The 216,431-nt window shown below is 39.9% G+C and overlaps 3 protein-coding genes across 5 annotated transcripts; all 3 read left to right on the forward strand.

The window, feature by feature from the left end:
* The first annotated feature begins 26,732 nt into the window (after positions 1 to 26,732).
* CENPE (centromere protein E) lies at positions 26,733 to 103,224 on the forward strand. The gene is made up of 43 exons (XM_080640585.1): positions 26,733 to 26,839; positions 31,211 to 31,302; positions 34,329 to 34,418; positions 34,542 to 34,660; positions 35,393 to 35,512; positions 36,459 to 36,540; positions 36,699 to 36,766; positions 36,840 to 36,905; positions 41,452 to 41,503; positions 43,043 to 43,130; positions 43,472 to 43,601; positions 44,957 to 45,076; positions 46,670 to 46,828; positions 51,201 to 51,345; positions 58,033 to 58,121; positions 59,783 to 59,950; positions 63,747 to 63,866; positions 66,695 to 66,817; positions 66,903 to 67,068; positions 67,366 to 67,520; positions 67,750 to 68,064; positions 68,397 to 68,657; positions 68,815 to 68,973; positions 70,762 to 71,052; positions 71,206 to 71,364; positions 71,849 to 72,136; positions 72,249 to 72,401; positions 72,575 to 72,859; positions 73,464 to 73,622; positions 74,023 to 74,304; positions 76,072 to 76,362; positions 76,961 to 77,119; positions 78,906 to 79,013; positions 82,353 to 82,571; positions 85,422 to 85,619; positions 86,593 to 86,796; positions 90,933 to 91,151; positions 92,134 to 92,319; positions 93,802 to 93,914; positions 96,083 to 96,180; positions 97,939 to 98,122; positions 99,428 to 99,669; positions 102,801 to 103,224. The coding sequence occupies exons 1-43, from the start codon at positions 26,784 to 26,786 to the stop codon at positions 102,893 to 102,895; spliced, it is 6,876 nt and encodes a 2,291-aa protein (XP_080496711.1). The 5' UTR covers positions 26,733 to 26,783; the 3' UTR covers positions 102,896 to 103,224.
* A 4,240-nt stretch (positions 103,225 to 107,464) lies between these two features.
* BDH2 (3-hydroxybutyrate dehydrogenase 2) lies at positions 107,465 to 134,273 on the forward strand. Of its 2 annotated transcripts, none has more exons than XM_080662651.1 (10): positions 107,465 to 107,542; positions 111,129 to 111,208; positions 112,098 to 112,176; positions 114,275 to 114,371; positions 118,860 to 118,968; positions 123,713 to 123,773; positions 125,208 to 125,321; positions 129,049 to 129,107; positions 129,698 to 129,790; positions 132,723 to 134,273. In XM_080662651.1, exons 2-10 carry the CDS (start codon positions 111,137 to 111,139, stop codon positions 132,774 to 132,776), a joined length of 738 nt encoding a protein of 245 aa, XP_080518777.1. In that variant the 5' UTR covers positions 107,465 to 107,542; positions 111,129 to 111,136; the 3' UTR covers positions 132,777 to 134,273. The 2 variants fall into 2 exon arrangements, with proteins under 2 accessions (XP_080518777.1, XP_080518778.1); XM_080662652.1 differs by having other exon boundaries at positions 107,478 to 107,542; positions 111,026 to 111,208.
* Positions 134,274 to 150,603: 16,330 nt separating this feature from the next.
* SLC9B2 (solute carrier family 9 member B2) lies at positions 150,604 to 190,337 on the forward strand (the record flags this gene model as incomplete). 2 transcript variants are annotated; one of them, XM_080640587.1, is made up of 11 exons in its annotated part: positions 150,604 to 150,693; positions 151,879 to 152,059; positions 157,561 to 157,731; positions 161,449 to 161,591; positions 162,452 to 162,579; positions 163,987 to 164,162; positions 171,833 to 171,939; positions 173,464 to 173,613; positions 178,980 to 179,088; positions 185,130 to 185,266; positions 190,116 to 190,337. In XM_080640587.1, the coding sequence occupies 11 exons, from the start codon at positions 150,604 to 150,606 to the stop codon at positions 190,335 to 190,337; spliced, it is 1,614 nt and encodes a 537-aa protein (XP_080496713.1). The 2 variants fall into 2 exon arrangements, with proteins under 2 accessions (XP_080496713.1, XP_080496714.1); XM_080640588.1 differs by lacking the exons at positions 150,604 to 150,693; positions 162,452 to 162,579 and having other exon boundaries at positions 151,930 to 152,059; positions 164,045 to 164,162.
* Positions 190,338 to 216,431: the final 26,094 nt, after the last annotated feature.

Below are 216,431 nucleotides of genomic sequence, written 5' to 3' on the forward strand. Positions count from 1 at the left end.
TCATACTCAATGGGAAAAAACTGAAACCATTTCCTCTAAGAACAGGAACAAGACAGGGATGCCCACTCTCACCACTCCTGTTCGACATAGTACGGGAAGTACTAGCCATTGCAATTAGACAAGAAGAAGAAATAAAAGGCATTCAAATTTGAAAAGAAGAAGTAAAGCTGTCCTTATTTGCAGATGACATGATATTGTACATAAAAAACCCGAAAGACTCCATCAAAAAACTAACAGACTTAATAAATGAATTCGGCAATGTAGCAAGATACAAAATTAAAGCCAAGAAATCTATGGCATTTCTATACACCAATAGTGAACTTACAGAAAGAGAGACTAAAAAAGCAATCCCATTTACCATCGCACCAAAAAAATTAAGATACCTAGGAATAAACTTAACTAAGGAGGTAAAAGACCTATACGTGGAAAACTATAGGACACTGAGAAAAGAGACAGAGGAAGACATAAACAGATGGAAGAACATACCATGTTCATGGATTGGTAGAATCAACATCATTAAAATGTCCATACTAGCCGAAACCGGTTTGGCTCAGTGGATAGAGGGTCGGCCTACGGACTGAAGGGTCCCGGGTTCGATTCCGGTCGAGGGCATGTACCTTGGTTGCGGGCACATCCCCAGTGGGAGGCGTGCAGGAGGCAGCTGATCGATGTTTCTCTCTCATCAATGTTTCTAGCTCTCTATCCCTCTCCCTTCCTCTCTGTAAAATATCAATAAAATATGTTTTTTTTAAAAAATGTCCATACTACCTAATGCAATCTATAGATTCAATGCAATCCCCATTAAAATACCAATGGCATATTTCACAAACCTAGAAAGAACTCTCCAAAAATTCATATGAAATTTAAAAAAGACCCCGAATAGCCACAGCAATCCTGAGAAATAAGAACAAAGTAGGTGGGATCTCAATACCAGATTTCAATCTGTATTACAAGACCACTGTTCTCAAAACAGCCTGGTACTGGCACAAGAACAGGCATATAGACCAATGGAATAGATTAGAGAACCCAGATGTCAAACCACTATGCTCAATTAATATTTGACAAAGGAGGCATGAACACACAATGGAGTCAAGGCTGTCTCTTCAATAAATGGTGTTGGGAAAATTGGACAGATACATGCAGAAAAATGAAACTAGATTACCAACTTACTCCATACACAAAAATAAGTTCAAAATGGATAAAGGACTTAAACAAAAGACAGGAAACCATAAAAATACTAGAGAAATCCACAGGCAGCGAAATCTCAGACATATGCCGAAGCAATTTCTTCACCGATACCACTCCTAGGGCAATGGAAACTAAAGAGAAAATAAACAAGTGGGACTACATGAAAATAAAAAGCTTCTTCACAGCAAAAGAAACCATCAACAAAACAACAAGAAAGCCCACTGTATGGGAGAACATATTCGCAACTGTTATCACTGCTAAAGGTTTAATCTCCAACATCTACAGGGAACTTATACAACTTAATAAAAGGAAGATAAATGGTCCAATAAAAAAATGGGCAAAGGACCTAAATATAATCTTTTCGAAAGAAGACAGAAGGCCAAGAGACATTTGAAAACATGCTCAAGAGAGAGAAACCAAGATGGCGGCATAGGTAAACACCTAAACTGCTGCCTCGCACACCAATTTCAAAACTACAACTAAAAGACAAAACAAACATCATCCAGAACCACAGGAAGGCTGGCTGAGTGGAAATTCTACAACTAGAAGGAAAGAGAAAAGCACACTGAGACTCAGAGGAGCTGTAGAAGGCAGAGGTACAGAGGCGCATGCACGGAAAGACCTGGCAACTGAATAGGTGGCTGGCTTTCTCAATCGGGAGGGAGACAAAAGCTCCCAACTGCTCTGAACTCCAGTTCCAGGCAAGTCTCTGAGGACCCAGACTCATTTGGGGAGAAGCTGGACTGGGAAAGAGAAAAGCACACTGAGACTCAGAGGAACTGCAGAAGGCAGAGGTACGCGCGTGGAGAGGGCTGGCAACTGAGTACGCAGCTGGCTTTCTCAACTGGTAGGGAGACAAGAGCTCCCGACTGCTCTGAACTCCAGTTCCGGGCAGGACTCTGGGGACCCATACTCATTCGAGGAGAAACTGGACTGTTTGGCAGCAGGCAAAACTCTAAGGTGGCTTTCTCTCAGAGGTGCTTGCAGCGATTACCAAGGGACACTGAGACCCAGGAGCCTCTTAAAGCAGGGCTGATGGGAAGCCATTGCTGTCTGCTCCACCCTAAGACTCCGCCCCATCCAAGCTGAGCACAGAGGCTTTTGCAAGTCTTGTGTCTCCAGCACAGAAGTTCTCCCATCGTAGACACAGCTGATCCTCACAGCCAATTGGCCTGGAGGTCAATTCCTCCCAGTGATACCAACAACAATCAAGGCTTAACTACAACAAGACTATGTACACAGCCCACAAAGGGGTGCACCAAGAGTGTCCACCTCAGGTAACTGGGGAGGCTGAGCCACTGGGCCCTATAGGACACCTAGCACACAAAGCCACTCCATCAGCTCAGTGAAGCAACCAAAATGCGGAGACAAAGAAACAGGTCACAAATGAAAGAAATGGAGGAAAGCAAATGACTGGATATAGAGTTCAAAACCACGGTTATAAGGTTTTTCAAGAATTTTCTAGAAAAGGCCGATAAATTTAGCGAGACCCTTGAGGATATGAAAAAGGACCAACTAGAAATTAATCATACAATGAGTGAAATAAAAAATAGTACACAGAGATCCAACAGCAGACTGGAGGATCGCAAGGATCAAGTCAAAGATTTGAAATACAAAGAAGCAAAAAATACCCAACTGGAAAAGCAAAAAGAAAAAAGAATCCAAAAATATGAAGATAGTATAAGGATCCTCTGGGACAACTTCAAGCATATCAACATCCGAATTATGGGGGTGCCAGAAGAACAGAGAGAGCAAGATACTGAAAACCTATCTGAAGAAATAATGGGAGAAACCAAGATGGCGGCATAGGTAAGCACCTAAACTGCTGCCTCACACAATTTCAAAACTACAACTAAAAGACAGAATGGACACCATCCAGAACCACAGGAAAGCTGGCTGAGTGGAAATTCTACAACTAGAAAGAAAGAGAAAAGCTCACAGAGAATTGGAGGTACGGCAAAGGGTCTTTGTGCGCACAGAGGAAGGGCGGCTGAGATCCTGGCTGACTTTCTCTGGTGGGCGGGGGAAGGAAGCCCCCAACTGCACTGAACCCCAGTTCCGACTGCACTGAACCCCAGTTCTGGGCGAAACCCCATGGACCCAGGCTCATACAGGGGGAGTCTGGACTGTCACGTAGAGAGAAAGGCACCCGGAGACTCGGAGACCCAGGGGAGACCCGGGGGGAGCCCCGGCGGGCTGGGGTCTGGAGGCGCGTGCGCCAGTGTGCACAAAGACTGAGGTGGTTGCCACAGGCTTTCCCTAGCAGAAGGGTGTCAGAAGCTCCTGACTGCACTGAACCCCAGTTCTGACTGCATTGAACCCCAGTTCCAGGTGAGCCCCTGGGGACCCACGCTTTTATGGGGGGGGGGAAATCTGGACTCTCAGGTGGAGGCTCGGGAGGGGGGAAGGCAGAGGTCTGGAGGCACACACGCCAGTGTGCACAAAGACTGCGGAGGCTGCCACAGGCTTTCGCTAGTGGAAGGGAGTCGGAAGCTCCTGCCTGCACTGAGCCCCAGTTCTGACTGCACTGAACTCCAGTTCCAGGCAAGCCCCTGGGGACCCACGCTCTTGCGTGGGGAATCTGGACTGTAAGGCGGAGACTTGGGAGCCGGGGAAGGCAGATGTCTGAAGGAGCGCACGTGCAAGGGCAAGGCTGACAGGAAGCCAAGACTGTCTGCTCCACACTGAGACTCCACCCCATCCAAGCTGAGCACAGAGGCTTTTGCAATTTGGCAAGTCTAATTTTATTAGGCTGTCTCCAGCACCGAACTTCTCGCAGCGTAGACACAGCTGATCCTCACAGCCAACTGGCCTGCAGGTCAATTCCCCCCAGTGATACCAACAATAATCAAGACTTAACTACAACAAGGCTATACACACAGTCCACAAAGGGGTGCACCAAGAGTATCCACCTCAGGTTAACTGGGGAGGCCAACCCACTGGGCCATATAGGAAACCTAGCACACAAAGCTACCCTACCAACTCAGGGAAGCAATGAAAATGTGGAGACAAAGAAACAGATCACAAACGAAAGAAATGGAGGAAAACCAACGACTGGATATAGAATTCAAAACCACGGTTATAAGGCTTTTCAAGAATATCCTAGAAAAGGCCGATATGAGCAATATGAGCATATAGTTATATTAAATGTAAATATTGAGCTAATGGCTCTATCGAAGGTCAGCAAACAAAATAGATTGCTAGTTTCCGCTGTTCTTGTAAAGTAGGGAATTATTTTATAATGCACAAAAATTGAAAGGCTTCTGAAAGACAGAGAAATAGAAATCTGTGCAAGATTACTTGAACAGAAGATGGAAATAAAGTCAGAGGACTGTGTACTACCCACAGGTGGTAGCCAAGAGGAGGCACAAAAGCATTTTGCCCAAGCTGACTGACAGTCCAGAGTACTGCAGACATCCAAGAAGACCTTCTGACTTCAAGTGAAGTATTGCAAATGTGTGACTAAACACATGCAAATTAAAGCCTATGGTTGCAATAAGTAAATCACAATAAGAATTTGCGAGGAGAGTACCAAAAGTTATGGAAGTCTGCGCTTAACTCGATAAAAGCACTGTAAGAAATAGTTCCCATACTATTTAATTTTGCTATTTACCATGGTGTTTTATATTTTTAAATAAAAAGAGAATTTAATCTGTATTCTATGTAAAGCACAGGATGAATGAGACTAAAATGCCAAACATCAGCTCAAGGCAAAATGCTTCATTCAAGAAAAACATTAAATGTTTTTAAATGCTAGTACTGCAAAGCAAAAGGTAAAATGTAACCACATTTACTACAGAGACCTATATATCTGAGTATATACACCAAATTAAAACAGTGGCTGACCTATCCTATATTTTATTTTTGCTGACATTTACTACCACAGTTTAATCCAACAGATTTATTGAGCACTGTTTATGAGCCTGGCATTGTGCCAGATGCTGACATATAGAGATGAATTTGCAAATGAAATAGTGCTTCTAAATTCTCTAGCATCGTTTTTCTTTCCATAATTTTCCACACACTACACTTCCCATCTCATTCCTCCTAAACTGCATTTTAAACTCAATAAAATTTTAAAGTAATAAAGAATATTTGGCCCTAACCAGTTTGGCTCAGTGGATAGAGCGTCAGCCTGCAGACTGAAAGGTCCCAGGTTCGATTCCGGTCAAGGGCATGTACCTTGGTTGCGGACACATCCCCAGTAGGAGGTGTGCAGGAGGCAGCTGATGGATGTTTCTCTCTCATTGATGTTTCTAACTCTCTATCCCTCTCCCTTACTCTCTGTAAAAAAAATCAATAAAATATATTTTTATAAAAAAAGAATATTTGATGATGCTCATATCATTTTAGATTTAATGTGAATATTTCCCAATTTCAGTGAAACAAGCAAAATAACTATAATATTCAAACTAGATTATTGCATATTTTTACTTCTATTTTGCATTTTACAGAAATAGTCATCCTTTTCAGCTTCCTTCTTTTTGATCTCTCACTCTCTCTCTCTCTGTCTCTCTGTCTCTCTCTCTCTCCCTTCACCACCATCACCACAAATACATATATAACCTTAATTCACATTTAATCTCTTAGACATCAGTTGTTCTGAGATCATTAGCTACTTGAATGACCATAACCAACTTTTTCTTTAGTCATATATATTATTTAAAACCTAAAATTGCAGTACAAAATCAGAGTCTTAGGAATTAATTGGGACAGTGTATTGATTTTACAAGGAAAAGAATCCAAGTAAATTGTGTACATTCATTCAGCCAGCCTTTGGTAGAGTCAATGCTTGTACCCAACTCTTGTTGCTTTTACTCCACTTCTCCTTGCATTAGCTATAATGCCTCTCTGTATAGCTCCTGTTGTACTCTCATCATGGCTTCTTCATTCTTAGAAAAATTGCTGAAAATAGTGACTCATTTTTATAAGCCACATTACCTTATCAGTCACTTAATAGTGACACTTCTTGTATTACAACAAAAGATCTAAAATATCTGTGGAGAAATCAGCAATATCATCAGACTCTTTAATCATATCATCTTGAATGGCTTGTATTTCCCAATGATAAAGCCTGCTTACTTTGCAAATAGCCTTTAACATCAAAGTTCAAAAATCCCAAAAGTAACCATGGCTGCAATTTAGCACACTTTTCACTGACGATAGCATTTTCAGTTCCTTCTACTCCAGTAATTTTAGCAATAAGAAGTTATAGCTGAAATATTTGGATAAAAAAAATAGACTCAGAAAAAAAAATAGACTCAGATTAACCACTCAACATAAAGGCTTACCTGATGAAATACTAGAAAAACCAAGTGTACTTTCTAAGCATGTAATATATTCAAATATTCTCCAATACAAAAAGTCTAAAATTGCATTCAATAAGTATTTGTTGAATTCATTTCTTTTATGTGTAATGTCAAGAATATTATAGTGAGGTCCATGCATTTATAGCCATAGTATATGCACTTTAAGTATCAGTTTGAAATGGATGAGCTAGGAAGCAGAAAATCAGTGAAGCTAATCTATAACAATAATCTATAATAATAAAAGGGTAATATGATAATTAGACTGGACATCCTTCCAGACATCATTCCGGATGAAGCCAGGGCCCGGGTGCCTGCGGGTGGCAGGACAGAAGCCAGCCTGGGTCCCGGGTGCCATAGGGAAGCCGATGCTGGCAGCCGGGGAAAGGAAGGCCTACTCTTGCACGAATTTCATGCATCAGGCCTCTAGTATATAAATAAAAAGCTTGTAGTTGGACAATTTTTTTAAATACTAAATAACTTAATGACTTTTTAAAAGACCATAAATAAGATAATAAATGACAATGGCTAAATAACCACATAAATAGATAAACTTTTTAAATCATAAAAGACTATTTTGCCCAGCCAATGTGGATCAGTGGTTGAACATCAACCTATGAACCAGGAGGTCACGATTTGATTCTCGGTCAGGGCACATGCCCAGGTAGCAGACTCAATCCCCAGTAGAGGGTATGTGGGAGGCAGCTGATCAATGATTTTCTCTCATCATTGATGTTTTTTCCTCTCTCTCCCTCTTCCTTCATCTCTGAAATCAATTTTTAAAAATGTAAGGCTATTTTGCACAATTATAAATAAATAAATTTAAAAATTGAGTTAAATGGACAAATTTTTGGTAAATAACTTAGCACAAGTTACAAAGGAAAGAAGAAATATAAACCTCTAAATAGGTGAATTTCTTTTTTAAAAAATATGTTTTTATTGATTTTAGAGAGAGAGGAAGGGAGAGGGAGAGAGAGATAGAAACATCGATAGAATCCTCCTGCACCTGGGATTGGGCCGCAACCCGGGCAACGAGCCTGAAACCCAGGAAGCCCAAAACTCAGGCATGTGCCAGAATTAAACTGGCAATCTCTTGGTTCATGGTTGACGCTCAACCACTGAGCCACATCAACCAGGCTAAATAGGCCAATTTCCATCAAAGAAACATGAAGGAATATGAAAGAGCTACCCAAGGAAAAGCACCAGACCCAAATGTTTCTGGGGAGAATTCTACTAAATATTTTAAGATCCTACAATTCTAATGCTACTTAAACTGTTTCTGAGCATATGAACGAGAGAGAAACTAAATTCAATTTAAAGATGCAGGGATAATATTGACACCTAAATTTTAAAAGTTTACATAGGAAATAAAACTACAACCCATCTCCCTAATGATTATCAATGTAAAGATTTTTAAATAATGTGTTAGCAAATGGAATCTAGTAGTACACTAAAAGGAAAACACAAGATGAGTTTTATTTCAGGGATGTAAAAATTGTTTAATATTATTAAATCCATTAGTAGCTCAAAGGAAAGAAAAATCATACAATTATCTCCACAGGTGCTGAAAAGACATCTGGCAAAATTTAAGAGCAATTCTGGATCATAAAAAGGAAGAAAATAGCTAATGAAAAGGACTGACTGGTTGCTTCCTTCATCTCATCTTATTCTTAACAGAAGACTATTACATGAATTTCTGCAAAGATCTACTGAGGCCATTTGCTTACTGTCATTAGTAGTATTTTACATTTCAAGACACTTAGATGATCAAACACAATTCCAAAAACACCTACCAACACCAATGAGGAGAATGAATTGGAGGAAGGACAAAGAATTCTATAGGCCCAACGAAGATTTAGGAAGCTGTTGCAATAATCCAGGAATAAAAGGACAAGTGCCTGGAATGGAGAGTCACAAGCTTTAAGTTTTTAAGAGAATCAGCTCAATACGACTTAATCGTCGATGAAATATTAAAAAATGAGTCCCAGATTTCTGGGTTGGGCTAGCAATGCATCAGCGGGCCATTCATTAAGAGAGAGAGCACAAGAAGATATTTGTGTAAGAAAATGACTTGATTTTAAAGAACTTGAGTTAGAAGAGATAGTGAAAATGAAAGGGGGACTATCTATTGCATGGGTTCAGGAGAGATTCCAGCACAAAAAGTCGATTGCTTTATCATTTTTTCTATTTAACTCTCAGTATTATCATTCTAATCTTACAGATGAAGAACCAGTCTGTAAATTACAGAACAGATGAAAACCCGGGGAGTGAGACTCTATCTCAGCACCTGCCTCTCAGATAGAAGTCTGACCAACAAAGAAAGGTCCTGATGGAGTGCTGCCTAACCATGCACCGGAAGGAACAACAGAGAGAACAACCAAAACAACGTGGCCTCCAGGACTGAGATATCAGAAGTAATAACACGAGCTTATAGCTGCATGTGTACATAAAATGTCTGAAATGTCTACTTCTGCATGTGTTTTTTTTTCATTTGATACTAATAAAAATCTCAAATAGTATTATTTCTACTTTAAAGAACTAGAGAAGCTAGTAAGTTACAGTGCTGGTGAATTCTAGAACCAGAATGCCCACATTTATTTTTAACATTCATTTCGGTGTTCTTTTTTTTTTATTATTTTATTGTGTGTGTGTGTGTGTGTGTGTGTGTTCTTTTTATTAAAACATGCTGTCTCTCCATAACAATATATGGAGTAAGGGCTAATACTTTTTTTTTAATCAACTCAAAATTTTGACACAAGGAATGAAATGACCCCAATTAGTTAGATCACTGAGATAGAACAGAATATAACTCATGATACAGATACAATAACTATTTTTTTATAGTCTAATAGAGAAGAAATAGCTCTGAAGTGAGTCAGGCAAAATATGAAACCCATATTGGATGTGGTCTCATTCCTGCTGATTTACTCTAAGGAACAACGTAGGAGATAGTAGTGGAATTTAACTTGAGCAACCTTGCAGCCTACGTAGAAAGCAGAGGGTTTGAGGCCACAGGTGGTGTTTCTTCTGCTTCTATTGAAGATCATGATTTTGAAAATGAAACTGAACAGCAGCTACATAGATGTTGCACAAGAATGTGGTTTCTTAATTCATAAGCCCTACTGTGCCAGTCTAGTGGAGAGCATTTCCATGAGGGAGGAAGAAATAATCACATGATTACAGGTTCACATGTAGGAGGAGTAACACTTCCCTAACACAAGTTACAAAGGCAAGAGGTTGTAGTAATGGGGAGTTTCAGTCACCTAGGTATGCGCTAAAAGTGAAATGCCCTTTAAAAAGAAATACTCTGGAGGAGAAACCAAGATGGCGGCATAGGTAAGCACCTAAACTGCTGCCTCGCACAACAATTTCAAAACTACAACTAAAAGACAGAACGGACACCATCCAGAACCACAGGAAAGCTGGCTGAGTGAAAATTCTACAACTAGAAGGAAAGAGAAAAGCTCACAGAGAATTGGAGGTACGGCAAAGGGTCTTTGTGCGCGCAGAGAGGAAGGGCGGCTGAGAGCCTGGCTGACTTTCTCTGGCGGAAGGGGGAAGGAAGCCCCCCACCGCACTGAACCCCAGTTCTGACTGCACTGAACCCCAGTTCCAGGCGAGCCCCTGGGGACCCACGCTCTTACGGGGGGAGTCTGGACTCTCGGGCGGAGACTCAGGAGCCGGGGAAGGCAGAGTACTGAAAGCGCGCACGCGCCAGTGCGCACAAAGGCTGCAGAGGTTGCCACAGGCTTTCCCTAGTGGAAGGGAGTCAGAGGCTCCTGAATGCACTGAGCCCCAGTTCTGACTGCACTGAACCCCAGTTCCAGGCGAGCCCCTGGGGACCCACGCTCTTGTGGGGGGAGTCTGGACTCTCGGGCGGAGACTCCGGAGCCGGGGAAGGCGGAGGACTGAAAGCGCGCGCGCGCACGCCAGTGCGCACAAAGGCTGCGGAGGTTGCCACAGGCTTTCCCTAGTGGAAGGGAGTCGGAGGTTCCTGACTGCACTGAACCCCGGTTCCAGGCGAGCCCCTGGGGACCCACGCTCTTGTGGGGGTAGTCTGGACTCTCAGGAAGAGACTCAGGAGCCAGGGAAGGTGGAGGTCTGAAGGCGCGCACGTGCGCGCAAGGGTAAGGCTGACAGGAAGCCAAGACTGAGACTCCACCCCATCCAAGCTGAGCACAGAGGCTATTGCAATTTGGCAAGTCTAATCCTATAAGGCTGTCTCCAGCACCAAACTTCTCACAGCTGATCCTTACAGCCAACTGGCCTGAAGGTCAATTCTTCCCAGTGATACCAACAACAATCAAGGCTTAACTACAACAAGGCTGTACACACAGTCCACAAAGGGGTGCACCAAGAGTGTCCACCTCAGGTTAACTGGGGAGGCAGACCCACTGGGCCATATTGGAAACCTAGCACACAAATCTACCTTACCAACTCAGGGAAGCAGTGAAAATGCGGCGTCAAAGAATCAGATCACAAACGAAAGAAATGGAGGAAAACAAACGACTGGATATAGAATTCAAAACCACGGTTATAAGGCTTTTTAAGAATATCCTAGAAAAGGCCGATAAATATAACGAGACCCTCGAAGATATGAAAAAGGACCAACTAGAAATTAAACATACACTGACTGAAATAAAAAATATTATACAGAGACCCAACAGCAGAGTAGAGGAACACAAAAATCAAGTCAAAGAATTGAAACACAAAGAAGCAAAAAACACTCAACCGAAAAAGCAAAAAGCAAAAAAAAAAAATCCAAAAAGTTGAAGATAGTGTAAGAAGACTCTGGGACAACTTCAAGCATACCAACATCAGAATTATGGGGGTGCCAGAAGAAGAGAGAGAGCAAGATACTGAAAACCTATTTGAAGAAATAATGACCAAGAACTTCCCCTACCTGGTGAAAGAAATAGACTTACAAGTCCAGGAAGCGCACAGAACCCCAAACAAAAGGAATCCAAAGAGGACCACACCAAGACACATTATAATTAAAATGCCAAGAGCAAAAGACAAAGAGACAATATTAAAAGCAGCAAGAGAAAAACAGTTAATTACCTACAAGGGAGCACCCATACGACTGTCAGCTGATTTCTCAACAGAAACTATGCAGGCCAGATGGGAGTGGCAAGAAATATTCAAAGTGATGAATACCAAGAACCTACAACCAAGATTACTCTACCCAGCAAAGCTATCATTCAGAATTGAAGGGAAGATAAAGAGCTTCACAGATAAGAAAAAGCTAAAGGAGTTCATCACCACCAAACCAGTATTATATGAAATGCTGAAAGGTATTCTTAAAGAAGAGGAAGAAGAAAAAAGTAAAGAGAAAAATTATGAACAACAAATATATATCTATCAACAAGTGAACCTAAAAATCAAGTGAATTAAAAACCTGAGGAACAGAATAATCTGGTGAATATAATAGAATCAGGGGCATAGAAAGGGAGTGGACTGATAATTCTCAGGGGGAAAGGGGTATGGGGGGGTTCATGAAGTGACTGGACAAAAATCATACACCTATGGATGAGGACAGTGGGGGGGAGGTAAGGGCAGAAGGTGGGGTGGGAACTGGGTGGAGGGGAGCTATGGGGGGAAAAAGGAGAAATAATTGTAATAATCTGAATAAAGATTTATTTTAAAAAAATAAAAATAAAAATAAAAAATAAAATAAAAAGAAATACTCTGCTTTAGAAAGTCTCTCTCTCCCTTGACCCCCACCACCATCACCACCACCATTTCTTGCCTTTCTGATAATATCCTCATGCACAAAATCGAAGAAATATATTAAATTGCTATTAACATTCTGTTTTGGACTAGTTTGTATATAGATATGATAGAAGTTCAGGTAAAAAAAAAATGACCACTGCATTTTGGAATAGGAGGAAATACTGCACATAGTCAAACTGCAGATTTAAAAAGAAAAAAAAAAAAACACTGAAGATTTGAGAAAGAAAATTAGAGGAAAAAAATGATCTCAAAGTTTTCAACACAAACATCACAGAAGTGACATAAAGCCTTAAATGAGCTCTAGAAAGTTTTAAGTCCAGGATGTGCTGAAATTGTGAAAAACATTAAAACAAGTGGGATGTTTTTAGCTAATTTTAGAGAAGTAATAGATAAGAAATCTCTATTTCCCTGCTGGAGGTAGATAACGGGATGTTAATGGATAATAAAAGATCTATTCAGCTGTTTATTTTCATATCCTCCAAGAAGTACAGTCTTATGAATATATTACCCCTTAATCTTGCCTGAGCTGTTCAGCTACCAACTGCAGATTCTAAGCAGATTTTGGAGGGCCAATGAGGCAGGAATAAGTAGTCCTTTTCAGTGGGGAGCAAATATGAGACATTTCATTTCACACATAAAATATTTTAGTATATATGTCTATAAAAATTGTTCTTTTTTATTAAAAAGTAGCATAATTCTTTTAAAAATTAACAATAACATTTTAATACTTATCAAATATTTAGTCAATGTTCAAATGTCACCAATTGTTTCATTAATGTTTTATTTAGAGTTGATTTGTCTAAATCAAGAAATAACCAAGCCAGTTCTACATGTTTCATTTGGTTGACACGTTTCTTAAATTTCTTTAATTTGCACTTGTCTCTTCCCCTTTTTTTCCTTGTAATTTTTTTAAATCGAACAAGACTATTATTCCTATAGAGTTTTCCACATTCTAGATTCATCTCATTGTATCCCACTAAAGTCAGTTAGCATACAATTCTGTTTCCTGAATTTTCTGTAAATGGGCAGGTAGACATAGAGATCTGATCAAATTCAGATTGACATTTTGGCACAAATACATCACAGTTGGTGTGATGTACTTCTACTAAGTACATAATTTTGGTTGTTCCTCTTTTTGTGAGTTTAAGTGGTACTGGTCTGGTTCTATCAAAATGTTTTTAGCAGCTATTATTGGTCTTTGCTATTTTTTATTAGAAATTAGAAAAATCATAATATTCTAATTACTTAATTTCTTTTTTATTTATTAGCTGGTATGCTTCAATCAAGAAAAATACCCCCTTATCAGCTATATGGCTACCCAGAGGTTCTTCATACTGGAAAGACAGACACATGCTTGATACATTCCTTTTATTTACCAGGATTCAGAATAATGAGTTGGTTCTGTAACATTCTCCAAAGGTACCCAATGAGGTATGAAGTCATGAAATTTAACATATTTGATGTGCTTTACTCAATGCAATTATAGTTCTTTGGGGAAGCCTCTTTAATTTGACTCCTGTGTCATTTTGTCATTGTTCATAGTAGTTATTTGGTAGCTTCCTCATTTTCTGATGACAAGATCTTTCAGACCCCTCTTATACATTGTCTGATGTGGACCTGGAAACACTCATTTCTTCAAGAAACTCTGGATTCTTTTTATGGAGAAAAATCATTGAAGACCACAGCTAGGGTACTATAAGGTATTTCTCAGGACCTTTTCAGCCAGGAAACACTTGTTTTAAGAAAATATATATCATGAGTTCATGTTAATATTTCCAATCCAAATTTAGGATATTTCACTTATTTTTTGTTTGTACTTTTTATATGTGTGTTCTCTTTTGCTAAAAGTATTAGTTCCTAACAACACTAACATAATTACTTATTCATTAGTTTTTTAACAATAATATCAACATTATTACTAACACTGATTACTGAAAAAAACTTTTAAAATATTTCCTGGCTGTTCTTTTTCTCCTTCTTGGGGCATATTCACTAGAGTTGTACAGTCAAATTATTATATTTTAAAGTCACATGAAATATCTACTCTCAGCGTGATTAACCTACCAGCTCAATTTGTTTCATTTTACTCTCAATTTTTAGGAACTGCTTCTTATTTTGTATTAATTTATTATATGGTTACATAAAACATATACATGGTTCCAAAGTCAAATCTAAAACCAAAAAAATATATTCTGAGAAGTCCAGCATCCATTTCTTACCCTCCCACTCTCCCTACCACTATCAATGTGATTCTCTAATGGGAAAATAATGCCCCCTTGGGGACATCTGGTTCACTACTAGGCAGTGCTGCTGGCATCTGTGTGTAGAGGCCAGAGATGCTATGAACCATCCTACCACTGCATATGACAATCCTATAACAAAGAATTGTTCATTCCAAAGTTTCAATAGTATTGCTGCCAAGAAATCCTGATCTACAAGTAACACTGTTTCCTTTTAGTTTGGTATTCTTTTTTTTGTTTTAATACAAGCCAAAAAATATTACTTCCTTAGAATAACAGTAAGCATAATATACAGATTTCATGTTTATTTTTTACATTAATGACCTACCACAGAGTTCATTTCAAAGCAGCACATAGACATATTATTTATTCTTTATTAAAAGGCCATAGTACTTCATTATGGGGATGTATAATAGTTTATTCAACTATTTCTTATGCATGGATATTTGACTTAAGGTTTGAGTCTTTTTCTATTGAAAATAGTTCTGCTGTGAATAGCTGTTTTGGTACTTTTGCTATGTCCACATATTTGAGGCAAGATACAAATATAACTTGGCTAGATATTGCCAATTCCCCTCCTTAAAGGTTGTAGCTTTCTGTATTCCCACCAGCTAATAGAATATATTGTCAATTTTTTTATTATTAAGATGATTGAGAAACTGTATGTCACTGTAATTTTAATTTACATTTTTCATTATACATAAGGTTGAATATTTTTTCATTTTATGTAGAACCATTAGCATTCATTATTACTTTTTAGTTAACTTCTGCCAATTTTTCTTAGGGTTACTGGTTTCTTACTGTGTTTTTAGAATTTGTTTTATGTTAGATATAGTGACCGCTATATAATTCTGCAATGTAATTCACAAATACTTTACCCAGTTTTTTTTTTATTTTAATTTCCTTATAGCTTTTTTCCATGCAAATTTCTTTTTTATTTTTGTGCAAATTTATCTGTCATTACCCTATTTCTTCTAGATTTTTGAATCTTTATCATTAAAGTCTTTCCATTTGCAAATTATGAAGGAATTGATATATATGTGTGAGTAGTCGCATGACTTCTCTGATACATTTGGAAATTTTCCTGGTGTATGATTCAAAGAAGGATCAAATTTTATCATTTCCCTGTAGCTATTCAGTTATGTTAACACTAGTGGTCTGGTGCACAAAACTCTTGCACAGGGGGGCGGGGGGGGGGGGGGTTTCCCTCAACCCAGCCTGCACCCTCTCCAATCGGGGACCCCTTGGGGGATCTCTGACCGCTGGTTTAGGCCCTATTCCACAACCGGTGGTTGGACATCCCTCTCACAATATGAGACCACTGGCTCCTAACCACTCACCTGCCTGCCTGATTGCCCCTAACTGCCTCTGCCTGCCTGATCACCCCTAACTGCCCTCCCCTGCCGGCCTGATCTCACCCCCACCCCCGCAATGGCCCTCTCCTGCTGGCCTGATCTCACCCATAACTGCTCTCTCCTGCTGGCCTGATCGCCCCTAACTGCCTCTGCCTGACTGATCGCCCCCAACTGCCCTCCCCTGCCTGCCGGATCACCCCCAACTGCCCTCCCCTGCCGGCCTAATCTCGCCCCCAACTGCCCTCCCCTGCCAGCCTGATCACCCCTAATGGCCTCTGCCTTGGCCCCCACCACCATGGCTTTGTCTGGAAGGAAGTTGGATGTCCAGAAGATGGCGGGTTGACCCAGTCTAATTAGCATATTACCCTTTTATTAGTATAGATAGATTACATAGGATAGGATTGCTTAAATGGGGTGGGGGGAAAGCCTTTTTCATCAGGAGGAGATGCTCTTGGCAGACAAAAATACATAATCCCTATGTCTGGACTGATAGCCAACCATATGCACTATACTGCCAAACCGGTCATTAAAAAACTGAACCGCTTTCTTAAACCTTACACCAAACAGCTGTTGCCCTTAAAACCCCTCCTCAGCCCCCACCTTAGGTTCTGCCTTCACAGTTTACCCAGATTAGGTTCTGATTGGTCGGTTTCTATGCCAATCAGCGTCAAAAGCTCTGCCTCCTAGGCAGCCATTGGCTCCTTGCACTTCACCCAGATTAGGTTCTGATTGGTCGGTTTTTATGCCAGTCAGCGTCCAAAGCTCTGCCTCCTAGGCAGCCATTGGCTCCTCACACTTCACCCAGATTTGGTTCTGACTGGTTGGTTTCTATGCCAGTCAGCATCTCCGGGCCTATCAACAGGCCTGATTGAGAGGTGGGGCTGATCAGCAGTCCCAGTGGAGGCCAGAGAGAAAGAGAGGCACGACTGCTGGCCAGGCCCAGAGCAAAAGAGAGAGGCAAGTGCTGATCAACAGCTGCCATGGAGGCTGCAGGTCAGACCCTGCTTCTCCCTCTCCAGGCTTCTCTCCAGGCCTGATCCACAGCCCCCTCGGCAGTCACTGCTGGGTCCAGGCTCCGGCAGCCGCCACAGCCCAGCACTGACTTCCAGTTGGTTGAGCCTCCAGTTTTTGTGGACGTTACAGACCCTGGGTTTTTATATATTAGGATCACTTATTAAAATATCTGTTCTAGGAGCACTGTTTTGATGAGCTATCTTTATCCTGAATATCAATTTCTATATGCATTTGGAACTACTTCTGGATTTTTTTATTCTATTATGTTAGTCTAATTACATTAGTTTGTCTATTACATTAGTCTGTTTGGTTCATGTTCCAATAATATCTACTAAGACTAGCACCCCTATCACTTATCTTATTTTTTAGGGTTTTCCTGGCTTTTTAGGGTTTTTCTTGCTTAATCTTCTTCCAGATAAAAAATTTTAATCAACTAATATAACTCTGGTTATTTCAAAAACCAGAAATAAATTTTAATCCCATTTTTATTTGTATAACATTAATTTATAAATTAACTTAGGAAGAGTTGTCATCTTTTGGTAGTCATCTTTCTAGCCAAGAATATACTGTGTTTTTCCATTGTCTCAATGCTAATTTTATGCATTCTGGAGATGTCTTATAGTTTTTCTCATTTAAGTTTAAATATTTCTTGTTAAGTATATGCACAAATTATAATCCCATTATAAAAATATCCCACAATAAATTTTCAATTTACTCAACTATAAATTCAAAGTACTTAACTGTACTATGGACAGATAGATATTTTATTTCAAGTCACTAGGTAAGTCAAAATTCTAAATTAAAATGTCAAGAATACAGGGGTAGGTGGGAGAGATTAACCAAAGAATTTATATGCATATATGCATAACCCATGGGCACAGACAATCGTGGTGAAGGCCTGGGGCAGGGGAAGGGGATGGGCTAGAAGAGGTCAATAGTGGGGGAAAAAAGGGTACATCTGTTTAACTTTCAACAATAAGCACAGATTTTTTAAGATGTCAAGAATAATCATTTTTTAAGATGTCAAGAATAGTTGATGCTAGAAGTAGATCAACAAATATTAAAAAATGGATTCTGAGGATTACTCACAAACTATAATGCAAATGAGTGTAAAGCTGTAGAACACATTAGTAAACAGATAATTTGGGAGCATTTAGAAAAGAAGATAGTGAAAACCTAAAGTTAAATAAGCATAATTCCTATTAACTGCTTACTAGACTACCAAATCAGGAGAGTTAGGGTATATATTGATTTTGACAAGGGATTTGGAAAGTTCTTAGTCAGAGATATGAATTAGATAAAGTAGCTAGATAAATATTGGTTAATAACATTATATAAATTTCAGGTATACATGTAATTTGATATCTGTATACTCTATTGTGTGCTCACCTCCCAAAGTCTAGTTTCCTTCCATTACCATATACTTGACCCATTTTCCCAATTTGCCCTTTCCACCAACCCTTTTCCCTATGGTAACCACCATTCTGTTGTCTGTATTTATGAGTTTGTTTTTATTTGTTTTGTTTGTTTATTACTTTTTGTTTTATATTCCATTTATAAGTTTTGTCCTTTTCTGTCTGACTTATTTCAGTTAGCATAATACTCTCAAATTCATCCATGTTGTCATTAATGGCAATGTTTCATCTTTTTATGGCTGAATAGAATTCTATTGTATACTAGAGGCCCGGTGCATGAATTCATGCACCAGTGAGGTCCCTCGGCCTGGCCTGCGGGATAGGGCCAAAACTGGCACTCCAACAGATTTTGAAAGGGCGCAGGCCAGGCCGAAATGCCCCACTGGAGCACGATCAGGGCTGGGGAGGGATGTGGGAGCTTGGCCAGCCAGGGAGGGACTGCAGGAGGGCTCCAGGGCATGTCTGGGCTGTCTCACTCAGTCCTGATCAGCTGGACCCCAGCAGCAAGCTAACCTACCAGTCAGTGCATATCAGAGCAAGCAGTTAAGCGGCCTTAGCATATCATTAGCATATTATGCTTTGATTGGTTGAACGGCTGACTGGACCACTGGACACTTAGCATATTAGGCTTTTATTATATAGGATATATACATTTTCCAAGGAAAACAGATGTCTAACAGACATATGAAAAGATGTTCAACATCACTAGTTATTAGGGAAATGCAAATCAAAACCACAATGAGATATCACCTCACACCTGTTAGAATGGCTATCATCAAAAAAAAAAAACACAAAATAACAAGTGTTTGCAAGGATGTAGAGCAAAGGGAACTCTTGTACACTGTTGGTGAGAATGTAAATTAGTGCAGCCAGCATGGAAAACAGGATGGAAGTTCCTCAAAAAAATTAAAAATAAAATTAGCATAGAATCCAGCAATTTCTCTTTATGGCAAAATAAAAAAGTGAAGACACTAATTTATAAAGATATATGTACCCTTATGTTCATTGTAGCACTATTTCTAATAGCTAAGACATGGAAACAATCTAGGTGTCTATTGATAAGTTATTGCTTATTGAAAATAATAACTAGGTTGCTGATTAATAAGTATCAATGAGGAGAATGCTCTCTAGTGAGTTGCTATAGAACTCTGTCCTTGGCTCTGTCCTGTTCAGCTTTTTAATTGATAATTTAGATAAATACAAAAACCATACTTCTCAAATTGTATTTGACACAAGGATAAAAGCAATTGCTAATGTAATGGGTGACAAAATCAGAATGCAAACTATTCTTCATAAGTTTAAGTAAGTTAAAAATGAGCAAGAAAACATGTAAAAGTAAAACATAAAGTTTGAAGCATAGAAACAAATTCTCAATAGCTTAAGTACAAGATGAAAAAGACTGACAGCAATTCCAATAAAAACAACTAAAGAAGTTTTACATGAGCAAAAGTACATCAAGTAATAATGACTCATGATATCTAAAATAGTTATATATTTCTTCATTTGCATTAACAGGAAGTTAGTAATCAGATCAAAGAAGGTCATAGTACCCAATACTCACTGTATCCTGACAATGACCAGCCACAGTAATTGGTTTAATTCTGGGCACCATACCTTAAGAAGTTCATTGACAAACAAGTGTGTTGAGAGGACAAGGACAATGAGGTATAGGGAAACTACTTTACATGAGGGCTGATATGTGAGAGAAAGGTCAAATACAATATGCATCATCCAAAATAGGATAATGGGATCAATGTATTGAAATTGGTAAAAAGCTGTGCTTATTAGAAATAGCTATATACAAACTTCTACTGCACCAGCCTTGTATATAAAGACAAAATAAAGAACAATGTACTTTAGGGATAGTATATCTTTTATTCAATGTGTCTTTTTTGCTTTGTTCATCTGAAAGATGGAAGAAACATTTCATATCTTTATGTGTTCTTGCCAAGATGTCTATTGTTGCAAACTCTGGTTGTGTATAATCCATCTATCCAACAAACAGCCTGGCAAAGGGTAAGGTTGGCAACATAGAAGAATTCTATCATTTAAACCAGTGTTGTTGGTATGGGAGTGGTGGCACCATACCACATTTGAAAGAATGTGAAGATATTTTGGTTGTCACAATACCTAGGGGATACTGTTGTTCATTTAGTGGGTAGAACCAGAGATCATGAACATCCTGAAAGCATGTGAGGCTGTCCTTACAACAACAAAATTATTCTGCCCAAAATCTCAACAGTGGCCATGTTGAGAAACACATGCTTAGACCATGATTATGTTCATGGCACACCTTAAATACTAGAATATTTGGCTGCAAGAAGGAATGCAATTGTATCCGCATATTTTTACAGATAACCCTTGGATGACCTTCAGCATTGTCTTGCTGTTTGAGTTGTAATTTTTACTGCCTTAACTTCGATCCCATAAACTCACCTGGCCAATTTCTCACTCATTCCATTAAACATGAGCTTTTCCTTGGTACCTTCTTGGTGATAGACTCCACCTCTCATATGTTCCTTGCAGCAAGCTGTGCTCCACTTCTCACCACATCTCATTACGCTCCTGGCTGTGGGGCCAGTCTGCCAGACATCACTAAAATCATTTCTATTCTCTCTGTAGTCAAAACTCAACGAGCCAAATCCGGAACCATGTTTGTGGGGGCATTTATAACCCACATGCCCCAGGAAAAAAAATAAAAATCACAAATTTGAGACCATCAAATTTTATTTTTATAAATTCACAACTAATTTTCCCAGCTCATTCTTTTCACGTGGCTTCCTTTTATATTTTTACCAAAAGGGATATAAAAATTTAAAAGAAGATAATTTATCAGGAGTCTACTTCTTTTGTTATCTACATCCTTTTCCAAATGAGGTGTGTTCTATTGTCAATAACAATACCCATCATTGGTTAGCTATGCTTTCTATTTCCTCTTTTTCCATCCCAACCTAAAATGGCTTAATTGCTGTAGGGTGCTAATCAAACTCTTTTACAGTAACAGATGGCTCAACAGCTGTTAACTTTTGATAAAAACTTTTGTTCTTATCCCAGAACATTTTGTTTATTCTCATTAAATACAAAGGGAAGAAATAAAAGTAAACATAAGAGAGAACAAAACTGGTCTTCAGAGAACTTTCTTGCTTAACCTATGAGCCATGAAATTAGTGATGTGTCAAATAAGCTGGAAATTTTACCATTTAAAGAGCATCACAGTATAGGGTTGGCTGCTTCCTTGCCCATGTCTATAAAGAAATACAAAAATTGCCATAGCTGGTTCAACTCAGTAGGTAGAGCGTCAGCCTGCAGAATAAAGGGTCCCGGGTTCAATTCCAGCCAAGGCCACATGCTAGGGTTGCAGGCTCAGTCCTCAGTGGGGGGCCTGCAGGAGGCAGCCAATTCATGATTCTCTCTCATCGCTGATGTTTCTATCTCTCTCCCTCTCCCTTCCTCTCTGAAATCAATAAAAAAATACATATATAAATATATTAAAGAAAAAAATACAAAAATTATGAACATAAATTACAATCTATATCAATACTGCAAATCTCCTAAAACAGGGCGTGGCAAACTGAGGCCCACAGAACAAATCCAGCCTACCACCCATTTTTGTATGTCCCAGGAACCAAAATGGCTTTTACATTTTTGAATGATTGAAAACAAAAGACAAATAATATTTTATGATATGTAAAATTAAATTTAAGTTTCATTGCCTAAAAATAACGTATTAGAACACCACCACGCCCATTCATTTATGAATTGTCTATAGCTGCCTTCACATTACAATGGCCACAAAGCCTAAAATATTTATTATATGGCCATAGCCTTTTAAAGAAAAAGTAAAGTGTGAAGAGTGTCAGGAAAAGTTTAATCATGCAAACGGATGTGAAGTAAACCTTTTTAAACAACTGTAGTAGTGACACAAAAGCACTGGACATGCATTCAGCTTCTAATTCAATGGCAAATAGATCACTGTTTTAAGCTTAGCTTGCTCAACTGTGAAATAGAAGTAAAAATATTTAACTCACTTTAGGGAAGATGAAGTTTTATGGGTAAGTGATACAGAATGTTCACTTGACAACTTTTTTTTTTATTTGACAACTTTAGATTGTTGTTGTTGTTGTTGTTGTTGTTGTTGTTTTAGAGCAGTGAGTGATTCTTCTCTTGTTTTGTAGCTTTTTTTTTTTTTTTAATAGAGAATAATTGCAGGAGCAAGGTGCTGGAGAGGAAGGAATCAAGGGCGGATCTACCTCAAACCAGACAGAGACCTCATTCTCAGTAACTGCATGAAAGGAGACAAGAGTTGGTAGTGATATAGATCAGTTGGAGTGCAGGCTAGCAGATTGGGAGAGGTGGGTGGAGAGACATCTTACTAGATTGCCCTGGTTTCTCAGTAAAGATGGACCCAGCCTTGAGGAGAATGGCCAAGGTTTGCAATAGTCAGTGAGGCAAAGTGAAAGACTGGTCACCAAGGAAAAATGCACCCATGAAGATTTTATATCTAGGCCTAGAAGTAGCAGCCTAAGTGCAAGACAGACTAATATTGTAGTCTTGCTTTCTGGCCAGAAAAAGGAGAATGAATTAGGATGAACTGTCACCAGTCCCTGCAGCACTGTAACTGTCTTAGATTTTCTCTGTAACCTAGAATGCTTTTCCCACCCCTTCACTCATCCATATTCTATTTAACACTCATCCATACTCAATTTTAACAGGTGTTTGTTTTTTTTAGGAAGATGTCATAAACTTATTGAAGCTAAAAGGAACCTTAAAAATACTCTCATCTAATCTCATTTTGTGGATGAGAAAATACTGAATCACAGAGATAAATGATTTCCTAGTGTGGCATAGTTTATAAATTATGGAGTTGGATGACCTAGGTCAGTACAGTTTCCACGATGCCACACAAATCCTGTGTAATCATAATTTTAAAAAAAGGGATACTATGCAGAGATAGCTACAAAATTAAAGATAAGATTTGTGCTTAAAAAATAATCCCTGTTGAGGATGATGACATAATGTAAACACATATAGAAATTAATTTTATATAAAATCCTATCTAATAAAAGAGTAATATGCAAATTAACCATCACTCCACTACAACAAACCATGCCCACCATCCAATCAGGAGCAAGTATGCAAATTACCCAACCAAATGGCTGCAGCCACGGAGCGAGCAGGAGGCTTGGGTTTCCCAGGCAATGGAGGAAGCCAAGTTTCCACAGCCCTGGCCGACCCAAGCCTCCACTCAAGGCTACAAAGTTTCAATTATAGAAGATAAATAAATCCCAACAAAAATGGCAGCAGCCACAGAGCTGGAGAGAGCAGGAGGCTTGAGTTGCCCGCGGTGATGGAGGAAGCCAAGTTTCCGAAGCCCTGGCCTGCCTAGGCCTCTACTCAAGACTATACAGTTTCAATTATAAAAGATAAATAAATTCCAGATACCAGGGCCTCTGCTTGGATCACCGGAGGGCATGGCCGGCCTGCAAACCACCACAGGCCCCTTGCCCAGGCTGCCCCATGCCCCAAGGGAACCCCCACCCTGATCTGGGACACCCTTCAGGGCAAACCAGCTGGCCCCCACCCATGCACCAGGCCTCTATCCAATCTAATAAAAGAGTAATATGCAAATTGACTATCACTCCAACACACAAGATGGCTGCCCCTATGTGGTCAAAGATCCTGCCCCCATGTGGACACAAGATGGCCAGCAGGGGAGGGCTGTTGGGAGGGACCAGGCCTGCAAGGGAAGGCAGTTGGGGGCGATCAAGCCTGCAGTGGAGGGCAGTTAGGGGTGACCAGGCCGGCAGAGGAGGGAAGTTGGGGGCAACTGGGCCTGCAGGGAAGGGCAGTTGTGGGGGACCCAGGCCTGCAAGGGAGAGCAGTTGGGGGGCACCAGGCCTGCAGGGATGGGCAGTTAGGGTCAAACAGGCTGGCAGGGGAGTGGTTAGGGGGTGATCAGGCTGGCAGGCAGAAGCGGTTAGGGGCAATCAGGAAGGCAGGCAGGCAAGCAGTTGGGAGCCAGCAGTCCTGGATTGTGAGAGGACTGTCTGACAGACCATTTAGGCCCAATCCTACCGGGACTGGGCCTAAACAGGCAGTCAGACATCCCTCGAGGGGTACCAGATTGGAGAGGGTGCAGGCTGGGCTGAGGGACACCCCCTTACCCCCATGCATGAATTTCGTGCACCGGGCCTCTAGTCCTATCTAATAAAAGAGTAATATGCAAATTGACCATCACTCCAACACACAAGATGGCTGCCCCCATGTGGACACAAGATGGCCAGCAGGGTAGGGCAGTTGGGAGGGACCAGGCCTGCAAGGGAGGGCAGTTGTGGGCAATCAGGCCAGAGGGGAGGGCAGTTAGGCATCAATCAGGCTGGCAGGGGAGTGGTTAGGGGGTGATCAGGCTGGCAGGCAGAAGTGGTTGGGGGCAATCAGGAAGGCAATCAAGGGAGCAGTTGGGAGCCAGCAGTCCTGGATTGTGAGAGGACTGTCTGACAGACCATTTAGGCCCAATCCTACCGGGACTGGGCCTAAACAGGCAGTCAGACATCCCTCGAGGGGTACCAGATTGGAGAGGTTGCAGGCTGGGCTGAGGGACAACCACCACCCCCCCCCCCCCCCCCCCCCGCTGTATACAAATTTCGTGCACTGGGCCTCTAGTACATATATAAGTGAGCATATGTGAGTAATTTGAATTGATGTATACTAATACCAGGTGCTGCTCAGAATCCTATAATTAGCACCACATTCAAAAAACTGCAAGACACTATTCAAAACTTTGCCATACTTCTGGAAGGGTGATAGTGCCCTCTGCAGCTTCAGCAGAAATAAGCAAAGTTTGGATGGAAAAACTGTGATTTAAACATCAACATGGAAGTGTATGCAATTAACGTGCATGCCTCAGGTATTCATTTTACCTTCGTGAACTGAGTAAAAATAGCTATGAAAAAATCATATTTTAAGCAAAGTACACTACAGTATATATAGTAGGTACCTATTTATGTAAAAAGATATGCAATATAGAAAAAGAGATATGTACTAGTATGTGCATATCTGTAGATTGATTTGAGGATAACACTCTAGGAAACTGCAAGTTACCTTTGGAGAGACAAACTTGTACCCTGGGGATCAGTTGTGGGAAGAAGGTTAATTTTTCATTGTGATTCTTCTTATGCTACTTACATTTTTTCATCATACACATGTACTAATCTTTGAGGTAAGAAAAAAGTTAATAGTAAAAATTTTAATCACCTTTTAGAGAAGTAGTATGCATGCAAATTTTAAAACTCTCTCGGAACGTTCCATAACTTCAAATTCTTTAATCTGTTGAAAATAAGACAACAGGCCCAAAAAGGAGTTGCTCATGCTAAACACCATGCCGCCAAATTAAGATTTAAATATATTCTTGGCTTTCCCAGAAATAGGATTTTAAACTAGTCAATCAGGAATCAACAACTCAGCACTAGGTAATCTGCCTGATAGGCCCCTGTCACCCTCTAAAGGAAAGTCAGTTTTTAATCACCAATCCACTTTTGGGCTGAGTGTAATTTTCTTTTTCCACTCCTTTCTGCCTATGAAAGTCATTCTTTTTGTATAGGTCCTTAGAGCTCTTTTCTATCTGCTAGATGAGATACTGGCTGATTTGAATAAATTTTTGCTCAAATAAACCTTTAAATTTTTTAAATATGCCTCAGTTTATCTTTAACAATTCTCTTTGCCTTTCCTGACCACTCAATTTAAGTTAAAGCACAGCTTTCTTAACTCTTAATATCTTGTTAGATACAGCCCAGCATCTTCTAGCTGGGCTAATCAAATTAACAGATTCTTAATGTGATGGTTAAACCAAGGCTCCCTTCCTAAAGCAGGCTTCTCTGACTCTTTTGGGCAGGAAAGGGGGAAGAGTCAAAGGTTCTTTCTGAGTGTTTTGTTTCTTAACAAACAGGTTAAAATCAGTATCTCAAAAGGCAGCATCAGGGTGGCAAACTGTTATTACTTTCAGAACCCAAAGCCAATGAAAACAGGAACTTAAAGAGATAAAGAGAAAATCTAAACCTCAGGGTTTCTGAGCACAAGATTTTGTTTTTAGGCTGGGCAGTGACTCTAAAGGTTTTTCTTCTTTTTTTTTTTTTTTTGGAGTGGGGCACTTTGATTCTTTAAAGGTCATAATTCTATTTTGTAGGTGAAAAAAAATTGTGTGTTTTTTCTGCATATTGCAAACTTTTAGGGTGAAATGGCGTCCTGCACTTCAGTGGCTTATAGCAGGTAATAGCTATTTATTTATCACGGATCCCTCACTGCAACCACCCTCCTCCAGACCCTTTACACCCACTTCCATATCCGTGGACGCGCCCGCCGGCCTCGCGCCCCCCGCGCCGCGACGCAGGTGGAACGGCCCTTGACGTCATAGAGACCTCGCCCAATCAGCAGCGGCGTTTGGGAAAATTTAAACTTAAAGGCGGGGCGGCCCGCGGCCTCCGCATCGCGAGCGCTGAGGGTCTAGGACGCTTCCCTGGGGCCTGACGTGACAGGATGGCGGAGGAAGGAGCCGTGGCCGTCTGCGTGCGGGTCCGCCCGCTCAACAGCAGGTAGGTGTGCCCGACCGCGACCCGGTGCCCTGCGGCCCCAGCCCAAGAGGTGAAGCCTGCGGGATTTCCCAGAGTTGCTGCCGCCGGGCGCCGCTGCTTAGTAACTCGGCCGCTTATCCTTTTTAGTTTTTTAATAAAACATATTTTAATATTGGCGTTATCGTAGGTGTCTCCCTCCCCACCCTTTGCCCACCTCCACCCACCCCCTCCCTTGACCTTCTCCGAACTGTTGTCAGTGTCCTTGGGGTGTGCACAATGGTCTTTAATCCCTTCTCCTTGATCCGCTCACCCGCTGCAGGCCTGGGTTCCCTTATCTGTCAAGTAGCAGGGAAGGATCTAAAAGATACATTCCAGCTGCGGATTCTCTTAAATCGAAAAAACTCAAGTGTGGTCAACCTTAGAGACAGCCCTGCGCTGCTTCTCCCCCACCTGCATCCACCCACCCAGCCGCTGGGAAAGTCCTGTCGGAAAGGTCCTACCGGCACTCAGGCATGTTACCAGGAGCTGTCTCCCTCCTGGCTGTATGCTCCTTAAGAGCCAGGACGAGCCTTTTTTATCTTTTTTAATTTATTTATTTTTTGCATCGTATTCAGTAGGCACCTAATACTTCATTAGTATTACAACATGCAGAAAGTGGAATGACTGGTAATCTACATGGATTTTTTTTTTTTTAATACGGTGTACTGTACTAAACAGATACTGTCATTGTTGCCCTGTGGATCTTACATTGGGGCGGCAGAGACAGAAAGTAAAGTAAAAAAATGTAGAATGTTAAAGGTTGATATGCGAGTAATAAATGCTATAGAGAAAAAGCAGGGAGGGGAGGTACTAAAGTGTGTTTGCTTCTCTAGTCCCCGGCCTTCACCCCATAAAGAAACTATTACAATACACCTTGGCAAGTGTTACCATAGGCTGGTGGAGAGTGTTTGCCGGAGGCCTCATAGGCCTTTGGTGAGATGACAGTTTGGGGGAGAGGCAGGGCTCCTGTCAGGAAACTCCTGACACTTCATGAATCCTATATAATAAAAGGGTAATATGCAAATTGACCCTAACGGCCTAACGACCACAGGGCCAGTCACTATGAGGCACACTGACCACCTCTTGGCCCCTTTCCCTGGCCGGCAGGCTCTGATTGCCTGATGGCCAACGGGGAACCGGGGTTGGTGGCAGCCAGGGGCGAGGCCAGCTGAGGGCAGCTGGGGAAGAGTGCCCTGATCGAAGACCAGGCCTAGGAACCGTACCCACACACTAATTTCGTATGCCGGGCTTCTAGTGAAAGAATAAAGTTACTTAATGGAAAGGTTAGTCAGGATATTCCAGGTGCAGAGGGGTTGAATCTATTATCCTGTGGGAACCTTCAGGTAATTAGTAGGGAGTTAGGATAGAATCTATTCCTCCGATAGATAGAGGAATCCTATCTAATAAAGAGGGAATGTGCTAATTGACCATCACTCCATCACAAAGATGGCTGCACCCACAGCTGAGGCCAAGTTCCCATAAGGAGTCTTAGCGAACAATCAGCAGGGACCTGAGGCTACGCCCTCCCCCACAGGGCTTGACAGGGGACCTCAGGCCATGTCGCCCACCCAGCAGTGCTTGACAGGGGACATCAGGCTGCGCCCCCTCACCCAGCGGGGCTTGATGGGGGACCTCAAGGTGCACTTCCCGTCCTGGTGCTGGGCTAGGGGACCTCAGGCTGCTCCCCCCGTCCCAGCACCAGGCCAGGGGACCTCAGGCCATGCCCCCCACCAAGTGGGGCTTGACAGGGGACCTCAGGCTGCTCCCCCTACCCTGGCACCAGGCCGGGGGACCTAAGGCTGCGCCCCCCCTGCCTGGCAGAGATTGACAAGGGACCTCAAGGTGCACCCCCAGTGCTGGGTTGGGGGAACTCCGGCCGCAACCCTCCACCTGGCGGGGCTTGACAGGGGATCTCAGGCCGTGTCCCCCACCTGGTAGGGCTTGACGGGGGACCTCAAGGCACGCCCCCTGCCCCGGTCTGGGCTGGGGGACCTCAGGCTATGCCCCCCATCCTGGCGCCAGGCCAAGGGACCTGAGGCTACGTCCCTGCCTGGTGGGGCTTGACAAGGGTGGGACTTGTCACCCTTTACAACGAACTCTCTTTCTCTGGATCTAGCCCAATAGATCCAGAGGGGCGGGGGGGGGGGGGGGGCGCCAGATCTAGGTCTCACGTGAGTTTGAGGCACATGTGGGTGGGCAGGGACTTGACTCTGGATCCCGTAGTGTGCCCCAGACTCTGACAGGAGGAAGGTTTTCATATACATTTTACTAATTTTCTTACATCTCTGACACTTCTATCATAGAGAAAGGGCAAATAGCAATATTAAATTATTTCCTCTAATTAATCCCCTTTTAATGTGCAGGAATTTCATGCACCAGGCCACTAGTTTAGAAGATAAGGTTGAAGAGAGAGAAACATAATCCAGGTCTCCTGTGCCATAGTAAGGACTTCAGGTGACTTTTAAAGGATTTAAGGGAGCCCTAGCTGGTTTGGCTCAATGGATAGAAGGGTCCCAGGTTTGATTCCTACCAAGGGCACATGCCTGGGTTGTGGGCTCGATCCCCAGTAGGGGGGCATGAAGGAGGCAGCCTATCAATGATTCTCTCTCATCATTGATGTTTCTCTCTCTCTCTCTCTCTCTCTCCCTTCCTCTCTAAAATCAAGAATATATATATGTGTGTGTGTGTGTGTGTGTGTGTGTGTGTGTGTGTATATATATATATATTTTTTTATTTATTTATTTATTTTTTTAAGGATTTAAGGGAGAGGGACGTAAGCAGGGTTGCAGTTTGGGTCTGTCTTTCAGCTGCCAGTACTGGGTAAGACGATGGGAGTGAAGAGCTTCGAAATGAAATGCCCATGAGAGGGCAGCAGGTTATTGAAGCCCTGTTTAAAAGTGTTGACCCACCCCCCCCCCCCAAAGGTGGATTTTCCATGTTTATCTGATACTAGAGGCCCGGTGCACGGAATTTGTGTATGGGGGGTGCGTGTCCCTCAGCCCAGCCTGCACCCTCTCCAATCTGGGACCCCTCCAGGGATGTCTGACTGCCCTCTCACAATCAGACATCCCTCTCACAATCCAGGACTGCTGACTCCCAACTGCTTGCCTGCCTGCCTTCCTGATTGCCCCTAACCGCTTTTGCCTGCCAGCCTGATCACCACCTGACCACTCCCCTGCCAGCCTGATTGATGCCTAACTGCTCCCCTGCCAGCCTGTTTGCCCCTAACTGCCCTCCCCTGCAGGCCTGGTCACCCCTAACTGCCCTCCCCTGCAGGCCTGGTCACCCCTAACTGCCCTCCCCTGCAGGCCTAGTTCCCCCCAACTGCTCTCCCCTGAAGGCCTGGGTCCCCCCCAACTGTCCTTCCCTGCAGGCCTAGTCACCCCCAACTTTCCTCCTCTGCCGTCCTGGTCACCCCTAACTGCCCTCCCTTGCAGGCCTGGTCCCTTCCAACTGCCCTCCCCTGCTGGTCATCTTGTGGTGGCCATCTTGTGTCCACATGGGGGCAGGATCTTTGACCACATGGGCGCAGCCATCTTGTGTGTTGGAGTGATGGTCAATCTGCATATTACTCTGTTATTAGATAGGATAGAGGCCTGGTGCATGGGTGGGGACCAGCTGGTTTGCCCTGAAGGGTGTCCCAGATCAGGGTGGGGGTTCCCTTGGGGTGTGGGGCGGCCTGGGCAAGGGGCCTGTGGTGGTTTGCAGGCCGGCCACGCCCCCCAGCGACCCAAGCGGAGGCCCTGGTATCTGGGATTTATTTATCTTCTACAATTGAAACTTTGTAGCCTGGAGTGGAGCCAAGTCTTCTGCTCACTTCATGGCAGCAGCCATTTCTGTTGGGATTTATTTATCTTCTATAACTGAAACTTTGTAGCCTTAAGTGGAGGCCAAGACAGGCCAGGGATGCAGAAGCTTGGCTTCCTCCATCGCTGGGGACAACCCTAGCCTCCTGATCTCTCCAGCTCTGTGGCTGCTGCCATTTTTGTTGGGATTTATTTATCTTCTATAATTAAAACTTTGTAGCCTTGAGTGGAGGCCTGGGCCTGCCAGGGTTTGTGGAAAGCTTGGCTTCCTCCATTTCCGAGGAAACCCAATCCTCCTGCTCGCTCCGTGGCTGCAGCCATCTTGGTTTGGGGTTAATTTGCATACTTGCTCCTGATTGGCTGGTGGGCGTGGCTTGTGGTGTAGCAGAGTGATGGTTAATTTGCATATTAATCTTTTATTAGATAGGATAGATGTCATTACCATCTTTTAAAATAGTATTCAGAAAATGAAATATTTCAAATTATTTTTCATATAACATTGTTTCTTTGACCAGTTATAGTAAAATGTAGTGTTTTATTGTTTTAGAGAAGAAGCTCTTGGAGAAGCTACCCAAGTTTATTGGAAAACTGGCAATAATGCTATTTATCAAGTGGATGGGAGTAAATCCTTTAATTTTGGTAAGCTTATACTAACATCAAAAGTTAACCTGTTATTCTGTTCCTATTAAGAATACAAAGGCTTGCTCTAGCCGGTTTGGCTCAGACTGAAGGGTCTCCGGTTGGTTTGATTCTGGTCAGGGGCATGTTCCTCAGTTTCAGGCTGGATCGCCAGCCCTGATCGAGGCTTGTGCGGAGGCAACCAGTCGATGTGATTCTCTCACATCTATGTTTCTCTCTGTCCTGTCAGAAAGATCCTACTGGCTGGCACTCAGGCATTTTACAATGAACTCTCTCCCTCTCCCTTCCACTTTCTCTAAAAATCAATGGAAAGCCCTGGCTGCTTTGGCTCAGTGAATAGAGTGTCGGCCTGTAAACTGAAGGGTTCCAGGTTTGATTCCCGTCAGGGCACATGCCTGAGTTGCAGGCTCAATCCCCCGTACGGGGTATTCAGGAGGCAGCTGATCAGTGATTCTCTCTCATCATTGATGTTTCTATCTCTCCCTCTTCCTTCCTCTGAAATCAATAATATATATATATTTAAAAACAGTGGGAAAAATATCCTAGGCTGAGGATTAACAATAACAAAGAGTACAAAAGCTTGTGAATAATACTGGATTTGTCATTAAAGATGAGACCAAGCCTTTTGGTAACTGCTTCAGTGGGTACCTTAAAAAAATTGCTCGTCCATGTATGAAAAGTAAGATGATAAATTGATATTTAAACACAGTCATGGTCAGAGTGTCTTATGACTAAAACTATCATTTTTCCCTCTTATTTATTAGTGTATTTATGGCCTAAAACTTCATAGGCCTAAAATATGTCACTTAATGTCAAGTCATCTTTAAGATCTTTCTTTCAATTTAGTATTTTTTCCACAATTATTTTCAAGAAATCTTTCAACAATAAGTAGGGAAGATATTCGTTCTTTGCTAAAATACCGCAAGGGTTCACCCCTATTTTTAAGGAGCTTATCTTATGTCAGAAGGGACACCTTAATAAGTAATTACACTTATTATGGCAAGCTTTGTGGAAGCTTATAGTGAGGAATCTAGCTAGGTGTCTGAAATGGTACCACTTAAACTGGGACCTGCAGGATGAGGGAGAGCTACCTAGGACAAAGGGACTTAAAGGTCCTTAAAGCAAGGGTAGGGAACATGGGCCTTAGAGACCCAAGAAATCATTTGGTCTGGCCTTGCCAAGGCATTAGGGTAAGCTAATTAAAGTGTTTAACCAAATGTAGCTGGCTACTTTTTAAGTTGATAATTTTGTATGGCCTGAGAATGATGTTATAAATATCCCAATGGCCCTTGGCAGAAAAATGGTTCCCCACCCCTGCCCTACAGGTTGACTAGACTGATTTGTTGTATTGATTTAATATGTAACAGTGTTGCCAATGTGCCAGACACTGTTCTAAGCTCTTCATAATATTAACTCATTTGATCCTCCAACAAGCCTATGCAGTAGATACTATGTGATAGGTACCTTCCCATTTTAGAACAGGACTAAAACAGAGGCCCAGAGTCACACAGCCAGCAAGTGGAAGTCAGGCTCCAAATCTGTGTTGTAACCATACTACCATGCTGCCACTTAGGCACCAAAGAGCGACAGTGAAGTGTCCTCAACAACCTTAGGAATGAGTGTCAAAACAGTGTTAATGTAGAAAGCCAACATATAAGGTTCTGGAGCCAAGACATATAGTAGAGAAAATTATTCCTGGTAAAGGACTATTTGAGGGGATTAACATAATTTTTAAAAGGTAAAGCAATATGCCCTGACCAGTTTGGCTTAGTGGATAGAGCGTCGGCCTGCGGACTGAAGGGTCCCAGGTTCGATTCCGGTCAAGGGCATGTGCCTTGATTGCGGGCACATCCCCAGTGGGGGGTGTGCAGGAGGCAGCTGATCGATGTTTCTCTCTCATCAATGTTTCTGGCTCTATCCCTCTCTCTTCCTCTCTGTAAAAAATCAATAAAATATATTTTAAAAAAAATTAAAGGTAAAGCAATATGTGACAGAGATTATAAAACCAAAAGCAATGAATGCGAAAGCATTTCGACTCAGGTACTACAGATTCTCAGAAGCCGTATATGCCCATTGAGGATTTTGACTCATTCACCTATCTGAATCAGATGGCATTTATATTTGAATCATCCCGTCATCTCTCCTTGCTCAGAAATCATGATGCCTAAGCAGCCTTCAGATGGAACTTGGGTTTTCCATATAGTTCTGCCAACAGGGTAGATATATGGGCATGGTGCAAGCAGTGTGATCACTGAATTTCTCATTGTGGGTTGATCCATTTCCCTCTTGATTCACAAATTAATTGCTTGTGAGCTTTTTAATGTGAGGCTACCACTGCAAGAGTGGTCCATTTTTAATTTGCTAACAAAAGCAGAAAACCACTTCCTAGACTAGTGAATTCAGGGAAAATGCTCTCTGTCCTAAACCTAGCCTTTAGCAACCAGCAAAATAGTCATTCCCTCTAAATTCAACTTTTTTCAGTACTTTTCTTTCAAATGTTTGCATTTGTTGATTTAGTTTGGGCTAGTCCTTTTCGCTGGATATTCTAAACATTGAAATTTCCCAAAGAATAGTAATAGTTCTCATTTCCTAAGTATTAACCTAATGTTTAGAATAATTCTATGAAAAAGGTAATATAGCATATTGGTTTAACAAATTAGGGAACTGAGGCACAGTGATATCAACCACCTTGCCCAAAGTCTCACAGCTAGTAAGTCTCAGAACCAGGATTTGTAGATAATCTATTTCAAGACTCCATATTCAGCCACTATGCCCTATTGCCTCTTGAAAGTACATAGAATAGATGACATTTTCTTGGGTGGAGTTTTGTTTGTTTGGGTGGGGTTTAGGTGTGAGAATCAACACATTTTACAGAAAAGTATATTTTCAGAGGACCAAAAAGTTGAAGGAAATATAGTCTTAAATATTTTATACTATATCCTGACAATTTTATTTCTTTGAGCAACTACTAATTAAGACGAAAATCCAGTTTGTTTGGTTTAACTCATGTTTTTTTGTTTGTTTAGATCGTGTCTTTGATAGTAATGAAACCACTAAAGATGTTTATGAAGAAATAGCAGTGCCTATCATAGATTCTGCCATACAAGGCTACAATGGTTTGTATTCATTGCAGAAACATTTTAGTCTGGGCCATCTGTTCAACAAATATTGATAGTTTTACACTCTGTACTCTCTCTCTTTTTTTTAAACCTTTGAGTGTGTGTGTTTTGTTTTTGCAGGTACTATATTTGCCTATGGGCAGACTGCTTCAGGAAAAACATATACTATGATGGGTTCAGGAGATTATTTGGGAGTAATACCCAGAGCAATTCATGACATTTTCCAAAAAATTGAGAAGGTAAATAACTTAGCTAAATTTCTAGTATATACAGGTAAAAGTAGTAATAATAGGATAGCAACTTCAGTGTTCTCTCGTAATGATGAAAGGAAGTAGATTTACAGTTATCTCTTGATTATCTATGGGGAGAGAAGAAAGGCATGGCATAGATTTACTTTTTTTCCACAAACTTACTTCAGAGCTTAAAGTTCTTCATTTTTTGCTTGAAATAGTAATACTCCCAGCACAAAATGGGCATTAAGAAACAGGAAAGTCTTATCAGAATGGTTAACTCCTTACTGCCTTTGTTTAACTACCAGTGATTACCAAGAAGCAGTAAAAATAGATGTAGATAAAAGATAAGGGCAGCAGAGGGCCAGATAAGGCAGCCTAATTAGTTAAGAGTTGATTGCATTTAAATTACTTATTATTATTTTAATGATTTTTAATGTTTTTATGGAACATCTGTGGGTAGGGTTTTATTTTGAGCTTATAGGTTTGGACTAGGCACTCTTCTAATTCTATGATACTATATTTTTCTGAAACAGTGCTTTTGCTTTTATAGTTTTGTGTTTATCATTGTTAATATAGAACCATAAAGGGATTTTTAGGGGGGGGGGGGGTTTGTTTGTTTGTTTGTTTTAAGGGGATAGTTTCTCAAACAATATTTTAATATTAATGTAACACATAAGTATTTAGTATTAGGTTTTCCTAAATGGGTGATTAATGTTTTGTTGTTGTTTTTTCTTCTAGTTTCCTGATAGGGAATTTCTCTTGCGTGTGTCTTACATGGAAATATACAATGAAACCATTACAGACTTACTTTGTGACACTCGAAAAATGAAGCCTTTAATAATTCGGGAAGACTTCAATGTGAGTAGCAGAGTTAACAAAGTAGCTCAAAAAAGAGACTTATTTATTGGGATTGTTGTTCTTGAACGTTTACCTTTAATTTCTATATTTTTAAGTGCTGTATCTATGGTTTATTTTATTTTTTCTTACGTGATTATAAAGATCCCTTTTTAAGCAATACACAGTAGGCAAAAGTAGGTTTACAGTTGTAACAAATTTATATAATAAAAGGCTAATATGCAAATCAACCAAACGGCGGAACAACGAGTTGCTATAACGCACACTGACCACCAGGGGTAGACACTCAATGCAGGAGCTGCCCCCTGGTGGTCAGTGCGCTCCCACAGGGGGAGTGCCACTCAGCCAGAAGCCCTGAGCCGGGCTCACAGCTGGCGAGTGCAGCCGCGGTGGCAGGAGCCTCTCCCGCCTCCGGGGCAGCGCTAAGGATGTCCCACTAACAGCTTCGGCCCACTCTCCGTGGGGTGAAGGCTGAAGCCGTCAGTTGGACATCCCCCAAGGGCTCCTGGACTGCAAAAGAGCAGAGGCCAGGCTGAGGGGACACCCCCCACCCCGTGCATGAATTTTGTGCACCAGGCCTCTAGTAATATAATAATACAAGAATAAATTCTAAAATAATTAAATAAATTCTGTGTTTTGTATACTCACAACTGTATACCTACTTTTGTCACCCTGTATGTGTAGTTTTTAAATATTGACAGCTGTAATATATTGGTGTAAGTGCCTAAAAAGAGCAAGATGGAAGTTTCAGGTTAGAATTTGGTGTGCTTTGATATAGGAAGTAAATTGTAAAGATCATAGGTTTACTTGTTATTTTCATGCTATAGTTTTTGTTTTGCATTTTTAACTTCTAAAAATGTATTCTATCATAGTTTGCACCTTCTTTTTGATATGCAAACTTTTAAGTGTTTTCTATTTCTTTACTCTTCCATAATTAAACTTGTTTCAGCGGAATGTGTATGTATCTGACCTCACAGAAGAAGTTGTCTCTACATCAGAAATGGCTTTGAAGTGGATCAGAAAGGGAGAAAGTAAGACTTTATTCTGTATTTCTTCAAAACATTGTAAAAACTATTCAATTGAATGCATTTAGGCTTCAAGTCACACTTTCACTTTTTAGCTAAAATAAAAGTTAACTTTTTAAAATTTTGACATACACTGCTGAAATATGAATCATTTTTTTTTACAGAGAATAGACATTATGGAATTACAAAAATGAATCAAAGAAGCAGTCGTTCTCATACCATTTTTAGAATGGTAGGTAATTCTCTATTTGGTCTTTCCAATTAAGAATGCACTAATTTTTCTACAAGTTTCCTTTTCCTTCTAGATTTTGGAAAGCAGAGAGAAAGGTGAACCTTCTAATTGTGAAGGATCTGTCAAGGTGTCCCACTTGGTGAGTATTGATAAACCGTGATAATGTACCTTATAGGCCAAAGCAAAATTGGACTCAGCTGCAGGATGTTTGGTTTCATAAGGACTGTTAACTGAGCTAAATAGAACCATCTATAAATAGTGGTTTAACTAGTGTCATACATAGCATAAAATTACTAGCTAAAATGTAGGAAGAATTTAGAGGATCTTTCTTCCTTTTATGTATGGCTGCCATCTCCTAAAATTTAGATGTTAGGACTGTCAGATTTGAGGCTTTCTCTGACAGTAATGAAGGGGGGTTTGTTTTGTTTGGGTTTTTTTGTGGGTTTTTTTGTTTGTTTTTTTGTTTATTTGTTTTTCATACACATTTAAGAGTTCACATAATCTTGGAATTGGGTGGGGGGCAGTCAGTGTCTTTGTTTTTTGGCTTTTTAGTCTCAGCCAATAGAATTAAGACTTGTGAGATAAACAAAAACTTAAGTGGGATGGTTTAAAAATAAATCACATTCAAGTTCATTCTTAAGTAAATAAAAAAGTATAGTTGATATTATAAACACAGTGTTTTAGACTGTAAATCCCTGGAAAGCAAGAGTGAGATCTCATTCAACTTGTAGTCCCAACACTTGTACATACTGTAGTTTATGTTCAGTCCTCTTTGTTGAATAAATGACTATAAGCATTATGCAAACATTTCTTTTTTCACATAAATAAACCTCACATTGTTGTTCTATATCATTTCTGTCTCTTTTCATGCTTCCTTCTTATTCATTATTGTTTTATTCTCTGTCTTCAAGGCCTAAATTCTTTATCTTGATGTTTAAGTTTACTCTATTTGATTTGAAAACTTCAGGGGGAAAAGTAATAAATCTATAATATGTTTGTTCATTTTTAGATTTTGAAAAATCAGTCTTAAATATCTAATTCTAGTTTACTTTACTTACTTTACCATACAAGTGCAAAGTTTATTTTAGTAAACTAGTCTTGCTTTAATTTAACATCAAAAAATTTAACTTCAGTCTTGTTTTCCAAACCTGGTCTGTGATATATCACTACATTTCCAACTTTTCTCTTAATAATTTAGCTTTAATACTCTTGACATGTTCAGTGATCCATTTGATGACTTTCTCATATTGTTTGATGCTCTCATTTAGGGACCATAGGTTCCATCTGATCCAACAACCTTCTAGCCTCTCACTCTTAAGTATCTTCTTAGGAAGAAGTGTTCCCTAAAGGATCATTTTCTGACTCTTTGTAGGTGGCTGAGCATTTCCTAGCCTTTTTGTGATAAGATCCATGTTCTCTTAGCTATGCTTCTTCTCTATTCCCTTATGTGGCCTCTTTTCTCCTACCCTTCTAACAAACACACAGGCTGTTCTGTGGTCTTTCTTACTTCCCATGCGTGCTCTCAGACATTGTTATCACTTCTGTGTTAATGATGGCCAAATGTTTATTTTATCTAGAGTCTCTAAGTTCTAATACATGTCTTCCTAATGATTATAATAATGGTACTGGGGGCCCAGTGCACAAATTTGTGCACCTTGAAAGGAACTGTGGGCTGCGAGGCTGCGGTGAGCACAGGTCTCAGCCCAACCTCTGTGCTCCCACCCCGCCCCTCCCACCACAGCTCCTAGTCCCCTGTCTGCAGGCAGCCCTGCTCCCGCCACTACCGCTCCCATGCGCTGACAGCACCGGCCCCACTCGCACCCACTGACAGTGCAGAGTGATTGGGGCCGGTGCCAGCAGCGGGTGTGAGCGGGGCTGGCACCATCAGTGGGTGCGAGCAGCAGCTGCTAGCCCTGATCATCTCTCAGGACAGGGGAAGGTGGAGAAGCCCTGAGGGGTGATCAGGGCCGGCAGCCACCACTTGCACCTGCTGACAGTGCCAAGCAATCGGGACTGGTGCTGGGCTCTGGCAGCGGGTGCAAATGGGGCCAGCGCCAGCAGTGACTGTGAGCGGCAGCTCTGGCACCGGCAGTGGGTGTGAGGGGGATCGGCATCAGCAGCAGGAGCGAGCACTGGGCAGGACCGTGGCGCACACAGGAGCAAAGAAATTTCAGTAACCACCGGAGGCTCGCCCCAATGACAGTGACCCGCACCCCACCTTGGTCTGGTGCCCCTGCTCACCTGCACCACCATCCCACCGTAGCCAACCCCCGCCCTGTTCCGCACTCTGCCTCTAGCTGCCCACACCCAACATGTTCCGTGTGCACCCCCTGGTGGTCAGTGTACATCATAGCCACCGTTCGGTTGTTCTGCCGTTCCGTCTGTTTGCATATTAACCTTTTATTATATAGGATGTCCCACTCTTGTCTCAAACTTCAGTGTGTCTAAAACCAAATTAATTTCTTCCTATCATAGTAAGTATTCCTTTTTTTCCAGTTGTACCAGCATTGTCCTGGTCACATAGGCTGGAAACCCAAGTCATTTTGGCTCTTTTTCTGCCTTCCCTTTTATCCAGTTATAACCATTTCTTACTGATTTTATCTTTCAACATTCTCCTGGGTGTCATACTCATTTAGGTACTCATCTCTCTTAAATTGCTATATCATTCTCCTGGACCTGGCTTCATGACTTTGATCTTCATTTCAAATGTTATTAAGTACTGATTTTGTTGTGTCTCTCCCATAGTCAAGATCTGGCCACTCTTGGGCCATCTAACTTTACTTCTTTCTACTCCACATGAGCTCCTCTCTTATATATTCTTTATATCTTTGAATACTAATGCTCATTCCCATCTTATACCTTAATTCATACTGCCTTCATCACCACTTTGCCCTGTTATTATGTATCTGGGTTATCTGTAATAAATACTCTACAAAAAAGATTAGACTTCTCTGAGTATTTTAGAGAAAGAAGTATCTGAGATAGAACTACAGAGTAATGGTACAGAATTACCTGCCATTCCTGCAAGTCTCCACAGAGAAATAATTTAAATCTCTGACTTTAAATGCATTAAGAATATTTATTGAGCCTTTACCATGTTGTGAGCATAGTACTGGGCTCTGGAGATGAAAGAATAAAGAAAACATCCCTCCACTACTTACTGTCTCCACTGCTCCCTGCCTAGCTCAAGCCACCATTGTCTCACACTCACATTCCTATCTGGGCTCCCTGCTGCCTCTCTTGACCCTCCCCAATCCTTTCTCCACCTCGGGTTTCACAGTTGATCCTTCAGAAAGTTAAATCAAGACATGTCACTCTTGCTTAAAGCCCTCTCATAATTTCCCCTTGCACTTAGAAAATCCAGAGTTCTTACCCTATCTTGTCCTATCTTTAACTCACTCCTCCAGTGCCGCCCTTTCTATGTTTTGAATGCACTAACCTTGTTATTACTTTGTGACTGGGTGTACTGTCTATTCTTTATTCTTAAATACAGTTCCCTTGGTCTTTGCATGGCTGGCTCCCTCTTTTCTGTCATTTCTAATCTTAGTCTAATGCAAGGGGTGGGGAATGTCCGCCCTGCGGGCTGGATATTTAGTCTGTCCCTGCCAAGATAACCACTGGCAGGACTGGAAATTCAATAAATCTAGGAGCTTTATTCATAGCAACATAAATTTATATTAACTGAATTATATTAAGCGAATGACATTATAAATATCCAAATGGCCCTTGGCAGAAAAAAGGTTCCCTGGTTTAATGGAAGGCCTTCCCCAACCACCCAATCCGAAGACCTTTCTCTGTCCCTTCCTCTTCTCTCCCAGCACTCTTTAAATTACCTGTATTACACTTACATGAAATGTTTCTTAATCTGTGTGTCTTTTTCTCTCTTCTCACCAACTTTCTCCTCTCCTCATCCCACCCCATGTAGAAGATAAGCTCTCTGAGAGCAGGAGCCTTCATTTGTCCGGTTCACGTTGTATTCCTAGTACCCAACAAACCATCTGCAGCATGACAGGCAGTCACTTTTTTCAACAACATTTGTGAAATGAAGAGGGGCCTGTGCTTTTAAAGATGCTTCAATGTGTTGGGAGATACAAATGACTAGCTCAGCACTATAAGAATAAGTCATAGCTGTAAACACCTCTCTGTACACAGTTGAAAAGCAATGCATTCAAGGTGGGATGAAGGGTAAAGTTGGCAAAACTGCATCGAGGAGGTAACATTTGCCTTTGGTCCTGAATAATGAGTAAAGGCATACTAGAACATTCAAACTAACTAAAGGGGAGTGGCAAAAGATAGCACTTGCAAGTGTGGAAGCACATGAGGTGTGTAGGGCATAGTGCATGTAGTTCCATTTAGTGAGTAGTTAAGAGTAAGCAATGAATAGATATAATGTTGGAGCAACACAGGTGCCAGCTTGTAAAGAATCATGTTCACCGTGGTTAGGTTTTGAACTTTGTGTAGGAACCAGAGAACCTATTCTGTCAGCATTATGGAGGATACAGTATAGTTAAGGAACACGGAATAGAGATCAGTTGGACTCAGAAAAGAGAAGGCCTAGACAGTGGGGTGAGAGACAGCGGTATAAGAGTGGTGTTCAGATAAGCCATGCATTAAAAATGTTCTTTCAGTTTGGATTTCATTATGTCAGGTTACCCTTCCTAAAGATTTATTTCCATCTCTTTCAGAATTTGGTTGATCTTGCAGGCAGTGAAAGAGCTGCTCAAACAGGTGCTGAAGGTAATGAAAACTCATGCAGTGTTGGTTTGAATGTTTTCCTTTTTTACAGAATAAAAAGTGCTAGCATGCATTTTAGAAACTAATAACGTAATGGCAATAATAATTTTGTGATAAAGGTCTTTAATGCAAAAATCACCTTCTAGTTACTTCAGGCTACTGTAGCATCAATTAAAAACTAAAACTGTGCGGATATTAGGATTATATAGCTGGAAAGCTCCTGAGAGTACCATGAAAACCAAATTGTCATAATCAGTAAGGAAATTCAGAAAGGTAGTGGGGTACAAAATTAATATGCTGACATTAATAACTCTCACGATACAAACAACAACCAATTAGAATATTAAGCGTACAAAAGACTCCATTTACAGCAATGACTTAAAGGATGTAATACCTGGGATGAAACTCAACAAAAATTTCACAAGACCAGCATAAAGAAAACTTTAAAACAGACCTGAAGAACATACCCATATACTTACACAAATGGAAAAGCATACGTAGATGGGAAGGTTCACAATCATAAAGATGTCAAGCCTCTCTACATTAATTTCTTTCAGCCTGACATAGACACACTCAGCTGAGGGTGGCCTATATCCACCAAACCAGTGAATTCTCAGACCTGTAAATAAGAAATAAATGCTTGTTGTTTTAAGCTGGCTTGTTTAGCAGCAATATTATAGTCATAGCTGAATAATGCACCTGAAATAACAGCTGCCAAATGAAAAAGTAGTGTATTTAGTATACTATTATTAGTGTAAAAAAGAAAGGGGAGAAAGTAATATGTATGGACTTATATTTATAAAAATCTCTAGAAAAATAAACTAATAAAAATGGTTTGCTGGAATAGAAACAGGAATAGGTTGAATGAAGCATGAAAGTGAGAGAGAGCCCTAGCCAGTTTGGCTCAGTGGATAGAGCGTCAGCCTGTGGACTTAAGGGTCCCAGGTTCGATTCTGGTCAAGGGCACATGCCCAGGTTGTGGGCTCGTGCAGGAGGCAGCCGGTCAATGATTCTCTCTCATCATTGATGTTTCTATCTCTCCCTTCCTCCCTGAAATCAATAAAAATATATTTTTTTAAAAAAAGTGACAGAGAGCTTTTTCAATGTACTTTTTTTTTTTAATGTTTGAGCCATTTGAGCATATTAACAATTTTAAAATGAAAACTTTTTTGGTTGTGAGCCTATAGGAACTAACTTCATTGTAAGTCTACAGTTGCTTGTGAGGTTTGGAAAAAATAGATTTGAACTGAGGAGTCAGAGGCTCTTCTGGGAAATGGGCTTTTCCTCCTTCTGATTCGTAGTCATTTTCCTTTTGCTAGTTCTCTCAGATGACAACTTTGCTGATTCATTCAATAGATGGGAGGAATAGGGAGAGAGCTCCTTCTACCAGTGGTATAAAAGGTGGGCTCAGATCTAGTCGAAAGCATAGACATTAGCATCTGACCCTTTTATTTCTAATTTATCGTATAACTTACTGGTAAATAAGTTCATCATGTAGTACAGAAATCAATTTTAGTTTTCATATTTGTTTAATAAATGCAGGTGTGCGACTTAAGGAAGGCTGTAATATAAATCGAAGTTTATTTATTTTGGGACAAGTGATCAAGAAACTTAGTGATGGGCAAGTTGGGTAAGTTTATCCCATTGTCATTTACCTGTTAATGCTTACATTTTTCATGAGGTTGAAAATTATTATAGTTCAGTGACAAATAAAAGTGCTGATTTCTTTCAGATATTCAAAAGCTTTTGTGATTCTGTGAGCATGCATGACTTCTTATACCTATGACTATGACCAGCTAAATTAACTTATTTTAAATATTAGTAGTCAGTAATTTTTATCTGCCCTCTTTAACCTGAAAAGAATTTATTTTTAAAGCTGTAGCTACTTTAAAGTTCTGCATTAATAAAGTAATCATTTTTGTTATATAAAAATTCTTACTCTTTTTCTTCCCAAACTCATTTCTCACCCAGGGGTTTCATAAATTATCGAGATAGCAAATTAACACGAATTCTCCAGAATTCCTTGGGAGGAAATGCCAAAACACGTATTATCTGCACAATTACTCCAGTGTCTTTTGATGAAACTCTTAGTACTCTCCAGGTGAGTTTGATTTTTTTTTTTTATCTCATCTTAATTTGGGGGGAAATCACCTTAAAAAAGAAAAAAAATACCTACTAAGCTTAGCTGTAGGTTTTTTGGTTTTATTTTGGGTTTTTTGTTTTTATTCATTTTTCTATTGATTTTTTTTTTAAGAGAGAATGGAAGGGAAGGAGGAAGATAAGAGAGAGAAACATTGATGTGAGAGAGACACATCAATTGGTTGCCTCCTGTGAGCACCCCGACTAGGACCAGCAATCGAACTTGCAACCCTTGACAGGAAATTGAACCCACAACCCTTTGTGTGGACTGATGCTCCAACCATTGAGCAACAGCGGCCAGGCTAGCTGTGTTTTCTTTTTTTCATTGACATAACAAACCTGTTAAAATTAATGTGCTGTCTACTAAATAGAATTTTTTAATTTTCCCAGATTTTAATCATTCGTGTCTCATCTCCACAATTTTTGCCATATCCAACACTTTTACTGAAATTAACATGATATTTTTATCTAAATAACTCACTTTTTTACTTAATTTATTATAGGATACTTTTTATCAGTCCCATAAATGAAAACTAGAATCACTTGCAACAGGTGGAAGTTGATTCAAAAAAGTGTTTGTCTTTATAACAATAATTCTTAAATTCCTGCTAGCTAATTGTTGCATGCCTTGACTCTGAGCTTAAAGCCTGTACTTTCTGTTTTGGGTTTGTTTTTGTTGCAGGGGAGAGGGAGTTAAAAGAAAGATGAGAAATTTCAATAGAATAGCTTTTTCAAAGAAGGGTTCAGTGATTTAATGGTCACCATGTTACCACTTAAAGTTACTTCTGATAATTACTTTAAGAAAAATTGCTTTAAAGAGCTATAGAGCACTGGATCAAGGTACTGTCAGAGAAACAAAGATAGAAGATAGAGTCCCTGACTTCACAGAATTTATAGTCTTATGGGGAAGATTAAACTGTTTTCCAACATAATTGCCTTGGACTAATAGTTATGTGACTAATAAGTAGGATAGAATTCAAAGAAAGAACAGATACTTTTGACTTAAAGCAAAGCTTCAGGTAGAGGGAACAATTTGCATTGGATTTTGAAGGGTAGATGGGATTCTAGTAAGCAGTGTTTATAGGTTTTCTGTCACCATCTGTCTTTAAAATAGTTGACTCTCCTTTAAGATATTTCAGTTTCAGGGTAGGTTACAGGAATTGTTACAGCACACAGAATGTTCTTTGTGTTGAAAAGTATTAAGCCATCCTGAAAGAGCATTGATTTTTCTCTACAAAACTTAACTACAAGAAACCTAAATATTGACTAAAATAAATGTTTTAGTTTCGAGCACTTAACACTCATATTTTTTTCCAGTTTGCCAGTACTGCTAAATATATGAAGAATACTCCTTATGTAAATGAGGTATCGAGTGATGAAGCTCTCCTGAAAAGATATAGAAAAGAAATAATGGACCTTAAAAAACAGTTAGAGGAGGTATGTTGAACCATGTATTTCAGTAAAGAAGGGGACAGAAATAGAATTGAGATCTGCCTAAATGTTCAGAAAAATCATCAATATATGTGTCATGTGACCTAACTTTAAAACAGTTTTCAACTAAGAAGAAATAACTCAAAAGTTTTAGTTTAATTCACTATAAACTGAAAGATTTGGTTTCTTGCAATTATTTTCTATTTCATTTTTCATTTTTCATTTCCAAAGGGCAAAATTTGAGATTTTTAAATGGACCAAGTAAATACCTTTTTTAAAAAAATATATTTTTATGACTTCAGAGAGGAAGGGAGAAGGAGAGATAGAAACATCAATGATGAAAGAAAATCATTCATCAGCTGCCTTCTCCACGCCCCCCACTGGGGATCAAGCCTGCAACCTGGGCATGCCCTGATTAGGAATCGAACTGAAACTTTCTGGTTCATAGGTCAATGCTCAACCACTGACCCACATCAGCCAGGCTAAGCAGATACTTTTTAAAAATTGTCACAAATATAGGGAAGTGAGTTAAAAAGGGAAACCATGTATGGTTACATAAAACTACTTTTTTTTTTTTTTTTTTTACTAACAAATACATTTTTAATCCTGATTTTATGCAGATTTAACATAATATTTTATACAACACTTAGCAAATTCTTTGGAGACAAAAATTGTCCCAAGTAATTCTCCCCAACAGAAGCAAATGCATTTATAAAAACTCCTATTATTTCTATAAGCTATTGATTTCTTTTGCACAGAAGAAAAGGTTTGACTAAATTATTGGTAATAGTACATGTAAGAGTGTTTTTCAAGTTCAAAATGTTCTTTGTTTGCAAACACACCTTCTTTACATGTAACAGCCTCTAAAACTACTTTCTGTAGTTTCATGTTATCTTGAATTCCTTTTCTAACCCTGCAGTATCAATCTAATAAAATAGCATGATCACTTGTCATTGTAATTTATTTGTCTTAATCATTATGGTCCCCAAGTGATCTTTTAAAAGATGAACTCTGAGATACCATATGGTAGTCTTAAAAAAAAAAAAATCTCTTCTTTTGCTGTAGGTATTCAGGTCTCTACTTTTCTGACTTCTCTGCATGTTATATATTTTCAGGCACTTAATAGAATTGCTCTAGCCCGGCTGGTGGCTCTGCGGTTAAGCATTGACCTATGAACCAGGAGGTCATGGTTCAACTCTGGTCAGGACATATGCCCACGTTGCCGGTTTGATCCCCAGTAGGGGGCATGCAGGAGGTGTTCGATAGATGTCTCTAATCGATGTTTCTCTCTCCCTCTCCCTTCCTTTTATTTATTTATTTTTTTTTTGTTTAAATAGAATTGCTCTAACAGCATTGTTACAATCTTATACATGGCATACTGAGTATGCATATGAGGAGAACTGTATATTTTACTGGTTTTATTATAAGATTGAGAAACTGTTATGGTAACTGCATATTGGTGTTCTGCAGGTAGAGTATTTTATTTTAGTAACATTAAAATGTTCATGGTTCTCAAAAATTTATATTCTTTTAGGTTACTTTTCAAGGTTTTGAAACCTAGCCATATTCATTAATATAACTGAATATTATGTTCTGTAGGTTTCTATAGAGACTCGGGCCCAGGCAATGGAAAAAGACCAATTGGCTCAACTTTTGGAAGAAAAAGATCTGCTTCAAAAAGTACAGATTGAGAAAATTCAAAACTTAACACGAATGCTGGTGACCTCTTCTTCCCTCACATCACAACAGGAATTAAAGGTAAAAATGTAAATGTTGACAGCTTAAACTTGGTATATAGAGAATAGAATTGGCATTCCTATATGTTTATTCTCTAGTTATGTATTTCTTATCCTTTGATACAGTATATTCAAGAAACTCAGAACTTTTTGTGTATTTGCCTGTACACATTCCTGATTCCCACATGCAGAGATACAAATTCAAGAAGTCTGGTATATAATCAAGGAATAGATTTGAAATGTGCTTCTTAAGAAATTCTAATAAAATTGATTAGGTGATTGGGAACCACAGACATCTAGAGTGGGAATATTTTCTCTTTAAACAAATATTCATCTCAGGAAAATTGAACTAGAATATAAGTCAACATAGAGATCAGAATTCTGGCTCCCAGTATGTGTTCTTTTTGTTTCTACTAGAACAGTTGGATATCTGTTGTCCAGCAGATATTTTTGGGGTCTGGTGGTGTAATAGTTAAGAGAATGACCTCTGGAGCTGAACTGCCTGGATTTGAATCCCAATTCTGTCAGTTCCTAACTCTGGGCCTTAAGCAATTTCTTAAATTCTAGAGGCCCAATGCACGAAATTCGTGCAAGAGTAGGCCTTCCTTCCCCCCCACTGCCGGCACTAGCTTCCCTCTGGCACCCAGACCCCGGCTTCCTTCGCAGCCCCAGCTTCATCCGGAAGGACGTCTGGTCTAATTAGCATATTATGCTTTCATTATTATAGAGTAGAGGCCCAAATAGAAATTTGTACACAGGAGCAGGAGTCCCTCAGCCCGGCCTGCACCCTCTCCAATCCGGGATCCCTCTTGTAATCCAGGACCACTGGCTCCTAACCACTTGCCTGCCTCCCTGCCTGATCGCCCCTAACCGCCTCTGCCTGCCAGCCTGATCGCCCCCTAACTGCTCCCCTGCCAGCCTTGATTGCCTCCTAACTGCTCCCCTGCTGGCCTGATCGCCCCCAACTGCCCCCCCTTACCCCCGCTGGCCTGATCGCCCCCAACTGACCCCCCCTCCCCGCCGGCCAGCTCACCCCCAACTCCCCCCCCACCCCGCCGACCTGATTGCTCCTAACTGCCTCTGCCTCGGCCCCGCCACCATGGCTTTGTCCAGGATGTCTGAAAGGTCTCCCAGTCTAATTAGCATACTCCCCTTTTATAAGTATAGATACTTTGCTGCAGTTTCCTAATCAGTGAGACAGCCTGATCCCTACCTTATAGGATTGATGTGAGAAGTAATATAGAATGTGTTTAACATTCCATATAGCAAACCCTCAGTAAAGATTTGCTATTAAGGTTATTATTAATATACATTATGTTCAAATCACCATGCTAGGTATATAGAAGACCTCAAGAACTATGTATTGACTGAGTGATGATTAGAAAATAGCCCAATTAAAGATGTAGGGATGAGTGGTTCAGGAAGACATCTACATGTACAGAAGTTGTGGAAAAAAAAAACATGTTTCTTGGACTTAAAATGTTCTGGTGGCAGGGGCATTTTAAATCACATCGAAAGTTTTAAACTTTACGTTATGCTAAGGACAGGAACAAAGCCTTGTAAGTAACATGATCAGAATTGCATTTTAGAAAGGTGTAGAGCTGGTATGCACATCAGATTGATTGGGCCTCTACAAGGATGGTGGCTCTAATATTGGATAAACTGAAGAGCTTTTTGGGAGGGCGATTCAACAGGAGTCTGTGAGTGTTTAGATATGGGAGGCAGGGAAAGGGAGAAGGAGGTTTCCAGAATGACTTGCAGGCATTGCTAGGCTTACTGGATAGCTGGCAGCAGTACTCATTGCATTAAGGGACAAGGAATATAGAGCAGTGACGCTGCTCAGAGTTTGGATTTGAGACATTAAAGGTGTCAGATAGTTGAAAATGCAAGTGTATGAAAATCAAGTGAAAGATCTGAGATGCAGATAGCCATTTGGACATAAACATTACAGATTGATCCAAATTAAAGTCTTGTGAATGGATGAGCTTGCTTTGGGAACATGTTGAGAACACAGAGGGCCAAAGACAAAACCCTAAGAAACAGCAACTTTGTAGGTAAAGAAAGGCAGAGAAGAAGAATCCATAAAGGAGCCTAGGGGTAAGCTGTAGAGTTAAGGAAACAAGTGAATGTGGTCATGAGAGGAAGAGACTATTCCAGAGAGGCAGTGTGTCACATTCTACTGAGAAGTTCAATAAGATACATGTAGACCAAAAAAAATTGGGATTTAGAAACAAGAAGCTCATTTGCAAAAGCAATTTGTGTTATGTGTTGGGAGTGAAAGCCACCTTGCAGTGGGTTGAGATGGCCCAAAGGGATGGCATCTTTAATACAGCAGAAGGTCTGGACTTAGGTAGAGGGAGAAACACCTGTTTATTATAACAAGGACAGAGGAAAGGATAGGCTTCAGTGCAAGTAATGCTTTCATAAATTTAGGCTTATATTTTCTTTGTGAAATAGGAAGTTTATTTTTTTTATGCTGTGGTGGCAGGAGATGGTAAAGACACAAGTTTGTAGACACGCTAAGGCAGTGGTCGGCAAACCGCGGCTCGCGAGCCACATGCGGCTCTTTGGCCCCTTGAGTGTGGCTCTTCCACAAAATACTACGTGTGGGCACGCAAGTACAGTGCAACTGAAACTTCGTGGCCCATGCGCAGAAGTCGGTTTTCAAAAAAAATCTCAATCGTTGTACTGTTGATATTTGGCTCTGTTGACTAATGAGTTTGCCAACCACTGTGCTAAGGGTTTGCAATAGGTTAGCCTTTGTAATAATGGAAAAGAAAGCCCACGTGGAGAGGAGTGCGGCCAGGCAGCATTAAAGACCCAGGTGATGTTAGCAGCCAGACTTCTGGCTGTATGGCTCTGACAGAAGGTGGGCAGAGGAAGAGAAACCAGGAGATTGATAAAGGCTGAGGAGGTAGTGTAATTCATTGAGTGTTCACTGGGTTGGAATAGGTGTAAGGAACAGAGAATGGGTCAAATAATTTGAGGCTGTTGACCCAAAAGCATGATTCAAGTGATCATCTATGGAATCTAAGATGATGAGATGAGAACCAAGAGGGAGCTGGCAAGAAGAAGGAAGTGGATCAAGGAAATAGAGCTCCCTCTTAAGCTTGATCGCCAAAATGGAATTGACTGAATCAATGAGGTGGAAGGATAGGAACTTTAGATAGAGTAGGAGGTCTAGGTTTAGGAATTTCCTATAATGGCAAGGTTCAGGAGTGGGTTGGGAGCAGATGGATTTGAGCTGAAAGTCTTTAAAGTGAAGGATTTTAATGACTGGGCTTTTGCAAAGCAGGCTGTGGAAAGGGCTATTTTAAGCAAAAAGATATTGTGTGGTAGGAGCATGAAAGCATGCAGTCATACAGATATATATCTACATTATACAAATACCTATATCATGCAGAAAATCTTGAAAGGCAATGCAGTGGAGTGGTTAGTGGATAGGCTCTGAAGTTACAGGCCTGGGCTCAGCCACCAATTGGGTGTAAGATTGTACACAACTTCTCCAAACTTTTTGGACCCTCGGCTTCTTTATTAAATGGATATGGTAATAGAGGATTGTTGAGAGGATCAAATAAGATCAGACAATGCTTGTACTAGTAGAGGGATAAGAGAAGAATGGTAGCTATGAAATATGGAAAACCACAAACAGAAGGTGAGCAGAGGAAGAGAAACCAGGAAAGGAGTGAGTGGTGAGGACATTTAGCTTAGTGGGATAAGAACCAGGAGGTAGGTGTCTTTGAAGGAATGAGGAAGAAGATGGTGCAGAAACAGAAAGAAAATGGTAGCTAAGGAGAGTAAGGAGTCAAGATTTTTTTGTGGTTTTTTCTTTTTTGCTTTTTGTTTTAATCAAAAGCAAACAGAGGCTTGTGCATTTGTAAAGCTGAGAGGAAGGAGCCTAGTGAAAATGACAAATGAACAGGTCATTAAGGGAGCAGGGTCCCACGAGAGAAAGGAACAAATGAGACCAGGAGCACTGGTGGAGGCATTAGTTAGCCAAATTGGAAGATAATTGGCATTGTGAAGGGCCCTGTGAGAGGAAATTCAAATGGGCTACCTGTCTGCTCCTTCCCACTTCAAGCTGGGTTCCTAAAGGTGCTTCTTTTAAGGATTATGTGTTACCCAATTTCTTTCAACTAAGTCCTGGAGAAATTTATAAGTAAATATTCCAATTTTTTAGAAAATTTAAATAGTTTCATCAAATTTATGATGGGGTTAAACACTGATTTGAAAAGTTTGAGTATGTTTTCTTATCTCAGTATGTCCTTAGGCTGATAAGATCTTAAACTAGGCTTGATAAGAATTATAGCAAGGCAATCATTCTTAAAAAACGGAAACTATTTCCCTTGTTTTATTAACTGCGTGAGGTCATTTTAATTTTTTTTCCTCTTTAGGCAAAAATAAAACGAAGAGTCACTTGGTGCCCTGGCAAAATTAACAAAATGAAGGACTCAAACTATGCAAATGAGTTTAATATGCCAATAAATACAACAAAAAGACAAAGGAGCGGTATAACTTCAGTAGGAGATATTGATGAATGTGAGTTCTTTTTTATAAAAGTATCCCTACGATGGGAGACTTTACTGATTATATCTCAGTTAATGGGTAAACACATTTAAATAAAGTGTATGTTAGATGTGATTAGTGCTTTTGTGTCCCTAAAGCATATTCCAGTGGAGATGATGATAACAATAAGAAAGTGAACATTCATGATGTTTTCTTTTCTTTTTTTTTATGTTTATTTTACACTTTAAAGCAATTTTCTTTGGTAAGATAGGGTGAAATAAATTTATTTTATTTTATTTTATTGTTTAAAGTATTACAAATAGTAGTACATATGTCTCCTTTTTTTCCCCATTGACCTTCCCTTGGCCTCCCCTACCCGCCCCCCCCCCCCCCCGCACATGCCCTTACCCCACCCCCCCCAGTGTCTTGTATCCATTGGTTATGCTTATATGCATGTATACAAGTCCTTCAGTTGATCTCTCAACATTCCCCAGCCTTCTCGCTATAATTTGACAGTCTGTTCAATGCTTCTCTACCTCTGTATCTATTTTTTGTTCATCAGGTTATAATGTTCTTTATTATCCATAAATTAGTGAAATCATGTGGTATTTTTCTTTCACTGCCTGGCTTATTTCACTTAGCATAATGCTCTCTAGTTCCATTCATGCTGCTGCAAATAGTAAGAATTCCTTCTTTTTTATAGCAGAGTAGTATTGCATTTTAAAGATGTACCATAGTTTTCTAATCCACTCATCTGCTGATGGGCATTTAGGCTATTTCCAGATCTTAGCTATTGTAAATTGTGCTGCTATTGTACACAGGGATGCATATATCCTTTCTAATTGGTGTTTCTGTTTTCCTGGGATATATTCCTAGAAGTGGTATTACTGGGTCAAATGGCAGTTCCATTTTTAATTTTTTGAGGAAACGCCATACTGTTTTCCACAATGGCTGCACCAGTCTGCATTCCCACCAGCAGTGAAGGAGGGTTCCTTTTTCTCCACATCCTCTCCAGCACTTGTTTGTTGATTTGTTGATGATAGCCATTCTGACAGGTGTGAGATGGTACCTCATTGTCGTTTTGATTTGCATCTCTCAGATGATTAGTAACTTTGAGCATTTTTTCATATGCCTCTTGGCTTTCTGAATGTCCTCTTTCAAAAAGTGTCTATTTGGATCCCTTGCCCATTTTTTGATTGGATTGTTTATTGTCGGTATTTCTCTCTTTCTGCATCCAGAGTGGCTAGAGAATGGGTCCAGTTCCTGAGGCGGCTGGGGATTGAGAAATAAAAGAAAGGGACAAGACACAGAGATAGAAGGAAAAAGCTGGGACCGGGTGGGACCACCGTCCTCTTCTGATGGAGAGACAGGGACAGGGAGCCAATCTAGCAAGTTTATTTTATATCCTAAATACCAGGAAGTTTCACCACATGGTCAAGACAAAAGGAGATCATTTGCATTCTTGAGTAGGCCCTGAGCATTCCTGGTGCTAGGCTGGATTTCAATATCAAAAACCACTTCCCCACACCACAGGCTGAAATGAAGGTCAAGCTGACAACACCCTTGCCCTTTTGGCAAGGCGTGTTCCCAGGGCGTGGCTTTGCTGATGCCACTGGGTTCAACTGACAATAATTAAGGAATGCCCATGTGCCTTCCCAGGCGCTGTCTACAGTTTATCTTCCTTTTGTCAAGTTGTATGAGTTCCCTGTAAATGTTGGAGATTAAACCCTTATTGAAGATAACATTGGCAAATATGTTCTCCCATGCAATGGGCTTTCTTGTTGTTTTGTTGATGGTTTCTTTTGCTGTGCAGAAGCTTTTTATTTTAATGTAGTCCCATTTGTTTATTTTCTCCTTAGTCTCTCTTGCCCTAGGACAGCGGTTGGCAAACTGCAGCACGAGAGCCGCGGTTTGCCGCTCTGTTGACTAATGAGTTTGCTGACCACTGCCCTAGGATCTGTGTCTGTAAAGATATTGCTACGACATAAGTCTACAATTTTGCTTCCTATGGAGTCTTGTAGGATTTTTATGGTTTCCCATCTTACATTCAAGTCCTTTAGCCATTTTGAGTTTCTTTTTTGTGTATGGTGTAAGTTGGTGATCTAGTTTCTTTTTTTTTTGCATGTATCTGACCAAATTTCACAGCACCATTTATTAAAGAGGCTGTTTTGACTCCGTTGTATGCCCTTGCCTCCTTTGTCAAATATTAATTGAGTATAATAGCTTGGGTCAATTTCTGGGTCCTCTATTCTGTTCCATTGGTCTATATGTCTCTTCCTGTGTCAGTACCAGGCAGTTTTGAGAACCATGGCTTTGTAATACAGCTTGAAATCTGGTATTGTGATCCCTCCAACTTTGTTCTTTCTCAGGACAGCTGTGGCTATTCGGGGTCTTTTTTTATTCCAGATGAATTTTTGGAGAGTTTGTTCTAGATCTTTGAAATATGCCATTGGTATTTTTATAGGTATTGTATTGAATCTATAGATTGCATTAGGTAGTATGCACATTTTAATGATGTTGATTCTACCAATCCATGAACATGGTATGGTCTTCCATTTGTTTATTTCTTCCTCTATCTCTTTTTTCAGTGTCCTGTAGTTTTCTGAGTACAGGTCTTTTACGTCCTTGGTTAAGTTTACTCCTAGATATCTTAATTTTTTTGGTGTGATGGTAAATGGGATTGTTTTTTTCATTTCTCTTTCTGTGAGTTCATTATTGGTGTATAAAAAGGCCATAGATTTCGAGGTGTTAATTTTGTATCCCGCTACATTGCCAAATTCATTTATTAAGTCTAGTAGTTTTTTGATGGAGTCTTTGGGGTTTTCTATGTATAGTATCATGTCATCTGCAAATAAGGATAGTTTTACTTCTTTTCCAATTTGGATGCCTCTTATTTATTCTTCTTGTCTGATCGCTATGGCTAGTACTTCTAGTACTATGTTGAACAGGAGTGGTAAAAGTGGTCATCCTGTTCTTAGGGGAAATGGGTTTAGTTTTTGCCCATTGCGTATGATGTTGGCTGTAGGCTTGTCATATAGGGGTTTTATTATGTTCAGGTATGATCCCTCTATTCCCACTTTCCTGAGAGTTTTATCAAGAAAGAGTGTTGGATTTTGTCAAATGCCTTTTCTGCATCAATTGATATGATTATGTGATTTTTGTCTCTCAATTTGTTTATGGGATGTATCACATTTATTGATTTGCGGATATTGCACCATCCTTGTATCCCCAGAATAAATCCCACTTGGTCATGGTGTATGATCTTTCTAATGTATTGCTGAATCTGATTTGCTAGAATTTTGTTGAGGATTTTAGCATCTATGTTCATCAAGGATATTGGCCTGTAGTTCTCTTTTTTTGTGGTGTTTTTATCTGGTTTTGGGATTAGGTAATGCTGGCTTCATAGAAACAGCTTGGAAGTGTGCCTTCCTCTTGAATTTTTTGGAATAGCTGAGGAGGATAGGTTTTAGTTCAGGGGTGGGCAAACTTTTTGACTCGAGGGCCACAATGGGTTCTTAAACTGGACTGGAGGGCCGGAACAAAAGCATGGATGGAGTGTTTATGTGAACTAATATAAATCCAAAGTAAAGGAGCGGAGGGGAGAGCAAGAGAACCGGATAGAACAGCCGGATCCGGCCCGCCGGCCGTAGTTTGCCCAAGGCTGTTTTAGTTCTTCTTTGAATACTCTGTAAAGCTGTCTGGACCAGGGCTTTTGTTTGCTGGAAGATTTTTGATCGCTGTTTCAATTTCTTGAGTTATCAGCCTATTCAGGTTTTTTTATTCTTCTTGGTTGAGTTTTGGGAGCTTGTATTTTTTTAGGAATATGTCCATTTCATCTAGGTTGTCCTTTTTGTTGGAATAGAGCTGTTCATAGTATTTTTTCATAATCGTTTGTATTTCTGTGGGATCGGTTGTTATTTCACCTCTTTCATTTCTGATTTTGTTTATTTGGGTCCTCTCTCTTTGCTTCTTGGTGAGCCTGGATAGAGGTTCATCAATCTTGTTTATCCTTTCAAAGAACCAGCTCTTGGTTTTTGTTGATCTTTTGTATTGTTTGTTTTTTTTGTCTCTATTTCGTTTATCTCCACTCTGATCTTTATTATTTCCTTGCTTCTGCTTACACTCGGCTTTTCTTGTTGCTCTCTTTCTAACTCTTTGAGTTGTAGGGTTAGATAATTTATTACCATTGTTTCTTATTTTTGGGGGTAGGCTTGTAGAGCTATGAACTTCCCTCTCAAGACTGCTTTCACTGTGTCCCATAGATTTTGGATTATTGTGTTTTCATTGTCATTTGTTGCCATGATGCTTTTTATTTCTTCTTTGATCTCTCTGATAACCCAGTCATTGTTTAATAGCATGCTATTTAGCCTCCAGGTGTTTTATTTTTTTGGATTGTTTTTATTGTAGTTGATTTCTAGTTTTATTCCATTGTGATCTGAGAAGATGCTTGATATGATTTCTATCTTCTTGAATTTGAAGAGACTTTGCCTGTGACCCAATATGTGGTCTATCTTTTAAAATGACCCATGTGCACTTGAGAAGAATGTATATTCTGTGGCTTTGGGGTGAAATGTTCTCAAGATGTCAATTAATTCCATCTGATCTAGTGAGTCATTTAGGATTGATGTTTCTTTGCTGATTTTTTGTTTAGAGGATTTGTCCAATGGTGATAGTGGGGTATTAAAGTCCCCTACTATGATTGTATTGCTGTCAATCTCTCCCTTGATATCCTCCAGAAGTTTTTTATGTATTTGGGTGCTCCTGTGTTGGGTGTGTATATGTTTACCAGAGTTATGTCTTCTTGTTGGATTGCTCCCTTTAGTATTATGAAGTGGCCTTCCTTATCTCTTGTTATATCCTTCATTTTGAGATCTAATTTGTCAGATATAAGTATTGCTCTCCCAGCTTTTTTTTCATTTCCATTTGCCTGAAAAACCTTTTCCATCCCTTCACTATCAGTCTGTGTGAGTCCTTTTTTCTGAAGTGGGTTTCCTGTAGACAGGAAATATATGGGTCATATTTTCTTATCCACTCAGCTTCCCTATGTCTTTTGATTGGGGCATTTAATCTATTTACATTTAAAGTTATTATTGATAGGTACTTATTTTTCGCCATTTTTATTCTTTACCCCTGTGTTCCTTCTTCGCTTCCTATTCTTTTTTTTACAGCAGACCCTTTAGCATTTCTTGCATTGCTGGTTTGGTGGCATTAAACTCCCTTAGTCCTTTTTTGTATGTGAAGCTCCTGATTTCACCCTCAAATTTTAATAGCCTTGCTGAGTACAGTATTCATGGATTCAGACCCTTCCTTTGCATGACTTTGTATATTTCATTCCATTCCCTTCTGGCCTGATGTGTTTCTGTTGAGAAATCAGTTGCTAGTCTGATGGGGGATCCTTTGTAGGTAACTTTCTGTCTCTCTCTGGCCGCTTTTAAGATTCTTACTTTGTCATTGGTGTTTGCCAATTTAATTATAATGTGCCTTGGCGTCGGTCTTTTGGGGTTCATTTTGTTTGGGGCTCTATGAGCTTCTTGGATTTGTGAGTTTTTTCTTCCCTATATCAGGGAAGTTTTCTGTCATTATTTCTTCAAACAGGTTTTCTATTCCTTGCTCAGTTTCCTCTCCTTCTGGCTTCCCTATTATGCGGATGTTGTTTCTTTTCATGTTGTCCCATAGTTCCCTAAGGCTCTCCTCCTGTTTTTTAAGTTTTTTTTCTAGATGCTGGTCTGCTTGGGTATTTTTTCCTACCTTGTCTTCTAGCTCACTGATTCGGGCCTCTGCTTCTTCTAGTCTACTGTTAATGCTTTCTATTGAGTTCTTTATAGCAGCGATGTCATTTTTCATTTCTTCTTGGTTCTTCCTCATTTCCTCTTGGTTTTTACACATATTGTTGAATTTGTCTTCCATTCTTTTCAGCGACCTTATGAGCATATCTCTGAATTCTTTCTGTGACATATTGCCTGCCTCCATTTTGTTTACTTTTTTTTCTGGTGATGCCTCCTTTTCTTTCATATGCGGGCTGTTTCTTTGTCTCCCCATGATCTCTCTTCTCCATGTGTCTGGTTATGTAGCTCTCTCTCTCCTTTCCCTAGGCGAAATCTGACCTTTCTGTGAGAAGGTGCAGAGCTCATCCTAGTCCGCCTATTCACGCTGCTTGAAATCCAGTGTTCCTGGGTTCGCAGCTGGTCCCTGGGTGTTCTGGTTGTAGAGTCCTCATGACATTTTCTATTTCCAGGTCTCCTAAAAATGATGCACTGTCATTAGACTACATAAGACAAATATTTTTATTGTTTTTGTTCTAGTCTTTATCCAATTAAATTACTATTCATATAACATCTCCCTTAAACGTTGCTAATCTTAAAAAGGTGGAATTTACACAGAAAATTTTCCAAGCTATGTCTAACACTTGAAGTAATTTAGGGGCATTTAAAAAACTACTTAACAGTGATCAAATCTCAAATTCATAATTTGTTCTTTTTACCTATATTGTGTTAAGGTGCCTATATTTTATGATTAATTCTAGCCAGTAATCTCAATTCACAAAATAATATATACAATCACATCTGTTCTTAATGTATTCTTGGCAGTCATGCTATGAGCACATAATAACTAATTTGAGCTTATTACATCTGATCAGAATTCTTTTAATAATCTATACTTTGAGTTTTAGGAAACTTACTAGCATATTTATGTATAAATTTCTTTTCCCCTAATTAACAGCTGTCTGTTCAGAGGCTGATGTTTTCAGTAACACCCTTGATACAATAACGGATATAGAGTGGAATCCAGCAACAAAGCTACTAAGTCAGGTAACTTGAATGTATTTTATGGAACATTATCCTTTTACTCTTTAAAGTCACTTGTTACTGGTGTTTACTATTGTTATAGCACAGTGGTCAGCAAACTCATTAGTCAACAGAGCCAAATATCAACAGTACAACGATTGAAATTTCTTTTGAGAGCCAAATTTTTTAAACTTAAACTTCTTCTAACGCCACATCTTCAAAATAGATTCGCCCCGGCCATGGTATTTTGTGGAAGAGCCACACTCAAGGGGCCAAAGAGCCGCATGTGGCTCACGAACCACAGTTTGCCAACCACTGTTATAGCACATTATGCCTCTGACTTAATTTCAGTAACAGTGTTGGTTCTAATTAAGGTTTCTTCACTCATTAGACTCACAGCTGATAATTGTGCCATCCAAAGGGAAGCTAAAAGCTTTATAAAATGGGTGTATGGTAGTAGGTAAAACTTTCAGTCCATTACCAGCAGATTTTGGTATCTATGATTTACTTTCTTCTGTTTTGCCTTGGAAAATCTCCTAAGGGTAAAAAAAAAAAAAAAAAAAAAAATGGCTGATATTAAAAGTGTCAAAATTCTCAGGCCTATAGTACAATAATACATTGGGGAGAGGTAATGTTGCCAAATAATAATGAAAAATAAAAGTAAATGTATTATATATGGTCTTATCACAACTTTAGGAATAAGGACTCCTAATAGTGAATATCTTAGTAAATGTAGATTCCATGTTTACTTTCCCAGCTGCTAATGTTCAAAGAAAAAGATATAGTTCTGTATATGTATTAGTTAAAGTAATTTCATGTTAATTTTGGAATAAAATTGGAACCTTCTTAGGAATTATTATTAGCTAACCACTGTAATTAGTCATAAATTAGTTACTATAATTAGTTAAGTATTATTGGTAAAGTGGTTTTGTTGTCCCTAAAGCATACTCCAGAAGCTTGTTGATTTTATAAAATCCCTGGTCTTAGTTTTTGGTTTTTATTGATTGTGGATTGTTTTTTTTAACTCATATTTGTTTCACCTGTGCTTATTCTCAAGAGGAAGAAGGAATTAAAAACATCTTTGGGAAGGTTTAGTTAATCTGCCCACTGATGGATTTGTATGGTAAAATTTATCTCTTTATCATAAAAGTATAGAAAACTGAAGCAGGTCTCTGCTGAGGATGGCAAAAACCTAGAAGTGGATAGAGTTTTAGAGATCAATAAGTAATACCTCTGTTTCACTCCTAATTCAAAGCCATCTGAAAAATAAAATAAAATTTGTATCAGACAGGTAAGGTAAATCATCAGCTTTATTCCTAAGGAGCTTAAGGACCTGTGATAAAATAGATTTTCCATTATGCACCTTATCTCCTACTCCTGATGAACTTTTCCAGTCAGGCACAGGCAGAGCATTTGTTTATATGGTTTGTTTTTTGTTTTGTTTTTTAATTCTACCCCTTTCAAAGTAGTCATCTGTTCTAAGTTAGCTAATTTACCACAATACAAATTTTTTATTTTGCTGTGGATCAAACTAAAACACTAGGATGATATTGAAAAAGAGAATGTCCTAAACTACCAAATGATTCAAGGTTAAATTTATGTGACTAATCCAAATTTTTAGTTAAGTAAACAAATATATAATCTGAATTCTCTTCAGCTTGAAAATCTGGTTTTGTTTACAACAGGAAAACTTAGAAAGTGAGTTGAATTCACTTCGTGCTGATTATGATAATCTTGTGTTGGACTATGAAAAACTAAGAAAAGAAAATGAAGAAATGGAATTGAAGTTAAAAGAAAAGAATGATTTGGACGAATTTGAGGCTCTAGAAAGAAAAGCAGAAAAAGATCAAGAGGTAAGGATACGAAACAACACTAAACTAAACTGAAACAACTTTTGTAAGAAATATCATTTTCTTAAAGATATTTATTTGTAAGGTTAAGGTTGAGGATCCAGCCATTTTCCATATGCATACACAATTAGAGAATTTAAGAAATAATTCATTTATATTGTTTTTAAAATAGTTAAATCATATTTGTTTCACCTGTTTCTTATGCTCAAGAAGAAGAAGGAATTAAAAACATCTTTGGAAAGGTTTAATCTATTGGTGGATTTGTATTGAAGAACTTTTAATATCTAGCTGAATGCTTTATGTATAGATACTACATATTAATGGAATTTTTTCATAGAAAGTATATTCTTAAATAGAACATTATTAGAAAGCTAGGGAAGCTAATTTTGCACTTTTCTTTTTCCATGTAAGAGAGTTATTGTGAAACTAATACTAAATAGTTTTTATGGAAATATTAGAAATAAAAAAATAGATCATTTAAATTTTCTAAGTATGTATTATTAGGCTACATGTTAAGAGAACCTAACCCAGAAACCATGAAACTTTGGGAACTTAAATTGTCCTAAAGAATCAAGAAATTTCTTAGTGCAGAAAGTCCTTAACTTACAGTTCACAGAAACTGAATTCTTTTGCAGAACTTTTGAATACATATTTATTTTTCTTTGTTTACCTAATGGAACAGGAATCCATTGCTGGTCTCAGACTTGTGAAGTGATCCACAAATACCCCAAAAATAAGAGCCAATGTTTTGGTATAGTTAAAATATGAGTTAATTTGCAGATACTTCTCACATTTCTATATGAATAGCCCAAAGGGACACAGTCCTTTTTTCTCAGTATCATTGATTAGTTTCTCATCTTCTACCTTTTTAAAAGCAAAAAGAATTCTGTACCAAAACTATTTCCATTCTACCTACAAATTAAAGTGACGCCTGCATTTCACAGACATTATATCCAGGGAGGCAAAAGTCAATAAGTTCTCCACAGTTTCATTTAATTTATTTTAAAATTTGCATATTAACGAAATGCAAAATGTCATGAAAAGAATATTGGGCTTCAATCAATAAAACCAGTTTTATTGAAAGGGTATGATCTAGTGTCATGGTTAAGAGCCAAACTACCTTGATTTAAGCCCCAGATTTGCTGCTTAAATAGCTCACAGATTCAAGCCTGGTGTGTATTATCGGCAAGTTCTTGAGCACGCATTGCATCACAGGGCTTACTTCATGTATGTCTCCATCCTTCAGGTTAGATCAGGTGCTTACCAAGTTTCTAATTCCAAAATTTCATCTATTTTTTTTTGTATGTTTCTTGTTATAAATAACATGACAAAATTAGCTTTGGGCATACATGTAACAACAATTTCTCTAATTATTCTAACATCACTTATACATTCAATTAAAAATAAAAACTGAAGCTCATTGAATTGAGTCACATACAAAAAGATTACAAAGTAACACAGAATCTATGTCTTAAAACTCACATCTGACTTTTTTTATTTTTCCTTTTTAACCACCGTCAGGGGGGGGGAAATAATACAATTCTCTTCAGTTTTACTCAACCACAAATTGAAATTCTTGGTTCTGTAAGATAATCTAAAATATTAAATATTAAAGGCTTACTCTATTTGAAGATTGTTTTACGATATCCATTGCATTTTAAGCTAAAAACATAAGTCTATGTGCGTACAGTAAAACATGTTCCAAAATGTACATCTGGGGGATAAGTTTAACAAAAGGCGAGGGAAAGTCATATTATGGTCTGAGGATATGTGCCCTGGTTTACCTAAGGGTTTCATCAAAAATCACCAAAGTTGTGGATAATTTTCAAGTGAGAATGTAATACAGGGTGTTTAAACAGTAATTTTAGAGGGCAGAATAAACAAGGTCAAGTGTCGTCATACTCAGAGAACAAGAGAAACTTCAGTCCTCTACCTATTTTAACTTGATCTATTTAATTTTATAATTTTCACAACTTGGAGATTTTTGTCTTAAGAAGTTAAATTTCATTTCACCTGCTGCAAATCACAGTTGAAATCTGTACTATTTTGTATATAACAATGGATGATCTTTTGATCATATTGTACATTTTCTCTTTGTGCTCATTAAACAATATATTAAGTAGTGGTTACACTCAGATCATTACAAAAGTCACATAATCTTTTCCTGTTCCTTGTACTTAAAATAAAGTGTTGTTTCATATAAAAGTAGGAGAATTATTCTCGATGAATGTTTTAAAAATTTAAGATTGATTATTTAGTTCTGTATAAATAAATGTGATTTTCTTATGCAAAAGTTAGAAGTGGAAGAAAGGGTAACAGAGAGAGCCAATTTAAACTTTAACCAATACAGATGTCTAAAACTTTGCTGAAAAAGAGGGTAGCCACTAATTACATGTGGCAATAGGTCACTTGAAATGGGGTTAGTCTGAATTGGCATAAGCATAAAAAGAAAGAATTTAAAATATTTTCTTAAATTTTTATTATTGATTACAGGAAGAAATTATAATAATATTTTGGGTATATTTGGCTAGATAAAATATATTAAAATTAATTCTACCTGTTTCTTTTTACTTCTTTTTAATGTGGCTACTTGAAAAATTAATTACAAATTTTGCCTCTCAAAAAAAAATTGGGAGAGAGATCGCATTATATTTCTATTGATTGGTGTTAATCTAAAATAAGAGTGTCTAAACTAGCAGTAGTCTGAAATCTAAAACTAGTTAGAACTGAATTAAACACAAAAAAATTTTAATTTACTTTTTTTAGCACAAAAATTGCCAGTACTCAAATATTTAATGCTACAGATGTTTTGTTAGAAAGGAAACTTTAATAGAAATACTTACATCTTTAAGTACTTATACATTAGACAGTTGAACAATATAAAGCAAAAACATTAACTTTCCAATATTTCCTATAAACCATCAAAGTAACAGTTGATAATTCCATGCAGATCTCTATAGCTTTGGTGAACAGTAATAATATTGTAAAGGCTCTATGAAACTACCATAATCCAAACCTAAGTTTCAAATCACAACTCATTGAAAAGTATGCCAGTGTGAAAACAAATAATTTATGAGAGAAAAGAAATCTCTTAGGATAAATACATTTCTGTACTTACCCAAAACAAAAGCCTAATAGAAGCATGTTTTTGTAAACTTTGATTACTACTTTCTCCTCCAAGTGGTGCATACTAATTTGCTTTTGAAGTTATTGTAGCTTTATTAACAGATGACAAATCTGTTATTTGGGTCGTGCTGAGTTTTTTTTTCTTGTTTGCTTGCTTCCTGGGGTTTGCAGAGATTTTGTTTGGTTGATTGGGCTTGGGGTTTGATTTGGGGCTTTTTTGGTACTCTTAAATAATGAGATGCTCTGTTATAGTAGCTTGAATAATTATTTCTCAGTCTCTTCTTACTTGTTGGGTGATTCTGAAGCAGTAATTCAATTTTTTTTTTTTTTTTTGCTTTATTAACTATTGGTTTGCTCTGTTGCCTGTTCACATGCTCTTACAGATGCAACTAATTCATGAAATTTCGAACTTAAAGAATTTAGTTAAACATGCAGAAGTATATAATCAGGACCTTGAGGTGAGCGTTTATGTTCATATTTCTACTAAGGAACTAGAACTATAAAACAAATCATACATAATTGAATATGATTTATGATTTCAGAAAATTATATTTCTTAAGTGTCAACTTTTTGAATTTTACTGTTTACCAATTTGAACTGTTAATAAGTTCCTTTTAATCCCCTAGAATTCAAATCCAATTAAATTGTTTTCCTCTCCTTTGATTTCTTTTAGAATGAACTAAGTTCAAAAGTAGATCTACTTAGAGAAAAAGAAGACCAGATTAAAAAGTTACAGAAATACATAGACTCTCAGAATTCAGAAAGTGTGACAATGGACTTGTCATACTCATCGGTAAAAATCAGGTTTATTTTATTATGTAATAATGTTAATATTTATAGCATACCTTCATCATCATCATTAAAGCAAATGCTTATATTAAGCCAACTATGTGGTGAGCATTGTAATGTTTTACATACAGTATTTTATTTAATCTTGTCAATAACCCTATGAGAGAGGTACTATATTAGGAACATTGCCATTTTTACCAATAAGGAACCATTCATGGAGAGTTGAGGATACCATCCTTTGAGTAAATATAAACAAGTAGGTTATGAGCTTCCATTAAAAAATTAGTAATTTTAAAATGTTTTTAATTCTTCAGTTGTTTTGTATAAATGCAGGCAGAAGTATATAGTCAATGTCTTCAGGTGAGCACTTGCGTTGTTGATAAAGATCTAGAACAGGGGTGGGCAAACTTTTTGACTCGAGGGCCACAATGGGTTCTTAAACTGGACCGGAGGGCCGGAACAAAAGCATGGATGGAGTGTTTGTGTGAACTAATATAAATTCAAAGTAAACATCATTACATAAAAGGGTACGGTCTTTTTTTATTATTATTTCAATAGTTTTATTCATTTCAAACATTTTAACAAGAAGAATGTAAACACTAATGATTATAATTTGAAACTTCAAAAAATGGAGGAATCGTAGCACAATAACATACCTTATATTGAAGATGGCAAAGGCAAAATAAAATGCCTAACAAAGGAAAGGTACAAAAGCCTTTCAAATTAAACTTAAATATAATAAAATAATTTAAAACTAAAACAAATAGAAAAGAACAAAATGTGTAAACAGTAAATTAAACATTTTCTTTAGTGCAACTTCCAAATTATGCCCGGGACGTAGATGTAGATGGCAATGTAGACTGGGTTGAAAGGTTTTTGGTCTTTAAAACATCAACTTCAGTGGGAACAGTGTTGTTGGTCTCCTTTTTAGCTAATGCTCTGATACTGTGCTCTCTAGGGGCGTGTCTGCCTCCATCACCACGATAACGTGTCTACGCATTCCCAGGGTGATGTCGGGGGACGCGTCCGCGGGCATTACAAGGAGCCTCTGGAAGATTGAGAGGTTGTTCCTTCTACTGAATGGGCGGATATAAATCCGCCCACTCAGAAGAAGGAGCTGCGACCGTGTTTCCCGACGTTGCCATGTTAACACTGCTGCTGGTGAAGGAGCGGAGGGGAGAGCAAGAGAACCCTCCGCTCTTTCGGCTCCGCGGGCCAGATAGAACAGTGGAACGGGCCGGATCTGGCCCGCGGGGCCGTAGTTTGCCCACGGCTGATCTAGAACTAAAACATACATAAATGAGCATGTTTTCATAAATGTCATTAATTTCACTTATATTAATGCATTCTCATAATTTAAGTAACTATTTTCAACAGTTTGAGTATTTTTCAGAAACTATTGTTCTAGATTACTTTATTTGATACTAGATTGTGGTATTAAGTAACATTGACATGGTGAAATTTTGATTTTTTTATTTATTTGCTCAATACACCTGACTACTTCAAGAAAGTTAACAGTTTCTAGCTTGAATTTTTTAAATCGTGGTTTCTGTTCTATTGTTTTTGTTTTGAGTTTTTCATAGTAATCTTTGTTATGTTCTATTAATGACAGATGATTCTTTTTAAAATATTCTTGCCTGGCCTGCGTTGCTTAGTGGTTGAGCTTCGACCTATGAACCAGGAGGTCACAGTTCAATTCCCGGTCAGGGCACATACCCAGGTTGCAGACGTGATCCCCAGTGTCGGATGTGCAAGAAGCAGCCAATCATTGATTCTCTCTCATCATTGATGTTTCTATCTCTCTCCCTCTCCCTTCCTCTCTGAAATCAATATATATATATATATATATATATATATATATATATATATTTTTTAAAAGTATTCTCACTGTTCTAAGCTGTGGGTAAGAAAGGTGCTTTCAGCCTAACCGGTTTGGCTCAGTGGATAGAGCGTCGGCCTGCGGACTGAAGGGTCCCAGGTTCGATTCCGGTCAAGGGCATGTACCTGGGTTGCGGGCACATCCCCAGTAGGGGGCGTGCCGGAGGCAGCTGATCGATGTCTCTCTCTCATCGATGTTTCTAACTCTCTATCCCTCTCTCTTCCTCTCTGTAAAAAATCAATAAAATATATTTTTTAAAAAAAATTAAAAAAGAAAGGTGCTTTCATATAATCCTGGAGAGTAGGATTAATAAAGTAGCAAGCAGAATTGCCAATTTTTTAAAAATTGTTTCTTATGCTTCATTCATTCATGCATGCATTAATATTTTGCCAAGTACATATGGTTGAATTTATTTAAGCTAAAGTCATGTTAAAATGCCCACTTTTCTCTAAACATGACTTCTGACTTTTTTTTCATATATTTATAGGTCATTTGCATTTTCCCTTCACTAAGTTACCTATTTGTATATTTTCTCTATTTTCCTATTGGATAATTTTCTTTTCAAGTGGTAATTTAATTTTTTAAAATAACCCTTACCTGAGGAAGGGGAGGAGAGACAGAGACAGAGAAACATTGATGTGAGAAAGAAACATCTGTCTATTGCCTCCCATACGCCCCAACCAGAGATGAACCCGAAACCAGGGTATGTGCCCTGACCAGGAATCAAACCCGAAACCTTTTGGTGTACAAGACAACACTCCAACCACCTGAGCCACCTGGCCAGGGCTAATTTATATTCTTAATCTTAATTATTAACTACTAGCCTATCATGTTTTGGAGAGAATAACTTAAAATAAAAAAACATAGGGAACTTTAGCTGAACAAAAGTGTGGTAACATTTCCAATTCTGAGAAAGTTATATTTCACTAAAATCTTTTTTGTCTTGTGTATAGGAAGACACTGAAGATCTAAAACAAAAGAAACAAACTCAACTTGATGCTGAAATTATAGCCCTTGATGCCAAGAGAGAATCAGCCTTTCTTAGGAGTGAAAATCTGGAGCTGAAAGAGAAAATGGTAGGTGATTTTTGTAATATTTTCAAAATTGAGCACTTGTAATGATCAGTACATTTTTGTAAATTTGCAATGTTTCTCTTAATAGAAAGAACTTGAAAGTATGTGCAAGCAAATGGAAAGTGATAATCAGTTACATCAAAGACGGTTGGAGGCAGAAAAGAAAATACAAGTTGATCTGGAGCAAGAATTACAATATTCTTTTAATGAAATAACAAAACTCAACTCCCTTTTAGATGGCAAAGTTCCAAAAGGTATCTTGAAATTTCAGACTACATCTTTGCAAATCTAACTTTCTGTTGAAATGTACCTAAAGGATTTTGCAACAATATTCCAATGATTGAAAATCTATTAATCTCTGATTTTCAATAACTTAATATTAATTTTCAATATTATATGTATCGGTATGTATAAATGTTTCCATGGACTTCAGATTATAAGGTTAAAAATTGTACATGTTCTTAAAAAAGGTGATTCAAGAAATATTAACATGTATGGAGATGAATAGACTTTTGGGGGATAATTTATTTAATTTACCAAAAATTTCCTAGATTTGCTCTGTAATTTGGAATTGGAAAGAAAGATTAAAGATCTCCAGAAAGAACTGAAGAAAGAAGTTGAAGTAAATGAAGCTTTGCATGGAAAAGTTAATTTACTCTCAGAATTGAAATCTTTACCTTCAGAAGTAGAAATGCTAAGGAAAGAGGTAAACACATTTTAAAGCAAATAACTCTTATTTTGATGGTAAAGTTAAACAAGAAAATACACTGTTAAAGAGACAATAAAAATAATTGCCTTTTCTCGGTCAAATCTTTGCTTAATTTTCAATGTCTTTTTTTTTTGTAGAAAAATATTTTTGTGTTTATTTTTGTTTTTCTGAAAACTTCAGTAGATCATAACATTATTAACAATGCTAAGTATTCTTTTTTTCATAGGTAAATGATAAATCTGAAGAGCTATATCTAGTAACATCAGAAAAAGACAAATTGTGTTCTGAAGTAGTTCATAAGGAGAGTAGAATTCAAGATTTACTTGAAGAAATTAAGAAAACTAAAGATGACCTTGCAACCACCCAGTTGAATTATAAAAACATGGATCAAGAATTCCAAGATTTTAAAAATTGTCATATTGAATTTGAACAAAAGTATAACATGGTCCTTGAAGAGAATGCAAGAATAAATCAGGAAATAGAAAATCTCTCTAAAGAATCTCAAAAACTTGGTTTAACTTTGGATGACTTAAAGACAGAGGTTGGTAAAGATACCTTCTAGAGCTGTGGTCGGCAAACTGCGGCTCGCGAGCCACATGCGGCTCTTTGGCCCCTTGAGTGTGGCTCTTCCACAAAATACCATGGCCTGGGCGAGTCTATTTTGAAGAAGTGGCTTTAGAAGAAGTTTAAGTTTAAAAAATTTGGCTCTCAAAAGGAATTTCAATCGTTGTACTGTTGATATTTGGCTCTGTTGACTAATGAGTTTGCTGACCACTGTTCTAGGGAAATGACCTTTCGTCTGCTGCAGTTTGATTCCATGTATATGCCATAGAATGTTCTGCTTTTCACACTTAACTTTATCTTATTTTAAAGCTTTCTCAGAAAACCCAAGAACTTCAGCAAAGTCAAGAAAGGTTGAATGAAGTGGAACAGTTGAAGGAACAATTACAAAGTAGAGATTCCAGGCTGCAAACTGTAGAAAGGGAGAAAATACTGACTACTGAGAAACTTCACCAAACCTTAGAAGAAGTAAGGACCTTAACCCAAGAAAAGGACGATTTAAAACAACTCCAAGAGAGCCTGCAAGTTGAGAGAGACCAGCTGAAAAGTGACATTGAGGATACCGTAAACATGGTAAGGTTTTGACTGGTTAAATGTTGAAAACTTAGAACATCTTTAAAAACATTATCGGAGCCATCATTTATTATTTATGATCAAGTAGAAACTATAAAATTATTTTCATTGTTTCACCTTATTCTAATGGAAATGGTTTTGTATTTCTCTGACAAAGAACATAGACACCCAAGAACAATTACGAAATGCTCTTGAATCTTTGAAACAACACCAAGAAACTATCAACACTTTAAAAATGAAAATTTCTGAGGACAGCTCCAAGAATTTGCCTGTAGAGAAAACCGTAAGAGAAACTAAGGATGAATTTCAGGAAGAGGTAAAGCGTTCCTGTTCAAAGTTTTCATATATTTACATATGAGCTTTCTCCTTAACCTCAAACACTTAAGTACATGATGGTAATCTCAATCTTACGTATTACTCACAGTGGTAATAACTAATAATAATTCATAAACTTCATCCTAATATCTTTGAAATAACTTCAAATATAACTGCTTACAATCAATTTGGAAAATGGCAAAAAAATATTAGTTCACTTTTTTTTTTTAATGCCCCTGACTGGAATCGAATCCAGGACCCTTCAGTCCGCAGGCCAACGCTCTATCCACTGAGCGAAACCAGCTAGGGCCATTAGTTCACACTTTGAGCTGATATATTATTTTACATCAGATTTTTATACTAAACTTATTTAGAGTTTACTATAAAATCAATGTGTATATCATATTTAATGCCTATTTCTAGTTCTTCAGCCATAATTTTACTAGTAGGTGCTTAAATCTTACCTTACTCATTCTAGGCAGTATGGTTCATTTTTTCCTGAGACCTAATGAGAATAACTGCTTTACTGGTTAACTAAGAAAAGCTAGGATGGTAATGATGATTTTTTTTAAAGGGGTGTATTATAGTGTGCTAAAGCTGCCGTAACAAAACATCATAGACTGGGTGGCTAAAACAACAGAAATTTATTTTCTCCTACTTGTGTTCTAGAAGGCCAAGATGGCCAAGATTAAGGTACCTGAAAATTCTGTTTATGGAGAGGCCTTTCTTTCTAGAAAGTAGATGGTGTCTTTTTTCTGCGTCTTAACATGGCCTTCTGTGCACTAGAGCTGAGAAAGTGTCCAATATCTCTGCCTCTTTTTTAAGGACACCAGTCCTATGGGACCAGGTCCCACCCTTACGACCTCATTTAACAATTGCCCTCTTTAAATGCCCTATATCCAATAGTTATATTTGGGGTTAGGGCGTCAACAAATTTTGGGAGGACAAAATTCAGTCTATAATGAAATAATTGGAAACAGAACTAAAAATTACTCATAAATACTTACAACTATTGAAAATGAAAGTTTTAGAGAAAACAGCTTTTTTCATTAATATTCAAAATTTAGAAAAAACAATACTTTGTTATATAGACAAAGACGAAGCCAAAACTACTTTTTTCCCTTCTTTAAATCTATTCCTTCAGCATCTCATAAGGCACTACTGTTTTCCTCATTGATTTAGTAAGAAATAAATTTATTCTCCATTCTGATCTTCTTAAAACCCTTTGATGATACATTGTTACTCTTGACATCAAGGCCGGAATCCTTAGTAAGGAAAAGGATTCCCAGACCTTGCTGGTCTCTAGCATTATTTCAGTTCTCTCATCCTCCTGCTCATTATACTCCAGCAACTCTAGTCCATTATTCTTCCTCATCTCATTGCCTTCAGATGGTCTCCCTACCTGCAGCATTACCATACAGACTCCCCCACTTCATAAACACTCACCATAGGTTAGGTTTGCCGCTAATACATTAGGAGAACCAGTACTTGTGTTTGGTAAGATTTGAATTCATGTCTACTTTTCCCCTAAAGTGTCTCAAAATGGCAGAGATCCTGTAAGTCTCATTCCTGTATTATCTCCAGCCTCCAATAATACACTGACATCACAGCGAGCCCTCAATATTAAGTGCTAAATACCTGAATAATGGAAGAGTAGGGAAGTGGGAGAATTGCACTGTAAATGAACCATTAAATCCTGTCTTAATTGTTTTAGAAAATATCCTGATTTCTTTTCCCCTAAAATAAAGTATCTTTGGATACAACTGTACTGTTTTATGATTCTCTTAAGATCCAAGAGGCTCAAGACATACCAGAACAATCCTTTAATATGCAGGAAAAAGACAATGAGATTAAGGAAATAATCAGTGAGATGGAGCAATTGAAGGAGCAACTCAAAGCTAAAGAGTCAGCATTGCTAAGATTAGAAAAGGAAAAACTCAACTTGTCTGAGAGACTTCAAGAAAGTCATCAGGAAATGAAATCTATAGCTAAGGAGAGAGATGACCTACAGAGGCTGCAGGAAGCTCTTCAGTCTCAAAGTGACCAACTCAAAGAAAACATGAGAGAAATCGCAGCTAAGGCAGGTTACATTCTTTTTCTTATGTATGTGTGTGTGTGTGTTTAATTTGTAAGCAAATATTTTTGTGGAAACTAAACCTTTGGAAAAAAGGAATCGGAGTGTAATGGTTATAATGTTTCTATAAATTTCTTACAATTTCCTCTATTAATAAAGCACCTAGAAACTGAAGAGGAACTTAAAGTTGCTCATTGTCGCCTGGAAAAACAGGAGGAAATTATTGATAAGCTGAGAGTGAATCTTACAGAGAGAGAAACTGAACTATCAAGTTTCCAAAAGGAATTAGAATCAACCAATGATGAATTACAGAAAAAGGTAAATTGGGTGTGAAGGGACAGTGGGGAAAAAACCTGAGGGAGGTAGCTAACCGAATTACAAAAAATACTTACTTTTTACATACTAAATTGTTTTGGAGAGCATACTGGTTTTTTTACCTAAAAAAAAGAAATTTATATATATATATATATATATATATACACACACACACACACACACACACACACACACACATACACACAGGGGTGGGTAAAAGTACATTTACAGTTCATATGGAGAGACATACTGGTTATGATTATTATAAACAAAGAATAAATTGCTTTGTGTACTCGCAACTATAAACCTACTTCTGCCCATATATATGCATATATGTATGTGTGTGTGTGTGTGTGTGTGTGTATATATATATATATATATATATATCACATAAAAATATACATACATGTATATACAGATACACACATATAAAAACAGATTTTATGCATTTGTATGTATACTTTTTGGCTATTATCGTTATTTTAAGATGCAAGAGCTTCATGAAAAACAGGAACAATTTATTTGCGTCAAAGAAATCAGTGAGACTCAGGGAAAAATGAGTGAACTGGAACAATTAAAGGAGCAACTCAAAGCCAAAGATTCATCACTAGCAAGCATAGAAAGCGAGAGGCTCAAGTTAACTGAGAGACTTCAGAAAAGTGAAGAAGAAATGAAAATTATAATTAAAGAAGGAGATGAACTGAAAAGCGTGCAAGAGGCCCTTCAAATGGAGAGAGACCAACTCAAAGAAAACATTGAAGAACTTGTAGCTGAAGTAAGTTTCCCTCTTCTGATGTTTTTTGGATACAAAAATAGTATTAGGGTGATTACAATGCTCACTATTAACTTCTATTCATTATTTTATTCATTTTGCTCCCATCATAAAGAGACAAAAAATCAAAGAGGAACTAAAAATTACTTTCATTCTTCTGAAGGAGTACCAAGAAACTATTAATACAAGGAATATTTCAGAGAAGACAGATCAAGGAGCAAATATTCAGAGAGATTTAGAAAATTCAGATGCTGAATTATGGGGAAAGGTAGGTCTTGTTAAGTTGGAAAATGACATCAGATTATTGTGTTCCTCATGTTCCTGTGGAAGTAAAAAGTACATACATTGAACTATAAATGTAAAAATGATTGACTTAATTTAGAAACAAATCTTTTTTCTAAAAACCTGCCTTTGCCCTAACTTGTTTTATGATTTTCTCAGATTCAAGAATTTCCAGTAAAAGAACATCAGCTTGAGATGAAAGCTGTAAATGAGACTGAGGAGAAAATGTGTGAAATAGAATACTTGAAGAAGCAATTTGAAACCCAAATGTCAACTGTGGAAAACCTAGAAATAGAGAACATGAGGTTAACTCAGAGACTCCAGGACAACCTTGAAGAAATGAGATCTGTTACAAAAGAAAGAGATGACCTTAGGAGTATGGAGGAGACTCTCAAAGTAGAGAGAGACCAGCTCAAGGAAAACCTAAGAGAAACTGCAATTAGAGTGAGTTACCATCTTTTCCCCATCTAGTAAAAATGACACTGTGTCCCAAAAGAACCATAGGCAATAAGGTTGATGGGAGTGTAAAACTGGTGCAGCCTTAGAAGGTTGAAGGAGGAAGAGGGAGTGTATTTGGTAATATCTTCCAAATATTATAGTAAGTTTATTCATTTACCCAAAAAGTTAAGTTGTACCTATTTACCCTGCACACATTAGCGCAACCATGGGAAGATATTTGTAGAAGGATATTCATAGCAGCAAGTTGCAATAACAAAATAAAGCAAACCAAAAAATAGGGAAAATTCTAGCTATCTGTTAGTAGGAGACTGTTTAAATAAGTACAGCACATTCAGACCATGGAATGCAAGTCCACAGATAAAGAATGAGGTAAAGCTATGGTGTTGACTTGGAAGTATCCTGGTAGGGAAAAGGGGAAATTGTAGAGTAGTATATCTAGCTTGTATTAGCATCTGAGAGTCAATTGGAGGATGAGCACTAGGAGGTATAAGGAGGGAGAGGAAATTTTACTTCTTACTCTGTACTTTTGTACATATGGTCTGAATTGCATTCATCTGAATATATTATTTTTCTTTCTCTAATAATAAAGGACCTGGAAAAACAAGAGGAACTAAGAATTGCTCACAAACATCTGAAGGAGCATAAGGAAATTATTGATGTATTCCGAAGGATTGTTTCTGAGAAAACAAATGAAATATCAAATATGCAAATGGATTTAGAAAACAAAAATAGTGCCTTAAAAGCACAGGTATTTCTTTAAGTTGTTACCTAAGTAATAGTTTTAATCAAGTCTTTTGTGTAGTGCAGTGGTCGGCAAACTGCGGCTCACGAGCCACATGGCGGCTCTTTGGCCCCTTGAGTGTGGCTCTTCCACAAAATACCATGGCCTGGGCGAGTCTATTTTGAAGAAGTGGCATTAGAAGAAGTTTAAGTTTAAAAAATTTGGCTCTCAAAAGAAATTTCAATCGTTGTACTGTTGATATTTGGATCTGTTGACTAATGAGTTTGCCGACCACTGGTGTAGTGAAACAGGATATGAATTAGCCTAAAATTGAGGACAAGTAGAGATTTTGTCTACATAATTTAGAAACTAATGTTTAGCTTTTGTTATCTGTTTATATCTTAATTTATTGTATGATTATTTCAAGATCCAAGAAGTTCAGGAGAAAGAACATCATCTTCTTGAGGTAAAAAATGATCTCAAGGAAACTATGTATCAAACAGAGCAATTAAAGAAGCAATTGGAGGTGCAGAATTCAATCTTGGAAAATACAGAAACAGAGAAGTTAAGGTTGACTCAGGAACTTCATGAAAACCTTGAAGAAATAAAATGTGTTACTAAGGAAAGAGATAGCCTAAGGAGAATGGAGGGAACCCTCAAAATGGAGCGAGACCAGCTCAGAGAAAGCCTCAGAGAAGTAGAAGCTAAAGTAAGTTACACTCATACCTCTTCCTAGTGAGGAAATGTGAGCCCTTCTTTGATAGAAGCATACACAAACGCACACATAAACCACAAGGTTGTTCATTGTAACAGTATGTAACAGAAAACAGGAAACAACCAAAATGTCAATCAGAAGGAAACTGGATAAAGATGAGCAATGTGTCAAGAATATTATACAACAGGTAAAAAGAAAAAAAAATTAAATAGAGTTGAGTGTCCTAATTGAGAATCCCAAAATAACTCTTAGTGAGAAAAACAGGTTGTAAAATAGTATGTGCATAATGTGTTTGCCTCTGGAAAGGAGAGGTTTGTGGGGAAGGGAGGGAACAGAAGAGGGAAAAGCTTTTAACTTTCTAACAAAAATGTAGAGTAAGAATTAGTGTTCTGTTATTTGTACTAAGAAAATATATTACTTTCATTTAAAAATACTAGTTACCTTGCCTAGCTGGTATGGTTCAATGGTTGAGTGTCGACCTATGAACCAGGAGGTCATGATTTGATTCCCTGTCAGGGCACATGCCCAGATTGTGGGCTCCATCTCCAGTAGAGGGCGTGCAGGAGGCAGCTGATCAGTGATTATCATCATTGATGTTTCTGTCCCTCTTCCTTCCTCTCTAAAATCAATAAAAATATATATTTTAAAAAAAAAAACTAGAGTAAGAAGTAATAGTTTTATTATTTTTACTAAGAAAATATAATACTTTCATTAAAAATAATACCAGTTGCCCTAACCGGTTTGGTTCAGTGGATAGAGCATCAGCCTGCGGACTCAGGGGTCCCAGGTTCGATTCCGGTCAGGGGCATGTACCTTGGTTGCGGGCACATCCCCAGTAGAGAGTGTGCAGGAGGCAGCTGATCGATGTTTCTCTCTCATCGATGTTTCCAACTCTCTATCCCTCTCCCTTCTTCTCTGTAAAAAATCAATAAAATATATTTTAAAAAATAATACCAGTTAACATTAAGATATGTCCCTGTTCTTAAAATTTCTTTAATGATAAAGAATCGGGGCAGGGCAGGGGGGGGAAGAGGAGCTAAGAATTGCTCACATGCATCTGAAGAAGCATCGGACAGGGATTGTTTCTGAGAAGACAGATGAAATGTCAAATATGTAAATGGCTTTAGAAAATGTAAACACTATATTATAAGAAAAGATATATGGGGGGAGGGCTTTGATTAGATATCTGATTTATTTTTGCCTAAAATCCATTGGGAATGTAAAATGGTTTAGCCACATTGGAAAACAGCTTGGCAGTTTTTACTAACACTAAACATATACCTGCCTGTGACTTGGTTATGTACCTAAAAGAAAAATGTACATACTTCAACATAAAGATATGTACAAGAATGTTCTTAGTAACTCTAATCATAATAGGGAAAAACTGAAAATAATGCAAATACCTATCAAAAGAATTGTAATTTTATAAGATCAAAAGCAGGCAGAACTCATCTAGGATGAGAAAAGTGTCAGAATAATGGTTGTAGGATGGGATACGTAGCAACTTTAGGATGGGTCTTTAGAAAGGTTCTATATTTTATTCTGGGTTGTAAGTATATAGATGTTAAGAATAATTGAGCTATATATACACTTAAGAATAGACCACTTATTTATACCTCAAAAGAAAATAATTTCTGTGTGGAATTATGTATTCATTAAAGCAACATGGGAAAACTGTTGTCTAAATCCATTTAGAAACTTCTTTATCCTTCCCTTAAAAACCATCTGTCTGCTAACATGTTATTTTATGATCATCTTAAGATCCAAGAACTTACAGCAAATGAACATCAACTCTTAAAGTTAAAAGAAGACATCAGTGAGACACAGAAGAAAATGTCTGAAATGGAGCAATTAAAGAAACAATTCGAAGCCCAAAGTATAACTCTGGGTAAAATAGAAATGGAGAACTTAAATTTGGCTCAGAAGCTTCATGAAAACCTTGAAGAAATGAAATCTGTAATGAAAGAAAGAGATCATCTAAGGAGAGTAGAAGAGACTCTCAAACTGGAAAGAGACCAGCTCAAGGCAAATCTACAAGAAACCATAGTTAGAGTGAGTTGCGCTCCTGCCCATCCAGTAAACATGTTTTTAATATAAGAGGCTCCATTCTTTGAAAATAAATGATACTGTTGGTGAAATGTAAATGTTATAATTTTTAGGAAGACGGTTTGATAATATCTTATTAAAAATTTATCAGCATATGCATTTGCTACAGCAATTCCACGCCTATGAATTTAACCTATCAGTATATTCTCATATTTTGGGCAGAAACACAGCAGCATTTACTGCAACATTGTAATCCAAATGTCCACCCATAAGTCACTGGCTAGATGGAGCTCATCTGTGTAATGGAATACTAAACATAAGAATAGGGCATGTGATAGTGCGTTAGAAAGATGTCCAAATGATATGAAAGGTGAAAAGTAAGTGGCAGAGTTTATCAGGGAACAGGACTGGGATAGGTGGAACTTTTAGTTACTGTGTGATGATTAGTGCAGATAGGTAGATCCTTCTGCACTATTATAATGTAGTGGTGGGATGGTGGTGGTTTTTAATGATAAGCATGCATTTTTTAAGATTTTGTTTAACCAGTTCATTAAGAAAAAGTAATGTTTTTTTATGTCATCATTTTTCAATTCTAATTATAAAGGATCTGGAAACACAAAAGGAACTAAAAATTGCTCGTATTCATTTGAAAGAGCACCAAGAAACTATTGATAAACTCAGAGAAAGTGTTTCAGAAAAAACAACTCAGATCTCAAATATTCAAAAGGATTTTAATAAATCAAAAGATGATTTACAGATAAAGGTATGTGTTGTTTTGTTCTTTTGGGAGTGTCCAAAATTATTTGTGAAATAAGAGAGGATATAGATAGATATATAGACATAGATATATATATGTACATATATAACAAATAGACACTAGTTTCCTTCCTTTAAGGGATTCTCATTGCATTCTAACTTGTTTTATAATTATCCCAAGATCCAAGAACTTCAAAAAAAAGAGCTTCAACTTCTTAAAATGAAAGAAGATGTTAATAAAAGTCATAAAAAAGTGAATGAAATGGAACAATTGAAGAAACAATTTGAGGCTCAAAATTTATCTATGCTAAGTCTTGAAATGGATAACTTACACTTGACTAAGAAACTTCATAAAAGCCTTAAAGAAATAAGAATTGTAGCTAAGGAAAGAGATGAGCTAAAGAAGATAAAAGAGTCTCTCAAAATGGAAAGAGATCAATGCAGAGAAACTTTAAGAAAAATAATAGTTAGAGTGAGTTCAGAATCTTCCCCTATCTAGTAACTATTTATAAGAATCAAGCTTTTTTGAAAAGGGTAATGGTTTGTTTTGTTACTGTTTTTCTGCAAATGTCTACAAACAATAAAGGGTAATGGGGAACCTATTACTATAATTTTTCACACAAATAGGAAATACAGGGTTTTTCTTAAAGCCACCATGTTTTTTAAAGGGTTTCAAAACAGAGAAATAGTATTATTCTCAATTTGCAGGATTATATTTGTAAAAGATTAAATATCCCATTTCACTACTTCTACATAAGAGTTTTAGACATGGGCTCTTGTTAATGAAGTTAGAAGGGGAAAAGTTAAACAAGATGAATACAAAAAAAAATGAAGTTCTAGTATGACTTCAAATTAAATATTAGAAAACAAAATTCAGATAAGAAAATGTATGAAATCTATAAAGAATCAAGTGGAAAACAAAATCATTTGTAATCTCAATGGAAATATCAGACACTTGGGAATCTTTATCGTGGCCTAATTAAATTTATAGAGATTTAAATCACTCAAAGATTTTATTGAACAATTAGTTATTCTCTTAGATCTTATAATGAATAAGATAAACAAATGGGAGAAAGTATTTTGCTTTATACAGAAATACAAAGTGTAAACAGGATATGCGTTTTCTGCTTCCAGGTGCTGGGAGGAATATATTAGTAGGGCTTGGAACACTGTAGATAGTACAGATGTGTTTGCTAGTGTTTTAGTTGGCAGCAGTGATTTGGATTCAGACATTTGGAAAAATTGGAACCAGAGATAAATCTAAAACCTAATTTGCAACTATGAATATTACAAGAACAAATTCTATCTCCAAAAAATATGTGGTTCTCCCATTTTTTCCCCAATGACTTGAGATCACTCACTACAAGATGTAGTAGTGCTATTATTCATTTTCTGACCATTTTTAACATTGCTTTTGAACTACAGGTATAATGTTTAATTCCATTATTTTTTTAATATATTTTATTGATTTTTTACAGAGAGGAAGGGAGAGGGATAGAGGGTCAGAAACATCCATGAGAGAGAAACATCGATCAGCTGCCTCCTGCACACTTTCCACTGGGGATGTGCCCGCAACCAAGGTACATGCCCTTGACTGGAACCAAACCCGAGACCCCTCAGTCCGCAGACCGATGCTCTATCCACTGAGCCAAAGGAGTCAGGGCTAATTCCATTATTGAAGCTTGATATATAATATGTAATTGAAAAAGTATATAATATGTAATTGAAAAAGTATGTGTAGACATTCCCTATGAATGTAATTATAGTTGACACCTTATTTCTTTGTGTCAAAGCAGGACCAACAGAACCACAAAGAAGTAGTAAAATCTGAAAAAAAGTTACTGTGTGATGAAAAAGAGCACCCTACAGAAAGCCTGAGAGAAAAGTGCTTTAGGATAAAAGTAAGTGCCCCTGTTTAAATTACAAATGAATATCTGTACCCTTCAGAGGTCGATGGCAGCGATTTTCAAGCAGTATGCCGCAAGAATTTTTAAAACATGCAATACCTACCCTGCTGGGTAGTTCAGTTTGTTAGAGTGTCGTCCCGATACACCAAGGTTGCAGGTTCGATCCCCTGGGTCAGGGCACATAAAAGAATCAACCAGTGAATGCATAAACAAGTGGAACAACAAATCAATATTTCTCTCTCTCTACTTACCCTCCTCCTCCCCACCTCAATCTCTCTGTCTCCCCCTTCCTCTCTCTAAAATCAGGTGTGTGTTTTGTGTTTTGTTTTTAATTTTTAAACATGTAATACCTGACTAGTCAGGGGTACTGACCTCTTTTCCCTTAGATGGTTAAATAAAAAAAAATGACAACAGCCAGCACAACAATCGGTTGTGAATGAATCAAAAGTATACCTTTTTTGTTGTTGTTGTTTGCTGCTAGATTTGGCAAAAAATATACTTTGGGGTGAGCCGTAAAATTTTAATAGTTTATGTATGCCATGAGATGAAAAAGGTTGAAAATAGTTCATCTATGGAATCAAGGGAACCTCTGTGGAATGAAAAGATAATGGTCAATACGTTCCTAAACTTTCTAGTGCAGGTATACAGGTGTGCATATATACATACATAAACAAAAAGCAGTGGGGGCTTGTGGTTTAAGGCCTCACTGGAAAGATGACATTTGAGTAGATACCTGAAAGAGGTGAAGGACTGAGCCATTCAGGTATCTGCTGGACCAGATTGTAGGCAGGAGGAACAGCAAGTACAAAGCTCCTGTGCAGAGCCTGCCATGTGGGTCCCAGGAACATCACGAAGGCAGAAAGCTAGTAAGAAATGAGGTCAGAAAGTTAATGGTGAGGAGGCAGGCTGTGGGGCTTTAAAAAGACCAAGTTTTACTCTGAGAGAGATGGAGATCCATTGCAGACTTTTGACCACGTGAGAGACATGATCTGACTTAATTTTAAGGGGTGACTCTCACTGCCGTGTTGAACATAGAGGGGAAGCGGGAAGGCCATTTGTAATCCAGGCAGATAGTGGCTTGGTAGCAATGGAAGTAGTGAGGAGTGTTTGGAGATACTGAGGGTAAAACCAACCATATTTTCCATTGCTCCTATTAGAATGCAAGATCACTGAAGACTTGTTTTGTGTTTAGCACATCCCTAATGGGAGTCAGCATTCAATATGTATCTTTCTCTCTCTCTCTCTTTTTTTTTTGTTCTCTCAGTTCTTTCTTTGTACTGTTTTCTCTGTTCTTTTGGGGTTTCCATTTTTGTCTTTGTTCTTTATTTCCCCTTAGTTTTTTTTGTTGTTGTTGTTCTCTCTTTTCCCTCTTTTCGCTTTATTCTCTCCATTTTTCTGTTTTCTGTATTTTTACTTTCAATTTTCTATTTTCTCTCTCCTCTCTTCGGTCTCTGTTTTTTTGTTCTCTTCACTCCATTTTCTCTTTTATTTTCTCTTCTCTATGTTCCGTGTTCTCGCTTTATTCTCTCTGCTCTCTGTTTTCTCTGTTCTTTTTATTTTCTTGGTTCTCTTATTTTATTCTTTTACTTTTCTCTCTTTGTTCTGTTTGTTCTCTTATCTCTGGTGTCTGGGTTATCTCTCTTCGCTTTGTTTTTTCACTTTCTCTGTTATTTTTTTTCTTTTTTCTTTGTTTTCTCTTTGATTTTCTTTGCTGTATTTGCTATACTTTTTCTTTGTTCTTGTTCTCTCTGATATCTTTTGTTTTCTTTTTTCTTTTTTTCTTTTTCTGTTCTCATTTCTTTCTCTTTGTTTTCTCAGTTCTCTGCATTTTCTTTTTCTGTCTTTTTTCTCTGTTTTCAACTTATTCTCTTTATCTCCATTTTCTTTGTTCTTTCTTTTTTCTCTTTGTTCTCTCTATTTTTTCTCCTTTTTTGGTTTTCTGTTCTCTTTTTTGTCTCCATTTCCTCTGTTCACTCTTAGTTCTCTCTGATTTCTGTGTTCTCTCTTTGATCTCCTTGTTTTCTGTCAACATGTGTCTATTAAAAGTACAAATTAATGACTGCTCCGTACCATAATGTGATTTATTCTAAGGTCAAAGGCAGGAATCCCCTCTCCAGCATACCAGATTAATGAATATCTATCTAGTTTTTCTTTAAATTATGAAAAAAAAGAGCTCACTATTGTCAGAAGCCCCTTATTCTATTATTTAGTGCCCTGAACTAAATGGTTATTCTATATAATAAAAGGCTAATATGCAAATTATCCCCTAGACCAGGAGTTTGTCCGGGAATTCAACCAGGAGGCGGGGCCAGCCAGCCCACTGCCATCAGCCCCTCCCCCTGGCCGGGCCCACCCCCAATCAAGGCGGGCCAGCCAGACCCCATCTGTGCACTAATTTGTGTACCAGTCCTCTAGTTTATTATATGATTGTGTCAACTTGAACCTAATGTGTTCCTCCACTTACACTCAGTTCACTGTGTCACCCTTTTTGCCACTTGCGAGTGCTTTGAGCTGATGGACCTAGGCTTACTGAGTGTCTACCACATGCCAGGCACTACATTTGGTGCTTTAACTCATGAGATAGGTTTTATTGCTTCATTTATATACAAAGAAACTAAAGTGGAGAGAGGAAGTTTAGTAGTTTTCTAAGATCACATAGCTAGTTCTTTCACATATTTAAGTCCACCATAGCTAGTAAGTTGGTAGAATCAGGATTTGAAGACAGATCTGATGAAGTTTAAAGCTTGGGTATGGAGGTGTTTTTATAAATATAATTTTATTTCCTTTAACATGTAATGTGTACATATTTTATAGATTATATCGATATAGATAGTTTGAAATATTTTACTTGATTCCTGTAGGAAACTTTGTGGCAGTTATTGTAGTCTTTATTTTGTGGTTGATAAATGTCTCAATGATTTCCCCAGTCAGAAAGTGGCAGAGCTAGAACCTGAACTCTGATAAAATGTTAGAAAACTCAGATTCTAGGCAAATACAAAGGTGTGAAGAGGCTATATAGCTAGTTTGATTCTTAGTTACTTGTTTTATCTGCTACCTCACACTGCCATTGTAAACATGACCCAGCATTCAGTCTTGAGCTACAATATATACTACATTGAATTCACTTAAATTTCTCCTCAGACTTTGCAAATGCTCATTCGAATCATGGATAGTCAGTTTCCTTTTGTTGTTGTTTTAATCACAGTGGTTTTAATTTATTACTCTCCTACAGAAAATATAAAAGCATAACTTCTGTTTTAATTCTAGGGCTAGAACTACTTATTGTTAAATTAGAATCATTTGTTAAGTTTAATTAATTCTAATTTTCTTTAGGAGCTTCTGAAGAGATACTCAGAGATGGATAACCATTATGAATTCTTACATAGATTGTCTCTTGACTTGGAGAAGGAGATTGAAACCCAAAAACAGCTTTCAGTTAAAATAAAAGCCAACCTCTCACTTCCATATCCACAAACCAAAGAGATTCAAAAACTTCTCACTGTAAACCAAAGGTGTTCCATGGAATTCCACAGAGTCATGAAGAATCTAAAGGTAACACCTTTTTAGTAATATCTTTGTAAATATTGCTATAAATTTTGGTTACAAACTTCATTGTCTTTAAGTCCACCTTAGCGAGTTGACACATTTACTTCTTAGTATATGTACTTCTGTCTGAATTAAAGATTACCTGGGTCTAATAATAGTGTGCAAGATTCTCAGTGTACCAAAACCTGGTCATTCATTAAAACCTGAGCTCTGCCTATGGGCCTAGACACAGGTATGAATAACATCTCAAATATTTCATAGTCTAGTGGGTGAGGCAGATATATAGACAGATAGCAGTAAGTGCAGCGATAGAAGTATGTGCAGGTTATATGACATACTAGGAAAAAAGTTAAAGAAGGTAAGACCGTAGTGGAAGATAGACTCGTTCAGTGAAGCTTGGATGGAATTCATTTTGCAGATAATGGGGAGCCACTGGACAGTTATCTTAAGTGGTGGCAGTAATGTGATTAGATTGCCATTTTAGGTACTTCACTATAGATAAAGAAGTGAGTTTGCAGGGGATAAGCCTAGTGGCAGAAAGAAGAGCCAAGAAGCAATTGTACAGATGGGACATTATGGGTGGCTGAACTACTAATGAAGGATTCTATAGGGATAGAAGAGATGAAATAAATTAGATATTTAGCAGTTTAAAATCACAGGTCTGTTTGATAGTGGAGGTAAGGGAGAAAAGTTGAGATTGTATCCCAGGATTTGAGTTTAGCCAAGTTTGTGAGTAGTGGAAAGAGGAATGGGAATGAGGCAGGAGAGGAAGATCAGGTGTTTACTTTGAGATGTTATCATGGGACATTCAAGAAGAGAAACTCACTAGGCATTGTCAACCAGTGGTCAATGGCGCCAATTCAATGCCAGTGGAATCCCCAGTTTGGGGTGTGGTGAAGAAGGAAAGTTTATTCAGTGCAAAACAGCTCAATTGTGATATAGCACAGCTGTGAAAGCTCTGCTCTGCTCCCTGCTGTTCCACCCTGCATTGTGTTGGTCTGCTCCACTCTGCTCTAGCAAGACATCTTCAGTGTTTCAGCTCAGCCAGGGAGATGCAGGCTTAGGCTTCCATGGAAAGGGAAGAGTTGGCTTACATGGGCAGAAGTTCCCACCCCTGTCTCTGACTGGTCTGTCCTCATGCCCATGAGGACTCCAAATCCTCACAGTTTGATTGGTCCAAAAGGCACCATCCTATTGATTAGAATAGAACCACTCTGGCTGAAGCGGCACAGCTGATAGGGAAAGCCTCAGTCCTTTTGGTTGAAATGGGATTCCAGGAACTCCTTTATTAGGGCTGGCTCAGATGGCTGAAACACAGTGCAGAAACAGGCAGTGCAGTGCAGAGATTAGCAATTCAGTGTAGGCTTCTTCGTGAAATGCAATTTGCATGAGAGAACCCTGTGCAAAAATGGCTGCTAGGCTTTGCTTTTTAAAATTTATTTGAGCCCAGTTAGCCACTCGGAGCCCTCCTTAGTAGGTGGTTTTTTTTTTGTTCATTTGGGTTTTTTTTTGGTTTTGCCTCAAGGCTCACAGCATTTAGCTGTAAGACTGAAATTTGTCAGGAGAAGAGTCAGGACTAAAGATAAAGATTTGGGATTCATCAGCATATATGTGATGGATAATACAGTATGTGTAAGGTCACCCAGAAAGCATAATCTATATATATAAAAGCCCAACAACCAGAACTGCGGAACAACCAGAATGTCCGGAACGACCGGTGGCTATGACGCGCATTGTGGCAGCCAACTGGACTAATCCAGGCCCCAAAAGGCCCATCCCCCCGGCCGGCCCCACCCCCCAATTGGCCCCCAACACCCTGATCAGGGGTGGGGCCAGCTGGCCAACCACCCAAGGCCACTCCCCCACATTGGCCCACCTGATGGACCCCCACCAGGGCAGGCCAGCCAGACCCCACCAGTGCACGAATTTGTGCACCAGGCCTCTAGTAGAAGAATAAAAGGCTTGGGATAATAAGAAAACTCGGGAAAAGATAAATTTTCAAGAGCTGTAACAGAAAAGAGAGCAACACATGGGATCGAGGTTGGAAAAGTGAGACAGGAGAGAACCAAACCAAAGTGCTATCACTCAGGACAGTGAGGGAGAGTAAGTCAAATAACTCAGCAACCAGAATATGAACTGAAGAGGTCCCCTCAATTTGTTGATAATAGAGCTCATTGGGACCTTTGTCAGAGCAGTTTTAGTTGATTGGTTAAGGAAGAGGCCAAATTATAAGAAGTTAAGGAACGGTGGAAGTTGAGGAAGTAGGCAGCAAGTGTCTCCTATGTGGTTAAATTGCCCCTCAGGTTCTGATAGTCTTTCCCAAATCCTGACTATCAGATATCCAGAATTTATTCATGAAGTCCGTGGACCATATGACATTCAAATTATTGTCACCTTGAAGTCAAACATCTAAATATGCTTGATAAGGAAGTTTTGAGACATGGCACACCCATACTGATTACCAAACCAAGATAGGCAGAAGAGGGTGTTGAAAATGAATTATCAGGTATCTAGCTGGAAAACCTGGGTGATTGGTGATATAATTAACCAAAAGGAGCCAATAAAGAAAGTTGTATTTTTAGGAAGGAAAGATCATGTTACCTTTTAAACATTGAATCTGGGGTATTTTTATGATAACAAGGTATATCCAGTAGGAAGTCAGAAATAAGGACCCAGAAGTAACTCTTCCAAGATGCTGAGAGGAGAAAGTTGGGGACAGAGAGAGGCTTTTTCCTTTTTCCTCACTTGTCAGAGGATATAGATAACGAGATGCCATCCCACCTTTAGTCTTGAGGGTTTACAACATCCTCTAAATGTGAGATACGTTTAATTTCCCAATGTCTGTTTCTCTTCAAGTATGCATTAAGCAATGTTATAATGATAAAGAAAGAACAGCACGAATCCATCAATAAATTTGAAATGGTTTTCATTGATGAAGTGGAAAAACAAAATGAGCTGATAAGTCAACTTGAGCACCTTCCACAAGGTTATGATGTATCATCCAGAGAATTAAGGGACCTCAAATTGAGCCAGAAGGTGGATCTACATATTCAGGTATAATTTATTTTAAATGGATTTAATTAGATTTTAAGCCTTTTTTAGCAAGTAGAAAGGTACCTTTTCATGTGCTTAGAGGCATTTTCATTTACCAAAAATTAAAAATAAGCTACAGAAAAACAGCTGGCCAGATGTGAAGAGTACCAAGTAATAGAGGAGCCTCCTTTCAGAACTCGGCTGATTCAGACAAATATAACAATATCAGCAAGTGGGAATTCGTGGGACCCCAGAATAAGTTTCTAAATGCCATCTAACACTTCCTAGACCTGTGACTAGGAGTCAGAAATATATATTTTTTTTAAAATATATTTTATTGATATTTTGCAGAGAGGAAGGGAGAGGGATAGAGAGCTAGAAACACTGATGAGAGAGAAACATCGATCAGCTGCCTCCTGCACACCTCCCACTGAGGATGTGCCTGCAACCAAGGTACATGCCCTTGACCGAATCGAACCTGGGACCTTTCAGTCTGCAGGCCGACGCTCTATCCACTGAGCCAAACCGGTTTCGGCCAGAAATATTTTTATTGCAACAGCTGCACATGGAATGTTTGCTCTCGGCCAGAAGTGTGAAGCTAGCATCTAATTCCTAACATGCATGTCCTGCTAATTCATAACATGTATGTCCTGCTATATGCAAAGAAAAGTTATATCCAGAAGCACTTCACGTATTGTTATTATTAGTCACAGATTGACAGTTTAACAGGTTTTAATTCTCATAGGCAGAATTTGTGGGCATGCCTCTGTTACATAGCTTATACTGCCAAAACTTTATTATTCAAATAACTAGGATAAAGTTTTAGATTAGAACTTTATTTCTAATATAATTAGAATAACAAGAATTATATTTACTTCAAAAATATCAAGAGAGTTCAGTAAGGTATTTTCCTTTTTTTATGATATTTGTGTGATAGTTAGATAAAAACTTCCCCCAATGTTCATACAATTCATTGCTTAACTTTTTAACACAGGAAATTCTCAAAGATTTTTCAGAAAGTGACTCCCACATCATAAAGACTGAATTTCAACAAGTACTCAGTAACAGGAAAGAAATAACCCACTTTTTGGAAGAGTGGTTGAATACTCATTTTGATATAGAAAAGCTTAAAAATGGCATCCAGAAAGAAAACGATAGGATTTTTCAAGTGAATAAGTTATATAATAACAGAATAATTGTAAGTAGTAATTTTTATTATGCTACCTCATTCTTTTTGTTGTGTGCTTTAAAATGTTTCTACCTCATTCTTAAAAGGACTTAGAGCAACTGGATTTTTAAGTATGCTTTCTTTCACTTATTTGTGAAAAAAATATTGACTATGTAAAACATGTTCTTCCTCTAATATTATGCTTCCTTAAGATAAATATACCATTTATACTGTAAAGAAGATAACAAAACATGGGTGTGTGATGATCACTTTCCACTTGTGAAATCGTGAATCCTCTTGTCACTTCCTTTCCTTTCTCACTTTTCACTGCTTCTGTAGGAATTGAGCCCTTTCCCTAACTAGCCTCAGACACAGTGAGATGTGAGTTGTGGTGCAGCCATAGACAAGTCTGGAAAGCTCTAGTGAGGCCTCATGTGCTTTTCATCTAGTGGGTCACTATCATATGCTCTGTCCTTCAACTTGAGGTTTGAAAATGTGGTCTGATACATTGTTCCCAAGTTGATCAGCCTTGTAAACTGATTCATAAGAACCAGCCTTGCTTAAGATCAGTTTATTAATTTGTTATACTTTCCACTGATCAGAATATTAATGCTGCTTTTTTAACTATTCCCTGCTTTATATATATATTTATATATATATATATATATATATATATATATATATATATATATATATGATAAAACATTTAGTAATCAGAAAGTTGCTGCTTATATATGCATCTAGAGGCCCAGTACATGAAAATTCATGTACTGGAGGCAGGGTCCCTCAGCCCGGCCTGCCCCTTCTCACAGTCCAGGAGCCCTCAGGGGTGGGAGGCAACCCAGCAATCAGGGGAAGGCGGTGCCCCATCACACCTCTGCTGCTGCCACTGCTGGCAGCGCAAGCCTCAGCCGGCCCTGGTTACCTGAGCCTCAAGTGGCCCTGGGTGGCTGGGCAGCCGCCATCTGAGGTTTGCCTGCGCCTCAGGCCAGCCCTGGGCAGCTGGGGGGCAGAGGGGACTGGGGAACTCCAGAGGCAGGCGTGCGGAGTGGCCGGACGCGCCTGCCGCCCCGGCGGGGCCAAGGGGACTGGGTGCCACCATCTCGTGGCTGTGGGCGCTGCCATCTTTGAGGGTGTGGCAGTCCATTAGCATATTCCCTCCTTATTGGCTGTGGGTGCTGCCATCTTTGCGAGGGTGTGACAGTCAATTAGCATATTCCCTCTTTATTAGATAGGATTGGAGCAAAGGGTGCTAGAGTATGTAGCTTTTAAGATTGGTTTTTTAATTTCATGTGTTTGGGTAGTTCTTAACACTTTGATTTCATCTGGAAACTATTTAAATTACATTGAAATATATAGATACTGTTAAATGGATAGTTAAAAAGTCTGCAATCAATAGAGAAAAGAATAAAACCAATGTTTAGATAAACTCCATATAATTCAGATTTTTTTGTAATTTGGGGGATTTCTACCATGTGAATCAGCATGGAGATGAGGCGTCTGTCAGCACCCTGGCAGTAGGAATTGGTAACTTTGTATGGTGTGAGGTCCGTAGTCCAGTGCCAAGGGAAGTCCAGGGTACCAGTAAGAATACAACTAATTTAGGATGCAGGTCTGACAGAATGACCAATAAGCCATTTGTGATGAGAGCAAAAAGAATATTCTATAGGAATTAAGAAAAGAAAAGGATGAGTAATTTCAGAGTTCGTTATCCTTCAATGTAAAAGACAGTATTGATTGCTATTCCCTGCAGAGAAATATAGGATTTTTCAGATTAATTACTAAAAGTAGGTGAATCCTTTTTCCTATAAACACTGAGTTTTGGAATGAAACAGGAAAATTGATTGTTTTTAAGTTTATGGGGTATGCTCTGCTATTAGATGTCAGTTAATGTTTCATATGAGCTATAACTTTAACCACAAATCTTCAAATTCCTTTTCATATGTTTGTACTGATCTAATAGCGAGATTATCATCCTATCTAATAAAAGAGTAATATGCAAATTGACCGTACCTCTGCTACACCCACAAGCCATGCACACCAGCCAATCAGGAGCGAATATGCAAATAAACCAAACCACGATGGCTACAGCCACAGAGAGCAGGAGGGTGGCTTGGGTTTCCCCGGCAATGGAGGAAGCCAAGCTTTCCGCCTGCCCTCGCCAGCCTAGGCCTCCACTCAAGGCTACAAAGTTTCAATGATAGAAGATACATAAATCCAAACAGAAATGGCGACAGCCACAGAGCTGGAAAGAGCAGGAGGCTAGGGTTGCCTGCGGCGATGGAGGAAGCCAAGCTTCTGCAGCCCTGGCCTGCCCAGGCCTCTGTTTAAGGCTACAAAGTTTCAATTACAGAAGATACATAAATCCCAACAGAAATGGCTGCCGCACGGAGCAAGCAGAAGGCTTGGCTCCGCTCCAGGCTACAGAGTTTCAATTGTAGAAGATAAGTAAACCCCAGATACCAGGGCCTCCACTTGGGTCGCCAGGGGGCGTGGCCGGCCTGCAAACCACCACAGGCCCCTCGCCCAGGCCGCCCCACACCCCAAGGGAACCCCCACCCTGATCCGGGATACCCTTCAGGGCAAACAAGCTAGCCCCCACCTGTGCACCAGGCCTCTATCCTATCTAATAGAGTAATATGCAGATTGACCATCACTCCAACACACAAGATGGCTGCCCCCATGTGATCAAAGATCCTGCCCCCATGTGGACACAAGATGGCCACCACAAGATGGCCAGCAAGGGAGGGCAGTTGGGAGGGACCAGGCCTGCAAAGGAGGGCAGTTGTGGGTGGTCAGGCCAGCAGGGGAGGGTAGTTGGGAGGGACCAGGCCTGCAAGGGAGGGCAGTTGGGGGCAATCAAGCCTGCAGGGGAGGGCAGTTAGGGGTGACCAAGCTGGCAGAGGAGGGAAGTTGGGAGGGACCCAGGCCTGCAGGGGAGAGCAGTTGGGGGGGACCAGGCCTGTAGGGGAGGGCAGTTAGGGGTGACCAGGCCTGCAGGGGAGGGCAGTTGGGGGGGACCAGGCCTGCAGAGGAGGGCAGTTATGGGCAAACAGGCTGGCAGGGGAGTGGTTAGGGGGTGATCAGGCTGGCAGGCAGAAGCAGTTAGGGGCAATCAGGAAGGCAGGCAGGCGAGCAGTTGGGAGCCAGCAGTCTTGGATTGACCCTGGAGGGGTCCCAGATTGGAGAGGGTGCAGGCTGGGCTGAGGGACACCCCCCCTCCCGTGCATAAATTTCGTGCACCGGGACTCTAGTACTATATAATAAAACCCTAATATGCAAATCGACCAAACGGCGGAATGACTGGTCTCTATGACGTGTACTGACCACCAGGGGGCAGGTGATCAACACAGGAGCTGCCCCCTGGTGGTCAGTGTGCTCCCACAGGGGGAGCACTTCTAAGCCAGAAGCTGGGCTCATGGCTGGTGAGCGCAGCAGTGGTGTTGGGAACCTCTCTCCCCTCCTTGGCAGCACTAAGGACCCCTCGGGGGATGTCTGCCGAGGGGTTCTGGACTGCGAGAGGGTGCAGGCTGGGCTGAGGGACCCCCACCCCTCAGTGCATGAATGTCGTGCACCGAGCCTCTAGTGTTTTACAAATAAATACGAGTCCTCTCCAGTCCTTAGCCTTCTTTTATTCTCCCCAACATCCAACATCATCTAAAATTTTAGGAACCAATGCAAACCACAAAGAATGTTTATAGCCCTGGCCAGTGTGGCTCAGTTGATTGAGCATCACCCCATGCACTGAAAGGTCACCACTGGTTCAATTGCTGCTCAGGGCACATGCCCAGGTTGGGGGTTTGATCCCCGGTTGGGGTGCGGGCAGGAGGCAGTCAATCGATACTAGGCTGTCATGTCAATATCAATATCTCTCTCTCCCTCACTCTCCTCCCTTCCTCTCTCCCCTCCCTCTCTCCCTTCCCCCTGCTTCTCTCCCTCCCTCCCCCTCTCCCTTTATCTCTCTCTAAAATCAATAAAAACATTAAAAATAAAAAAGAATGTTTACATTCTTTTATGTTCTTCACAAACTGTTCTAGAATGTTTGGAAAATGAATTTCAACATATACTAGTACCTTGTCCTAGAATTCTAATATTTTTCATAGGTTTTTTTCTTTTAAGTATGCAATTCACTTTAGAACTATAATGGCATTTTTACTATTCAATAGACTATAGTGAATGAATCAACAGAATTTGAGGAAAGAAATGCTGCTTTAGCCAAAGAATGGGAACTTGACCTGAAATCAATGAAAGAGGAAAATGAAAAACTGTTTAAAAACTACCAAACTTTGAAGCTCTCTCAGACACCTGGTGCCCTTGCTAATCCTACTACACAAGACAATAAGAATCTTCATGTTACATCGAGAGTCACACAGCCAATCACAGAGGTATGTTAATTTTTTATATTTTCCAATTTGCAGCTTCATCACAAAGTTAAAGATGTATCTCATATAACATTTCAGAGCAGAATTATAGTATTGACTATATTAATTAAGGAACATGGACCAATCTTTGTGTTTGTGTGTGTGTGATAGGCTTGTTTTATTTATTGATGATAACCATTCTGATAGGCATGAAGTTTTAATTTGCATCACTCTGATGATTAGTGACGTTGAACATTTTTTCATATGTCTATTAGCCATCTGTATGTCCTCTTTAGAGAAGTGTCTATTTGGGTCCTTTGCCCATTTTTTAATTGGATTGTCTTCTTGGTGTTGGGTTATATAAGTTTATTTTATTTTTTTTAATTGATTTCAGAGCGGAAGGGAGAGGGAGAGAAAGATAAAAACATCAATAATGAGAATCATTGATTGGCTGCCTCCTGCACGCCCCACACTGGGGAGCCTGCTACCTGGGCATGTGCCTTGACCAGAATCGAACTGTGACCTCCTCATTCACAGATCGACACGCAACCGCTGAGCCAGCCAGCCGGGCGAGTTGTATAAGTTCTTTATATATTTTGGGAATTAACCCCTTATCAGATGTATCATTGGCAAATATGTTCTCCCATACAGTGGATTCCCTTTTCATTTTGTTGCTGGTTTTTTATGGGGGTTTTTTTGGTTTGTTTGTGTGTTTTTTTGTTGTTGTTTTTTGTTGTTTTTTTTTTGCTGTGCAGAACCTTTTTAGTTTGATGTAGTGCCATTTGTTTATTTTTTTCTTTGTTTCCTTTGCCCTATGAGATATATCAGCAAAAATATTATTCAAGATGTCTAAGATTTTATTGCCTATGTTTCCTTCTAGGCTTTTAATGGTTTCATGACTTACATTTAAGTCTTATTCATTTTGAGTTTATTCTTGTGTTTAGTGTGTGTTTGTGGTCTAGTTTCGTGTTTTTGCAATTTTCCCATATGTGTCTCTTTTTGGTAGAAAATTCAAGAGCTGGAAGCTTCACTGCATGAAGCTAAAGAAAGTGCTTTGCATAAGGAAGGCACAATTATAAAGATGCAGAAAGAACTTCAGATGACTTATGATGTGATAACAAAACTTCAAGCACAAGTTAATGAATCAAATAAATGCCTTGAGAAAACGAAAGAAATGACCCAGGAACTTCAGGTAACTTCACAAATTTATAAATAAAAGGGGTTGTTTTTTTTTCCTTTTACTGTTGAATTTGGCAGATCATTTGGGAACCCAGGCTTTTACTTCAACTTCCTGTTAGCTAGGTATGTCTCAAGTTCAATACTCAGGCTTTGAAAAAGCAAGTAACAACTTAGAAATGAAATATAGGAATATAATAATGATTATTTATATCTTTCTAGAAAAAATTGTAAAAGACATATAGATATTTTTAATAGTTTAAGATGTATATTCATTTTTTAAAAATGCTTCTTAATATTTAACACTCCTTGTAAGATAAGTACATTTTGGGGAAAAAAATTATTTTCTATCTTAATGCCCTAGTTAATGAGTCCAACTATTAGCCAGTAGCCTATGGGCTGAATCTGACCTATTTTCTTTAGAAATAACAGTCATTTCAGTGTTTTTTAACTTGAATTCCATTACACAGCACACCCTCATTTATTACATCCTTACCCCACACCCTTTTGTTTTAGCCCCAGCCACTTCTCATACTTCTGCTACTTGAGTCTGACCCTAATAGACATTTAAGTTTGCTATTCTGGCTTCAGTGTCTTGTCATTCCAGTCAAAATTAGAAAGAAGTAAAAAATGTGTGCTCTGCCCTAGCTGGTTTGGCTCAGTGGATAGAGCATTGGCCCATGAACTGAAGGGTTTTGGGTTCAGTTCTGGCCAAGGGCACATAACTCGGGTGCAGGCTCAATCCCAGCCCTGGTTGGGGCTCGTGGGAGGCAACCAATTGCCTCTCTCACATGGATATTTCTCTCTCTCCCTCCCTCCCTTCCACTCTCTCTAAATTCAATGGAGAAATATCCTCAGGTGAGGATTAACAGCAACAACAAAAAAGGAATGTGTGTTCTTTTCATTATTTAACATTTATTCAATGAGACGTTATTCATTTAAAAGAGAATTCTATGGGGGGAAAATAAAAAGGAAATATATGTACTAATATATGTAATATTTTAAACAATAAAAAAATGTATTTCAAAAAAGATGAAAGAATTCTGTGTGTATGTATGTATATATGAATAATTTGTTTCTGAATGGAAAGTAGATATATTTATGTCACTGGATTGAACCATATATGAATACAATGCTTTATAATACTTTGTGCCTTGAATTCAGTTCTAGTTTTATATTTTCTGATATCTTTTTTGTTTCATTTTCCTGACTGTTTCATTTGTCTACCCATTTCTTTATTTTCAACTTTTGTGTTTCATTTTGTAGTTACTGTTTTTTAATTGGGGGAATAATTTGTTTTAAGAAATAAAATTCTTCATATGTTCTCTACATACTAGTTTCCAATAGCTTCAAATATACTTCACATCATTATTCATTTAGGGTTCAAATTTGTGCCTTTCCCATTTTTCATGTATGTAGAGTTTGCTGTTTGAAAATGTTTCTACCAATAAAGTGAAACTGCTCTAAACTTACTTTATTTTTCTTTTCTCTAAAAAAGGACAAAGTTGCTTTAGGAGCTAAACCCTATAAAGAAGAAATTGAAGATCTCAAAATGAAGCTGGTGAAAACAGATCTAGAGAATATGAAAATTGTCAAGGAGCTTGAAAAGGAGTATGTCTTTGCCTTAATTGAACATGACTTTAATATCTTAAATTTTCTTTCCAAATGATATATTTCTTTGCATTAACTTTTGAAAATACTGTTGTTATAGCTTTTTTTAAATGAATACAAACAACCACAGGGTTTTAATTAATTAAATTCTCATTATATATGCAAAGATTTTAAAAAGTAAGCACAAGTCTGATCAATTACTAACACACTATGTCTTTGGATGCTTCTTGCTTAATCACACATGAATAGTTTAAAATGGCCTTTTTATGCTTGAAAGTGAATGTTAAGAAGGTGCTTGTGTGGCCCTGGCAGGTTGCTAAGTTGGTTGGAGCACCATCCCGTACACCCAATGGTTTCAGATTCGATTCTAGTCAGGGCACCATGCATACCTAGTTTGCGGGTGAGGCAGTTGATTGAGATAACTGATTGATGTTTCTATCTCTCTTCTCTCTTCTGTCTTCTCTCCTCCCTTCTCCTCCCCTTCCTTTCCCCCCTTCCCCTCCCCTCCCCTCTGTTTCCCTCCCCTCTCCCCCCCCTCCCTCTTTCCCTCCCCACCTCCCTCCTGTCCTTTCTCCCTTCCTCTCAGAATCAATTAAAAAAAATCCTGCCTTCATCTCCAGTAGGGGGTGTGCAGGAGGCAGCTGATCGATGTTTCTCTCTCATCGATGTTTCTAACTCTCTATCCCTCTCCCTTCCTCTCTGTAAAAAATCAATAAAATATATATTTTTAAAAAATCCAGCCCAGCTGATGTGGCTCAGTGATTGAGCGTGGACCTATGAACCAGGAGGTCACGAATCTATTCCCAGTCAGGGCATATGTCCAAGTTGAGGGCTCGATCCCCAGTGGGGCGTGCAGGAGGCAGCCGATCAATGATTCTATCTCATCATTGATGTTTCTATCTCTCTCTCCCTTTCCCTTCCTCTCTGAAATCAATAAAAATACTTTGTTTAAATCCTCAGGTGAGGATTTTTTTTTAAATGTGTTTGTATATATATGTGTATTTAGCAGTTTGACTAAGGTTTCTGTTGCTTCTCTTAATTTCACTTGTTCTTCCTATTGTGTTTTTATGTAAAGGTTGTTTAGAGCGGGGCAAAAGTAGGTTCACAGTTTTCATATGGAAAATAATACAATAATTGTTAGTATTACAAGAATAAACTGTTTCCTATACTCACAACTGTAAACCTACTTTTACCACACCCTGTAATTCCTTTGAAATTATAGTACCTAGTGCTCAAAAGCATGTCCTCTTGTTGTTGCTTTGTCTGTGTATGGTACTACACATACTAGCATGCCTCAAGTTCATTGTGGTGTAGCATGATGAAAAGAACATTAAAAGAAAGTTGGGGAACCTGAATTAGAAATATAATGTTGCCATTTATTAATATACCACATATGCAAGTTGTTTAATCTCTCTGCTCCTCACAGTCATAATCAATGAAAGGATAGATTTGTATTAGAAGATTTCTGAAGATCCCTACTGATTTCTAACACTTTTTATTCTTCCTATAAATCTTTAATAAATACTTAATGGTGATATATAAATTTGCCCAAAAAATAACACTCTGAATCTTTATGCATTCTAATCAGCCTTCCATTGATAACACTACTGGTTTTAATGAAACTAATACAGACTCATTTCTTCATTATAAAAGCAATTTAAAAAACAAAGCGATTTTACTTAGAGAATAGAATCAGCAGATACTTTCAGTCTCTAAAAAAGGCAGAAAGTCTTATAATTTATCATTACTGGTTAATCCGTAAGCCCACAATTCATAAAGTGTCTCTTTTTATTAGGGAACAATGAGCAGAATTTGACCTTTTACTGTATCACCTTAACAGCCCAGGGTTTATTTGTTGACAATGTAGAAAGGAAACTACTTTTCACTTTCAGGCTCTGGTAATTATTTTATCTTTAAGATGTTTCGAGGAACTCATGGTAACAGCCCACTTATTTTATTAGTGCCTTTCAATATGATTTTGCTCAATATCCAATTAATAGCTATTGAGCTTCCAGAAATTTAAAAAGATTGGTTTCTCAATGTTAAATCATTGCCCCTGAAACCAGACAGGATACTTCCAATTTGATGGTGTTATAGCTACAAAGTGCATGATACCAAGGTATTATGTCAGTGTGATATAGCTTAATATCTATTGTTTTTTTTATTAGAATTGCTTCTACAAAAGCCACTGTAGAATATCAAAAAGAAGCTATAAGGTTATTGAGAGAAAATCTTAGAAGAAATCAACAAGCCCAAGATACCACAAGTAAGTAGAAAATGCTGGTATTTCCAGGTCCTGTCCATTTTACTTCTCAATACACTTATACATTTTGAGGACTACTATTACATATGTGATAGTCAAGAATAAATCACTAGCCCTAACCGGTTTGGCTCAGTGGATAGAGCGTCGGCCTGCGGACTGAAGGGTCCCAGGTTCGATTCCGGTCAAGGGCATGTACCTGGGTTGCGGGCACATCCCCAGTGGGGGGTGTGCAGGAGGCAGCTGATCGATGTCTCTCTCTCATCAATGTTTCTAACTTTCTATCCCTCTCTCTTCCTCTCTGTAAAAAATCAATAAAATATATTTTTTTAAAAAAGAATAAATCACTAGTTTAGAAAGAACTGCTTTTAAAATGAATTTATTGCAATTATATTTCTCTTGTGACATCTCCTATAATGTCAGCTGTATACTCATTATAGATTCTTGAACTATCAAGATAGAAGTACCCTTCCCAATAAAAATCCAAACATATATTAATAGATTTTAATATTATACACAGTAAAAGTATAATCAGTGCATAATACAAATAAGTAAATATTATCCTACTTGTTCTTAATACTGAAAATACAGGGTTTATGCTTACTTGTGAACTCTTTAAAATTTATCTTAGGTATAGTTATCAAATCTAATGATCAAATTTCTGCATATACATTCCTCAAACTATACTTTGTTCCATATCCCTATCTCTGGTGTTTCATCTTCCAAGAGAGAATGCTGAACAGGACTTAGGGCAGCTTCATATAATAGAACAAGCAATGAACCAAAAGTCAGGGGCAGGTCTCTCAACTGATTGCCCTCGCTTAATGGCTGTGAGAAATTGAGGGGACCACACCTGACCTTCTAGCATATGTGTATACACATGTTGCGAGGATCACACTAAAAGTGGTGTGTGAAAGCACACTGAATATTCTAAATGTCAAGCAAATGTAAGATGATAATTTTGTGTATTGTCCATTTATTTAAAAAAGAAATTAGAGATAGTGTTAAAGATGTTGTCTAGTACATAATTTAGTTTGAATGACCCTATTGCCTATTGCAGCTCCTACATGGGAAACTTCAATGGGTAAAAATAGAACTGAGGACTCTTTGTTGTTACATTAGGGTCAGGATAATGATTCTTGAATAGTAAGTGACTTTTAGGTACACCTTGTTCCTGAATTCAAAATAATTCAAAAGAAAATGGACATTGAGTATCTTCACACCTTAACCCCTTTGTAATTATCAGTGATTTAGTGGACTTCTACTTTTTAAGCTACTCACATTTTTATGCAGTTTTACCTAAAATTTACAAAACAATTCCTCATACCACTTTTTTTATACATATAGTATAGAATATAGAATAATCTATGCTTTAACATAATTCTAAGGTTTGTTTAGTTAACAAGTATGTGTTGAGTATAGTGCACTGAGTGGCTGGGGTGGTCCCCACACACATACTCTGTGTTGGAAGAAGCCCTTCAGGTGATTCAGAGACAGATCAGTGGAGGACAACTCTAATTAGAGAGGGTTGCTGCTGCTGCAGTCCTGGGGAAAGGCTTCAGCAGGATTATGGTAGCGAAATTGGTGGGTGGAGAACAGCAGAAAGAATTCTAGAAATATTTAGAATTGTTATGGAATAGGCACTGGAAGTCAGGTAGAAGGAGGAATTCAAGGATGATTTCCAGGGAGATGGTGGTTGAGATGTGTTGGGTTTTAGAATGACTTATTGCATTTAGTAATGTTTCCTTTATTTGCTTCCCACAGTAGTACTAGAAGTTAATGATTCTAAACCTTCCAACAAACCCCTCACATGTGGGGGTGGCAGTGGCATTGTACAAAGCACAAAAGCTCTTATTTTGAAAAGTGAAAATGTACGACTAAAAAAGGAAATTTCTAAGTTGAAGCAGCATAATGAGCAGCTAATAAACCAAAAGAATGAACCATTAAGGTAAGAGCTGCTTACATGATACAGAAATTATGTTTATGGCTGTTACATGTTGGGGAGGACAGTATATACCCATACATATATGGTTTTTGCAGTTAGCAACCCTTCAAACATGGGGAAAGTAATTTTTAGAGTTCATGTAATGTGTCTTTTTTAAAAGGAATAAGAATATGGTAACACTATTCCAGATGTTTACTATCTGTCAACTGACCTCTTTTTGACTAAGCCAAGAACCAAGATGTGAACAGAGATCTTTGAGGGGGCAGCTTAAATACACTACATGTCCATATACCAAAGTCATGAGGATTTACTCAATAGAGGACTTCTTAGGGCCATTATTGTAACCTGTGTTCTTTTACTTTACAAACAGTTCTAACAAACTTATTTGGCTTCTACCAAAGATTAGAATCCTGTGCTAATCCTATATAATAAAACCCTAATATGCAAATCGACCAAACAGCGGAACAACCGGTCGCTATGATGCACACTGACCACCAGGGGGCAGACACTCAATGCAGGAGCTGCCCCCTGGTGGTCAGTGTGCTCCCACAGGGGGAGCGCTGCTCAGCCAGAATCCGGGCTCATGGCTGGCAAGTGCAGTGGCGGTGGTGGGAGCCTCTCCCGCCTCTGCTGCAGGTGGGCAGTAAGGAGAGAGGGGTCCCAGACAGCGAAAGGGCGCAGGCTGGGCTGAGGGGTCCCCCCGCCTTCTCTATGCACAAAATTTCATGCACCGGGCCTCTAGTCTACTAATGATATAGTAGAAGAAAAGTAGGCATCAAACAAATAATTACACAAATAAATAATTCTTTCTAATGAGTGTTGTTAAACAAATGAAAGCGTTTACCAGAGGAATCAACCTTATTTAAGTGATAAAGAGGGCTGGTGATCAAGAAACTCATCTATGAGTAGATCTGGAAAATGAGTACAAGTTGAGCTGGATGAAAGGAGAGACAGGTAAGCCTCCTGAGCCAGCATGTGCACAAGCTGTGAGTGAGAAAGAATGACCAGTAAGTGGAACTGCAAGACATCCACGTGGCCAGAGCATAGAGAATAAGACAAAGGCAAGATGAGGTGCCATAAGTGCCAGATTCCACAGGCCCTTATAGATCATTCTGAGGAAGTTTGGGTGGTATCCTAGATGTAACAGGAGGATTACCTCCACTGGAGGATTTGAAGCTGGGCCTGGTGAGATCAGGTAGCATCTCTGGCTACTCGAGCTCTATAAGGGAACCCAATTTAGGAATCTTGTTTGTTGTAGTCTTACAGTCTTCTTTCTCCTCCTCTCCCCCACTTCCCTCCCCATTTAAGCAATAATCATCTTTCCAATGAGGCTCTCAAAGATGTAACTTGTGAGAATTCTCCAAAGACTCCAAAAAGAACAGCTTCTGAAAAGAGACACCGTACGCCTTCTCAGTGCAAGGAGCAGAATTTACAAGATCCCGTGCCAAAGGAATCACCAAAATATCGGTTTTTTGACAGCCGGTCGAAGTCCTTTCCAGTACCCCATCCAGTTCACTATTTTGATAACTCAAATTTAGGCCTTTGTCCAGGTGGGTAAATATATACTGGTTCCTTGGGAATCAGGGGGTAACAGTGGGACCTAACTATACTATGTGGCCCAAAGGGCAAGTTTTGACGAGAAGTAGGAGGCAAGCTGGTGATGTGCACAGCCTTCATTTGCTGTCTCTGTGAGAGTTTCTCCAAAGCCCAGCGTTGAGGTTCAGTCACTCCAAGTGAAGACTTTATTCTGCCTCTTAAACCCTCAAGCTTTTCCCGAAGATAGACAAAGCAACTCTCTCAAGGACATAAAGACACTACCCTATATACAAAACTTTTACTGAAAAAGACTTTCTCATCCATTCAGTGGGCCAGTCATCCCAATAGCATTATATTCATTGGCTTGTATAATTTACTTATTAATTCATTCAGTAAACAATTTTTTGACCAACTGTGTGTGCACACATTAGACCCCGATGGTACATAGATGAGCAAAACCAGACATGACCCCTGCCCACTGGAGCTTGCAGTCTAATAGGAGGTATAGTCCAAAAAAGGGTAATATTCTAGAGTGCACCAGACTCTAAGGCTTATCATAGGTTTTTGTTCCATGAATGTTAAAGAAGTCTTCTTTGAAGACGGGAACTGAGATCTAAGAGGTTAATGTGGGTTAGCTTAACAAAGAGGAGAGGGAAAAGCATTCAGGCAGATGGAACAGTGACAGCCCTAGGGTAGTGTTACCAGGAAACCCCAGTTGGGCTCGGGCTGCCTGTCGCTGTGTCCGATAACGAAGGCAGGGTTGAATCATTAGGCGTTTATTGAAAAGGCCAGCCAACCAAGAAGACAGGGCTCTTACAAGCATCAAATCCTGCCTTCTCAGCAAGGTACAGGGGACAGGATTACAAAGGGGAAGGAGCTAGGGTGCTACCAGCGCCGTGGGGATCCACAGACGTCAGCTATTATAGACATCAGGCGATGAGATGATGTTTTGACTCCTCAGTCTGACCATACTTATTGCTTCCGCTTGCTGGATTCACCGCTGAGTCGCCTCCTCAATCGCTTCACACAGGCCTTGGAAAGGAAACTTGAAGAAAAACGTAACGCCCTATTCACATAAATATATGTGTTCTAAGATTTAAAATAATGTGATGACTTTTCAGATTAATTCAGGCGTTCTATCAGATTATGGGTCCCCTTATCAGTAGGAGGGACCACAACAGGGAAGGTTGGAAAGACACTTCTGTGAGGTAACCAGCGAAGAATAAGAGCGAGACTCTGACAGTTGCCTCAGCAAGAGTGACGGTACTGTGGGCAGGTGCACCAGCGGTGGAGAATAGGCAGATGGGAGAGATCTGGAAGTAAAGTCAGCAGAGCTGGGGGCCTGGCGGGAGGGAGTGGGGCGGTGTCAAGGCTCACGCCCAGCTCTGCGGGGTGCTGCACTAGGTGGGTCATTGCAAGGGAAGCTCTGCAATGTGTTGCTTGCAGTCTTTCTCACCACATGGCATTCAGCGTGCCAGGTGTGCGTGGCCTGAGTCCTGTGTGACAGTGTGTCTGCCTGTCTGAAATACCCTGTTACACAGCTGTAGCCATCTAAAGCAACAAAATTGTACACCAAGAAAGGCACCTGCCAGGTCATCTGGAAGCCCTAACTAAAGGTTGTCAGGGTTTATGAGAGTGCTGCTTTGTGGTGAAGAAAGCTTACCTGTTCTAAGAAACCTGTTCTCATCAAGCACGCATCAAAATTCTGTCATCAGCCTGAACATGCTCTTGGGAGTGTTATAAGGCACAAAACAATTTGGAATTTTTTTTTTAACTATTCACTTCATGGAATAGTATTTAACAACCATTTAAGGACCTTCCATTAGCTAACACTTATATGGAACTTTTGCTGTATACATACACACTATTTTAGAAGTTGGAAAAACAGAAATTTTTATAACCACCTTTCTCTCTTTATCTGACAGTGCCTGAAGCACAAGCATAATATGAATTAATCCAACCACAAATAAAGCTGTTTCAGTCTATTTATCAACATACAGATCTCTCTGGTACTATTTTTCAGTGAAATTAACAAAAGAGGAGGCTGGAGGAATATACAAATAAAAAAAACTGACCAATTCAGAATTAAAAGACATAGTCCCAGTTTAAATTAGTAAAATAACAGTCTAAAAACTGTCAGTTTTTAGTTATAAAAGGGAATCTAAATTATCTCAGGAACTTGAGATGACTGGCCAGAGCAGTTATGCTAGATTTACAGTTGACCCTTGAACAACGTGGGGGTTTAGGAGTGCTGACCGCCCTGCACATTCAAAACTCCAAGTAACTTTTGACTCCTGTAGAAACAGCTACTAATAACCTAGTGTTAACTGGAAGTCTTACTGATAACATAGTCAATTATCACCTGTTTTATATGTTATATGTATTATATACTGTATTCTTACAATAAAGTAAGCTAGAAAAAAATGAAATGTTAATAAACTTATAAAGAGGAGAAAATAAATTATAGTTATTCACTGAAAAAAAATCCACATGTAGCCCAGCCAGTGAGGCTCAGTGCCAGGTTGGGGGCTCGATTCCCAGCAGGGGGAGTACAGGAGGCAGCCAATCGATGATGTTTCTCTCTCATCGATGTTTCTATCCTCCTCCCTTTCTCTCTCAAAAATCAAAAACTTTTTTAAAAAATCCACATATAAGTTTTCCTGTGCAGTTCAAACCTGTTGTTCAAGGGTCAGCTGTACTGTATACAGTTCATAAACAAATGGATGCCGCTGAAGTGCTTTTAAAGGCTCAGTTTTCCAAAGATGTCTAAATATTCTCTAAACTGCTATTTTAGCACACCATTATTTTCTAAATATAGGACAAAAGAAAAACTTAATCCCTGTTTGATTCACTTTTTATCTCAAATTTATGAAATCAAATAAGACTTTATCACTCCTTGGTTTTATGTACAGCATGGTTTTTCTCACAATTCATTGTATGAAAAAATGGAGAATAAACTTCTCTGTCTCTGATGAAGTAAAATATACCTTTTTTAATGACCGGACATGAGGATGTTAATGATCATGTTGCCATGTTTCATTTTTCATATCTCCACTGTCTTAACATCCTTTGCATTTCCAATTTTATTTGAGTTTTGTGTATTTTTTAAATAAGACTGCTTCTAATTTTTATTTTCTTTCCTCAGAAGAGCCAACTGCTGGAGGGAAGAATTTGGATCCTCAGCCAGCCGATGGTCAGGGCTTCTCAGAAAAGGACCTGCCCGAGTGCAAGATGCAGTAGTCTCCTGTCACTTTTCCGGGGCCCGCATTCCTCGGCTGTTGCTTTATGTGTCTACACCTGGCAATTATGTCACAGTCCAACTTAATTTCAATTCCGTTTTCGTTTTGCCACTAGATTGAAAGGTGAAGGAACAGGAGATTAAGGCATTCTAGTAGTTTCGGTGATAGCAATGTCATCGGCATGAATGTCATACTAAGAAGTGGAACTGTCTTATTTATATATTTTGTTTTGGTTTAAAATATTACACATATTAGTACATATATCTCTTTACCCCCCCCCATTGACCTATATTTTTAAAGAATAAAGTTATTGAAGGAAACTTTTCATCTAAATTGTGTCCATTTTTATTACTGTAACATCCACATGGAACTTAACAAAATTATAAATTCTTTGTTTAGTACATTGAACATTCAGTCAGTATTTAGTTAGTACTGAATCCAACTCCTATCGTATTAATTAATGGTTTTCTAGTGGGATACTCAGGATATCTTGGTTCTCCTGTCTTGTTTGTTAACATTTAGAATTTTGCTAATGAACAAAATGAATCGACCAACAAAATAAGATTGGAAGCATGGAGGCATGGAACAGACTGACATGCCTCGGTGTGGGGGTAGGGGGAGGAAGAGATACACCAAAGAACTGATATCCCATGGACACTGGCAATAGGGATGTGAAGGCCTGGATGGGGAGGGGCTGGCCGGGGAGGATAAAGGAGGGGAGGATGGGGTCATCTGGAATACTATCAATAATGAAAATATTTTTAAATGATGTAATTGCTAGGAAAAAAATATGCACATGCTTTCTGGATTTAAATTGCTATGAGATAATAGATGCTATTACCTTTTTTATTTTCTAGTCTTAATCTTCTTTTTACTGTAGTAACTACAAAACTTCTTTTCTGTTACCCACCCCATTTCCAATATAAGAACTCTAAACTGGTTGGTTTGTTCCTGAAATATGTACTCGATTGCTCTTTACTCCCAGGTGAAAGGATTCCTATGTCATTCTACCCTTTATTTTAGACATGAGGCAACGGCCCCAGAGTTTCTATCTAAATATAGTGTTCTAAACCTGAGACCCCACGTATTCAAGGCATCTGCAAATGAGCTTCATGCAGTCTGTATAACCTGGAAAATGGTTAGCTTGTGTGTGGGTTCATTTTTCCAGGATACTTGGGTTTATACTTTTATCATCATCTCAAAGGGCTCTATGACTCTCTAAGAGGTCAAGGGCTATGATTTCAGAGAGTATCCGATATTTTGTATCACATGACTGGAAAGGCACAAAACAAGTTACATGAAGTTCAAAACAGAGTTAGTCATTCTTGGCCTTTTTGGTAAGGTTCATTTCCAGGAAAGAAATTATGAAGTACATCATAGCTGTCGTTTTTAGTCAATGTATTGCATATTTTTCCTTAACATACTATCATAGCAATTTCTAGGGCTAAGGAGAAATTGTCCCTAAAATCCTCTCCTCTCCCCCAGGTCTGTACCTTGGGAGTGTTTCTCCTTTCCACACTTACCCAAACAAGACACTATAACAGAGCTGCAGATTTGATTCTTTGCAATATCTGCTCCTCTACTGAGTAAAAGTAATGCAAATTAGTAGGTAAGTACACCTGGGTAATAAAACTAGCTTGAGGCCATTAAAAATATAATCAGTCATCAGGTATCCAGTCTAGTAGAACGTTGCTTGACTCTTGAATTTGGATGTCCATTGGCTCCCTCAGATTTGGGGAGTTTTTACCATTATCTTCTGGCAGTACCATTGTGCATATATCGGTCCACTTGCTGATGTCTCATAAGTACCTTAGGCTCTTCACTTTTTTTTCTTTTTTGCTTCTCTGACTGGATAACTTCCAGTGTCCTATCTTCAACTTTGTTGATTCTTCTGCTGTTGAGCCCCTCTAGTGTATTTTTCAATCTCCTCAGCTCCAGAATTTCTGTTTGATTCTTTTTTTATATTTTCTCTTTGTTAATATTCTTATTTTGTTCATGTTTTATTTGCGTGGTTTCACTTAGTTGTCTGTGTTCTCATGTAGATCATGGAGCTTCTTTAAAACTTACTTTGAACCCTGGCTGGTGTGGCTCAGTGGTTACAGTGTCCACCCACACACTGAAGGATCACAGGTTTGATTCCTGGTCAAGGGCATGTACCTGGGTTGCAGGTTCAATCCCTGGTCCCCAGTCAGGGCCTGAGCGGGAGGCAACCAATCAATGTGTCTCCCTTATCAATGTTTCTCTCCCTTCCTCCCTCCCACTCTCTAAAAATCAATGGAAAAAATACCCTCCTGTTAGGATTAACAAAAAAGTGTTGGAGCCCTGGCAGGTGGCTTGGTTGGAGTATCGTCCTGTACACAAAAAGGTTGTGGGTTTGATTCCCAGTCAGGGCACATACCTAAGTTGTGGGTTCAGGGCATGTACAGGAGGCAACCAGTCGCTGTTTCTCACATTGATGTTTCTCTCCCTCTAAATAGAAAACATATCCTCATGTGAACATTTTTTAAAAAGTATTGGAGTTGGCCTTGATTAGAGAATTTTCATACTCATAAAAAATCTATTCCAAAATCCTCCTAAATCAAAGGAAAGCCACTATTAAAGCAAGGAGCACAGCTCTACGTGGTTGCAGATCACTAGACCCAACATTAGGAACTACAGTGGGATAATGTACAGTTTTAGAAAAGACTACCTGTGGGCACATGCAGAAACTAGGTAGGGTTTTAAAAAAAATTTAAAGGACAATTTTTGCTATCCATTAATTTCTAATAATAACATTAAGTTCAAACGGAACACTTTGTGCTGGTGGTTTTACATGCTAAGTCCTTCCCTGAGGTAGGTGCTATAGTTACCTTCATTTCACAGGTGAGAAAGCAGGTTTGGGAGCTAAGTGACTTTACTGAGGAAGAGATAGGAACCTACCTTCATCTTTCTGACTCCACAACGTTCTCAACCACTATGACTGTTATGAACACACTTAGCTCCAAGAGCAAAAACCCTAAAGGAAAAAAGGAATCTACAGAAGTTTATTTTTCTCACATGGAAACGCCAGAGGAGTTAGGCTAGGGCTCTCGAGGCTGTCTTCAAGGAACCAAGTCCCTTTTCTTATTGCTGTCTTTAACGTGTGCCTCTGACCTCACACCAAGTCACAAAGTGGCTGCTGTGTCCCAAGGCATCAGATCTGCATTCCAAAAGAAGGGGGCGGGGACGGGGAGCAAAAGTCAAAAGCCTTTCAGAGAAGCCTCACCTCTCTAAGAGAGAAGCCCTCAGAAATTCCAGACTACATTTCATTGGCCAGCCAACTCTAGCAGGAATTGAGAGTTTTGCTTTCTGGCCTTTAGAAAGAAACAGGCATGGAAAAGTGAGTTGGGTGAGTGTTGAGTAAGCGAACTTCTTTCTATATTACATGCACAAATAACCTACACAATCATTCTGCACAATTACATGCTGGATAAAATTGAGTTATTAAGCCTAGCATAGAGGGCCCACATGACCTAGTCCCTTCTTTTTGATCTGATATATGTTCTCTTCTGCCACACTTAATTTTTTCTCACCCAACATGTACTTCTACTGAAGATCCCTAACCCTCCTCCCTCACTGTAGTCAGGATGGCTGCCTTCTGCCACTAAACACGTATTAGTGATGAGAATAAACTGAGCATGACAGGATAACCACAACTATACCTTAACCACTAGACAATATTTAGACAATATCTATTTCCCTCCCTCAAAACAATCTACTAGGTCCTGGCCAGCATGGCTCAGTGATTGAGCGTCGACCTATGAACCAGGAGGTCAGGGTTTGATTCCCAGTCAGGGCACATGCCCGGGTTGCGGGCTCGATCCCCAGTGTGGGGTGTGCAGGAGGCAGCCGATCAATGATTTTCTCTCATCATTGATGTTTCCATTTCTCTCTCCCTCTCCCTTCCTCTGAAACCAATTTTATATATATATATATAAAACAATCTACTAGGTTGAAGGCCAGGAAGGAAGGCTCCAGCATCTTCAATGACCTGGGTTCCTTCTATTTTGTTGCTGCTATCTTCCACAGGCAATTTCTGGCTCAATATTTTTGTTAATCCTCACCGAGGATATTTTTTCCATTGGTTTTTAGATAGTGAGAGGGAGGGAGAGAGGGGTGAGAGAAATATCAGTGTGAGAGAGACACATCGATTGGTTGCCTCCCACATAAGTCCTGACCCGACTGTGGATGGAACCTGCAAACCATCTGCTACTCTTGACTGGGAGACCCTTAGGAGATTGGGCCGAGGCTCTAACCACTGTACACACTGTCCAGGGCCTGGCATATTCAATCTTGAGAACCTCAGAACAGCACATAGTAGGTGCAAACGACAAGGACTTAGAGAGATTAAACTTAAAGTGAAGGAAATGATTTCCACATCCTAAGCAAGCTGTAAAATGCTTTCCACTTTTCGCCTTCTACTTGGACTTAACAGTTACCACCGAGCTCCACTAGGAGGCAGCACATACACATATACAGTATGAACATGAGAATCCTCTTAAAAACGGAAGGGACTTGAACTACAAATCCCAGCACGCACTCTTAAGCGCCTGACTTGCTTCTGCACAAAAGCCTCAAGTTAATTGCTGGCTGAGTGATCGGGAGGACGCCATCCTTTTGCTGCTCTAAAGTAAGATTCCCCAATGTATTTTAAAAGAAACTTTGGAGTGGGGAAGGGGGAAGTGGAATTTTTAGATGTTGCTTTTTTTCTGCACATTACCTATTTCAGGATTAATTTTAGCAGTTAGATCAGGATAAGGGTGGGTTTTTAGCGAGTTTGAAACTCTGGTATTTTAGTAAGTTTTTCAAAATAGCCAAAGAAAAGAGGATTTTACAGTGTCTTACGTGAACATTTTTCTTCCTGGCTCATGAAGATAGAGTTCGTCACAATGCTCTGTTTGTGTCTGTGCTCGTCGGAAACTAGCATTTTTATTCCAATATTTGGAGTAAGAAAGACATCGTGTGTGGTTCTCACGTTGGATGGATTGAAAGTTGCCTCGTTTCACCATTTCAGGCCATGTTTGCACTCATTTTCCTTAATAAGTCCGTTTTCGTTTGATAGTGCAGGTGTATCTAACAGTAAGCCTTTGGGTCCAAAATCTGGCCCCAGAAGGCAGGGCGGGCAGCGCGGGGCAGGCGCTCAGGGGGAGGGACAGGGCTGCTCTGTGCTTCAGCAGTCGTCCAGCCCTGCTTCTCACGTGTCGCAGGGGAACCTTTGGCTGTGCCTGCGCAGTGCCGCGTGTCAGATGTCCCTAACGCCAAGAGTGTGAGCTAACAGCTTTGTAACACACCCTGCTCAGGATTGGAGGAGGGTACAGGTTGTTGGAATCTCTTACTTTCTAAAGTAAATATTGAATATAGCTCTTAACTCTTTTCGTGTTTAAAGTGAAAATGTACCACTTGTGTAATAAGAAAAAACAAGCGTGCAGACGCATTGATTGCGTCAGAGGAGGTCAGGCACCCTAAAAGCCCAGCTTCGCCACCGCATCACAAATGTGGACTTAATCAGGGAGCACCGGGGAAGTTGCCCGCTGGTCCCTGAAGCCCGTTCTTCCAAGGCGTCCTTAGTCTGGCCCCTTGAGGAGCGGACTCCAGAGAGTTAAACAGGCCTGGGTTTTACCAGAGGAGACAGAGATGGGAGAGGATACAAGGAGGGAACTGGGTAAGGCGGGAAGAGCCGGCAGACCACCGCCAAGTCCGCCCGCCGCGGGAGAGGGCGAGATGCCGGGATGGGTGGGAGCCTGCAGGTGCCGTGCACGAGGGTCTGCCAGACCAGTGGGAGGAGCATCGTGTCTTCTAGAAGTGAGTCTGCCGCGGTGTTTGCATCACCCTTGGACACTGGCCCACGGAAAGGTGGCTTCAACACCAACTCAGCGGGGGGTTTCATGGCGCAGGTGGCCTAGTGGTCAGGTACCCGGGTCTTGGTCAGTTACTGGGGTCCGGGGCCAGACGGCACAGGGCCCTGCCTCTGCATGGGGTCTGCAGGATGCGCGGGAGAACCAAGAGAAGAAAAACATGAGCCCGGTCTTCCCTGCAATCCCGCCTGGGTTTGAATTCATAGTTGGAAACATTGGGCAAAGCACATGATCTCTTTGCAGTGAGTGCATTGGTGGCCAAGCTGGGTCTCATCACCCACTCCGTTTCGCTGCCACCTTCTGTTCTCCATGGTTATCTTTCTAAAATACATGTCTGATCATGTCGGTGCCCATGGCCCACAGGAGCAACCAGCCCCTCATTAGGTAGAACTTGGACAAAGGCTGGAGGCTTGAAGTGGAAGTGCCCATTGAGGGCAGCCTGAAGTCAAGCAGGGCTGAAGAGGACAAGGTAAGTTCAAAAAGAGAGGAATAGGTCATGTGAGCCCTCTAGGCAAGACTAGCTAGCTACCTGTACTTGATCAGCCAGGTAATCGAGCAGAGTGATCGTTTCAGTTGGTTGTTCATGTACTACTAAAATTGGTTCACTCGACACCCACCTCATTCACCACCACCTTTTTGTTTGTTTGTTTCTGCCTGGAATGCCTATATGATGCCCTGGATCATAGCCATTCTGTGACTTGGGGTGAGGTCAGAGGCACACATTAAAGACGGCAGGGTAAGAGAAGGAACCGGGTTCCTTGAAGACGGCCTCATTTACTTAGCATCTGACTCTGAACCACCCCAACCTCATCCCTAGCCACTCCTCTCTCGTAAGATCTGCAGTGCAAGCACTGGCCAAATAGCTCATGCACATCCTATTTCCCCTATGTCAGAATTTCTCAGTCCTCCGTTTAAACATTACTGAGTGTCTGTTAAAGTGTCACTGCTGCATGCTTAAACTTTAAAAGAGGACCAGCAGCATTGTGGGTGGAATGTCCACATAGCAAGAGAGTCAGGAGGCCTGAGGTTAGTGCTGGCTCTGCTATTGACCAGCTCCTTGACCTTGAGCAGGCCCGGTCAGGTTCCTCATCTGTAAAATGAGGGTATTGGACATGATTTGATCTTCCAGCTCTTATGTTCAATGAGGCTCTGAGGCCAACGGTGACATCTTTCTAAGGGACGAGGAAAAAACCTCAGGTGATTGATGTGCAAACCCTGACCAGAGTTTCCAGGGGAGAAAGCAAGGAGCAGCCTGAGTAGTGAGGGCACACAGGATGCTGCCGCAGCGTGTGCAGGGGCAGGGAGAGGGTGGGCAGTAGTGAAGGGAAGGACTCCACTCCTTCTGGGTCCCATCAGAGCCCTCTTCTCTGGGTACTGAAGAAATGAAAGGTAGGTGCAAGTCCAATGTCTGCCTCAGTTAGCACTTCAGTGGGTTATGCTAAACATGTTTGATATAAACAGCTAGGTATCTTATCTAATAAAAGAGTAATATGCAAATTGACTGTCGCTCCAACACATAAGATTGCTGCCCCCATGTGGACACAAGATGGCTGCCACAATATGGCTAGCAGGGGAAGGCAGTTGGGAGGGACCAGGACTGCAAGGGAGGGCAGTTGGGGGTGGTCAAACCTGCAGGGGAGGGCAGTTAGGGGTGACCATGCCTGCAGGGGAGGGCAGTTGGGGACAACCAGACCTGCCGGGGAGGGCAGTTGGGGGTGATGAGGCTGGCAGGAGAGGGCAGTTAGGGGTGACCAGGTCAGCAGGGGAGGGCAGTTGGGGCAACCAGGCCGGCAGGGGAGGGCAGTTAGGGGTGACCAGGCCTGCAAGGGAGGGCAGTTAGGGGTAACCAGGCCTGCAGGGGAGGGCATCTAGGGGCAATCAGGCTGGCAGGGGAACAGTTAGGCATCAATCAGGCTGGCAGGGGAGTGGTTAGGGGGTGATCAGGCTGGCAAGCAGAAGCAGTTAGGGGCAATCAGGAAGGCAGGCAGGCGAGCAGTTGGGAGCCAGTAGTCCTGGATTGTGATAGGGATGTCTGACTGCCCATTTAGGCCCGATCCTATTGGATCGGGCCTAAATGGGCAGTCAGACATCCCTCAAGGGGTCTCAGATTGGAGGTGCAAGCTGGGCTTCCCCACCCCCATGCACAAATTTCGTGCACCGGGCCTCTAGTAGAGTAATAAGCATTCAGATGATGGGCTCTTGGTATGGAGGTGCTGTCTTCCAATTCTTAAAGGTGCACATTGAACCATTCGTTCTAGATGTTGCTGCTGGCACAGAGCCGGACCCCAGTAACTGACCAAGACCCAGGTAACTGACCAGTAGGCCACCAGTACATGAACTTGACTTTAGATTCCACCACAGGTTCCATTATGGGTCGACTTGATAAGAAAGTCATCATCCTGACAGCAGCTGCTCAGGGGATCGGCCGGGCAGCCGCCATCGTAAGTTACCGTCTCTTGCTGTTTGCTCACTAACTGTTGAAGTACTGAATTATGTGGACAGATTCCATGCTTAGCTACTTCTGCTCTACTTTCTTTCTTTCTTTTTTTATGTTTGTGCTTCTGTTGTCTAAAGTTACAAAAAGAAAAGTTGCTACTTCTGACCCCAGTCAGATGAGGGAATGAATACCTCATAAGTTTGCTATGCTACATTACAGATAACCTGTGATTCTGAGAAACTTACTTCTCCATCTGGTTTCTTTGCACCCGGGCCCTACGGGAGTGCATAGCTTTCTGAAATCATGTTGTTTCAGATAAAGGACACCAAAGTTCAAACTGTCAGGTCACCTCCACCTTCTCATTTATATCAAACCTCCCACACTATATCCTACTCCTGAGCTAATCATGCACTTTAAGCATAATGGCAGCGTGTGGTTTGACATTTATGAAAACAGTGGTATGCTTTGGAGAGGAAAGTGTTGAAATAACCCATTTTTCTCTTATTATTTGGAACATAATAAGAAATTGAATATAATAAGAACATGCTCAGAAATGGAATACAGACTATCAAATCACAGAATAGTATTTTGAGAGGTATTAATAACTGAATCCTAGTTGGGGGGGTGAGGTTAACACTGATTTATTTTATATTTATTTTATATTACAAAGTCAGATGACAAGCACAATATATGTCCAGTTGTCCTAGTTAATGATAAAAATAACAATGGGAAGGGTGAGGTGAGACTAGTTAGTTTGATATTCCACCTATTTCTTAGGGAAGGGGGGGAGACAATGAAAATAAGTTAAAGGAGAAAAGGCTTAATGACTTTTCATTCATGAGAGCAATTTAAGCAAGTACACAAAGCGTTTATTTGTGTATTGTGTCTCCCAGGCTTTTGCAAGAGAAGGTGCCAAAGTCATAGCCACAGATGTCAATGAGTCCAAGCTGCAGGAACTGGAAATGTACCCAGGTAAGCAACCCTGCCGCCTGAGCCTGGGATCCAGCGTCCACAGGGATTAGAAAGCAGCAGTGCTCAGGTGCTGAAAGAGAATGCCTTCGCTGAGCAGCTTCACTGGCCTCCTTTTTGGAGCATGACTCTCTGACAATCAAAATTATATTCTGTGAACATACAGACAAAAATCTGCACACTTACACATATACACAGAATGTTAGATACAGACTTAAAATTGTTTATGAATCCAACATGTTGAAGGATTCAGGACCTAACAAGAAAATTCTATGTGGAAGTGGAACAGCTGTTAACTTTTTATGACAACTCTTCACTTCTGGGCCCTCCTTTTCCAGTGGCAGTGCTGTCCCATAGCAACCGAACGTGAGCCACAGGTGGTGTTTTAAGTTTTCTAGTGGCTGCATTTAAAAAATTAAAATGAAACAGTTGAAAGTTCATTTAATAATCTATTTTATTTAACTCAATATAGCTAAAATAGCATTTAACATAATCAAAAATTATTAATGAATTATTTTTATATATTTTTTAATACTAAATCTTTGAAATCCACGTGTGTTTTACACTTACAGCACATTTCAGTTCAGATTAGCTGCCTTTCAAGTGCTCAATAGCCACATCTAGGTAGTGGCTTCCATATGGGAGATAGCTCAGCCCTAAAATCACGGGTCATGATCAGAAACCCAAAGAGATTACCCAGATTATTTATGTGTATATCAGCCCTTACTGCACCCCAACATCAGAGAACTTCAGTTAGAGTTATTCTGAAAGTAATCAGAACAGAAAATTGAAAGAAATCAAAACAGAACAGGTTATGTGATCCAACACAAATTAGGTCATTGAATTATTTAACTGAATTAGACGATGTTGAAGTATCATTCCAACAGCGCAAAGTAGAGCTATTGTGCAGGAAAAGTACAAAGGGGAAAGGAGTCTTCCTGAAACTCAATTCCATTTTTCCCTTTCTTTGTTTGTTCATGTTTTATTTCCTATATCCAAAAGAGAATAATAAAATAACCCATATATTGTTTTAAAAAAATACCAATAATGAGTGCTGCTTTCCTTAAGAGAATGTTTGGATTTCTCTAGTAACTAGTACAGACCCCACACCTGCTCTTTCAAGGCCAGATCCTTTCCCTGGCCTCTCATTTCTTCCTACAGTTTAGGCCAGAAATAAGTCATGATACCTTTGACCATCAAAGTCATTTCAATAAATAATGGAATTGACATAAAAATAAAGCTCACAGCCGAAACTGGTTTGGCTCAGTGGATAGAGCGTCGGCCTGTGGACTGAGGGGTCCCGGGTTCGATTCCGGTCAAGGGCATGTACCTTGGTTGCGGGCACATCCCCAGTGGGAGGTGTGCAGGAGGCAGCTGATCGATGTTTCTCTCTCATCGATGTTTCTAGCTCTCTATCCCTCTCCCTTCCTCTCTGTAAAATATCAATAAAATATATTTTAAAAAAAAAATAAAGCTCACAAATAGAAACAGTCTTTCCCACAACCCTGCCCGTCCTCCCTGCCTCCCCCTCCCCATACACATGCACACACACGATTCAGAATTTCTATTGTAGGGACTCAACCACTGGGGGGAAAGAAGGGGCTAAAATAGCGGACGTTCAGTTATTACTGCTTACTTACCGAGAAGCATCTGACGTAGATCATTTATACTTCACTGTAAGTCGTTGCTCAGCAAACATTTTTATTAATCAATTCAGAGAATGGCGAGACAGGAAGAGAGCCAGGAAAGTGTGTTACTGGGAGGTCCAGTTGGGAAGGACTTGAAGACAATCCTATGATTGTTGGGCAGATACTGCAGTCTTCACACTTCCAAACAGCTGAATCTCCGAGGCTAGATATTTTTTATGGGTATAGAGCAGTGGTTGGCAAACTGCGGCTCATGAGCTGCGGTTTGCCGCTCTGTTGACTGAGTTTGCCGACCACTGGGATAGGGGCTTAATCACAAGGAACAACAGCCAGTAATTATTGGAATCGAGAGTCTAGGTCAGTGGTCGTCAAACTCATTAGTCAACAGAGCAACAAACCACGCAGTTTGCCGACCACTGGTATAGAGAAATGGTGTCTTCTGTTTTATTTTTCAGGTATTCAAACACGGGTCCTTGATGTCATAAAGAAGAAACAAATTGATCAGTTTGCCAATGAAGTCGAGAGAGTTGATGTTCTCTTTAATGTTGCTGGGTAATTCAGAACTTTTGATTTCGCTCTTCTTTTATTGAAATAATTTTGATAATATGGCCAAATTATTTATAATGAGCCACAATATAGTCCTTGAAAATATGACCTGATTTTGGACAGAATTTTTATTGCAAGTAAGACAGCTGTAAGAGTTAACCTGGGTTTGGGCCTAAAGGCAATTAAGATCTATTCAAGACAACTGGTACTAATCGAAAGGTATTGACCTTCTTAAGGCTGGTGACAGGCTCACACCAATGGACTTGTCACTAATGTCCACTAGGATTTATAAAATAAAATCAAAAACTGTTCTCCAGTAGAACGTCTTTAAAACTAAGTATGTTATTAGAAGTCAAGTACTCAGTGTATTGAAATGCAGGCATTCCCAATTTTTTTTTCAGTTCAATAAATCTTTATTGTTCAGATTATTACAATTGTTCCTCTTCCCCCCCCACCATAGCTCCCCTCCACATGGTTCCCACCCCACCCTCTGTCCGTACCACGCCCCCCCCCCCCCGCTGTCTTTATCCACAGGTGTATGATTTTTGTCCAGTCTCTTCCCATACCCCCAACACCCCTTTCCCCCCGAGAATTGTCAGTCCACTCCCTTTCTATGCCCCTGATTCTATTACATTCACCAGTTTATTCTGTTCATCAGATTTTTTATTCACTTGATTTTTAGATTCACTTGTTGATAGATATGTATTTGTTGTTCATAATTTTTATTTTTATCTTTACCTTTTTCTTCTTCTTCCTCTTCTTAAAGAATACCTTTCAGCATTTCATATAATACTGGTTTGGCAGTGATGAACTCCTTTAGCTTTTTCATATCTGTGAAGCTCTTTATCTGCCCTTCAATTCTGAATGATAGCTGTGCTGGGTAGAGTAATCTTGGTTTTAGGTTCTTGCTATTCATCACTTTGAATATTTCTTGCCACTCCTGTCTGGCCTGCATAGTTTCTGTTGAGAAATCAGCTGACAATCGTATGGGTGCTCCCTTGTAAGTAACTAACTGCTTTTCTCTTGCTGCTTTTAAGATTCTCTCTTTGTCTTTTGCTCTTGGCATTTTAATTATGATGTGTCTTGGTGTGGTCCTATTGGATTCCTTTTGTTTGGGGTTCTCTGCACTTCCTGGACTTGTAAGTCTATTTCTTTCACCAGGTAGGGGAAGTTTTCTGTTAATATTTCTTCAAATAGGTTTTCAGTATCTTGCTCTCTCTCTTCTTCTGCCACCCCCATAATTGGGATGTTGGTACGCTTGAAATTGTCCCAGAGGCTCCTTACACTATCTTCATATTTTTGGATTCTTTTTTCTTTTTGCTTTTCCAGGTGGGTGTTTTTTGCTTCTTTGTATTTCAAATCGTTGACTTGATTCTTGCAATCCTCTAGTCTGCTGTTGAATCTCTGTATATTATTTTTTATTTCAGTCAATTTTAGTTGGTCCTTTTTCATATCCTCGAGGGTCTCACTAAATTTATTGGCCTTTTCTAGAAAATTCTTGAAAAACCTTATAACCATGGTTTTGAACTCTATATCCAGTCATTTGTTTTCCTCCATTTCTTTCATTTGTGACCTGTTTCTTTGTCTCCACATTTTGGCTGCTTCCCTGAGTTGATAGAGTGGCTTTGTGTGCTAGGTGTCCTATAGGGCCCAGTGGCTCAGCCTCCCAGTTACCTGAGGTAGACACTCTTGGTGCACCCCTTTGTGGACTGTGTGCACAGTCTTGTTGTAGTTAAGCCTTGATTGCTGTTGGTATCACTGGGAGGAATTGACCTCCAAGCCAATTGGCTGTGAGGATCAGCTGTGTCTACGATGGGAGAACTTCTGTGCTGGAGACACCCCTATGAGGCAAGTCTTGCTTCAGTGGGGCTTTGGTGCTCACTGAGTCTGCCCCCTGAGTGTGTCCCTTATGGATCTGAGGAGTTGTAATCTGGATGGTCCTACTCTGACCCCTGGGTACACTGGCTCTTGGATCTCCAAGGAGGTGCTAATTTAGCCTCTGCCTGAGGCCACCCAGCAGGAGCTACAGAGAGATCTGCAGATTCCTCTTCTTTGTTTGGGTTTTGGAGGTGCCCAGATGAGGCCCAGCTGTGAAGCAATGCAAGCTGCTGTGGGACTTTGGGCCTTCTTTTGGATGTTCTGGGTCTCTCTGACTCAGCTGCAGTTTGTTAGGTAAGTTTAAAATTCTAAGGACCAGGCCATTCATATGCAAAAGCCTCTGCGCACAGCTTGGATGGGGCGGAGTCTCAGAGCAGAGCAAACAGCAATGGCTTCCTGTCAGCCCTGCCCTAAGAGGCACCCGGGTCTCAGTGTCCCTCGGTAATCGCTGCAAGCACCTCTGAGAGAAAGCCGCCCTCAAGTTCCGCCTGCTTCCAGACAGTCCAGTTTCTCCCCGTATGAGTCTGGGTCCCAAGAGTCTCGCCCGGAACTGGAGTTCAGAGCAGTCGGGAGCTTGTGTCTCCTTCCCGCTTGAAAAAGCCAGCCGTGTACTCAGTTGCCAGCCCTCTCCGCACGCACGCACCTCCATACCTCTGCCTTTACTTCTGCAGCTCCTCTGAGTCTCAGTGTGCTTCTCTCTTTCCTTCTAGTTGTAGAATTTCCACTCAGCCCGCCTTCCTGTGGTTCTAGATGATGTCCATTTTGTCTTTTAGTTGTAGTTTTGAAGTTGTTGTGCGAGGCAGCAGTTCAGGTGTTTTCCTATGCCGCCATCTTGGTTTCTCCCTGTCCATTCCCAGTTTTTTGACATATCATTCTAGCAAGTCCTTTATACTATACCAAGCTCAGTGGTTCTTACTGGGACAATGAATCCCAGAGAAAGAAGTTTCATATTGTACCTTTGTATGCAGCGCAGAAGGAATTCATGAAACTTGTTAGGGTGGTCCCAAACTTGCCAAACCACACGTGAATGATGAGACTTGAATTGGAGCAGCTACATGTCAATGCCGTGACTTCTAGCACTGTCCTCTCTCAGGTGTGACAGTAGCAGTGAATACAATTGAGACTTACACAGAAACTCATCGATACATTCTGAAATTTTACTTTTATGTAGTGCCATATTTGTATCACTGGTTTGATAGAATAATCCTAGAACCTTCTTATCTAATAAAGACGGAATATGCAAATTGACTGTAACTCTGCAACGAAGATGGTGGCGCCCACAGCCAATAAGGAGGGAATATGCAAATTGATGCAACAAAGCGAGAGGCTGAAGGTGGCTCTGGGCCAGAGTGAAGGCAGTGCCAGCAGCCAGGGGAAGGAAGGCCTATTCTTGCACAAATCTTCGTACATCGGGCTTCTAGTCTAATATATATTTACTAGAGGCCCGTTGCACAAAGAGATTCATGCAATAGGCCTTCCTTCCCCTGGCTGCCGGCAACAGTTTTCCTCTGGCACCCGGGACCCAGGCCTTCGCTCTGGCTGCCGCCTTCAGTCTTTGTTCCCAGCGGAGCGCCGCTCCTGTAGCTCCCTCCGCCCCCCACCCTCCCCCTCATAGCAGGTGTCCCACCCCGCCTGGCCACTGCATGTGTGCTGCCCAGAGGCCCAGAGTGGCTGGGGGGTGGGGCCGCTTCCATCTTTGTTGGGTTGATTTGCATACTCACTCCTGATTGGCTGGTGGGCGCAATGAAGTGATGGTCAATTTACATGTTTCTCTTTTATTAGTGTAGATGTTTCTTCCAAACCATGTTTCAGAGCCAGGCAGGGTGGGGAAGAGGGGACCCCAATCTATCCATCATTTAATTATGTGTTATAATGGATGTAAATTAAGTTAAAGCAGCAGTTTGTGATTATCTATTTTTTAAACAACCTGCTCATCCCTCATATAAGAATATACCCAGAGCCATAAAAAAAAAAAAAAAAAAATCAGTTAGAAAAAATAGTTTCTGAGAATTTATTAAACTTTCAGCTAAGTGAGTGGTATTGAGACAGAGCATGTGGTTCTTTCTGTTATTCTACTTAATTGGAAGTACAGTCACACCAATAATATTTTATCATTAATTACATAATTTTGGTCCAGGGGACAGTGACATCACTTAGGACCCCAGTTTTTACAGTGCTTCCTGAAGGAAGTGTGACTTGCAAAAGAGTGATGTTACTTTAAGTTTTTGGTTTGTTCCACTTTGTTTACTCCATATGTTAAACATAGTGGTAATACTTGACTGCCTAGAGATGTTTTCCTTGCAATTTTGATTTCCCTTGAGAATGTTAAGTCTGTGCCACCAGGGGGCACTGTTGCCCTTGAAAGGGGAGTCAGGGCAGGTGTGATGTTCTCATTTATGTTTGTTTTCCATGTTTCCTGTGCTGTGGTATAGAGCTTCTTATGTTTGGTGGCCCCAAACACTCGCCTTCTTCTTTTATGTTTGACATGTTAAAAATCTTGGTTAGGGAAAGGACAATGGTCTAAGTCAATAAATGACAATAAAGATGATAAGGAAATTGAATAGAAATATTTTTAAATGCTTGATCATTTCCCCCATTGTGTAATCACTGTTCCAGTTTTGTGCATCACGGAACCATCCTGGACTGTGAAGAGAAAGACTGGGACTTCTCAATGAACCTCAACGTCCGCAGCATGTACCTGATGATCAAGGCATTTCTTCCCAAAGTAAGACGATCCGCTAGGGGAAGCCCCACTGGATAAGTAGGTCTCCTCACGGGCATCTAGAAAGGACCCCCACAGGTGCTAAAGAGTAATAATGGCTGACATAATGACTAACCTGTATTGAACATTTATATCAAGGCACTTAATATAAATCAGCTCACCCAGTTCATCCATTCAAGGAATATTAAGCACTTTCTACATGCCCGGCTCCATTCTAGGTGCAGAAGAGAACAAGACAAAGTCTCTCTGTAAGGGAGGTCCCATTTTTTTTGTGGGCTCATGAGGCAGGCTAATATGTAATCAAATAAACATACATCATGTGGGTGGTTGTAAGTGCTATGAAGAAAGAGAAGTGAGGCCCACTTAGGCATCTGGGCAGAGGGCTCCTTGAAGAGGGACAGCAAGGAGGCACACTGGCCAGAACAGTCTGATGAGTGGGCACCAGCTTACCACATCCGTGGTGCGGAGATTAAACAGGAGGCTGTGGAACTTGCCCAAGGTCACGTAACTGGTAAGTTGTTAGAACCAGAATGGAAACCCTGGAAGTTAGTCCCCTTCTTGAATTTCAGTGTCTAGGCACATGCCCTCAAGATGGATGTATGCCACTGCTTTTCTGTACTCTGAGTATTCTCCCAGCACTCCTTTTTTTAGCTAGGCCGCAGAGGTACCAGAGAGATCAGAGACGTTGCATGTTAAGAGACAGTGATCTTCCTGTGTCTGCTACCCTTGAATTCTCCAGCCTTCACAACTCATCAACATTCTTAATTTTAGTTTACAATCATTAAGTACCTTTTGATAGAAAGCACTACACTAGGTGCTGTGGGAGAGGGAGGTATACATATGAAAAGCACTGACTTCAATGAGCTTATAAGTCAATAGTCACAGGCAGCACAGGCTCAGACAATGCAAGGGATTGACTGAGTACAGAGCCAGCCCAGTTCAGGATTGTAAGTTGAATCCTCGAGAAATGCAGAAGAGCTCTTCTCTCCACCCAGCTGGATTAGATGACGGACATACTGAATGCTGCCCAGCCCAGGGCTGGAGAGAGCTTTTCAGTGACAAGGCAAGGCTGGTACTTTGCTCTGAGTATTCAGTCTGATGTCAGGAAGCACCCAGATGGACTTTAAAGGGAAAATTGGGACAATTAACTTAGTAATAAAGGAATTTTTCAAATCTATTTGTTGAGAGCCTAGAATGGATCTTTGGTTGGATCCATGGAATACTGAACTAGGAAACTTTTAAAAATATATAAATTGCATGTTTTGTTAATTTGGAGTTCAGGATAATCTGTTTCTTGGAACTTGGATGTATTTTTCGAAGACTTATTGTTAGTGTCAGACGTGGGAGAGAAGCAGAAGCTCTGATAAAGTGGAAAGCTTAGGGTACAGTGGGCAAGGCGGTCACGCTGTATGGGACTCATTTGTAAAACCAGCCTCCTGTCAGGAAAGCTTTCCAAACATCAGTGAGGGAAGCAGGTGTGAGTGCACTGAAGCTGAAATTTAAACATGTACATAAGTGTTAACTGAAAATATCAAACACTAACTTGTAAGTTAATGAGTTTGTCTATGATTGAAAACATAGTGATTTGTATCCACAAAACATTTTAACAATAATCCATATGAACCAATAACACTCATTTGTTAAAAAAAAAAAAAATCCCAAGAGATATTAATGACTGGGACAGGGAATCAGGAGTCAGTGTTATTAAATCTGACCCTGGCCCCCGGCCTCAGAAGACCTCAGGTGCTGCCTGAGCTCTGCCCCTAATTCACCACGTGAGCTGGGAGATGGCACTTGCTCACTTTCAGCATCTATTTCTTTCTTTCTTTCTTTCTTTTTTTTTTTTTAATGAGGGTGATAGGCTACCAAATCCCTTCCAGGCTGAATTGTCTAGGACCCTCTGCGTTCATTAACCATGGTGCACGTATACCAGGTTGGAACTTTCCGGGGAGCCCAGGATTGAAGTGTAGGCAGATCTGAAATGTCAGATGGTCAAAACATAGGAACACTTACAGGAAATATTTGTTCATGGGTAGACAACAGGAAATCATTCCAAAACTGGGGGACCAGTCAAACGGCAGAGGACAAGTTGAAAATGCTGTAAGGAGGTCAATGCAGAATCCAAGGTCCACCATGGAATGGAAAAGAAAACCCATGATGGCAAGAATTCTAGTAGGTCTTAGTAATGTGGGGGTTTTAACCACTCACTGTATCTTAAAAGAGCCCCTACCACATAGAGGTGCTTAGAAAACACTTGTTGAGTGACTATGTGTATCTAGGTTGTCAATCCAGGTAGAGGTCAGGCATGGAATCACTGAACATCCAGAAGCCAGTGTCTGCCTAGTTTAGGAGCTGAGCTCTGGTCAGTGGGAACAGGAGGGCTGGTCAGAGTAGGATAAAGCTAGAGGGAATCTTTAGAGATCTTTCTAGCCCCTGCCTGAGTTTCAGGGACATCAGTCCTATGTCGCATTACTATGTACCAGGCACTTCTCTTTATAGTCGTCCTTGCCAGAGAGGACGGTTGCATGGGGTGCCAGGAAGAGCATTCACACAATGACAGCAGGTACCAAGCTGGTGTTAAGAAGGCAGAGTAGAAGGAGGCAAGAACTATGGGCTCTAGAATCAGCAGAGAAACCTGGGTTGAATGGATAGTACAGGTGATAGAGGGTGGCACCACCATCTCCTAAAGTTTAGCCTGAGTTATTATCGCATTTTAGAAGATTGGAGAATGAACTCACTTAATAGCCCATCTTTATGTATTAAATTGGGCTATGTATATTGTATATTCATTTAAAACGGGTTCTATAAGACAATGATAGCTCAGTAAAACTGGAACATATGAATAAATAAAAATGGGTTATGCTATTTGCTAAATTTGATGGGAACGAATCATTTTAAGGCTTGGTTTTCAGCATGATTATGCTGTACTAACTGTCCGGGGGTGTTTCTGAGGACCCCATTTCATTATGGTATTCTTTATTATATAAGTTGGGGTAAATTTTTCCCCTACCATTCACTTCAGCCTCTCCTGTGTCCTGTTAGTCAGTCCAGCACAATGCCTTAGGGTTGTTTTAGAATCTCCTTTTAGATACAATTAGTAGCTAAGTATCAAAATAGGAAGTAAGAACACCATGGGAAGCGTATACTCTTGCAGCCTCACCCCTGGATCCATCCAGTCATTTACCTTCTCCGGTCCTCTTTGTCTGAAAGCTGCTGGAAAAACTCACCCCAATAGAAACTTTTCATTGATTTTCATGATATAGGACATACTGGTTTTTTCTTCTGTTCTCTAGTTGGTTCTTCCATGTCCCCGGACAGTTTTTAACTCTTCACCCCACTCTTGTCCACCATCTCCCCTGGTTCTTTGTAGCCATTTTCCTGGCCTCTGCTTTCAGTGAGAAGTTAATGCCCAGGAGGCAGAAATTCTCCCCACCTCTTGCTTCTTCCCCCAAAACATTCATGGGCACCATGCCTTTACACATACATGTATTATCTTAAAAACATACACATATATGTTATAATACATAAAGTTCATTTGAAAACGTTGTAACTCATAGCAGCTTATTTCATTAGATATTCTCTTAGGTCTGGGGCAGAGCCCAGTAATCTGCACTTTATTTTTGATTCATCAAAATGTATTGACGGCCTATGGTGTACTCTGTCTAGAAGGACAGGACAGCCCGAGACCCTCCTCTCACTGAGTTCACTCGTTAGTGGAGGAATTCAGAGGGAGGGGATCTTCACAGCTCTAGGTGGGGAGGCAGCCCTCACTGCACATAACCATTTACCAAGTCCTGCCCTTGCTGCCTCAGCTACCTCTTACCCACTGACAGCTCTGCATCTCTGCTTTATCCCCCTTTCCTGAAGCACTACCTCCACTTCCAGGGGTCTCCTCTCCAGGACACCAGAGTCATCTCCGTAACCCCCACGTCTGAACATGCCTCTCCTCTGCACTAAACCCTTCCTTCTCACCACTGCTGTGCCTTCAGGGTAAAGTCCAAATTCCTACATTCAACCCCGCATGGCCTCTGGCCTCACTGCTCCCACACCCTGCATTGCAGCCAGACCCATCCCTGCCTCCCAGTACCTCGATGGAGCCTTTCTGCACAGGGTTCTCTCTCCTTTAAACACCCTTCTCTTTGATCTTTCTGACTAACAGTGGTTTTCAAAAATCAACCCACATAATTCTTCCTCAAGAGCTTCTTCTGGGTGTCCCACACCTGGATTGGTCCCTTCCCACCCCCTCCCTCTTCTCTGTGAAGGTTGCTGCTGTCCTGGGTGCTGATTAAATCAGCCGTTCCAAGCAGACTGGCAGCTGTCTGCAGGCAGGGACTGTCATTGACCTTTGCATCTCCTAGACCTAGCACCATGCCCAACCACAGTAGGTATTCAACAGATACTGTGGTGAATGAAGGCGAGAGCTTTCCAACATCAGGACACACAGTAAGGATTACCGTTCTTTTCCTTCCATTCAGCTCAGTTCATTCTTGGTCTGGCTGATGCTCTTGTTTCACCGCAAGGCGGTGGGGAATCCCCCTGGGAACTGTCCCCGCCAGCCAGCGGCTGTAGCACAGGGCGTCAACTCCCAGCAGTGATTGGGTCAGACTCTGAAGAGTGCTTAACTGCACTGAGTGTTAATAGCTAATAAGATGGATCTGCAAATCCTAAGTAAATGCACATCTTCTAAAGAGGCAGTATTTTTAGCCTGCGGAGTAGCATTTTTTTAAAATTTGTTTTGTTTTGGCAGATGCTTGCTCAGAAGTCTGGCAACATTATCAACATGTCCTCTGTGGCTTCCAGCATCAAAGGTAGGTCTGTCTCCTGGGGTCACGATGCACAAAGCCCCTCACCTCCCTAAGCTAAGGGGAGGAGCACAGCAGAACCCATAAAAGCCACACGTCACTTCAAAACTGCCTTTAAAACTGGTCTTAAGTTCCTTAACTTCCAGTCCCTTTGCCTTAGATGTGAACCAGTCATAAAATTAAATAAAACTTTTTTTGTTGTGCCCTCCTTTTATTTATCTCTTCTAATGGGAATTCAGGAGAGGGAAGAAGGAAATCAAGAGGGAGAAGGAAACATTTCCTCATTTAATTAATCAAAAAAGATGTGTTGTCTTGACCGGGTGGCTCAGTTGGTCAGAGCGTCATCCTTTGCACAGAAAGGTTGCGGGATTGATTCCCAGTCAGGGTGCTTATGGGAGGCAACCGATCGATGTTTCTCTCCCACGTCAATGTGTCTCTCCCTTCCTCTCTCTAAAACAGTGGTTCTCAACCTTTCTAATGCCGCGACCCTTTAATACAGTTCCTCATGTTGTGGTGACCCCCAACCACAAAATTATTTTCGTTGCTACTTCATAACTGTAATTTTGCTACTGTTATGAATCGTAATGTAAATATCTGTGTTTTCCGATGGTCTTAGGCGACCCTGCTAAGCGGTTCTCAACCACAACATGAGGAACTGTATTAAAGGGTCGCGGCATTAGAAAGGTTGAGAACCACTGCTCTAAAACATATCCTCAGGTGAGGAAGTTTTTTTAAATGATGTGTTGAACACCCACTATGTGCTCCTGCCCCAGAAGAATTCACAGTCCTAAAGGGGCGGCAGGCAAACTCACGTCTTCCACAGTGTGAGAGGATTGTAACAGAGCTCTGTGCAAAGTGCTGTGCCATCACTAGGGAGCTAACTGCCTGTGGATGTGAGGAGGGATTCGCGGGGACAGCTGATCTGGGCCCTGAATGAGGAGTCACATTGAAGAGCAGGATTGCAGAGCAAGCTGGAATAACGCCACAGTCTGGCACAGATGGGTTTGCAGGTTTAAAATGAAATAGCTGCTGCTGAGATAGCATCGTTCTCTTTGCAAGGATGCACACCTTAAACCTACACAAGAGAGGAATGCAAAGACATGCCTGGGCCTCTTGGTTTGGTTTTGTTTTCTTTTCTTTACCCTGACTCTTTTGGAATCTGCCAAAGGGGTCTACCAACTGATGATGAGAAACGAAGACCACTCCAGTCACTTAAGTGCAGCTTGTCAACACCTAAGTCTCAGCTGAATTGTGCCAATAAAGATAGTATTTTCCCACGCTCAGAAACTAGCCCTATTAAGGGAGAAAACCTGATAATTGTTTAAAAGGGTGGGGTGAGGGAAGCATGACCATGGCTGCTGGGGACACTTATTTGTGCTCCGTTTCTAAAGGAGCCTGTGTTTTTTATTCCTTCAATTGCTGAGCCCTCCCTTCCCCCAGGAGTTGTGAACAGATGTGTGTACAGCACCACCAAGGCCGCTGTGATTGGCCTCACGAAGGCCGTGGCTGCAGACTTCATCCAGCAGGGTATCAGGTGCAACTGTGTGTGTCCAGGTGAGTTCCACACTAAAGGGCTGTGAACCTGTCCTATCTGACCTCCTGGCTGCCACTGTGAAAGATATCTACACAAGCTTGTTTACTCCGTGTTTTACTGTCTCCTGTCATCGGGAAAAGTTCAGAAGGGAAGGGCCAGGCTTGTTAAGATAATTGGGAATGAGAGGCGAAGTCATTAGGAATAAGCCACAGAGGCAAAGGGTTTAATGTTATTTATGTGCCTGGGGCAGCTCCAAACCACGCAGTGAGAGACAGCACTGGCCAGGGCATGGTGTCTTGGAAGCAGACCAGGGATGACCTTGTCAGGGCAAAGAGGAAAAGTAGACCTTACTGACAGGACAGCGGGAAGGAGGGGAGAAGAGCCTCCCAGAAGACAGGGAGCTGCTGGGTGATGGGAACCTCCTGGATGGCCCATAGATGAACAGCTTCCTTTAGGCTATAACAGGGGTCAGCCAAATGATGGCCCATAGACCAAATCTGGCCACCACCTGTTGTGTAAATACGGATTAATGGGAGCACCCCCACACCCTGCTTATGTGTGGGCTAGGACTGCTCCCACGCTATAGGCAGAGTTGGATAGTTAAAGCACACCAAAGGTTTCTCAAAGCTCAAAATATTCCCTTTCTGGCTTTTTACCAGAAAGTGTGCTGACTCTCCTATGAAGGAAAGGAGAAGGCGAAACTCATTATTAGTAGAAAGAACATTCAATTTGTCCAAACAAAAGTATTCAGTAACTTATTTCTTGATAAAAAACTTCCCCTTCTCTTAATAACCGTGGGTGTGTCGGGTAAGTAGCTATGCCCTTTTACCTGGCTCCACCTACCCCAAATGAATGCAAGGTGCCTGAGAACAGGTATTAACTTCCTCTCTGGAAAGCAATTAAATAATGCCTGTCCAGGATCAGAGTTTCTCTCAGTAGTTCACAATGGTTATTGAGGAGTTGGGGAGAAGTATAATTTCACAGTTACCTGTGGGACCTTTTAAAAACCTGAAGGGCCTGCTGGAATTTGGGGAGTGATGGGGGAAACTGTGTATGGTACAGACATACCTTGGAGGTATTATGGATTCAGTTCCAGACCACCGCAATAAAGCGAGTACCTCAATAAAGCTAGTATCGCAATAAAGCAAGTCATAATCTTTTTGCTGGCAAAGGGTCTTGTGTTCAATTTATAAAAGGCTCAATGGGTGTGAAACACAATAAGGGGAAACGCAATAAAACAAGGTATGTCTGTGATTGGAAAGCCCCACAGGAGATTCTGATGTAATCCATCAGGGTCTCCCCCCAGGTTGAAAACCACCGACTTCTTAGTTAAAGAGGGAAAACTACTAAATACCCTGCAAACTACAGAATTTCCATGATTGGGGTGTTCTACTTGATTTTTCTTAGACTAGAAAAGTAAACATAGCTCTGGCCAGTTGCTCAGTGGTTAGAGCGTCAACTCATGGACTGAAGGGTCACGGGTGCAATTCCTGGTCAAGGGCACATACCTAAGTTGCACGTTTGATCCCCAGCCCGTCGGGCTGCATTCGGGAGGCAACTAATCAAAGTGTCTCTCTCGCATCAAAGTTTCTCTCTCTCTCTATCCCTTCCACTCTCTCTAGGAATCAATGGGAAAAAAATATCCTCTGATAAGGATTTTTAAAAAAGGTAAACATAGGTAACACTAAGAAAAGGAGGATATAAGTGAGACAATTTTAACACATACTGGTGAAACTTAGGTACAGCTATTCTTGGTGCTATTTACCCAATGGAATAAATGGCAAAGTGATTTGGAAAATATGGTTGTTTTAGCAGTTGGACTTTTCAGGAGACTGGAAAATATGTTATCAAACTCTCTGGAACAAGGAACCAGCCATGACTCGCCGCGCCGGTCACAGGAGAAAACCTGACTAGGAATGGTTGTGCCTGGGATGACTCTGGTGGTTGGATAGTCACAGCACTTCCAACTGCGGACTTGTGTGGACTGTGGCGTGGGTGGTGGTCTGTGCCATGGACACAGCAGAATCCAGGGGCAATGAATTAAGTGGAAGGCATAGGCTCGCTCCACAGTTTTCGTGTAATAGCCATCATACCAGCCACATGTAGGGGCTGACGCTCATTTGCCTCGGTGGAGGGAAGTGGCTAAAGCTGTAAGGATTTTGAAGAGAGTGTACAGTGAACGTGTTAGGGGCCTTGAGCACACTGTTGGTAGAATGTTGTACTGCGAGGAGACTGTTGATGAGGGAGGTGAGGGAAACACTATTGGAAACCGATACAAGGTATGTGGCTTCAGAAAGTTTATCAACACTATTCCCTGCAGTAACGTGAGGTAGAAAACATCCCTAATGAACTGGGTGATCTAGCAAAGGCAATTTCCACCCGGAATGTTAAAAAGTGCTGCCCCCTACAGTAAAATGTGAGGAGAGAGAGAAGCTAAAGGAATGGCTGTTCAACAAAAAAGAGCCAGGATTTGCTGATTCTGAAGATTCCCAGCCTCTCCAGAGAAATGGCAAATAATGACAACATTAAGAAATGGTTTCCAAGCAAACATCAAATCTATGGCATTCCCAGGAGCAAGGTCTAAAGATGAAGCTGCAGATATGACTGTAAAGTCATTTATGACCTAGGAAGGTCATGTGGTCTCCTGGAGTACTCTCATTCAGAAGAAGTAAAAACAGCCCTCTCAGGAGAACTGCCAGACCATGTACGTGAACAAAAAGTCTGGAAACGTGCTCTAAGTGGGATTTAAAATATTTTAGTGTCATTTATTTTTTTTAAGCGAAATAATTTCAAATTACATTTTTTATGAGAGTGCTTAAAAACAGGAATTTGAAACCAATGAAAATAGGCAAGAGAACCACCTAAGTTACGGGGGAAGATGACAGGCACAGACTTGGCCCCGGGGTCCCCAGCGTGAACCTGACACCAGGGATGGTTTGAGGGCCTTCAGGCGGTCTGGATTCTCATGCTGGGAAAGCACTTCCACGATTGTATCCACATCTCAGGATGGTTGTGAGGATTAACTGAGATAATACATGTAAAAGTGCTTAAAATACATAAAGGATCATGTTAACATCATGTGACTAAAATCTGTATCTTGGGAATGCTGTGTGATTCACCCAGAGTCCCTGCCTAGTGTCACCAAGAATATAGTCTGTGTTTTAAAAAGTCATAGAAATGTTACTACAGAAGTTATAAGCCTACTACATAACAGGGCTGGCAGGTAGACGTGAAATTGTCATTCTAAGTCGTGGAGAAGGCTTTCGCTGATTGTCCTATCATATGGAAAGGGAGTTTAAATGTCTGTTTCTTTTTTCAGTTAAAGTGTTACAGAAAACCGAAGAAGAACAAAGCAATACTTAGAGAGATGGAGTTACATTTATTACGCGCGGGTCCAGAGAATAATGTCTCTCAAATTCTGGGCCCCAACATGCAGGAATTTTCCCTATTTATATGTTTTTACCTTCTTTGTCTCCCAAATATGGGGTGTTTCCGGCCCCTTTTGCAAGTTCTTAAAGAACCCGTATGTGCTGGGGCCTTGAGACCTCAACCAGAGGCCTGGCCTGGCACCAGCACTGATAACCTTGTCTGGGGAAGGTTTAATGGCCTCTCTGAAGTGGGAGTAGTCTTAGCAAGCAAGAATTTACAGAAGTCAAATAGCAGGGCTAAAATTTCAAACAGCAGTATTTATATAAGATGGATGCTTCAAAAGTAACTAACCACGCTGAATGTCCCTGTTTGACTTAGGAACTGTCGATACCCCATCTCTGCAAGAAAGAATACAAGCCCGACCAAATCCTGAAGAGGTATACCTACTCTCCTAAATGTGTTTAAATCTTCCGGTTAGAAAATGCCCTCTTCCTTACCTAGAGTAGACTAATTCGTAGAAGCAGAAAGTAGAGTGGTGGTTGCCGGGGGGCGGGGGGGGGGGGCGGGGGGGGGGAAGGTGCTGAGGGTGTGGGAATGGGGAGTTGCTGTTTACTGGGTACAGAGTTTCAGTTCTGCAAGATGAAAAGAGCTCTGGAGATGGGTTGCACAACAGTGTGAATGTCCTTAACACTACTGAACTGTAATGGTGAAGATGGCAAATATCCCACTAAGTGTATTTTACTACAACTTTAAAAAAGCTCCCTTCTTTCATATGAACTTTCTGATCTGTCACAGTGTCTGTAGAATAACAAAATAGTTTGAGTAGCTAGAAAGTCACCTTAGCCCTGGTTGGTCTGCTTAGCCCACAATTAATGATATTCTCACATATTATGCATCATACATGATTAAGGCTACAAGCCAGTGGTACGTCTGTAGATTCATCTTGCCTTTGATTGCCAGGAGGAATTGCAGGTGAGTTCACACTTCAGCTCCGGTCACTGATGTCTGGCATGGTTTCTGGTCACAGGCCCTGAGCGATTTTCTGAAGAGACAGAAGACTGGAAGGTTTGCAACTGCAGAAGAAATAGCCCTGCTGTGTGTGTATTTGGCTTCTGATGAAGTAAGCACTGCTCTTCGCAAGGGGTTCATTATCTTAATCATATTTGGCCAATATTTGCTAAAAAATATATATATATGCTGTCTTTGAGAGTAATGGGCATACACATGCTAAGATGCTGCAGTTACTAGATAGGGATCCATTCTGATGTAATTTGCTCAAAGAAAGGCCACTTTGATCTGAGCTGCCAACTTTTCCTCATTCAGCATTACATGTTACTAAATCTTGTAGTAAATGAAATAGAGGAGTGAAATTTCAGTTGGGGAAACCCTGGTTAAGTGTGAGTCAAACAAATGAGTCTCCAATATTCTGAGCGCTTCAGGTGAAGCAGGGAGGAGGTTCATCAGATTTAATTGCATGTGGCAAGCACAAAATTGGTGTTTTTAGTTTTCCCGGTGCCTTTATTTAGCAGACTCCCCCTGGCTCTTTTTTCCTATGAATTCGTACTTGTCATCATGTATGGACGTTCCTAATTCTGTCTCTTTCCACTTTGCACCTACACAGGAACCAGTTTCTTCTTTAACAGCTATTGTCTGTTTTTAAATGGCATCCTACTGCAAAAGCAGAAACTATATTTATAAGGTGTAGAGCACAGGAACATCCCTCTCTGTCTTACGGCTTTGAATGTTACATGACCAGGGCACTACAATGTACGAAAAGAGACCGGGATAGCCCTGACCAGTTTGCCTCAGTGGATAGAGCATCGGCCTGTGGACTAAAGGGTTTTGGGTTCGATTCCGGTCAAGGGCATGTACCTTGGTTGCAGGCACATCCCCAGTCGGGGGTATGCAGGAGGCAGCTGATCGATGTTTCTCTCTCATTGATGTTTCTAACTCTCTATCCCTCTCCCTTCCTCTCTGTAAAAAATCAATAAAATATATTTAAAAAAAAGAAAGAGAGAGGGATAAGGAAGTGCATAGGCAGGAGTGAGGAGGTGTGTTACTCATCAGTTAGTTCCTCTTTACAGGAACGTGGTGGTGCACACCAGGTGGTTGGTGAATATGACCAATACAGGATTTGAATCTGACCAATACAGGTGACAGAGCAGTTACTACTTCTTAGAACTATTATCAACAGTTAAACAGTTAATAGCTGGGGAACTTGCTAGACAAAATACTAATGAAGCAAGTATGTTGGCCTTTGTGATTTCCCTGAATGCATGTCTTCGGAAGAGCCCATTTGCTTTGGGGGTACAGCTGATTAGTTAAGTTGCCCTTGTTTATCCAGAGTTTAGGTTACCACATATTTGGAAATGTTCTGTCTTGAAACATGCAACAAAAGGACCTTTAGCCTTTTAAAGGGGCCCAGAGGAATACGGATGTGTAACAGAGAGCTTGCCTTATAAAAATACTTGGGGAAGGAGGGCGTCATTTTTCAGTAAAGTGATAGTATCCCTCCTAGTTTATCTACATTATATGATCAGTTTTCATAGAATAAACTTTAAAAATTTCTGTACTCGTGTCTTTTCTTCTTCCCTCGTCCGTTGTCTTAGGCTTTAGGTAAATTTAAAAGAACACAGATTTTAACCTTTATTATCTATGTTTAAGTTAAAAGAGATTTTTTTAAACCTCTACCACAAGAAATCATTTTACCTTTTGTGGGAACCCCTTTCACGTCCCGCGTGGTTCAGGGTTCGGGTTCTGGAGAAGGCCGCACACAAATGAAAAGAGACTCGGAAAAGTATTAATTTGGAATATTGGGGGACCAGGCGGGAGCCCACCTCTAGTGGGAGGACTACCCCTTGCTCTGGCCTTGCTATCCCTTTTATTGAGACTATGGGATCCGCCCATAACCTTTAGGCAGGAAATTCCAATAACAGAAATTTACATAGGAGAAACAGAGGTGGAGGCTGCTTCAGCTAACAATGTTTCAACTAAACAGTGAGTGATCAAAACAATTAAGGTTGTTGACCAGCCTTCCCAGTTTCCTGTCCACATCCTTCCATCAGTGGTAGAATGATTGGCCTCCGGCAACCTTTCATAATTTGGAAAGTGAAAAATACTGTGGGGAAAAATTGTTATTTGTTTTAACTCCTTTAGTACAGATTTGTATCTAAAACTAGCATCCAATTTTTTCATAGTTTAATAGGTTATAATAATTAAGTATCTTCATTCAAATTTTTCAAATATATTTAGTCTGCTTCAGTTCCTGGAATTGCCTTTATATATTGATCAACTATACTAGTATATACAATATCTTTTTTTTAAATTTTTTGTTTGGTAATTGACATGACCACTTTATGACCGACATACCTGATTATATTCAAAAGTTTATCAATGGCACAAAATTCAGCTCATTTAGAATAGTTCTGAGTTTCGAAATGCAAATGTAATGTTCTAGCCTAGACTTTATTCTAATTTCAGGAATGACTATATGTCACCTAACTTTTATTTTTGTTTTTGTTAATCCTCACCCAAGTATATTTTCCCCATTGATTTTTAGAGAGAGTGGAAAGGAGAGAGGGAGATGGGGGAGAGAAAGAGACAAACAGACAGACATCAATGTGAGAGAGATACAGTGGTTGATTGCCTCCCGCACATGCCTCTGACTGGAGCCGGGGATCGAATCCATAACTCTTGACTGGGATTCGAACCCGGAATCCTTTAGTGCTTGGGCCAACACTCCAACCACTGAGAAACACCGGCCAGGGCTGCCACCTAACTTCTCAATTTTCTGATTGTGAGACCAAACACCTCATAGACCTGCTTAGAATGTGACATATGCTGAAACACCAGCCAGGGGCCAGACCACAAGAACACAGCGATGTTAAATCATCCCAAAATTTAATTCAGACTTTCGTGAATTCTCTTTGTTGAGTGCTCCCTTTACTCTGAGAATAAATTGTTTAGCTACGTCAGTCATAGATGAATTGGGAAAAACACCACCTGTGTGGAACCTGGCTAATTGTTCTGTCTCCTTGTGTTCATCCCTGCAGTCTGCCTACGTAACAGGTAACCCCGTCATCATCGATGGAGGCTGGAGCCTGTGACTTCAGGCTCTCCTCACTGGGAGGAGGCCCTTCCTGTCCACTGTGAACCTGGTTCTGAAGAGTACTCACCCATCACATCTTTCTTGCTAATGGCACAGGAATGAAAACAAGGCCTTTGTAATGATGTCATTGTTTGTGCGGCTGGTTCTTTAAATATGTTAATCGCTCTCTAATCTCTTCTACATTCATTGTAGATGACATCAAAGATAAGGAACTTACTGCAAATGAATAGTTTTAACAATAAACCCCAATTTCTAAGCATATAAAGTAAAATGTGAATATGAAGAAAAAAGGAAGGTCTTTTTTTTTTAAGAAAAAGTATTCATTTCTATTTTACCTCTACTCTATTTTCCAACATTCAAATATTTTTGTATAGTTCTGCACTGGTCTGTTTATGGGTACTAATTTTAAAATCTTACGCCTTTATATATGAATACCAGAGGTAGGAAGGAGTTTGGCTCAATAACTTACATTTAAAGGATTTAATCAGAACTATTTTGCTAATCTGTTACATAAAAGAAATAGAATCATCAGGCATTTATCCTTAATAGATGCTATCACTTATAATTAAGTACTATTTTCTTAATGCTTAACTTCTTAGTCTAACTAAAAAATATTTATTAAAATAAACAATGATATTTGACATAGGCCTAAAAAAAAATGTAGTTAACTAGCTTGGCAGTATTGTCAGTGTGGGGAATATTTCTTAGATTAAGTACAGATTTTTTTTTTCACCAAATTCCAGGATACTAGACAAGAGAACATACATGAAATTTAGAAATAGTCTCTGGATAATTGAATATAAATGAATCATGTATCATGAATACATAAAGAAGAAAATAAATTTTTCAAGAAAACATTTAAGTTAATTCACAGATGGTAATTCTATAAGAGATTATTAGAAAGAGCTTTTTCTTGTTCATTTAGCTACAGGGTTTTATTTTATTTTTATTTGTTGCCACTTCAAAAGAGCCAATGGTATGATGCACATATAGAGTAGATAATAAACAGTGATAGCCTTTTCTCTTAGAACCTTAATAACAAGGAAAATATTGAAATGGACAATGAACACAACATTTTAGGAGGAAGAATATTTTGCAGTTGATAAAAGCGAGTTAAAATGACAGCAAAGGATATTTTGATTAACATTCCCAAAGAGTCCATTGGTTATTAGATTCACTGTGAGGTTCTGGGCCAGGTGTTTCTCTACTAGCTCACAGAGAGCTTCGTTTGTGACCTAGACCACGATGCCCAGTTTATCTTGGATTTTAGTTTTCTGGTTTGTGAAATTAGAAAGTTGGGCCAAATGACTTGCATTTCTTTTGGGTGTATCATAACCAAAATGCTGTAACTTTTTATCAAGTGAAATATAGAACACTAAAGTTTTTAAGTTTGTTCTCAAGTACTTTACGCTGTGAGCACACACACATGTATATGTAGAGCTATGAACAAATGAATTCTAAATAAACTCGATTCTACAAAATGCATTCTATCTTTAACAAATGCTCCCTCCTAGTTATTTCTCTCAGAGCTAACTGTAAGCTATGAAACATTATAAACAATAAAACCAAAGTAAAATCTAGCAGCTCAATAGTTCAGTTCTCCAAAGTCATGCTAATGAAATAGGGTGATGTATCAATGAAGATCATGTGACTGGAAGAAAAGGGAAAATGTGTTTCATTCCTGTGGTAAGAGGAAGCTAAATGTAACTAGAAATTTTGCCAAGCTGTAGAATAGGAAGGGGCCAGTTTAGGAAATAATCATGTTAGATGCTCTGAAAAAGCTTATTGGGCGGAACATAGGTTCATCCATTCTTTCCACCAAGGAGGACCTGAGAGATAGGAATTAGTGGTTTCTGTCTGCTGGAGGCATTTACTCAGCATTGTCCCTCTTGCCTGGAAAGAGGTGATTAAAATCGGCACCTGCTTAAAGGAGTAAAAAACAGGTAAGACATTTTTTAATCTCAGAAGAAAATGTAAATTACTCCCAAAAGGGATGTGCGGGCATATGCACACACTTGGTGGGTCAAAATACGAAGGCAGACAATGGAAGGTAGTTTTAAAGGTAAAATAATCAAATTGCTGATGGAAAGGTTAAAACAAGAACAAGAAGGGCACGTGCTAAAGAAGCTACACAAGGGGGGAACAAGATTTTGTCCCACTTAGTTGGTCACCAGAAGAATGAACCTTGGTCTTCCCATCGCACAGGAGAAGACTCATAAAGTACAACTAAAAGGTGGCGTTCAAGTCCAGAATATAAAGGTTTAGGGACCGATGAACCAGCCACGGCTGCATGGCCTGCACTCCGGGCTCCTGCAGGGCCCGCGCTGCGCGCCCCGGCCCAGGGCCTGGCCTCGCCGGGCATCACGCCTCGCCCGGGGCTGCGCTCCCCCGCGACCTTCCCTGGGAGCTTCCGGGAGGGAGAGGCGCGCTGGTCCGGCGCTAGGGTCCCTCGGCGGGGCCGCCCCGCGCGTGCGGAAAAGGCGGGGCCGCAGCCCCGACCGCGGCAATAACCGCAGCCACGGGCTCCGCCTGCGGCGATGCGCGACCCGGAGGCCCGGAGCGCCGCGGCTGGACGGCTGGACGGCTGGACGGGGCTCCCTCGAAGACCTTCTTAGCTCCTTTCCTAGTCGCGGGGCAGAGCCCGGTGCAGCGCTGGAGACGCGAGGTGAGTGTCCCCGGGGAACACGAAGGGTACGAAGAACCGGCGTCCGAGGCGGGAACCTAGACGCCTTGCGGGGCCAGAGACCTGCAGCGGCACCCAGCGTTTCTGCTTGTGCGCGGAGAGGCGGCTGTGTTCCCTGCTGTGTTGTTGTGGCGCAGGGTTTCTCTTGTTTGTTGCTACCCTGGGCGACGTTAGCACCCCGAGGTGCTAAGAACCAGCACATCCTACCGACTGAGAACAGACCACCTGCTCAGAGCGTCGGCTGAGTCTGCCTGTGGCTCCTTTCACTGACCAGGCGTCCTCTTGTTTTCTCACCCTCCACTGGTGAGATTTGTGGCCCTGAAAGGTTACTAGCAGAAAAGTACCATTTCCTTAAGCCTCCCATCAAGAAATGGACAGCGCGGGACCTTTCTTAGCCGGGTCAACCCCTGTCTTCACTGAAAGACAACACCCCTTTTCCCCCTCCTCTGTAAGGGGACTTCACCTGACATTGCAGCTATTAGTACTCATGAAATCTGGCTGTTTCTCTCCAAGTCCAGAGTGAAACATCTCAATTCAGCAGACACCTGTGTGTCTTCTCTGAGCCAGGCAGGCCCGGGGATAGGGAGATACAAATAGAAATCAAAGACAGCTTCTGCCTTTCAGTAGTTCGAAGTCCAAAGGGTCAGAGTGTACTTAACAAGTCGTTAGGTAATGTGATTCATGCTATACTAACATGTGAGCAAAGTGACTTATTCCCACAGTGTATTTTCCAGCCTCTTAAGATCTTTAGAATTATACCCCTACTGGCTAAGGTTCATGCCCTTTGTTGTTGTTTTATTCTTTAGGGTTTGCATAGCAGGCCTTAGAGAGTAAGTGGGAAAGGTCCGTAATGCAGGTCAGAGCCCGGGAGCCTACACTAGAAGTTACTGTGCTGGTTATGGAAGTTTGGCGCTCACATCCATTCCTCCCGCTTCCGGTGTGCCTTCTTGTACCGGAGAAACTGGAGAGCTGAAAACATTCCCCGCACTGCCTTCCAGCTAGAGTTCTGGAGGTAAAATTAAGGTCAGGCAAATAGATAGATGACTTGCCTGAGATTTCGAAGGCAGGGGTGAGGCAGAGGCCATCTCCCTGCTATTTGGGGCTGTCTTCTGTTGGCGAGGAAGGTCCTGGAGATGCCAGTGTCCAGTCTCCAGAATTGCGGGTGTTGGCAAGGACTTGCAGCCTGCGATGGCCAGACTCAGCACTGTTGTGTTGACTCACCGGCTCTGTACTATCAGGAGGCAGTTGAGGAAGGTGGTGAGCAACATACTCTGTGCTCCCTCTCCAGGCGGCTTCCAGATCCCAGCTTCTTGGTCACAGTTACAGGTGGTTTTCTTGAACTCCACAGTCCCTGTTGGCTTTCCTAATTGTGCAAAAATAGTACACTGTTCGGTTGTTCAGTTACTCATATTCTAGAAGTCATTTCTGGAGGCCCAGCCTAGATCCTGTACTTCTAGCCCTTTGGACAGTTCACTTAATTCCCTGTATAAAATTTCTTTCTGCTTAAAATACCTGGCGTGGTTTCGGTTTTCTGCTCTCCCTGCCTCTGATTAATGCGTTTGCTATAGAGCCTCTAAGAGTCACCTACACCTAATCTCTTCAGGTTCCTTAGATGAGAAATGAAACCCTGAGGTTAGATCCAGAGATTGGCAGTGATTTGAATGTCTTCAGTGGGGCTGTGCCTTCTCCAATGGCCTCAGACCCCAGGTTTGAGTTTGGTCCTGAAGGCATTTGGGTTTGTTACCTATAGACTGGATTATCTCTGAAGGCTCTTGCTCTACAACAGTGGTTCTCAACCTTTCTAATGCCGCGACCCTTTAATACAGTTCCTCATGTTGTGGTGACCCCCAACCATAAAATTATTTTCGTTGCTACTTCATAACTGTAATTTTGCTACTGTTAATGAATCATAATGTAAATATCAGTGTTTTCCCGTGGTCTTAGGCTCTACAGCAGGGTCGCCTAAGACCATCAGAAAACACAGAAATTTACATTACGATTCATAACATAGCAGTTATGAATTACAGTTATGAAGTAGCAACGAAAATAATTTTATGGTTGGGGGTCACCGCAATATGAGGAACTGTATTAAAGGGTTGCAGCATTAGAAAGGTTGAGAACCACTGCTCTACAAGTATAATGTAAAACATTTCTTTGTTTAAAGCATTTAAAGAGATCGTTGAATATCTGGTTCATGACCAATTATTTACTGGTAATCTCCTATATAATAAAAGGCTAATATGCAAATTGACCAAACGGCAGAACAACTGGTTGCTATGACACGCACTGACCACCAGTGGGCAGATGCTCAATGCAGGAGCTGCCCCCTCATGGTCAGTGCACTCCCCCAGTGGGAGCGCTACTCAGCCAGAAGGCCACGGCGGGAGCCTCTCCCCTCTCTGCAGCAGCGCTAAGGGTGTCTGACTGACAGGCCTAAGCTGCCTGAGGGCTCCCAGACGCAAGAGGACACAGGCCGGGCTGAGGGATGCCCACCCCTGCCCCCAAATGCATGAATTTCGTGCACTGGGCCTCTAGTAATAAATAGGCCACTGACTCTTTGGTCAGCACACCAACCCCAGTGATAAAACAGACTTTTCCTCTGTGGGAAAGGGTTTACATCTGTTTTAGATAAAGACTAGGAGCATAGTCTAGGGCCGTGGTCGGCAAACTGCGGCTCGCGAGCCACATGCGGCTCTTTGGCCCCTTGAGTGTGGCTCTTCCACAAAATACCACGGCCTGGGAGAGTCTATTTTGAAGAAGTGGCATTAGAAGAAGTTTAAGTTTAAAAAATTTGGCTCTCAAAAGAAATGTCAGTCGTTGTACTGTTGGTATTTGGCTCTGTTGACTAACGAGTTTGCCGACCACTGGTCTAGGGGAAAATGGGGCTACCAATGTATGCACTTATGTAGTCATGTGTAGTACCTGTTACAGAAAGCACACTTGTGATAAGTTCTAGAGTTTTCTAACAGCCTTATGAAGTAATTAAGTATATCTTGTCCATATACTAAAAGCTCTTTGCCTTTTTAAAAATACATTTTTTTAATTTATTTTTTCTGTGGTTTATATGAAGGACTGCAAGGTCTGAATCTACCAGTGTCCTTTATCTGTGCTCTTCAGTACAGTATATGCATTCTCAGGGAACATCTTATAAAGGGAAAATAAAGCATTGGGAGCATTGCATGGGGACTCTAACACGTGCCTCGTACTGCTTTAAGGTTTTGTGACATAGGCATTATCACCATTTCACAGGTGAAGAAACATATCCAAACTGGTTCACTTGCCCCAAATGGCCCAAGTAGGAGGCAGTATCACAGGATTTACACTCAGGATTTTCATCTCCATATTCCTCTGACCACTCCACATTTTGAAAATGATGCTCTAGTAACTAGAGTCTAGTTAATATAGCCATACATAGAGTTCCCTATATGCACTTTCCTTCCCACCTCTCACCCTTTAATCATGTAGTTCCTCTGCCTGTAATGGTCTTGATTTTATTTACAAGACTAAGTCATCGTTCAAGGCTTTATTCAAGTATCACTTCACCCCAGCCAAGCAAGGCAATACTTCCTCTCCCCTGCTTAACTCTATGCCTACACTTCTCACATCATGATTATATTACCTAAAGGTAATGTCTACAGCTGTAATAGGTGAAATCCAGAATATCAATAACAATGCAATGGAAGCTTATCTCTCCCGCAGGTAAAGCCTGTTTTTCACTCAAGTAATGGTATTTAACTGGTGGCCTTCGATTCAGGATGCAGGAACCCAAACTCTTTGTATATTAGGGCTCTGCCATCCCCTAAGACAGTGGTCGGCAAACCGCAGCTCACAAGCCACATGCGGCTCTTTGGCCCCTTGAGTGTGGCTCTTCCACAAAATACCACGGCCTGGGCAAGTCTATTTTGAAGAAGTGGCATTAGAAGAAGTTTAAGTTTAAAAAATTTGGCTCTCAAAAGAAATTTCAATCATTGTACTGTTGATATTTGGCTCTGTTGACTAATGAGTTTGCCGACCACTGCCCGAAGACTTTAGTTTCCAGGCAGTGGTCAGGAAAAGAGAGAGTAGGTATGTGGAGGATTGCATGATATGTTTCTTACACGTGAGGAATGGAAGTAGCAGGCATTATTTATTCCCACATCCCATTGGCCAGACCTCAGTCACATGCCACACTGACCTGCAGGGAGGCTGGGAAATGTCAACTATCTAAATGCCCAGGCAGCAGGGGGAAACTAGTTGGTGAAGACATATTAGTCTCTATCACTCTCTTACAGAAGAGAGTCAGCATCTCAGTCACCTTTGTAACTTTTGGTGCCTTACACACCATAGATACCCAGGAAAAGTCTGATGAACTTCACAGATTGTAAAGGGGTGAGGTTGCTAGTGCATGTGTCTAAAATGGAAAGTTACCACACTTCATTTTGGTTGCTTTAGGAACGAGCTATTATTCGATGACTAGATTACAGCCTGTTCACTTTTGAATTCCAGCGCAAGGGCTAGATTCTAGAACTTGGCAAGAGCTTAATAGATTTTTGTTAAATGAATGAGTTCTCAGAAAATAAAAAGGACAGAATTAGTTTACATGGACTTAGGAAATAATAATTGATGTGACTTTTAAATTAGATCTTGAGTAACTAGTAGAATTTTGCCAAGTAGAGAAAGCAAAAAAAATGTTATAGGCAGCAATAATAATGGTGTTCTGTTGTTGTTTTGCTTGTTATTTGAGTAGAAATTTAGAAAACAATCAAATGCTGATAAGTTCAACTATTTTTTCATTCAGTGTTCAAACATTACAACTTCACTTCCAAGTTGTAAGGGTTGGGGAGAGAAACTGTATAACCTTGCAATCTATATAATCTCTGTTGACTAAAAGAATGACACTAAAACCCTTGGCACTAAAATGTTATTTTCTGGAAATTTTTGAGAATTATCAATACAAAGGCAGTACTGTGTTCATTCATCTAATATGTTGTGATCATTCATTTTTTTGCACCATGTCAAAAAGCTAGGGAGACTGGGTAAGCCGAGGGTTCCTTGCTCATCATTACTCCTTATCACAGCTTCGCAGAGTTGGCTCTGCATCAGAATCATCTGTTATACTGGTTAGGCTGCTTTTGGCGGCAAGTAACAGGATATTTGGCCAAAATTGCCTTAAAAATATGTTTACTTTTCTCATACAACAAGATGTTTGAAAGTAAATAGATACAGGGTTTGTTCAGTTGTCCAATGATAGCAGGGTCTAGGTTGCTTTCTATGAGCTAATTTTGACTTTTTTTTCATGGGTAAGTGATGGCTGCTAGAGTTTCAAGAAACACAATCCCCCCCCCAACCCCCCACCCCTTCATCTCCCTCACACACAAACACAAGGGCCTTTGAAGATAAAAAAAAGAATTTTTCCCTTGCCTCTTTTTATTAGAATGGAAAATCTTACCTCAATAGCCTTGTGCACAAATTTCATTGGCAAGAAATTAACCATGCTTAGCCCTAAAACTACAGCTGGCAAAAAGGAATGGTATTACAAAGACTGATATTGACCAATCATGACTTATCTCTAGGAGTGGGGAAAGGACCCACTGGCATACCTGAGCAGTGGCACTTAGAAAGTAAATCTTGTCAGCCACACTTGGGGAGATTCAGTCTCTGGAGATTCTGAGTTTAGTAGGTCAAGAAATATTTGCCCTTCATAGGGAGAGAGATCAGAAAGGAGAGAAGCCAGTATTGAGTCCTTTCTTACCTAGGCCTAACATTCTTTTATTGATGATTCAACCAAATTACCATATCAATTAAACAAATAGATTAGCAGTTTTCCTTTGATACTTGGTCTCACCTGGTTGGCACACCTAACACTTTTAAATAAGGTAGTTCTCATTTGGGGGACACGTTCTTAGTCATTTCAGTAATTTCATTGTCCAGGAAATTTTAAGCCTTACTCTTTACTTGATCTGAATTCCTCACTGCTGGGTAGGGTTTGATTTGAAATGACCATTAGATTAGAATTGATTAACAATCCAGAAACTGAAAGGTTTCTGTATATTCTGCATAGAAATACTGCATGATACTGAGAACCTACATATTCAACACATGAATGGATGAACACCAAAGATAGATTTCCATTGTTACAATAATTATAGAGCACATAATCTATACCAGTTGTCGGCAAACCGTGGCTCACGAGCCATGTGTGGCTCTTTGGCCCCTTGAGTGTGGCTCTTCCACAAAATACCATGGCCTGGGCCAGTCTATTTTGAAGAAGTGGTGTTAGAAGAAGTTTAAGTTTAAAAAATTTGGCTCTCAAAAGAAATTTCAGTCATTGTATTGTTGATATTTGGCTCTGTTGACTAATGAGTTTGCCAATCACTGATCTATACTTATAAAAGGATAATATGCAAATTAGACCAGACATCTTCTAGACAAAGCGTGGTGGTGGGGGCCGAGGCAAAGGTGGTTAGGGGCGATCAGGTCAGCAGGGGAGGGCAGTTAGGCATGATCAGGTCAGCAGGGGAGAACAGTTAGGGGTGATCAGGACTGCAGGGGAGAGCTGTTAGGGGGCTATCAGGCCAACAGGGGGCAGTTAGGGGGTGATCAGGCTGTCAGGGGAGCAGTTAAGGGGCAATCAGGCCAGCAGGGGAGCAGCTAGGGGGCGATCAGGCTGGCAGGCAGGGGAGCAGTTAGGGGCATCAGGCCGGTAGGCAGAAGCGGTTAGGGGCAATCAGACAGGTAGGCAGGAGAGCAGTTAGGAGCCAGCAGTCCTGGATTGGGAGAAGGATGTCCAATTGCCAGCAGTGGAACATCCCCCGAGGGGTCCTGGATTGGAGAGGGTGCAGGCTGAGCTGAGGTACCCCCTTATCCCCCTGTGCATGAATTTCGTTGTGGAGTCCAACTCATAGAGCACCTCCAGCAATCTATGCAAATGCTCACACACGGAAAATAATAGGGGTAACTAGTCTTTATCCATGTGTTGATATTGTAGCAGGAATTCAGTTGATATCAGAAAGCATATTTTACTTGACCAAGAGCCTGTGGACATTTGCAAGTTGACAGCCCTTTTATTTCCTCTGAAATATTACAGAAAGTGCTTTCAAACATTTAGATCACCAAGGCAACCTGAACAGGAGAAGGCTGATTTAGTCAACATCTCTCCATATGTGAACGCATATTTACCAGGTACAGAGGTGGTTTCCAAAGTGCGCTTCGCTTGCCAGGCAGAACAGCGGAGGGTGGACAGGGCCCCTCCAGCGCCACCTTTATCTGTCTCATTCGTTGGGTTCAGGATAAAATTTTATTGGATAAAAGATTTTTGGCTTGAAAAATATTTGAAAACTACTACCGTAGAAGATCCCACACTAGTGGAATTAAGTTACCTAAAATCCAATTATCAGATGCTGTCTATGAAAAATATTACTAAGGAAAGTTGTATCATTTTCTATTCTCTAAAGTTTTAAGAATTGCATAATTCTTTGTAATGTATTTTAAATTACATAAGAAAATCCTATCTAATAAAAGAATAATATGCAAATTGACCATCACTCCAACACACAAGATGGCTGCCCCCATGTGGACACAAGATGGCCAGCAGGGGAGGGCAGTTGGGAGGGACCAGGCCTGCAAGGGAGGGCAGTTGGGGGCGATCAAGCTTGCAGGGGAGGGCAGTTAGGGGTGACCAGGCCGGTAGAGGAGGGAAGTTGGGGGTGACCGGGCCTGTAGGGAAGGGCAGTTGGGGGGGACCCAGGCCTTCAGGGGAGAGCAGATGGGAGGGACCAGGCCTTCAGGGGAGGGCAGTTAGGGGTGACCAGGCCTGCAGGGGAGGGCAGTTAGGGACAATCAGGCTGGCAGGAGAGCAGTTGGCATCAAGCAGGCTGGCAGGGGAGTGGTTAGGGGGTGATCAGGCTGGCAGGCAGAAGTGGTTAGGGGCAATCAGGAAGACAGGCAGACGAGCAGTTGGGAGCCAGAAATCCTGGATTGTGAGAGAGATGTCAACTGCCCGCTTAGGCCCAGTCCTACTGGGATCGGGCCTACACAGGCAGTCGGACATCCCTCAAGGGGTCCCAGATTGGAGTGGGTGCAGGGTGGGCTGAGGGACACACACCCCCCGTGCATGAATTTTGTGCACCAGGCCTCTAGTCTTCTCATAAAAATCCTAACACAGAAATACCAGTATAGACACTAAAATGAGAATAAAGAGAATAAAAACTCTGTTAATTCCATTTCCCTCTCCAAAGGCAACTACTGTTAACAGACTTTTTTTTTCTGTGTACATACATATACTGGTACATATACAGAACTGCTCATGTTCTTGATGTTTTATTCTTGATTTGTAGTTTTCTCTTAAGTTTGGAGGAAAGACTAAAGAGACTGTTCCTTAAGGTCCTCAGCTCTATGGGTTTGGTGGCATATGTCCCAAATACTGGAAAATAAAGCTCAAATTAAGCCAATGTATTTTCTAAGTGTGTGGAGTCCTGTATTAAGTTCTATTTACTGGGAATGCTAAAGAGAAGCATGAGAGTTAACAGCCTTTGGGTAGTTTTTTAGAAAATAATGACCTACTCACCTATAAGCAAGTGTGCAATCACAGTAGTCATAACAGCTGCATCCCGTGGTTTACGTCAAATCTCATTTTTTTTTATTGAAATCTACATTTGAGTCGCAGAACTTTGAATTCAAATTTATAAAATCTATACAATTTTACCATTTGACACAGGATACATTTTCTTCTAATACAGTTTACAGGTTGTATATTAGTATGAATAATGCAATATATATTGGTTGAGAAGCAAAAAAATAAAAAGCAACTGTTGGCTTCTGTGAATAGATACTTTTATGTTTATCTAAATTATACCTTGCCTTCCTAGTTTTCAGTATAATTTCCAGTATAAAAAATCTCTCAAAGTATCTCATTTTAACTGAATATATATTTCTTTAATCCTCACCTGAGGATATGTTGTTTTTCATTGATTTTTTTTGAGAGAGAGAAAGAAACATTGGTGTGAGAGAGAAACATCAATCAGTTGCTTCCCATACGCACCACAACTGGGGATCAAATCTGCAACCTAGGTATGTGCCCTGAGCAGAATCAAACCCTCAAACTTTTGGTGTACGGGATGATGCTCCAACCAACTGAGCCACCCAGCCAGGGCTTAACTGAATATTGTTTAATGAAAAGCACCTTCATTCTTAGACTCTTAAGGCATATTTATGTGGCAAGTTGTCACTTAGCTGGTTATTCAGAATATTTAAACATTCTTTGTCACAAGAATAGAAGAATTCTATTTCTATTCATTTTGTTATCAGTATTGTGCATCCGAAATGGATTAGTAATTTTTTTGTTTATAATAAACTCTATAACATTCATAACAGTGAGAAAGAGTAAAGCTAAAATAACACAAGGTAGAAAATAAAAATACTTATATTTGCTTATGGAATGTGTTTTTAAACTTCTTGTGGAATGTGTTTTCAAACTTACAATTAACTGTGGGTATATATGAGTTGGATTTTAAACAAAATATTACAGCAAAAACTGTAAAAATAGAATGCAGTGATTTGATAGAAATGACATGAAGTCAAAGACAGACTCATTCCACAAATTTTTATACAGTTTTACTATGAGACTCTGGCTGATAATGTGTTCATTGAAAAAAGTTACGTAGCTTTTCTAGGCTTTTGTTTTCTCATTTGAATATTAAAAGAAATCAGACTAGGTAATTTCTGAAGACCTTTTCAACTTTTATTATTCCATGAAACTATGATTCTTAGGTACTTGGGAACCATCTATTTTCTTACTTTAAAAATCCTCACATGAGGATATGTTTTTATTGACTTTTTTAAGAGAGAGAGGAGAGTAAAGAAACATTAATATGAGAGAGAAACATTGATCAGTTGCCTCCTGTACACACTCTAACCTGGGATAGAACCTGCAACCTAGGTATGTGCCCTAACTGGGAATCAAACCATAACCTTTCAGTGTATGGAATGACCCTCTAACCAACTGATGATCCCCTTGGCCAGAGCCATATATTCTCACTTTTTAATTTTTCTATCCCAGACACCCACATGTCAGATCAATTCTTTTCCCCACCATGGTTTATTTTTTTTAGCTATAATTGACATATAACATTGTGTTAGTTTAAGGTGTATACATAATCCTATATAATAAAAAGGCTAATATGCAAATAGACTGAACTGTGGAACAACCGAACAACTGGTCGCTATAACATGTGCTGACCACCAAGAGGTGCACGTGGAACATGGTGGGCGTGGGCAGCAGGCGACAGAGCGCGGAACATGACGGGCGTCGGCCATGGCAGAATGGAGGAGCAGGTGAGCGGGAGTGCCAGACCAAGGCGGGGCGCCAGTCGCTGTCATCGGGGCGAGCCTCTGGTGGTTACTGAAAATTCTTTGCTCCCCCGGGCTGCGGTCCTGCCCTGCGTTGCACCTGCAGCTGGTGCCAGCCCCATTCACACCCGCTACTGGCATCGGAGCCACCACTCACAACTGCTGCCGGCGCCCGGCACCAGCCCTGATCGCTCGGCGCTGTCAGCGGGTGTGAGCAGTGGCTGCTGGCCCCAACCACCCCTCAGGGCTTCTCCACTTCCCCCTGCTCCTGAGGGGCGATCAGGGCCAGCAGCCGACACTGGAGCTGCCGCTCACACCCAATCACTCTGCACTGTCAGTGGGTGCGAGCGGCCTGGTGCCATCAGCGTGTGGGAGCTGTGGGAGCAGGAGCGGGGCTGCCGGCAGACAGGACCAGGGGCCATGGTGGGAGGGCCTGGAAGGGGGCACAAAGAATGGGCTGAGACCTGCCCCTGTGCCCACCGCAGCCTTGCAGCCCACAGTTCCTTTCAAGGTGCATGAATTTGTGCACTGGGCCCCTAGTAATGTGATATATGTATGTATTTTGAAATGAGTTGTACAACAGTTTAGTTAACAGTTATCATCTCATGTAGTTACAATTATTTTTCCTGTCATGAAAACTTTCAAGTCAGATAAAATTTTAACAGATCTTTTGAACCTTCTCTGGGACCAAGGATTTTAAAAGATATACATGAACACAATGAAAAAATAATTACCTTCCCTAAGCTACCATATTTCATTTAAGCCATCATTGTTGAAAAACAAAACATTTCACTTAAATTACTTTTCTGAATAACTGGCACCTATTTTCTTGAATACAATTTTTTATTTTAACATTCTCTTTAAAGAAAATCTCTAAACTGTACTGTATATTTTAATGCCTTTTAAAACAAAATATTTCCATATCATTTTTTTTCTTTTCATTTTCTTGAAGATGTAAAATTACCTTCCTAAGCATCTGTTATTATATGGGGATCCTTCAGTTCAGGTATGAAGGTGTCTTACTAAGGGTTCGTTTGGTGGCAGGTGACAGAAACCCAACTCAAACTGGTAAGGAGGGCATTGGCTCACTTCACAGAAACAGATGCTTCCAGGTGTATGAGCAATGTGATTATTAGTTTGGCGTTTTCTTCCCTTTCCATATGAAGAATCTGCTTTGTTCTGTGCATTTTGTTCTCTGGAAGGATTGTCAACAGTCTGGAGCTTCACAAAAAATCTCTTTTCCAGTGGTTCCAGTAAATACCTTACATCTGACCCTCATTGGTGAGGCATGAGCCACATGCTCATGGCTGAAACAATCAGTGTGATTGGGAGGGAGTTCCCCCATTGGCCAGGCCTGTCCTGTCTCTGGACTGTTGGTGAAGCATGGAGTTTGGGGAGGTGAGGATGACAGTCTCTCATGAACCACATGGATAGGGAAAAGGGAAGATGGGGATTCCACAAAAGAAAATGAGTGTGCTGTGACCCCAAGAAAGGGGTGGGGCAGGTAGGAAATGCTTGTCAGGCCAAAGCTTCAAATATCCCTTATGGAAAAGATATATATCCCCACATTTTGTAGCCTTAGATTGCTATCTTTTTGATCTCTGGCTGTCAGCTGTTACTCATGCTGCTGTCAGTTTGCCTCTATCACAATCTCTTCCTACATTTTAACTTATAATAGCTTATCTTCCAAAGGTTTAGAGACCAGATGAGCAAAGTTATTAGAATTGTTTTCAAAATAAGAGTTAATGGGCTCAGAGGTGAGGCCTCGAGTGTCTCTCTATGAGTGAGGAGTATACACTTTCTATTTTTTAATGGATTTCATGTTATTTCTTATGACCCTTTAAAGGGCATTTTTGCATATTTTCTGATATTTATTTATTTATTTACTACTTATCTACACTAATAAAAGAGAAAGATGCAAATTGACCATATCTCTGCAATGCCCATCAGCAATCAGGAGTGAGTATGCAAATTAACCCAACAAAGATGGAGGATTAATTTGCATATGAAGGCGTGGAGTGGCCGGGTGGGGCAGGACGCCTGCTATGAGGGGGAGGGGAGGGGACAGAGGGAGCTACAGGAGCAGTGCTCCAGCTGGGAACGAGGACCTGAAGGCTCCTGGGTGGCTGGGAGCAAAACCAGGGGAAGGAAGGCCTATTCTTGCACAAATCTTTGTGCAACGGGCCTCTAGTTTATTTATAAAACTGCCTTCTTAATAGAGCATATACCATTGTAATTTCAAGAACCAAAGACTATGACCAGTAAATGCCATGGACATGGTTGCTTTAAGTAAATCACTTTGTGATTTTCCTAAATTTAAGTGGTTTTCTGAAGTGAGACTGGTGGTATGTGTTCTTTTGAAAATGAAAACATAATAGAAAATAAAAAGAGCTGACCAATTAGTTGTAAGTTGCTTTCCTGGACTTATTAGAATACTGGTACTTTATTTTATTTTATTTTTTTTTTAAATATATTTTATTGATTTTTTACAGAGAGGAAGGAAGAGGGATAGAGAGTTAGAAACATCAATGAGAGAGAAACATCAATCAGCTGCCTCCTGCACACCCCGACTGGGGATGTGCCCACAACCAAGGTACATGTCCTTGACCGGAATCGAACCTGGAACCCTTCAGTCCGTAGGCCGACGCTCTATCCACTGAGCCAAACCAGTTAGGGCTGGTACTTTATTTTACCTTTCTCCCTGCAATACCTCTCTGATCTCAAATAAGTACTTTGGCTTCTATGGTGGAGAGTATAGGGAAACAGAAAAAAAATTTTTAGGACACAAAACTGTGTAAACACCCACAGATAGCATATACTGTGCAACATTCCAAGTCTTGATTATGTTAAAAAGACCCACAATATTAGTAAAATAAAATTTTAAAAGCTTCATTTTAGCCAGTAATTTATATCTACTGTAAATAATCATTTGTACTTGTTGGCTATTTTAAAATATTCTTCATAAGTGGTAGAATTGGCTGATTTGGGGAATTTCATAAAGGAGGTTATTCTAGTGACACTGCCCCAGAGTGTCTATGTAATTCTTCTAATGAGAGAGGTGAAGAAATGACAGTGGTGAGTGTTATTATATTCATCTAATCAAGAAGTCAGCCTTGAAAGAAAGAGGTGAAAAGCATGATAAAGAAAATCAATGGGCTCTAACCGGTTTGGCTCAGTGGATAGAGCGTCGGCCTGCAGACTCAAGGGTCCCAGGTTCGATTCCGGTCAAGGGCATGTACCGTGGTTGCGGGCACATACCCAGTAGGGAGTGTGCAGGAGGCAGCTGATCGATGTTTCTCTCTCATCGATGTTTCTAACTCTCTATCCCTCTCCCTTCCTCTCTGTAAAAAAATCAAATATATTTAAAAAATATATTTAAAAAAGAAAAGAAAATCAATGGGATTGAGTAGTAAATTCTTCAAGACTGGTGATACCTTGTCCTGCTTCATAGGAAAAGCAAAAAGATTCTTAGAGAATGGTGATTATTAGAAAGAAGGCATATGAGTGGCTAATAACCAACACTATTGAACGCTTACCATATGCATGGTTGGAACTACTCTAGCCTCCATTGTACAGAAAAGGAATTAGTTACAATTTGGTGGATGATGGAGCTGAACTTCAGGCCCAGGTTTGTGAGGCAGCAGACCCCTAATAGTGGTATAAACAATTTCCTCAACACTTGGCAGCCCCAGACCAACATAGCAACTCAAGGATGTCACCTAGGAACCAGCTCCTCCTGTGTTACTTATGTACTTACTACCTTTGGACCTTTTAATCTCATGGTTGAAAGATGGGTGCTGGCCCTTCAGCTATGTACCTACATTCTAGGAAGAAGGAAGGGAAATATTAGAGGGTAAAGAGTAAATAGTATGATCCTTGAAAGCCTTGCCTCATTGTTTGGGAATGAAATTCCCCCGAGAGACTCCCATTTATATCTCGTTAGAGAGAACTGTGACCCATGGCCACCTCTAGCTACAAAGCGGCTAAGAATTGGAGTACTTGGCTCTCAGCCTATATAGCATAGGAAACCTAGAGAGAAGGGATTGAAGTGGGAGTTTATGGGGGTCTGCCTTAAAGGTTTTTTTTAGTTATTTTGTGTAAGTTTATTTATTTCTGGGATACTGTAAACCTATGGAGAACAAAGAACATGTTTTCATATCTGAATTGCCCACTCTAATGGGCAAGTGACTACCAGAGCATTTATTATGATATGTGGCTACTCAGATCAATGTTGTTGGTGGTGGTTTTTTTAACTTTAATTTAGAAATAACAGCCATGCAAGAATTAATGACACTAGTTTCTCTGAAAATGATGGAATCTGTAGATTTCTCTCTGGTGACTCATTTCCTGATATCAACACTGGAAAATTACCTGGAGCTTTTGTGCTTCTTTGAAGCAGAGAAGACAATTTAATGGTAGTATTACTTGGAATATTTGAAGTATAAATCACAAAAACAAGGTGGAAATAAATCATAGAAAAGTATGATGGTCAACAAGGGCTTTTTCAAGAGAGGTAAAAAGATAGATAAGAATTAGAATAAGATATTGTAATCAAAGAAAAGATTAACGATTAAAAACTAAGAATAGTCTAAAGTATTTTAGCCATTCAGAGTTCTAAGGGGAAAAATAAGTACAAGTCATTCATTTAAATTGCTCAAACTGCTATTTAATTTATTTGTTTAAATCTCAGATTGCCAAAAGAGGAAAAATAAATAAATAAATAAATCTCAGATTGCCAATCTGTATCTATACTGTTTCTCCTTCAGAACAGATCTTGTTTGCTGCCCCTCTGTCATCTTATTCTTAATTATAAATCATGGGGAATGAAGATAAAACAGTTGAACATGAAGATTTGGAACCATCCACAGGGGTGAATCACACAGCCTCTGCGTATCAACAAATACAGGTAAATCTGAAATCATATGAAGTTCATCCCAACTATTTCCTTAAGGAAAGGACTATACAGATTTGTTTCCAAATCTATGATAGAATTGTTTTCTTTTCATTATTTCACTCAGTTAACAATTCTCCCTGTTCTTTTATTTTTAATTATGTTTTTATTGATTTCAGGAGGAAGGGAGAGCGAGAGAAAGATAGAAACATCAATGATGAGAGAGAATCATTGATTGACTGCCTCCTGCATGCCCCCTACTAGGGATCCAGCCCACAACCCTGGCATGTGCCCTGACTGGGAATCAAACTGTGACCTCATGGTTTATAGGTCGAAGCTCAAACACTGAGCCACACCATCCGGGTAATTATTCCTGTTCTTAATCCCCAAACTCATACAGTCCAGGGTAGGTGTGACTACCAGTTTTCCCAGATAGTCATTAGCAGCTGGCCCAACATAAGGCTAGAAAAATAAAAAGCCTGTGAATTTCTTTATGTTCCCAGCCAAACCCTTACTATATCTAGTAGTTTTTTGTTGTTGTTGCTTAAATTCAAGCAGATGAGTAAGTGAGAATTGATTTTCACCAAAGGTAGTTATCTTCTTCTGGATTACTTTTATATATTTACCAATTATTGCCTTAAATAATATCTTTTTGTTTGTTTATTTGTTTGTTTTTAATCTTCACCTGAGGATATGTTTTATTGACTTTTTAGAGAAAGAAGCAGGGAGAGAGAGAGAAAGAGAAACATCATGGGAGAGAGAAACATGATTGGTTGCCTCCCATACACACCTTGACCAGGGATGAACCCACAAACTAGGTATGTGCCCTGACCAGGAAGCGAACCTGCAACCTTTTGGTGTATGGGACAACTCTCCAACCAACAGAGCCACTGAGCCAGGGCTTGAATCATATCTTAAATAGGCTCATTTTTAAAATGAGGATTATAAAACATAATGAAATTATGTGACTCAAACATTTATAATGAGACAAATAATGACTCAATGGTAAATATACCCAATATAGTTCTTGTTCCAAGTATTAGCTGATTAACTAATAATAAAGCCATACATTTCCTGGTACTAGCTTTGATTGTAGTAATGGGAATTTGATTTGTGATGTGATGGCTCAGTAACTTTAAAAAAATGTATAACAAATATACAATTTTAAGTATTTTTTTCTAAAAATTTCCTTAAACACAGGAGGAACCTGTTACAAACCAAATAGGATTAGATGAAAATGAATCACCGGAAGGAAGTAGCGTTTTGACCATCAGTGGGAAAAGACTACAAGAAACACCAACTGAATTAAACCATTTGCAAAGACTAAGGCAAACATTTGCTTGCCCTCCACATGGCTTACTGGATAAAGTAATAACAAATGGTATGTAAATGATAAGGATGAATTCAAAAACAGGGTAAAATACAAAGTTGTTATGTAATGGGAGATTCTAAATAATACGGTTTAAAGAACAAAAAGTTACTTCTCTCTCACATAAAAACTACTAGGTAAAGAATTCACAATGGTAAGTTGCTCTGCTCCATACAGTCATTCAGGATTCCAGGCTGAAGGGCTCTACCATGTTTGACACCAGGCTTCCAAGAGCGCTGTGGTCATTACCATTCCAGACACCTGGAAGAGGCAAAAAGCAGGGATTGAGGACCTTTTCCTTTTCTGTATCTAAGTTATTTCACAGGATTAGGCTAGGGCTCCAATAAGAAAAGTGATTGAGAACTTGCTTGTAAACAGAAAAGCACTACATAAGTGTTGCTTGTTATTACTGTGAGTTAATGCAACTAATGTTCGAGGGAACACAGCTCAGTTTATACTTCCGAATGAATCGTGTCATTTTATAAGTAAAGATCTTGGTTTGCAATTCAACTTATTCCAATAAAGATGTTATTACTTAAAATATTTGGGGGATTTTTCTTTGGGGAATTTATTTCAACATGGTTTTGAATATTGTCAGGGTTGAGATCTATTTGTCTTTTAGGCATGGATTTAGTTTTTGGAGGCTGCCAAACATTATTCTAATACTAATTTGATGAATAAATGGATGTTCAAATTGAGTAATGCTGGGTTTTGTTCGAGAAAGGAAGTGCATGTGTTTCTGTTTATGTGTGTGTTATGCATATTGGAGGATGTGTAGTATAATAGGAAAAAGGGGGAGAGGTTTGAAAATTGCCTGTAAAGGCAAATTTAAAAACAATTTCACAAATTGTATTGAGGAATGACAGCATCATCGAAATAAATAGATTGTCTCCCAAAGTAAATATGTTGAAAAATGTAACACATCTGATTTAGAAATTATGTTTATTGAAAAATCAGACTCACTTCTTTGTAGTTGTATTTCATTTGGGAGCTCTGAACGACATTTTTATCATTCTCAACCGGAGCAATGGACGCCAAGTTTAATACATTATATAGGGCCTAGATATGTTTTCAATAAAATTAGGTATGTTTCTAAACTACCATGAGAAAAAGAAACCTCAAACTTTATGTAAAACACATAGGGAAAACCATGTTCCAAAATATAGCCATATAGTCAATATAGCTACAGATAATTTAATACCTTTTCTGTCCTTTGTATTATTTTTTTAAAACTTGCACCATTTAAATAATGGCACATTTCTAGTTAAAACATTTACAGTAAAACAGATAAAGATGGAGTATAAATTAATGATGTGATTTGAGACTAATTTTTTTTAAATTCTATAGTCATTGTCCATAAAGGTGCCAGAGAAATGTGACTCAGTATATAAATACCTCTTTACTTATTTTCCTGTACTTCTATTTCTAAGGCTTACAAGACTGCTTTTTTCCTATACTACTTCCTGTGCCCATTCAAAATAAATAAGTATTCTTCTTAAGAAGTAAATATTACATGTGAATATGAAAATTACCAAAATCATAAATGAGAAGTAAATTATTAACTGAATTAAATGTGATTTATGGATCTCTTATAAATGTACATTTGCTATATATTTAGAACTGCATTTTGAATATAGGAATGAAAAGAAAATTAGAGGTTTAAAAAAGTGGTCTTAAAGTAGAAAAAAATTTTAAATTATTGACACAGTGTTTATTTCCATCAATATATAATTTATATTATCAATGTATATTTATTGGCCAAGTATATTGCCAATATATACTTATTAACACAGTAATTATTTGTTCTCATCAATAAGTGGATAATCAGATCTCATTATGAGATAACAAAGTTCCATTAGAGTGGAAAACTCCTGAAACTACCTGGCTGAATTTAGTATAAAAATGGGTTTATGCTGTAAGAAAGTAAAATTTAGTAGCTGGCAATTCCTGCTTCTCCATTACACCTCTAACACTGCATAGAAATGTCAGCCCCTATAGCTGTTGGAAAATACCAAAGGCCCCTTAGTTATTTAATTGTAATAGCATCTATAAGCCTAGAAAATCTGGAACAGTTCCATGAGGGTTTAAAAAATGGAATGTTTGATTCCATCTCTAGCAATATGGTAGATAAGACTCAATAAAAAATTTTACTTTTACCAATGAAAACATCAGAAAAAAATAGTTTAAGTCTTTTTTAATGTATCTTTTATCTATCAAGGAAACAGGGAATCATCAGGACATCAAAACAAAGTATAAGAGAGAGAAATAAGCCCTCAATCTAGCTTTCACCCTGAAGGCTTCCACAAAACATCAATGAACTTGAGATTTATTTTAAGAACTATGAGAGTATAGAAGGCTACACTAGAGCCTAGGTTGGGAGATGTGTAATAGGAGAAATCATTCTCTCTTACCCATACACAGCTGGAACCCAGTGTCATGGTGAATTTGAGGTAAACCTGCTCTAAAGGTGGGGCCAGCAGCTAAACCTATCTGTGGGAGAGTATCCACTGAAAATGTGTAACTTCATGCTCATTTGTGTTCCAAAGTCAGTGAAGAAAATCAAGCTGAAAATATGTCTAAAAGTGGTCCTGGATTATTAGCTTCTGAGTACACGATAGAAGCAAATTCAGAGCCTATCTGGCAAAGCTCACATTCAACCTAAGGCTCCAACAACTCTCAAAGATAAAGTTCCAAGGAAGTGGTTACTACTGCAAAACAAACCAAAAGACACCACAATGTGAACAAGAAAACAGATTTCAAAATTTTGCATTATATGAAAATATAATATAAAATATTTTTGGTATCTATAATGTTGAGATTATAACAATTATGAGTACAAAATAAGTAACTATTTTAAAAATGAACATAGATATTCTATTAAGAAACAAATTGAATTTCTAGAAATGAAGGATATGGTATAGTAATTGAAATAGAAAACTTAGTAGCTAGATTAGGCAATAAAGTAATAAAAAGAGAATTGATGAACTAGTAAATAGGTCTGAAGAGATTATCTAGAATGTAGTACACACAGACAAAAATAGATAATATGAAAACTAGGGTTAGCAACATATGTGTAACTATCTAGTCATAGTTCCAGAAAAAGAGAATAGGAAGAATGGCGAAGAAATGTTTGAAGAAATGAAGACAGAATTTTCCAGAATTGTTGAAAACCAAAAACTAAGCAAACCAAAAGGAATCCATACCTAAACATAACATAATTAAAAACAGCCAAATAAAAATTTCCTAAAAGAACTGAAATTAAACTTAAAATGAAATTAACAACAGCAAAAGCCAGAAAACCAAGTAATAATATTTTCAAGTAACTGAGAAACTCTCAACCTAGGATTGTATACCCAGAAAAACTAACTTTTAAAAATGAGAATAAAGATAATTGTAGACAAAACAGAATCAATTACCAACAGATCCAAGTGAGAAATATAGCATACTTTACTGCCAAGTGTTTCTATTATCATTCAGCTCATTTGAAATGGTAAATAGGGAATCATGTCAGTGTAATATGAAATTTGCATTTTTGTACATAATTTTTCCTGGCACATTAATACTTTGCATCATCAAGCAATAGAAGTGAATTGAAAACAAAAGTGAATTGAAAACAAACAAAAATCTGGTATATACTTTCTTACAATTAAAGATTAAGACCCCTAGACAAATAAAACAGAATTGACTACCAACAGATCCTAATGAGAAATATAGCATATTTTACTGCCAAGTGTTTCTATACCACTCAGCTCATTTGAAATGGTAAATAGGGAATCATGTCAGTGTAATACGAAATTTGCATTTTTGTACATAATTTTTTTTGGCACATTAATACTTTACCTCATCAAGCAATAGAAGTGAATTGAAAAAAAAAATCTGGTATATGCTTTCTTACAATTAAAGATTAAGACCTTGCCCTAGCAGGTTTGGCTAGGTGGATAGAGCATCAGCCTGCAGACTGAAGGGTCCCAGGTTCAATTCCGGTCAATGGCACATGTCCAGGTTGTGGGCTCAATCCCCAGTAGGAGATGGGGAGAAGGCAGCCAATCAATTATTCTTTTTCATCATTGATGTCTCTATCTCTCCCTTTCCTTTCCTCTCTGAAATCAATAAAAATGTATTTTTTTAAGTGTTCTTTTTTTTTTTTTTTTTAAGATTAAAGCCTTGCTAATATAAGGGCCTTTTAAAAGGCTGAAATCTCTGTGGAAGTGCCTTCTTTTTAGGCAGTTAGTTGCCGGTTTAGGAACTTCATAAGACCATTAACTTTCTACCTTACACTACCTAATGAAACCATATGTCAATGAAGAAGCTGACAGTACAGATGAAGAAGCTGCCAACACTTTTCACTCAGTTAATTAAAACAACATTTGATTGATGGAGAAGACTGCAGATTTAGATGGAACTCCTCTCTATTTAAAGCAAAACCCTCAAGATTCTCCATCTTGAAATAGGAGGTGTGGTTCCAGGGTTACAGTCTGCAAAGAAGAGACTGAAGGAGGGAGAGACAAATGTCAGTGGAGATTTAACTGTGTTGGTACTTTCTTTTAGGATTGTTATTATTTTTGTTAGTGCTCTGGTCACAAGTTTTGAGTTTAGAGTGGTCTGGCCAACTCTGTTTTCCCATGAGCCTTTCTATTTTCAGTGTATAGTTTTGTAGAAAACAAGGTTTTCAAACAGGGAAAAGTATTTCACATTCTAAGAAATGCCTTTACTAAAGGGAATACTTCAGGCAACTATTGTCTCAGGTGAAAGGTGTGAGATGCCATAATGAATGATGATTTAAAAAAAAAAATAGGTAAGGCCCGGCCGGTGTGGCTCAGTGGTTGAGCATTGACCTATGAACCAGAAGATCACGGTTCAATTCTCAGTCAGGACACATGCCTGGGTTGTGGGCTCGATCTCCAGTGGGGGCTGTGCAGGAATCAGCCAATCAATGATTCTCTCTCATCTTTGATGTTTCCATCTCTCTCTCCCTCTCCTTTCCTCTCTGATATCAATAAAAATATATTTTAAAAAATAGGTAAGTATGTGGGTAATTCTAAACAAACATTGACTGTGGAAAAGAAACAATAATAATGTCTACTTCAAGGCAGAACTAAAATACTGGAGTGTGATTGATTGTTCAAGTATTCTCATGTTCCTGTGAACAGGGTAAAGATAGTGATTCTCTTTTTAATATTAACTAATGGGATACTTATAGTAAAACTATAAAGAAAAATAAGAAAATGGCAAAAAAAACCCAAAAACATTCAAGATAGTAGTTCCTTCTGGCAATGTGAGAGGAAATGGGGATGGGACTAGGAGCGGGGCACTTAGGTGGATTCAAAGCCAGGGGTAACAGTCTATTTCTTCAGATGTTGGTAATTCCGATTGTTCATAGTAATTATGTTCTTAAATTTACACATGGTTATAAGTATTTGTATACGTATTCAATTGTGTTTTTTATTTAGGTTATATTTAAACCTGCATATAACAACTTATTGATAGAAACTCGTTTTCCTGGTTTATTTCAGTTACCATGGTTGTTCTCCTGTGGGCTGTAGTTTGGTCAATCACTGGCAGTGAATGTCTTCCTGGAGGAAACCTGTTTGGGATTATAATCCTTTTCTATTGTGCCATCATCGGAGGCAAACTTTTAGGGCTCATCAAGTTACCTACGTTGCCTCCACTGCCTCCTCTTCTTGGTAATTGCTAAACACTTCCTGTCTTCTTTCGTGTAAATCCTGTTTTAAGAATAGTAGTTTTTCCAAACTTTGAGAAATAAAGGAATAAACTATTTCTGTATTTTCTGTGCTGGAGCTACAAGTAAACACTGAAAATTAAATTTTGAGGAATTTTGTGATCCCGTTTTGAAAAATGATGATTTCAAAAAATTAAATTATAAATACTTAGAGTTAAGTAACCTGCATTGAAAACAAGAGCAATAAATACTTGAAATTGATTATAAATCTGATCCTAAGTCTTTTGCTACATTTCTCCTTATCACTGCTCTTGAGATTATGGAAATACTACACAATGGTATGACACTGCCCATTTCTTTCAACTCCACATTTGGTGACATCATGTTCATAGCTTAACATGGGCCAGGATGGAAGTATTTATAAGACAGAAACCAGCATATGCTACAAATCAAGACTTGATCTTGTAAGTCACTCACATCTTTGACAAAAAAGTGAGATTCCTACACATATTTTCTTCTTATTCATTTATATAAACAAACAAAAATATCAACCAATATTTCTGGTGATGCTAGTACTCCCTCATCAGTGATGTGAGCGACTTCTTTGCTAATTTATTTCAATAAGGATTTGCTTCTAAACTTGGGAGTATTTGAAATAAAACTGGCCTTTTGTTGATAATTCTTATATATTTAAAAAACTTTCTATCATACAAATTAAGGGAAAAAAGAATACACCTTGTCAAAGAAGGTGTTCTTTCCTGTACAACCAAGGCAGTTTCCTGTATGCTGAGAGGCAAGAAGAGGACACCTGCCATCACAAGCAGGTGGTCACATCAACCCAGACCTCTGGCAAAGGAAACACGGTCCCAGGGAAATGGTTTTCACTTTCATTTGGAGAATAAAAAGTCCTTCCATAAGATATTTTTGAGATTTCATAAGATTATTATTCCTTTTCATTCCAGATAGTTATATGCTTTAATCAATATAGTACTGATTGCCCTACCTGGTTTGGCTCAGTGGATAGAGCATTGGCCTGAAGACTGAAGGGTTTGGGGTTCAATTCTGGTCAAGGGCACATGCCTGGGTTGCAGGCTCAATTCCCAGTGTGGGGCATGCAGGAGGCAGCCAATCAATGATTCTCTCTCATCATTGATGTTTCTATCTCTTTCTCCCTCTTCCTTCCTCTCTGAAATTAATATATATATATATATATATATATATATATATATATATATGTATGTATATATATATGTATATGTGTGTGTGTGTGTATATATATATATATATATATATACACACACATATATATATGTATGTATATATGAGACACTGATTTACATCCACATTTTAAGTTTCAGTAAGAAACTATTGACATAGAATGAAATGTATGGTTAGTGCAGCATTTTTGGCCAAAGATTCATCAATACCTATTAAAATGTTATATGCACCTGTACCCTAGAGCCTAACATTTCCACTTCGATGAATTATCCTGTGGATATTCCATATAATAAAGAGGTAATATGCAAATTGACCATCACTCCAAAACACAAGATGGCCGCCCCCATGTGGACACAAGATGGCTGCCCTCATGTGGACACAAGATGGCCGGCAGGGAGAGCAGTTGTGGGCGATCAGGCCAGCAGGGGAGGGCAGTTGGAAGGGACCAGGCCTGCAAGGGAGGGCAGTTGGGGGCGATCAAGCCTGCAGGGGAGGGCAGTTAGGGGGTGGATCTCAGTCACACTCAACTACTTTCAGGTCTCAGATGTGTTCCACTTTCTCTTCCTACCTTGGAAGAAACTTCTGTGTCTTCCATAAACTTCTCAGCTCTCCTAACCCTGCCTTTCTCCCCTTCCCCTTCTTTGGACCTCTGGGACTCATCTCTCCTGACTCAGTTCATACTTATGCTTTCGTAACATTGAGACTGTCAGTTCATCTTCCTCCTCTACAGGCTGAAAGCAGTACTGAGTCCTGTTCATTATCTCAAACTAGTGGCCTGGTGCACAAAATTCCTACACATTAAAAGGGAATTAATTAGAGGAAATATTTTAATATTGCTATTTGCCCTTCCTCTATAATAGAAGTGTCAGTGATGAAAGAAAATTAGTAAAATGTATATGAAAATCTTCCTCCTGTCAGAGTCTGGGGCATGCCACGGGACCCAGAGTCAAGTCCCTGCCCACGCGCGTGCACCTCGAAATTGTGTGAGACCCAGACCTAGCTGGCCCCACCCCCATTGCGCGAGATCCAGACCTGGCCAGCCCCACCCCCGTCAAACCCCGCTGGGCTGGGGGCAGGGCCTGAGGTTCCCCATCAAGCCCTCTGGGCAGGGGGTGCAGCCTCAGGTCCCCTGCCCCAGCCTGGTGCCATGCAGCATCAGGTCCCTGCTGATCGCTCGTTACAGCTTGTTACGGGAACCCTGCCTCCGCTGTGGGCACAGCCATCTTGTGACAGCGTGACGGATTGAGGGTCAATTTGCATATTATCTCTTTATTATATAGGATTATATAGGATACCCACTACAGCAAGCATATCAAACTCAAAGGCTAACATGGGCCAAATAAACAAGGTTTAAGTTTATGTGGACCACAACAAAACAAAAGCTTCAATATTCATAGAAACATAGGTTTATTTCAATAGAGACATGCTGAATACAAAGGGCTGAAATAAATGAGTAATCATTCACATAAAATAATAGAACATTTTAATAAAAATTAATATTTTTTCTTGAACATTAACTTTCCAGACACTGAATAACTGCACAAATTAATAAGCGTAATGCCAAAAAATCTATTTTTCTTGTTCTCCCAAAGCAAAAAACTTCCTGTTGCGCACACCAAACAAGTCAGTCCAAAACTAATGACCTGGCAATTGGCTGGTAAAATATTCACTTCTAGAATTAATTGAGAGAAGTGGTATGCCTGCACATAAGCCGCATAAGGGAAATGAATGCAGCATGATTATAGTAATCAGTCATTAGCGAATGTTGTAGTTCGTTATTAATAATCATGTATAACAGGATATTATAAAAATTAAGTTACCGAATTTTTATTAAAACATTTCTTACATACTGTTATATTGGCTGGGCCACAAAAACATTCATTGTGGGCCGCATGCAGCCCACAGGCCATGACTTTGACATGCTTGTACTACAGTGTCTCAGATACTGAAGGCAGTGGTATGTGTTTAATGACTAAATGAAAGGAGGCACCAGCTGACAAGATAGAACAATATCCAATTCACCATAACTCACTTTTTAAGCCTTTGTAAAGCAGCTTATGGTTTTTTTTATTAAATTACCTGGTTTGAAGGTAAAATAGAGCCCATATAGGTGTTTATATTTACTTCAGGTAATCTGACTTAGCAAATAATTTCAGGAGCTATTTGCTAGTTGCACATAAAGAGGTGACTGAATTGGGCATTTTATTAAAACATTTAATATTTGATCACACTTTCTAATACTGCCTCCTATTTCTCTCTTTTCAATTTCAGTTATTCTAATAACTATTCTAATCTGTCCTTTCATTCTGCATTCTAAAGCTTTTTCTTTGCTCCTTTATTATATTAATTTTAAGTTAAAGTTTAATGTAATTTTATCTGAGGGCTAAGCATAAAGGAAGTGGTTCCTGAGATTACAGAGTAGTCTCTCTCACATCCACAGTGCCAAAAAGTGTTTTCTGTATTTGGAGACTATCTAAAGGGTTGTTTGACTTCTCCATTCCAGGCATGCTGCTTGCTGGGTTTCTCATAAAAAATATCCCTGTCATCAATGATAATGTACAGATCAAGCACAAGTGGTCCTCTGCTTTGAGAAGCATAGCCCTGTCTATCATATTGGTTCGTGCTGGCCTTGGGCTGGATTCAAAGGTACTGAAGTTGTAAATGTCTAACTGTTGACTAGGAATTTTATTCTTCCAATGTCGCAAGTATTTAGAATCACTGAGCTTTAGGAAATGGATGTGGACACTTTGCATGACATTCTCAAAAAGACAACAGAATTTATTTCATGCAGGACTGTCCCCAGAAGATGTCCCCATACTCTTTCTTAGAGAAAGGTGGAGTTACTGCCTGTTTGGGGACAGCACCAAGAATAAAGCCCCTCCCTTTCTCTGACAGAGATAGAGGCCATAGTTATAAGTAATGAGCAAGAGAGAAACACCACATTTTTGATGCACAAAACCCTGTACAGGTGAGGTGTTCAGGGCTAACAATACTGGCTTAGGAAACTGCCTGGTATATAGAATGAGTCTCAAGTATGCTTTTCTAAAATGCTTTTATTCATGTATGTTTTTGAATATAGAATGAATATTCTTGGGGATGAGTCTTTAACCTGGGTTCATGCTGGGGTTGCAGGTTATACATAAAGCCAACACTGAGAAGGTTAAACTGGTGTGGAGATTATGAGCTGCCTTCTTGGATTCAAACCTAGCTCCACCACTCACCAATTTCATCATCTTGGGCAAATCACTTGAACTTGTGCCTTTTCAGATGAACACATCTAAATAACGGTGGTAATAATAGTACCTGTATGGTAGGGTTGCTATGAGGACTAAATAAGCTATCTCTAAAACACTTAGAACACTGAAATGTTTGTGGAATGAAACGCATTACCTGGAAACTTCATGATGATCCAGACATGGTCTGAATACTGAAGAAAAAGCAATTAATGTCATTTTCCCTGTGTGTCTTTAGCAGATTGTTTTAGAATGCCTGTTTTTACATTTCAGGCCCTGCAGAAGTTGAAGGGTGTTTGCATGCGATTATCCGTCGGTCCTTGTCTTGTGGAGGCATGCACGTCCGCTCTTCTTGCCCACTTCCTAATGGGTTTACCATGGCAATGGGCATTTATACTGGGGTAATGATTTTTCCTTGTCGTATGAAAATATGCATGGATATTTAGAACTTTCTCTAATTCGATACAAGAGAATGCATAATAGCATTTTCTTAAGGACATCAGAAAATACAAAATGGATATTTTAGCACAATATTGTAAGTATTAATATTCCAACATGTAAATATTATAATTTCAAAATAGAGTATACATCTTTGTCGGTGCTAACTTTTACAGTGGTTGTAATAATTTATACGACTGAGGAAGTAATAGACTTTTTACCTACATCTGACTCCGTGCTGCTGAGAGAGCTGCTGATCTCACGCCAGAGTCTGCACAAAGGATCATAGATACATCAGCAGTGATCACCTGGTCCTGTTTTCCTCTAGACCAGTGGTCGGCAAACTCATTAGTCAACAGAGCCAAATGTCAACTGTACAACGATTGAAATTTCTTTTGAGAGCCAATTTTTTTAAACTTAAACTACTTCTAACGCCACTTCTTCAAAATAGACTTGCCCAGGCCGTGGTATTTTGTGGAAGAGCCACACTCAAGGGGCCAAAGAGCCGCATGTGGCTCGCGAGCCGCCATTTGCCGACCACGGCTCTAGACTATTGTGGTTAGGGGATTCTGCTGCCTCTTCCTTGCACTGTCAGTTCCTATTTCCACGGGCTGAGGGCCAGGAGAGGTAAATAAATATAAATTGCTGAGTAAAATTGTCGTGCTAATAAGTAGGTGAGAAGTCAGTTATTACTTCTCATGGTGAAGACTCTGGAGCTTATTCTGCCTGGACTCGGTTCCAGCTCTGTGACTTTCCAGTGTGTGATCTTTGGCAAGTTACCTAAGATCTCTCTGTGCCTCAATGTCTTCATGTGCAAAATGAACAGAATGATTGTAGCTACCTCATAGGGTTGTTGTGAGGATTAAATTATTTAATATATGCAAACTGCTTAAAATGGAGTTTGGCACATGGTAGGCACTATAACATGCTCCTTCTGTTACTACTGCTGCTGTTCTTAGTATCACTGTCACTGTCAGGATGGCCTTCCCCTTCCTAGCCTGTTGTCTTATTTTACATGCCAAGCCCCGATAGAAGGCCTGAGATCACTGGGTTCCAATCCACAGATCCATGGCCATCTTTTTAAAAAGGCAGGTTCCTGGAGCCTAACCCCATTATGTCTTCTAGACCACCCATAAATGCAGATATATATTAGGCAACCAACGTGCTTGCAGTACAGGTGGTTCGTGGCCACGGTTTGTAAAGTGTTCTGTAGAACTTGTGTGTGTGTATGTGTTTCTGGTTTGATGCATCACTGCCATTTGAAAGACTATGTAAGGTGTGTGGTCTAAAAGAGCAGAGGTTATTATAATTTCATAATAATGGTGATGAGTGAGATACTACCATAAACGTTTGAAGCACTGCCTGCTTAGTTTTGTTGTAGGTGCTGTCTCTCCAGCAGTTGTGGTGCCTTCAATGCTCCTTTTGCAGGAAGGAGGTTATGGTGTGGAAAAAGGTATCCCAACCTTACTCATGGCAGCTGGCAGCTTCGATGACATTCTGGCCATCACTGGCTTCAACACGTGCTTAGGCATGGCCTTTTCCACAGGTAAACTGGTCAGTTCACCATGCGCTGTTCTCTGAGCTCTAGAGAAAGATTGTGATGACGTAAGTGTGGCATATTTGCTTGGTGATTGGTTAAGGCCAGTGGTCGGCAAACTCATTAGTCAACAGAGCCAAATATCAACAGTACAACGATTGAAATTTCTTTTGAGAGCCAATTTTTTTTTAAAATATATTTTATTGATATTTTACAGAGAGGAAGGGAGAGGGATAGAGAGCTAGAAACATCGACGAGAGAGAAACATTGATCAGCTGCCTCCTGCACACTCCCCACTGGGGATGTGCCCGCAACCAAGGCACGTGCCCCCGACCGGAATCGAACCTGGGACCCTTCAGTCCGCAGGCCGACGCTCTATCCACTGAGCCAAACCGGTTTCGGCGAGAGCCAAATTTTTTAAACTTAAATTTCTTCTAACACCACTTCTTCAAAATAGACTCGCCCAGGCCATGGTATTTTGTGGAAGAGCCACACTCAAGGGGCCAAGGAGCCACATGTGGCTCGCAAGCCGCAGTTTGCCGACCACTGGTTAAGGCAAATTAAAATAGAGAAAGCAACTCCAAGAGTTAGGTCCTTACCTAAGGGGGGACCAGTAACTTCCTAGCTTTACTCCCTTTGTCCTCTAGATACAGATTGCTCAAGTAGCATGGGAGGTGCATGAAGAGGGATGCAAAGTAGCAACGTTTAAAGGAAAACAGCTTCTGAATGGAGACTTCACAGGGAGACTTCACAAGGGATGAGTAGGTTTTTCAATGAGCCCAAATGACAGAGAACATTCCAAGTGGAAGGAAAAATTTCTGTTTTCTCACCTTTAACATTTTATGAGTAATAACAACAATGATTTTAATAAATAGCCTATTAACACTTGATAATTGTTGATATGGATGTACTTTGGTTTAAGTAGTAATAAAAGAGGAACACACCTTAGGAAATTACGTATTCTCTCTCCAGCCCCCAGGAGTTATCCTAACCATTTATGGTTATATATGATTTACACTGATTACCTAAAACCTCACCTCTTCCGTTGCCCCAGTTGCCTTACACCGAGTCCCTGACATTTCTCACTAGTAAATTAATCTTATCAGAATATGGTTTTCATAATGTTACTTTCTTGTTCAAGAACCAATGAAGATTCCCTTTTACCTATTAAATCAAATCTACACTGTTGTCTTTATTTTAACTCTACTGCACCTATACACACATGGCTTGCTGATTTCCTGGTATATACCTTTAAAGTAATGGTTCTCAGCCTCAGCTACACACATGTCAATGTAAGAAACATCCAAACCTGCAGAGAGTTTTTATGCATTTATTTGGGACAAACTAACTACAAGTGCCAGGAAGCAAAATCTCAAAATATTGAGAAAATGTTCCAGAGAAAAGCGGTTTTACAGCTTATTTTATACATTAGAATCAAAGGAGGAGCTGTATGTGGGGGAAGGAGGTGCTACATAAAATTCATTGGTGGTGGATTAGGGAGGCAGGAGAAAGCAAAACAGTGAAATTTCTGAGATTGGATAAAGAATAAAACATACTTTTTTTTCACTGGTGGGCATAGGATAGTTAACTATTATTTTTGTCTCTGCTTTTTATTTTATGCTATTTGTCCTCCTTATGCATATTTTTGAAAGTCATCATTGACATGACATTTACCATGGCTATCCTATGTCAACAATTACATATATTTCTGAATTACTATTTTTTAAATAAATCTTTATTATTCAGATTATTACAGTTGTTCCTCTTTTTCCCCCCATAGCTCCCCTCCACCCGGTTCCCACCCCATCCCCTGCCCTTACCACCCCCCCCCACCACACTGTCCTCATCCATAGGTGTACGATTTTTGTCCAGTCTCTTCCCACACCCCCCACACTCCCTTCCCCCTGAGAATTGTCAGTCCACTTCCTTTCTATACCCCTGATTCTATTATATTCACCAATTTATTCTGTTCATCAGATTTTTTATTCACTTGATTTTTAGATTCACTTGTTGATATGTATTTGTTGTCATTTTGTTGTTTATAATTTTTATCATTACCTTTTTCTTCTTCTTCCTCTTCTTAGAGAATACCCTTCAGCATTTCATATAATACTGGTTTGGTAGTGATGAACTCCTTTAGCTTTTTCTTATCTCTGAAGCTCTTTATCTGACCTTCAATTCTGAATGATAGCTTTGCTGGGTAGAGTAATCTTGGTTGTAGGTTCTTGCTATTCATCACTTTGAATATTTCTTGCCACTCCCTTCTGGCCTGCATAGTTTCTGTTGAGAAATCAGCTGACAGTCCTGTGGGTACTCCCTTATAGGTAACTAACTGTTTTTCTCTTGCTGCTTTTAAGATTCTCTCTTTGTCTTTTGCCCTTGGCATTTTAATTGTGATGTGTCTTGGTGTGGTCCTTTTTGGATTCCTTTTGTTTGGGGTTCTCTGCACTTCCTGGACTTGTAAGTCTATTTCTTTCACCAGGTAGGGGAAGTTTTCTGTCATTATTTCTTCAAATATGTTTTCAATAGCTTGCTCTCTCTCTTCTTCTGGCACCCCCATAATTGCGATGTTGGTACGCTTGAAGTTGTCCCAGAGGCTCCTTACACTATCTTCATATTTTTGGATTCTTTTTTCTTTTTGCTTTTCCGGTTGAGTGTTTTTTTGCTTCTTTGTATTTCAAATCTTTGACTTGATTCTTGCGATCCTCTCGTCTGCTGTTGGATCTCTGTATATTATTTTTTATTTCAGTCAGTGTATGCTTAATTTCTAGTTGGTCCTTTTTCATATCCTTGAGGGTCTCACTAAATTTATCAGCGGTTTCTAGAAAATTCTTGAAAAATCTTATAACCGTGGTTTTGAACTCTATATCCAGTCATTTGCTTTCCTCCATTTCTTTCATTTGTGACCTGTTTCTTTGTCTCCACATTTTGGCTGCTTCCCTGAGTTGATAGAGTGGCTTTACACAAAGGTGTCCTATAGGGCCAACTGGCTCAGCCTCCCTAATTACCTGAGGTGGACACTCTTGGTGCACCCCTTTGTGGGCTGTGTGCAAAGTCTTGGTGTAGTTAAGCCTTGATTGCTGTTGGTACACTGGGAGGAATTGACCTCCAGGCCAATTGGCTGTGAGGACCAGTTGTGTCTACGATGGGAGAACTTCTGTGCTGGAGACACCCTTATGGGGCAGGACTTGCTTCAGTGGGGCTTTGGCTCTCACTGAGTCTGTCCCCTGAGTGTGTCTCTTATGGATGTGAAGAGTTGTAATCTGGATGGTCTCACTCTGACCACTGGGTACACTGGCTCTTGGATCTCCAAGGATGTGCAAAGTCAGGCACTGTCTGAGGCCCCCCAGCAGGAGCTACAGTGATATCTGCAGATTCCTCCTCTTTGTTTAGGGTTTGGAGGTGCCCAGATGAGGCTCAGCTGTGAAACAATGCAAGCTGCGCTGGAGCCTTTAGCCTTCTTTTGGAAGCTCTGGGGATCTCTGACCCAGCAGCAGTTTGTTAGGTTTTAGATTGCAAAAGTCCAGGCCATTCATATGCAAAAGCCTCTGTGCACAGCTTGGGTGGGGTTGTAAATTGGGTGGGGTGGGGCAAGATTTCAGGGAATCACCAGGGCAGAGCAAACAGCTATGGCTGCCCATCAGCCCTGCCCTGAAGAGGCCCCCAGGTCTCTGTGTCCCGCAGCACCTTGCAGGAACAATGATCGCTGCAAGCTCCTCTGAGAGAAAGCCTCCCTTGCGTTCCGGCCCGATGTCAGACAGTCCAGTTTCTCTCCGTATGAGTCTGGGTCCCCAGAGTCTCGGCCGGAACTGGAGTTCAGAGCATTTGGGAGCTTGCATCTCCCTCCCAATTGAAAAAGACAACAGCGTACCCAGTTGCCAGCCCCTTTCTCGCGCACCTCTGTACCTCCACACTTCCACACCTCCGTACCACCTACCGGACTCAATGCACTTTTCTCTTTCCTTCTAGTTGTAGAATTTCCACTCAGCCAGCCTTCCCATGGTTCTGGATGATATCCATTTTGTCTTTTAGTTGTAGTTTTGATGTGGTTGTGCGCAGCAGCAAGTTCAGGTATTTACCTATGCCACCATCTTGGTTGTCTCGGATAGTTAACTATTAACATTTACAGCGCACAGAGATGGTATGCCGGGAACAAGATAACCATGAGGAGCCTGTGATCTTGTGGGAGGTTGTGCTCTGAGGGATCTGGAAAATGAGATTACTCTGATGTTGCAAAGGTATGTTATCTTAAATGGAAAAAGATAATAGGCTCATCAGGGTAAAGACTGACATTTGTCAAGGAAGCTACAGGCAGAGGATCTGACTAAACACCATAACACCCTTTTAGTTAGGAATTTTTATTATTCAGACCATGCTATGTGGTTACTTTTGGTCTCTGAGTTTGTAAGATCTGCCATGCAGGCCTCTCCTGAGTTTGTCAGGTTTAGTATGAGGTTGCTTTTTGTCCACACTAGAATTAAATAGGGGGTGGGGGAATTTAAAAAAATATTCATATATGGGCTCTACCTTAGACCAGTTAAATCAAAACCTATGGGAATAGAAAACACAACTTGGGAGTGTTAAAAAAAATATATGTCAACCAAGTAAACTTGAATATCTAATTGGCCTTACTAAGTGATTCATGAATCAGGTAGCATCCCATCTAGCAACTAGAAGACACTCTATGGGATTGTACAAAATGGAAGTTGTCATAGGAAGAAAGGAGATTTAACAAAAGAAAAGAAAGGATTATTTTTAGAACAAACTGTCCTTTGGGGTGTGAGATGGAAGACAAGAATTTTTCTCATGCAGATTGCCTATGAATAAGATTGTATTTCTGAGAGATGTTGAAACTGCAGTTAAATCAGTTATTAAATCTATGTTTGATATGGGCTTTAGCATAAGTAACACCATTGTGGTCCTACGGTTTTCTCTTTAACAATAGTAATAGAGTTTGCATTAGAATCATTGGGGAGGAAGAAGATCGGGGACAGAGAGGGCAGTGGGGAGGGTCTCCTTGGATGTTCAGAATCTGGGGGGTTGGAGGCTGTGAATAGCTTAAAAACCTTCCTTGTTGACAATGCTGCATTCCCTCTACCTGTTCTCCAAAGTGTGGTCCTTAGACCTTTTGGATGGGAACTACCTGGAGCCTCTTTAAAATGTGGATCCCAAGCCCTGACAGACCTACTGAATCAGAATTTTCAGAGGTGGAGCCCAAGAAGTCTTTTTTTAAACAACTTTACTATATAAGAGACTGAAAGTCATTGGCACTTTCTACACATTTATAGTAGATTATTTACTGTAATAGGTGGAGATATATGTTATTATTACATACTTTTGACAGTCATACTTTGCCTAACAGAGAGTTGTCTGAACTAAATAAAATTACTACAAGGTATTACATTTTAAAGAGTCTCATGCTCTACCGACTGAGCTAGCCGGGCCCAGTAAGGTATTACATTTTTAAAAAGAGAGATGATTGAAACTGTAGGAGAAGAAAAACTGGTTTACCTCTACCCATTTTAGGTTTCTTGTCTGGGGCCCTGTAAATTAGACTGACAAAAGACAGATTAACAAGAGAAAAACAGTTTATTAGCATGTGTATTGTGCTACATATACTCAATGATGAGTAACTCAAAGGAGTGGTTAGAACTTGGGCTTATGTGGCACCTTAGCAAAAACACAATACTTTTTGTAGAGAATTTCCAGGCAAAGGATAAGGACTTTTGAGTTTTTAGGGCAGCAAATTATGGAAAGGCAAATGTATGAGAAAATTAATGGTAGATGAGGGCTGGTCTTAGCAAATAATGTTATGTAGATTCCTCTGGTGTCATCTCTGAGATTATGAGGGTCCCTGGTTGTGCCAGTGGTTAATGTCTGTTCTTCCTGGTAGAAAGGGGAGAGGGACATCTTTACAGATTTATAGCCAGCTTTGAAGCAAATACAGGGAGTACAGGGAACTTTTCGTGTATCTTTCTTCTCAGCTCAAAACAACCTTATGCCAAAGTAGCATATTTGGGGGTAGCTTATTCTGTATCCTTCATCAGAATAACAAGAAACCACAATAACTCATTAGTACATTTATTCTGAGAATAGTGTTGAAGAAAGGCTTTATGTGTTGAGCAATTTTAATATAACTTTTTGTACAATGTGTGAACAGAGATTTCTTTCATTGAAGTGTCCTAAATCTTTTATGCTGTGGTGGAAAATATAGTTCTACTCACCTCTCTATATTATATTTCAAAGAAGCTAGACTTCTAAGGGTAATTTCAAAAATAATTTTTTTAATTTTATTTTTCAATTACAGTTGGCCATTCAATGTTACTTTATATTAGTTTCAGGTGTACAGCCTAGTAGTTAGGCAATGATATAATATACAAAGTGATCCTCCCGATAATTCACATACTCAGCTGACACCATACATAATTATTACAATACTATTAACTATAGTTTCGATGCTATACTTTACATCCCAGGACTTTCTTTTCAGATTTACTTTTCGAATAAACATTTGAGAAGGGGTACGTCCCTTACACTCATTGTGGTAAGAAAAGAATCTTGATTTTAATCGCCAGATTCTTAAATTACTGTATTCTATACATATCAGAGCTACTCAAAATTAATGTACACTTATTATTAAAAAATAAGGCTCTCAAATGGCAATTTGAAAACTAGATCTGTCTATGTACCTAGCCTATGCATATAATATAGCAGAACAAATTATCTCTGAATCATGAATTTTACCTTTCATGTTTTCTTGGCCTCTTTAAGTAAATTTTTATGGCAGTAGACAAGTCATAGCTTATGTCTGCTTTGAAATTTATCTCCTACATATACATATCTGTCTTATAAGACAGGTCTATTAGACATTATAAGTCACATATATAGGGTGCCCCCAAAAATGTACATACACTTTAACTCACTTAATTTTTACTCCTTTTTGGGTTAAACTGATTTGAAACAAACAAACAAAATTTATCCTAAAGTGCCACTGGACTTTTTTTTGGTAATACATTAAAGACAAAGTTTATGGTTAAGCCCTAACCGGTTTGGCTCAGTGGATAGAGCATTGGCCTGTGGACTGAAGGGTCCCAGGTTCGATTCCAGTGAAGGGCATGTACCTTGGTTGTGGGCACATCCCCAGTAGGGGGTGTGCAGGAGGCAGCTGATCAATGTTTCTCTCTCATTGATGTTTCTAACTCTCTATCCTTCTTCCTTCCTCTCTGTAAAAAATCAATAAAATATATTTAACAAATAAAAATAAAAAAGTGTGTGGTTAAAAAAACAAACAAACAGCAACAGTCGACTAATTGAGGGCACACAAATAAAAGGAAATGATTCTTAATGTTTTCAATTCCATTGCTTCGAATTATCACAGTGCCTGGGACTAGAATGGTCATCAGTTTAAAAACAGACATTGCCAAAAAAAAATTATTCATTTCTGTAGATTCTTTTAAATTTTGAAAATGAACTGTATGTTAATAATCACTGACTTTATAATCATTCAAAGTGTGTATACATTTTTTGTGGATACCCTGTACTTAAGAATGTGGTCAGAAAATATCTGTAAACTCTTCCTTCAATGTAATTTGATGTTTTATGTTGATGTTTAAAGTCAAATCTGTTTATTTGTGGATTTAGAGTTTTGTCTGAAGTTTTCCTTTTTATGTGTTTTTAAGGCTCCACAGTTTTTAATGTCTTCAGAGGAGTTTTGGAGGTGTTAATTGGTGTGGCAACTGGATCCCTTCTCGGATTTTTCATTCAGTACTTTCCAAGCAGTGACCAGGTAAAAGAAATAATCTGCGAGAAAGTCATGCTCTAAAGTGTCATTGGAAAAACATGGAACACTTCCTTCAAAGCTGAAGTGAAGGACGGGACTTAGAAAATGCCCCCCATTTCATACTGTTGATTGCTCTCACAGTGCTGTCCATGAGCTTTATGAAGAGGACTAAATGCATAAGATTTTAATGCAGTCCTGAAAGTTTTTCTCAACTTTTATTCTGTACATTTCAAGTTTCATTGTAAAACAAGTAACAGCAATTCCAAAATAATATGATATGCAAGTTTTTAATTTTTTAAAATTAATTTATTTTAACTTTATTTCTATTTGTGTCTATTTGTTGTTAATTATCATTCATAATATTCAACTAAATTAAGATATAAAATGGCTGTTTGAGCCCCCTTTTTAGTATCAAAATACCTTAGATTTGATATACTATCAAATAGACCTTAATTTTTCATTATAATATAGTCCAATATTTCTAACCAAGGAAATCAAAGTTCTTTATTGTTCACAATGATTTCTTAATGATTACCGTCATAAATTCCTTAGGATAAATAAATTAAAAAAAATTTTTTTTCCATATGAATTGGCATTTTGAGGGTTTCAAAGTATTCTGAATGGGATTAGAAACAACTAAAGTAGAAATTTAAGTAAGAAAATTAATATTTCTATTACCAGTATGTTGATTTGAATTTATATTATATTCCATAAAACTCCCAGTAAAATTGTTTTGTAACAGGCCATTGTAAAAAATCTTGTAAAAGATTTTTTTGAATGCAAAAAGAAAATGACAGGATTTTTCTGATTACACAACAAAATAAAGAGAAAAATGTGTGTAAAGTTGTGCGTAAAATGATATGGTAAGTTCAATAAAATGCCACTCTGTTCCATATGGCAGCCACTAGCTCCATGTGGCTAAGGCAGATATAGACACTTCCATAGACTGTGCAGATACATACATTTCCTTCATTGCTGACCGTTCTATTGGGATGCTCTGATCATGTGCAATCCACTGGTAACCTATGATGCGAGTACTATTCATACAACCCTTTTACTGACGAGGAAATCAAAGCTTAGGAAGAAGTGACTTGAAGAAGGTCACATAGCTAGACTGCAGTGCAGTAGGGAATTAACTTAGTTATTTCACCTCCAGAGCCGGCATGCCTCCAAGTCAAGCATGCTTAAAGACCCTCCTGCCTTCTAATGTTATCAAGAAGTTTTAAAGGCTGAACAGCAAAAAGTAAAGGGAAAGAGGTACACATTTCTTAGACTTTAAAAATCAACAACAACAATAAAACTCAACAACAACAAAACACAACTCAGTCTATAGCCTCTTAAAGCTTCTTGGTATAAAGAAAAACCAGGAGAGCATCACATTAAAGAATAAACAGAGAATATCTATAATAAAAATGGTAGCTATGTCCTATCTGTATCCTTTACAAAATGCCCATGGTGTAACTAAGTCTTGAAGATGAAAAAATCAGTAATATGAAATAATTGGGCTAATCAACCTTTTTTCTCCTCCAGAGCAAACTTGTATGGAAGAGAGCCTTCCTTGTCCTGGGGCTCTCTGTGCTAGCGGTGTTCAGCAGCACGTACTTTGGTTTCCCTGGGTCAGGAGGACTCTGCACGTTGGTCATGGCTTTCCTTGCAGGCCAGGGATGGGCCAGCAAAAAGGTGCCTTTCATTCTGTTCTTCTCGTAACTACTTACTAACTAGATTAATTTTTTCTTTCCAGATACTTTCTTAACATCAGGTTAATAAAATTATTTTAGCATAAAAGCTATTTCCTATGCAGAGATAAATGTATGCAGAGATAAGGGTATACACACACATTCTTTTTTCCCGTTACATACTGGTCTATAACTTGAAATATATCTTGGTCACATTCCTCTGATGCTTTCCTTATTCTTTATAAGGGCTGCAGAGTATTGCATTGTATAACTGCACTATACTTTATTAAACCAGTCTTCTACTCACAGACATTTAGATTGTTTCCTGTTTTCTGCTAAACAAACAAAAAAAAATCCTTATATATACCATATTTTATAAACTCTAAGACACTACCAAGACTAAGAAGAAAGAAAAAGAATGTTGCAGTTAAACTATGATATGACATCCTAATTTCAGAAATGTTTAAATGTGAGGAAGTGTGTACCTTTAAATCCACAAAATATACATATCTTTGAGTTAATCTACAGGGTACATTTCTAGAAATAAGACTGCTCTATGAAAGAGGATGCACATTGCTACTTTTTTAAATTTTACTTTTCAATTACAGTTTAAGTATGTGTTATTTTGTGCTAGTTTCAGGTATACAGCATAGTGATTAGATAATCACATACTTTACAAAGTATTCCCCTCAATATTTCCTGTACCCACCTGACACTGTACATGATTATTACAACATTATTGACTGTCATTTGGATAGTATCCATTATTCACTGTCATTCTGATAGTATCAATTTACTCTTTTATTAAGGCGGTACCATACTGATAGGTAAAAAGTAGTATCTTGTTTTCTGTTTATTTGATTAGCAGTAAAATTGAATACTTTTTCATATATTTAATCACTTGTATTTTTTTCTTTTCTTTGATATCAATCTTTTGTCCAGTTTCTTCTGAAGTCTAATGCATTGATTGTTGATCTGTAAGATATACTATTATACACACATATACATGATATTAGCCTTTTTATATAGTTCATTTTTAACATACAAATGATATTTTTATGTGGTGAGATCTATGAGTCTCTTATGGCCTTTCCTCAATAGCTTTTTTTCTTAAAAATCTCTTTATTTTGCAGGTAAAATCTTCCCTATGTCATCGCATTTATTTTTTACAATAGCCTTGACAAATATATATTCAACCCACTTTACAGATGAGGACATGAAGGCTTAGAGATATTAGACAGATTGTCCAAGGTCACAAAGGTGGTAAGTGGCCGAGCCAGGATGAAAACACGCCTTTAGACTACAGAGGGTCCCTGACTCACAGTGGTTCAACTTAGGATTTTTTGACTTTACGATGATGGTGCTGAAGCAGTACACCTTCAGTAGAAACTCTAGGTGCCGTTTTGAATTTTGATCTTTACCTGAGCTAGCGATATGCAGTCTGATACCAGATACTTTTCCTAATGCTGAGCAGTGGCAGTGAGCCTCAGCTCCCAATCAGCACAGGATCATGAGTAAACAACCAACACGCCAGAGTGCTGTGTGGCCAGCATTTTTTTGATATTGTGTGTTATGTTTTTGTATCCCATCATGTCAACAAAATGTCCATCTGTGTCTCTTGCTTCTGGTGAGAAGAAGCCAAAGACAATTACTCTTAAGGAGAAACTAAAGATAATTGCTTAACTATAGGCTAACGTAAGTGTCCTGAGCACATTTAGGATAGGTAGGCTAAGCTATGATGTTTAGGAAGTTAAGTGCATTAAATGTATTTTCAACTTTGATGGATATATTGGGACATAATCCCATCATAAATCAAGGAATGTCTGTGTATCAATATGATTCCCTTAAGAAAGGAAAGGAAACAAATCTTCATTGAACAATCATGTGGCAGGCACTCTGCATACCTTTTGTAGTTTAGTACTCAGGAGAGTTCTTACTTCTGGAGACACCAGTCCAATGTGTCCAGATGTTGGATTTCTTTTCTCCCTTGGTCTGTAATATAGCATAAGGTCAAGAGCTCTGAATGCATGGACTAATCTCACCTGTACAAACGTGTACCTATATTATCACATACAAGTAATCTAACTCCTCAGTCCTCAATTTCTGTATCTCTGAAGTGGGGAGGGACAATAGCAACAACTCGTACACTGGAGGACTAAGTGAAATAATCTCTATAAAATGAAGTGCTTAGTCATAGAATGCACTCAGTAAATAATAGCCCATATTATTTTTATACCTACTTCCAGAGCAGCGCAGCATAGTAAAAAGAGCATAAAATTTAAAATATGGAGATTGGGATTCCAATCCCAATTCTACTATTCTCTACCTGTAAATCCCCCCCAAAAAAGTCACCTGCTTCTCTAATACTCAGTTTTCTTAACTGTAAAATTGGAGAAAATAATAATATCTAAAGAATTGTTGGGACTATTATGTGGGAAAATGGAAATGGAACACTTGTAAACTCAACAGTGCTATAGCAATATTGTTGACTTGTATTTTGAAAAACTAAAATATTTTATAAAATTTCATTTATGCCTATAGTTTTAGAACATTATTTCATACTTTTCTGTTTGGTTTTCCATATAATCATTATTCTTGCCATTTGTTGTATTCAAAAGCACTCACCTTCTCAAAGCCTCTTTGGTGTATTTTTAAAATCTATTTTCAAATCCAGTGCTTCTTCAGATGACTTTGACAGTCATGGGATTTTTTTCCCATAATTTGGATCTTCTGAATCTTTTTTTTTTTTTTAAATATATTTTATTGATTTTTTTACAGAGAGGAAGAGAGAGGGATAGAGAGCCAGAAACATCGATGAGAGAGAGACATCGATCAGCTGCCTCCTGCACGCCCCCTACTGGGGATGTGCTCGCAACCCAGGTACATGCCCTTGACCGGAATCGAACCCGGGACCCCTCAGTCCGCAGGCCGACACTCTATCCACTGAGCCAAACCGGTTATGGCAAGGATCTTCTGAATCTTGAAATGTTCTAATCTCTAAGAAGAGAAGGATCAGCTTAAGTAGATATTTAAGTCATGAAGAAACTTCTATTTCTCTTAACTTTCTCATTTTGCTCATCTTTGAAAAAGATTAATATTTTTGAATATTCTTACTAATGGTGCATACATATTTGTAAAGTGGCCTAAACTTTCAATGGGCAATACAGTCTTCATTTCTCTGGGCTCATCTTCTTTTATACTTAGCCTATTCAATGAGTCTGTTTTCTTTATAAACCAATTCACTTTAATTTTGAAGTTATGAAAAAGCCACAAGAAAATATATTAGCAGAACTAGCCATTGTCAATAAATGATGAAGGATATTTACAGATGAGAAAAATGAGGTGCTGAGTGGCAAGTAGCTTACAGCTAGTGGGTAGCAGGATTTGAACCTAAGTCATTATCTGATTCCTTATGATGTGAAAAATTCAACTTTTTGCATGATATGAGAATACAACTACGTAAATAAATCAACCAACTCCCTCACATCTCTGCCTTTCACATTTATAAGCCAAGGGTAAATAGAATATTTATCCTAATAAAACATTAGAAATAAGAAACAGAGAAACTGTAATCTTCCTTTGTCAAGCTGCTTAATACTATATATACATGGAACTGCAAATCCTTAAAGATGTGTAATTGTAAGTATAAAAATGTCATCTAAAAATATATATTCTTACTAGTTGATTGAAAAAATTTGTTGAAGGTAAATTCTTTGATACTGTAATGGGTACTGATAAACTGCCTTCCAAGAAAAGCATTATCAATTTGCTCTCCTACCAATTAGTAAGAATTTCCTTAAAATTTTTACAAATACTTGAAATTATTAAAACTTTTTAGCATATTTTCCAATGTGATAACCCCCACCCTCAAAAATAGATGGTGTATCATTTTAATTTGTGTTTCTCTGATTACTGAGTTTTAGCTTATTTTTTGGCTACTTGTGAATATGCACTGACCATTTTTCTATTGGATTCTATGTCTTTTTTCCTATTGATTGGATATTGCTCCTTATTCTGTTATTCTTAGTACAGATATTTCTTCTGGTTTGTCACTTCTCTTTTTGCAAACATTTTAGTTTTACTATAGTCAATTGTGTCAATATTATCCTAGGGTTTTGCACTATGTGTTATAAAGTTAGTACTTAAGGTTTTGTCAGGAAAGAGAAGCCATATAGTAACTGGAATATGCAAAGTTTATTATTAACCAGATATTATCTTGTAAGATGTAGAGATCCCAAAAGAATATAGGAATAGCAGCTATAACCCCCTAGGACTCAGATGGAGCATCCCTTCCTCACCCCACCACGACCAATCCACCTACTCCTGCCCCCAGAGCTGAGAATCCAGACCATGTTTAGTACTTGGGTTCTAAAATACTAGATGGCAGAGAAGTCACTGGTGCCCTGCCTGCAGAATTTGCTGGAAGTCTACCCTCCAAATTTCCAAGAAATCCACTGTCTATGGTACATGGGAAGGTATATTGCTCAAGGGAGTTGACTATGAAATCACCCAGCAGTAGGCTGGGGGAAGCTGCTGGCCACTGGGTGCTGCTGACCACCAGGCACTGTAGGATCCTGGCCCTGGAGAAACCACCTGGTCTGAAGGAGCCTGGTACTGTAGGATCCTGCAGGAGGAGCCACTGAAACCAGAAGAGCACCTTCCTCTGGCAGTATCTCTTCAGCGCCCTCTACTGACAAAATTTAACATGGTACTAGCTAGCAAAGGAGAAATATTTTAAAGAGTTTAAAGGATGGGGCTCCATTTTCCACAGAGCAACAATGAAAGGAGGCAATGGACAATAAATTAATAACTGGGACAGCTTTTTAAATGTAGATTTTATTTTTGTGCATAATTTGAAATGTCCTTAAAAGGTATTTTTTGTAAAGATAAAATAAAATTGGAAATAACTTAGAGGTCCATCAATAAAGGAATAATTCAATAAACTGTGGTACTTCCATACCAGATTCCTATGTAACAATAATGAGGTACCTGGATATATGCACTAATATAAAATCTAAATCACACTGTTAAATTAAAATCAACATAAAATTTTAAACTATGAAAGAAAACTAAGTATTATAGTATGTGAACACACAAATATCATGCATTCAGAAGTAGTTCTCCTAAGATTACTTTATAAGAATATTTATAATTAAGATCTATTTGCAAAGCAACATTAAACACCTCATATCATAACTGTGTTATAAATATATGCAATGTTGTGCTCTGTTCTAGCTAACCTCTTCATTTATAGATGTCACAGAAGTAAAGCCTATCTCAGTTCAAATAAACTCAAATTTTAAATTAGTAAAATTCTTAGAACTTGTAACTTTACATAATAAAAATTCATATGTATGTTTGTCTTCTTAGGCAGAGGTTCAAAAAATTATTGCAGTTGCCTGGAACATCTTTCAGCCCCTTCTCTTTGGACTGATTGGAGCAGAGGTGTCTGTTGCATCTCTCAGACCAGAAACTGTAGGTAAGAATTTCAAAGTAGTACTTTGGCTTAAATCAACTTTTTTTTTTTTTTTTTTTTTTTTTTAAGAAATGAGTTAAGCATGCCTCACACATCTCTTTTTTTTTTTAATATATTTTATTGATTTTTTACAGAGAGGAAGGAAGAAGGATAGATAGTCAGAAACATCGATCAGCTGCCTCTTACACACCTCCCACTGGGGATGTGCCCGCAACCAAGTTACATGCCCTTGACCGGAATCGAACCCAGGACCCTTCAGTCCGCAGGCCGACGCTCTATCCACTGAGCCAAACCGGTTTTGGCTTAAATCAACTTTTTATATTCAGTTGAAATATCTTTAGTAGGTATATGTTCAGTAGTTCCATTGTCACATTATATTTAATAATGCTTTAAAAGCAGTTGGTTAGAAAATAATGTTTGTCAGCCCTAGATGGTTGCTCAGTGATTAGACTGCCTACCTTCAGGATTGCAGGTTCAATTCTGGTCAAGGGCATGTACCTTGGTTGCAGGTTTAAACCCCCACCCTGGTCGGACATGTGGGAAGCAACCAAACAACATGTCTCTCTCACATTGTTGTTTCTCTCTCTAAAAATCAATGGAAAAAACACCCTCACGTAAAGTTTAAGAAAAAGAAAATAATGTCCATCAGTCTAAGATAGTAAATTGTAATCTTTACAATTATTCCTTGTAAAGAAAAGTAACACTGCTTACTACTGTCAAAAATGCAGGCCTTAAAATATTTTTTTCTATTAAGAGTGTTCATCTAGCCTTGTTCTGATCAAGGGCCAGAATGTTAAAGATAACTAGTCATTTCTGTAATATGTACCCATGGAATGGAAATGTTTGTGCATTCATTTTTTTATTTATTTAAGCATTTAAAAGCCATTATATTAAAACTCTCTTGATTCATAGCACTGTATTTCAACTTAATTTGCACATATATTCTCTGTATTTCCTCCTTTCTTTGCATCACAATATACTCCCTCCATCCTAGGGATTCCATCCCTGCCACCTCCTTCTGGATCTCACACATAGATTCTTCTCATGCATCTTTGAATGTATTTGTCATGTGCATATTGTCAGTTTCTCCTCTTCAGAATTTAAACAGAGTCTAAGCTCTCTTATCCTATATAATAAAAAGGTAATATGCAAATTGACAATCACTCCAACACTCAAGATGGCCACCCCCATGTGGACACAAGATGGCCATCAGGGGAGGGCAGTTGTGGGCGATCAGGCCTGCAGGGGAGGGCAGTTGTGGGCGATCAGGCCAGCAGGGGAGGGCAGTTGGGGGCGGCCAGGCTGGCAGGGGAGGGCAGTTAAGGTTGACCGGGCCAGCAGGGGAGGGCAGTTGGGGGGGACCAGGCCTTCAGGGGAGGGCAGTTAGGGCTGATCAGGCCTGCAGGGGATGGCAGTTGGGGGGGACCAGGCCTGCAGGGGAGGGCAGTTGGGGGGCAACCAGGCTGGCAGGGGAGGGCAGTTAGGGTTGACCGGGCCTGCAGAGGAGGGCAGTTGGGGGGGACCAGGCCTGTAGGGGAGGGCAGTTGGGGGCGACCAGGCTGGCAGGGGAGGGCAGTTAGGGTTGACAGAGCCAGCAGGGGAGGGCAGTTGGGGGGACCAGGCCTTCAGGGGAGGACAGTTAGGGGTGATCAGGCTGGCAGGGGGGCAGTTAGGCATCAATCAAGCTGACAGGGGAGTGGTTAGGGGTGATCAGGCTGGCAGGCAGAAGCGGTTAGGGGCAATCAGGCGGGCAGGCAGGCGAGTGGTTGGGAGCCAACAGTCCTGTATTGTAAGAGGGATGTCCCAGATTGGAGAGGGTTCAGGCTTGGCTGAGGTACACACACACCCCTGCACAAATTTCGTTCACTGGGCCTCTAGTCTTAAAATAATATTCTTTCATTCTAATACATGCTGCAACATGTGTGGACATAGATGAGGACAGTATACTATTTGAAACAAGCCAGTCACAAAAAGACACAGACTGTATGATTTCACTTATATGAGGTATCCAATATAGTCAAATTCATAGAGACAGAAAGTAAATGAGGGTTGCCAGGGTTTTAGGGTAAGAGTTCTAGTGATTGGTTGCATAAAAATGTAAATGCTTAATACTACGTAGTGTATACTTAAAAATGGTTAAGATGGCCCTAGCTGTATAGAGCATCAGCCTTTGGACTGAAGGGTCCCTGGTTTGATTCCCGTCAAGGGCACATGCCTGGATTATGGGCTCAGTCCCCAGTAGGGGGTGTGCAGGAAGCAGCTGATAATGACTCTCTCTCATCATTGATGTTTCTATCTCTCTCTCCCTCTCCCTTCCTCTCTGAAATCAATAAAAATACATTTTTTAAAAATGGTTAAGATGGTAAATTTTATGTGTATTTTAACATAATTAAAATTTATTCTTTCTCTATTTCACTTCCCTCCTCACTTACTAATCTACCTCTCTATTCCTTTTTTCAACTTTTCCAAAGAGGCAAGTAACCATACCCCCTTTTTCCATTTTAACTCTTACTCTTTTATTCAATACATTTAAAAAAAAATACATTTCAGACCAGCTTCTGCCCTTTCACACAACCAACCCTGCTCTGATGAAGGTCATGTTGCTAAGACCACTGAATGCGTACCGGTCTTTATTTTATTTGAGCTCTCAACAGCATTGGGAGATCTTTAAACAATTTGTTACATTGAAGTCTGAAATTATATTTTCTAGAGCCTTTTCAGTCCTCCTTTTTAAAAAAATTTTTATCCTATCTAATAAAAGAGTAATATGCAAATTAACCATCACTTTGCTACACCCACAAGCCACGCCCACAAGCCAATCAGGAGCGAATATGCAAGTAAACCCAACCAAAATGGCTACAGCCACAGAGAGCAGGAAGGGAGGCTTGGGTTTCCCTGGCAATGGAGGAAGCCAAGCTTTCTGCTTGCCCTTGCCGGCCTAGGCCTCCACTCAAGGCTACAAAGTTTCAATGATAGAAGATACATAAACCCAAACAGAAATGGCAGCAGCCACGGAGCTGGAAAGAGCAGGAGGCTAGGGTTGCCCCCGGCGATGGAGGAAGCCAAGCTTTCCCCACACCCTGTCTGGCCCAGGCCTCCGCTTAAGGCTACAAAGTTTCAATTATAGAAGATACATAAATCCAAAAAAAAAATGGCTGCCGCCACGGAGCAAGCAGAAGGCTTGGCTCCGCTCCAGGCTACAAAGTTTCAATTGTAGAAGATAAATAAACCCCAGATACCAGGGCCTCCGCTTGGGTTACCAGGGGGCGTGGCCAGCCTGCAAACCACCACAGGCCCCTCACCCAGGCTGCCCCACACCCCAAGGGAACCCCCACCCTGATCTGGGACACCCTTCAGGGCAAACCAGCTGGCCCCCACCCATGCACCAGGCCTCTATCCTATCTAATAAAAGAGTAATATGCAGATTGACCATCACTCCAACACACAAGACGGCTGCCCCCATGTGGTCAAAGATCCTGCCCCCATGTGGACACAAGATGGCCACCACAAGATGGCCAGCAGGGGAGGGCAGTTGGGAGGGAGGAGGCCTGCAAGGGAGGGCAGTTGTGGGTGATCAAGCCTGCAGGGGAGGGCAGTTAGGGGTGACCAAGCCTGCAGAGGAGGGAAGTTGGGGCGACCAGGCCTGCAGGAAAGGCAGTTGGGAGGGACCAGGCCTGCAGGGGAGGGCAGTTAGGGGTGACCAGGCCTGCAGGGGAGGGCAGTTAGGGGAAAGCAGGCTGGCAAGGGAGCAGTTAGGCATCAATCAGGCTGGCAAGGGAGTGGTTAGGGGGTGATCAGGCTGGCAAGCAGAAGTGGTTAGGGGCAATCAGGAAGGCAGGCAGGCGAGCAGTTGGGAGCCAGCATTCCTGGATTGTGAGAGGGATTTCCGACTACCCGTTTAGGCCTGATTCCAGTGGGATTGGGCCTAAACTGGCAGTCAGACATCCCTCGAGGGGTCCCAGATTGGAGAGGGTGCAGGCTGGGCTGAGGGCCACCCCCCCCCATGCACGAATTTCGTGCACTGGGCCTCTAGTATATATATAAATCAATATAAAAAATTATATATGTGTGTGTGAGTGTGTATGTATATACACACACACACACACTGAGTGGCCAGATTATTATGATCTCTGAACACATAATAATCTGGCCACTCATTGTATATCCTATATAATAAAAGGCTAATATGTAAATTGTCCCCTCGACCAGGAGTTCGACCATCAGGCAGGCCGGCCAACCACCCATGTCCCCTCCCCGTGGCCAAGCTTGCCGGACCCCACCCATGCATGAATTCATGCACCAGGCCTCTAATATACATACATATATTATTGATTTCAGAGAAGAAGGGAGAGGGAGAGAGAGATAGAAACATCAATGATGAGAGAGAATCATTGATTGGTTGCCTCCTGCATGCCCCCTACTGGGGATCAAGCCTATAATCCAGGCATGTGCCCTTGACCAGAATCAAACCTGGGACCCTTCAGTCTGCAGGCCGATGCTCTGTACAGTGAGGCAAACCTGCCAGGGCTTGAGTCCTCCTTTACACTCACATATATGTGGCTTAAATGCTGCTCTTATCTAAGTTCTTTCCAAAGCTTCTATGCTACTTACCCTACATCACATATCTGAGCTCATCTACACTCAGTGGTTTTGATTATGAACTGCATACTTCCAAAATCTTTATCTCTAAATCAATATACTCAGTTGCTAATTGGACATTACTATTTGTAAGTCCTACAAAATTTCAAACTCAATGTGTCTAAAACTTTCTCATCATCCTCTCCCCAAACTTTTAATGTTAACCTTTGAGAGTGGTATCATTTCTTGTACCTTGTACTTCAGACAACAAATGCTTTGGAAAATTTATCATCATGGGAGAAATAATAGTACCCTTCAACAAAGAGCCACATAGCTTTTCTATAAAGAAACCACATTCACAATAGATTCACAGTAGATCCCCAGCAATGTTTATCTGGTGTTTTACAGCCAGAAAGTTTATCCTTTCTGAATTTCATTTTTTTTCAACTGTAAAATGAGAAAAATTACCCCACTGGTTGTAAGGATTAAGTAAAGTAATATACTTAAGACTTAATACAGAATGTGACACAAAGTAAACACTTAACAAATGTTACTTTAAAAAAAAATCACCCTATTATTTACCAGTCACCTTAGCTATGCCTTCCTCTGATCCAGTAACCTGCAGCAGCCATTGTCACAATCCCTTATTTTGCAAATCAGGATGAACTTATCTCTATCAGCAAAGAAATTTAAAGGACTGAATGAAGTATTGTGCATGTGAACCAGGCCTAATGGGCAGTCAGTGTAAACACAAGTGTGGTGAAACACAGGGGTTGATAAATATTTTGAATATCACCTCTGGTCTTGTACTCTGTAAAGAATTCTCAACCATTATGATGAAAATACTGATTTTTTCTTCTTCTTGCTCTCTTACCAATATATTTATACTTCACTTACCTTACAATATATTAACTGGTTGTTTATGCTTCTGGTTTCCTCTGACTTAGAAGTTCATTGAGGCAGTCTGTACATTATATATTTTGTGTAGCCAGTACTTAGTCCAAATCCTGTCATGCATTGTTATCATTTAGTAAATTATTGTTGAATAAACACATGAAAGAAAGTGTGGTTTTTGCTATAACACATAAGAGAAATAACATTCAAATCTTCTTTGCAGAAAATCAAATATGTTTAATTAAGTCTTCATTTTATTCTAGGGAAAACACCTTCTTTTAAATAAATGGTCTGATTGATCCTCAATACAGGTATGGGCAAAAGTAGGTTTACAGTTGTAATACAAATAAATAATACAATAATTAATAAATAATAACTGTGTTTCAACTATAAACCTACCTTTGCTGACCCCTGTATTAATATTTTGATAAATTATGCCTAACTATTTTTGTCTTTTAAAAATTTTAATAGATTTAGATTACTGCTGTTGATAGTATTTTGAATCTATAATTATGAGATTTGATTTCTCCCCCAGTATTTCATTATGTCTAAAAATTGAGTATTTCTTCCAGGCCTTTGTGTTGCCACCTTGGGCATTGCAGTATTGATACGAATTTTGACCACATTTCTGATGGTGTGTTTTGCTGGTTTTAACATAAAGGAAAAGATATTCATTTCTTTTGCATGGCTTCCGAAGGCCACAGTCCAGGTAATGGTGGATAAAGGATGGCTTTACATTTTAACTCCCATTTCTATTTGATACCTTGAAATTTTGAATAAAAGAGCTTAGTCAAATTTGGTGAAAATAAGTAATTGAAGTTTTATTTGTGAAAAGGGTTTTACTAATCTATTCTTTAAAAGTTTTATTTTTGGTATATCGATTCCTTAAATATGACAACTCATTTAAATTTATTTAGATCACCAGGGTACAACAAAAATTCCAATAAATCTCCCTCACATTGTTAGGAAGCAGTAGTAGCAGGAGGAAAAAGTTTGACTTTTCATCAGTCAGAGCTCTCTAAATCCCCCAGAGAGATAGTTATTAATACTTTCCATTTCATTATCTTCTAAGAAGAGAGTAAGACAAATAGCATGGTTTGTCTTAGTATTTGGAAATACTTCAGTGTCAATATGATTGATGATAAGTTATGCTTGACCACAGTCTTTATATATACAGTAGAAGACTTTATTGACAAACATTTCAGAAAATGTTTTACTGATTTCCTAGATTATTAGTTAATGTTGTTTTTCAAACTAGCTGAAACTTCTGTCAATTGTCTCAACACAGGACCCAAAATTCGTGCACTTAATGAACAAGGCACTAAAGGTGCTTGAAATTATTGACCAGGAATTTGATAGAATCCCTATAATTGCTCATTAAATTAGCACTCTTTAGAGTATGATTTGCTGCAAATATAATATATTCCTAATTGTATCACATATTTTATTTTTTTATCATCACTGAGAATATGTTTTTTGTTTGTTCGCTTGTTTTATTTTAGAGAGAAAGAGGAAGGGAGAGAGAGAGACAAACATTATCTGAGAGAGAAACATCAATCAGCTGCCTCCAATATTCATCCCCATCAGGGATTAACCTGCAGCCTGGATATGTGCCCTGACCAGGAATTGAATCCACGACTTTTCAGTGTACAGATGATGCTCCAACTAACTAAGCCACACTGGCCAGGGCTATATTGCATATTTTCTAGAGTAATTATAGCAAATGAGATTTAACTGTTCCATCCCTGATTTTTCTGCAGTTATGTAAGTATCTGTTTCATGAAATGAAAATCAAATGTTCATACTTTTAGGAAGTTTTGGGGGATGTACATGCTCTGTAACTACATGCCAGATTTTGTACAGCTGTGGGCTTAAAAATTATTTCAAAAAAGTTTTTTCTTTCCATCAGACTTTCAAAGATGTCTGAGATATAATGGCTAAGAATACTGTGAGGTTAATATAGTACAATAGGTACAATAGTTTCTCCCTCAGTGTCTTCAGCTTCCACACTACTTCTGGTAACTTTAGTAAGTAAATATTAAAAGAATCCCTCTAGTAGCTTTGATATGAAAGATTTGTTTCTAATCGTTAAACTTTAAAAGATGGCACCTTCCTGTTATCAAAGCAAAATTTAAAATACAGATATATTATCTAGGATGTGTTGAAGAACGTATGTTCTGCGAAACAAGTATTGTATAGAATTTTCTTTTTTCTCCTTTTGCCACAGCACAAGACACAAGACTTTTTATATATCTTTTTTATATTAGTTGTTTTTCAAACTTTTTTGTTCATATGATACTATAAAAATATACTTTAAAATCACAATTCAGGACCCAAATGTCACTCCAAAAGATATACATACATACACATACACACACAAAAGAGAACTGAAAGAGAAATATACAGTTGACCCTTGAGCAACACAGGGGTCAGGGGTCAAAAATTCATGTATAACTTTTGACTCCCCCCAAATTCAGCTGTCCCTCTGTATCAGTGAGTGATTAGTTCCAGGAACCACCTGTGGTTACCAAAATCTGAGGATGCTCAAGTCCCTTATATAAAGTGGTGTAGAACAATGCATACATTCAGCCCTCTGCATCTGCAGATTCCCAACTGCAGGTGGAAAATGCTGTTTTCAGTCATGGTTAATTGAATTCCCAGCTGCAAAACCTAGAGATATGGAGGGCTGACTGTATATTTATTGAAAAAAAATTCACATATAAGTGGACCTGTAGAGTTCAAACCCGTGTTGTTCAAGAGTTGAATATATATCATCATGTGTGCAATTCTTCCCAAGAATTCATGAAACATTGAATTAGTTATGGTACCAGGTAACTTGCAATAACAAAGAAGCCTCAATACAGGGACTAAATTAAATAGCTTTCTTCTTTCTCACCAGCAGTCCAGCAAGGGCATCTCAGAGCTGGCAGGGTGACCACTGTCCTCAGCATGTGCCTTTCAATGAGTCCAGCTTCCACAATTTCTCACCCAGTGGGAAAGGGGGAAAGAATAAGGTACAAGTGTCCATTTGTTTTCAGGGAGCAACCTGAAATAGCATTTATCACTTCCACTCACTTCTCAGTGGCCTTAGATACAGAGCTTCATCTTGTTGCAAAGAAGGCTGAAAAAAGTGTCTGTATGGACAGCAATGAGACCAGCTAAAACTCAGGAATATAATAAGGAAGGGAAAAGGGACATTCAGGTATTTGTGGTCAATTAGTACTCTCTGCCATTGTGTCTTATGCAAACTAATATTTCCTCTTCTGTTTCACTTCCTAGAGGCTAACGTATTCAGTGGAATAAGGGGAAAACCAGCTAGACTAATGTATGATTTTCCCATATGCACTCATACTGTATTTTGCCTCTAAAAGAGAAACAAGAATTTTTATAAGATTTTCCAGTAGATAAACTTTAAATGAAACATTTCACCAATCCTGAGCCAAAGTGTTAACCAAATACCTAAGTTTTGAAGTACTACCACTTTCAAGTTTCATGATGTTTAAAAATTAGTTTTGATTCTAAAACAATACATATTCTTTTTTTTTCATTTAAAACTTCATCTTCTTCCAGTAAGTATCACTACATATTTTTTTCATCTTGTTCTTTCTTAATTCCAAATTCCTAAAGATGAAAAAATAAGATGCCCAGTAACTTTCCTCTTTAATCAGAAGAAATCTACACTAATAAAAGAGAAACATGCAAATTGACTGTACCTCTGCTATGCCCACAAGCCATGCCCAAAAGCCAATCAGGAGAGAGTATGCAAATTAAGCCAACCAAGATGGCTGCAGCCACGGAGCAAGCAGGAGGCTTGGGTATCCCCAGCAATGGAGGAAGGCAAGCTTCCTGCACACCCTGGCCAGCCCTGGCTCCCCCTCAAGGCTACAAAGTTTCAATTATAGAAGATAAATAAATTCCAACAAAAATGGCTGCGGCCATGGAGCGAGCAGGAGGCTTGGGTATCCCTGGCGATGGAGGAAGCCAAGCTTCCTGGCCAGCCCAGGCTTCTGCTCAAGGCTACAAAGTTTCAATTATAGAAGATAAATAAATCCCAGATACCAGGGCCTCTGTTTGGGTCACCAGGGGGCGTGGCCAGCCTGCAAACCACCACAGGCCCCTCACCCAGGCCACCCCACGCCCCAAGGGAACCCCCACCCTGATCTGGGACACCCTTCAGGGCAAACCAGCTGGCCCCCACCCGTGCACCAGGCCTCTAGCCTATCTAATAAAAGAGTAATATGCAAATTGACCATCACTCCAACACACAAGATGGCTGCCCCTATGTGGTCAAAGATGGCTACCCCCATGTGGACACAAGATGGCCGTCACAAGATGGCCAGCAGGAGAGGGCAGTTGGGAGGGACCAGGCCTGCAAGGGAGGGCAGTTGGGGGTGATCAAGCCTGCAGGGGAAGGCAGTTAGGGGTGACCAGGCATGCAGAGGAGGGCAGTTGGGGTGACCAGGCCTGCAGGGGAGGGCATTAGGGGCAAACAGGCTGGCAGGGAAGCAGTTAGACATCAATCTGGCTGGCAGGGGAGTGGTTAGGGGGTGATCAGGCTGGTAGGCAGAAGTGGTTAGGGGCAATCAGGACGGCAGGCAGGCGAGCAGTTGGGAGCCAGCAGTCCTGGATTGTGAGAGGGATGTCCAGTAGGATCGGGCCTAAACGGGCAGTCGGACATCCCTCGAGGGGTCCCAGATTGGAAAGGGTGCAGGCTGGGCTGAGGGACACAGTCCCCCGCCCCCCCATGCACAAACTTTGTGCACCAGGCCTCTAGTTTAGTATAAAGAATCATGTTATAATTAACAAAATTATGAGTCTGTGTTTGCCTTGTGTTTTGAAATATATGTGCCTGATATTTTTTGTAACCTTACCTTATGCAAATAGGTATAGATCAGTGGTCGGCAAACTGCGGCTCGCAAGCCACATGCGGCTCTTTGGCCCCTTGAGTGTGGCTCTTCCACAAAATACCACAGCCTAGGCGAGTCTATTTTGAAGAAGTGGTGTTAGAATAAGTTTAAGTTTAAAAAATTTGGCTCTCAAAAGAAATTTTAATCGTTGTACTGTTGATACTTGGCTCTGTTGACTAATGAGTTTGCCGACCACTGGTATAGATGAATCATCATTCTTTCCCCATGCAAAGGCAGTTTCAAACAATCAGAACCAACTTCAGTATACTTTGAAAAAAAGACTTACTGAACTTTCTTAGTTGAGCAAAAGAATAAGCAATTTTCCCTAGCTGGTTTGGCTCAGTGGATAGAGCATCAGCCTGTGGACTGAAGAGTCCCGGGTTCGACTCTGGTCAAGGGCACATGCCCAGGTTGTGCACTCGATCCCCAGTAGGGGGCATGCAAGAGGCAGCCGATCAATGATTCTTTTATCATTGATGTTTCTATCTCTCTTCTACCTCTCCCTTCCTCTCAGAAATCAATAAAAAAATATATTTTTAAAAAGATTCATTATTTTAAAAAGAAGAATAAGCAATTTGTTTAAAAATAATTCGCCTTCTGTCTATGTGTTTATCTTATTGTGTTTCCAAATTTACCTTTAAACTTTTATAGGCTGCAATAGGATCTGTAGCTTTGGACACAGCAAGATCACATGGAGATAAACAGTCAGAAGAATATGGAATGGATGTGCTGACAGTGGCGTTTTTGGCCATCCTCATCACAGCCCCAATTGGAAGTCTACTGATTGGCTTGCTGGGCCCCAGGCTTCTCCAGAAAGCTGACCATCAAAATAGAGATGAAGAAGTTCAAGGAGAGACTTCTATACACGTTTAGAGGTGAAAAGAAAGAATGCTGAATATAATGATTAGAAAGCTGCTAACAGAGGCTACTTTTATTAAGATGAATACTGAAATATGTAATGTTTAAGTTTAAAATGTAATAGAACCAAATGCGTGACTATTTCTTTAAATAGCATTTTTAGCCAACCCTTTCCATGTAGATGGTGATGTTCTGCATCTCCAACCTGATCTCTTTACCTTATTTTCCTTTCAAACTCCCCTTCATCATATATCTCAGTTTGTACAGGGACATATACACTTGAATGTGCTACCACAATTTAAAATTCACCTAGGAAAGACCAAGTTCAGAATCCTGTTCTGCCAGCCAACAGCTTTCTCTGACTCACTGTTAGTCACAGCGTCATGATCCATGGTCACCTGGCTTCTCGTGTGTTGAGTTGGCTCATCTTTTCTCTTTCTTTGTTTTTAAATACCCTAATCCAGTCCCCATCAGTTTCTACTCTCACTTTCCCTGCTAATCTGCCTCACCTCCATTTCTACCCCTTTTATTAGAACAGATTCGTCCTGCCAAAATATTAAAGTACAGGAAGTATCTTCATTGGTTCTTCCCCTTGTGCTTTCTGGACAACAGAAGCCCTTATCCTGACTCCTAGCTGGCTACACAGAGTCCCCCTTTCAGAGGCGCCTCTGAGTTTGCTCCCCATAAAGAGCGCCCTGTCCAGCCCTTTCTTATTTGTTTCAGACTCTTCCTGTTCTCTAGGTGAAAGATAGCTCATTTTCACATCTATGCCAACCTCATAAGCTGCTACAATGAAAACAAAAAAATACCAAATAGAAATTTGTGTGTCATGAAACTGGCTGGCTGGTTGATGCTGACAAGGATCCTCCACTCATGAGGTAACTCAGACACACACCCTCTGTCTGGACGCTCTGCTCAGGACACAGGTTAAAGATGGGTCTCTCCCACGTCTCCTTTCTAGTCCTCAGGACAAAGGGAAAAAGGAAGTCCACGGCAAGCAATTTGTTTTTAAGGAAGTGATAAGAAAGTGGACACATGTCTCCCTTACATTCTATTGGTGACAACCACACCAGCTGTGAGGAGGCAGAGAAGCATTCACATTCCTACAAGGAAGGAAAGATCAGATGAGGGAGCCAGAGGTGCCATTGTGCTGGCAGGTACCATCACTTTGTAACATATCCTTGCATTTTAACAAGGGCTTTCTAAAGATGGTACTTTTAACCAAAAGAGTGACTTCTGTGGCTGGAATTTCAGACATTGTGACATGCCAGCAGAGAGGATAGTAGAGGAAAAATTCATCTGCATGGGTCACACTGTATCCTACTAGGTGTACCGGTTATTAACGCGGATTTTTTTCAATAGATGGAATTACACATATGTTGATATATAAATGATTTGATATTTATGCTATTTTGTTGTATTGACAGCAAGCTTCAAAATGTCATGTCAAATTTGCTTAAGGTGTTAACATCATAGATATTTTTACACTTAAAAATGTCGAATTTCGTGCCAAAAAAAGAGCATTTGCGGGAAGTTTTTAATTCATTACTTGTATTTTGAAGAAAAAGTTATAATATACTTCAGGAAGCTTATGGTGAACATGCTTCATCTCAAGATACTTGTGAACACTTTAAAGGTGATGATTTTGAAAGACAAAGAACATCCAGGTCAAACAAAAAAGTTTGAAGACCAACAATTACAAGCATTATTGGATGAAGATGCAAGTCAAACTCAAAACCAACTTGCAGAAAGATTAAACGTTGCTCAGCCAACAGTTTTCAATCATTTACAAGCAATGGGAAAGATTTTAAAGGAAGGAAAATGGGTGCCACAGCAACTGAACGAACAACAAATGGAAAATTGAAAAGTCATCAGTAAATGTTGCTTCAACAGCATGAAAGAAAGTCTTTTTTGCATAGAATTGTGACTGGCAATGAAAAGTGGATTTATTTTGAGAATCCCAAATGCACAGAATCATGGGTTGATCCAGGTCAGTCATCAACATCGACTGCAAGTCCATATCGCTTCAGAAAGAAGACAATGTTCTGTGTTTGATGGTATCAGGAAGGTGTGGTGTATTATGAGCTTCTAAAACCAGGTGAAACCGTTAATACTGATTGCTACCAACAACAAATGATCAATATGAACCACGCGTTGATTGTGAAACATCCAGAATGTGCCAGAAGACACGGCAAAGTAATTTTGCTTCATGATGACGCACCATCACACACTTCAAAACCAGTTAAAGACATGTTAAAAAATCTTGCCTGGGAAGTATTAACCCACCCACTGTATTCACCAGACCTTACTCCTTCAGATTACCAGTTGTTCTGATCGATGGCACACGCACTTTCTGAGCAGCACTTCAAAATGCACGAAGAAGTGGAAAATTGGGTCTCTGAATGGTTTGCCTCAAAACAAGAAAAGTTCTATTGTGACGGTATCCACAAATTACCTGAAAGATGGGAAAATGTGTAGCTAGCGATGGACATTACTTTGAATAAAGCACTTTTGATGTTTCTCTTGAAATTATCGTGTTTTCTTTGATTACAAAATCCCCATTATTAACCGGTACACCTAGTACTTACTCAACTATCTCTGCTTTTGTGTATCACCTGTAAGTGCCTTTATTACTGTTGGTCAACTCCTAGTTGCTAGGATAATCATGCTAAAATACTGTTTGCAACTTTTATTATGTTTTTTGTATACATGAATAATTTATTACTTCTTGTCATATCCCATCTAAACCAGGTAAGCTAGAATTCGAAATTCTATCTAATCTTGATCTTGAATTATGTAATATGTATTAAATGAGTGGATTATGAATATTCTGATTCCACCAAAGTGATCTGTATACAGCCTCTTTTGTCATCAGGTTACCATTTCAGCCCCTCTTCTCCCATGATGTTCACCTCCATTCAAAACTAGCTTAATTTGTATTCAGCTAACATACTATTAAGTCATAACAGGCTTCATTTTTATGTCAACCTGACTCTGATTACTCTGTGACTTTGGTTACTGTATTCCCTTGCTGTGTATGTTTTCAATTTGGACTGAATTTATACCAAAGTTCAGATGGATCTTTCAAATTGAACTTCATTGGTTAGGTGCATCTTGGTGGTAACACCATAAACTAAATGCTCTTGTGTTTCTTCTTACAAGTGTACTAATCTCATCATCAGGGCCCTACCCTTAGGTCCTCATCTAAACCTAATTATTCCCCCTTAGGCCCCAACTCCAAATACCATCAAAATATGAATTAGCAGGGAGATGGGGAGGGGACAGTTCAGTTCAGAGCAGGGGTGTCATACTTCCAAGGATGGTGCTAAACAAACATTGAAAATCCTTGTTCTTCAGTGCCCTTTCTATTCCTATAGTCAATGTCATTCATATCACCTCTGAAAAGTATTTTTTTAGATAGAATTATTAGGTTTCAGATCTTTATCCTGTTTTCATATTTCAATGTTTTTCTCTTTGGCATTAACGTCAAATAACCTTGGTTTAACTTGGGTGTGCTCAAAATTTCCTGAGCCATACATTTGCAAACAATCTCATCCACTATATTCTTTAAAAATAGTATTTGATTATTTTTTTATTGTAAAATAGCATTTCAATTACAGAAAATTTAGAACACAGAAAACTACAAGAAAGGAAACTGAAACTACTCTTAGTGTAAATACCCATTTTATTCAGATTCTTTTAAATTTTACCCTTGCAGTTCTGAAGAATGTGTTATTTTCATAAAGATATGTTCTCTATTGAATTAGTTGGGCAAAAGTTAACATAAATGCATACATTTGAGTTTTGTGAAGATATATAAATTGATGAATTTTTATTGTATATAATGAATGTTAAGCCTTCCAAAAATTTTTATTCACCTGTTCTAATATTCATTTTGCAATGAATAAAATAAAAATCCTTGCTCTCATGGAGCTTATGTTTTAAATTCCATTCATTCTCTCATTCAAATACACTTAAAAACATGTCTGCTATATGCCAGGCTTTATGCTAGCTACTGGGGAATACCGTGATGAACAAGGGCTCTGTTTTTAATGGAACTTGAATTCTAGTGGGTGGTTGAAACTTGGGAATACAGATCTGAATAAGACATTCTTGTTTTCAAGAATCTTACAAGGAAGTAGGATATGTTCAAATAGCTGTAATCCAAGTCAATGATTTAAACATGTTCTCAAAGATCAAAGATGGTGGTAGAGTAGGTGAATGTTACACTTACCTCCTTCCAGGACCAAACTGGAATTATAACTAAAATATAGAGCAATCAACCTAAATAAACAACTTAAGACTAGCTGAAGAGGGGTCTTAAAACCAAGGATTTAGAAAAGAAACCACATCAAGACTGGTAGGAAGGTCAGAGGTGCAAAAAGGGCTGGCCCTGCTCCCATGGGTGGCAGCTGAGATTCTGGAGGAATATCTCAGCTCTAGGGGTTCCCAGTAGAGGCCTGCAAGCCAGGCTCCCCAGCCCAGAGCACTAGAGCCAGAAAGAGGCAGCCACATAACATCTGGCTGTGAAAATCAACAGGAAGACCGAACAGCATGGCTCAGCAGTTGAGCAGCAACCCATGAACCAGGAGGTCCCTGTTTGATTCCTGGTCAGGGCACATGCCCAGGTTGCAGGCTCTATTCTGGTGTGGGGCATACAGGAAGTATCCGATCAATAATTCTCTCTCAGCATTGATGTTTCTATCTCTCTCTCCCTCTCCGTTCCTCTCTGAAATCAATAAAAATATATTTAAAAAAATAAACTATCAGCGCTGAACTTTTGGCCCAGACAGGATTGACCCCAGAGACTGCTATTTTATGGTATTTAAGCTGACTTAAGGGAAAACAAGATCTGACTTGGGACAAGTTACTTATGGCACGTGCAGCTGAGGGAGGGTGGGGTGCTATGATTTGGCCAAAGGGTTCTGTAATGTCAACTATGTGCCTGGATTTTTACAAACCAATAGGTTAAGATTCAGAAGAGACCGAAATAAACACCTGGCGGTCCAGGTGAACACCGGAACTCTCGTGTCCACCGTGGGAGCAGCCACAAGGCCACTTACCAGTAAAGGCCCCGCCGCCACCAGCCCCACTCAGGCCCCGCCCACCGTCACCAGGCCCCGCCCCTCCTCCCTCGCCGGGGCCAGCGAGCGTTTTACCCTCTAACCTGGCGCAGAGTCTGCGGTGGTTGCTGGGCGCCAGGGAGGCTCCCGGCCACGCGGTGCTAAGGGAGTTGTGGGTACGGGCCATTTTTCTCCACTCTCTTCCTTTCCAGGCCCTTGGCTTTTTCCAGGAACATTATAAAGACTGCTGTAGCCAGAACAGAGATGGTGGCAGTCCTGTCCTGCCTTGATTTGTTGCCCGGGGGCAGATGGCAGGGCCGCCAGAATAAACCCCCATGGGACGGAGCTAGGTGAGGAAAGGGTAACCAGGTTTCCAACACGGAGCGGAGGGGCTAGCAGGCGTCCTCAAACACTGCCTGCGGCCCGCCGAGGACATTTATCCGGCCCACCGGGTGCCGCTGCCTGTCCTGCTTAGCAGCTGACTCCTCCCGGCCCCCAGTGCGCATAGGAATTTGTTCATAGTTTTTTTTTTAAACTATAGTCCGGCCCTCCAACGGTCTGAGGGACAGTGAACTGGCCCCCTGTTTAAAAAGTTTGAGGATCCCTGGAAGTAGGGCTGTGGGAACCAGAGATGCCAGCAGCCGGTCTCCACCTGGCCCTGTGACCCGGAGGGGACAGAGCTGATGGGAAACAGTGCTGCTCCGGAGCGAGGTCAGGGCTGGGACAGGCATGGACCCTGACTTTCCAACCCCCACCGCGGCTCCACCCCCTCCCCTCAAAGCTTCATCGTCTCCATTAGCCTTGGCTATGCCCCCGCCTGGCTTCTGCCAGACTGCACCTCAGTGTTCCCATCTGGAGCATGGGTGACTCCTCCGGGCTGGTTCCCTGACAGAGCCAGACCCAGGGCCGCTCCCTGCCACCTTCCAGGCCTGTCATCAGCGGCTTTTTACGGGAAGGTGCACCTAGCGTAGCCTTCAGAAAGCAGGGGGCTGGGGGCAGGGATCGTGTCCATCTCCATCGGCTTAGTGTTGGCGGCAGCCTCAGCTCCGGAGGCTTCTGCGGGAGAGTGAGGTGGGGCAGCTGCTCTTCCAACCTCTAATACTCTTTCCGCGTGGCCCCAGCTCCCTCTGGGCGCTGTCTCTCGCCTGCCCTTTGCCTTGTAGTTTACACGCAGCGATCTGGGACAGCTCACAAACCCGGCCCCTGAATCCCAGCATGGGTGCTGTTTATTCGGATACCCTCTCCCATCTTCTTCCTGCTGATTCTTCAGGGTCCACTTCAGTTATCATCACTTCCTCCAGGAAGCAGGCCCTGATTTAGCCCAGAATCGACTGCTTTCTGACGTGGGCTCCCACAGCGGGGTAGGAGCCCTCTAATGAGAGTGCGGACCTCAGCTGTCCTGTATCAGTTTCCTCTGCATGTGAGCATCCTCCTCTTGTGCTAAATCCTTACCGACTGAACCAATTCGTGGGCTCTGCTGGGCAGTGCGGAGAGCTGGGCTCGTTGTCAGGGACCTGGGCTCGAGCTCTGACTCTACCACAAACTTGCTGTGTGACGTTCCCCTCCCTTCCCCTCTCTGGGCCTCAGTTCCTAAACCTGTACAAGGAAACAGATGCTCGGAGGCGCCCGGAGTGCCTTCCTGCTCAGACACTAGTATCTCTTCTGTGCCTTCCGGGTATAGAGTGCTCTCTGCACCAGCTGTGGGCAGCAAAGACTTAATCAGAGGAGCTCATCTGTGTTGCTACTGTGTCTACTAATGATTTTTAGAGAGCGTGTAAGGGGGGGAGAGAGAGAGAGAGAGAGAAATAGAGGGAGAGAGAGAGAAACATCGATGAGAGAGATACATCGATTGGTTGCCTCCCACACGCACCCCAACCAGGGCCAGGGATCGAGCCTGCAACCCAGGTACGTGCCCTTGACTGAATTGAATTGAACCCATGACCCTTCAGTCTGAGGGACGATGCCGGGGTTCTTTTCCCAGCCTTACAAAGGGTTCAGCATTCTGGAGAAAGGGGCTGCGCGTAGATTCAAGAAGGAGTCCAAGGACGAAAGATAATTTTAAAAGGCATTGGGGGTCAGAGGAGCTTCAGCTAAAGGGAGCTAAAGACTCTTAACTTGACCAAGGACCCGTACTTTTATTATAACACAATTTGTCCCAAGGCAAGGTGGAAATATACACTTCAAAGGGTAAGATATCAAAGGGTATTTTCAGTTTGGGGAATAGCCTACATCTGTTCAGGTGTTTGGCCAACAGGAGGCAATAAAATGCCCTGAGCTGTCTGGCAGTTAACAATCCTATTCAGGTTTGGGGGAAGTGCCATTTAGCCGTTTCCAACAGGTAAACTACATATGTGGCTCAGCCATTGTTGAGTCACCCAAGCTTCACCAACCTTTTGGTGAAACTCTTGCAACTATTACATGCTGGAATTGGTTCCCAGCAGGAGGACACTCTAACCACTGAGCCCTGGCCAGGGCAAAAGGACTTTTTTTTTTTTGAGAAGACATTTTTTAAGCCCTATATCCAGTTACCCAGCTTTACCTGATATTCATTAATAAGTATATGTTAAATGTCTATTACGTGTCAATGATGTACAGTGTCTAAGAGCATTTAGTATATATTGAAACACAACTGAATTCATATTCCAGTTCTCTCACTTTCAATGGAAGGAAAAAAGTTTTAGTCTCACTTAGAATAGTTTATTTTTACCTCTATATGCATTATGGTTTCTTTGAGGAAAATATCAATTATTGTGTGTCCAGTTGTTAATGCTACTGTCAAATTTAATTGATATTTCTAAAATCTGAGCCGAAACCGGTTTGGCTCAGTGGATAGAGCGTCGGCCTGTGGACTCAAGGGTCCCGGGTTCGATTCCGGGCAGGGGCGTGTACCTGGGTTGCGGGCACATCCTCAGTGGGAGGTGTGCAGGAGGCAGCTGATCGATGTTTCTCTCTCATCGATGTTTCTAGTTCTCTATCCCTCTCCCTTCCTCTCTGTGAAATATCAATAAAATATATTTTTTAGAAAAAAAAAAAAATAATAAAATCTGGGTGTGTGTGGGGTGTGGGTATGAAGAATGATTTTAGAATATTTAGCTAAGTGAATCATCCAAATTTAGAGGACTAAGAACTGTCCATAAATTTTTGCTGAATGACATATAGTAGAGTCACTAAATGTCACTATTGCACAACTTTGCTCCAAAAGGATAACCTCTAAATCAGTGGTTCTCAACCTTTTTAATGCCGTGACCCTTTAATACAGTTCCTCATGTTGTGGTGACCCCCAACCATAAAATTATTTTTGTTGCTACTTCATAACTGTAATTTTGCTGCTGTTACGAATCGTAATGTAAATATCTGTGTTTTCCAATGGTCTTAGGTGACCCTGCTAGCGGTTCTCAACCTGTGGGTTGTGACCCAGAGGTTGAGAACCACTGCTGTAGAGTCTAAATACAGTATACAGTTCCAGAACACATAGCAGGGAAAGACAAGAACTGTTTCTATTAAGGGGTATACATTTGTACCTACATAATATTTATATAAGATATGAAGTTCCCAAGCAACGTGTTTTGATATTATCTCACCCTGTTTCTTCAGTTGGTCTATCAGAGAATGGAAGCATTGATAAAACTGATAAAGGCCTTAGATCATCTGGCATCCTCCCTCCCCACACCATTGTATAGGTTTGGAATTAAGATTTAGGGAGGTGAAGTGACAAGAAATTTACTCAACATTATATAGCAAATTAAAAGCACAGAGTTTGCCCAACTCCTTTTACAATACCACACTATCCCTTATTAATATATGCAATCAAAGAGACATTCTAATAAAATAAGGTGAAAATAGAACCTCTAAATCCATCAGAATTTTTCACAACTTTAAAAGCAAAGCTTGCAGCCCTAGCTGGTTTGGCTCAGTGGATAGAGGGTTGGCCTGTGGACTGAAGGGTCCCAGGTTCGATTTCGGTCAAGGACACATGCCTGAGTTGGGGGCTCGATCCCCAATAGGGGGCATGCAGGAGGCAGCGATCAATGATTCTCTCTCATCATTGAGGTTTCTATCTCTCCTCTCCTCTCCTATCCTCTCCTTTCCTCTCTCTGAAATCAATAAAAATGTATTTTCAAAAAAATAAAAGCAAAGCTTACATATGATGATAATGGTGCATGCTTATAATAAACATTAGTTGAATACCATGGCTTTTGCTATGATCTATATAAAAATCTCACTTTATTCCCATAATTGCAAGATTCCAAAAAGGATTTTAAGAAGGTTATTGAAATAAATATAGCATAAAAATTTTAAAAACTGATGTAATCATAAATGTAAGATACTGAAATATAAATCACTATGAAGTTTTTTTTAGTAATCAAAAATCATACCACAATTTCCAGTAAATTTAGATTTGGTTAGCTAGTTTAAATTTGGTTCTGCTTTCTCTATCTGTGAGCACAAAGTAAGAAAAATGGGTGGTACTATGCCCATTAAAAGATGATGAAATATTATAATTTACCAAGATCTTACAATTAGCATATTTCTGATTTTAAAGCCTTTATTCTTTTCATTATACTGGCTATCCAGACATCTGATAAGAGGACTCCTTACAAGATATAGTCACTGCAACCCTTAAATACTTGGATCACTACAATTATATCTAAATTTCACAGGTAGGCTTTTGTTTTAAAATAATTTCACAGAGCTATTGAAAAGATCTGTTCCTATCGGAGAAACCAAGATGGCGGCATAGGTAAGCACCTAAACTGCTGCCTTGCACAACAATTTCAAAACTACAACTAAAAGACAGAACGGACATCATCCAGAACCACAGGAAGGTTGGCTAAGTGGAAATTCTACAACTAGAAGGAAAGAGAAAAGCTGATGGAGAATCAGAGGAGCGGCAAAGGGCTGAGGTACGGAGACACGCGCGCAGAGAGGAAGGGCGTCTGAGTGCCTGGCTGACTTTCTCTAGTGGGAGGGGGAAGGAAGCCCCCGACTGCACTGAACCCCAGTTCCGATTGCACTGAACCCCAGTTCCAGGCAAAACCCCGTGGACCCAGGCTCATACAGGGGAGTCTGGACTGTCAGGTAGAGAGAAAGGTACACAGAGACTCGGAGACTCGGGGGAGCTGTGGAAGGCAGGGGTCCGGTGGCGCGCACACGCGAGTGCTTGAAGACTGAATGTGGAGGTTGCCGCAGGCTTTCCCTAGCAGAAGGGAGTCAGAAGCCCCTGACTGCACTGAACCCCAGTTCCGGGTGAGACCCTGGGGACCCACGCTCTTACGAGGGAATGTGGACTGTCAGGCGGAAACTCAAGGGAGCCGCGGAAGGCAGAGGTCTGAAGGCGCACACGCAAGGGCAGGGCTGATGGGAAGCCAAGCCTGTCTGCTCCACCCTGAGACTCCGCCCCATCCAAGCTGAGCAAAGAGGCTTTTGCAGTTTTGCAAGTTTGATCCTATAAGGCTGTTTCCAGCACCGAACTTCTCCCAGCATAGACACAGCTGATCCTCACAGCCAACTGGCCTAGAGGTCAATTCCTCCCAGTGATACCAACAACAATCAAGACTTAACTACAACAAGGCTAGTACACACAGTCCACAAAGGGGTGCACCAAGAGTGTCCACCTCAGGTTAACTGGGGAGGGTGACGCACTGGGCCATATAGGAAACCTAGCACACAAATCTACCCTACCAACTGAGGGAAGCAGTGAAAATGTGGCGTCAAAGAAACAGATCACAAACTAAAGAAATGGAGGAAAACAACTGGATATAGAATTCAAAACCATGGTTATAAGGCTTTTCAAGAATATCCTAAAAAAGGCTGATAAATTTAGCAAGACCCTCAAAGATATGAAAAAGGAACAACTAGAAATTAAACATACACTGACTGAAATAAAAAATATTATACAGATACCCAACAGCAGACTAGAGGAACGCAAGAATCAAGTCAAAGATTTGAAATACAAAGAAGCAAAAAACACCCACCTGGAAAAGAAAAAAGAAAAAAGAATCCAAAAATATGAAGATAGTGTAAGGAGCCTCTGGGACAACTTCAAGCGTACCAACATCAGAATTATGGGGGTGCCAGAAGAAGAGAGAGAGCAAGATACTGAAAACCTATTTGAAGAAATAATGACTGAAAACTTCCCCCACCTGGTGAAAGAAATAGACTTACAAGTCCAGGAAGCGCACAGAACCTCAAACAAAAGGAATCCAAAGAGGACCACACCAAGACACATCATAATTAAAATGCCAAGAGCAAAAGACAAAGAGAGAATCTTAAAAGCAGCAAGAGAAAAACAGTTAATTACCTACAAGAGAGCACCCATATGATTGTCAGCTGATTTCTCAACAGAAACTATGCAGGCCAGACGGGAGTGGCAAGAAATATTCAAAGTGATGAAGAGCAAGAACCTACAACCAAGATTACTCTACCAATCAAAGTTATCATTCAGAATGGAAGGTCAGATAGAGAGCTTCACAGATAAGAAAAAGCTAAAGGAGTTCATCACCACCAAACCAGTATTATATGAAATGCTGAAAGGTATTCTTTAAGAAGAGGAAGAAGAAAAAAGTAAAGATAAAAATTATGAATAACAAATACATATCTATCAACAAGTGAACCCAAAAATCAAGTGAATTAAAAATCTGAGGAACAGAATAAACTGGTGAATATAATAGAATCAGGGGCATAGAAAGGGAGTGGACTGATAATTCTCAGGGGGAAAGGGGTATGGGGGGTGCAGGAAGAGAATGGACAAAAATCGTACACCTATGGATGAGGACAGTCGGGGGGAGATAAGGGCAGAGGGTGGAGTGGGAACCGGATGGAGGGGAGCTATGGGGGGGAAAAAGGAGAAACAATTGTAATAATCTGAACAATAAAGATTTATTAAATTTTAAAAAAAGATGTGTTCCTATCAAGAAACTGGGTCCTTAAAATGAGTTATTAAGAGAAAGATAAATTTTGAATTTAATCTTCATTTTAAATTTTAAAATTGATATTATGAAAATAGGCATTTTAAAAATTAAATAAGAGAGAAAGAGGTGTCCAGGGGAAGAAGTCCAAAGAAAAATAGAGATGAGGAGATATCTAGAGTGAAGAAGAAAGCAGACAGGCACAGTATTAAAAAAAGAGGGAAGGGACAATGGGGAGAAAGTTATGGCCTCGCCTGCTTCTGATCCCTATGTTACTCAAGTATCTGTTTTTTCTTCTTCAACTTCCCCCACTAAAATTGTACCCCAAATCCTATCCTAGTCAAGGTCCTCGCTCTTCAAAACTTCTACTTTTCAAATATTTATTCTGGAGGAGTAGGACCTTTTTCTAAGTTATACTGTTGATTCTTTATATGTTTCTGCAGCATAAGGATCTTACTCACTCTAGAATTTGTTTTCTTTTTCTTAATGTATTTGAAAAACCTATTTTTGATGTTAGAATCTCTTACTCTCCTATGAAAGATGCCTTTCTTATTAAACATGCAGAATGTTTTTGTTGTCATTTTGAGTATCTGGCTTTTTTTTTTTTTTTTTTCAGTTCATTCGGGTTTATTTCACAAATATTTATTAAGTGCCTGCATGTGCTAGCTACTATGTAGATCAAGGGTAAAACCAGATATGATTCCTCCTCTGATGACTTTCAACTCCATCCAAGATGAAATAGGCTTACTACAACCTTTTGTCTACTGCTCACGACCAAAAACTATGAATAAAATGCAAAGAGCAACTACCAGAAGTCTCAAAAGTAAACAAAAGCAGATAGATTGTGAAGAAGGGTCAAAACTACAGGTGTGAATTTCTCTTGTGCTTGCATCTTTGACCTGAAGTCAGGTCCCTATCATGCCACCATTTAAGGACAGCACAGAAGGCAAAAACTACAACAGGAAACCCATTTTTATGGCCTAAAAGTCTTGGGGAGTAGATCCTATGTTCCAAAGAGAGTGTGAGGAGTCATTATTGTTGTTGTTTTGCAGCTTTTCCCCAGGAGCAAACCCTATGCATGGCAATATGGCAGCTAGAACTCAGAGAAAAACCCCATCTAACCAGAGAAACCAAGAAAAGAGACCTTGAAAGACATAGCATGTGGTGGGTGGAGGTATAGATCCAGGAGAGGAGAAAGCTGGAGAAAGGGGCTCCTTAATTCTGTGTATGAACCTAACCAAGTGTCTTGGGTCCCTCCAGCTATGCATACATGAGGGAGGCCCAAAGCAGCATAGCAACAGCTTTAAGAACTGGAGCAGCATCAAAATAAAACAAATAACTAAGCACCGCCCATATCACAGACTAGTCCTGGAGTGGTTCATGCATGGGGCAGACCAGAGGCAGTAGAGCAAAGGTTTTGAAAACAACTGAGATTGGAAGCAATGCCCACAGAAAGTTAAGAGAGAGCTTATGATCTATACCTAACCCAATTGATTGCCTGCTAAACAAAAAAAAATATTAAATATTTCTCAGAGGATTTTAACAGGACCCAGAATCTGCTTCACAAAATGGCCAGGATATACTGCAGGAGTCCTTGACAGATAAGGAACCATGAAATAATTGTCTTAAGGGGGAAAAAATCAACAGATGCAACAGAAAATGACACAGATGTTGAGATTAATACAAAATGTTCAAGCAGCTATTACAACTATGTTTCATGTGGTAAAATAAGCATATGTGTAGTGATTGAGAAGATACTCATTTACAACAAAAAGATAAAAACAAAGAGAAGTAAGCAAAATTTTTTGAACTAAAAAAATACAGTATCTGAAATAAAAATTCACTCAATAGACTAGAAATGAAAGAGGATAGAATTAGTTAACCCCATGATTAATAAATAGAAATTAACCAACCAAGAACAGAGTATAAGAGAGATTGAAAAATAAAATAAATAGGGCCTCAAGGACCTGTGAAATACCATCATGGAATCTACAGCCTAATGAGGCAAACACATTAAACAATCACTCTAATGAATATGTAATTACAAACAGATAGATGTTTTAAAGAAAAGTATCAAGGTTCTATAAGAGCGTGTAAAAACTGGACCTGGCCTAGGCTAGGGGCAGACAAGCTGCCATACATATTTCTCTGAGGATATGGTCCTTGAGCAGAGGGATAAAAAGCAGTTAACCAAATCAAGGGAGATTAGTGGTGGAGAGTGTTTCGATTAGAAGGAAAAGTAAGTGTTAATCTGCTGCAGAAGGAACCTAGCAATTTCAAGAAATTAAAGGATGTCAGAATGGCAAGGAGTGGTAACAATGGACGGGGAATGGTATGAAATTAGGCAAGAGAGGGCGCCAAGGACCTTGTTGTGTAAAATCATGTAGGTCATTGCAATGCACTGAATGTTTGGATCCCCCAAAATTTCATGTGTTGAAATCTTAACCCCCAGTGAAGTGGCATTAAGATGTGGGACTTTGGGAGGTAATTAGTTCATTAGTCCTTATAAAGGGGCTTGTATCCTTATAAAAGGAACCCCAGAGAGCTCTCGAGCTCTCTTTTTGCCACATGAGGATACACCAAGAAGTCAACAGTCTGCAATCCAGAGGAGAACCTTCACCAGAACCCAAACATGCTGGGACCCTTCAGAACTGAGGAATAAATTTCTATTGTTTATTAGCCACCCAGTTCTGATACTTCGTTATAGCAGTCTGACCTAAGACAGTCATGTTAAATACAGGGACGGGGAGAAGTAGATTTACAACTGTGAGTACATGAAACAATTTATTTTTGAATTATTACTTAATTATTGTATTATTTTTCATAGGAACAACTGTAAACCTACTTTTACCAATACCTATATTTTTGTCTTTTTTCTAAAGCCAGTGAGGAGCATTAGGACACTCAACCAGTGAACTAGTTGAGGACTGAGGGATGGAACCTTTGGACTCCCCAACTTTTAGCAGTGGAGAAATGAGTGATTTAACAAGAACCAAAAGAAGAATGTTTTATTGTGTTATATGGTCAATTGGAGATTATTTATGACATTAGCTAGAATTTTTTGTGGAGTGAAAAAAATAGAACTTCAACTAGAGAACATTGAGAAGTAAGTGAAAAGTAATCCACAGAATAAGAGAAAATATTTACAAATCATTTAGAAGATAAGTAATTAATATCCAGAATATATAAAGAACTCTTACAACTCAACAACAAAACAAATAACCCAATTTAAAAATGGACAAAGGATTTGAATAGGCATTTCTACAAAGAGGATATACAAATGGCTAATGAGCAAATGAAAAGATGCTCAACATCATTAATCATTAGGGAAATGCAAATCAAAACCATGAGATATCATTTCACACTCATTAGAATGGTTGTTATAAAAAATAAGTACCAGTATGTGGAGAAATTGAACTCTTTGTGCTTTACTGGTGTGAATATAAAATGGTAAAGTCACTGTAGAAAATAGTTTGGCCGTTCCTCAAAAAATTAAACATAGAATTACCATGAGATCCAGCAGTTCTACTTCCATTTTTTAAAAAATGGGCAAGAGCCCAGCCAGCATGGCTCAGTGGTTGAGCGTCAACCTATGAACCAGGAGATCACAGTTTGATTCCCAGTCAGGGCACATGCCTGGGTTGCGAGCTAGATCCCCAGTGGATGTTTCTATCTCCCACTCGCTTCCTCTCTGAAATCAATATATATAGATGTTTAATGGTACATTTATTGATACCATCTTTTAACAAAGAAATTGTTTCAGAGTATAAGGTATATATGCCAATACTGCTTTGAACTTAATTATTTGCTTAGAAAGTATACATGTATATGTATAAATGATGAATATCATGCACTTATATGTTATAAAATGTGATTTCTGGTTATTAGTTATACACTACACTTTACCTGTGAGTTGTGTAGTAAATGGTTCACAAACTCTCAAATTAGGGAACATTTAGATTTTTCAAGGCTGTACATGGAAGGAGCTAGAGTTTCATGATTCGATAAGACATTGCTTGGGTGGGATCACCACTGGGCAGCACTGAAAATCATCTGTAGTATAAGGAGTAACAAAATTTGGGAAAGAAGGCATTTGTTTAAATTCTGGCAAAAGACATCCTGTCCTACACAGTTCACCAATCCTCCTCTGTAAGAGTTTCCAAGTCCTGCGAAGGCTACGTGAGCACCAGCCTAGTAACCGAATTTGCTGCTCCCTCCAGCTCTTGGCTATCTTAATATCACCTTTCTTCAGGAGAGCTGGTGAAATAATCAGTAACCACAATATTTTACCAACTCTGAAAAAAGTTTAATGACAAGGATATTTCCCTAAAATGAGTTTTCAAAAGGATGTTGGTGGCTTTCTTGTCATATCATAGAAAATCGAGGCTTGTCAGGAATTGTACTGAAGGAATTTTTGTATGGAGAGGGGAAGTGTTGGACACTGGTTGATTTCTTAAGCTCCTTGTAAGATTCCCATTGTAAAATTCTGTGATTCCAGCTACCCTGTATATATTTTTTAAATTTTTTATTAAGGTATTATATGTGTACATATCTTACCATTGCCCCCCCACCCCACTCCCATACATGCCCTCACCCCCCCCAATGTTTTGCATCCGTTGGTTACTCTTAAATGCATGCATATAAGTCCTTCAGTTGATCTCTTATTTCCCCCACCTCTCCCTAACCTTCCCGCTGTAATTTGACAGTCTGTTTGATGCTTTACTGCCTCTGTATCTATCTTTTTGTTCATCAGTTTATAATGTTTTTCATTATCCCCAAATGAGTGAGATCATGTGGTATTTTTCTTTCATTGACTGGCTTATTTCACTTAGCATAATGTTCTCTAATTCCATCCAGGTGCCTACAAATGGTAATAATTCCTTCTTTTTATGGCAGCATAGTATTCCATTGTGTAGATGCACCATAGTTTTCTGATCCAGTCATCTGCTGACGGGCACCTAGGCTGTTTCCAAATCTTAGCTATTGTAAATTGTGCTGCTATGAACATAGGGGTGCATATATCCTTTCTGATTGGTGTTTCTGGTTTCTTAGGATATATTCCTAGGAGTGGAATTACTGGGTCAAATGGGAGTTCCATTTTCAGTTTTTTGAGGAAACTCCATACTGTTCTCCACAGTGGCTGCACCAGTCTGCATTCCCACCAGCAGTGCACGAGGGTTCCTTTTTCTCCACATCCTCGCCAACACTTGTCGTTTGTTGATTTGTTGATGATAGCCATTCTGACAGGTGTGAGATGGTATCGCGTTGTCGTTTTGATTTGCATCTCTCGGATAATTAGTGACTTTGAGCATGTTTTCATGTGTCTCTTGGCCTTCCTTCTGTCTTCTTTCAAAAAAATTCTATTTAGGTCCATTGCCCATTTTTTTATTGGATCATTTATCTTCCTTTTATTAAGTTGTATAAGCTGCCTGTAGATGTTGGAGATTAAACCTTTATCAGTGATAACATTTGCAAATATGTTCTCCCATACAGTGGGGTTTCTTGTTGTTTTGTTGATGGTTTCTTTTGCTGTGCAAAAGCTTTTTATTTTGATGTAGTCCCATTTGTTTATTTTCTCTTTGGCTTCCATTGCCCTAGGGGCAGTATCAGTGAAGAAGTTCTTTCGGCATATGTCTGAGATTTTGCTGCCTGTGGATTCCTCTATTATTTTTATGGTTTCCTGTCTTATATTTAAGTCCTTTATCCATTTTAAGTTTATTTTTGTGTATGGTGTAAGTTGGTGATCTAGTTTCATTTTTTTGCATGTATCTGTCCAATTTTCCCAACACCATTTATTGAAGAGTCTGTCTTGACTCCATTTTATGTTCATGCCTCCTTTGTCAAATATTGATTGTACATACTGGTTTGGGTCGATATCTGGATTCTCTATTCTATTCCATTGATCTATATGTCTGTTCTTGTGCCAGTATGTACCCTGTATATTTTATGGAAACAGTTCAGAACTTCCATAAATGTTTAAACATTTCCTTCTTGCCCTAACCAGTTTGGCTCAGTGGATAGAGCGTCGGCCTGTGGATTGAAGGGTCCCAGGTTCGATTCTGGTCAGGGGCATATACCTTGGTTGCAGGCACATCCCCAGTAGGGGGTGGGCAGGAGGCAGCTAATTGATGTTTCTCTCTCATCGATGTTTCTAACTCTCTAGCCCTCTCCCTTCCTCTCTGTAAAAAAATCAATAAAATATATTTTAAAAATAAAATAAAATAAACATTTCCTTCTTATCTGCTCAAGAGGCCAAATTAACATCCTGTCATAATAAGACAAGGATGTTGCATCACCCCGGGTGCTTTCGGGGATAATAGCCTGAAAATAATGAGGTTACCAGGGGTTACTCAATATTGAGTCTGGCTATAGATAGCCAGCTCCTGCTCTGAGGGGATGGCCCAGTTGCCCTCCTACCTGTAACAACTGCAATTGAGAAATTATTCAAAATCTAGTCCCACAGTATATGAGACACGGTGACAGATTCAGGGAAATAAACTGCCCTTAAGGAGCTGGAGAGATAGAATAAACATACACAAAAATTAGAAAATAATTAACTGTGTGGTGTGGAGCACAGGTGAAATAGGGTTTTAACATAATCGGAGTGTCCAGAAGGTTTTATTTAAGGGGCAGGATTGAATTGAATCTTGAAGCCTGGGCAAAGTGAAGATGAGTGGGGAGAAGAAGGCATTCCTGTGGGGAGTTGGGGAAATACTGAGAAGGGAGTAGACCCAGGTCAGCAAGATCATGGCCTGCACAGTAGAGGAGGCAGGCACTGAACTGTCGTAGGACAGTGAGGAACTGGCTTGACTGAGGCAAAGAGGAACAACAGAAACAAAGTGGTCAGCCTGGGCAGGTAAGATGGAGTCAAATGGCATCAAAAGTGAGATAGAAGGTTCTGAAAGCTAAGTGCTAGCGTTCTCCAGTGGTGGTTCCCAGAAACAACCAGCATTTACCTCTCAGATACATTGCATGTGAGGCCTGTAGGCAGATTCAAATACAGATGCTGCTGGCCATGGCAGCTTAGTGAGGTCCAGCTCAATTCCAAACTGCTTGGCTTACCAGCAAGCTGACAAGCTGGCACTTGCTGACATGTGCCTCAGAATACGCTCTGAAAACTGCAAGCTATGGTCTCAGAAGCCTAAGGCTGCTCTCCCAGGCAGTTGTTGTGTGTAAGATGTGATTGTGTGGACATTTGTGCACATATGGGTGTTACTAAGATCCTGTCTTCAGCATGATGAAATTCAGCTGGCTGTAGGTGGAAGAATAAAGACAAAAATTCTTAACATTGGATTTTCAAAGCCACTTTTTAGCTTCAATTACAATTTCATAATGATGCTTTATAATTTCTTATCAGATCAACAAGTTTACGGATTAAGGTGCTGAAATTATTTCAGTATAATGTAAACAGAAAATATTTGTCGGTAAAGTGGTCGATTATATAGTCTTCTTTTGATGAGGACGTTGAGATCGTTTAACTTTTTGAATTCCCTGCTTTTTTGATGTTTTTCCCCCTTTCTTTTGCTTTTTCTTTTGCTGGCCTGTTTCTCCCACTCTTTCATCAATTTTTTCACATTTGTTGAATCTGGATTTAGACATGTTTGAATCTCATTCTTCATTGTAGCAATGATTTCAGTTTTCTCACAAGAAGAACTTGGGGAAAACTGCTTAAGATCCTTTAAGGATCATCCCTTGGTTGGTATTGATGCAGAAGCAGCGTCCTTTCTTCATTATTGGGACTCCATTCTTTTCTCATGGACCCCGACACCAAACACATTGGGTGACATGGCACTGTTGCCCATCAGAAGTCAGTTCAAAGGACCTGCCCCTTAGATGTCCAGGATGGCATGTCCCCTGGGAAGACTTCCTTGATACCCATACTTGGTCAGGTCCTCTTCCATATGCTCTCATGCCACCTCGCGCACCTGTCCTGGTTCAGCCCATTTCCAAGGCCATGTTAAGTTTTCTGGAATCCTATGGTTAACATCTCTTTCTGCCACAACGAGGGAGGCGTTGGAGAATCTACGCTGAGCACAGGGCCTGGCACACAGTAGGTGCTCAGTAAATATGTGGGCAGGAGTGAGCGGAGCCAACTGAATCAAGGACCCCAGTCTGGCTTCGCACTGCACCTGCGAAGCGCTGCCAGGCTCCCTGAGGGCCGAGGTGCGCTCTGCACATGCCCAGCCAACCAATGGGGCCCGAGGCGCGCTCTGCGCATGCCCAGCCAACAATGGGGCCCCAAGGCATGCTCTGCGCATGCCCAGCCAACCAACTTCCAGAACTTTCAGTGGGGAAGCAACGGCCGCTGTTGTGCACCTCCTCCGCTCTCTGGCAGCTGCTGCTGTCCCTGCCGCCTGCGCTGTTCCCTCCAGGAGAAGCACATCGTGGGAAAGGTAGTAGCTGTACCCCTGGGAGTCTTTCCTCCCGTCTCCTGATGATCCCACTGCCTCCAACCCAAGGACGCCCGCTCTTCCTTGGGGAACGCCGGGAGGGGGGCCCATTTTGCAGTTTCCACACCAGCCGTTGGTTGAGGCCGAAGGGCACGATGGCTTTAAAAGGGCCTGGTCAGTGGGGAGGAGGCCGCCACGCGAGGCTTGGGAGGGCCCTGCGACCCTGGGCTGCAGGGACAAAGGCCTCTTAGACAAGGAAAGGAGGTGTTGGGGGTCAGTTAGGCATTACTCGAGGCCCGGCCTTAAAATGCAGAAAAGACTGATTTTCGGTGGTGACAAGCAGATGGGGGGCTTATCGGGGGCCGGCCAAGTGGTGAGCTGCTTCCTGTGAAGCCCCTGGAGTGGGCTCCGCCCGGGGAAACTGAGGCCATGGCCACTGCGGCCTATTCCGCCCGTGTGTCCCTGGCCTCCTTTTGGAAGTTGTCCTGAAGACAAGAGAAAGCACGTCGCTGACGGGGCAAAAGGACAGAGAAAACTCCCAGGAAAAGGCATTTATGGATAGTTATGGCTTTTAGGAGAAATAGAAACCAGGTGGTGAGATTTTGCAGTCATTTCTCACAGTCCTGGAAAAGGCGACAAGGATTCTCAGTGCTGTTGCAATCAGATGTTGGTCCATTTCCCTTGGAGGGAGTCTCTTTTTTTTTTTAATTTTATTTTATTGTTTAAAGTATTACAAAGAGTAGTACATATGTCTCCTTTTTTACCCCATTGACCTTCCCGGAGCACATACCCACACACCGCACACATCCCCCACCCAACTCCCCCTGTGGCTTGTGTCCATTGGTTATGCTTATATGCATGCATACAAGTCCTTTGGTTGGTCTCTTACCACGCTCTCCCAACCCACCCCAGCCTTCCCACTGTAGTTTTGACAGTCTGTTCCTTGCTGCTCTGCCTCTGTGTATATTTTTGTTCATCAGGTTATAATGTTCTTTATTATCCATAAAAGAGTGAGATCATGTGGTATTTTTCTTTCACTGACTGGCTTATTTCACTTAGCATAATGCTCTCCAGTTCCATCCATGCTGTTGCAAATGGTAAGAATTCCTTCTTTTTTACAACAGCATAGTATTCCATTGTGTAGATGTACTGCAATTTTTTTAAAAATATATTTTATTGATATTTTACAGAGAGGAAGGGGGAGGGATAGAGAGCTAGAAACATCGATGAGAGAGAAACATCGATCAGCTGCCTCCTGCACACCTCCCACTGGGGATGTGCCCGCAACCAAGGTACATGCCCTTGACCGGAATCGAACCCGGGACCCTTCAGTCCGCAGGCCGACGCTCTATCCACTGAGCCAAACCGGTTTCGGCTGTACCACAATTTTTTAATCCACTCATCTGCTGATGGGCATTTAGGCTGTTTCCAAATCTTAGCTATTGTAAATTGTGTTGCTATGAACATAGGGTGCATATATCCTTTCTGATTGGTGTTTCTAGTTTCTTGGGATATATTCCTATAAGTGGTATTATTGGGTCAAATGGCAGTTCCATTTTTAATTTTTTTAGGAAATGCCATAATGTTTTCCACAGTGGCTACATCAGTCGGTATTCCCACCAGCAGTGAAGGAGGGTTCCTTTTTCTCTGCATCCTCTCCAGCACTTGTCCTTTGTTGATTTGTTGATGATAGCCATTCTGACAGGTGTGAGATGGTACCTCATTGTTGTTTTGATTTACATCTCTTGGATGATTAGTGACTTTGAGCATGTTTTCATATGTCTCTTGCCTTTCTGAATGTCCTCTTTCGAAAAGATTCTATTTAGGTCCTTTGCGCATTTTTTGATTAGATTCATTATCTTTTGTTAAGTTGTATGAGTTCCCTGTAAATGTTGGAGATTAAACCTTTATCGAGATAACATTGACAAATATGTTACCCCATGCAGTGGGCGTTCTTGTTGTTTTGTTGATGTTTTCTTTTTCTGTGCAGAAACTTTTTTTTTTTATGTAGTCCCATTTATTTTTTCTTTAGTTTCCATTACCTTAGGAGCTGTATCGGTAAAGATAAAGCTATGACAAATGTCTGCTATTTTGCTGCCTATCGCTTCTTCTAAGATTTTTATGGTTTCCCGTCTTACATTTAAGTCCTTTATCCATTTTGAGTTTATTTTTGTGTATGGTGTAAGTTGGTGGTCTAGTTTCATTTTTTTTTTTTGCAAGTGTCTTTCCAGTTTTCCCAACATCATTTATTGAAGAGACTGTCTTGTCTCCATTGTATGCTCTTGCCTCCTTTGTCAAATATTAATTGAGCATACTGGCTTGTATCTATTTCTGGGTTCTCTGTTCTGTTCCACTGGTCTATATGTCTGTTCTTGTGCCAGTACCAGGCAGTTTTGAGAATAGTGGCTTTGTAGTATAGCTTGATATCTGGTATTGTGATCCCTCCAACATTGTTGTTCTTTCTCAAGATTGCTGCGGCTATTCGGGGTCTTTTTTTATTCATAAAGAATTTATGGAGAATTTGTTCTAGGTCTTTGAAGTATGCCGTTGGTATTTTAATAGGGATTGCATTGAATTTATAGATTGCTTTGGGTAGTATGGACCTTTTAATGATGTTGATTCTACCAGTCCATGAACATGATATATTCTTCCATTTGTTCATGTTTTCCCCTCTTTTTTTAGCGTCCTGAAATTTTCTGAGTATAGGTCCTTTGTCTCCTTGGTTAAGTTTATTCCTAGGTATCTTAATTTTTTTTGGTGCAATGGTAAATGGGATTGCTTTTTTAATTTCTCTTTCTGTGAGTTCATTATTGTTGTATAGAAAAGCCATAGACTTCTGGGTGTTAATTTTGTATCCTGCCGCATTGCCGAATGCATTTATTAAGTCTAGTAGTTTTTTGATGGAGTCTTTCGGGTTTTCTATGTACAATATCATGTCATCTGTGAATAAGGACAGTTTTGCTTCTTTTCCAATTTGGATGCCTTTTATTTCTTCTTCTTGTCTGATTGCAATGGCTAGTACTTTCAGTAATATGTCGAAGAGGAGTGTTGAGAGTGGGCATCCCTGCCTTGTTCCTGTTCTTAGGGGAAATGGTTTTAGTTTTTGCCCATTGAGTATGACGTTGGCTTTGGGTTTGTCATATATGGCTTTTATTATGTTGAGGTATGATCCTTCTATTCCCACCTTGCTGAGAGTTTTTATCAAGAAAGGGTGTTGGATTTTGTCAAATGCTTTTTCTGCATCAATGGATATGATTATATGGTTTTTATCTCTCAGTTGGTTTATGTGGTGTATCACATTTATTGATTTGCAGATATTGTACCATCCTTATATCCCTGGAATAAATCCTACTTGGTCATGGTGTATGATCTTTCTAATGTAATGCTGGATTTGATTTGCTAGAATTTTGTTAAGGATTTTGGCATCTATGTTCAGGAGGGATATTGGCCTATAATTCCCTTTCTTTGTATTGTCTTTATCTGGTTTTGGGATTAGGGTAAGGCTGGCTTCATAGAAAGAGCTTGGAAGTGCTCCTTCCTCTTGAATATTTTGGAATAGTCTGAAGAAGATAGGTTTTATTTCTTCTTTGAATGTTTGATAAAACTCCCCTATGGAGCCATCAGGTCCAGGGCTTTCGTTTGTTGGAAGTATTTTAATTACTGTTTCAATTTCCTCCATAGTTATTGGCCTATTCAGATTTTTTTATTGCTCCTGGCTGAGTTTGGAAGGTTGTATTTTTCTAAGAATATGTCCATTTCTTCTAGGTTGACCAGTTTGTTGGGAAAGATTGGTTCATAGTATTTTTTAACAATCCTTTGTATTTCGGTGGGGTCTGTTGTTATTTCTCCTCTTTCATTTCTGATTTTGTTTATTTGGGTCCTCTCTCTCTGCTTCTTGGTGAGCCTGGGTAGAGGTTCATCAATCTTGTTTATCCCTTCAAAGAACCATCTCTTGGTTTCGTTGATCTTTAGTATTTTTTTTTGTCTCTATGTCATTTATTTCTACTCTGATCTTTATTATTTCCTTCCTTCTGCTCACACTGGGCTTTTCTTGTTGTTCTCTTTCTAATTCTTCAAGTTACAGAGTTAGATGGTTTATTACCAGTTTTTCTTGTTTGTTTTTTTTGAGGTAGGCCTGAAATGCTATGAACTTCCCTCTCAGGATTGCTTTCACTGTGTCCCAAAGATTTTGGATTGTTGTGTTTTCATTGTAGTTTGTTTCCAGGATTTTTTTTATTTCTTCTTTGATCTCTTTGGTAACCCACTCATTGTTTAATAGTATGCTATTCAGCCTCCAAATGTTTGAATTTTTGTGATTGTTTTTACTGTAGTTGATTTCTAATTTTATGCCATTGTGATCTGAGAAGATGTTTGATATGATTTCAATCCTCTTAAATTTGGAGAGACTTTGCCTGTGTCCCAATATGTGGTCTATCTTTGAAAATGTCCAATATGCGCTTGAGAAGAATGTAAATTCTGTAGTTTTGTGGTGGAATGTTCTAAAGATGTTAATTAAGTCCATCTGATCTAGTGAGTCGTTTAGGATTGATGCTTCTTTGCTAATTTTTTGTCGAGAAGATTTATCCAGTGATGTTAATGGAATATTAAAGTCTCCTACTATTATTGTGTTGCTGTCAATCTCTCCCCTAATATCTTCCAGAAGTGTTTTAATGTATTTGGGTGCTCCTGCACTGGGTGCATAAATGTTTACGAGAGTTATATCCTCTTGTTGTATGGATCCCTTTAGAATTATGAAGTGGTCTTTCTTGTCTCTTGTTATTGCCTTCACTTTGAGGTCTATTTTATCAGATATAAGTATTTCTACCCCAGCTTTTTTTTTTTCATTTCCATTTGCCTGGGAGATATTTTTCCATCCCTTCATTTTCAGTCTGTGTGACTCCCTTGTTCTGAGATGGGTCTCCTGTAGACAGTATATATATGGGTCATGCTTTCTTATCCATCCAGTCACTTGATTTCTTTTGATTGGAGCATTTAATCCATTTATGATTAATGTTATTATTGATAGGTACTTGTTTGTAGCCATTTCTGTACTTTATGCCTGTGTTTCTTCCTCCCTTTCTATTTCTTCTTTTTACATCATTTCCTTTACCACTTCTTGCATTCCTGGCTTGGTAGTGATAAACTCCCTTAGCCTTTTTTTGTCTGAGAAGCTCCTAGTTTCCCCTTCAATTTTGATGGATAGTCTTGCTGGATAGAGTATTCTTGCATTCAGTCATTTGCTTTGCATCACTTTGTATACTTCCTTCCATTCCCTTCTAGCTCGATGTGTTTCTGTTAAGAAATCATTTGATAATCTTATGGGGGATTCTTTGTAGGTAACTCTCTGTCTCTATCTCTTGCAGCCTTTAAGAGGCAATCTTTGTTGTTAACATTTGACATTGTAATTATGATGTGTCTTGGTGTGAGTCTTTTAGGATTCATCTTGCTTGGGACTCTCTGTACTTGTGTAACTTCTTTCTTCCCCTTATCAGGGAAGTTTTCTGTCATTATTTATTCAAATAGATTTTCTAATTCTTGCTGCTCTTCTTGTCCTTCTGGCAGCCCTATTATACACAAGTTACTTCGTTTTGTGTTGTCCCAAAGCTCCCGTAGGCTCTCCTCCTTTTTAATTTTTTTCTCCAGTTGCTGTTCAGATTGGGCTTGTTTCCCTACCTTAGCTTCAATCTCACTAATTCAGTCCTCTGCTGCTTCTAGTCTACTGTTGAAACCATCCAAGGTGATTTTGAT

Source organism: Plecotus auritus (assembly GCF_963455305.1).
Source record: "Plecotus auritus genome assembly, chromosome: 1".
NCBI classification, from domain to species: Eukaryota; Metazoa; Chordata; class Mammalia; order Chiroptera; family Vespertilionidae; genus Plecotus; species Plecotus auritus.

Coding starts and splice junctions, on each gene's coding strand:
- BDH2 (XM_080662652.1), top strand. CDS start 111,101: ATGAACTTGACTTTAGATTCCACCACAGGTTCCATTATGGGTCGACTT. Junction 112,177..114,274: donor GGAACTGGAAATGTACCCAG/GTAAGCAACCCT, acceptor TTTATTTTTCAG/GTATTCAAACACGGGTCCTT. Junction 114,372..118,859: donor GTTCTCTTTAATGTTGCTGG/GTAATTCAGAAC, acceptor TCACTGTTCCAG/TTTTGTGCATCACGGAACCA.
- CENPE (XM_080640585.1), top strand. CDS start 26,784: ATGGCGGAGGAAGGAGCCGTGGCCGTCTGCGTGCGGGTCCGCCCGCTC. Junction 68,658..68,814: donor TTGAGGATACCGTAAACATG/GTAAGGTTTTGA, acceptor TCTCTGACAAAG/AACATAGACACCCAAGAACA. Junction 99,670..102,800: donor AAATTTAGGCCTTTGTCCAG/GTGGGTAAATAT, acceptor TTCTTTCCTCAG/AAGAGCCAACTGCTGGAGGG.